Source organism: Equus quagga, chromosome 15 (assembly GCF_021613505.1).
Source record: "Equus quagga isolate Etosha38 chromosome 15, UCLA_HA_Equagga_1.0, whole genome shotgun sequence".
In the NCBI taxonomy this organism is placed as follows: Eukaryota; Metazoa; Chordata; class Mammalia; order Perissodactyla; family Equidae; genus Equus; species Equus quagga.
Window position 1 is genome coordinate 29,387,624 of NC_060281.1, and position 224,093 is coordinate 29,611,716.

The window sequence follows — 224,093 nt, forward strand, 5'->3', positions numbered from 1 at the left end:
CGTGGGGAAAACTCAGGGTCTAAGGTCGCGCTGTCCATTACAGCAGTCACTAATGCCATTTGACTATTGAGATTTAAGTTAAACAGAATTAAATAAAATTAAAAATCCAATTCCTAAAAAAAAAAAATCAGTTCCTCCGTTGCACTAGACACATTTCACGTGTCCACAGCCACAGGAGGCTGGTGGCTACCACACTGGACAGCGCAGCTACGGAACATCTCCATCGCTGCAGCAAGTTCAAACGGACAGTGCTGGAAGGCATGGTCAAGGAATAGAAATGCAGGCACGGCCAGTGTAACACGCTCACAGCGCCCCAAAGGAGAGTCCCTACCGATCAGATTCCAGCGGCCCCACTGCTTGTAGGACACGGTGGAGCTGCATTTCTTGGACCAAAAAATTGGCTCCAAAACAGTGCAAAAATCACATTTAGGGATGCAGCCAACCTTTCAAATCACATGCTATATTTAGAGGGAAGATGATTACGCTCCTGGTAAAACTGTGTTACCAAGAATACTCGGAGTAAGCCACCAAGTATGACTCCTGCCATAACGCAGCCCCCTTCACACTCCCCCACGGGCAAAGAGGAGAGGGCCAGGGGCCGTGCGTTGGCCAATCCTGACAGAGAGAAACCTCTGTGACCCTGCAGGTCCCGTCCTTTGCATTCTATAGTGTTTCTGTGTCTCTTTCTAAAGAAAGGGCTGCTCTGCAAGGGGACAGTGTGGGAAAGATGGTGGGGGTGTCTGATTTATTGTGAAAGTGTTTTTAGTGGCAGACACTGTTGGTTGTCTAGCCCACAGCCGTTCCTCCTTTGCCCTCGCTGACCAGAGTCCCCACTGCATTATGAGGGACTCAAGAGGAAACGCTGATTGGCCTAAGGCAGGGTTTCTTCGCTTCGGCACTACTGACAAGTGGGGCTGGATGATTCTTTGCTGGGGGGGCTGCCCTGTGCAATGTAGGATGTCTGGCAGCATCCTGGCTTCTACCCCCTAGATGCCAGTAGCCGCCACCTCTGAGTTATAACAACCAAAAACACCTCCAGACATTGCCAAATGTCTCCTGGGCGGCAACACCAACCCAGGTGGAGAACCGCTGGTCTAAGGCTTAAACTCTAAGTCAGTGGTTCTCAAAGCTGAAGGTACATGAGAATCGCCCAGAGGAGCTGTTAAAAGACAGACTGCAGGGCCTCACTCCCAAAGTTTCTGATTCAGTAGGTCTGTGGCGGGGCTGGAGAACTGGAATTTCTATCAAGAGCCCAGGCGATGCTGATGCTCCTCGTCCTGGGACCCCATGTTGAGAACCCCTGGTCAGAGTCCTCTGAGGCCATCCTATTCCCCTGGCCAGTTAGACCAGAGGGAAAGGGCTTCTGGGAAGGGTCTCCTCGTTGATGATAAGAGACACTGGGAAGAACAGTGCCTTGTCTCCTTGGATGTTGTCAAGTCTGCACATGACGCCTGGAGCCGTGGCAGCATCTTGTGACCCCAGGGGGCGCTAGCTCGAGGACCAAACCTACCGACGGAGGATGGAGAGAGGCTGGTTCCTGGCGGTGGTTGATCACGGAATTCACCAGCGCAGGAGCTGTCCTCAGGAGAACCTGGCGAGTGAGACAAGCAGTCTTCCTTTTCATTTAAGCAAGTAGTTCCCAAACTCTGCGGCTCATTAGAACACCTGGGAAGCTTTAAAAACTCACCCCACACCAGTTAAGTCAGAATCTCTGAGTGTAGGACCCAAGAACCAGTATTTTTTTAAGTTCCTGCAAGTGTTTCAATGTGCAGCCAAGTCTGAGAACTGTTGCTCCTGAAAGCACAGCTGGCGGACCAGCCACATTAGCATCCCCCCGGAAGCCCGCGACAAATGGAGACTCTCGGACCCCAGCCCGCACTCTGAGACCTACTGACTCGGAGTCTGCATTTTAACAGGTAATCTGTGCTCTACATACAGAATCGAATTTGAGAAACAATGATTTCAGCCATTTTGAGTTGTTTTTTCTGCAACTGGCAGCCCAAGTGCCACCATCTTGAATGTCATCCCAACCGCGGGGCTCACACAGCTGAACACAGGGTTCACGAACTTAAATCATATTGAAATAATTCTGTCAAGAGAGACCCCAGTGGTCTTCCCAACACTGGAGAGCACTGTGGCCGTGTCCCAGAACGTTGACACGCCCATACCTACAACTTAGGAATCCCAACTCTTGGCATACTCTCTTAACATCTGCTCAAGAAAACAAACCCAAGAATGTCCTTTGCAATTCTGTGTGTGTGTGTGTGTGCGTGTGTGAGGAAGATTAGCCCTGAGCTAACATCTGTGCCAGTCGTCCTCTATTTTGTACGTGGGATGCTGCCACAGTGTGGCTTTGATGAGCGGTGCTAGGTCCATGCCCGGGATCCAAACCTGTGAACCCCAGGCTGCCAAAGTGAAGTGTGCAAACTTAACCACCACCCCACCAGGCCGGCCCCCCCTTTGCAATTTTGTTACATCAGGAAAGGGAGAAAACCTAAATGTCCATAGTTGGGGAAATTGATTAATAAATTATGGTATATTCAGATTACCATAACATTAGCCAACAATTATGGAGCAGATACTGTCCTAAATGCTTTCCTGGATTACCGTGTTTAACCTCATAGCTTCCCCATAGGGCAGGCATGATTATGATCCCCATTTTATAGATGAGGAAACTGAGGCACAGAGCGGTAATCTGCCCAAGTCACTCCCCAAACTCACTGAGCGAGGTGGGATAACCCAGCAGTCTGGCTTTAGAACTGACGTCCTAATCATCAGGTAGGCTGCCTCGTGGGAAGACGCCTTCCCTGACCCCCCGCCCTTTCTCCGTGGATGCGCCCGTTCTCCTCCCAGACACACCCACCTCTATCACCGTGCTGGACTCCTTAACTACAACTATTATCTTCGTGCCAACCTGCCGACCCCTCTCAGAGAGCTTCTCAGCCCAGATGCACATGAGAATCACTTGGAACATTTTTTTTTAATTGTGGTAAAACAGACATAACGTAAAATTTACCACTTTAACCATTTTTAAGTGTACAAGGAAGTATATTCACATTGTTATGCAACCAGCATCAGGATCCATCTCTAGAACGTTTTTTTTTTTTTTTAAAGATTTTATTTTTTTCCTTTTTCTCCCCAAAGCCCCCCGGTACATAGTTGTATATTCTTCGTTGTGAGTCCTTCCAGTTGTGGCATGTGGGACGCCGCCTCAGCGTGGTTTGATGAGCAGTGCCATGTCCGTGCCCAGGATCCGAACCAACGAAACACTGGGCCGCCTGCAGCGGAGCGCGCGAACTTAACCACTCAGCCACGGGGCCAGCCCCCTCTAGAACGTTTTTATCACCCCAGACTGAAACTGTGCCCACTGATAACTCCCTCTCCCTCCCCCTCCCTCCAGCCCCTGGCAACCAGCATTCCACCTCCTGTCCATGAATCTGCCTGGTCGAGGCACCTCATAGTAAACGGAATCACAATACTTGTCCTTCTGTGACGGGCTTCTTTCACTTAGCATAATGTTTCTAAGGTTCATCCATGTTGTGGCGTGTGTCAGAATTTCATTCTTTTTAAAGCTGAATAATATGTCACTGTCTGCATACGCCACATTTTGTTTATCCATCCCATTTGGGATACTTGGGTTGTTTTCACCCTTCGGCCACTGTGAACAGCGCTGCGATGAACACCGGTGTACAAGCACCACTTTCAGTCCTCGCTTTCCATTCTTTGGGGCAGATACCTAGAAGCGGGATGTTGGATCATATTCTATGTTTAACTTTTTGATGAACCACCGAACTGTTTTCCACAGTGGCTGGACCATTTTACATTCCCATCAGCAATGCAGAAGAGTTCCAACTTCCTCGCATTCTCACCAACACTTGTTATTTTCTGGGGGTTTTTGATAATGACCATTCTAATGGGTGTGAAGTGGCAGCTCATTGTAGCTTTGATTTGCATTTCCCTGATGATTAGTGATGTTGAACATCTTTTCATGTGCTTATTAGCCATCTGCATATCTTCTTTGGAGAAATGTCTATTCAAGTCCTTTGCTTATTTTTTAACTGGGTTATTTGGTTCTTTGTTGTTGAATTGTAAGAGTTCTTTATATATTCTGAATATCAATTGCCTATTGGATATATGATTTGCAAATATTTTCTCCCATTCTGTATACTGTCTTTTTTACTCTCTTGATAGTGTCCTTTGATGCACAAAATTTTTATATTTTGATGAAGTTCAATTTATTTATTTTTTCTTTCTTTTGTTGCCTGTGCTTTTGGTGTCACGTCCAAGAAATCACTGCCAAATCCAACATGATGAAGAGTCTCCCCTGTGTTTTCTTCCAAGAGTTTTATAGTTTTGGTTCTTACATTTAAGCCTTTGATCCATTCTGTGTTCACTTTTGTATACGGAGTAAGGTAAGGTCCAACTTCATTCTTCTGCACGTGGATACCCAGTTTTCTTACCTAGGATGCTTTTAAAACTCCCTAAGTCCAGGCTGCAGCCCAGAATCTCTGTGGTGGGGCCCAGGCATCAGGAACCCGGAGCTCCTCAGGTGGTTCCCAAGGGCATCCTGGGCTGAGAACGGTTGTCCTGCGGCACCGAAGTCTTCTTGGTCCTGGGCCATCTCATACTGGTCTCGAATTCCCAGTTTCTAGCATGGGGCATGGCCCGTGGAGGGATTCAGTGGGGTTTACGCTGGGCCTGGGGTGACTATGGGAGATTCCAGCCCTGGAACTTTTCACACACACAGTGCCCCAGTACCTTCCACGCCCAGTGCTGTGCCAGGTGCATCCGAGGAGAAGAAAAGGAACTGGCTGTGGGTTCAGTCCCAGGCGATCGAGGGTGGCCTTGGGAGAGGCCACAGAGTCAGGTGGTAAAAAGGTGCTGGACGGGGTGGGGCAGGCTGTCCGTGCCACAGAACCAGAGAGGTCCGGCTGCCGGGGAGGTGTGCTTGGAGGCAGGGCTGGGGTGCAGCCTTGGAGCGCCCGAGAGGAAGGGGAGCTCAGAGGGGGAAGGGCTCGAGCAGAGGTGCAGAGGTAAGCACCCACATAGCAAATGGGGGGCCTCACTGGAGAAGCTCCCCAAGGAGGACAGAAGGGGTGATCGTAACGGCAGCTGACATCTGGTGGAAGCCTGTCTGTCCACACTTCCCACCATTGTGCTTCCTCATCTTTAAACTGGGGACAACAGCAGCTCTTACCTCACAGGACATCTGAGAGGACTACGAGACTTAGAACAAGAAAAGCCTCTGGAACCATGCCTGACACAGAGGAAGCACTCAATTATGCCAGCTATCTATTCCATCGTTATTATCTCCTTTAATCCCAACAACAAACCTAAGAGATGTACACCATTATCTCTATTTTTAAATAGGAAACTGGGGATCAGAGAGGTGAAGTCAGTGGCTCAGTACACACAGCAGGACTGAGCCAAGATTCAAACTCTATTCTGTCTGACTCCAAAGCCCACACACAAATCTCCCACAAAACTTGGGCACCAAAGTCTGGATTCCTGGAATCCAGACCTGGAAAGGGCCTCCCAAGGCCACCGGGTCTGGCCCAACTCCTTTGTTTTGTAGAGAAAGACAACCAGCGAAGGGAGGTGACTGCGTGAGGCCCCGCACCACGTCAGGCTGAGTGGGGCTGGAGCTGAGGCCTCCAGGTAAACCGACAGGCAGGACAGATCACTACCTCGGCCAGGGGTCGCCGCGCCGTGGGTCAGGGAGCACCGCGTGCCCCAAGTCCAGCCAGCTCAGCTGCAACTGTGCCTGGGAGCCGGGCATCACCATGGAGGGGCAGGGGGAGCGGCCTCTGCGCCGAGAGCTCACCCGCCCGCCTCTCCCGCATGGCTGGCAGAGACCACCACAGCCCCCCAGCCCCCTCAGCTCGAGCCTGCAGCCCAGAGACCCCCTGACAGGCCCCCACCGCAGCCTCCTACCCACCACGGGGAGGAAGTCACGCAATTATAGATGACCTTTGCAGGGGAGCAGAATGTAAATGCAATCTGTTTGCCTGTGCAATCTTCATAATTACCACAATCACTCCCAATGAGCCATTGTGACCAAGGCTTCAGCACAGGTGCCAGGCCCCCTGCCACACGTCATCCCCCAGCGTCCCCTCACAGGCCGCCCTCTGTCCCGAGGCATAATCCCCCTCATCCACAGCCTGCTGCCTCTCCACTTTCCCACTCCAGCCGCGGGGTGGGCCACGGGGAGCTGCTCCATCCCTGCTGCAGAGATGAGGAAGCAGAGGGTCACCCTCCCTGAGGACCAGTGGCCTGGAAGCCACTGAGCTCCAGCAGGAGCCAGCCCTGAACACCTCATCTGGGCCCCGTTTCTTCCCAGTCTACGGTTTCCCGGGCGAGACAGGGATGCTCTGAGTAATTCTCTCACCTTTAGAAACCGACGGAAATGGACCCACAACTTGTAGCCATGGTATGATTTAGGAAAGAGGTTTCTCACCCGGGAGGTGCGACAAAATCTCCTCTAAACAAATGCATAGTACGGTCTCCCCCCTGGAGATTCTGATTCTGCTGGTCTGGGGTAAAACCCAAGTGTCCCTGTTTTGTTTTGTTTTATTTTTCAAAAGTTCCCTTATAGGATGTCAATCATCAATCCAAGTTTGGGAAATATTAGGGGTACAGGAAAGAATTCCTGAGTATTTCCTGTTCTTTCACTCACTGTTAACTTTTCCAACCACTGAAAGCTCCTTTTTCGCATCTAAATAACCACTGGAAGGGTTAAGGGAGGAGATGTGAGTCATTCACACTTTAGTATAAATAAGTTTGTTCAGCCAGCTTTCTGCCTAATGCTTAGCTGAGATCCTGCCTGTTTGCAGGGGAGGAGGGTGGGAATTAGGAGTGTTAACAGAAGAGGAAAGAGAAGAGAGTAGGAAGAGAGAGGGAATAGAGGTGCTCCTGAGGGAGGTGTTAAGAATAAGGGGCTTTGTACTGAGCCAAATGACTTGAATGGTAGGTCCCATGATGGGAAAACTGGAGAGATGCTTGAACTTGTAGTAACTAACACTCATGACACAGTCCAGACAGTCACTAACCAGCGCTGACCTGAGCTCCGTGGGGGGTGCCAAGCACAGCATAAAGACCCGCCTATACAGCCCACAGACGGGGAGTGGTCTAACTCCTCACTACTCAGTGTGGTCCACGGACCAGCAGCACTGGCATCGCCTGGGAGGTCATGAGAAACGCACAATGTCAGGCCCACCAGACCTCCTGACTCAGAGTCTCTCAGCAAGGTCCCCAGGAGACTCCTGAGCACCAAGGATGGAGTGGCTCTGGTCTAACTAGCAGTGAGCCCCAGAGAGCCCTGGGAATGACCTGCTTCTAAGAGGGCATCGATGGGCAACAGGCCGGGGCACACCATGAAACAAGGCGGGGAGTACTGGGGAACTGGGCAGAGGGGGTTAAACCCACGAAGGAGCTGGCCCTGAGCTGCTTTCCAGAGGAAGGGAGGCGGGCGTAGGACAATTAAACCAAGAAGTAAATTTGGGGCCCTGGACTTGGAATCCATCGCTGGGTCCACGGCTCACTTTGCCACTAACTTGCTGTGTGACTTCGCACGAGTGATTGGCCTCAGTTTCCGCTTCTGTCAAATGGGGCTGATACCATGTTCTCTTGCTGCCTCTTAGGGCTGCATGAGGCCCGAAGGAGCTGAGATGAGAAAGCAGTTTGGAAACCATGAGACACTGGACAGGGTGAGTCACCGTGGCTGCTCCCCAGTGTCCTCAAGAGACCCCACAGAAGCGTGGCCTCCTAGGCATCAAAATTCACCTGTTTCCTTCCCATGACCCTTCAGAGCTGGAATCTCAGCCTGAAAGGAGTTGGACAAACCAAGTCACACAAGGCTGTTACCATCTGATGACATTTATTGCATCTGCCAGGATTTGGTTTTGAAGAAGACTGCTGGAAATGGAGACCAGGTATAATCAGATGCGGGTGGTCCCAGGGCTCCCCAAATCTCACATCCACCCACCTACTGGGGAGGAGTGGTTCCCCACCCTGACTGCATATAAAAATCACTGACGTCTGGACCAGAATGGCTAAAATAAAAGGACAGACAGTATCAAGTGTTGGCAAGGATGCAGAGCAACCAGAACTCTCAAGCACTGCTGGTGGAGGTGTAAAATGGTACAGCCGCTTTGGAATACTATTTAGCGATAGCTACTAAGTTCAGCACGTGTGTACCTTAGACCCACACTTGAGTATACGCTCCGCAGTAATGAGCACATGGCCACCCAAAGACCTATACACGAATGCTCCCAGCCATGGCATTCATATTAGCCCCAAAGCAACCCAAAATGTCCATCAACAGTTGAAAGGCTGAATCAGTTGTGCGCAGTGCTGTGTGCTGTGCCATCTGGAAGCCCTGCTTCAGGACAAAGGCACCTTCTCCCAGCTGCGGGCAGTGTTTACTGACAACCCTCAGAGTCCCTCGCCAAGAGCTGCCCTCCGCCTCACAGCCCCTCCCAGGGAACAGCTCACAGCCAACAACTGTTGACATGGGCCTGGACACTTTGCCCTAATTCAGGACAACTTGGAAGTGCCACGCCACCCTGGGCGCTCCCCGTGGGGTCAACAAGCCTGGGTTCAACCCTCCCTCTCTCTGCCCGTCCTGCTGCCCACCCCTCTTATAAGCTTGTTCCTGACAGCACCTCCCAATGAGCGGCCTCTGCACAAATCTTCATTTCAGAGTCTGTTTCCCCAGGAACCAACCCAGCCAGCTGGTGTCAGGGGTGAGTGCTTCTAGGAAGCAGCCCCTGAACTAGGGACGGGAGCTGGGTCACCCACGAGCGGCTGGCAGTGAGGACCACGACTGCGCCAGGAGGACTGGCAGCCTGAGGAGGCCGCTGACCCTTTCCCAGGGGGAGGGGAAGGCTGTGCACCCAGGGGCAGCATCTCAGGGTCCCAGAGGCTGGGGGCGCAGTAATCAATGATAACGCCCATGAACCAGATGGCTGGGGCTGGGGCCTCTGACGCCCTGCAGACGACAATGAAAGGCTGAGAGTGCTTCATCCCTAATTTAAGGCCAAGTGTGAAAGCCAAGGACCTCCTTAGCTGCACAGAAATCCGTCTCTCCTGCAGCTGGAGGGGAGAGAAAAGCTGAGGGGCTGGCGCAGGGCTTAATTATAAGCAGAGCGGAACGTGGAAAAGGTTGACTCTCAGCCCAGGATGAGTCTGTGGCACCAAGGTCAGGCCCCGCTTGGGAGAGAGTTGGACGCAGAAGCGAGCCCTCAGAGCCCAGCACGCCCCCCTGCCTGAAGATGAGGCTGAGGATCCTGCCTCAGGTCTGCCCCCTGCTCTCCTGGCCCCAGAGGATAACCAGGATAAGTTACACCTCAGCCCGGGGGCAGGTGGGAGCCATCACACTGGCGGAAGCCAGGAGAACAGGCGGGATGCATCTGAGATGCTAGATTGTGGGGTGGAGTCAGGACGTAAAGTTGGATAAAGGAGAGTTAATCCCACAATACAAGAATTAACACCCTGGCAAGGACCCAGAAAGACGGTGTTAACACATTGCTGGGAGAAAGTGATGGGCACAGCACGAGAAGGAGAAATGCCGGGCTGCCGTGTCAGACAGTGCAGGAAGGGAGCGGAAGGTTCGGAGCAGTGGGCATGTTCCGGTGGCTATGCCGCGCCAGAAAACCCACCAGCTGTCTATCTTCCGCGGGACAGCCTCACAGACACTCCCTGTACCAAGGCCACAGGAAAGTGCTGGAGTGAGGGGCGCCAGCAGCCTGACAAGCTCGGGGGTGAGTGTCCTCTGAAGCTGGGAGAGTGGGAGCTGCTGTTACAGAACTGGGCGCCCCAACAGCAGTGGAGATGCTAGGATGCCCAAATCAGAGGCCAGCTGGCAGTGCTTACTCGTCAGAAGCAAGGTGAGTGCAATTATTAAGACTACGGGCAAGGTCAGAGCGGCAGCTGGGAGGGCCTGACCCACAGAGCTGAGGACCTGGGTCCCCAGGGCCAAGCCAGACAGGCACCAACAAGGACACTGCCCACTCCATAAAATCAAAAGAAACCGAGGCCTGATGATGAGGGGCTGACGGCCGCCCCGCAATGAACAGCCATGATCCCTTGCCCGGTTTCCAGACCACAGCGAGGCTGCAGGTCCGGGTGAGCGAAGGAGGGAGCAGGTGCCCAGGAGTAACGGCCGTGCGACCCCGGACCAAGAAGATGTGGTAATGATGCCCCCAGTCCCTCCTACAAAGACTTAGCCATTTCCTTGGATAACCGTCACTGGAGAAACAGGAATACCCAGTTAGACTGTTAGACACGGGGGGTCCAAATGGATATTGCTACCAGGGACCCAAAAAGTCATCCTGGTCCCCTGTCAGGATGAATGGATTCCTGGCCCAGGTTTGGCTCACAGGGAGTCCACTGGGTCCACCCTGTGTCACTCTGTGTGACCCTGGGGCAGTCACCTCCCCTCTCTGAGCCCTAAGTCGCCCTGCAGGCGAAGGGCTGCATAGGCAGGGGGGCTGGACAAGCCGGGTGTGGACCCATCCTGAGATCCCACAGGAACACCCAGGAGTGCCCTTGGAATCCGCCAGGCCCTGTTCAAACCCCACTCCCGTCCCTTCCTGGCAAGTCACCCTTGGGCTCCTTTCTCATCTGCAAGGTGGGAATGATGGCACCTGCATCACACAGCGGCTGTGAGAATCACGAAGACGACCCATGTTTCACAGCACCGCCTCCTTCCTCGCTCCGCTGACTGCGCAGCCCTTGCTCCGAGAAAGGGGAGTAAAGAGAATGCCCCACACCCCGCCCCCACCAGGCTCTGCCTCCCTCCCGCGGGGCACCAGCCGGGGCCCTCTCGTCTCTCCAGCTGCATCACTCCGACAATTCTGCCCCCTCCCACGTGATGGGGTTTTCCCTCCACAGAGAATCTTTCCCTTCAAGAGAGAAACATGGTGCCATTTCTCTCATTTAAAAAAAACAAGGCCCCCTATTCTGCACTGTGCCCTCAGCTCCTGCCCTGGGCTCACTCCCGGGAAGGCTGCCATATGCCCTGTCTCCAGCCCCTCAGGAGGCCCCTGCAATCTGGCTCTGGTCCTCAGTGGCCACCACTGACCCCCACGATGCAAAGCCCCTGGTCCCTCCCTAACCCTCCTCCCATGGCCACTTGGCTGCCACCCCATAGGCCCCGACATACGTGTCCCCTCAGCTCCTCTGACACCCCCCCACCTCTGTCACTCCTCAGTCTCCAGGGCTCAGGTGGGGCCTCTTTTCCTCCCCATCTCCACCTCCCCTCCAGGTGACCTCAGCCAGGCGCGTGGCATTAGATACCCCACGCTTATACTTCCAGTCCCAACTCTGCCACTGAGCTCCAGCCTGTAACTCCGGTCACCCCCCGCCCCCAACGCCCCATCTGGATGTTGGACAGGTTGACACATCCCAGGGCAACTCCTGATTACTCCCAAGTCTGCTCCAACCCTGGTCTTCTGCATCTCAGAAAGTGACACAACTGTTCCTCTAAAGCTCAAACCAGATACCTGGATTCCTCCCCATCCCTCAGCCCACATCCCAGTGACGATCCCTTCCCTGTACCTGGAACCCAGCTACCCCGCACGCCCTCTGCAGAGACACATGGGTCCGCAGCCCCGCCATCATCTCACCTGGAGGACTGTCTAGTCTCTTGACAGGTCTCCCTGCTTCCACCCTTGCCCCCTACTGTCTGCCTGCCAGACAGTCATCTTTTTAAAACACAGAGTTTTGACGCATCACACTCTGCCGAAACCCTCGGTGACTCAGCATCTCACTGAGGACAGATCCTGGGCTTGCTGGCCTGCAGGCGGACATGGAGCCCAGTCTGTCTGCTTATCCTCACCTCCAACCACCTTCCTGCCCCAGGGCCTTTGTGTTCGCTGCTCCTGGTTTGGGAAGCTCTGCCCCGAGGTCCACAGGCTCGCTTCCTGCCTCGTTTAAGCATCTGATCAATGTCCCGGACCCCCACCCTATCTAAAACAGCCAGCCCACCCCGTCATTCTCTAGCCCCTCACTCCTGTTTTATTTTTCCTTTGTAACACTTCCACTCCCTGGTGTTATTTTTTTTTAATTAATAAATTTTCTTTTAGAGCAGTTTTAGGTTCACAGCAAAACTGAGCAGAAAATACAGAGAATTCCCACGTATCCCCCCACACACAGCTTCCCCTCCCATCAGCATCCCCATCAGAGTGGCACAGTGGTTACAACTGATAAACCCACACTGACGCATCATTATCAACCGAAGGCCACAGATTAGGGTTTCCTCTTGGGGCTGTACATTCTACGGATTTTGACAAATGTATAATTACATGTATCCACCACTTCAGTATCACACAAAATAGTTCCCTTGCCCTAAAAATCCCTCATGCTCCACCTCTGCATTCCTTACTCCCTCTCTCCCTCTCCCCAAACCCCTGACAACATGATCTTCTTACTGTCTCCATAGTTTTGCCTTTTCCAGAATGTCATATAGTTGGAATCACACAGGAAGTAACCTTGTCAGACTGGCTTCTTTCACTTTCTAATATGTCTTTAAGGCTCCTCCATGTCTTTCATGGCTTAATAGCTCATTTCTTTGGAGCGCTGAGTAATATTCCGGATGTACCACAGTTTGCTTATCCAGTCACCTATTGCAGGACGTCTTGGTTGTCTCTAAGTTCTGGCTGTTAATTTCCTTGACATTCACGATACTCAATGGCAGGTTAAAGGCACTAATGAGTCCTGCAGTAAAAAAACTCTTTACCTTGAGTGAACCCAGTTTTTCCCAAATTTGACCATTGACAATGTATCCAAGTGCAACCTCCCACCTCCTGGGCCCCAGGAGCTCATCCTGGGAGGACAAGCTCTCTGGGCTGGGGGAGCCAATAGAGCTTCTCCTTGAAGGAAGAGGAGCTGAGAGCAACAAAGCAGAGTTGGGGGCACCGAGGTAAAGGGAATGGTTGAGTCTAGGGGTTTGGAGGATGCGGGTCAGGCTGGGTGAGGACCCCAAGAGGAGCAACAAGAACTAAACTGGGGCTCTGACTCTGGTGCCCCACAGCCACATGGCAGCTGGGTGCCCTTGGGCAGACCACCTCCCTCCTCTGCCTCTCAGAGCCCCTACTTCCCAGAACCTCTGAGGCCATGCGTGGGTCCTTAGGTTGGTTTCTAGAATTCAAAAGACCTAATAATGCCTCTAATACCCAGACTGAGTCTCTAAAGACCATTCCCATTAGATGGAGCCACAGGGAAAAGACAACCCATAGAAACAGGAAACAAGATTTGCAAATCCTATTTCTGATAAGGGTCTGGTATCTAGAATATATAATGAACTCTAAAAACTCAACACTAAAAAAGACAAATTACCCAATTAAAAAAATGGGCCAAGGATATGAAAAGACATCTCTCCAAAGATACGAATGGCCAAGGAGCACATAAAAAGATGCTCAGCATCATCAGTCATTAGAGAGTCATTGCATCACACCCACAATAAGATGTCACCTCGCACCCACTGGGATGGTCATGAGAAAAAGATGCAATAACAAGTGTTGGTGAGGATGAGGCGAAATTGGAACTTTCATCCATTGCTGGTGGGGATGGAAACTGGTGCAGCCTGGAAAAGAGTCCGGCAGTTCCTCCAAAGGTCAGTGTAGAGTTATCGTATGACCCAACAATGCCACTCCTAGGTATACATCCAAGAGAAATGAAGACACGTGTGCACACACAAACTTGTATATAAATGCTCATGGAAGCATTATTCACAACAACTAAAAAGTGGAAACAACTCAAATGTCTGCCAATGGATAAATAAATAAAATGTGTATATTCATAAAATGGAATATTATTGTCATAAAAAAAGAATAGGCGCCGGCCCCGTGGCCTAGTGGTTGAGTTTGCGGGCTCCACTTCGGCGGCCCAGGGTTTCGCTGGTTTGAATCCTTGGCGTAGACATGGCACTGCTCATCAAACGACGCTGAGGCAGCGTCCCACATACCACCACTAGAAGGACCCACAACAAAGAATATACAACTATGTACCAGCGGGGCTTTGGGGAGAAAAAGGAAAAATAAAATCTTTAAAAAAAAAAAAAAGAAGAAAATACTGATACATATTACAACATGGATGAACCTTGAAAACATGATGCTAAGTTAAAGAAGACCATATGTTGTATGAGTCCACTTATATGAAACATCCAGAATAGGCAACTTTATAGTGACAGAAGGTGGACTGATGGTTGCCAGGAGCGTGAGGGAGAGGGAATGGAGGGGTAACTGCTAACTGGCATGGGCTTTCTTCTTGGAAATGGGAATGTTCTGGAATTAGATAATGGTGATGGTTGCACAACTTTGTGAATGTGCTAAAAGCCGCTGAATTGTACATGTTAAAAGGTTGAAATTACGGTATATGAATTATATCTCCATTTTTTAATGTATATCTATAAAAGGATCCACAGCCCCTTGGAGAAAAGACTGATTGCAGCTCTGAGGAGCCTAGAACATCTTCATTTCAGAAAGCCGGGGCACTTTCAAAGGCCAGTGTGTTTGTATGAAAAGGACGCCAGAGCCAACTTGAAGAGGCTCCCACAGCCAAAGGTGGGAGAATTTGAGCATCACTGAGAACAATGAGGGTAAGGACCGAAACTCATCCAATTTATAAAAATCTATAATGATAATCACAATCTACAAACACCAAAAAGTCTGCTAATAACTAAACATCTGCAAGCATGGAGAGCCCTGGGAGCCCCACACACTGCTTGTCAATGTGGGAACCGGTCCCACGGCTTTGGAAAACAGGTTAGCATTCTCTAGTGAGTCTGAAGACACACGTCCCCCAGGAGCCAGCGGTTCCACTCCGAGGACACACCCTGCAGACCTGCACACGGATGTTTACCCAGAGACATGAGTAAGAACGTTCAGATCAGCATTTTCCACCACAGCCACAAATCAGAAGCGACCCCGCTGTCTGTAAACAGTAGACCGGACATGTAAATCGTGGTATATTCACAAACTGGAACGCTATGCAATGAAGAAAAATGAAAGGACTATGCTTCAAAGAACAGTCTAGATGTACGGTAAAAAGAAAATGTTAGTTGGGAAAAAAACAGACATAAAAGACTACATAAAATTCAAAAAGAGAACTTTTGGTTTTGCACACATACTTAACGTGGTAAAACCAAAAGCAAAAGCAGGGTGGGGAAAGGTCTGAGGGGGCCTTTGGAGCTGTGGCAATTCTCTGTTTTTGACCTAGATGGTGGCGACTTGCGTGTTGACTCCATATTAATTTGTTAAGATGTGTCACCTATTTTATAGGCTTTTATACTTTAAAAATGGGGGGAAAAACTACACTGGTCGCCTTCGGAGTTGCTAGAGCACCAACTCACTTCTCTAAAAATTGATAAAGGGAAAGAATCGAGCCTTTATACTACTGTAGGAATCATATTCCTGAACAACAAAGCAGGCGGAGAGGGGAAGTTCTTTATAGAAGTCTAACACAAACAAAATGATCAAATTAGAAAAATCACCATCTGGTGAGGATAAAAATGTGATGGAAATTGGACGTTAACTTGCAGTAAAGACGGGACGGTCACAGCTCTCGCGGTTCCCCATCTCTCCGGGCCCCTGTGGGCCACGCCTGATTTCCCCGCAGACACAGGGACTCCAGCCACCCGGCCAGGCCAGCAGCAGAGTAACCACTCCACTGGCCTTGCCAACAGGGAGATGGCTGATTTGCATGTGCTTTGCATGCTCTTTTGTGTCCAAAATTTCCAAATATTCCCGGGGTTTTGCCAAGGGAGGGCACAGGCCCCTCCTCAGTGCAGCCCCTGGAGGAAGTCTCCAGGCCCCAGGTTTGGGACAGAGCCCCGGCCTCCGCTGCCCAGCTCAGCTGAGCAGTGGTTCAGGGCAGCCTCGGGGTGAGGTGGTGAGGGGGTCCTAGGGGGACCAGGGGTCTCAGGGATCTGGAGCTGTCGCAGGCTGGGACACCCGCCCTCATTCTACTGCCTCACAGACCCCCATCACCAAGTCAGTCTGGGGGGCCCTCCCCACGCTTACATTCCTCAGGCGGCACTGCTGTGACTTGGTGTCTCCCTGTCGGGCTTGTCTTGGCCCTGTGTGGGGGGTGATGAGGTGGGAAGGAAGCCGGCTGTGATTTGCCACCCCGCCCCCAGCCTCGTCCAGGGGCACCCAGGCCAAGCCAGCTTTGCAGCTTACAGGCCAGCTGGTGCGAGGCGGGAGGGGCCACCAATGCCCAGGCCAGCCAGGGCTGGCAAAAGGGCCCACCCAGCCAGTCAGGGCCAGGGACAAAGGGGCTTGGAAGAGGGGCAGAGGCAGGGATCCTGGGCCCCATAGGGTGGGGAGGTGCCCCACCTGGGGCAGGGCCAAGTAGGGCAGGTGAGATGGCAGCTGGTCATCCAACACTCAGGCAGCAGGCGGTGGTGGCAGCCTGGTCTCGGATGGAGCTGCTGATAGAGGTGACACCAGATAGCCTGTTGTGGGTGGGACCAGGGGAGGGGAGGCAGGCGTGGGGAGAGCCGTGTTCAGACGGCGTTTGAAGCCCAGCTCTATCACACATTCACCAGGGGTCCTTGGCCAGGAGCCTGAAGCCCCTCCCTGCAGCCTCAGCTCACCCATGGGAAAATGGGGTGCCCTGAAGGTGAAGGGAGCCAGCAACACAAGGAGCACAGTGCCCAGCACACATAGTAGGTCTCAACAGGCATCACAGGCTGTCATGATGGACTCGGGGGCTGCTGAGGGCTCAGCAGGGGTGAGCGGTGGGGGGACAGCTGAATGCCACACGGATCCAAAGAAAAAGCGGCTTTCACCACTTCATACGGGCACACACACTCAATACGTGCTTGCTGCATGAATGCATGAGAGTAAAACTACGATCCAGCAGCCACTAAGACAATGTATCAACCAGTCAGAGGAGCCCAAGTAAACATCTGAGCTCAAACCCCACGTCTGCCCGCTTCGTGGCTGTGCAACCCCAGGCGAGTCACTTCCCCAGAACCTCAGCTTCCTCATCTATCAAACAGGAATAATGGTAATTAACAAATACCTTCCTCATAGGCCTATGGCAGGGCTCAAAATGGATGTAAAACTGGAGGTACCGTTGGTACCCCTTTATCAGATGGGGCACCCGTCCCCCAGGCACTGTGGGTGCTGGCTGCTAACAGCTCACAGTTACCCCCTTCTCCTGAGAGTTTTCGTGGCTTCTAGGTGGGCTGCCTCACCTGGAGACGCCCAGGAGGGTATGCCCTCCCCCGGGAGGCAGCCAACAATGGCCTGACAGGGCTGCAAAGGCCCAGGCCCTTGCCCCAAGGAAGGACAACCCTGCGGACCTTGCTGCCCCTGCTCCTGCTGCCTGTGGGATCAGCCTAGAGCCAGACTTCAGCTGAACGCGTGTCTTCCCCAGCTCCTTTTGGCCCTACCAGGTGCCCTCACTCCCTTCCGTGAGCAGCCCTGGGATACATCACCTGCCCGGGATTCACTGTCCTGGGTTCGGCTTCCAGGGAACCTGACCTAAGACAGGAAGTATTTTGTAAGCTATGAAGCACCATGCACAAGCATGGGGGCTGTTTTATTCTCCAGGAAACACTGAAAGGAGAAGAGCCGACAGGGTGCGATGCAGGTGGAAGAGGAGGTCTGCTCCGTGCCACGGGCAGGTAGAGGAGACAGACGAGAAGCCAACAAGACCGGAACATCAGGGATACGTAAGTGCTATGAGTGAAAATAAAGCAGGCTCAGGGGGTGGAGAACCACAGGGCCTATTTCAGATGAGGTGCTCCGGGAAGGCCTCTCTGAGGAGGTGATGTGGGCACAGATGTAAACATCATGAGCCATGCAGACTTCTACAGCCAGGCACAGAGAACAGCAGTGCAAAGGTCCTGAGGCAGGAGGATATTTGCTACGTCCAAGAAATGGCCAGGAACCCAGTGAGGATGGAGTGGCAGGAGATGAGATCAGCAGTATTGGGCAGCCAGATCATGCAGGGTCTTGTAGGCTGTTACAGGACTTTGTAAAGCACTTTGGGTTTTATTCTGAGTAAGAGGGGGTCACTGAAGTTTTGAGCAGAGGAGGGAGGTGATCTGATTTAGGCTTTAAAAGGATCTCTTTAGCTGCTGGGGCAAGAGGGGGGCGGGGGACAGTGAGACCAGGCAGAGTCTGCTGCAATAATCCAGGAGAGCGACAGTGGCAGCTTAGAAAGGAGGGCAGCAGTGGAGGAGGTGAGAAAGGGTCAGATCTGGGCATCTTGAAGGTAGAGCCGGGAGGGTTTATTGATGCTTGAGGAGGGGTTGGAAGACAGAGGAATCCAACCACCAACTGACAGAGGGGACAGAGGCACACGGTAAACCGCACCATGGGGATGCAATCAACACAATCCAGACTGTGGGAAATTCTACGGGACAAATACCCTGGTTTCTTCAACGAACGAACTGCCAAGGACAGAGAAAAAGACAAAGGGGAAACTACAGATGGAAAGAGACGAAGACCTATCAGCCAATCACAATGTGTGGACACATTCACATCTTGAGTCAGACTAACTGTAAAAAAATTTTAAAAAGGCATGTCTATGACAGCCAGAAATAATGAATACTGAGTGGACATTTGACGATATAAAGGAATGGTTTCTTCTTAGGTGTAATAATGGCATTGTGATTATATTAGGAAAAGTCCTTATCCTTTAGAGATATACATTGATATATCTGTTCCTGCTCTGATTTTCTCCCCAGTCCCTACACCCACCTCACACATTCCAGCCTCTGCACCTTTGTCCCTGCTGTCATTTTGCCTGGAAGGCACCTTCCACCTCTGACTCTCCCATCCTTTCCTTCCAGGTCTATCTCCTGCAGAAGACTCCATCATCAACACCCCTGTCTTTGAGGCAGGGTGCCCCCGCCTCCACTCTCCAAGAGAAGCAATTGCCGCCACCCCCTAAGGAGAGGTGCTGTGGCACAGAGGCCAAGAGCACAGCCTCTGGATCCCCACTGCACGGGCGTAAATCCGGCCTCAGCCACTTACTTGCAGTGTGACCTCAGGCAAGTCATTCAACCTCAGTTTCCACATCTGTAAAAGGGGATAACCTCATAAGGTTACTGAGAAACGAAATGAGTTCATCAATAGTGATGAATAGAACAGTGCCTGGCACATGTGAGTGGCTCTCAGGGCCCCTCGGGCCACCGGCACTGTGGTTCAGGGCCTGCCTCTCTCTTTTGTGCCCCCTACAGGACACCCCAGTGCCACGCACACCATGGGTGTTCAACCACTGCTTCCCTGGATCCTTGGCTTCTGCGATGCTCCTTCTGCCCTCCTGGTACCGAGACTCACCCCCTTTCCCATCCCAGTGGGTCTCACCCGTCCCTGGACTGGGAGGAGGAAGAAGAGGAGAAACAAGCCCATGAGGGGACTAGTTAGAAACCAGCCACAAAGAAAAACTCTTCAGGGCCCGCCCCATGGCCGAGTGGTTAAGTTCACACGCTCCGCTTCGGTGGCCCAGGGTTTCACTGGTTCAGATCCTGGGTGCGGACATGGCACTGCTCATCAGGCCATGCTGAGGCATCTCACATGCCACAACTAGAAGAACCCACAGCTCAAAATACAGAACTATGTACTGGGGGGCTTTGGGGAGAAGAAGAAGAAGAAAGAAAACGATTGGCAACAGATGCCAATCTTTAAAACAAACTCTTCAAAGTCAAGTGGCAGCATTGGATTCAAATTAAGGGGAATGCAATTTAAAAGTTCATTTTTTTTTAGATTTCTAAGAAAAATCCCAGGTATTTTCAAGTATAATTTTAACTATGTTTTTATGAGTCATGACGTTTGTTGTATAAAACGCAAACAGCACAGGATGCTGAACTAAAGAAGAAACATTCCCCATCTTGCCTGGTCCCCAGCCCCCGAGTGCCTGCCCGGGAGGTGAGCTCTAACAAGAATTGGGGACGCAGCCTTCTAAATGTTTACATGCAACATGAACACAGAGATGCATGTATATACTTTAAAAAGGGATCATACTAAACACATTGTTCTACAAAGTCACTTACTTTAACTTGCCAATATGTTCCAGCCATCTTTCCCCCTGTTAAGCTCCGCCCCGTTCTTTCCTCCCAGCATCTCCAGCACCTAAAACAGTGCCTGGCACACACAAGACAGTCAGTCGAGACTCACTGACCAAATGAAAGAATGAATGGCTGCCTAAAACCACATTGTCTGGAAAGGTCCTAATTATGTCACCGGCTCTCTGAGGGACATTAGCTTTGCCACAGTGACCGCCCCCACACAGCTCTCTGTGCACCCTGCTAAGAGGGTACCTGTGGGAGAAGCCCCTGGATGTGGAAGTGCTGGGTCAAAACTTTGATCCCTACTGCCAGAGAGGTAGGTGCCCGCCTATCCTCCGGGCTGAGGGCAGAGTCTCTGCCACATAGGAGCTTTATTACGACGGCGACTTTTATTTAAGGATTAACCTTATTTAGTGACTCCACCCTTGATCATCAAAGCTCCTTTTGTCCCTCCTGAATAAATGAGAGGATGTACATTTTATTATTTCTGAGCAGCACCAGGAAACCCAAATCCACCAACGGGGAGCTCCTCTCTCGACAGTGAACAGAAACAGCTTACAGGCGCAAAAGCTGAAACATCTCATTGATTTATAAAAATGGACACATTAATTTTTTTTATATTGTCAACTTCAAACAAGTACTCATTGATCCCTCCCCTGATACAAAAGAAGAGAAAATTAGGACCTCCACATTCTCTCCCTCCCTCCCTCACCCCATCCTCATCCCAGTCCAGAGTGGCCAGATTTAGCAAATAACAATACAGGATACCTAGTTAAACTTGACTTTCAGATAGACAACAAGTAAAAATTTCAGTACAAGTATGTCCCATGCAATATTTGAGACATACTTATACTAAAAAAAAAAAAACCCAACTGTTGTTTATCTGAAACTCAAATTGAACTGGGTATCCTGTATTTTATCTGGCAAGCCTACCGCAGCCTCCATCCAGCATTTTAACATCGAGTTAGCAAGGCCTCCTCTGCCCTCCCGGTCTTCAGGCATCCTGCTGCCCCTCCCACTCCAGCTCACATCCCCAGAAGCATCGCCCCCGACCCACAGGCACCCTCCTCACCCAGAGGCAGCCCCACCCAGAGGCAGCCCCACCAACTTCCCCGGCATTAGAGCTCCTGTCCCCCCAGAGCCAGCGGGGCCGGGTTCCTGCTGGTCTTCTCCCTTCAGCCCGTGTCCCAGGTTGCTTCCCACCCGTCCTTTCACGGGGTGAACACCGTCTACTGCCCTAGCTGCTGGGGGTGCTGTCAGCACATGACCCTCAGCTGACAGCCCCTTCAGGGACTGCTGCCACGGAGCCACCTGCCCAAGGCCACGCCCCGTGCCAGATGGACGCTGCGGTCTAAAGGCCTGACCATTTCAAGCAAACTTGGCTCTAAAGGGCCACTCCAGCCCCAGAGCCCCCTGGGGATCCCCGAGGTTGCCTGGTGGGCCTGCATCAGAGCCCCCCTTCTCCCTCCAGCCATCCTGCTTCCCTCCCCTGCTGTCCACAAGCGAGGCTGGGGAACCACTCCCTGTCCGCCTGCTAATCGCCACGTCCACTTCCTGCGAGCCTGACCTGCCCCACCTGTCCCCAGTCCCTACCTTCCCACTCCAGTCCACCAGCCCCTGGCTGAAAACCAGCCACAAAGTGCCCACAGCAGGCAGGTCTAGCGCCGGCTAATGGGTTTTCCTCATTCGGCTTTCCAGTACTCTCCAAATCTTCCACAACAAGCACATATTACTTTGGTAATAAGAAAAAATAATAAAAGCTTTTTTTTCTTTAAGAAAAATGTAAAACCAAACCAAGCGGCCCTCCTCCACCTGGCATACCCACTCCTCCCCCATCCCTCCCACCTGCTGCCCCAGGGAGGACTCCCCCAAATCAGCGAACCGCCCGAGGCGCTCTCCCCATCCCGCCACGCCTGCAGGCAGTTTCACTTCTCCAGTGAAGACTTTCTGCCACCAGCTTGTGCCGGCTGGGGGGCCATATGCAAATCTATGAACGGCTTCCCCATCTCCTGCGGGAGAAGAAAAACGCTACATATGTCCTCAGACGGGTGAGGAGAGAAAGGTATATGATGGGACCAATATGCATTCACTTATTCTGCAAGGACCAGCCAGGGCTCCTCGGTGCCAGGCACTGGGGACACTGGGAACAGGACAGACCCTGCGCCTGCGGACTTCACGGCCTAGTGGGGGGCGGGCAACAATCAAAAGCCCCCAAAGATACTGTGTGCGGGGAGGTGGGCAGGGTGTGGGGAGGGAGAGTGCATGGTCGGGGCTCCCAGCCCAAGCCTGAAGCTTCTGGGAGGAAGGGAAGTCTCAGCGAGCCCTGAGGGTGAGCAGGAATGGGTAGTGAATTGGAGAGAGTGTTCTAGGCGGGGGAACAGCCTATGCAAAGGCCAGCAGGTGACAGAAGCATGACTTATTTGAGGAACTGAAAGCAGTTCAGAGCAGCTGGAGGGCAGAGGGAGGGGGAGAAGGGGGAGGAAGCCCAGCCTTGGGGAAGGCAGCAAGGACACATTAGAAAAACTGCACTTTGTCCTCAGGGCAATGGGGAGCCAGTGATGGACATAGAGCAGGAGACGGACGGACTCAGATGTGCATCTTACAAAGATCACTCTGCTCTGCAAGGAGCCCCCCGATATGGGTGTTATTATTCTGAGCATCCACAACAGTCACACTCACACTTAACCAAGCACATACTACCATGCACAGACGTGAGCACGGAGTTCCTGAAGCCTCTATCTCCACGGAGACAGCAAGCCCCCAGCAGCCAGGCCCACAGCCCTCTTGCTCTTGCAGTAGGGAATACAGGGCAGGAGCGTGGACTCTGGAGCTGGGTTCAAATCCTAGCTCCTCCACTTCCAAACTGTGCAGGCTTGGACAGATGCCCTCTCTGTGCCTCGGTCTCCTCATTTGTAATAATAGTACCTACCCCTCTGGGCTACTGTGAGGATCGAACGACTTCATACAGGAAAAACTGTCGGAACAGGACCTGGCACGTGACAGCTGCTGCGGACTGTCACTTTGTACTGTTAGGACTGCTCCTCCCCTCAAGGCCCAGGGCTGACCACTTGCAGGGACTAACTAAGGCCTCCCCTACTCGTCCCCTCCTCCACCCGAAGCACCTCTCCCTTATCCCTGACTCAGTCCTCTACTAGGGGCCATGACAGAGCCAGAGAGGAGGGACCTCTGGGTTCTAGGACAACCAGACGCTCTGACCCGGGTCTGGGGCTCGGCCGCAGCTCCCTCAAGCCCAGTGGAGAGAGCGCTGGACTTGGAGCCAGGAAGAGAGGGCTGCCTCGCTCTGCTGCTGTCCCTCTCTGGGCCTCTCCCCCTCTGTAAGATGAGGACAAGAACCTCTTGCAGATGTCTTCTCAGCATGAGCTCTGCAAAGGTCCACAGACACCAGCACCCTTGGTGGCAGCCTCTTCTGGCCTGGGTTTGCACTTCCACATGACGGAGTCAAGAGCTTTGCTCAGAACTCGCTGTAAGGACCTCCGAGGCTGAGCATGGCCTGGCTTGGGGCTTTTCCAGACTCCCTGATGCTCAACGGGACTTCCCCAAGGGCTGGGACAGAGACAGAGACCCCTAGTCTAAGCTGAGCACCCCAGGAAGAAAGTGCCAACCCAGGGGCCTGAGGAATGCCAGACCTTCACCCGGGGCCTTCCACCAAGCCTGGACCAGGCCAGGGCACTCAGACCAGGGGCCCAAAAAGACCCTCTGGACTGCGGCGTTTATCTCCAAATGCCACAGCTGCCCGTCAGTTCCAGGTCCAGGAAGGGCCTCAATGGGACTGTTTCTGGAGGCTCTTTGGTCCTGGGGTATGAAAGAAAAGCCCAAGATGGGGCCCATCCCTGTTCCTTCAGGTTGCCAGCTATTTCCCAGAGTTCAAGTTCATCCACTCACTCCTTCGACAAACATTTACTTGGTGCTAGACCCTGCTTAGGTGCAGGGTTGATGACAGAGACAAATCAGACAGATTCCTATCCTGAGGGCACTTCTGGTCTAGAGGGCGACAGACAAGACATGAATAACCGAACCACAAGGCAGACTAGGGCGCAGAAGGCAAGGACCTCACCTGGGGTGTCAGGGAAGCTGCCCAGAGGGGCTGGCTTGTGAGTGGTGATGTGGACATGTGAGGTAGGGGAGGGCTAGAACCTCCAAAACCACTGACAGACAGTTCTGTCTGCACCCCGCTGTGCCAGAGCCAGGGCAATGTGGGTCATGTATGGTTGTGCCCAGAGAAAAGTGGCCACATGTGTCACTGCACGTGGGATGCAGAACAGGGTGGGGGGTGGGAGGAGCGGGGGCTTGAAGCTGGGTCTGGCCAAGCCCTGGGGTTTGCCACCTTGTCACTCACACTCTGACGACCTTTTAATCTTTTCACAGAAATACGGGGGAGAGAGAGTTCCAACAGGCAGCAAGGGGCCTAGGGGGTGGGGAGGAGGGCAGTGCCAGACAGACCATGGCTTCTGCTGTATCTGAGGGCCATGCAGGGTCGCCCCCTTCTCCTCTCCCCCCTCCCATCCCAGCCGTGGGGGAAGGGGTAGAGAGACAGAAGAAAATTGGAAACCAGACAGGGCACAGGGTGCACTAGCTGCTGGGTTTCTCCCCAGCCCACTCTGATCCGTAAATAGCTTGCGCACCCAGCTGGCACCAGCCCACCCCCCCTGCTGGTACCTGAACGCCCCATGCTAGAGACTCGGACCCCAGGTCCCGGGTCCCAGCTTCCCAAGGAAGCTATTTCCTGCGTTTTCCCCAGGGTAAAGGCCCCTGCCTCCAGCTCCCTCTCCCCAGGGGCATCCTCGCACTGCCTGGCTGATGCCCGAGAACCCCGGCGCTTGCCAAGCACCCCGGGCCGCGCGCTCACCTCTCTCCAGGTAACTGCTCAATCCTCCCCGCGCTCCGGCCGGGAAGATGCCCGTCTCCGTGCCCGCAGCAAACACGCACTGCCTAACTGGACCCCTTCCTCCCCACCTTCCATCCAAGGGCCAGATCCCCTACCTGGGGGCAGGAGCGCCCGGCACCATCGGCGGCGCCGCGGGGCAAAGCGAGGCGTCTGGGGCCCGGCCTCAAGCCCAGAAGACTTCCCGGGGGAAGAGGAGGTTGTGCTGCCGCGGCAGCCACCGCGTCTCTCCGGATCTCGCCGGGGCTGCGGGAAGGAGGAAGGTCAGAGCCGAGGAGGGGGAGAGGATGAGGGAGGAGGCGTGCACAGATGCGCGCAGATTAGAGAGGCATTTTTAGCGAGCCAATGGCAGCCGGCGGCGCGGTGGCTGCGCAGGTGGAAGCGCCGCGGCTGCAGAGGAGGCAGCGACCGGCTGAGCAGCGCCGGCGGGGGACGCGCCCTGCTCCGGGGGTGCTCCCGGCCGGGCAGAGAGGCTCCGCGGCGGGCCGGTGCGGGGGTCCCCTCCCTGGCGCCCTCTCCCAGCCCTCCCGCAGGCGCGCTGCGGACCCGCGGGTGTCGCTCCCCTCCCCTCTCTGCCCTTTCCCTACCTTCTGGGACATCCTCCGGCCTTGCCTGTCTGTCGATCGCTTTCTGGCCTCTCCTAATCCTGCTTCTTCGGGTCCGTGCGGGCGCCTGTGCGGTGGTCTGTTAGGTGTGAGTGTGAGCGTGCTCCGGAGTGACGCCCCCTCTCCACCGCCACCCCGCCCAGCCCCCCGCCCCCATAAGCTTCATCCAGAAATGCCCGATTGACCCCATCGGCAGTCAGTAACCCTGCTGCCCTAGTTCCAGCGGCACCTGCTGTCACTAAGACTCTAAGCCATCTCCCTGGGGCTCTCTGGGGGGCTTGCTGTGACTCCCACCCGCCTTCACTCTTCCCGCCTTGAACCCTGAGCGCTGCCGGGAGCCTGGACCCTGCAGGGGGTACTGGAGCAGTCTCTTCACTGCAGAGACGTGCCAGGAGCTGAGGATTTGTTCAACATGCATCTACTGAGAGCCTACTATGTGCTGGTGATGGGGAGGGGCTGGGCTACAGCAGAGTACAAAACAGATCAACTCTCTGCCCACAGCTAGTTCACAGTGAGGGAGACAGACCTTAAATATAATAACTAGTACAGAGAGTATATTTTAAAGTGGTATGCACAGAGTAGGAAAACGAAGGTAGAGAAAGGGAAAGAAAGTGAGGGTGTATCGCTTCTCGGCCTTTTGGCTAAGACCAAGTGTGAAAGTGAGGGTGGTCAGGTCAAGGTTAGGTCCCAGCCATTTGTGGGGAGTGAGGGTGGCTGAATTTGATGGTAAGCCCTTCAGGAAGACATGCAGACTTGGCCACAGACCTCACCACTCCCTATCGTTTGCACCTGGATTGGTCACATGTTTCTATTTCCTACCCTCCCTCTCCATCTCCCCCTCCCCCGCACCACTGCACTGAAATTCATGACCCCAGTGACCCAGGCGAATGCCCAAGTGCAACATTTATTCACTCAATAAGCATTCTATGGGCAGTGACTGCATCTTAGGTGTAGGAGCCCAGAGGAACTCAACATCTAGTTGGGGAGGCCAGATGGCAGTACCTACCTGAAGGATGAACAGGACAGCCAAGTGAGTGGACAGTGTTCTGGAGAAGGTCAGAGGGCTCTGGGTTAGGGTCATCCAGGAAAGCTTCCTGGAGGAGGCAGCATTCCAATGGGGATGCTGAACCATAGCTGGGATTCTGATGAGCCAGATGGTGCAGGAGGCAGGGAAGGATTACTGGGAGAGACCAGGAACACCAGGGGACATTTGGCAGGTGGCTGGCACTGGGCTCCTGGAGCATTTCTGGACACCCTTCTTGTAAGGCATATGCTGGTGTCTGGAGCTGACAAAGTCCCCCACCCCACCCCCTAGAAGTTCCTGGTACCAGCTGCCCTCACCTCAACCTGGAATTTCGCGTTACCCCACAAGGAGGTGTGATGGGCATGTGGGAGGAAAAACATGGACTTCACCCAGTTGCTTGTTTGCTGGGTAAGAATAGGCATGTTACTTAACCCCTCTGAGGTTCAGCCTGCTCATCTTAATAATTGTGTGACTAGTTACTTAATTGATCCACGCCTTGGTTCCCTCTGGAAAAGGAACAGCAACAGCACCCACTTCTCAGGCTGTGTGAGTGTTACACAGACAACCCAGGCGAGCTGCTTGGCACCTAAGTGCCCAGTTCATTTTGTTGTATTTATTGTGATGATAATTACACTTGCCTCTTAGGGTTCTTGGAATTAGACAAAGGATGTGAGGCCCCTAGCATAGTGCCTGGAACCCAATAGGTATGCAATAAATAGTATCTATTATGATCATTAACTACATGCACCCCCTAATCGCTCCCCTTCTGGTCTACCACAGTGCTGTGAAATTCCCGTTAGACAGAATTTTCATCATGTAAGGAGGCGAATTCCCCAAGAGGATCTTGAAGTGCAATCTAGGGTGGATAGACTCAAATGTCTGCCCCCGCCGCCCACAGTACATTCGCCCGGCTCCGTGTGTCATCAGGGGCTTTGATGCAGGTGGATTGGAGCCCAGGACTGGTAAGTTTTGAAAAGGCAGTGACGTCCAGAGCACAGGACGCTGACTGACAGAGGACGCTCAGGGTCCCCTGGCAGCCAGGCATTGGTGGAGAAGGATGGCTGGAGTGGGAAGGGTACAGGCGTTCACAGGGGATGGGGTCATAATGAGGAGGGCCGAGAGAGGCTGGAGGTTCAGAGAAGCTGGCACCATTTGGGGCAGTTGTGGGGAGGGTAATGGAGGGGCAGACCTGCCGAGGCAGATGCTGGGGAGGGGGTAGGGTGGAGGGGAGATCGGGTGAGGGAGCAGACAAGCTGGGCTTGCTCCATTTGAAGTTGAGGTCTGCCTGGCATTGAATTAAGACCTTAGCAGCCCCAAGCCCTGAAAAAAATGAGAGTGGAAAACACACACACACACACGCACACACACACACACACGCCCTCATATCCCTGGCCACGTGTAATCCAGAAAACTTATTTTGGAAATTGACACAGAACTTCCATGCTTCCTAAAATTGAACTAGCTTCCTTCCAGATTTTCTGATTGCAAAACTCATGTCCATCAAAGCTAAATTGCCCCCTTATGGTTTGTGCCCCTGTCCAGAGAATAAGACCTTCTCCCATTTGTACAGCACTTTTCGCTTTTCGCATCTCTCATCTCCCCACAGTTCTCTTTTCTCAGTCCCATTGAACTCTGACCCCTCTGGGATTCCACGGGACTTTCCTTCCCACAGAGAGTCCCAGGCCCTCCTTCTATGGGAAGACTCCTCTGCTGAACTCTCTGTGCCACACAGAGCAATGAGGCAGTCCCAGCCCTTCCCAGGGGAGTTTCAGATGCAGGCAGGATGGAAAGGACGTGTAGACAGAGGACGAACCAGCACTGGACAAGCGTGTGAAATCAATCCGTCAATGATCGGAAAGCGGATTGGTGATCAATCTCGCCTGGTTAGCCTGGAAGAGGGAGGGAGGTGGGGACACTTTGGATTCCCTTTCGCTCCATCAACATGGAAGGCTTCAAGGAGGAGGTGAGGAAGCGTTTCTCTATTCTCACCACATCTCTGGTTGGAAAGGAAGGGCAGGGAGTGTGTGCCGATTTTGGCAGAGCAGGACTCTGAAGCCCAGAGAGGAAAAGCGGCTTGTTCAAGGTCACACAGCCCATCAGTGACAGAGCTGGGCTAAAAACAGATCTCCCGACTTCTGGTCAGGTGCTGTGGTCACCAGACGCCTCTGCCTCCCCCGCAAACCTGCACGGAGGTGGAGAAGGAGGAGCGGGAAAGCGATTGGCCCAGTGGCCCGGTGGTGTTTTATTTTCCGAGCTGCCTCCCAGCAGCATGCACGGAGGTAAACAGGACACCCCCAAGGGACAGAAGGACTTTAAAAACAGCCTCGCGGCCCCTTCTACCCTTTCCCCCTTCGCTTCCCACCAGCTGGCTTCACACTTGCAAGTTGGTTTCCGACACCAGCATGGTGGACAGAGGCCATGGCCTGAATCCAGGGACCAGGGTGTTGGGAAGCTTTCTCTGTCCATGACTTGTGCCAAGGGGGTTAAACACGCCCTGAGGACATACCATCCTGACAAGGCCCTCAGTCTTGGGAGGTGCCCAGAGTTAGGACCCAGACTATGCTTGAGAGGCGGTTCACCCCAGGACATACACAGACCATGGCAAAGTCAGAGCACTCTTCCTGGACCCAGCACTTTCTAAGCACTTTACTCATATAAGCTATGGGGATAGGTGCAATTACTACCCGTATTTCAGACAGGCCCAGAGAGGTTAAGCGACTTGCTCAAGGTCACACAGCTGGTAAGCAGTGGCACTGGAATTCAGACCCAAGCAGTCTGGGTCCAAAAACCATGCTCTTAATCATTCAGCTAGGAAAGAAGCAAATATTTATAAAGTCTTACTGTGCACAGGAGGATTCTACATCATCTCATTTAGTATTATTACCCCCATTTTACAGATGAGGAAACCGAGGCTCAGTGGGTCCTTTGCTGAGTCTTCTCAAAATACAAAAAGAGGACATTTGAGACTGTCCTTAGGGTGTCTGCTCTGGAAAGGCCTCAGTGGCCTGGACACCATCGCCACCTGGTGGCGTTGTACCTTAAGTGCAGGCAGAAACCCAAGCAGATGCTGGGTGTCGAGTTCAACAGCCAGCCCAAGGATCCCGGGAGTCAGCGCAGCCCTGGGTCTGGATCCCGAGTCTCCTGAATTGTAGGCTGAGTTCCTCTCCTATCCTGAGCTCGGTTTCAGCATCTACTTTCAGCACCCAAAGGAGACAGCAAGCTTCATGCAAAGGCGCTGCTGTGTGGCCCGCTTTGCACGGGGCCCCCTCCAGCCCCCGGGCTCTGCTTTGCTGCTTTTCAGCCTGGGAGCCTGAGGTCTTGCTTCCAACTGGTTCTTCTTCATGGTGCAGCCGAGTGTTAGGCCTACAAGGGGCAAACAACGACACTGGCAGCTTCACCTGCTCCCCACCCTCACCCTCCGGCCGCCAGGCCCCTTCACGCCAGCTCCCCTGCCCCAGAGGCAAGAGGCCACGCCAAGATGAGATGGGAAGACGTCATGGGGTATAAGACCAGGAGACTGCCATCTGATCCTGGTGCTGCCACCAGCTCATCGTGTGGCCCAGGGTGGGACACGTTGCCTCTCAGACCTCGGTTTCCTCATCAACACAAAGGGGATGGGTCACAACCTAGTGTGTTGGAGCCGAAGACCGCAAACCACCCAAGTGTCCCCCACAGGACAGTTACTACACACGTCACAGCACAGCCCTGCAGTGGGATATCGCGCAGCTGATAAACAAGAATGAGGCCACTCCTAATGTTCTGAGATAAAACAATCACCAAATATCTACTTTAAGGGAAAAAAGCAAGGTGCAAAGCTGTCGGTATCATCACTACCACACGTATATATTTTTAAAAAGTGATGGTGGGAGAATATGCAACCCTGTTTGTCTGTAAATGCAGAGGGCACTTCCGGCAGGGCACAGGACCTGGAAAGAGTGTCGTCTCGCAGGAGGAGACGCAGGTGGCTGGATACGGGATGCGGAGACTCCGCTCTATGGACACTCGTATGTATTTCTTCTTGATGTTTGAACCATGCTAATGTATCACCTACTCAAAAAAATTAAATTATGAATTTTAAAGATAAAGATAAATGCACACTAAGATACTATCTTACACCTGGTAAAATGGCTATAATCACTAAGACTGAAAATAACAAACGTTGGAGAGGGTGTGGAGAGAAGGGAACCCTCATACACTGCTGGTGGGAATGCAAGCTGGTGCAGCCACTATGGAAAACAGTATGGAGATTCCTCAAAAAACTGAAAATAGAACTACCATATGACCCAGCCATCCCACTACTGGGTATCTACCCAAACGACTTGAAATCAACAATCCAAAGTAACAAATGCACCCCTATGTTCATCACAGCACTATTCACAATAACAAAGACATGGAAACTATCCAGGTGCCCATCAACTGATGATTGGATAAAGAAGATGTGGTATTTGTGTATAATGGAATACTACTCAGCCAGAAAAAAGACAAATTCATCCCATTCGCAATAACATGGAAGGACCTGGAAGGAATTATGCTAAGTGAAATAAGCCAGACAGAGAAAGACAAACACCAGATGATTTCACTCATGTGTGGAATATAAACAAATACATGGACAAAGAAAACAGTTCAATGGTTACCAGAGGAAGGAGAGTGGGAGGGTGGGCACAGGGAGTGAAGGGGAGCACCTATGTGGTGACGGTCAAGAAATAATATACAACTGAAATTTCGCAATGATGTAAAGTATTATGAACTCTATAACAGAAATTAAAATGAATGAATTAATTAATGCAGTGGGGGAGTAATAATGATAATCACCATTCACGTGGGCTTACTCTATCCTCAACAGTATTTCAGGTGCCCCACAGCCAATACCTCACTTAGTTCTCACAATGGAGCTGTGAGGCAGGCATTGCTATTATTCCCCCATTTTACAGAGGAGGAGACTGAGGCACAGAGAGGTGAACCAGCCTGCCCAAGTCCTGCAGGAAGGAGCGGTGGGCCTTGGATGCAGACCCAGGTGGTCTGGGCCCGCACTGCCGTGCTCCCTCACACGCACAGCCAGTCCGCGTCCCTCACAGGTATCGGGGTGAGCGTGGTCATGAGAGCTCTTTGAAGAGTCAAGAGTGCCCTGCAAAACTGGGGAATCTTTGCTCCTCTTGCCAGAACCCCAGCTCGAAGCATTTTGAGGCTGTGACAGAGTGCATTTTCCAAAGATGGCCCCAACAATAGCTTCCATCCACCTGCTCTTCTGCATGTCTCCCCAACAAAAGGCGGGAAGAATTTCTCCACCTGCCTTCAGTCTGGGTGCCAGGGACTACACTGGCCAATAGAACGTGGCAGAAGCGATGCTGTGCTGGTTCCCAGTGTAGACTTAGCAATGTTCATCTTCTGCTTCCTGCTACACGTAGGTGCTCTGGTTGACAGCCCCAGCTGGGAGCCAGCACCATCCGGCCGCTGTGAGAGAGAGCCGGCCTAGACCTCCAGGCCAGTCAGGCCGTTGGATGACTCCGGCCGGGCAGCAATCTACAAACTACGAACACACGAGAGACCTCGAGCGAGAAAACCACCCAGCTGCGCCGAGTCAACCCACAGAATCAGGAGAGAGAGTAACACATTGTCGTTTGGAGCCACTAGGCTTTAAGCTTTGGGGCGGTTTGTTCTGCAGCAATGGACACTCAGAATGGGGACCTCAGAGTGAGGTTACTCTTGGCTGTGGTTCTGTTGCTCAGTGGTGTTCTGGGCAGAACAGGACAGAGGGTAGGTGCCTCGGCCAGGCTCTTTGGTGACGGCCTCCAGCAACTGTGGCCATCATGAGGTGTGGGCTCAAATGTAGTTAAAGCTCCAGCTTCTTCTCTCTCCTGGTCTCTCCTTGTGCCCTGAGGGTCTGGGTAGCACCATCAGCACCATTTCCGGACATGCTGACAATGTGCCCTGCTGCCCTAAGCTATAAGTCACCACCTTATAGCATCAGTAGATCAAACAGTGGGGCGGGGGCTCCTCCGTTGACTGTCTGTCCCCCTGGCGATACTGGGAGCTCCTTGGAACTTGGTTCATCCTCAGTGTGGAGTGGGATGGTTTGGCCCTGTGATTTGAGCCCTGGACCCTTCTCAGTCCTGCATCGTTTCTCTGTCTAATACAATCCCTCATAATTTTACTCATGGACTAAGAGAGACAGATACAGAACAGCAGTGTTCCATCCAAGCCATACTTCATTCCTTCCTTCCCTCTGTTTATTGAGGGCCTGCTGTGTTCCAGGTACTGTGCTGGGTGCTGGGAATAAAGCCACGAACAAGACAGGCAGAACGCCTGCCCTGCTGGAACTCACAGCCTGGCGGGAAGACAGATGACGAGCAGATAAACAAACAAATATAAAATAATGTCAGGTAGTGATAGTGCTACGAAGAATAACGGAGAATTCGAGAGTTAACAAATTGACAGAATTCTTGTAACATCTTGACAAAAATACACGTCTGCCAAATTTGATCTGGGAAATTACACTTGGTAGAAATATGGCCACAAAGAAAACTCACAATTGTAGGAGCTCTAAACAGTGAGACTTAATATGTGCTCTCCCCTCAAAATAGTGAATAAATCATATGGGATTTAAAAAAATTTTTAGAAAATAGTTGATCCCAGCGACAATAATCTCAGCAAGGTGATAATCAAAATGGAAAAAATGATACTGCGTGCTAAAGAAAATTGGAAAATAGAAAAATAAATTCTCCTGTCTTAATACAATTCACTCCAGAAAATGTTTTCTCGATGAAAATTGATAATGGAAATAAATCTGATTAAAATTTTTTATTAAAAAATGGGATCAATAAGCAAATCCATAGAGTCGGAAAGTAGATTTCTGGTTGCCACAAATGGCATGAGGAGAGGGGAGAAGGGGGAGTACCTGCTAAAGGGTATGGGATTTCTTTTGGGATCATGGGAATGTTCTAGAATTAGATCATGGTGATGGTTGCACAACGTTCTGAATATACTAAATGCTACTGAATTGTATGCTTTAAAATGGTGAATTTTATGTTATGTGAATTATCTCACATAATTTATTATGTTATATGAATTATATAACAGTTAAAAAAATTGCAAAAAAGGAGGTCAAGATTTTCCCCTACTCTCTTGACAGTGTTCTTTGATCTATAAAAGTTTTTAATTTTGATGAAGTCCAATTTATCTATTTTTTTCTTTTGCTGCCTGTGCTTTTGGTGTCATATCCAAGAAATCGTTGCCATATCCAATATCATGAAGATTTCCCCCTATATTTCCTTCTAAGAGTTTTCTAGTTTTAGCTCTTGTATTTAGGTCTTTGATCCATTTTGAGTTAATTCCTGTACATAGTGTGAGGTAAGGGTCCAGCTTCCTTCTTCTGCATGTGGATACCCAGTTTTCCCAGGGCCATTTGCTGGAGAGGCCGTCCTTTCCCAGTTGTGTGGTCTTGGTGTCCTTGTGGAAAATCACTTGGCCATACACACAGGGGTTAATTTCTGGGCTCTCTCTTCTGTTCCATTGGTCAGTATGTCTGTCTTTATGCCAGTCCCACACCACCTTGATTACTATTGCTTTGTAGTGTGTTTTGAAATCAGGAAGTGTGAGCTCTCCAACTTTGTCCTTTTTCCAGACTGTTTTGTGTCTGTTCGAGGTCACTTGAAATTCCATGTGAATTTTCTGATGAGTTCTTCCATTTCTGTCAAGAGTACTGTTGGGCTCTTAATAATAATCTTAATTAATACCCAGTTGCATTGAATCTGTTTATCAGGAAGCCCCTTTCTTGCCCCCCGAGGCAGCCTGGCCTGGCCAGGGGAAGCCTGTGCAGCCCTGGGCCTGGGTGGTGCGGAGCCCTCCCCCTGGCTCTGCCGCTTGCTGGCTTCATGAGTAAGCCGAGGCCCCGGCTGAACCCCTTGGGCTCAGCTTTCTGATCTGCAAAATGGAGCAAACGGCGATCACTTTGCTGTGTTGTCAGAAGGACTATCGATAACGTGAGGACACAGTAGGCGCTCCACAGACAGCGGGGGAGGTGACTCTGCTGTTGGTGTAGGCACGTCCACCTCCTGAAGGGAAGGATTTTTCTTTTGGAGAATCAAGATCTTTCCTGGGAAGGAGAGTTCGGCACTCTGCAGAAAAGAGGGCCCCTCGCCCTTCTGTCGCTCCTCTCCGGCTGAACCTGCGGGAGCCCCAAGGGGAGGGCAGCTAGGGCAGGCCAAGAAGGTGCTGAGCCCCATCTGTCCCCTCGCCCCACCTGTAACAGAGCGGGCCAAGGCGGGACCCCCGGCCCACCTCTGAGCACACCCTGCCCCTGCCCACGGCGCCGGGCACAAATGAGGAAGAAAAGCAACAGTGGTGACAGCGAAATGCTCAATAACGGGCAGATTCCCTGTCCCGTCCCCCCAAAGTTACAGCCTTCATTCAAATTACAATGCATCCCAACACACGGAGGCCCCTGGGCCCTGCTGCCTAGCCTGGCTGGCGCGTGGCCCCAGAGAAGACTCACCCGCAGACTGAGCCCGGGACCCACCAGACTCGGAGGGGCCAAGTGTGCCTCTGCTCCCTCCCTGTTCATTCCTCCATCCCAGAGGTGGGCCTCTCTGCCAAGGCCTCCCACTCTCCACCATACGCTGAACTGCCTGGAAAGGAGCACCGGGACCTCAGGGTCTGTTCATCATCCAGCAAACTGATGCAGCAAATATTGCCCGGCCGTTTCCACTCTGAATGCAGCCCCCCCGTCTCACAGCCTCTATCATTAGGCCCATTTTACAAATGAGGACACTGAGACTCGGGAAAAGAAAATGCCTCCTGCAGGACCACACAGCTCCTTGGTAATGACCTGAGGCCAGATGATAACAATGACCGCCCATCTCACCCCTCCTTTTTGCTAGTCCCTGTGTGGTAGACCAAATAATGGCCCCCCTAAAGATGTCTACACCCACAACACCAGAATCTGTGAATGTTACCTTACATAGTAAATAGGACTTTCCAGAAGCTATGAAATTAAGGATCTTGAGATGGAGAGATTATCCTAGATGATCTGGGTGGACCCAATGTAGTCACAAGCGTCCTCAGAAGAGGGAGGCATCAGGAGATTGACTGCAGAAGAGAAGAAGGCCGTGTGGTGGGAGAAGCAGAGGTTGGAGTGATGGGGCCTGTGGCCAAGGGATGCAGGTGGGTTCTGGAACCTAGAAGTGGTGAAGAATGTATTCTCCCCTTGAGCCTCAGCACTGCTGACACCTTGATTTTAGCCCATAAGACTCATTTCAGATTTCTGGCCTCCAGAACTGTAAGAAAATAAATGTGTGTTGTTTTGAGCGCTAAGGTTGTGGGAATTCATTACAGCAGCAATAGAAAATGAATACACTCTGCAGGGCCCTAAGTCTTTCTTTTTTTCTTTAAAGCTTCAGTGCATGGCTGCGTGTCCTAGTTGTTGGTGTAATTCTCTATGTGAGCCGCTGCCATAGTATGACAACTGACAGATGGGTGGTGTGGTTCCACAATCCAGAGATGAACCCAGGCCACGGTGGTAAGAGTGCCAAATCTCAACCGCTAGACCACCAGGTCTGGTCCTGCTGGGCTCTAACTCCTTTTTTTTTTAAAGATTTTATTTTTCCTTTTTCTCCCAAAGCCCCCCAGTACATAGTTGTATGTTTTAGTTGTGGGTCCTTCTAGTTGTGGCACGTGGGACGCCGCCTCAGCATGGCCTGATGAGCAGTGTCATGTCTGCGCCCAGGATCCAAACTGGTGAAACCCTGGGCCTCTGTGGCAGAGCGCACGAACTCAACCACTCGGCCATGGGGCTGGTCCCCTGGGCCCTAACTCTTGCATCAGCCTTACCAGGTAGAGATCATTATTTCCATCTGACAGATGGAGAAACTGATGCTCAGAGAAACAAAGTGGCATTCCTAAGGCCGTGCAGCCGGTCAGTAACATGGCTGGCATCTGGACACGGGCCATTTCAACAGACCCCACGCCCCTCTGCACAGGGCACAGATGGAACCCAATCCCAGGGCTCTGGGTGCCACCCAGGATTCTTCCACTTTGCTAGCTGTGTGGCTTGGGGTGAGTTAGTTAAACCCCTTGTGTCTCTGTTTCATCATCTGTAAAATGGGATCAAAACCATCACAGAGCTGGGCACACAGTAAGCAGGCAACCCACTGTATCCGTTATTGCTCTTAGTGTTATACCAAACTGCCATCGGGCTGCGTTTGTTCCCCAGGACCAGGGCCCCTCGCAGAAGGCTGTGCTGCACATGCTTCTGGACTCGCACCATCTCATCCCCAGAGGCCAGGGAGGTCAGGCCCGCCGAGGCCTGGGGTTGATAACAGGGGCCAACAGCTCCCGGTCAACCCACCCACAGCACCCCTGACCCCAAAACCGGTGGCCGTGCCTTGCCTAAAGCGAGCCCTTGCTCTCTGCCGGGGAGATGGAATAGCGCAGGTTCCCTTGGGGGTGTCCTGGGAAGAGGCATGTGTGTTCAGGGAAAGGTTCCTCTCCAGTCCGACAGTGTGGTGACCCAGTGTCCTGGTCAGGCCCTCAGGACTGAGGAAAGGACAGCACCTGTGGCTGTGAGCCGTGCCTGGGAGCTGGGTCCTCCCCTGGCTCTGGCACCACAGTGAGGAGTGACCTTAGACAAGACTTCTCTCCTCTCTGGGCCTCGTTCCCCTTGGGCAAAAGGAGGCACTTGGATTTTGATAATCATAATATATACATGGACCATTTGTGACTGTTAACTAATTTGGCCCTTACAGCACTCCCATCTATGAGTAGGTGTTATTATCATCCCCATTATGCAGATGAGAAAACCAAGGCACAGAGACACACAGAGGACAAGCTGTTTTTCTAGGGTGGCCTTGGTTGCCCGGTGGTGTGGGTTCAGAGCCTGTTTTCTTTTCTGTTTGTTTTTTTGTGTATGAGGAAGATTGGCCCTGAGCTAACATCTATGCCAATCTTCCTCTATTTTGTGTGGGATGCCGCCACAGCATGGACCGATGAGCGGCGCTAGGTCCATGCCCGGGATCCCAACCTGCGAACCCCAGGGCACTGAAGCAGAGCACGTGAACTTAACTAGTACGCCAGTGGGTTGCCCCCAGAGCCTGTTTTCTTCATCTTATTATCTAAGACAAGAAACGTTATTGGGCTTAAGAATTGTATGAGGGCTGGTTTAAAAGGAAGCTTCCCACAAAAAAAACGAAGAAGAAAAAGGCAGCTGCCCGAGGCTTTTCTGTGGGGATTTGATTCTAGAGGTCTGGCCAAGCCCAGGAGCCTGCCTCTCTCTCTCTCTCTCTCTCTTTTTTAATTGTTTGTATTTCCAAATGGAAATGAGCTCCCCTTTTTAAAAATTGTGGTAAAAAAATACATAACATTGAATTTCCCATCTTCACTGTTTTTGAGTGTACGGTTCAGCAGTGTCAGGTATATTTACATTAATGTGCGGTAGATGTCTGGAACTTTTTCATCTTGCAAAACTTAAACTCTGTACCCATCAAATACTAATTTCCCCTCCTCCCTTCCCCAGCCCTTGCCATCCACCCATTTTCTGTTTCTATAATTTTGATGACTTCAGGTACTTTGTATGGAATCATATGTATTGATTCATAAAATATTTGTCCTTTTGTGCCTGGCTTATTTTGCTTACGTAATGTCCTTGAGGTTCATCTTTGTTGTAGCATGGGACAGAATTTCCTTCTTTTTTAAGGCCGCATAACATTCCATTGTATGTGTGTGCCGCATTTCCTCTTTCCATTCATCTGACAGTGGACATTTGGGTTGCTTCTGCCTCTTGGCTACTGTGAATAATGCTGCAATGAACATGGGGGAGCAAATATCTCTTGGAGACTGTTTTCAGTTTTGGGGGGTACATACCCAGAAGTGGGATCACTAGACCGCATGGCAATTCTACTTTTAATTTTTCGAGGAACCTACATACTGTTTTCCACAGTGGTTGCACCATTTTACATTCCCACCAACAGTGCACAAGGCTTCCAGTTGCCCCACATCCTCACCTGCACTTGTTTCCTGTTTGTTTGCTAATAGCCATCCTAATGCCTGTGAGGAGATATCTCACTGTGGCTTTGATATGGAACCTGACATTGTTTAAAGCTCCTTGGCGATTCCCAGAGAGGACCCTGGCCGCACTTTGAGAGTCAGGGCTCTAAGATGTTTCCTAGTTCAAAAAAACTCAGTGACACTGAGTGTGAGGGGAACAACCACCCCTAATGTCAGTAGCGGGGAACTTGGTCCCCCACAGCTCATAGGGACTCCATACTCAGGCTCGCTCTTCTTTGCACCCTCTCATCCTCCTGACACAGTAAGCCTCACAGCAAAGATATCTGGGGAGTTCGGGCAGGTGGAACTCCCTGTTTCTGCTTCTTAGGGATGAAAGCTTCAGCCTGTGGAATTTAGCTGGAGGCAGAAAGTTAAATCTTCACCTTGAAGGGAGAAAGCCGGGCACAGAAGACAGCTGGATCGGCTCAGGGCCCGCTCTCCGATTTGCAAAAATCTACTCCTTTTGCTGAGGAAGTGGAACTGCCATATGGCGTCAGCCTTGCCGGCGCTCCCAGCCAGCCCCAGAAAAACAGCTGAGGCATCAGAGAGGAAAATGCCCTGCCCTTTCGTCCATCAGAATGTCAGGGCTCCAGGCGGTGACTTGTTCCCACACTCAGCTGGGAAGCTCAGCCCTGTGCCAGACAAGCAGCAAGATAGGAACAAGATAATGACTTCTGGAGTGGCCCTGACATGTCGAATTATCTGCCTTCCCCTTCAGCTGTCCTCACCCTGCAGGCTGCAAGGAGCTTGTATGCCCAGCAGCTCGATTAAGACTTTCAGGCTGGAGGCAAGGGAGGGGGCATAAGCGGAATACTCCAAGGCTGGTGAAATGGGCCCACTGAGCTGCCGCGCCCGCCCAGGAGCGTTATTTATGGCGCCGGCCATGGGGGCTGATCTGTGCCTTCCTCCTGCTCCATCTGGCCCTCCCTGGCAGGGCTCCCGGCTTGACTTAGCACGGGCAGGGCCATATGTCCTGCCAGCCGTCAGAGGGCCTGCCAGTGACAGGGGCGGGGAGGAAAGATGAGAGCTAATTTCTTTCCTTTCCACAGTGCTGGCCCAGGGAGAGGAGGGCCCCACCCGTCCCTGTGCTCCCCAGAGCCCCAGGTGGAAACCCTGTACCTGGGTGGAGTACCACGGAGTCAGAAAACCAGGATTCTTTTCTGGAACTGGAGGCAGGAGCCACCCGTCCCTCCCTCCCCACCCCTGAGTGACAGTGATTGGTACAAGCCTCGATTGCCTCCAACCAAAGGGTGGGGGATGGCACCTGCCTGGTCTCTGGGTCCGACACGCGTGAGTTGGGTTCTCCAAAGATGGCACCATCCACCCCCTCCCTGCATGCGCCTGCTGCTCCCATCAGGTCGTGGGTCTGTTTCCTCCCCTTGAATCGGGGCAGGGCTTGTGACTTGCTTTAACCAATAGAATGTGGCGGGAATGACCTTTAGGAGACCTGGAAGCTTCTGCTTTTGTGCTCTCTGGGAAGCCACCACCCTCCTTTAAAGAAGCTTTGATGACTGAATGCGGAGCCACCATGTGGGGACAGAGAGGCCATGAGGTGGAATGCCCAGTGAGGCCTTCTAGACCTGCCAGCCTAGCCCAGCCAGCAGCTGAGTGAGCAACCCTCACCATCACCAAAAACCACAGACGAGGTTTACAGCACAACCGGTGACAAGCTATCTCCTTGAAGCCTAAAATGCAAGTGGGTGAGGACAAACCTCGGAAGGCAAGACTTGCATCAGTGGGGGAAGAAGCAGAGAGAAGGGAATGGGGCAGCATCTGGTGACTGAAAACAAGAGAACCCTCAAACAAGCAACAGAAATTGGTGGGGAAGCACGGTGGCCAATCTGAGAAAAGCAGCTGACCCTGGAGTGTGGTTAAAGGTGAGGCGCTCGAGCAGTTGAGCTCCTCTAAACCCCTGAAGGAGACCCTCCAAGGTTCCCTGCCCTGTGGGGACAGGACCCCACAGTGGGCAGAAACTGCTGGTCTCGGAATAAAATTGAGCCACAGAATAGGGACAACAGAAATGAAGTTAAGAGAAGGGCCAGAAAAAAGTGGATGCTCCAGTTATTAATTTATTGCCTCTCAGCTCCAACAAGCCCTTTCTCCCTCATATCAGATGAGCTCACAAGGAATTGTATATATTTCCTAGTTCTGTCCACCAAAAAGGCTGGACACGGTGACCACACCAACAGCAAGGAGCATCCCGAGAGCCTGGACTGTGTTCTTGAAGTATCATTTCCTATGAAAAAAATCATCCTTCTTAGGGAAATGCCTGGTTGCAAGTCTGGAGCAGGAAGGTATAAGGTACAAGATGAGACTGGACCGCCTGACGGAAGAGCCAGCAGGAAGCTCTCTGAGACTAATAGGATCACGTCAAAAGGACTCAGGAGCCAGTTTGAAGAGGCTCCCACTGGACCATGTGAGCTTTAATAAGCATAAGAATTGCAATGGATTCAAATCAATCAAATATGTTTAGGGTTGGCCCGGTGGTGCAGCGGTTAAATGCGCATGTTTCGCTTCAGCGGCCCGGGGTTCACTGGTTCAGATCCTGGGTGTGGACACAGCACTGCTTGGCAAGCCATGCTGTGGCAGGCGTCCCACATATAAAGTAGAGGAAGATGGGCATGGATGTTAGCTCAGGGCCAGTCTTCCTCAGCAAAAAGAGGAGAATTGGCAGCAGATGTTAGCTCAGAGCTAATCTTGCTCAAAAAAAAAAAAAATTTAAAAATATGTTTAAAGCCATAGGTTCATAATGCTGTTAAAAAATAATTGGTCACCTTGATAGGGAACCAATTTATTATCTTGGAAACTGGTAAATAATAGAAATGAATCAAGCATTATCCTGCCTTCCCTATATGAACTATGCCACTGGATAACCAAATAATAGATAAAGGGAAGCATCTTTCTCTCTCTCTCTTTTTTTCTTTTTGTGAGGGAGATTGGCTCTGAGCTAACATCTGTTGCCAAGCCTCCTCTGTTTTATGTGGGACGCTGCCCCAGTGTGGCTTGAGGAGCTGTGCTAGGCCTGTGCCCAGGATCTGAATCTGTGAACCCAGGGCACCAAAGCGGAGTGCATACACTTAACCACTATGCCACCAGGTGACCCCAGGAAGCATCTCTTTATAAAAGTATTACAACCAATAAATGAAAAAGAAATAACAGAATTATAGCATCATCATTTTGCTCCCCCCAGTGAATTAACTGACGTAGGCACTGAGTGTCAATGGCTGCTGACATCACGAAAGAGAGACAGCCAGACATTGTGTGCCCCCTGAGGGAAGACCATACCACCACCTGACATGGTGCCAAAGGGATTCGATCTGAGTCTGGTCAATCCTCTGGCTTGGGTCCAGCTGCCAACTTGCTACAAATGCGGGGGACAGGGGAAGAACTTGAACTGCATGCACCATGTGTGCAATCAGCAAAATCCAGACTGTGGGAAACTCTACGGGTCAGATGGCCTGGCTGCTTTAACAAATTAATTGTAAAGGAAAGATGAAGCGATAGAGAGTCTGACCAACTCACCATAAGTGACCCCCAATGAGTCGTACCTTGTATCCCTTCCTCTTGAGCATGGGTGGAACCTGTGACTTGCCCCTAGCCAACAGAATATGGCAAAGGTGATGAGCTGTCACTCTCATGACTATGTTTTGTTATATAAGATTCCATCTTAGCAGATTGGAGGGAGAGACTCTCCTACTCATCCTGAATAAGAAAACAGCCATGCTATGAGAGGCCTATGGAGAGGACTAGGGCACAGGAAATTGCAAGCAGCCTCTAGAATCTAGGGTTGCCTCCAACCAATAGCTGGCGAACATGTGGGGCCCTCAGTCACGCAACCATAAGGAAATGAATTCTGCCAGCAACCCAATGAGCCTGGAAATGGATTCTTCTCCAGTTGAGCCGTCAGATGAGAATGCAGCCAGGACAACATCTTCATTTCAGCCTGTGAGACCCTGAGCAAGAGGACCCAGTTAAGCCATGCCCAGCCTTTGACCCACTAAATTTATGATAATTTGTTAGCAGAATAGAAAAACTAATACAGAAGGAGAATGTGTAGATTAAAACAGATTTAAGGGGCTGGCCCAGTGGCACAGCGGTTAAGTTCACACGTTCTGCTTCCGCTGCCTGGGTTGCCAGTTCCGATCCCAGGTGCAGACCTACGCATTGCTTGTCAAGCCATGCTGTGGCGGCAGGCATCCCACTTAAAATAAAGGAAGATGGGCATGGATGTCAGCTCAGAGCCAGTCTTCCTCAGCAAAAAGAGGAGGATTGGCGGCGGATGTTAGCTCAGGGCTAATCTTCCTCAAAAAAAAAAAACAGATTTAAAAGATATATCAAGTTTTTTTCCTCTCATTCTTTTTATTTGTGCTTTGTGTGTGTGTGTGTGTGTGTGTGCTACAACATGGATGAACCTTGAGGACATCATGCTAAGTGAAATGAATCAGCCACGGAAAACGAATCTCATTTGATTCCACTTGTATGAGGTACTTCGTGTAGTAAAAAACATAGAGACAGAAAGTAAATGGCTCTTGCCAGGGCCTGGGTGGAGGGGGGAATGAGGAGTTATTGTTTAGTGGGTACAGAATTTCAGTTTTGTAAAATGAACAGAGTTCTGGAAACGGTGATGGTCGCACAACAACGTGAATATACTTAATACCATTGAACTATACGTGTAAAAATGATCAAGAAGTAAATTTTATATGTATTTTACCACAGTAAAAAAAACCTGCAGGGCCGGCTCCGTGGCTGAGTGGTTAAGTTCGCGCGCTCTGCTGCAGCCCAGGGTTCGGATCCTGGGCGCGGACATGGCACCGCTTGTCAGGCCACGTTGAGGTGGCGTCCCACATCCCACAACTAGAAGGACCTGCAACTAAGATATACAGCTGTGTACGGGGGGGGGGGGTGGGGGGATAAAAGAAAAAAAAAAAAAAAAAAAAAGATTGGAAACTTGTTAGCCCAGGTGGCAATCCTTAAAAAAAAAAAAAAACTGCATTTTCCTTTTTTAACAGACCTTGTTTTTTAGAGCAGTTTTAGACTCATAGCAAAATTAAGCAGAATGTACAGAAAGTTCCCGTGCCCCTGCCCCTCCCCCAACAACATCGCACACCAGAGCCGTACATTCAATCAACATTTGCACATTTTTAAAAACTTTTTATTTTGAACTAATTTTGGACTTATAGCACAATCGCGAGAATAGTACAGAGTTTTCTCCTATCCTTCACTTTTCTTCTCTTAATGTTACTGCCTAAACAACCTAGACCAGGATATTAACATGGATACAATATTATTAATTGAACTGCAGACTTGACTTTAATTTTTTTGAATGTTTCACTAGTGTCCCTTTTTGGTTCCAGGATCTGATCCAGGATCCCACATAACTTTTAGTTGTTATTTCTCCTTAGCTTTCTTTCTTTATTTATTTTATTTGAGGAAGATTAGCCCTGAGCCAACTGCTGCCAATCCTCCTCTTTTTGCTGAGGAAGACTGGCCCTGAGCTAACATCCATGCCCATCTTCCTCTACTTTATATGTGGGACGCCTGCCACAGCATGGTTTGCCAAGCGGTGCCAAGTCCGCACCCGGGATCCAAACCGGCGAACCCTGGGCCACCAGAAGCGGAACATGTGCACTTAACCGCTGCATCACTGGGCCGGCCATCTCCTTAGCCTTCTTTAACCTGTAAGTCTTTCCTTGTCTTTTATGACACTTATCAAAAAATGTTTTAATGAGCAAGCCACAACAATTTTTTTTAAAAGAAGAAAAAAGTTGGAAAGCTTATACTACTTCTTTTCAAGACTTCCTATAAAGCAACAGTATCAGGAAAGTGCAGCGCTGGTCTAAGGACAGACCCACAGATGAAGGGAAGAGAAAAGAGAGTCCAGAAGAAGACCCACAAATTTATGATCTATTGATATTGAACAAACGTGCCAGGTAATTCAATGTGGAAAGAATACTCTTTTCAACAAATGATGCTGGAAGAACTAGATATCCAGCTGAGACTAAAAGAATCTCAATCTTTGTACCATACACAAAATTTAATTTAAAATGGATCATAGATGTAAGCGTAAAAGTTAAAAGTCAAAAACTTCCAAAGAAAAACATAGGAGGATATCTTTGTGACCTTGGGACAGGCAAAGACTTCTTAGATAGGACACACAAAGGATGGGTCATTAAAAAAATGATAAATTGGACTATTAATAAATACACTAATTAATTTAAAACTTCTGGTCTTCAAAAGACATTGTTAAGAAAATGAAAAGACAAGCCACAGAACAGGAGAAAATATTCATAATACACATATCTGAAGAAAGGACTGGTATCTAAATTATGTAAATAACTCCTATGACTTAATAAGAAGAAAATGATCCAGTTTTAAAAACGGGCAAAAGATCGAGTGTACACTTAAAAATGTTCAGATGATAAATTTTATGGTATGTATATTTTACCACATTAAAAATTTTTTTGAATGGCAAAATGTTTGAAAAGACTTTTCAGAAAAGAAGATATCAAAACATTAGTTCAAACACCTTAAATATAAACAATGTTTATTTGTCAATCACATCTCAATAAAGCTGGGGGGAGAAGAAAAGAAGATGTATGAATGGCCAATAAGCTCATGAAAAGATGCTTAACATCATTTGTCGTTAGGGAAATGCAAATTAAAATTATAATGAGATACCACTACATACCTATTAGAATGAAAAAAAAACAATTAAAAAACCCTGACAATTCTAAATGCTAGCGAGGATGCAGAATAACTGGAACTCTCATTTATTGTTGATGAGAATGTAAAATGGTGCACACACTTTGGAAAACAGTTTGACAGTTCCGTATAAATTTTCACACACACCTGCTATACCTAGCAATCTCACTCCTGAGTGTTTACCCAAGAGAATGAAAGCATACGACCATACAAAAACTTGCATACCAATGTTCACAGCAGCTTTATCCGTGATAGCTGAAGACTGGTAACAACCCAAATGTCCATCAAAAGAAGAATGCATATGCAAATTTGATATATTCACTCAATGGAATACTACACAGCAATGAAAAGGAAAGAAACACTGATACAGGCTACAACATGGATAAATTTCAACACGGTTATGCTGTCTGAAAGAAGCTATTCATAAAAAAGAATATACCATAATTTCATTTATATGAAATTTTATAAAAGAGAAATCTAGTCTATAGTGATAAAAAGCAGATCAGTGGTTGCCTGGGCCCTGGTGTTGGGCAGGGGTGGAATGTAGAGGAGAACAAAAGAATTTTTTTAGGTGATGGAAATGTTCTTATATCATGATTGGTGGTTGCATGACTGTATACATTTGTCAAAACTCATGGACTTATACATTTAAAATTGGTGAATTTTCAAGTTAATTTTTAAAATGGGCAAGGCTGAAGTACAGCATCTAGAGATACACATGTGGGTGAGAGCATTTCATGGAAGTGAATACTATGGGTCAGGGTGGTGGGCACTGCTGGAGGGACCAGGGAGCCACACCTGGGATGGGGCAAGGAGGGGCTTCTGGTAGGGGCAGACGAGGCACCTAGAAGTTCCAGTTCTTGACACAGGTGTGGTTACAAGGGCATTTGCCTTATAAAAATTGACTAAGCCATACCTTTATTTTCTGTAGTTTCCTGTGTCTGATTCTATTTTATAATGAAATGGTAAAAAATAAACTAAAAAAATTTAAAGTAGGGGCCAGCCTCATGGCCTAGGAGTTAAGTTCAGTGTGCTCCCCTTCAACGGCCCAGGTTCACAACTTTCGATCCCAGGTGTGGACTTACACCACTGGCCATTCTGCGGTGGCATCCCACATACGAAACAGAGGAAGATTGGCACAGATGTTAGCTCAGGAACAATCTTCCTCAAGAAAAAAATTTTTTTAACTAATGCTAATAACTAACAGTTCTCAAGCACTTGCCACGTGCAAGGCACAGCTCCAAATGCGTCACTTGTATAAACTCTTTTAATCTTTTCTTCACAACGCCACAAGGTTGGTATTGTTGTTATTTCCAGCAAAGAGATGAGGAAACCAAGGCTTAAAAAGAACCGAAGCAATAAGCTAAGAGATTGGCCCCTGGCCGCACAGCTACAAAGTGGCAGAGCAGAGGTTCGCAGCAGGCTGGGTACCTCCCGCATCTGTGCTCTCAACTGCAGGGGTAAAGGGAGTCTCCCACGGGGGGTGCGGGCAGAAACTCCCCGAAGAGGGTATGGCTACCTTGCTCGTCCTGGTGGTCTGTGCTGAGGAAGAGGATACTGAGGTAGGAGTTTCAAAACCAAAACACACCACACACTGCATTCATTTCCTTAAGAAATCTTTACTGAGTCCCTCCTGTGTGCCAGGCATTGTCCCAGGCTGCTGGGGCCCTGGCTGCAAGCATTACAGGCAGAAATCCCTGCCCTCGTGGAGATGACATTCCAAACCTTCCCATGCCTCAGTTTTTCCAGCCGTAAAATGGGTACTCAAACATGTAGTGAGGCAGTTAAAAAGAAAACAAGGGAGTATGAGAAACACTCAGAGGTTTACAGTGACCATGGATGAACCAGACCTTGACAGCGACGTGGATCATGGCTGCAGCATCACCAAGAGCAGGGGCACGAGGCAACAGATCCAACAGGTACACACATGTGGCATTCCGTGAACTTTGTCTGCTGTTTTTGCCTCAACATTGGTCATTATCAAATAATTCAGGAAAACAATTATGGCAGCTCCAGGCGGGTGAGTTCAGAGGAGCCGCCCCAAATAACGATAGAGAAAGAGGTGGCAGTCACTGAGGGAGAGGTTGTCCACGGGGTGGTTTGCCCCGGTAGAGGGACAGTCAGGCTCCATTTAGAGGAGAAATCAAACCGTCAGCCCCACGGCGCCAGATGTGGGTGACTCGTGTGTGCGTGTGTCCAGGAACATATCAGCAGCCATCTACCTACATAGCACAAACTCATAAATGCCATGGGAGCTATAAATGAAAATTCGCAGCACAGATGGCTGTTTCGAGGAGGATTCTTCAGGAGTGGGAGGAGGTAACACGCTGCAGGATTAGAGAGCTATTCTAGGTGCGGCAAAGCAGATGCGGGAAAAGGTGAGGACGTCTGCTTTACTGTTGGGACCGCCAGTGCATCACCATACCCGGGCCATGAAAGGGTGCCCTCCACCCTGTCCCCAGAGCCTCAGAAACAGAGGCCACCGTGCTGGGCATGGCGGAGCTGCTCCCCACGTCTCCCTCCATTCCTGCTGCGACCCAGAAATTTTACTAAAGGTTCTGGAACTTCAAACGGAAAGGAGTTGCCACTAGAAGATCTTTACAAGCCATAGTTTACTCATTTCCAACCTGAGGGGACTCCCGGGGTCCCTGGGACCTGCCCCCCGACTTCCATCTTTAGCAGTAGCCCTCAGGAGTTTACAGATTCCTGAGCGAGCGGTTCTCAACCTTGGCTGCTTTAGAAACTGCGGCTGCCCGTGTGGTGCCGTGTGCACCAGAAGTCATGCAAAAGAACATTCTTAGCAGCTTTATCTATGATGGCCAGACACTGGAAACAACTTAGATGTCCATCAACTGGTAAATGGATAAATTGTGATACGTCTCTACAATGGAGTGCCACTCAGCAACAGAAAATAACCAACCACCGATGCCTAGGACATGGATTCTCACAGACCTAATGACGGAGGGGGCGGGTAGGCAGACACAAACAAATACACACTGTAGGGACATTAGTCAGAATAGTGTGTACTTGGGGGTGGGGGTGGGGGCGTTGACTGGAAAGGGACGCTTCAGGGGTAATGGTCACACTCTCTCTTTTGATCTGGATGGTTGTTAACATGATTTACACACCCACCCGTAAGAATACACTGAGTTGCAACCTTCAGATTTGTGCACTTTATTGTATGTATATTACACATCAAGAAAAATTAAAAAGTAAGATGCTAACGCCTGGGTCCCACCCCCACGGTCTGACTTAATCCATCTGGGTGTGGCCTGGGCCAATGGGTTTTTAAAAGCCTCCCAAGAGATTCTAAGGAGCAGCAGGGATGAGTCCAAACTGGGGAGAGCAGAGCCCCTCCTCTCACGGCTCTGGATTCCGGGTTCTGGCCCCCTGCCCCTGCCCTTGGCCCCAGCAGGAAGACCCCATCGCAGCGGGAAGCCTTCGGCTCTGCAGAGTCCAGGCCCACCACTTCTTACACCTGTAACCTTGGGCAAGAAACACCTATTTCCCTAAGCCTCGGTCTTTGTTGTTTGTTTTTTTTTGAAATTTTTTTGTGTCCTTGTTACGTGGCAGGTGATACACCTATATCACGTGTGTGATCCAAGGTGGGAGCAGTAAAAACAGGGTTGGTCTTTATAGAACTAATCTCTTTGAAACACACACCTGATCCTGTCACCACTGCAGGAAACCTTTCTGAGGCTTTTCCCTGCACTCTGAATAAACCCTCGCTCCTCCCCGAGGCCGGGTGCCTGCTCCTGTCTGCCTTGTTCACCGCGTTCTGGCCACGGGACTGCCGTTCAGTTCAGGCGCTCCTCTGCAATGGGGTCTTTCATAGGCATTGTTCCTCAGCCTGTTCTCAACCCAAGCCTGACTCCTCCGAAGGTCTAAGCTGAAATGTCACCTCCTCGCTCTGCATTACTCTCTGTCACCGCACCCTGATCATTTTCTCCATAGCTCCCAACACATAATAGAGGTATCTGTTGCTTGGCACGGGATCCCTGTGTGTTCCTGCCCCGGCTCTTGCCCAACCGCCTGGCCCAGCGCCCGGTGCTCAGTGCCTAGCTGCTGAATGGAATTCAGTGAACTCAAGGATGCACTGTCATCTGAGAAGTCTTTTGCAGTGTCAGAGGGTATTACTATTCGCCCTCATTCCTTACACAATCACCTCTAATCTCCTCTGCTCTCCCTCAGGTTGCTGTCTATTCCTGAAACATTTATGAAGTGTACCTAACACTCGTGAGACGTTGCACTAACTGCGGGAGAGGACACTGAGAGAGGAGAGAGGCTTGGTCCCTGCCCATAAGAAGGCTCCGTCCAGGGATGGCACACCCAGGGGAATACTACCCAGGGGAGAGCTGGGAAGTGTCGTGGCGCCCTCCTCATCCTCTCCCCATTCCACACTCTCTCTAGGTGATCTCAGATCCTCACAGGGTCTTAGATGATTCCCCTACCAGTCTAACCCCACTTTCTCCTACAGGACAGATTCTGAGCTCTTTAAAATTATCCTGGGTATCTTCACAGGTGTGTCTCACAGGCACAAATGCAACAAAATCTAAAATTGAATTCATCTCTCATAAACAACACAGTGGTATTTTAGATAAACAGAAGCATAGCTTATTGAGGAAATGACGTTAAGATACCAGCTAACGCTTTGGAGGGAAACATTTTACATCAGAAAACATTCCAAGAGGATGAAAGATTTAAACATAAAAAATTAAATCACATAAAGACTGAATATTTTAGTAAGTGAACTGGGGAGTCATTGGAGGGTTTTAAGCAGGGAGTGACATGGTCTGATGTTGCCGCAGAATCTCTCTAGCTCTTGTAAGGGGAGAGACCTGGGAGACCACATTTCAGCAGACTGCATTCCAGGGTCGCTGCTGGGAAGCGAGCAGCCACACCCCTCTGTTCCTGCTGGCTGCTTTTAAGATCTTCTCTTTCACTGATGTTCTGCAACTTCGTTACGAAACGTTTAGGTATGGATCTGTTTTTATTTATCCAACCTGGGATCTGATGAGCTCAATGAATCTGAAGTGCTCCGTCTTCCAATAATTCTGGAAAATATTCTGACACTCTCTCTTTCCCGCGTTCTCTTATTTCCTTATGAGCCTTCACCTAGACATATATTAGACCCTTTCACTCTATCCCACATACCTCTCATCCTCGCTTTCAAATATTCCATTCCTTTTAATCTCTGGACTGCATCGGAAAAAATTTTTTTCACTTCTTTGTTCCATTTCACTGATTTTTCTCTTCAAGTGTGTCAAATCTATTGTTCATTCTTTTTCTGTTTTAAATTTCAATCATTTTAGCTTTCCTTTCTAAAAGTTTTATTGCATTTTTTCAAATCTGCTTGACCAGTCCTTGCATTATATTGTTCCTTGTCCATATGCTCAAGCTTCTTGTTAAAAAAAAATTCTGTAAACATGCTATGAATACTTATTTTTTTTAATTGTGGTAATATACACAACGTAAAATTTACTCTGTTAACCATTTTTTTAAGTGCACAGTTCAGCAGTGTTAAGTAAAGCACATTGTTGTGAAACCAATCTCCAAACTCTTTCCATCCTGCAAAACTGATGAATATTTAAACAATGAAATCACAAAAATACTTGAAGAAACTGTAGGTGAATATTTTTATAATCTTGAGATTTTATAATCTTGAGTTTGGAAGAATATATGCCAAAATCTTAATAGTAATCATCTTTGGTTGATTGGATTCTATTTTTATTCTTTTATTATTGTCATTATTATTTTGTCTGTATGTTCTCTTGAGTGGAGTGACTTTTTAAGCGTTGTACCGACATTTGAAACCATAAAGATTTGAATTTAAAGGAACATGAAACTTCTACTTTAAAATACCATGAAAATCAACACAAATGAAAAACTGGAGGAAATTCTTGAAAAATATGCAACAAAGATTTAACAGCTTTAATATGTAAAGAGTGATCTGAAATCAAAAGAAAAAACTCAATAGGAAAATAGGTAATAGAAATGAACAACTTATAAAAGAAGGAAAACAAATGCCTCAAAAGAAAACTATTTAACCAAAGAAGTAATCAAGAAAAGCAAATTAAAAGAGCAATGAGATTAATATTTCATATCAGACTGACAAAAATTAATAAGAATGATATTATCCAATAGCAGCAGGGTTCATTGAGAAGTGAACCTTATTAATAACTGCTGACTAGGACGTAATGGAGGGGGCCCGGCTGTGGCTCAGTTGCTAAGTTCACATGTTCCACTTCCGTGGCCTGGGTTCTTGGGTTTGGATCCTGGGTGTGGACATACACCAATTGTCAGCCAAAAATAAAATAGAGAAATATTGGCACAGATGTTAGCTTCGGGCTAATCTTCCTCAGCAAAAAAAAAAAAGAAGAAGAAGAAGAAGAAGAATGTAATTGATAATGCCTTCCTAAAAGTCCACGTAGCATGTGTCAAAAACCGAAAAATGTGTGCTTTGTTACTCAACAATTACACTAGCAGGAATTTATCCTAAGGAAAATACTGGGTAAGGGTGCAGAGGTGTGTGGGGCATTGTTACTTATAATAGAGAAGGATTTTTAAAATGCATACCCAATCATGGACTGTTAAACTATCCACCAGTGGACGACTACGTAGTCATTACAGCTGAAGGTATTAACATGAAAAGAGATTAATGACTATTGGTAAGCAGAAAAAACAGGTGACCAAACACAGCATACATAACATATAGACAAACGGTCTCATTTTTGTTAAAAAATGTATTTGCTTGCCTACATATGAGTTCGGAAGAATACATGGCAAAATCTTAATAGTAATTATCTTCGGTTGACAGAATGCTGTTTTTATTGCTTTATTAAGTATCAGCAGGAAAAAAAGAAAATAAAGAAGTAGCGTGTTTCTAAAAGGACACGCAAGCACAAAAGTGACCATCTGTTAACAGAGCACGCGGCCTCCGAGCCTCCCGCGGCGGTTTCCACGTGCGCGCGTCCACAAGCCACTCCGGGCCCGCGGCCGCCCGCAGCCGGCCGTCCTGCAGGCACCGCCGAGGCCACCCCCGGCGGCGCGGGTCCTGGCGGGGGGCGGGGCACGCCAGGCCGGAAGAGACGCGGCGCCGCGCATGCCCCTTCCTTTCCAGCTCCGGCTCCGGACGCAGCAGCTGCCGAGGTGAGTTCCTCGGGTGCCCGGGTGCCATCGGGCCCCATCCTGGCCGTGCCGCGGCCGTACTCAGCGCACCTCCCGGGGTTAGGGTCGGGGGGCCGCCCCCTCGCTCCCCGTGCGCCCATTTCTGAGCAGTGAGGGGGGCCGGGGGCGCGCTTCGGCACGTCGTGGGGCGCTGGTAGGCGAAGATCGGCGCCCGGAGGGCGGAGGAGGGAGCATGAAGCCCTTGCGTCGCGGCTGGGAGGCTGCGTCCCGCTTGCACGTTCGCCCTTCGGGGCAGCACGCCTCCCCCCGGGCCGCCTCCTCGCCTCGGCCCTTTGGTTTGGGGTCAGCGGCCCGTCGTGCATCGAAGACTTCCCGCCTCCGGTCCTGCTTGCGCGCCTGGAAGTAGAGCTGCGCCATCCGCGGTGGGTGCAGTTGTCGCTGGCCCCCAAATGCTCCGAGAATGCGGTGTCTGCGTCCCCATGAGACCTTGGTGGTGGTGGGGGCGAAAGTCAGGAGCGACATGTACCCCAACCGCGTTGTGTTTGTGTCCTGGCCACTTTTTTCTCGCCCCAAGTGTTGTCGGGGGTGGGGGGGGGGTGGAGGGGCGTGGAGGAGGGAGCTGGTCGCTGGAGGGCTTCAGTTTGGCACGAGTCTGGAGTCCTCCTTCCTGCACGCTGTCTGCGGTGGGTTTGAGATTTTAGCCTGTTGGACAGTGATTCCGTGCAGTGGCTTTGGGGTCGTGCATTTGGTTGGGGACCCTGGCCACATTACTCAGATGTGCTCTCGGTGCTCGCTTCCTCCTTGCAGATGTTGATGCCCAAGAAGAACCGTATTGCCATTTATGAACTCCTCTTCAAGGAGGGAGTGATGGTGGCCAAGAAGGACGTCCACATGCCCAAACACCCCGAGCTGGCAGACAAGAACGTGCCCAATCTTCACGTCATGAAGGCCATGCAGGTAGCCGGTGGGGGCTACTGGAGTGGGGTGCGGATGCAGGGGTTTGCCCCTGATGGTCAAGGCAGAGGCCGAGGAGAGTTCAGGACAGCCAGAGCTGCGTGCTGCCTGGAAGGGCCGTGAGGTAGACACACTGTGCAACGTGTCTCCTCCACAGTTAAGCTTCTCTCTGCACTGCGTTTCCAGCTTCAAGCCTCTGGTTTCGTCTTAACGCTGGTTATCTGTCTTGCAGTCTCTCAAATCCCGAGGCTACGTGAAGGAACAGTTTGCTTGGAGACATTTCTACTGGTACCTTACCAACGAGGGTATCCAGTATCTCCGGGATTACCTCCACCTGCCCCCTGAGATCGTGCCTGCCACCCTGCGCCGGAGCCGTCCTGAGACCGGCAGGCCACGGCCCAAAGGTAGGGGGCCAGGATAAATGCCTCCGAGGGCCTGCCCCAAAGCTGCTCTTCAGCGGGGAGGGGCATACGTGAAAGGGTGGGTTTTTGTTTGTGTGTGGGCCAGAGGTGGTCTTATAGTACACTATCGATGTCACCTTCCGAGGGACTCTTGGCACGTGGGACCTTGGGTCAAGTCCTGGAACGTTTGTCCCCTGGCATGGGTCTGGACTCAGGTCTTCAGGCCATCCTGGGAGATGGTGTTAAACACAGAGTATTAGTCTGTGGCCAGATGCCTGTGGTGGAGCACTGAGTAACTGTTTTCCAGGAGAGTGAGGAGGTGCTTGTCCCCAAGAAGTCCAGAGCAAAGCTGTTTACCACGTGTAAAGGAAATGAAGGGTTTTATAGTTTCTGGGTGACGGGAGCAAAAACAATCAGAAGTCAAATAGGGGAGAACGCGTGTATAAGTGATCGTGGTCTGAAAGGATACGCTTCTGCGGGTGGGGAGTTATCTTCCGACTGGAGGTGGTTTCTGGCTCCACTTGCGTTTTGTCAAGGTTGTGGTTCCCTTGCCTTGGGTTCTGAAAACGCTTGTCACAGGAACTCTGTAGGGGGAGCGGCTTGTGGGCTTGGTGATGAGGTGCAGAGATTCCTAAAAGCAGGATCGTCAGACTGTCCAAGTTGCCCTGGGCAGAGACTTTGGGGAGCTCAGGAATCTAGTTTTTATGACAGCTCCCCAGTGGGTTCTGGCGGTCAGGTAGGATTGCGGATCTTTAGAGCTGACGTTCCCCACCCTGTCTTGGGATGACTTGGGGGGAATACCGTTGTCTGTCTGTGCCCCCAGGGGTGCTGATTTAGTTGGTCTAGGTAGGGACTGACATCTGTTTTAGCCTCTCACTACAGGTTAAGTCTTACTCCTCCTACTTTAAAGAAAAAAAAGTCTGGGGTTAGCCCAGTGGCGCACTGGTTAAGTGCGCACGTTCCACTTCGGCAGCCCAGGGTTCGCCGGTTCAGATCCCAGGTGCGGACTATGACACCGCTTGTCAAGCTGTGCTGTGGCAGGCGTCCCACATATAAAGTAGAGGTAGATGGGCACGATGTTAGTTCGGGGCTAATCTTTCTCAAAAAGAAAAAAAGTAAGTCTGTAGTCTAATCCTATGGACTGTAGGTAAGTTTCAGGGTAACTGTAGAGAGAATACTAGATTAAACGTCCAGTGTTTATGAGAACGTTTTTAAGGCAAATTTTAAAAATCTGTGTCTTAATATATATACCACAGCTTAGTGAGGTATGTGGAGAAGCCCAGTGGGAGCTAAAGGATGCTTGGTGGCCTGTGTTTACATACTTACTATTGGAGGCGGGACTTTCAGCTTATGATACCTCCTTTCCCATTTGCACAGAAAGTTTTCCACTTCAGAGATGAGTCACCTTCAAAATTTGGGCTATTCAGATGTTTGTAGGAATGGCTGGATTTCTTAATTTGCCAAGTAATTGGAAAATAGGCACTTTTAGGAAATAGAAGAAAGCAATCCTTTTGCAGATATATAGCACTTTAATTAAAATGAAAGTTTTCTTAGGCATTTGAGAAGCCAAGAAGTCAATGGTGACAAGTTTATAGCTGACAGTTCTGGGAGTAAGAGTTCCTGTCCCCATTAACCCAGCATAACTGAGTTGTTGCCCAGTGAGAATAAGAGTGATCCCAGTTTTCTCTGCCTGTAGCGAACAGAGTTCCTGCATTGCCCTGTGTTCACAGTGTGGTTTAATTCCTGTAGGTCTGGAGGGAGAGCGACCCGCAAGACTCACACGAGGGGAAGCCGACAGAGACACCTACAGACGAAGCGCTGTGCCCCGTGAGTAATGCGTCACCTGTATTGGGGTGTTGGGGTGGAATCTCAGGATTTCCATCCCCCCTTGCCTGGCCTCAGCCCTTGAAGGTGCCGAGGTGACCAGGAAAGAACCTGGCTTTCGCTCGAGATCATCTCCAGCTGGAGTCCTTTGTGCTTCTTGCCTCATGCAGGCATTTGGTGGATGGGGTTAGGAGGAAGGTTCTCTGAGCCGGGGCACAGAAGACTAGTTGAAGACCTTTAACTAGAGCAAAACCGAAAACTTTCAGGAAAGCAGCATGCGTTTCTTTTTTCCTGGTTTTGTTCCTGTGTTGTAAGCTCCTTAAGGGCAGGGCCACTCAAATTAATTTGTTGCTTGCTCATTGCAAGAAATAGTGCAAAATCTTGTTCTTAAATAGCAGGTGTTTGCATTGATTTGGAAGAGTAGATGTTTCTTCATTCAACAAATATATATTGAGTGCCTGTGGTGTGCCAGGCACTGTTCTAGAAGCCGGGTAGCCAGTAGCGTGTGTCACAGACAAGAGGCCCTTTCATTGAACTTCCATTTTAGTGGGAGGAGAGAGGCTAAGCAGAAACAAGTATACAACGGTGTGGATCTATAGGGGAGAATAAAGGGCGGGGTGGGAGGTGTTGCAGTTTTCAGGGAAATTCTTGGCGGAAGTGAGATTTAAGCGAACACCTGAAGGAGGGGAGGGGCTCCAGCCAGTGGCTGTGTTGGGGGAGAGCATTCCAGGCAGAGGTTCTGCTGGGAAGGTACCTGGTTTGTCTAAATGGAAGACAGCAGGACTGTCAGAAGGGTGTGCAGCTCTCGTAGCTCTGTGGGCTGTGGTAGGACCTGGGGTTTACTCTTGAGTATGACGGGGCCGTTGGTAGTGTTTTTGCTGAGGAGTAATAGGATTCAACTTGTTTTTAAAGAGTCACTCTGTCTTTGGTGCAGAAGAAGTTAATTGTCATGCAAAAACAAGGTTAAAACGGAATTTTTACCGCCTTCTAGCTTTCTTGCCTCCCTCTTTTGGTTCCTGATTATTCATAGATGAGATAGAAGTGGGCACTTGACCTGAATACCTTATCGGATAGTAGTAAGAATGAATTCCTCCAGCAAACAGGCTCTCGGTTCAGAGAAAGTTAGTGGCTGCTCTTATGAGAAGTCATACCACGTGGGGCATCAGTCAGGGAATGGTCCTCCGGAGGAGGTCCTCCCCTCTGCTCCAGGGGTCCCCAGATTGAGGGGAGGTGAGCATTTCAGATGAGAGATGGTCATGAATAAAGGTACAGAGGTGGGGAAGCCATGGTGGCTTGGTAGTCAGAAGGGCAGGGCGTGAGCAGGTGGAAGCCTCTGGTGGGTGTGATCTGTAGTGGGCCGAAGGGAGGCCCCAATTTGAACAAGGTTTACTGAAACCATACTCACTGTTGGTCCTGCCGCCACGTGAACTGTAAAATTTTCTAGTGGCCACACTTAAAGCAAATGGAAATAGTTTATGTGGATATTAATCTTTTAACCTAATATACTTAAAAATGTTATTTTAACATATCTGTGTGAATGTTAATGAGATATTTTGCATTTTCTTGATTCTTCAAATCTGATAAGTATTTTGCACACATCTCAGTTTGGGCTAGTGGCTGCCAAACAAGACAGGGCTGTATTAGATCCTTCATCTTGTTTGCTTCTGTGGGTCCTCAATTCTTTGACCTTTCAGTTTTTCCTTTATTGAGCTCCCTCTGAAGCTAGGTGCCAATCTGAAGCACGTGGTGGGACGTGAGTGTCCTCTGGAGCCATATAGGAAGGGCATGTAATCCAGGCTTTGTGGTCAGGGCAGCCTTCCTGAAGGAGGTGATAGTTTGGGTTGTGGGTTTTGAGGGATGACTTAAGGAAGGCTGCCCAAGCGGGGTGGGGGGGGGGGGCAGCGAAGGTGGCTCAGAAGGTGTTTCCCACTGCTGAGTGTAATTTACTTGTACTTCATGGGGTACATTTGCTGATGTGGCTTTTCCTGCAAGATTGAGGCAGGTGACTTGTTTTCCCTTGTCCTACCGTAGATCCGATCATATGATGAATCTAAATTGGTGTTTCTCCTTCTAGCTGGTGCTGACAAGAAAGCTGAGGCCGGGGCTGGGTCAGCAACTGAATTCCAGTTTGTGAGTATTGCCTGCCTGCACCCTCCCCCCCCCCTTCGCTCTCCATAAGTAGTCATTGTTCTGGCCTCAGCCGTGTGACTCTGCAAGGTCTAGGCATGCAGTGTAGTGTGGTGGGCCCTCCTCTTCCCCCCCCCCCCCCCCCCCAAAACCACAGGTTCCGAATAAGTTTTTACATTAAGGCACAGTATACAAACATAAATGTATAAATTACTGAAATGAGTCTCAGATCAGTACTACCTGTGGAGTAGTGCTGCTTTGCATTTTATTAATGATGGTCATAACCCGCATAATTAGTTTCATGAACCTAAACTTGAGGTTGGGAATCGAACACTGGAGATTGAGTGCTCTAGAGCCAAGATGGTGCGGAATCCAATCCTCCAGATGGCGTGGTCTCGGGCAGGTTCCCGTCTGTGCCACAGTCTCATCTGTAAATACCGAGGATGATTGTGGTCACCTCTAGGTAATCGTGAGATTAGTTACTTGGTTAAGTGCCCGGCACAGGGGCTGGCACATCACTATTGGGGCAACAGCTGGCCACTGGCAGATCTTCACAGCACACAGTTGTGTAAGGCCTCATTTGTGAAAAGGAGGTGTGTGTGGCGGGCACAAGATCCTGTCATGTGCTAGGCGCTATCATGTGTGTATATAGGAACACAGTCTTGAGTGGGTATCCAGATTCCCATTCTAGAAATGAGGAAACGGCCTAGGCGGTGAATGTGGCCCACAGCCAATCAGAGGCAGGGCTGGGATTTATGGCCTGGATTCTCCGAGCCCTTACATTTGGGGACATCTTTAGTGATAATGAGGCCCGCAGTCTATGCCCCACTAATACTGACGTCCTGTGCTTTCTCTTGCAGAGAGGCGGATTTGGTCGTGGACGTGGTCAGCCACCTCAGTAAAGTTGGAGATTGCTTTGTGTTGAATAAACTTGTAGCTAGAAGAAATTAATCTTGTGCGCCCTGTTTTGTTTGCATTTGTGTCCTGAACAGGAGTGGTATAAGGATCAGAATGTAAGTGGGGCAAGACTGGATTGGTTTTGAGAGTTGTCCTTATCCAGGGTGACATCATTTGTTAGAGCCGCGGTACTGGGTGCTCTTTGCTCCAGCAGACGCCTCCCGGCAGCATCATGTCCTGTGTGGTTACCCTTCTGGGAGGTGGTCGGAAAGCTGGGCGTCTTCCTCAGACCGACCATGTTGGCTCAGCACTGGACGGAGGGAAAGTTGCTGTTTTGCTGGTCCTGGAATACTACGCTCAACCTTCAAGGCTCGGGGCTTACAAGAATCAAGGGAGAAAATAAGCAGTTAAAAATTCACAAAAACGTCTAAAAGGGACTGCCCAGCCATCTGATGACCGCTGGGGTTTTTGTCTTTCCATAATCGGAATAAATACTGGACAACTGGAGCCTTGAAAAGGGAAAACACATTGTCTAGTTTTCCTGGAGCCTAAGTGGTGACCCAGCATATGACAGGAGTAAATGGACAAGAGCAGTGTGGAGAGTTTGCCCTTGGTGGGGCCAAGTGCCACCATGGTATAGGTTCCAGCGGGGTTTGGTGGGACCATTTCTGTGGTCTTGCACTGCAGTCACCACTCACCTGGCCCAGGGGCCCTTGAAGGTGCAGCCCGGTGAGAGCTCGGGCACAAGCCTGCAGGCGGGTTTGCCGCCTGAGACACCGACTTTGGCTTGCAGGTGAAACCATGACTCTTGGCCGCAGCAAATACGCACTTGTAAGCAGGGGTCAAAGCTTTTGAGGTACAGCTTTGCACCAACCAGCAACTCGGCGGGCACATCAAGCTAAGGTCTTTCAGCACCCAAATGGTAATTAATAGAAGTGGATCTTACAGGCTACAGGGACTTGGGAGTCATATTTGTGGGGTACTATGGGCCAAGCATTGTATGGAGATGGATAATTTAGCCAAGTGAGGTTGCTAACTGGTCAAAATCCAAAACTATACAGGTGGTTTTATGCTGGGAACCACCTATTCCAGTCCCAACAGGCAGTTGTCATTTAGACCACAGGGTGGCAGCCGACAGCAGCTCCGAGTGTGCGCTGAAGCTTCGTTCTGGGAGGTGAGCTGCATTCTGAACCACGAATAAGTAGAAGCTTGCTTTGGCAGAAAGAGGCAGTGTTTGGGGAAGCTGTTTCAGTGCAGTCTTGGCTGCCTTGCCAAAGGTTGCTTTGTTTCCAATTTTTCTGCTGGCTCGAGTGATGTCAAGTGGTTTGCCCGTGTTCACACGCCTTGTGATTGTTTAACCTGGATTCCACTGTGAAATGTTAGGAGCTCCCGGCCTTTCTGTTTCCTACCAAGGCCAGCGAGGGAGCGGATGGGTTTCCTCTACAGCCTTGGTGATTTTCTGGCCCGAAAACATCGCTTTTCAGCTAGAGCTCTGCCAACCTTTTCCCTCGTGATTTAAATTAGTTCCAGAATGTATTCTTCCAGATCACCCGTGGTCTCTGGGAAAATCTGAGCAATCTACAATGTAGAGTCGGGGCCTGTGGATAAAAACATGCAGATGGAGGTGGCTCTTGCTAGCTGGCAACCCCCTGCACCCACCTTGGTAGATTGGCCCCTGCCAATCAATAATCATTGATTAGCTGCTCAGGGATCATTGCTAAGTGCTTTGGGAAACAAAAGGCTTGGAATTTGCATTCAAGGACCTCCCGTCTAGTTAGGAAAATAAAACCAAAGCTGTAGATTGAGGGCTCTAATGCCAATGCTGTGTCACCAGTAGGTTGTTATGTCTAGGCTGAACTCTAAGGAAGTGCAGGGTGGGGAGATGGGTGAAGGCTGAAGTGACCCAGAGGTGGGTTTGTGGAGCAGGGGAGGGGTGAGACCAGTCAGGGCCTCTTGAAGAGGTTTTGTATGTCAGATGGTGTCAGGTTGTGAAACTGATGTCCAAAATTAAGGGTTTTTTGAGTAAAGCTAGGAAAAATGAATGCTATTACAAGAGAAGGTCACTTGGGGTGGGTGAGTTGCGAGGGGCAAGCACAGGCCCACCTGGGCATCTGCATGGGCACATCCATCACTGGGCAAAAGCTGTGGAGAAGTTTTGGCCCATGTTCCAGGGTTGGTTTCCAGAGATGCATAGCTCACCAGCTAACCCCCACCACCACTACTATCACCGAAAAAGGCTCCAAAGGATTTTTAAAGGGATTTTGGAAGTTGACAGCGGAAGATAGATTTTCTTGATTTAACACAAACTTTTCAATATGGACCCAAATCCCCTTTCCCTGAAAAATATAGTCCCCTTAAAGGCAGTGCCAATAGCACCTTTAAGTCTCTGACTCTTTTGAAGCCCTACTTCTTTTTTGATTCATTTAGTCAACAGACCTTTAGGAAGCAGCTACCATATGCCTATGTTAGACTGTGGGAGACAAAGTCATTTTTGAGGATACATCCTCTAGCCCTGAAGACATGAGGACTAGAACATCCTTACACCAGTGCCTGGCATGGGCCTCCAGGAGGGCGGTGTGGGTCCGTCATGGCTAGGAATTCCCCATCCCTCCCCCTGTGTCCAGAAGCCAGGCCTGCTAAGGGAGAACCAAAGGACGGAGGCCCACCTGTGCGCAGGCCGTTCTCCATGGTTGGGGGAGGCAGCCAGTAGCAGCCCCACAGCAATGAGGGGAGGTGGGCTCCTACCACTTCTGCTTTAATGCTGAGCCCTGAGAATGGATTCAGCAGTCCTTTCACTTCTTAGACCTGGGAGGAATGAGATGGGAGACAGGCGTCTGGCTGATAGCATTAATTGGGACAATTGTTTCAAAGCCTACAGAGGAGGGTGACCCTGGTTTAATCACTCTCTGTCCTGGGACAAGGTTTGCCTACATTTCCAAGGAGTGTAAAGCACTTTGGGCTCTCAGGAGGGATCAGGGACCCGGGCAAGAGACGGCCTTCTTTGGTTAGGCTTTCAGGATAAGGACTCGATCTTAGGATGCTATGGAAAGAATCTGGTGGTCTGCTGGCAAGGAGGTGACTGGGGTAGGGGTTGGGGCGGAAGTATAACAGATCCTCCTCAAAATGGGCCTCAGCCCTGCCTCCTCCACCTTGCCTCAGGCAGCGCTTGACTTCCCCAGAACCAATGCAATCCCCTCCTAGCAGATTCCCTGCCTCTAGCTTCGCCCTGCTTTCAAACACTCCCCACGCCCAGCCAAGGTTATTTCTCTGAATCACAAATGTGAACAAGGTATTCCCCAGCTTGAAATCCTTCAAAAGCTCTGTGTTGCCTTCTAGAGTCTTCTAGAATCTACACGAGTGCCAGACACCTTGCGTGGCCTAACAGATCCATCACAGCTTCACATCTGCCTACCAAAACGAGGCTCCAAGTTCCAGAATCCAGCTGAACTAGCTCACACTTGTTCTCAGCTTCAGGCTTTTTTGTATGCAGCGTTCTGTGAAACTCTCCCCCCCGCCCCACCCACTCGGGGCTCTTACTCATTCTTCATTATTCATATTACATGTCACCCCTGAGAAGCCTGTCCTGACAGAACCCACCCTATGTCAAAGTCAGGTTAGGTGTGCCTCCTTCAGTGCCCGCAGCATCTCTCAGCTCCAGCAGGCTGTGTCCTTGGACCGTTGTCCGTTTCCTCCCTGACACTCAGCCTCACTCTGGGGGCCTAGTTCAGTGCTTCACATGCAGCAGCTCCTTTGTCATTGTTAGCTGCAAGAATGATGTCCCTAAGGAGTTGTCTCTGAGATGCTGTCTCCTTATGGGAAAGAACACTTGTAAAAAAAAAAAAATCTCTGCAGGCCTAAGCTGGGAATGCAAAAGTGACCGAGACACATCCTTACCATGGAGGTTCTGCCCGACTTAGGGAAAGCAGACCTAGAAACATACACTAAGTGGCCTAGTGGCTGTGGCTGGAGTTTTATTGGTGGCTTGTGGGGAGGAGGAGAGCACATATTATCCAGGGGAAGGCCACTGGTTCTTCTCTGAGTCTTACAGTATGGACTAAAGAGCAACAGTATGGACCAAACTCTTATAGTTTGGACTAAAATAGCATGAGACAATAATGGTGGCTGGCCCAGGTGGTGCCCGTGGAGTAATTGGAGAAGGCTGGGTTTCCTTGGCCAAGTCTAGGAGTTTGTATTATTTTCATTCTTTTATGTATTTTTTCAGCTTTATTGATGTATAATTGACATATAATAAAGTGCATATATTTAAAGTGTACAATCTGATAATTTTGTTTTACATATGTATATGCCCATGAAATCAAGATAATGAACATATCCATCACTCCAAAAGTTTCCTTCTGTTAGTTCATAATCCCTGACCCCCATCTCCAGGCAAACACTCGTCTGCTTTTTGTCATATAGATTACTTTGCATTTTCTAAAGTTTTATAAAATTATACAGTATGCACTCTTTTACAGTCTGGCTTCTTTTTTTTTTTTTTTTTGAGGAAGATTAGCCCCAAGCTAACTACTGCCCATCCTCCTCGTTTTGCCGTTTTGCTAAGGAAGACTGGCCCTGAGCTAACCTCCATATCCATCTTCCTCTACTTTATATGTGGGATGCCTACCACAGCATGGCTTGCCACATCCGCACCCGGGATCCGAACCGGCAAACCCTGGGCTGCTGAGAAGCAAACGTTCGAACTGGCTTCTTTTACTTCACGTCATTGTTTTGAGATTCATCAGTGTTGTTGCATGTATCAATAATAATCAATCCTTTTATTGCTAGGTAGTATCCCATTGTATGGATATACTACAGTTTTTTTAATCCATTTACCTGTTGGTAGGTATCTGGGTTGTTTCCAGTTTTGCGCTGTTGTGACGAATGCTGCTATGAACATTGAGGTACAAGTTTGGGTACCTACTTAGGAATGGAGTTGGTGGGTCATCGGTTCACTCTATGGGTAACATTTGAGGAGTTGTTTTCCGGTGGCTATACCATTTTACATTTCCCACCAGCGGTGTATGGATTTCAGTCGCTTCTCATCTTCACTTATGCTTGGTCTGCTCAGTCTTTTTAGTTAGTCATTCCAATAGGTGTGAAGAGTTTGGATTTTATCCTGTAGGTGATTGGGAGCCGATTCACAATAGAAAGGTGAAGATTGACGCAACCAGGAGTGCTGGTGCTAAACAGAGATTTGAAGCCCCACTGCAGGAAACAGTAGACTCAGTTTGGGTCTGCAGAGTGACCACCCTGGGGCACTGAGTGGTCATGGGTAAACCGCTCAGTCAACAGTGACCACAATACACATTCAGCCTGCTAACGGGAAAGGGAGGGGGGAAATCCATCATTTGATTGCTCAGTTTTAGAAAAGGAAACTAGGACAGAATGAGGGCATTAAGGGGGAGAAATGAAAGGAATTGTTTAAAAAGTTACAGCCCATAGAAAGCCTGGAGCCCATTTCTATTTAAAAGTGCTTTATTGGAAGCCCGTGATAAATGCATGGCGCAAGTCCAAAAGAACAGCCACTTGAAAAATAAGCCCTGCATGGTTTACTGACATATCAAAGAGACCATTGTGAGGAAAAGGGCATCTTTAAAAATAAATAAATATTAAATGGGAGAGGATACCCAAGCTGAGGGAATCAGGAGACTTAAAACAGAGCAGAATTTGCAAAAGGTAAGAATTGAATGGCATTAAAACATTCCAAAGAGTACCAGCAAGAACGTCAAAGCCAGTAGTTCTAATTTATTTAAGTGCGTGAAAAACAGGAGGTCAGTTTGAGAATCTGGGGGCATCAGTTCATTAATGTGCAATAAGTGTACCCGGGGGACGAACGGTCAACAGGCTCTGTGGCATCTGCCTCCATCACACAGAGATTTCCCTCCCCTTCCATTCAAGTTTAAAAAAAGCTTTTTATTATGAAAAATTTCAAATGTATATAAAATAATCATGAGTATAGTAAACCACCACATGCCCACCCTGACCTACAGGTCTATTCTGCCTCTCTTGTTACACCAATCTGTACACCCACTCCCCTCTCACCCCAACTCAATTATTTTTTTAAAGTCAGGTTTATTGAGGTATAATTTACATGCAGTAAAATTCACCCTTTTTAGGGGTACAGTTCTGAGTTTTGATATACAGATATAGTCATGTATCCTGTATAGTCATGTTATCTGCGTGGGTCCAATGTAACCACAGGGGTCCTTATAAGTGAAAAGGGAGACAGGAGAGTCAGAGAAAGACATGTGATGAGGGAGGTAGAGGTCAAAGAGAGAGAGAGAAGTGGCCAGAAGTACTGGCTGTCTGGCAAATACTTGAACCCCACTGCAGAAATAGTAGACTGAATTTGGGTCTGCACAGTGACCACACTGCCACAGCGAAGCTATGGAACATTTCCATCATCCTAAATAGGTCCCCTGTGCTGGCCCTTTGTGGTCAACACCCTGGCAACCACTACTCTTGGTCTCTATAATTTATCCTTTTCTAGAATATTAGATAAACAGAACCATACATATGTCCTCTTGTATGAAGCCTCATGCAGGCTTCTTTTTTTTCTTTTTTTTTTTTAAAGATTTTATTTTTTCCTTTTTCTCCCCAAAGCCCCGCCGGAACATAGTTGTATATTCTTTGTTGTGGGTCCTTCTAGTTGTGGTACGTGGGACGCTGCCTCAGCGTGGTTTGATGAGCAGTGCCATGTCTGCGCCCAGGATTCGAACCAACGAAACACTGGGTCACCTGCAGCGGAGCACGCGAACTTAACCACTCGGCCACGGGGGCCAGCCCCCTTCTTTTTTTTCTTTTAAAGTATGCTTTTTGGTGAGGAAGATTGGCCCTGAGCTAACATCTGTTGCCAATCTTCCTTTTTTTTCCCTCCCCAAAGCCCCGGTACATAGTTGTATTTCTTAGTTGTAGGTCATTCTAGTTCTTCTACGTGGGATGCTGCCACAGCTGGCCTGATGAACAGTGTGTATGTCCACACCCAGGATCCGAACTGGCAAACCCAGGGCTGCCAAAGCAGAGTGTGTGAACTTAACCATTTGGCCATGGGGCCAGCCCCTACAAGGCTTCTTTTGCTCAGCATAATGTTTCAAGATTCATCCATGCTATTGTGTGTATCAGTAGTTTGTTCCTTTTTATTGCTGACTAGTATTCCATTGAGTGGACGTACCACAGTTTGTTTATTCATTTTTATTTTTTTTTAACAGGCATTTTTAGGTAAAATTGACATTGAAATATACAAATCTTAACTCCACCCTTTTGACAAATGGATACAATCATGTAACTCACACCCCTGAGAAAGAGAAAAGCAGCCCCTGACATCCAGGAACTGGCCTGACCCTTATAGGTAGGCCTTGGTGTGTTTGAAGTTGGCCTGGTGCTCACAGTGAGGCCGTGTCATTCTCCTCTTGGACATAAGTAACGTCATCAAACATCAATATCAGACAAGGTCACTTTGTGACTCTCATAAAGTAGACACAAAATCAAGACCATTGAATAATCCTGTCTAAGCACAGACAAAAACAAGTTCACTGTGCAAACCCCTAGAATGTAAAATATCCCCCTTTCCTAGCTAAAATGAGTGGCTTCACTTCTCTACCAGTTTGAACTTCAGCCGTGCTCATTCCAACCTCCTGCTGGGGAAGATTTTTGAGATACCCAATCACAGAATTACCCAGCTTCCTGACAGCATCCAGTCCAGAGCAAAGCCCTGCTTCCTTAAAACCTCCCCAGCATCACCTCACACAAGCCCCAATCCTGTAACAAGTCACTCTTTTGGGTGTTTTTTTTTTTTTTTTTTTTGTGAGGAAGATTCGCCCTGCTCTAACATCTATTGCCAGTCTTCCTCTATCTTGTACATGGGTCACTGCCACAGCATGGCTTGACAAGAGGTACATGTCTGCGCTTGGAATCCGAACCCGTGACCCCAGGCCACCGAAGCAGAGCGTGCCGAGTTTACCTACTACACCATGGGGCCGGCCCACAAGCCATTCTTAACACCTTCTTCCTGAGACCCCCCCTATGCTTCTCCATGGTCTGTGTTCTCCTCATTGCAACGAGCAAAAAACTCAACTTTGTTCAACCAAAGATATGCTCTTGGTCTTGGGCTGGAGGGCGTTGACACCCCTAACAAGATACAGGACATGTCACCCTGTGCTGTTTGGACACGGCACGGACATCTGTGGACGTCGGCGTTGTTCGGCTATTGTGGTCAAAGCTTCTGTGAGTGTTTGAGACGAGTCTTTTTGTGGATGTATGTTTTCATTCTTGCCAGGTGTGTTAGTGTCCTACGGCTGCTGTAAGAAATTATCACACACTTAGTGGCCTAAAACAACACAAATTAGTTATCTCACAGTTCTGGTGGCCAGAAGTCCAAAATGGGTCAGCAGGGCTGCGTTCCTCTGGCAGCTTTGGGGAGAAGCTCTTTTCTTGCCTTTTCCGGCTTCTAGAAGCCACCTGCATTCCATGGCCCCTTCCTCTTTCTTAAAGCCAGCAGGGTAGCATCTTTAAATCTTTCCCTCTGACCTCTACTTCTGTCGTCACATCTCTGTCTCTGACTCCCCTGTCACCCTCTTTCCTTCTAAGGACCCTTATGATTACATTGGGCCCACCCAGATAACACAGGATAATATCCCCCGAGATCCTTAAGTTACATCTGCCAAGTCCCTTGGCCCATGGAAGGTCATGAATTCACAGGTTCTGGTGAGGAGGATGTGGCCATCTTTGGGGGCCACTATTCTCCCTACCACACAGGGGAAAAAGGTAGACATATGTTTGACTGTTATTAGGTAGACATATGTTTGACTTTGTGAGACATTGCTAGGCAGTTCTCCAAAGAGTGTGTACTATTTTGTACTCTCAACGGTGATGTGTGAGAGTTCCAGTTACTCAACATCCTCACCAACACTTGATGCTGTCCGTCTTTTTAATTTTAGCCATTCCTATAGAGATGTATAAAATGAGCAGTTATGAAGACTCAAAGCATACTCATGCAAATTTAAAATAGACGTAGCGGCACCTCACTGTGGTTTTCATTTGCACTTCACTGGTTACCAGTGATATTCAGCACTTTTTCTTGTGATCATTGGCCATTTGTGTATTTTTCTTTGTGAGTATCTTTTCAACTACTTAGCCCATTTTTAAATTGAGTTGTTTGTCTTTTTTATTATTATTATTTTGTTTTGTTTTGTTTTTATTTATTTATTTTTTGAGGATGATTAGCCCTGAGCTAACTACTGCCAATCCTCCTCTTTCTGCTGAGGAAGACTGGCCCTGAGCTCACACCCATGCCCATCTTCCTCCACTTTATACGTGGGACGCCTACCACAGCATGGCTTGCCAAGCGGTGCCCTTTCTGCACCCGGGATCTGAACTGGCGAACCCTGGCTGCTGAAGCAGAATGTGGGAACTTAACCACTAGGCCATGGGGTCAGCCCCTGCTCTGTGTCTTTGTTGAAAATCAAGTAATCATGTAAGTGTTGGTCTATTTCTCAGTTCTCTATTCTCTCCCATTGATTTGTTAGTCTGTCTTTACACCATTATTCCACTGTCCTGATAACTGTCATTTACAGTAAGTATTGAAATTAGGTAATATAAATCCTCTAATTCTATTTTTTTCAAGATATTTTTGGTTATTCTATACCCTTTTCATTTCCATTTATATTTTAGAATCGCTATGCCTACTTTCAAATAACCTGATGACATTTTATAGGAATTACATTGAAACTATATATCAACTTAGGTAGAATAGATTCTTTTCAATACTGAGTTTCCTAATCCATGACATGGTATCTCTCTCCATTTTATTTAGGTCTTCTTTAATTTCTCTCAGCAATATTTTGTAGTTTTCAGTATACAGATCTTACACAATTTTCGTTAGGTTTATTTGTAGATATTTGACATTTTTTGATACTATTATAAATGCTATTTTGTTTTAAACTTCATTTTCCAACTGTTTGTTGCTTGTTATACAGATATACCTGATTTTTATTTATGGACCTTGATTCCTTTTATCTTGATAATTTCACCTATTATTATTATTATTTTTTGCTGAGGAAGATTTGCCCTGAGCTAACATGTGTGCCAATCTTTCTCTATTTTGTATGTGGGTCACTACCACGGCAGGGCTGCTGCCGAGTGCCGAACCCAGGCCACTGAAGCAGAACATGCTGAACTTAACCACTAGGCACAGGGCCTACCCTGATCATTTCACTTATTAATGCTAGTATATTGGGGTGGCTACCTTTGGATTTTTCTACATACGCAATCATGTTGTCTATGAGTAGTGATGATTTTACTTCTTTTCCAGTCTTCTGCCTTGTATTTATTTTTCATGCCTCATTCACTAGCTAAGGTCTCTAATACAATATTCGCTAGTAGCAGTGGGAGCAGATGTTCTTGTGTTGTTCCTGATCTTAGTGGGGAAGTATTTGATCTTTTACCATTAAGTATGATGTTAGCTGTTGTTCATAGATGTCCTTTATCAGGCTGAAAAAGTTCACTTCTGTTTCTGGTTTGCTGATAGTTTTTATTAGGAAAGAATGATTTTATTCAACATTTTTTTTTCTTTAAAGATTGGCACCTGAGCTAACAACTGTTGCCAATCTTCTTCTTTTCTTTTCTGCTTTTTCTCCCCAAATCCCCCCAGTACATAGTTGTATATTACAGCTGTGGGTCCTTCTAGTTGTGGTATGTGGGACGTTGCCTCAACGTGGCTTGATGAGCGGTGCCATGTCCGCACCCAGGATCCGAACCAGAGAAACCCTGGGCCGCCTGCAGCGGAGCGCACGAACTTAACCACTCGGCCACGGGGCCAGCCTCTATTAAACATTTTTTATGAAATATTTTTCCCAGATCAAGATGATCATATAGTTGTTCTCCTTTACTCTGTTCATGAGGTTTATGTCATTGATTGATTTTTGTAAAGTTAAGCTAACCTTGCAGCCTTGTACTAAACTTCTCTGGTCATGATATGTTTCACTGTCTATATAGCTAGATTCTAGTTACTGATATTTTGTCTAGGATTTTCGTGTGTGTGTGTGTCTATATTCATGAGCACTATAGCTCTGGAACTCTTTTTTCTTGTAATGTCTCTACTGGATTTTGGAATCAGGGTTATACTGGCCTCATAATACAAGTTGGGAAGTATTCGTTCCCCCTCTATTTTCTGAAAGGTTGCAGAGGATTTGTATTACTTCTTCCTTGGATATTTGATATATTTCACCAATGATACCACCTGGCACTAGGGTTTTCTTTGTAAGAAGGCTATTTTTTTTTAAATAGACTTTTTATCTTTTCATTTTTTTTGAGGAAGACTAGCCCTGAGCTAACATCTGCCGCCAATCCTCCTCCTTTTGCTGAGGAAGCCTGGCCCTGAGCTAACATCCGTGCCCATCTTCCTCTACTTTATATGTGGGATGCCTACCACAGCATGGCTTGCCAAGCAGTGCCATGTCCACACCCAGGATCTGAACCGGCAAACCCTGGGCCGCCGAAGCGGAACGTGTGCACTTAACTGCTGCATCACTGGGCTGGCCCTAGACTTTTTATTTTAGAATAGTTTTAGGTCTACAGAAAAGTTATGAAGATTACAGAGTTCCTAGATACCTCACATCCAGTTTCCCTTATTGTTAACATCTTACATTGATATGGGACATTTGTCACAACCAATATCAATACATTATTATTAACAAAAGTTGCAAAAGGGTTTTTAACAAATTCAGTTTGTTGAATAGATAAGGCTAGTCCAATTTTCTATTTTATTTATTTATTTATTTATTTTGAGGAAGATTAGCCCTGAGCTAACTACTGCCAATCCTCCTCTTTTTTGCTGAGGAAGACTGGCCCTGAGCTAACATCTGTGCCCATCTTCCTCTCCTTTATATGTGGGACGCCTACCACAGCATGGCTTGACAAGCAGTGCGTAGGTCCACACCTGGGATCTGAATCTGTGAACCCTGGGCCGCCAAAGTGGAATGAGTGAACTTAACTGCTGCGCCACTGGGGCTGGCCCCAAGAATTTTAATTTTTTTTTTTTAGGAAGATTAGCCCTGAGCTGACATTTGCTGCCAATCCTCCCCTTTTTGAGGAGGATAGGCCCCGAGCTAGCATCTATGCCCGTCTTCCTCTATTTTATATGTGGGATGCCTCCCACACCATGGCTTGATAAGCAGTGCATAGGTCCACACCCGAGGGGTTCAAACCAGCGAACCCTGGCTTGCCAAAGCAGAGTGCACTAACTTAACCACTGCGCGACTGGGCTGGCCCCTATTTTGTTGTTTTTTGTAAATTATTTTTCTAGTAATTTGTTCATTTCACTTAAAGTTGTTGAATTTATTGGCATAAAGTTTTTCATAATATTCCCTTATTACTCTTTTGATGTCTGTGGGATCTGTAGTGAGATTCCCTTTTTCATTGCTGATGCTGGTAATTTGTTTTTTCCTCTCTTTTATCCTTAATCTGTCTTGCTCGTGATTTATGAATTTTATTCATCTTTTCAAAGAACCAACTTTTGGCCTTTGTTAACTTTCTCTATTGTTTGTTTTCTATTTCACTGATTTCTTTTCTTTATTACTTTCTTTCTTCTACTTAATTTGGGTTAAATTTGCTTGCTTAGCTTCTTAAAGTGGAAACTTAGATAATTGATTTTAAGTTTTTTGCCTTCCTAATATAAGCATTTAAAGGTATATATTTCCTTCTAAGCACTGCTTTAGTTGAATCCCGTGAATTTTTTTTTTCAGGAAGATTGGCCCTGAGCTGACATCTGTTGTCAATCTTCCTTTTTTCCCCCCAAAGCCCCAGAATATAGTTGCACATCCTAGTTGTAAGTCCTTCCAGCTTCTCTATTTGGGACGCTGCCACAGCCTGGCCTAACAAGCAGCGTAGGTCCACGCCCAGGATCTGAACCGGAGAACCCCAGGCCAACGAAGCAGAGCGCGTGAACTTACGCACTCAGCCACAGGTCTGGCCCTGTGAACCCCACAAATTTTGGTATTGTTCAGTTAGAAATATTTTATAATTTCCTTTGTGATTTCCTCTTTGTTTCACAGGTTATTTAGAAATAGACTGTTTAATTTACAAATATTTAGGGCTTTTCTTGATATCTTATTTTTCTGTTCCAATTTAAGTCCTTTTTTCCAAGAACATATTCTGTAAGATTTCAATCTTTTAAAATTTATTGAGGCTGGTTTTATGACCAAGCATATGATCCATCTTGGTGAATGTTCCAAGTATACTTTAAACAAATGTGTATTCTACACTCCTTGGCTGTAGTGCTCTATAAATAGCAATGAGGTCGAAACGGTTGATAATGTTATTCTGATCTTTGACATACCTCCTGCCTTTTTATTGAGTCATTCTATCATTTACTGAGAGAGCAGTCATGTAATCTTCATCTAAGACTATGGAGTGTGCGTTTCTCCCTTTAGTTCTGTTTTTACTTCATGTATTTTGAGGCTGTTACTAGGTGCTTATCTATTTATAATTGTTGGGTTTTCTTTAAATGTCTTTATCTCTGATGGTATTCCATTTTTGAAGCAGAAAGGAAAAAAAAACTTGGTCAGGTGAGAAGGGCTATATAGTAGCAAACAACCATATAGTGGCATCAAAATAGATGGGAGGCATGGGCAAAAACTTGTGACCGACCCCCAGAAAACGGATGAGTAAGCTTGTTCAATTTCCCAGCCCTATTAATAAATTTCCCCTCTTGCCTGCCTGGGACTTGAAATATATTTGTAAGTGCTTTACCCCACAGGGCTTTTGGAAAATTGGACACTTTTAGCAGAATGACATATTTGTTGGGATTAATTTATTTGACTTAAATCTATTAACACCCACTATCACCTATGGAAGGGTAGCCCCTTCTCAAGAATTATCTCCTTCCCCTCTGTTAAGTACACTGCCTGGGATATATGGCCAATAAATGAATGAACTATAGACCAGGTAACTTTTATGAGAGGTGTGGTAGGCAGCTTTGAATATGGCCCCCAATGATCCTTGCCTCCACGTAGTCATGCCTTTGTGTAACCCCCTCCCGTGTTGAGTCAGGCTAATCTATATGATCAACAGAAAGCTGTGGAAGTGACAAAGTGTGACTTTTGAGGCTAGGTCACAAAAGCCATCGCAGCTCAGTCTTGGAACCTTGTATCACTCACCCCGGGAGGAATCCAGCCACCATGTCGTAAGGATGCTCAAGTAGCCCCATGGAGAAGTCCACATGGAAAGGCATGGAGACCCTTTCCACCTCTCAGCCATGCAAGGGAGCTGCCTTCGAGGTGGATCTTCGGCTCTGGTCGAGCCTTCCACTGGCTGCAGCCCCGGCCAACACCCGACTGCAGCCTTATGAGAGACCAGGCCAGCGCTGCTCAGCCAAGCCACTCCAGGATGCTTACCGGACAGAAGCCATGAGAAATAACGAATGATTCATGTTTTAAGCCACTGAGCTTGGGGAAGATTTGTTATGCAGCAATAGGTAACTAATGCAAAAGCAAAGATCAGGAAAAGAAGGTGCTCCTGGGAGACTTGACAGGATGGACAAGGCAGTCCTGGGGAGGCGGGAGGAGTGAGGGGCATCTTAACGGAGCAGGGTGGAGTAAGGGACTTGTGAAAACCAATTTCCTCTATTTTGTTTGTCATTTCATCCAGGATTGGCCTTAAAAAGTTACTATAGATGATGTCTAAAATGTGGGATCAGGAGAATGCTGTGTGATCTACATTCAGAAGACAGATTTTGGGTGTGTCACATGGGGTGTTCCTATAGATAAGTGACTCTCATTCCATACTGAGCAAGTGCTTGAGCTCTATACTAAAGATCAGGTTCTGAAAGGGCAACAGCTGTTCTTGCATTAACAAATGTGTTCGTGAGATGTGTTCTATGCCAGGCTCTGGGATAACTGCTGAGTGAAATAAGCAAGGAGAAGTGAAACACAGATGCTGCTTTCAAGAAGTCTGAACTGTGAGATTGGCAAGAAAACAATGCCACTATGTGACAAATAATGTGATAAGGCAGGACAAACCCAGGCCAGTTGGAGGCATGGAGGCAGTTAGGGAGGGCTGCCAGGAGGAAGTGACTTTTAATCTGAGTTTTGGAGGATAAATAGAATTTGGCTTCTCTCTGGCTGGGAGGGGAGGGACAACGGTAGTGTGTGAAGGTCTTGGAAGAAGAGCCCTCCAGACAGCAGGGAAGCATGTTCAAAGACTTGGAAGGTTGTCTAGAGGTTCAAGAAACTATAGGTAGTTCAGAACGACTGCATTACAGGGGAAGGTCAGCCTGGGCCATCTCCTGCAGGGTCTTGTATCTCCTGGTACAATTTGGATTCTATCTTTAAAGCACTGAGGAGCAACTGTAGGGCTCCAATCAAGGCCATGACTCATTCAGATCTACACCTGGGAAGGATCCTCTTGCTGCAGTGGGTGGACGGAGCTGAAGGGGACTGGATGGGAGCCAAGAAGACCACGGTTCAGGCAAGAGGGAGAATCCTAATGAGGTAATGGCAGAGAGCAAGGAGGGAAGGGGCTGCGGTTGAGGATGTCAAGAAGGCATTAGCAATGAAGTTTATTATTAATTGGACGCAAGGTAAGAGCTATATCAACAATGACTCCTGGGTTTCTAGGCAACTGAAGAGATACCTTAGTTTTTAATGTGGTCATAAGGTAACAGGCAACATTTTACATATTAGTTTTTTCTTATAGGACTTTCAGAGAAGTATTTAACTGGAATAATATGTTAATAAGTAGAATTTTTTAATGAATTTAAACCTAGTATTACCCATTGTCTTCCAGAAGTAGATGGATCCCTCGGTTAATGTTTTCTGAACAAAGAAAAAGTAATTATTACTACCAAGGCAAGGGATCTGGAAGTGATCTTGTGGGCTCTTGCAGCTAAACAGGCCCATTAAAGACAGGGAAGGAGAGGGCCAGCCCTGTGGCCGAGTGGTTAAGTTCCAGCGCTCTGCTTCGGCGGCCCAGGGTTTCCCTGGTTCAGATCCTGGGTGCGGACATGGCACCGCTCGTCAGGCCATGTTGAGGCGGCATCCCACATGCCACAACTAAAAATACACAACTATGTACTGGGAGGCTTTGGGGAGAAAAAGGAAAAATAAAATCTTTAAAAAAAAGAAAAAGCTGGGGAAGGAATTAGAAACCAACAGAAAAACCCCCATTCCTCTATTCAATCAACATTTACTGAGCTCTTATCTGGACAAGGCCTTGTGCCAGGAGGCGGAGATAGGAAGGTAAAGACAATGCCTGCCCTCCAGGAGTTTACAATCTAACTTGCTTATCATCTTTACTCTGGTGTACTGAAACCTGGAATTCCATTTGCAATTCTGCTCTCAACCTTAAGTGGCGCATAGTACAGTGTAGCTGCCCAGCTGCTGGTATGATTGTGCTCATACAACTTTTCTGGGAAGGCTTTGGCAACAGACAGCAAGAGCCATAAACATGTTGCTACCTCCTCGATCTGCCTCTGGGAATTTATCGTGAGGAACTCTCTGAGATAGGGACAAGGACTTCTGTAAAGGGACGTTCCCTGCTGTTCTAATGAAACAATGGGGAAACGGTAAAATGATTGATGGTACATCCCTATGATGGACTATTAGGTAGTAACTAGAAATGGTATTTAAAAAAAAGCAACATGGGGTAAAGATCAGGAAAAAAGCAAGTTACAGATCTCTACAGAATGTGCTCAAAAATATCCATGGTTTAGGTTTTTAACGCCCTCTGTATTTTTCAAATTTTTGACTGCGCATGTTACCGTATTTCTACAATGAGAACTTTTGTTTTTTTCTTCCTTTCTTTTAAATTAGAGACCTAACAGCAAAGGAGAAAGCTAGAAAGACAACCAAAATGACAAAGATTTTGGCAATTCTGTTGCATGAAAACTGACCAGAATTAACTGAAATTCCACATCTTATGTGGCAAGGGTTGAGCGACATGTCAATAATATTAGCTGTAATGTATGGAGTGACTACTATGTGCCAGGCGCCAAATTGGTTTATCATCTCTATTTTACAATGGTAAAGAAATGATGTAATTGAGATTCCAACCTAGGTTTGTTTGGTTTCAAATCCTGAGCTCTTTGACTACGCTAAATACAAGCAAATTCAAAAAGGGTAATCATCAATTCACAGGCAAATCCTGCACAGGATTTCCAGCATGTTCAGGGCATCGGCATGGTACTAGGTTTGGTCTGGGATTCTGAGAACATTCACAGGTCATACTCTATTCTTCGTTGCTCCGGGGCATCTGGCTGTATATCTTTCCCTGGAGAATCTGTTTGACATCCACAATATATAATCCTCGTTTATTGCCGGAAACGACGATGCTTTACGATTTGCTTTATGTGTGTACATACGTACAATATACATCTTCCTTTCTGGCCCTCTTGTTTACCTTAAGAGGAAGCATTTGCTTTTTTGCACCAATAAAAGATTGCAGGATAAACATCTGTTCTTTCTAATGGACTACAAGCCCCTAAGACTTCGAGTTTCTGGATGTCAATGCAATGCGCACCTTCTCCTCCCCCGCCCCGTTCCCGTGCACTGCCTAGTCCCAGGCATCTCAGGTTGCACTCCCCGTTGCGTTTAATTGCATCCCATTTCTTCTTCCAGACTCTACTCCTGCCCCTCTCCGCGATAGACAGGCAGGACCAAGGCCCGGGCGGCCTGACCTTGGGTCATCTTCGGCCGCGGACTCGCGGCGTGACCTTGGGCAAGTCCTCGCTTCCCCCAGCACCGAGTTGCGGGGCTGGATAGCCGAGTCTCCGCCCGGGTTGCTCCTCACCCGAGCAGGGCGACCCAGCGCCCGCGCCCCTTTCTCCACGGCTTCCTCCGCGCGAGCCCCCAGGGTCCCCACCCCTACGCTGCCGGCGTAGCGGCCGCCTCGAGCCGCGCAGCCCTCTCCCTTCCAGACGCTCGTTTACGCCGCGCGGACTGGGAGGGCGCGATTCCCAGACGCGGGCTGCGCTGCGAGCGGGCCGTCGCCCCGCAGGCCGGCGCGGCCTTACGCCGCTGACGCAGCGCGCCCAAGATGGCGGCGCGGTCGTCGTCGGGGGTGGCGGCGGCAGAGGGGGCGGCGGCCGTGGCGGCGGCGGCGACGGCGGCCGTGACGGCGGCGGCGGCGCGGGGCCTGGGCCGGGGGGAATGAGGCGGCCGTGGCGGGCCAGCGGTGGGGCCGTGTAGCGGAGAAGCGGCTCCTCCTCCCTGCTTCCCTTGGCCGAGCCGGGGGCGCGCGCGCGCGCGGCCGTCTGGAGCGGGCTCCCCACCCTCGCCTCCCGCGACCCGCACCGCACCCCCACCCGGGCGCGGAGGATGATGAAGCTCAAGTCGAACCAGACCCGCACCTATGACGGCGACGGCTACAAGAAGCGGGCCGCGTGCCTGTGTTTCCGCAGCGAGAGCGAGGAGGAGGTGAGGCGGCGGGCCAGCCGGACCGGGGGTCGCCGCGGCCGCCCCGAGGCGCGGGGGGCGCGGCCGCCGGCGGAGGGTGTGCCCGGGCGGCGGGCAGGGCCGCCCGCTCGGCCCGAGTGGAGTTCCGACGGAATTCCTTGGGGCAAAGAAGGGGAAGAGGAGAGGGACGGCGGGTGGAGGGGAAGTGGGGTGAGCGTGGCCGTGCGCGCCCGCCGGGCCGAGGGGACGCCCACCTGCGGCCGGGGCGCTTCCGAGGCGGCCGCCTGTCACGGGGAGGGTGGCCGCGGGTGGAAGGCGGTGGGTGGGGACGAGTGTGTGGCTTCGGTCCGGGCCTGCAGCCTTGGCCCGGGAAGGGCAGCTCCGCACATGTGTGCAGAGGCCGCGGTGCACGAGGCGCGGGGCGGCCTTTTGTGGCCGAAAACGGTCCGCTTCATTGGCAGTTTTGGGGTCTGCCGCCGGCTTCTGTGTGTCCGTGAGCCCGAGCGGGGGGGTGTCTTCGGGAGATTTAGGGCGTCGTGCAAAAACCAAAGCCGGCTGTTTATTTCACAGGCTGCTGGATAGCACTTAAGTGTAGCCTGAGAAGGAAGGACGTTTGATAAGATAATCTTTGTGGGCTGAAAAATGTTCGTTTTAATTGGGAAGGCTGAAAGCAGTGTTGAAGATTTTTGCCCTGACATTCCCCCACTGCCCTATAGGAAGGCCCTTAGGATTAAATTTGCTAGCGGAATAGGAATGCTTAGAATCAGTTTCTCTTTGCATAGGGTACTTCAAAAAAAAAAAAAAAAAAAAAATCTCGGCTTCCCAAAGCCGTTTCTGTGGTGATAAAAGGAATTCAGAGAAGGCACATGTTTTGTAAATCCACAAAGAATAGCTGCTTTGGGAATTCGTAAGATGCCTGTGGGAACGCGTTTTTCTCGTGTGCATGATGGTAAAATGGCAGTTAAACTGAAAACAATGAAGGGCAGTGAAATTCAATATGTTCTGTGCCGGCATTCAGCACTGGGCTGTGGTGGCAGGGCTGCAAGTACAGTGCATCGTGTTGAAATGGGGGAAAGGAACTTGACCCGTTAGTTGTGAAAAGAAGCTGTGATGAAAGAGACAGATGGATTGCCAGGAGTTGCTGTCCAGAGATGTTTAGGAGGAAGTGGGAATTTACATTATTGCCTGAAAAAAATTAGTTAATAAAGCACTAATTGTGCTGTTGAGGGATCGTGTGTGTTCCCTTTCAGCAAGACAGAAGGAAATGGGATCTGGGAGTGTATGCTTTGTGTCGTAGCATATATTGTGAAAATCCCCAAAGCAGATGCATTGTAATGGGGGTACTGTAAAAGCAGGATCATGCTGTAAATTATGTACTGTTTTGGAATACATTTTTGGGTAAAGTAAAATTATTGGTAGTGTTTTCTGCTCCGGAGGCTTTGTTCTCGTCATTATCGTATCATATTATGGGAAATCAGATGGGATCACAGGCTGTTAACTGGAGGGAAAGCTAATTAGCATAATAACATGTCTTGCACAGTACTATGGTTAAGTCTGTGAGCACCCCAATTATAAGTAGAAGGATGTATAATTTAGTTGTATTAATGATGCAAGACTTTATTTGTTAAAAAATATCATACCAGAAATTGAGAACATGTGAGTATTTTGGATCAATTGGAAACCCTTTATAGATCATAAGCAAACTAACCAAGACTTGATTTTCCGTTTTCTGTTAAAGCTTTATGTCCTGATGTTAAAGCATTGATGTTAAAACCTTTGACTGATCATGGAGTTTCCTCTACTGAGTTTCTCTTTGAACATTGGTTAATGAGCAGAAGATTCATGCAAATCTTTAATTACAGATTCAGTGGATGTTACAGCCAAAGCCTAGGAAGAACAAGAAAATGAATGAGGTGGACTCATTTTAGACTTGCGCAGTTCAGCAGCACTCTGTAATGTGGGATTTAAAGATAAGCGTCCCTCCCAGTCCAAAAAAGTTGAGTAGTTTTCGATGGGCTCCCTTAATTGGAAGGGATTTTGGACCACAAAATAATCTCTAGGGTGCTGTTCAAGTTTCAGATTATATAATTGGGTTGGAAGGGAAGTAATTTGTTAGTTCCAGCAGAACTTTTACGTTCTCAATAGAAGTGCCAGAAACTGGAAGTATTAACTACAAAACATTGTGGGAATGTGAAATTCAAACACAATAGGACCGTCAACCCAATTTTATTTTTTAATGGACACTAATAGCTTTAATCAAGATAGAATAGTTAACAGAATATTATTAGCATTAAAACAATAGTAATGTAGGTATAAGTAGGGCCCTGATTTATGAATTTAATTAACCAGTGTCAAGAAACATACATACAGTGTAAAGAAAAAGAGATGGAAAATATTAGCAGATAATAGACCATGAAGCAGACCTTCTAACATTCCATTTTTTCAGCTCCAGAGAATTTTATTTATAGGCCAGCAGTGATACCAGCTGAAATACCGATCCAGGTTAGGATGTGTGAACATATTCAGCAAGTTTACTGAGAGCGTTTGTTGAGCGCTCACGGAGTGTCAGGTTCTGTGGTACAGTTACGAAGGAGACAGACATGCAGGAGCTTAGAGTCTAGTGGGAGAGTTGGAAGAACAAACAGACACAACAGCAGGATGAAAATGAGTCCCCTTTCCTTCAAACCTCTGACTGCTTTTCCTGTTGATAAATAAGAACTGACAGTAGGAAAATCCCCCCACTTACAAGTTTTTCTAGTTGTTCCTGACAGTTTGATAAATTAATATCTTTAGGTTTGGGCGTTCGTGGTAACTAACATATTTATTACTGTGCTTTGACCCTGATGTACATGGACAGTCTCTTACCCAACCTCCGCTTTGACCAACTTGGAGCGCTGAGTGCTTGCTGTTACTCTGTGAGCCACTGGGTCTGATATACCCCAGACCATGTGGCTTCCCAGCCAGTCGTGTGCTTACAAAGAGTCAGTTGTATTTATTCCTGTATCTGTTTATGTTCATTGGACTTGTGATTGTAATTATGCAGTGTAATTAAATATGACATAAGCCAGTGAAATTTGAGTTCAAAACGAATGGTTTTGTGAGAAGTACTTCAAATGCTTTGGAATAACTCGATAATTTCAAATCACTAAAAGAAATGAATGCTCAATTATATGGATAAGCAAACTGAAAAAAATGGGAGGGAGTCTTAGAAGTCTAGAAGGACTTTACATATAGATTACTTCATGAATGTGTTTAGGTTTTTGTTTTTCTTTATAGAAACTAGAATTGGAAAACATAGGTCATGCATGGATGTGGTATGTGAAAGAAGGATAACTTGCAGTTCAACAATAGATCCACACTCAAGACAAGATCTTAGGGGCTGGCCCCTGGCCTAGTAGTTAAGTTCAGTGTGCTCTGCTTCGGTGGCCTGGATTCAGTTCCCAGGCATGGACCTACACCACTCATCAGTGGTCATGCTGTGGTGGCAGGCCACATGTAACATAGAGCAAGATTGGCACAGATGATAGCTCAGGGCCAGTCTTCCTCAGCCAAAAAAAAAGACAAAAGATGATATCTTGGACCTATAAACAAAGATTAGCCAATAAATATACATTTATATTTTAATCTACTATATCTTCTGATAATATTTTATTATAAACAATATAGAAGATTGAAACTTATTTCTTGAATAAGATTTTATTGTACTGGATTGGGTAATATGACATTCCTCTTTATTTTATTCTGCATTGGTCCTCCTAAAGCACTTCCAGTGAGATTTTTCCCTCTTCCCCACCTCCTTTCCTTTCTTGGAGCCTCGGTGATGACAGGAAGTGAGAGACACTGGGAGTGGGCCAGCTTGTACTCTGTGTACCATCCTTGGAGTGGGGTCGGGGAGTGTAACACAGGCATTTTTAGACAGTTGAAGTATCTAGCAGAGTGAAATACTCTCTTAGAAAGGCCAGTGTTACAGACTATACACCAGCTGACATCACTGTGCCTGGGAAAGTTAAAGCTGCTCCGAAAGGGTCTGTTTTTACTCCAGGAAAAAAATGAGTACTGATAGGATCATCTCAGTTAGATTTCCTTGTGCATTACAACTGTTTTTAAAAAGAAAGGACAAACTGTCTTCAGGGCGTTAGGTTTATTTGTTGAGCTTTTCCATCAGAAGCCCTGCATGTCTTGGCAAGGGGCTGCTGCTTCTCTTTTTCTCAGATCCTTGAGCTCACTAGGTTGGATGGGGAGATGATTGGCACTGAAGATCCTCAGTGGGCAGAGACTCTGGTGGCCTGAGTGTTTGTCATGTAAAAATGCCCCAGAGGAGCAGGTAGAAGGACCTCACTGCAGATGACACTGTTCCCCAGGCCCTAGAGAGGGGAGTAAGGCACAGCTGGCAGTCCCAGAGGTGATAACTGACAAAGGGCTTCCAGTAGATCCCAGGCTGGTTGGGAGTCCTTTTGTAGCATATCTTGGTCACTGTCCAGTCTTACATTGCTGTGGGATCGTGATGGTGCATTGATCCAGTCTTCTGACTGGACGTTTCTGCTCCTCATTTCTTTAAATCTTCCCTGGAGGCTTTTTTGTGTGCTTTCCCTTGTGCCTGCCTGATAATACGGTTTAGTTGTTTAGACATTTCTCTTATTACCTCCTTTTCTACCGACTTGCCGAGGTGTGAATTCTGGTCTGAAATCCTACTGCAGTCTCCATTCTTCTTTTCCATTCCTTGCCCCGATCTTGTTTGCGTTTGGGTGATTCTCATTTCTTAATAAATATAATGTTGCATATCCACTGTGTGTGAAGCAATCTGTATTTTTCTTCATAGCCTAGTACAAAAAGGAAGGGCCCTTGTTCAACAATACATTTGTTAATTCATTCCTACAGCACGTGTTTTTTGAGAGCCCTACTATGGGCTAGTCTCTGTGCAAGACCCTGGGAATACACAGATCATAAAACTGTGGTCCTTCCTAAAGCTAGCCCCTCTGCCTGCTGTGCACTTGTGCCCATCGCCTCCTGCCTACTCAGCGTCTTCTCTCCTATAGTTTTCCCATCTTTTCAGCTTCATCACCTTTTCTTCTCTACTTTATCATTTCCAGGGCAGATAGGCTGTAGTATTTCCTATCTTGAAAAAAATGCTCCCTTTGACCCCATATTCACTCCGGCTACCATCCCATTTTTCTCTTCCCTTTCACAGCAAAACTTTTCTGTACTCACTGTCTCCACTTGTTCTCTCTTGAATTCATTCCTGTTAGGCACTCTTTTCTATGATTCTGCTGAAGCCACTTTTCAAGATAACCTACAAGTTACCAAATCCAGTGGCTTGTTCGCAGTCCTTGTGTTACCTGATTCTTCCTCTCTTCTTGAAACACTTTCTTCGCTTTGCTGTAGGGCATCTCCGGTTCTTCCCTCCATTTCTGGTTGCTCCTTCTTGATATTGTTGTATTCCTCTTCATTTTCCTGGCTTCTTTTCATTGCAGTGCACAAGGCACAGTTTTTGAACCCACTTCCCTCATCCCCAAACACACACTCATATATGTGGGTGATCTCTTCCAGTCCTATCTTTAAATACCATATTTGTACTGATTATTCTCAAATGTCTATTTTTAGCTCTGATCTCCCTCCTGAAATCAAGACTTGACTATCCTGCAATCTACTCAATATTTCCATTTGGATATCTGATAGGCATCTCAAACTTAAAATGGCCACACTGAGTTCTTGATTCCATCCACCAAAAAACCATAGCCACAGGAACCTGCTTCTCCTGCAGTCATCCCTCTTTCAGTAGATGAAGTCTCCATACTATCAGTTGCTCAGGTTAAAAACCCTGGAGTCATCCTTGAGTTCTCCCTTTCTCATGCCCACATCTAATCTGACAGCAAATCCTGAATAACCTTATCTCTTCCACCGCTGCTGTGCTATTCTAGCCTAACCCATTATTGCCTCCTGCCTGGACTGTTCCTGTATCTTCCTGACTGGTCTCTGCTTCTGCCCTTACTCCTCCCGTCTTCTCTACCACAGCCACTCGAGTGGTTCTTCAAACACGGAAGTCAGCTCGTGTCACCTCTCTGCTCCAGTGAGTGTTCTCACTCAGTAAATCCGGAGTCTTAACCAGGATCTCCAAGGCTCTGGATGGTCTGGTCCCCTGCCATGGCTCTGACCTCATCTCTTACCACCCTCCCTCTTACTCATCCTTCTTTTCCAGCCACACTGGCCTCTGTGCTGTTTCTCCCCATATTATCTATGTGGCTTGCTCTCTCACTTCAGATCTGCTTAATTTTCACCCCATCAGACAGTTCTGTAATGATCTTCCTATGTAAAATAACACCAGGCCATTGTCACTGTGGGTCTCTTACGCTTTTTTTCTTGGCAGCACAAATCACCAGCAGACATTATGTATTCATTTGTCTGATGAATAGGAATAGGATAGGAGTTTTTTGTCTCTTTTATCCCTTCAGTGCTTAGAATGTAGTAGATGCTCAATATAACTTGTTGCCTGTGTGAATGAATGAATGAACACGTAGTTCCTGCTTTCAAGAAGCTTGCAGTCTAGTGGAGGAACTGAAAGTGGCCAAAATATGCTGAATCTTAGTGTCTACAATAATGTGTTGATAAATATGTTTCAGAGAAGTCTCCTAGCTCTTCCCTTTTTTCCAGTGTCTTAGTGACAGGGTGTCTGATAACCGTGAGTATCAGCCCAATGGGAGTGTATGTGTATTTGCTTGTAAATCTTTTCTGAATCTTATTGGATCATCCCATGCTAGGAGACTTAGAATTTCTTTCAGATGTTGAGCTAGACAGTCTGTGCCATCTGGCAGGATTGGTGTTGGGTGTTGCTGTAACGTACTGATCCCCAACCCCAGTGAAGGAGTTTCACTTTGCTGATAGCCTGGAACCTTTTCTTAATAAGTAAATAATACACCAACAAGCTACAGTCAAGTAGTAGATACTGTTTTAATGGCTTGTTGATAGAGGTTCATAGCCAACAATGTATGTCAACTCTGGATGCTAAAGTTTGGTTAATATTAGAATAGTTAATTTGAAGATAAAGTTGATAGAGATGGTCATAAAATCTTCCTGTCATCATTTTGTTCTCTATCTAGGTCAAAGTGAAAGAAACTTGATGTCAAGTTTGTGGGTGCCGAGTCTTGAAGTGTTTGATATATGGTGGTTAACATGTGAAACAGAACAAAGGAACCATCCTAGGCAAAAAAGATAATATGTGGATAAAAGAACGATAAGGAATTGAATTTGGAAATAAAGTCCTCAAACTTAAAATTTAGTAATAGAACATACATACCTGAAGTCAGCTTTCTGAGTAAAATCCTCTTAATACCCAAGAAACTTTCTTGAATCCAGTTTGAGAATTTCTGCCCTAAAATAATATGGAAGCTGCTCAAGGATGTCGTCAGTCTTTCTCCCAGCCTTCCTGAAGCCTTTGCTTCCTAACCCTTTGAATAGAGAAAAATGTTTACTCTTCTATTTGTCCATTCATTTACTCATTCGTTGTACAAACTTTTATTGAGTGCCTACTTTCAGACCATGCCTTGTTCTGGGGACCCACTGATGAACTAGGCAGAGTGAAAGCCCTCCCTCTTGGAAGCGCATGACATAAATGCAGGAAGACAGTAAATGAACCAAAATATCAGTGAGCTTGATGATTTTAAGTGGCCGTGGGTGCTGGGCAGGAAATAAGTATGTGATGTGACTCAGAATAGGGGGAGTTTGGCAGATTTTGATTGGGTCATCTTGAATGGCAAGGCAGAGGGAAGAGCAATTAGAGGCCCCGGTGGGGAATGAGCTTGGCAAGGAGGAAAATCAGGAAGCAGGCCAGTGTGGCTGGAGGCCAGTGTCAGGCAGAGTGGTGGGAGATGTAGGAGAGGTGGGAGGGAACAGATCCTGTGGGGCCCTGTTACCCTTCCACTTTCCCTGGTTCTCCCTTACTCTGTCCTGCCTCTGCCACTTACAGTAAACCTGCAAACAAACTGGTAACATCCCATGAAACCATCTTCTTTTCTTTGAATGTGAGGAGTAGAAGTGAATAGGATAGTGGGAGTTTACTAGAAAAAGCTTTGTTTAAGTAATGTACAAGTGGAGATAAAAAAAAGTACTGTATCTTTTAAAGAGAGAAGTCTGAAAGGACCCACAGAAAACCGTAAAGTTTCTTTACACTCTTCTTAGGGTAGTTTAGTCGGAAAGATGACTTTGAATAGGTAATATATGCGTACACTACAAAATTCAAAAAGTGCAAGGGATATGGACTGAAAGGTAAATCTCCTTCCCACACGTCTTCTCTAGCCACCCAGTTCCTCATCCTAGATTCTTCTTTCAGAGATTGTGTGCGTGTCTGTAGCAGGCTGGTGCACACCAGTCAGTCAGGTAGTGAGCTTATAAAAGTTAGTTCTGTGGCATATTGCAAATGAAAGATTGGGGGACACTTTTTGTTTAATAGCACCAAGGTTTGCCAGTTTTTCCTAGAAATGTGTTTGAACCCAGGCCACTTGAGTACCTGTGGTTTTTCACCACTCACAATACCTAGTTTTATTGAGATTTGGTTCCTCAAGTGCCCGGGATCCTTTTAGACTGGGGAACTGCTGGGAACGGAGTGGGGGGTGGTGTGTAGGATGAGTTCTTGTGAGGCTGCAGATGTGTTGGCAGTGGCCATGTGTATGTCAGGAGAGTGCTATAGTATAGAAAATACTTGCCTGACTGGCCTCCAAGCCCCTGAAAAGCAGCTCCGCACTTGCCTGGGTCAGACTGGGTTTGCTGGTTTCTAAACTCTCATTGTTTAGACTACTCAGAGTCAACCTTTTATCTTCCTCCTCAAGATTATGTATGAGCCTAAACCTGGTAGGAAGCTGTTCGCTTTAGCCACATGCCTTCGTCTCCACCTGTGGAGCGGGGAGCAGGTGGAATTCTGAGTGGAATTGTGGCTTTTCAGCTCCTCCTGAGACAGACTCTGAGATAATAGAAAATATATATTGATCTCTGCCCATGGTTCCTGGCACAGAGCTCCTTTTAACCCTTGTAATTTCCTAAGTGAAAAGAACACTAGGACACTAGGAGCATCTCTTGTTCTAACATTAGTCTTTGGCCTCTGTTCCTGACACAGGACTCCTGAAACCTTTGTAGCTTCCTGGGTGATAGGAATGTTTTTTGTTCTAATGAGGTGACTCTGGTGGGCTCCTGGATGGCTCTTAGATGAGCGCTGGTCACTGGAAAGACCAAGCCGTGGTTAGAAGCTTGGAATTTTCAGCCCCACCTCTCGTTCTCTTGGGAAAGGAGAAAGGCTGAAAATGAGTTAATGATTGATCGTGCCTACATGATGAGGCCTCCATAAAAATTCCAGTAGTACAGGGTTCGAGAGCTTCCAGATGGGCGAGCGCATCCACACCGGGAGGGTGGCACATCCCAGCTCCATGAGGACAGAAGCTCCTGTACTTGGGGCCCTCCTAGACCTTGCCCTGTGTCTCTCTTCATCTCTCTCCTTTATCATATCCTTTAATAAACTGGTAAACATAAGTAAGTGTTTCCCTGAGTTCGTGAGCTGCTCTAGCAAATTAATCGAACCCAAGGAGGGGGTTGTTGTAACCTCCAAACTGTAGCCGATTGGTCAGCACAGGTGACAACCTAGGCTTGCGACTGGCATCTGAAGTGGGTGCTGGCAGTCCTGTGGGACTGAGCCTTTAACCTGTGGGATCTGACACTGTCTGCCTGGATTGAAAATATAGCACACTCACCTGGTGTCTCAGAGACTTGCTTGGTGTAGGAAAGGCTCCCACACATTGGATGACTGGAAATGTTAGAAGTGTTCTGTGATGGTAGTAAAGGAGACTCACAGGAAAGAAGCACAGTAGGGAAGAACTGGGTTCTTCCTAGTCAAAAAGGAAGAAATCTGAGATTTTTCTTTCTCATAGACCATATCTTAAAGTTCTTTTCTCTCCCTTCCCACCAGTCCCCCAAAATGTCTGCTCAGAGCTGGGTATGGGAAAACATGACAGGAAGAGAGCACCACAGGGCAACCTCCTTGTTTAATTTGAAATAGAAAAAAATTACTAGAATGATTCACTCATATTCAAATGTGAGCACCAAAAGTATTTGCAAAGCAAACATGAGTGGTTTTTTTCTTTTTGCGACCTTTTTTTGTCTTCTTCTTCTCCCAAAGCCCCCCAGTACATAGCTGTAGTTGTGGTCCTGCTGGTTCTGCTGTGTGGGACGCCGCCTCAGTGTGGCTTGATGAGCAGTGCTAGGTCTCTTCCCAGGATCTGAACCGGCGACATCCCGGGCCGCTGAAGCGGAGTGCGCCAACCCAACCACTCGCCCACGGGGCCAGCCCTTTTTTTTTTGACATTTCATCATTTAAATTTTGTGTGCTGCTGCTGCTTTCTTAGTTCATTTAACTAAAAGTGGACTGTTTCTGCAAATCTGGTTATGTATCTAAATAGGCAAGATAAGATCATGCTTTTTTGTGTGCTTTATCCAAATATACTTTAAAAAATTCTTAGTTTAAGATGCTTTTTAAGTCGTTTTCAAAATGGGGAATTAATAACTTGAGTGTCATAAAGCATTATCTTATGTTGGTGTATTTTGTGAGCACTTCCAAAAGGAGATAAAGAGAATGAATTTCTACTCCATGTTAAAAAAAAGCATTATAGAAAGAATAAAAGTTTAAATCTAAAGCAAGTAGAAACAGACTATTGTAAAGAGAAGACGAGAGTATTATAAACAAAAAAAGAAATGATCCCTTAAATAGACTTTCTTTGTTTACAGTTAGTCGATCTCTTTGTTCATTAAACAGTAAAGTCCTTTTAAAGAGCTGCCTGGAAAATCTTTTCTCTGAGTCAGTGATTTAACACTTTTCTCATGTGCTTTATAAGAGCAGCTTAGCTGTGATGAACAGAAAAGGATGTGAACTCAGACATACAGTGCTTCTGCTTCTATTAAAGGGAGAAAGGATAGTCATTTTTCTTTGACTATTTAGGAATCCTAATAAAATATGCTTTAAGAGAAGTTGTGTGTTTTTATAAAATGCTTTTTTTGTGTGAGTAACTTGAACTGCTATATTTTAGATAATTGGAATTTGTCAGGTATTTAATGTTTTCATTTTGTTCCTGTTGCAGAAATGACTTGGCGTCTAGACTTATATTCAGTCGTCATTTACTGAGTGTGCTGAACCCCGACTCCGGGCTTTTACACGTATCTCTGCAGGGCTGATTTCTTTCCGGGAGGGTTTGCAGTTTGGGTAGGCTGCCTTTAATAATAATATGAGACTTTTAGATTTTATTGGTAAAATGAATTAGAAAAATAATCCAGAGAGTTTCTGTATGTGACAGTTGTATTTCTCTGGTACTTTCATAGGTTCATCAGCTATTTAATAAGGAGCTAGCTTGGGATCATCCTTCTGCCCAGGAACTACAAGAGATTTTTCTTTCAGAAAGGATTTTTTTTAGTTACAAAACTAATTGTAATATCTATAAAGAATGCTTCAAACCGAGGAATTTAAGAGGTGTTGAATACAGACTCTGAGCTCTTTAGGAGCTTTAAACTGCTGGCAAGATGCAGTTTAGAGTGTAAATGTAAAATAATTAGAGAACTGATGGAGAGGATGTTTATAGGAATCTGGAGTCTCTGAAGAGGAGCTGGAGTGTCAGGGACAAGTTTATGGAGCACACGGGGCCACACCTGGGGGTGTTGGTTGCATTAGGGTAGTTGACAAAGAATATTCCAGGTGGAGGACGTTGGGCCAAATGGGCCATGGAAAGTCAGAGGCCTGCTTTATAACCTTTGGAAGCCCGTTTGTCCCAGCGTGTTGAGAGGACCACAGACTGATGGCTCATGGGTGTATTTGGGCAGCAAGATGATTACAGATTTTTGAAAATTAGTTGCCAACATTTTAATATTGAAATTTTTCAAGTAACAAGTCTGGTCTTTAGGTTTCTTGAAAGATCAGAAGATGCGGCAGCGCTGGGCCAGCATTCCTATGTGATGACTGTAACCAGAGCTGAGTGGTGGCTGCTCTTTGCACTGCCACTCTTCAGGTGGCCACAGCCCTTACCAGTCCCTGCAGTCTCCAGGATCCCGAGGCCCAGTGTCAGCTGCCGTTTATTGTGGCGGCTGAGGTGTTCCTTCTTTTTTAAGGGAGAGTTAAGAGGAAGGTCAAATATTTCTTGTGTCTTTGTAAATTTCTCTCAAAAGTGGGAAGATGGAAGATAAAGAGGACTGCATGTTTCAGGAAACATGGGAGAGCCCATATTTCTTTGTGGAGATGAAAATATTCCTACCTCTTTCCTTTGGAAACATGATGTGTCTATGTCAGAGTAGTCTGACTGACTTCATATACTTATGCCCCCTGCCCAGGCCCGAAAGTGTGGCATTTGAGTTTTGATGTCTGTAGTGGTTAAGAGCTGGGGCCCTGGAGTCAGACAGACCTGGGTGGGAGCCCTGGCTCCCACACTCACTCGTCTGGTGATCTTGAGCAAATTACCTTACATCTCTATACCTCATTTTCTCACTTGGAACAATAATAGTACCTTCCTATTTGATTGTATTGTTGGAGGATGAGGTGAAATCACTTAATCACTTAATCCAGTGCCTGGCACAAGTTAATTTTCAGTGTCAGCTATATAAATATAAAGCTAAGACAAGGCCATTTCTAGCTTCATTGCAACTTGGACTTACAGAAAATTGTGGGAAGAAGCAGGTTATAGGACTTTCTGAGCCCAAGTTGTTTGCATTTGTTAGTGAATTCAACTTGTGCTCTTGAGCAGTAGTCACCGTGCTGCATTCCAGTGAACAAGGCAGACACAGCCCCTGCCTTCATGTAGCTTACAGTCTGGCAATGGAGATAGAGGACTAAGGCAGCCATTGTAATACCATGTTTAAAGTAGGAGATCTTAAAATAAAGTAGTTCAGTGGTTCTCTGGTTCATCTGTTATGACAGTTTTAGTGTTAGGAGAGGTACCAGACAGGGCAGAGTGCTTGGTGATGGTGGGCCCTGTTCACAGGAGCATGGCACTCTAAGTGGTCCACCATCTTTCCTTCTTGCCTCAGCTCATTGTTTATGGAGTGCCTACTTTTGATTAGGCAGGTGCCCAACTCTGGCAGGAAAAAAGGGAAAGAGAAGCCTTTCTCTGGATGAAAAAAGCTCCTGTCCTCTGTTTGCCTCCCCTCTCTGCCCTCTCCATCTGTGCTGGGAGAAAGAAATTAAGAGGGTCCAACACAGCCAGTGTCTGAGAGAGGAGTAAAGATGCTTCCCCTCCCCATGCCCGAGGACTTGAACACAAGAAGCTCAGCAGAGAACCTTCTCAGTTTCGAACCTTGGAGCTGCCGCTGGAACCAGGAACATCCTTCAAAACTGAACTTTTTATCTCTTGATATTAATACTATGTACAATTAAAAATTAGTACTTTATTACATGTCTAAGAAATTATTTTAAGTGCATAAAAGAGAACGGATTTATTTTAACAACTTGTATTTTATATTTTTAAAATAATCCCTGTGGATTGCTTTTATAATACAACTTTTTTTTTTAAACTAGAAATGCAGTGCTGTGGGGAAAGAAGAGGGGAGATGCATTCTTCTTGGGTTGATAAGGCGTGTGGCTGGGAAGGACTTGGCGGAGAACTTGGTCACGCGGTTTGAGGGAGGCTAAGCTGTGTCAGACTGGGCAGAGGAGGCCGGGGCAGCTGAGGCAGCAGCCTCCACCCTGGAGCCTCTGGAGAAGACTTCTGTGGTGTAGGGATTTGGAGTGTACTGAATGACTGATTTTTTTCTGGCAGAAAATCAGCGTAGAATATTTCTAGAGTCATTCTATGAATAACTTTGAAAGTGGGTGTGTCTGTGGGGAAAGGTGTAAGTGTTTATTATTTCTAGGGTCTCTGGCCAACTCCTCCCTCAGATCATTCCTCTCTCCTTTTTGAGGAAGCCTGTCCGAGAGGAGGAAGGGCCCACCCAGCACCCTAGAAACTGAATGGGCCAGTGTGCTCCTTGCTCCCTTCTGTGGTGGGCCTGTGTGGATGCAGGACTCAGGCTCCACTGGTTGTCTGCTCAGTGCTTGAGTCTGGGTCCTGTGGAGGCTGGGTGGAGGGGGAGGGGAGGGCAGTGGCTGTGGGCTGACCAGATGTTCACATTGTAGATCCAGGCTTTGGCTTTTGCTGCCAGCCCTGGAGTGCCTGTGGTATAGGCCCGTCTTCCAAGCCTGGCCCTCTAGTCCCTGCCGCTCCAGTTTCTGAGCTTTGATATTTCTTCAGTACATTTCTTTTGGCTACAGATGGCCAGACGTGTTTCTCGTGCTTGCAACCCAAGAACCCTGTCTAGTAAACCCCCTGGGTAGTTTTTAAGGTCACCTCTTTGCTAATCCATTGCACCAGAAAAAATGTACGTGTGTTGAGTTAGAATTTTTGTTTATTTATTTATTTTTTTAAAGATTAAAAAAAATTTTTTTTTCCTTTTTCTCCTCAAAGCCCCCCGGTACATAGCTGTATATTCTTAGTTGTGGGTGCCTCTAGTTGTGGCATGTGGGATGCCACCTCAGCGTGGCTAGATGAGCGGTGCCATGTCCACGCCCAGGATTCGAACTGACGAAACCCTGGGCCGCCTGCAGCAGAGCGCATGAACTTAACCACTCACCCACGGGGCCAGCCCCTTGTTTACTTATTGATTTTTGTGGAAGAGCCTTTTCATTTTATTTGTGGAGCAGGCTTTAACATTTTTCATTCTTTTTGTGGTAAAAATTTCTTCATGCTGAAGTTTTTAAAATTGATTTTAAATGGCCAAAAATAATCCAGTCAAATTAGAGCAAATGTGACTAACCTTGACCTGATCTCTGATATTTTTATGAAATGCTTACCAGCATGGTCATACCCTCCCCACCCTTGATGCTTATAGTTTCTCTTTTTAGAATTGTCCTAAAGAATATTTGAGAATGTGTGAATTTTTAATATTTTAAAACTTGTGGGTGTCAAGGATGAGATAAAAAAATGAATTTTGAAAATGCAAGTTTATGAAAACTGTAGGTTGCTTCTTAAAATATACATCTTGTAGTCTCCAAGTCATATCTTGGTTAACAAGCATTTATTTAGTCCTTACTTTATACAAAGCACTATTCTAAGTACTCTGATGATTTTTAAAGAGCAATTAGAAAAATTGTAGAGAGACTGTGCTTTGGAAGGACTTTATGTTGGAGGCAAAATACTGAAATAGTCAACCTTAGGATTTAAGAAATGGATAGAGTTTAGATAGATAGGAAGGAGGGGAAAGAGTGTGTCAGGAGAAGGGGACCCAGCATGGTTGAGGCTGGGAGTGAGCTTGTTGCATGCCAGAGACTCTGGGAGCACATGAGCCTGAGTTGGGCTAGTGGTGTGGCAGGGGAAGAGATGGGGGTTGCTGGAAGGGAGGGGCAGGGGGCTACAGAACCCGACTTCAGAAGATGAGGAGTTTGGGTTTGATCCCACAGTGGGGAACCATGATTGTCCTCAAACGGTTGTTGTGGAAAGGCTTGTTTGAGAGTGGAATGCAGGATAAACTTGATGGGCTTTTCACCAGAAGGAACGGTTGGGAGAATGTTACTCTGTCCTAGAATTGAGAGCCATGGCAGCAGGGGAATGGAGTGAAGGAGTGAATTAAGAGATGTTGCAATCGAAAGAGTGGACAGATTTGGTGACAGATGGTGTGTTAAGGATGAAAAGGTTGTGGTCAAAATTTAAAATTTTGATCCTGGGTGACAGGAAAAATGGAAATTTAGAAGTGAGTTTGGTTTTGGAGAGAAGATAAGACTTTGGTTTTTGTCCTTTCGAATTTGAAGTCATGAACTGAAGTGAACTGATGACTTGGGACTAGAGGTGGAGAGTTGAGTGTCAGGGACCTAGATACGGAGAATGGAAAGTCAGCATGAGAGAAAATACACAGTGAGAGAAGCTGAGGGCAGGGCCTGAGTTCGGGGCACCGTGGTGGTCTGAGAGGCAGTTCACACACGCTGAGGGAGAAGAACATTTCACAGAGGAGTGGTGGGTGATAGCGTCAGACCTAGAGCAGTCAAATGTGATGAAGATGGGGTGAAGCAATGGACTGAATGATGACTTTAGAAAGCAGTCCCAATAGAATGGTCAGATGGACCTGTGGCTTCGGGTTAGTTAGGACAGCTTTCAGGAAAGAAGAGCATTTTCTTCTGAGATTGGAGGGTGGATAAAAGAAGAAAACCTGGAGCCTGAATTATATTGATGTGAATTTGAGAAAACTCAAATCCTTCTGAGAAGGAGAAGTAGGGTGTGTTTACTGGAACTGGGCTGGTGATAGGAGTTTGAGAAGCAAGAAAAAGTCTGGCAGAGTTGCTGTGATATGGTTGCAGTTGAAATGATAGTTTTGTAAGGTTGGAGGTGAATGGTATGTATGCTCACAAGCAATTGTGGGCCTACAGTAAATACAGCACCATGGAGGATAAACTATGGGCAGGAGAGACAGTTTTAGAATTCTGGTAATGTATAATCTCTTGGGCTCAAAGAGAGGATAGAATTTATAATGTTTAAGTTTGTATATTTCCTTATCCCTTTGCATGTGGAAACTGGAGAGGGGAAATGGAACAGTGGAGATGGTTCCAAGGTTGGGGGCAGATTCAGGAGCATAATATAAGGTCAGGGGAATGGGAAGCTACGAGTCAGTTTTTTTCCTGAGGAAGATTCACCCTGAGCTAACATCTGTTGCCAATCTTCCTCTGTTTTGTTTGTGGGTCACTGCCACACCACGGCTGCTGACGAGTGGTCTAGGTCCGTGCCTGGGAACTGAACTGGGCTGCCAAAGCAGAGCACGCTGAACTTTACTGCTGGGCCAGGGGGCCGGCCACTGAGAGTCAGTTTTTTCATCTGTAAAATGGGAATAAATAGTACCTAATTCATGAAGTTACTATGAAACTTGAATGAGGGAAGATAGATAAAGTGTCTCCCGGGTACATATTGAGCAGCCAGGAATTGTAGCCATTGTTACTAAGACAGGAACTGCTGAAGAAGTCACGGTGGTCAACAGATAATTATGATGTAGTGAGATAAGTGTTGTGAGAGAACTGTGTCCAGAATGCTTTAGGAACAGAGGAGTAACTAATGCTGAACTGGGAAGTTGGAAACAGTGGGAAAGGAGTAAATCTGAGTGTTGAAGCCTGAGTGGAACTTTGCTGCTGCTACATTTATACAGATTGTGCAGGCATTAAAAAAATCAGATTCTGATCATAACAGCCTAACACAGCTGCGCCAAGATAGACTTCGGCATGGCATGTGAGCCAAAAATATAGGAACTGGGAAAGAAAGAATTTAGTGCAGTAAATGGAGCCGTGTGAGTTCACGGTGAAAGCGCTTTGTGGAAGGAAGGAAGACCCGAGGCTGTAGAATCTTTAAGTTTGTAAACCTGAAAGTAACCTTAGACATGATCCACCCAGGCGCTTCAGTGAGATAAGGGAGCTGAAACCAAAAGGGTGTTCATGTCCATCTGTTGTGATATTTCTGGTAAAAAAAAATGTGCACAAAGGCCGAAAGAACATGAATTTCTTCTGACAGATCCAAAAAGGAGTTAAGTGGAATGGGAGAAATTTGAATAAAAATATATTGCTAAAACTGACTCCCAGCAGCAGCATTAAAACAAAACAAAACAAAGCAGGTGGAATGAAAGGCCATGATACAATTATAGAAGCGTAATCTATACCAACTTCAGCAGTATTTATTGCGTATTGTCACCGTGAGCTGCAGCTGATCACGCTTCCCAGAGCCAGCACATGTGCGTTGTGGGAAGAAGCTGAATTTATCAGAAACATGGATATTTTTGTCAAATTTTGAATGCCAAAGTCAAAATTTTTTTTTTTGAGGAAGATTAGCCCTGTGCTAACTACTGCCAATCCTCCTCTTTTTGCTGAGGAAGACCGGCCCTGAGCTAACATCCATGCCCATCTTCCTCTACTTTATATGTGGCGTGCCTACCACAGCATGGCTTTTGCCAAGCGGTGCCACGTCCATCCCCGGGATCTGATCTGGTGAACCCCAGGCCGCCGAGAAGCAGAACGTGCAAACTTAACCACTGCGCTACTGGGCCGGCCCCCAAAATCAAATATTTTGGAAGGCAGTTTTATTAGTCTTTCTTCCATTATAAAGATATTTCATGCTCGCTGTAGCAAATTTGGAAGACATCTCCTCTTTTAAGCCCACTAGATTATAAAGTACTGGAATTCTAATCTGTTTCTCCTGCGCATAGTTTATCCTCTGTGGTGCCTGCATGGTGGTCTGTACATAATAGGCCGACACTTGTGAGGATAAATACCATTCATCCTCTGAACGTGGAGGAAATTCTGTAATCATTAACGTTTTTAGTTTTTACAACATTGTGATTGATTTATATGCAATTTTATAATCTGACTTTTCATGTATAATAAACATTTTTTTCCTAATCTGAGCTCTGCATGTATTTTTTTAACGAATATTTTGTTTATTTTAATGAAGCTGGTACAGACAATGTCCATTTGAAACCCATATCCCAGGCCAGAAAGTACAAATAAAATTAAAAAAAGAGCAGTGTTCTGTTGTATACACATCTGCGTGAATAACTTTATTAACTGCTAATGAAAATTGGAACTTTTCTGGGATCTTCTGACAAGATCTTTCTTTAATCTTAAAATGCCTTCTCTTCAGTGAAGCCATTTTGGGAGTCAGTCGTTACTCTCACCATCTCTATCATCTCGACTCCAACCTGATATTCTTTTGGTCCAGACCCTGAGTTTTTAAATGTAGCTTCAAGTTAAGGAAAGGTCATTTTCCCACACAGTTTCTCAGACTTATCTAAGTCTGAGCTGATGGAAGTTCTCTGAAAAACTTCCAGGTCCCACTGAAAGTCATAGTCCAGGAGTGAAGTAGTCATATCTGCATATGCGTTTTTAATGGCTACACGCCTATTGAGTTGAGGAAAGGATTCACTGAAGTGTTCCTCTCTTGTTGTAAATGACATTGTTAAATTACAAAGGAAGATAGTGGTAGCAATCACAGTAATTAGTGGTTTATCTTTCTCCAGTCTCACAAAGTACACTTTTTAAAAAATGTGTAACAACCACCCATCTTAAAGAATGACCCCCCTCCATTTACACCCCTTCCCCCAGTACTCATTAATAAGAAGCACGTGTGAGATTTAGTGAACAGAGTGCTGGTATTTTACATGTTTTACAAATCTGTCTGGATTAATTGAAGATAGCTGGGTTTTCATTCTGCTTCTGCATTCACTGTTTTGTGATATGTTGTTTTGAAGTATCTGAAGGAAATGGAGCCTCACACAGATTTGGGTCTGATGGTTTTTCATGGTTAGATCAAGGTAATGCATTTTTAGTAGTAGTATCACAGAAGTGGTGTACCTTTGTGCATCATATCAGAGGTTACATGATGTCAGTGTGTCTTATTACTGGTGATATTAACCTTGATTGCTTGGTTAAGATGGATTCTGTCTGGTTTCTCCACTGTAACATAGTTACAGTTTTTTTTCTTGTGATGAGAACTTTTAAGATTTACTCTCTTAGCGACTTTCACATATACAGCACAGTACAGTATTGTTAACTATAGCCACCATGCTGTACATTACCAGAACTTATTTGTCTTATAACTGGTTGTTTGTACCTTTTGACCATGTTCTCTCCCTATCTCCCACTGCACTGCCCCCCTCTGGCAACCACCAGTCTGTTCTGTTTCTATGAGTTCGGTTTTTTTAGACTCCACATATAAGTGAGATCACAGAGTATTTGTCTTTCTCTACCTGACTTTTTTCATGTAGCGTAATGCTCTCAGTTCTCAAGCTCCATCCATGTTGTTGCAAATGGCAGAGTTTCCTTTTTTATGGCTGAATAATATTCTGTTGTAAGTATATACCATGTCTTCTTTATCTATTCATTAGTCAGTGGACACTTAGGTTGTTGCCATGTCTTGGATATTGTAAATAATGCTGCAGTGGACATAGGTGTGCAGATATCTCTTCAAGATAGTGATTTTGGAGCCAGCCCTGATGGCCTAGTGGTTAAAGTTCAGTATATCCCACTTTGGTGGCCTGGGTTTGGTTCCTGGGCGTGGAACCACACCACATGTCTGTCAGTAGCCATGCCATGGCAGTGGCTCACATAGCAGAAGTAGAAGGGCTCACAACTGGAATATACAACTGTGTACTGGGGCTTTGGGGAGACAAAAACAAAAGAGGAAGATTGGCAACAGATGTTAGCTCAGGGTGAATCTTTCCCTGCAAAAAAAAAAAGGTAGTGAATTTGTTTCCTTTGGATATATACCCAGAAGTGGGATTGCTGGATCATATGGTGGTTCTAGTTTTCTTTTTGTTTTTCCCTCCCCAAAGCCCCAGTGTGTGGTTGTATATCCTAGTTGTAAGTGGTTCTAGTTCTTCTGTGTAAGCTGCCACCACAGCATAGCAGCTGACAGACAAGTGGTTTGGTTCCATGACTGGGAAGTGAACCCCAGCTGCCGAAGTGGTGAGTGCTGAACTTGAACCACGAGGCCATCAGGGCTGGCCCTATTTTCAGTTTTTTGGTGAACCTCCATACTCTTTTCCTTAGTGGCTGCACCAATTTACATTCCCACCAGCAGTGCATAAGGGTTCCCTTTTCTCCACATCTGACTCTTATCTCTGGCCGTTTTGTTTTGTTTTGTTTTGTTTTGTTTTGTTTTGGTGAGGAAGATTAACCATGAGCTAACATCCATTGCCAAGCTTCCTCTTTTTTTTTGTCTTGAGGAAAATTAGCTCTGAGCTAACATCTGTGCCATTCTTCCTCTACTTTGTATGTGAGATGCCTCCACAGCATTGCTGATGAGTGGAGTAGGTCCACCCCAGGATCCGAACCCATGAATCTGGGCCCCTGAATCAGAGCACACTGAACTTTAACCACTCGGCCATGGGGCCAGCCAGTCTCTTATCATTTTAATGACAGCCATTCTAATAAGTCTGAGCTGATATCTCATTGTGGTTTTGATTTGCATTTCCCTGATGATTAATAATGTTGAGCACCTTTCATGTACTTGTTGGCCATTTGTATGTCATCTTTGAAAAAAATGTTTATCTAGTTCCTCTGCCCATTTTATAATCAGGTTGTTTGCTTTTTGCTCTTGAGTTGTATGAGTTCTTTATGTATTTTAGATAGTATCCCTTATCAGATACACGATTTGCAAATATTTTCTCCCATTCAGTAGCTTGCCTTTTCATTTTGTTGATGGTTTTCTTTGCTGTGGCAGAGCTTTTTAGTTTGATGTAGTCCTATTTGTTTATTTTTGCTTTTCTTGCCTTTGCTTTTGGTGTCAAATCTGAAAATCATTGCCAAGATTGATGTCAAGGAGCTTACCCCCTATGGTTTCTTCTAGGAGTTTTTTGGTTTCAGGTCTTATGGTCAAGTCTTTAATCCATTTTGAGTTGATTTTTATGCATGGTAGGGGTCCAGTTTCATTCTTTTGCATGTGAGTGTCCAGTTTTCACAGCACTGTTTATTGAAGAGACTGTCCTTTCCCCATTGTATATTCTTGGCTCCTTTGTTGTAAATTAATTGATCATAAATGCCTGGGTTTATTTCTGGGCTCTCTTTCTGTCCTGTTGATCTGTATGTCTCTTTTGATGCCGCTATCATACTGTTTTGATTACTGTAGCTTTGTAATATAGTTTGAAATCAGGAAGCGTGATGCCTCCAGCTTTGTTCTTCTTTCTCAAGATTGCTTTGGTTATTTGGGGTCTTTTGTGGTTCCATACAAATTTTAGGATTTTAAAAAAATTTCTGTGAAACATGTCCTTGGAATTTTGGTAGAGATTGCATTGAATCTATAGATTGCTTTGGATAGTATGGACATTTTAACAGTATTAATTCTTTCAGTCCATGAGCATGGAATATCTTTCCATTTAGTTGTGTCTTCTTCAGTTTCTTTCATCAGTGTCTTACAGTTTTCAATGTACACATATTTCACCTCCTTAGTTAAAATTATTCCTAGATATTTTATTCTTTTTGGTGCAATTGTAAATGGGATTGTTTTCTTTTTTTTTTTTAAAGATTTTATTTTTTTCCTTTTTCTCCCCAAAGCCCCCTAGTACATAGTTGTGTAGTCTTCGTTGTGGGTCCTTCTAGTTGTGGCATGTGGGACGCTGCCTCAGCGTGGTTTGATGACCATGTCTGCACCCAGGATTCGAACCAACGAAACACTGGGCCGCCTGCAGCGGAGCGCACGAACTTAACCACTCGGCCACGGGGCCAGCCCCAATGGGATTGTTTTCTTAATTTCTCTTTCTGATAGTTCATTGGTAGTGTATAGAAATGCAACTGATTTTTCTATTTTGATTTTGTATCCTGCAGCTTTACTAAATTTATTTATCAGTTCTAACTTTGGTGGAGTCTTTAGGGTTTTCTGTATATGAGATTATGTCATCTACAAATATTGAGTTTTACTTCTTCCTTTCTGATTTGGGTGCCTTTTATTTCTTTTTCTTGCCTAATTGCTCTAGCTAGGACTTCCAGTGCTATGCTGAATAAAAGTGGTGAGAGTGGGTGTCCTTGTCTTCTTCCTGATCTTAGAGGGAAAGCTTTCAGTTTTGCACCTTTGAGTATGATGTTAGCTGTGGGCTTCTCATATATGGCCTTTATTATGTTGAGGTACATTCCCTCTATACTCACTTTGTTAAGAGTTTTTTCGTGAATGGATGTTGAATTTTGTCAGATGCTTTTTTCTGCATCTATTGAGATGATCATATGATTTTTATCCTTCATTTTGTTAATGTGGTATATCACATTGGTTGATTCGTGGGTATTGAATTATCCTTGCATCCCATTTGATCTTGGTGTATAAAATACTTAGTTTTTTTTTTTTTTCCTTTTAAACTTTGAGTGATTAGTCTCAGAATGGTACCTCAATAATGTTAGAGGGGCTGGCCCCGTGGCCGAGTGGTTAAGTTCGCATGCTCTGCTGCAGGCAGCCCAGTATTTCGTTGTTGCGAATCCTGGGCGCAGACATGGCACTGCTCATCAAACCACGCTGAGGCAGCGTCCCACATGCCACAACTAGAAGGACCCACAACGAAGAATATACAACTGTGTACTAGGGGGCTTTGGGGAGAAAAAGGAAAAAATAAAATAAAATCTAAAAAAAAAAGTAATAATAATAATGTTAGAAAATGTGGCATAAGACACAGTGAAGTAAATTATTAACATCTATAAGGGTAAGAGCTTCCATCGTACGTTTGTTTATTTATAGTTTCATTTAGTTTCTTTGGAGTAAACTCCTCTCTTTCATGAATCGGACGACTCACTGATATAGTTAGTTTCGTTTTCAGCATCTTTAGACATGGATGGTGTAGTTGTGGATTGAGAAATCAAGTCTTCTAGTCATCCTTTTATAAGGAAATGATCCATCCTTAAATATAAAAAAGTTATAGACACTCTTTCTTTTATTTTAGAATAAAATGTTGTTAAAGTCATAAAATATTAAAATAAAAATTGTAGGTAAAATTTAAAAATTTAGAAAAGTTAAAAAATTTTAAAAATATTATTGCGAAACAAGACACCAAAATATACTGTTTGTGTTTTTGTGTAGGTATAAGCAAAGCTTCAGAATTTGACATTAATTATATGTTGGACAGTATTCAGGTTACAGGCATTATAGCAGATGTAAATGGTGATAGCTGAAAAACATGCTTGTATCCTAAACCTGTTATCTTAGAAAATTCTAGGTAACACATTCTGTTTATTGTCAGATAGATAGCATCATTGCTTGTCATGTAACTTCTGGAAAACTCCACTGTACACACATGAGAGAATAAGAGTGGAAAAGGCAGATAACATCTTAGTGTTAATATGAAAATAGTTTTGACTCCTCAGTGGCCTGTGGCCCCCGGGAGTCTCAGAGAATTGCTGCTCTAAGTGATTCTGACTGCAGCCTGATGTGAAATTGGTGGGAGGAAGGGCATTGTCATTAGTCAGTTTTTGTGCCAGGCTCTGTGTTAGGAGCTTTGCAAGCTGTAATCTCATTTAGTCAAGGTCTTTTTGAAGACTTTGGCTTAAACCATGAGGCTTGGATCTGGAGTGAAATGGGGAGTCATTGGAGGGTTTTGAACAGGGGAGGCATGTGGTCCAACTAAGGTTAAAAGAGGTCTCCCTTGCCTCTGTGTTGAGAAGAAACGGTGGGCGAAGGGCCCGGACGGGACAGGGGGCCAGTGAGGGAGCTGCTGCTTCAGTCGAAGTGAGGACTGAAGGTTGTTTAGATCAGGAAGGTGCCAGTGGCAGTGGGATGAGGTCACAATTGGCTTATATTTAGAGGCGGGATTTTTTGGTTGGTTGGGTGTGAAATGTGAGTGGGTCAAGGATGACCCTAAAGTTTTTGATCAGAGTAACTGGAAGCGTGGAGCTGTCGTTTCCTGAGATGGAGACAACTACTGAAGGAGCTGGTTTGGGATGAGAAGATTAGAAATTGGTATTCAGGGGAGAGGTATGGGCTGGAGATATAAATTTGGACGTTGTCAGCCTATCAGTGGTATTTTAAGCCAAAGGCCTGGACAAAATCACAAAGAGAGTGAGTGTAGGTGTGGAAGAGAAGACAGCTTGAGGACCAAGCCCTGCAGCACTGCATGATTATAGCCCGGGGAGATAAGAGCGGCAAGCAAGGGAGCAACACAACCAGAAGAGTGTGTGTTCTGGAAGCCAGAGGAAGATTGATTCAACTCAGAGTGAATGTCACCATGACAGGTGCTGCTGATGGGGCAAGTGGGATGAAGACTGAGGGTTGACCATTGGATTTAGAAGCAGGAACGTAATTGGCAACCTGAATAAGAGGTGACCTGAAAAAATTCTATTTGAGGTATGTTCATGAGAGAATGGGAAAAGAAGAATATAAATCAGTAATTATATAGACAATTTTATTAAATAATCTTGCTATAAAGGGGAGCAATAGATGGCAGTGATGTGGAGTCAAGAGAGAGTTTTGTTTGTTTTATTTTTTCTTAAGAGGGGAGAAATTACGGCATGTTTTATGCTAATGGAAATGATCTGATCTGGTGGAGAGGTAAAATGTTATGATGCAAAAGAGAGTAGGGCAGAGAGATGATCTCATGCACAAATGGAGGGGTTGGTTTTCACTTGGAGCACAGATAGTGCCTCCATAGTACCAGGAGGAGAAGCAGGATATAGGGGCATGGATGCAGGTAGGTAGGTGGATGTGGAGATGGAAGCATGTGCATATCCTTTTTAGATTGCTTCTATATTCTCGGCAAAACAAAAACCAAGAGAGTGAGGGTGGGGCAATATGCAACATCAAATATAGCCATGAAATGGTGAAGAAGCCGCAAAAGGGACAGTCTAGGGTAATGGAATATAACAACAAGTTCACCTCCTTGTGAGTTTCATGTCTGGTTATCTCAAGTGAACTCTAGGATTAACCATTACAGAGCTTCCATTTTGGTTCCAGGTTCTCACTAAATGAGATATACTTATTTATCTTTTAAGTTTATTTAAACTTCTTACTTCTTACCTTTCATATCAAGGAATATTTTTAAGTGTCCTGCCTGATTAGGGTGTGATGTCTTATATGTGCTTCAGTGATTAGTTTTCACAGTCAAGTTTCACCTTAGAATTTTCCTTGTTTTAATAGTCACATTATACTTTATCTTTAAACAGTTAACTTTAGGAGAAGCAACAAAACAAAACAAGCAAACAAAAACCAACCCTGCATCATCCATGCTTTTATAGTTCTTTGTTTGCTCTTGATCCTTAGCTTGTCATATTTATATATCATTGTGACTTTTGTATTTGTAAGTGATGCTGTAGACGGGTATTATTTCATGTGTGAGTTTGAATAGACTACGTGTAAGTGATCAGCCCTTTTCTCTCTCTTATGTGGAGAGAGTTTCTTGCTGTGTGGCAAAGTGCAGAATTTGTGGAACTTGTCTTGGTTGGTGGTCACCTCTTATTGGTAGCACAGTGACTGTGCTAGGAAAGAGCTGCCTGCTCCTGCTGAAGTGATCAGGATCATCAGCCAGGAGTGTTGCACTTGTTTCCCTGCATGTTACAACTCTTACATTTCTGTAAATTGAGTTTTAGTACCCTTACCATGTTTCTTTTGCATCCTCGATCAGTGACCTAGGAGCTTCTTGATAATGATAATTGCCTTGGTTGTGCACAGGAAGATTATAGACCATTCTGCAGAATTGGCGTTGTATTGTGGACTGACGATAATCTTGAAGATGGCTGGGATTAAAGCTCAGACTTTACCAGAAAAATCATGTGTACAGGTAAAGCTTTTCTATGGGAGTATGGAACAACTGGAAGTGGTTACCTAATTCCATCTGGAGGCAATATGCTGACCAATAAAGAAGTAAAGACTGATGAAAAGTCTGTACACATTCTAAGAGATTGGCAGGCACATTGTGCAGTGAACGTGACACATCAACTTCTGGACCGAATGAAAGTTAGTTCTGTGGAAGATAGACATGAACAACCTTCTCAAGGGCCCTGATAGTTGAGGCTGGCGTAGACGCACTGAACGGCTCACTTAAACATTTGGTCGGTGCCGTGTAGGAGGCATGCGTACTATGAATTGGCAATACAGGCTGATACTTCAGGTCTTCTCCTAGTAGCAACCAGATAAAGACACACTTCTTTTTTTTTTTTTTTTTCTCAGGTTTTTTTTTTTATTGAGTTATTGATAGGTTACAATCTTGTGAAATTCCAATTGTACATTAATGTTTGTCAGTCATGTTGTAGGTGCACCACTTCACCCTTTGTGCCCACCCCCCACCCCACCTTTCCCCTGGTATCCACTAAACTGTTCTTGGTCCATAGTTTTAAATTCCTCATATGAGTGGAGTCATACAGAGATTATCTTTCTCTTGCTGGCTTATTTCACTTAACATAATTCTCTCAAGGTCCATCCATGTTATTGCAAATGGAATGATTTTGTTCTGTTTTGCAGCTGAGTAGTATTCCATTGTATATATGTACCACATCTTCTTTATCCATTCGTCTGTTGATGGGCACTTAGGTTGCTTCCACGTCTTGGCTATTGTAAACAGTGCTGCAATAAACATTGGGGTGCACAGGACTTTTGGGATTGCTGACTTCAGGCTCTTTGGATAAATACCCAGTAGTGGGATGGCTGGATCGTATGGTAGTTCTATTTTTAGTTTTTTGAGGAATCTCCATACTGTTTTCCATAGTGGCTGCACCAGTTTGCATTCCCACCAGCAGTGTATGAGGGTTCCTTTTTCTCCGCAACCTCTCCAACATTTGTTGCTATTAGTTTTAGATATTTTTGTCATTCTAACGGGTGTAAGGTGATATCTTAGTGTAGTTTTGATTTGCATTTCCCTGATGATCAGCGATGATGAGCATTTTTCATGTGCCTATTGGCCATCAGTATATCTTCTTTGGAGAAATGTCTGTTCATGTCTCCAGCCCATTTTTTGATTGGGTTGTTTGATGTTTTGTGGTTGAGTTGCGAGAGTTCTTTATATTTTAAGGATATTAAGCCTTTGTCAGATATATGACTTGCAAATATTTTTTCCCAGTTAGTGGGTTGTTTTTTTGTTTCAATCCTGTTTTCATTTGCCTTGAAAAAGCTCTTTAATCTGATGAAGTCCCATTTGTTTATTCTTTCTGTTGTTTCCCTTCTCTGAGAAGACATGGTGTCCGAAAAGATCCTTTTAATACTGATGTCAAAGAGTGTACTGCCTACGTTTTTTCCAGAAGCCTTATGGTTTCAGGTCTCACCTTTAGGTCTTTAATCCATTTTGAGTTTATTTTGGTGAATGGTGAAAAAGAATGGTCAATTTTCATTCTTCTACATGTGGCTGTCCAGTTTTCCCAGCACCATTTGTTGAAAAGACTTTCTTTTCTCCATTGTATGCCCTCAGCTCCTTTGTCAAAGATAAGCTGTCCATAGAAGTATGGTTTTATTTCTGGGCTTTCAATTCTGTTCCATTGATCTGTGCACCTGTTTTTGTACCAGTACCATGCTGTTTTGATTACTGTAGCTTTGTAGTATGTTTTGAAGTCAGGGATTGTGATGCCTCCCGTTTTGTTCTTTTTTCTCAGGATTGCTTTAGCAATTCGGGGTCTTTTGTTGCCCCATATGAATTTTAGGATTCTTTGTTCTAATTCTGTAAAGAATAAGACACACTTCTTAAAGAGAAAAACAGAAGAGGGATTACTTAGTAAGTGGTCTGGTATACATAACCAGCTTGCTCAACCTCCAGTGAAGACCAGAATGGGACTGATGACACCAGGAGGAATTAAATATGAGGGCAACATCTGACACTAGTGACAATCAGCAGATAAACACTGTAATTGGCTGTCAAGTCCTTCCTTAAAGATAGGCTCCGTGTGTCTGCTGTTGAAATGCAGCCTTTCCTGCAGGTGAGAATGATCTAGTTTTCAGAAGATTTGCCCTTTAGTCTTGGTTTTATAATTAGCAAATGATAAAGCAGTCTTAGGAACTCTCATTAGAAGATCATTGCTGTTAAACCTTTTTACTGAACTTGGCAAAAAAGCTTCTAAAAATACATAAAGATCTTGCAATGCCCTTATTCAGCTTTTGAATAGATAGTCTTATTCTTATAATTTTAGTAATTACTTAAAATTTATGAAAAGTGGTTTCCCCAAATGCTTAAAAAGGAATTTTAAGGTTTTCTTACTCTCCTGCTCTGGTGTTACAGGTCAGTTTTATGTTTAAAAATATGATATAAAAGTATAGTAGGACCTTCTTAATTCAAAGTTATTTGCCAGTAATAATGCCAGTTGTTAGTCTGAACTCCATATTATGGAGCTTTCTTGATTAATAGATACATATATACTTAGCATTAGAATATTTCCTAGTGAAGATACTAACCATCTGGCTTTAACCGACTAGAATGATTTGTAGTTAACATGGATTATTTTCATATGAACAAGTGCTTGAGGGTATTTAAATTTTTTGGACTCTACTATTGATTTACTTATTAGCAGGTCATAGATAGAATAAAAGTTAAATTTTTACTCAGCTCCTCAATTATAAATTTGGATTAATGATGTCTGAATTAATTGAAGCTTGTGCCAGATGCTTCATGCAGGTTTTTGTTTAAAAGATATTCTGATAAATTTGGTCTCCTGGCTGGCCGTTTGTTTCTTAGGGTCTCACAGCACTGTAGTTCTAAGAAGTATTCGGATTAATGTCGAGATGTCACTCTCTATTTACATGAATTGTTACACTGAATGTTAACATGATAAAATAACGAAAATTAAATCAGATTTAATTTCTGATCTCTTCTGCTTTCTGCGTATCACCCAGAAGTTTTGATAAAATGAAAGGATAAGCCCTTTTAATGTCAGTTTACCACATGATACAAATTAAATGGCACTGTGCTGATGCCTGGACCATATTGCGGAAGGAAGGTTAGTAGTGATCACAAGGAAAGCAGAGTGGAGCCAAGTCCTGGGGCCTCTACTGAAGCAGCCCTGATAGAAATCTGCGTGCCAGCCATCTGGAGCAGGAGCTGAAGGGAGGTTCCTGGGGTCGGGCAAGGAATTTATCCCCAAGTGTCTTCCAGTCCTTTCATGTTGATTAGGGGGAGGGCGGAGGAGAAGCAAATATAAAGAAGAGTGAAAAGAGACCAGGGTGTGGATTTGTGTAGTTATTTTTGGTTGGTAATCATGATACTTCCATCACAGGAATGTTGAGGACTCCAGTATCTCTCAGGAGAGACTCTCCAAAGGGAATAAATAAGAATGATTTCTCTGTAGCAACTTGAGGGAAACTGAGACCAAAATAGCAAATAATTTTTTAAAAATTTAGAGTATGTTTTGTTATAAAAATTTGAAAGCAGTTACATTGATAGTCTTAAATAGTAGTAGATCATTCAGCAACTACTCTTAAAGCGCAGGCTCTCTGCCAGGTCCTATGCTAGCTGCTTGGTATTCACTGATAAGCAAATTTATGGTCTCTGCTCTTATGAAGTTTACAGTTAATCACACTCAGAAATGTTTGATCACTAACTGAGGTGACATTGTCCAGGAAGAGAACTTCAACCAGTGAGTGCATTTGACAAAACCTTGATATAGACATGATAGGCATGATAGGCAGGGGTGTCTTAGGAAAGACTGCCCTGGTCTCTGAAAGAGGAGTAGGAATTAACTAGGCATTGGGAAGAGCATTCTAAATTGAGGGAACAGCATGTGCAAATACTCTGTAGCAAGGAGTGTAGTGCATTTGAAGAACCAAAATTAGGCCAGTGGGATTGGAGGTGTAGAGCACAAGCATGAGGTGAGGTCGATGGGGCCAGACCATGGAGGTCCTTGGCAGCCATGGTCTTTGGCATTGGGTCTTTGTGTTTTGATTGCTACTTATTTTTTAACATTTTATTGTGGAAAATTTCAAACATACCCAGAAGAAAGACTAGTGCACTAAGGTCAATGTACTTCTAATCCAGCTTCAATCAGTACTGGATCAATCCTGCTCCATTTATGTTTTCACCCGTATCATTATAGTTGTGATTTTGAAAGTAATGGGAGGCCTCATTTGAAGAGTTTTAATAAAAGCAAGGCTGGATAGGAAATTTGATCAGATTTTTGTTTTGAAAGATAGTTTGGGCTGCAGAATAGAGAACAGATTGAGGGGGTGAGCACATACATCGTATATTGGCAGACCAGTTAGTCAGTTTATTGTAGTGTTGTCAAGTAAGTACCGTGAGTCATCTTAGTGGCAGTGGAGCAGAGAGAAGCGGGCAGATTTCAGGGATGTACAGAGCCCTCGGACCTGCTGACAGGTTGGATATGAGGGGTGAAGGAGAGGGGCACCATGGCTCTGGTGATCCCTAGGTTTCTGAGTTGAACCTAGGATGGTTAAAGGATCCTGAACTTAAAGGATGTTGGTGGTGCCGCAATGTCAAGACTGGGCACAGAAAGAAAAAAGGGAATCAGTTTCACCATTTTATCTCCCCCTCTAACTTCTAGTTCTGTGCCTTTCTCCAGATTACATGACAACATGGCTTCTCGTACTGAAGCCAAAGAACTAAGCTGAATTTGAACTGTGCTCTCTTAACCCTTCTCTGGAGCAAAGGATATGGTCATATTTGGGTTTAAAGAACATTCTGGAGATATGTTGTAGAATGGTGCCAAGAAGGCAGCAAGACCAAGCTTATCCATTAGGGCAGGTGCAAGTTGTCAGAAGATTCTATGAATAATCTGTTTGGACTTTGAGTAATACTTGCCATATTCTTTGAGGAGTCACCAATTCTTAAAAATAAACCAGAAAAAAATGTAACACTTTATAAATAATATATTTCAGGGCTTTGTTTAACTATTTCTTTTCTTTTTAATCTTTTAGGTACTAGACTTATAATGAACTGCCTCTAGATAATCTCGGATTTGTCGCCAAGATTATGAGTGTTCTCTATCTTAACACAGGCTGTGTGTTAGTCACTCCAGGAAGAGGTCAGCATCTGTCTCCCATCCTTGGCATCTCTGCCAGCTACCTGCTTGGTACTGTGTAGGGTTCCTAAGAAGACCCTCTAAACACCGGCTCAGCTCATGGCTAGCTGTAATCTTCTGTAGGAATTTTAAAAAATCTTTTCACTATTCTGAGGTGGCGTATGATAGACAATTTTAAGTAGAAGACGGCTCACTTTAGATCAGTCTGTGGGTTTTTCTCAGAGAGGCCTTTCCTGGCTCTCTTGGATGTAGCTCTCCAAGTCACACACTGTCGCATCAGCTCTTTTAGTTTCTTCCTAGTACCTGACGCTGTCTGATATTACCTTATTTACCTGTTCTCTGACTCCCCCTCCTTAACACTGACTCCACGAGAGCAGCAGTCTCCTCTGTCTGGCTCACCAGTGTAGCCCCAGTGCCTAGACAAGAATCTGACACGTATACATTCCCAAGAAATATTTTCTGAATGAGTAAATGAATATCAATATATAAATGTTTTCTTACCTTTTCTTCATTTACCAGATAATTCACATTGTTTAATTTAGTTTAAAATAAATACATAAGAAAAGTGTGATTTGTCGACAAATTGTTTGGTACCTAATGCATATTAAAATACATATTGAAATGTAACTATGCATTACGGTTTACGAAATAGACAAAAGTTGCTTACTTGATATGATGTTTGGCATTACCTGTGAATTTTTTAAAACTACTGGTTTATTTCATATTTTTAGAATAATTTTGTTTCTAAATGATGAAAGATGAGATTTCAGAATGCTTTTTGCAAATATGCTTTCAGTAAATAACACTGAAGGTGTGAGTAACCTTTAATTCCCACTAATAAAAAGTCAAGATGAAGGTATGATATATTTTTTCTTTTGCCATTAGCTTGTGAAGTATGAGGACTTATTCATGTTATATACAGTGATTTTGATCAGTTGATTGTGACTTGCAGATCTGGTAGATATCATTTTGAAAAAAGGCAGAATTATATTTATGTTGCTTGTAAATTTATAATCTTATACTAGGATTTCTTCTGTATCCTGTATTCAACTAATGGTCTCTTATAGGTTGTGACACAGTAATCATTTGTGTTGAGCCTCAGAGAATGGGTAGGATTTACATATTGATTTCATGTTGTTTAGCTTTAGAAACTGTCATTAGTAGTTTATTTAGAAATTATTATTAGTAAAAGTATTTTAAAATATGAGTACTTATTTTTTTAAAAAGCTTCTACAAAAGGGGAACAACAGATTGAACAGCTGTTGGAAATATGGGAAATGCTGCAGGAGTTTTTCAGGGCTAGGGTGCAAAGGGGCTGAGCTTCTAGATGAGAGCAAAACCTTGGTAAGTTCTTTTAAATTCAGTTATATTTGCAATAGTTGACAATAAGGATAACTTAAGAACTGTTACTACTTCCTAAGCTAGTCTTGTTTTCTGACTTCTTAAAATCATCTAAAACGTGTTTCTCGATTCTTCATGTCCAACAGAGGTAGATGAAAACAGCCTTTGTAATATGATAATTTGACAGCAGTGGAAAATACCAGTAGAGAAATTTGTGACCTGAAACAAGGTGTGGTCAAGTTTAGTCTTCCTTTGAGAGCTTGGCTCAGTCTGGTTAGTTAGATACTGGGAAACCAGCAGGAGTCTCGGCCGCATCTCTCTTCTTCCTTCCCTTAGGCTGCCCCATCATCACTCTCACCCACAAGTCAAACTTGGGGCGCAGAGGAAGTTCCTCTTCATTGGAGGCAGCGGGGCAGGGTGAGCGAAGGTGAGTGAGTGGTGAGAGTGAAAACCATACCTGTCGAGGTGGGTTTTCAGTGCTGGGCTTCCATCGTGTGATTATTTCCATTGTGAGGACGATTGTGGTGGTAGGGTAACTTTTCTGGCATTTGAAGAGACTGATAGACTAATTTTGAACTGGACATGTGAAAGTTATGAATGCGCAGTTACTAAAAATATGTGCTGATCAGAACTCTCACCTAGCTGTGGTTAATTCTATTTTGGGCCCTCTTTTCCCATTGCCAAGACTCCCTAATCTCTCACAGTTGCTGAGTTTGCTTCTTACCTTTAAATGACAGGCCTGCTTCCCTCACTCCTTTTAATGGACCAGTGTAAAAATTTAGTTATTTTTCAATGCTGCTGGTGGATAAGGAGTTAATTTTGCTCTTTCTGTTTTTATTTCCCTTTGGTTATTTACCACTTTTGCTAATTTGTTTTGCATAACTACCTTCCTCTAGTGGAAGTGACGAAATGCTAGTACTTGTTCACTTGCAAAGGGATCCAAGTAACCCTTTATCCTTCTTGAGGCGGTTATGTGGATCTGGAGGACCCCCAGGCTCTGCTGGCTTAGAACCAAATGAATGTAATGCGTTCATGTATGAATGCATAGCATGTAACACAGCTTCACAGTTCATAAACCGGCTATAAACATCTGCCAGCTTTTGGTTCTCCAAAAAAGTGGAGAGGAAGATGATATTCTTGCTGGTTTGAGTGTTGTGATTAATCGTTACTGTATACATTGAGCACTCTTTGCAAATTTAAGCCACGTGCTGTAGAACTAAGGCTACGACAAGTGTAGTTTGCTCTTCATTCAGATGCGGACTCCCAGGAATCTCATGGTTGCTAGTGGTGGGTAGTGCTACTGCAGGCGAATGGAGTCAGGAGTGTGGTGGGAAGAACATGGTTTTAGAGTCAGGTCTGAGTAACCCTCCTCTGCCCCCCCTTTTTTTTGGTGAAGAAGATTGTTGCTGAGCTAACATCTGTCGCAGTCTTCCTCTATTTTATGTGGGATGCTGCCGTGGCGTGCCTTGATGAGTGGTGCTAGGGCCACACCTGGGATCTGAACCAGCAAACCTCGGGCGGCTGAAGTGGAGCGTGCAAACTCAACCCCTACACCACTGGCCAGCCCGAGTTACCCTTTTTAAGTCCCAGTTTCTTTCTTTCCTTTTTTTTTTTTTAAAGATTGGCGCCTGAGCTAGCAACTGTTGCCAATCTTCCTCTTTTTTTTTTTTTCCTGTTTTTTCTCCCAAAATCCCCCCAGTACATAGTTGTATATTTTAGTTGTGGGTCCTTCTAGCTGTGGTGTGTGGGATGCTGCCTCAGCATGGCCTGATGAGCGATGCTATGTCCACACCCAGGATCCAAACCCGTGAAACCCTGGACTGCTGAAGCGGAGCGCGTGAAATTAACCACTCGGCCATGGGGCCAGCCCAAACTCCCAGTTTCTTCAAGTGTAAAATAGAAATATGTCCACTAACATCATCTAATTCCTAGGGTTATTGTGAGAATTAAGTTAGATTGTATTTACATGCATAGGACTTGGGACATTCTAAGTTGTTATGGAAATATTAATTACAACTGTTACTAATAAGTCTTTGAGCTCACATTGAGCCTTAATTGATCCTTTAAAGTAATCCAGCAATAGCATTTAAAAATATATCCCATACTTTAAAAACAATTTTTAATACTTTTTTTAGTAGACTTTATTCTTTTTAGAGCAGTTTTAGGTTCAAGCAAAATTGAGTGGAAAGTACAGAGTGCCCGTATACCCTCTGCCCCCCACGTTTACAACCTTCCACACTGTCAGCTTCCCCCACCAGAGTGGCACGTGTGTTACAGTCAGTGAGTCTACACTGACACGTCATTGTCACCCAAAGTCCATAGTTTCCATTAGGGTTCACTCTTGTTGTTGTATATTCCGTGGATTTTGACAAACGTGTAATCCACCATTATAGCATCATACAGAATGATTTCACTGCCCTAAGAATTGTCTGCTCTGCCTGTTCATCCCTCCCTCCCCCAACCCCTGGCAACCACTGACCTTTTTGGTGTCGCCATAGTTCTGCCCTTTCCAGAATGTTATCTAGTTGGAAGCATGCAGTATGTGGCCTTTTCAGATGGGCTTCTTTCACTTAGTAATATGCATTTGAGGGTCCTGCATGTCTTTTCATGGCTTGATAGCTCAGTTCTTTCTAGCACTGAATAATATTCCAGTTGTCTGGATAAACTACAGTTTATCCATTGACCTACTGAAGCACACCTTCATTGCTCCAAGTTTTTGGTAGTCGCGAATGAAGCTGCTGTAAATGTTTGTGTACAGGTTTTTGTGTGGACATAAGTTTTTCAGCTCTTTTGGGTAAATATAAAGGAGCGTGGTTGCTGAATTGTATGGTAGGAGTATGTTTAGTTTGTAAAAAACTGCCAAACTGTCTTCCAAGGTACCTGTACCATTTTGCATTCCCACCAGCAATGAGTGAGAGTTCCTGTTGTGGTATTGTCAGTGTTCTAGATTTTGGCCATCCTAATAGATGTGTATTGCTATCTCGTTGTTTTAATTTGCAGTTAATTTCCTAATGACATGAGATTGAGCATCTTTTAATATGCTTATTTGCCATCTGTATATCTTCCTTGATGAGATGTCTCTTCAGGTCTTTTACCTTTTTTTTTTTCCTTTGGTGAGGAAGATTGGCCCTGAACTAACATCTGTTGCCAGTCTTCCTCTTTTTGCTTGAGAAAGATTGTCCCTGAGCTAACATCTGTGCCAGTTTTCCTCCATTTTCGTATGTGGGACACTGCCACAGCATGGCTTGATGAGTGGTGTATAGGTCCATGCCTGGGATCCTAACTGGCAAACCCCAGCTGCCAAAAAGGAGCCAGTGAACTTAACCACAGTGCCACCGGGCTGGCCCCATTTACCCATTTTTTAAATCAAATTGACCATTTTCTTATTGTGAGTTTTTTTTTTCTTTAAACATTGGCACCTGAGCTAACATCTGTTGCCAATCTTTTTTTTTTTCTTTCTCCCCAAAGGCCCCCCAGTAAATAGTTGCATATTTTAGTCATGGGTACTTCTAGTTGTGGCATGTGGGATGCCGCCTCAGCATGGCTTGATGAGTGGTGCCATGTCTGCCCCCAGGATCCAAACCAGCGATACCCTGGTCTGCCGAAGCAGAGCACATGAACCTAACCACTCAGCCATGGGGCCGACCCCTTTATGTGAGTTTTAAGAGTTCTTTGTGTATTTTGGATAACAGTCCTCTGATTATCAGATATGTCTTTGGCATATGTTTTCTCCCAGTCTGTGGCTTATCTTCTTATTCTCTTGATGTCCAATACAGTTTTACTTACTTTCTGGGAGAAAAAGTGTAGTTATTTGTGTTTTTCTGGGGGTTGAGGGTAGGGAAGGAGGAGGAGGAAATAGGAGTTTAATATTTCCCGTTCTTGCTCATCAAGCATTCTACCTTCCTTCAGAATTTATGGAATTATTAGGACATTCTTAAAACTAGTTTTAACACTCTACACCTGCTAAGATGGCTATAATAAAAAAAATGGAAAACAGCAAATGTTTCTGAGGATGTGGAGAAATTGGATATTTTGTGTATTGCTGGTGGGAATGTAAAATGGGTCAGTCGCTGGGGAAAAAGTTTGTTGGTTCCTCAAAAAGTTCAACATAGAATTATGTTTGACCTGGCAATTTTCCTGGTAGGTATTTACCCAAAAGAAGTGAAAACAGATACTCAAACAAATATTTGCACACAAACGGCCAGCACTATTCACAATAGCCAAAGGTAGAAACAGCCAAATGTCTTATCAGCGAATCAATAAACAAATTGTAGTGTATACATACAGAGGGCTGTTATTAGCCATAAAGGAATGAAGTGCTGGTACATGCTACCATGTAGATGAACCTCAGAAACCAGCCGAGTGAAAGAGTCACATGTTGTGTGATTCCATTTATATGAAATATACAAAATAGGGAAGTCCGTCCATGTAGAAAGCGGGTTGATAGTTACCAGGGGCTGAGGGTCTGGGGTCCGACATGAGGAGTAACTGCTTAATGGGTATGAGGTTTTATTTTGGGCTGATAAAAGTGTTTTAGAACTAGAGGTGCTGGTTTCACAACATGTTGAATGTACTAAATGCCACTGAATAGTTAATTTATATATATTTCACCTCACTTTTTTTCTGAAAGATCACAACTGAGCTAACATCTGTTGCCAGTCTTCTTTTTTCTTCTTCTTCTCCCCAAAACTCCCCCAGTACATAGCTGTATGTTCTAGTTGTGAGTGCCACTGCTTGTGCTCTGTGGGACGCCGCCTCAGCATGGCCTGACGAGCGGTGCCACGTCTGCGCCCAGGATCCAAACCAGCAAAACCCCAGGCCACTGAAGCGGAGTCTATGAACTTAATCTCTCGGCCACGGGGCTGGCCCCATCAATTGTTTTAAAAAGCTAGTCTTAAGATTACAGTAATTTTTAAAAAATATTTTCTTAAAAATTTTCCTTTTAGAGTGGTTTGTTATTAAACGGGAACTTATAATTCATTATAATTTCATGGATAAAAAGGCCTTGTTTTCTACATATTTCATTGGGTGGGTGTTATGAGGCTATTTCATTCTCTAAATGCTTCGAGGTACAATTGAGAGACAAATTTAAGATCAAATTGTTAAAGGAAAAGTTTTAGAGGCACTACAAAAATGTGGCCAAATTAATTTTCAGGAATGACGCTTTTCCAGAGTAGGGCACAATAATTTTTGCTTTGGCCTCTTAATGGTTGAAAAAAGGGAGTCAAGAATAATTTATGATTTTGATTTTATTTACCCTAAGAAAGGGATTTATGAGAGCTTGCATTAAAAATATATGAAATAGATCAGCTGAAAATTTAAAAAGATCAGTAGTAGAGATGTTCCAAGATTGAGCGGTGGTTCACTAAATCCAGCTCTCTTACAGGTTAACTAAAAAGAGAGAAGAAAATGTGATAGGACTAATGACATTTTAGTGACCGATAAAAGAACACGTATAAGTTAGTCTAGAAATAGACTTTTCCTTACATTACAATTTAAGATGAATTTATAGAGCAAATTTTCATATGTAGGAAATTTGAGTGGTATAATGACGAAGTCTTAAAATGTAGTTTGTAGAAGATTCACAATTGTTCTCACTTGGTCATTTTATGATGTTTAATGGGCTCTTAAGATTAAATTTAATTTTGAATAGGCAGTACATTTACATGGCTCAGAATTCAAAAGACACAAGTGGGATACAGTGAAAATTCTCCCTGCCATACTTGTCCCCACAGTTATCCAGCTTCCTTCCCCATGGATAAGCAGTGTCAGTTTACTGTGACCCCTGTAATAGATGTGTGATTATGTAAGATTGATTTATAGTAATTTTCTGTAGAGTTGGAATAATTAAAACGTCTTGGTCTGTAATGAACCCTCTCCTTCTGCGTTTACTTCTTTTTGTTCAGAGCCTTAGAGCAATGGATTGTCTTCAAGTGAAGAACTCTTAGCCGAGAATTCTCAGTCTTACTTAATGCAGTTGCTACCTAGTTTTTTCTGTGATTTGTAGTGATACTTCCTAGAGTAAATAAAATGTAATTTGTAGTAAAATAAAACAGTTTGACAGTTAAGTGTAATTCAGTTAGCAACACAAAAATTTGTGAAATATAGTACTTGAAATTACATAAAAGTATTTTCCCTATAAAAATTATCTTCCATCCTAATTTTCTCCTCTATAGTTAAATATTTAGTTTATTCCTGGTGCACCATTGTGTTTGGCTCTCTTGTTCTTTTTTCTTTTCCCTGAGGAAGCTACGCCCTGAGCTAACACCCACTCCCAATCCTCCTCTTTTTTTGCTTGAGGAAGATTTGCCCTGAGCTAACATCTGTGCCAATCCTCCTCTGTATGTGTGACATCTCCTCAACATGGCTGGTGAGTGGAGTAGGTCCATGCCGGGGATCCGAACCCGCGAACGCGAGCCACTACAGCAGAGTGGGGCGGAATTTTAACCACTCAGCCATGGGGCCGGGCCCTGTTCTCAGTGTTGTAAGAATGAGATGCTGGAATTCACACATATGCAATCAGAATTGCAAAAGAACAGTTGTTGGTGACCTGCCCCCCCCCTTGCCTGCTGCCCTCTGGCCTTCCTGTGCATCTGCTATGTCTGTAGCTGAGTGGCTGTAGCCGTGATGTAAACCATCGGAGTTTACAGTACATTGGTGTAAGGTAAAAGTTTCTTCTTTACTTTTAAAAATAATTTCCTCTTAATCACTTGATTGTGTTTACTTGTAGAATTAATATTATTTTAATGGTAACCTATAAAAATGTAGTCTGACTTCTTTGAAACAATAAGCAATAAAATAGAGTTAGGTGACCATTATAACAGTAACAAAAAAGAATAAAATGAAGAAATGGGCAAGATCTGTGCAAAGAAATCTTTAAAAATGTTACTGAGGGGCTGACCTGGTAGCCGAGTAGTTAAGTTGACAGGCTCCGCTTCGGGGGCCCAGGGTTTCGCGGGTTCGGATCCTGGGCGTGGACATGGCACCGCTCATCAAGCCATGCTGAGGCGGCATCCTGAATGCCACAACTAGAAGGACCCACAACTAAAAAATATATATATATATACAACTATGTACCAGGGGGCTTTGGGGAGAAAAAGGAAAAATAAAATCTTTAAAAATGTTACTGAAAGGACTTTAATAAATGGAAAAGCATACTATGTTCTTAGGTAGGAAGGTTCAACATCATAGGATGCCGATTCTTACTGGTAATCTATAAATTTAACCTGATCCTTATAGAAATTATAAGTTGTTTCAAGCAATTTCTGAAGTTCAAATGGATAAGAAAACATGGAGGAATAGGCAGTAAAATTCTGAAAAAGAAGAATGAAGGGTGGGAGTGGTTATTTCTAGTCCAGTAAAACCATGTTGCCAAGCTATGGTACTCAAAATAGAATGCCAGTAAACTGGATCACGAATAGGCAAGTGAATCAGTAGAACAGAATAGATGGTCCAGAAATAGACCTCAGTACATATAGGAACAACTGGCAGATCATCTAGAAAAAGATTAAGTTAGTGTCTTTCCTCATGTTTATACCAGGATAATTTCCATTGTACATAGGGAGTATATACATTTAAAAAACAAAACCATAAATTGCTAGAAGAAAACATGAGATAATTTTGTTACAGTCTTGGACTGGGGCAGGACCTTCTAATTATGCTATCTAATTCAAGTCATGAAAGAAAAGACTTGAAGGACGTTCATAAGTGGAAAGCTACACCTTGTTAATGGGTTAGAAGACATTACCATTTTCCCCAAATTAATCTATTAGCTTTGCATTACTAATCAAAATCCAAGCAGATTTAAAAAAAAAAAAAAACTCATTCCAAAATATGTATGGAAGTACAAAGGGCTAAGAATAACCAAGACATTAAGAAAACTTTTTATTATGGAAAAGTTCAAACCTGTAGAAAGGTAGATTAGATAGTATAATGAACAACTCAGATATACCCCTCACTAAGCCTCAACTGTTAACCAACTCCTGGCCAGTTTTGTTTCATGTATATCCCTGCCCACTCCTCCTGTATTATCTTGGATCAAATCTTAGAGATCTATAATTTCATCCATAATTTTTTTTTTTTGAGGAAAATTAGCCCTGAGCTAACTACTGCCAATCCTCCTCTTTTTGCTGAGGAAGACTGGCCCTGAGCTAACATCCATACCCATCCTCTTCTATTTTATACGTGGGACGCCTACCACAGCATGGCTTTTGCCAAGTGGTGCCATGTCCGTACCTGGGATCCGAACTGCGAACCCTGGGCCGCTGAGAAGCAGACCGTGCACACTTAACCGCTGTGCCACCGGGCTGGCCCCTCATCCGTAAATTTTAGTAAGTATTTCTAAAAGAGAACAATCTCTTTTTAAAAAAAACCCACAATATCATAATGATACCTTAAAAAGTTCGTATAGGAAAGACGAGATAAATGACTGATATTTTCCTTTCAATTTATCCTTCTCCAAATTAATGTTAATGTATATCAAGAATGTTTCAATTCATGAGTTCATATTAATTATTTAAAAGAAAACAAAACTGGTAACCACTGAAGGATGCTGTTGAACCAACTCATTAATTTGGAGAATAATGGCAAATTGAGGGAAGAATACCAGCCATTTACTTGTTGTTTCATACTTGATGTTTCAGTCCATTGCAGTTATTCTTATTGGCCTGTTTTTTAAAATTTATTTTTATTTTTATTTTTTCGAAGATTGGCACCTGAGCAAACATCTGTTGCCAGTCTTCTTTTTTCTTCTTCTTCTTCTCCCCAAAGCCCCCCAGTACATAGTTGTATATTCTAGTTGTAGGTCCTTGTGGTTGTGCTATGTGGGACACCACCTCAGCATGGCTTGATCAGTGGTGCCATGTCAGTGCCCAGGATTCAAACTGGTGAAACCCTGGGCTGCCGAAGCGGAGCGCGTGAACTGCACCACTCGGCCGTGGGACTGGTCTCCTTATTGGCCTATTTTTGACCAGTAGGAGCCTCTTCAAGTTGACTCCTGAGTCCTTTGGATATAGCCCTAGAGGGTGTTTTTTTTTTTTTTTTTGAGGAAGATTAGCTCAGAACCAACATCTGCTGCCAATCCTCCTCTTTTTGCTGAAGAAAATTGGCCCTGAGCTGACATCCATCCCCCTCTTCCTCTACTTTATATGTGGGATACCTGCCACAGTGTGGCTTGATAAGCAGTGCATAGGTTCGTGCCCAGGATCCGAACTGGCAAACCCCGGGCTGCTGAAGCAGAGTGTGCAAACTTAACCGCTGCCCCACCGGGCTGGCCCCTAACCCTAGAGGTTTTTGACAGCTTCCTCGATATCTGGTATAACAAGGTGTTTCAGATTTATCTTGTACATTTCCTTCCTTAGTCATGAAATCGGCCATATCAGGAATGAAAGTACAGTATTCCACAGAAAGATTCAGTATGGATTCTAGAGATATTAAAAGGGTAATAAGGGAATATTATGAACAATTTTAAGACAATCAAATCAGTACTTTAAATGAAATGGACAAATTTCTTGAAAGCTACTTACTACCAAAGCTCGCTCAAGGAGAAATAGATAAACCTGTATCTGTAAGAGAAATTGAATTTGTAGTTAAAAACTTTCCAACAGGGGCTGACCTGGTGGTGCAGTGGTTAAGTTCGTGTGCTCTGCTTCAGTGGCCCGGGGTTCGCAGGTTCGGATCCTGGGCACTCATTAAGCCATGCTTTGGCGGCATACCACATACAAAATAGAGGAAGAGGGGCTGGCCCCCTGGCTGAGTGATTGACTTCGCACACTCTGCTTTGGCGGCCCAGGGTTTCGCCACTTTGAATCCTGGGCGCGGACATGACACCACTCATCAAAGCACGCTGAGGCGGCGTCCCACATGCCACAACTAGAAGGACCCACAACTAAAAAATACACAACTATGTACTAGGGGACTTTGGGAGAAGAAGGAAAAAATTTTAAAAAAACCTTAAAAATGCATAAATAAAAAACCATCATCCTTTAAAAACCAAAAACAAAATGGAGGAAGATTGGCACAGATGTTAACTCAGGGATAATCTTCTTCACAAAAAAAAAAAAAAGGATCTAAAAAACCCAAAAAAACTTTCCCAAAAAGAAAGCTCCAGGCCCAGATGGCTTCACTGGTAAATTCTGACACATACTTAAGAAAGAAATACTGTGAGTTCACACTGACTCTTCTAGAAAATAAGAGGAGGTAACACTTGCCAGCCTATTTTATGAGATTGGCAATACCTTGATACCAAGACCAGACATTACAAGAAAAGAAAGCTCTGAACCATTATGTTCTTGAACATAGTCACCCAAATCCTTAACTAAATATTAACAACTTGAGGAGAAGATCCAAGATGGCGCCGTGAGTAGTCCTCTTTGTCTCTCGCCCTTCGAGTCTACAATTATTTGGACACTTATCGCTTGACAAAGGATATCCAGACAGCATCTCAGGACGTCTGAGACACCCACGCGACTATACATCGGAAGGCGGATGGACTTTCCTCCGGGAGGATGTGGAAATAGGTGAAAACTCTCCGACCCCGACGGGCAGCCGAGTACCCGCAAGCGGCTTTCTTCCAACGGACGCCCCCAGAGGATCTACACACATCTAGGGCAGGAGCGAGAACACAACAGAGGAGCGACGGTGGAAACAGGTGACCAGAACCCTACCTAAACCCCCTGCAATTACTCCTAAACGCAGAGGGAAACTTTGGAGTTGCACACCTGAGCCCGCGGGGAGACCCAGCCTGGTGCTCGGGGCGCCCGGAGGGTCCCAGAGAGAGACACGGAGGGCACGGAGGTCTCCCAGCTGCCGTTGCCCGCCCCGTGGGACTAGGGATTGCTGGAGATCTCGGAGAGGACGGGGGCTGGGGGAACTTTCAAAGGCTGGTTCTGCGACCCAGAGGGGAAGCGCCGGAGCTCCGCCCGGGCAGCAGACAAAACTCTCTGTCTGCCGTTAGCAGAGGGGCCACGCTGAGCATTCACGGCTCCGGGAGAGGCCCGGAGAGAATCCCAGAGGGCGGGGCGACCCCCAGCTGCCGTTGCCCGCCCCGTGGGGCTAGGGATTGCCAGAGATCTCGGAGAGGACCGGGGCGGGGGGAACGTTCAAAGGCCGGTTCTGCGACCCGGAGGGGAAGCGCCAGAGCTCCGCCCGGGCAGCAGACAAAACTCTCTGTCTGCCGTTAGCAGAGGGGCCACGCTGAGCATTCACGGCTCCGGGAGAGGCCCGGAGAGAATCCCAGAGGGCGGGGCGACCCCCTAGCTGCCGTTGCCCGCCCCGTGAGGCTAGGGATTGCCGGAGATCTCGGAGAGGACTGGGGCTGGAGAGAGTTCCAGAGACCCAGCTTCGTAGCCTAGGGGGAAACCCTGCAGGCTCACAGCAGCCTTAGGGAAAGCCTCTGCACAGCACCAGTAGAAGGCACCCAGCCGCCAGCCACAAGGCTGGAAGACCCCAGGGCAAAAGCAGCATAGCTAGGTGTACTAACCACAGACTGTAGAAGATGCCAATAGCTCTCCTGCGACCCATAGAGGACAAGTGAGATTTGGTGGGTGCCGACAGCAACGGAGCGACAAATATAAGTGATCCCACCCCTGGCCGCTGGAAAAGCCCATAACACCGTTGCAGACCCCAAGGAGAGAGCACATCTAGGTGGGCTGCAACAGTAGGCACCTGCAGCCTGAAGCCCCCCTGTGACGGCCCCCACGGCAGAGGAGGGAATCCAAAGGGCCACTGTGGCTACGAAGAGGGGCCCAGGCCCAGTTAGCAACTACGGACAGGGTTCCTGGTTGGTGAAGTATAAACAGCTGCTCCCCCCACCGCAGCAGCTGAAACAAGTGAAAGGAGCAACTAAACTCTATCTCCATGCGGAGGCACAAATCAACAACATCAAGCAATATGAAAAAATACATTAAATCTCCAGAACAGAAAGAAAGTAACAAATACACAGAAAACAATCCCAAAGAAAATGAGATATATAACCTAAATGATGATGACTTCAAAACAGCCATCATTAAGATTCTCAATGAGTTAAGAGAGAACTCTGACTGACAACTCAACAAGTTCAGGAGCTATGTCACAAAAGAGTTTGATACGATAAAGAAGAACCAAACAGAAATGTTGGAAATGAAGAACACAATAGAGGAGATTAAGAAAAATCTAGATGCTCTGAACAGTAGGGCCGATAATATGGAGGAAAGAATTAGCAATTTGGAAGATGGCAATATAGAATTGTTGCAGGCAGAGGAGGAGAGAGAAGCAAGACTTAAAAGAAATGAAGAAACTCTCCGAGAATTATCAGACACAATTAGGAGATGCAACGTAAGGATTATAGGTATACCAGAGGGAGAAGAGAAGGAGAAAGGGGCAGAAAACCTATTCAAAGAAATAATGGCTGAGAACTTCCCAAATCTGGTGAGGGAGATGGATCTTCAGGTGACAGAAGCCAATAGATCTCCAAACTTTATCAATGCAAGAAGACCAACTCCACGGCATATAGTAGTGAAGCTAGCAAAAGTCAACGACAAGGAGAGAATATTAAGGACAGCCAGGCAAAAGAAACTAACCTACAAAGGAACCCCCATCAGGCTATCAGCAGATTTCTCAGCAGAAACTTTACAGGCTAGAAGAGAGTGGAATGATATATTCAAAAATCTGAAGGACAAAAATCTACAGCCGAGAATTCTCTACCCAGCGAAAATATCCTTCAAATACGATGGAGAAATAAAAACTTTCCCAGATAAACAAAAATTAAGGGTGTTCATTGCCACAAAACCTCCTCTTCAGGAAATCCTCAGGAAAACCCTCATTCCTGAAAAATCCAAAAAAGGAAAGGGGCTACAAAACCAAGAGCAGAGGAGATAAGTAGAAGGACAACAACAGAGAGTAGCAGCTCTACATCAGAACAGATTAAACCATGGGACGAGAAACAAAGGAAACTGAAGAAAACCGGAAAACAAGACACAAAATGGGAGTGGTAGGCCCCCACGTCTCAATAATCACTCTAAATGTAAATGGATTGAACTCCCCAATCAAAAGACACAGAGTGGCAGGATGGATCAAAGAACAAGATCCAACAATATGCTGCCTCCAGGAAACACACCTCAGCCCCAAAGACAAACACAGACTCAGAGTGAAGGGATGGAGAACAATACTCCAAGCTAATAATGAACAAAAGAAAGCAGGTGTCGCTATACTAATATCAGACAAGGTAGATTTCAAAGCAAAACAGATAAAGAAAGATAAAGAGGGACAGTATATAATGATAAAAGGGACTCTCCACCAAGAAGACATAACACTTATAAATATATACGCACCCAACACAGGAGCACCAAAATTTGTAAAGCAACTCTTAATAGAACTAAAAGAAGACATCAACAACAATACAATAATAGTAGGGGACCTCAACACACCATTAATACCAATGGACAGAACATCCAGACAGAAAATCAACAAGGAAATAATAGAATTAAATGAAAAATTAGACCAGATGGACTTAATAGATATATATAGAACACTTCATCCAAAAACAGCAGGTTACACATTCTTCTCAAGTGCACATGGAACATTCTCAAGGATTGACCATATTTTGGGAACCAAAGCAAACATCAATAAATACAAGAGAGTTGAAATAATATCAAGCATCTTTTCTGATCATAACGCTATTAAACTAGAAATCAACTACAAGAAAAAAGCAGAGAAAGGTGCAAAAATGTGGAGACTAAACAACACGCTTCTCAACAAACAATGGATCATTGAAGAAATTAAAGAAGAAATCAGATATTATCTGGAGACAAATGAAAATGAGAACACGACATACCAAATCATTTGGGATGCAGCAAAAGCAGTCCTAAGAGGGAAATTCATTGCAATACAGGCTCACCTCACTAAACAAGAAAAAGCTCACGTAAGCAACCTCAAACGACACCTAACAGAACTAGAAAAAGAAGAACAAACAAAGCCCAGAGTCAGTAGAAGGAGGGAAATAATAAAAATAAGAGCAGAAATAAACGATATTGAAACAAAAAAGACAATAGAAAGGATCAATGAAACAAAGAGTTGGTTCTTCGAAAGAATTAACAAAATTGACAAACCCCTAGCCAGACTCACCAAGAAAAGAAGAGAGAAATCGCAAATTAATAAAATCAGGAATGACAGAGGAGAAATCACAACAGATACCAATGAAATACAACAGCTCATAAGAGAATACTATGAAAAACTATATGCCAACAAATTGAACAACCTGGAAGAAATGGACAAATTCTTAGATTCCTACAATCTCCCCAAACTGAATCAGGAAGAAATGGAGAATCTGAATAGACCAATCACAAGTAAGGAAATAGAAACGGTAATCAAAAACCTCCCCAAAAACAAGAGTCCAGGACCAGACGGCTTCTCTGGAGAATTGTACCAAACATTCAAAGAAGACTTAATACCTATTCTCCTCAAACTGTTCCAGAAAATTGAGAAAGATGGAGAACTCCCTAACACATTCTATGAAGCCAACATCACTCTGATCCCCAAACCTGACAAGGACAACACAAAGAAGGAGAACTACAGGCCGATATCACTGATGAACATAGATGCAAAAATCCTCAACAAAATTTTGGCAAACCGATTACAGCAATACATCAAAAAGATTATACACCATGATCAAGTGGGATTTATACCAGGGACACAGGGATGGTTCAACATCCGCAAGTCAATCAACGTGATACACTACATCAACAAAATGAAAAACAAAAACCACATGATCATCTCAATAGATGCAGAGAAAGCATTCGACAAGATCCAACACCCATTTATGATAAAAACCCTCAGTAAAATGGGTATAGAAGGAAAGTACCTCAACATAATAAAGGCCATATATGATAGACCCACAGCCAACATCATACTCAATGGACAAAAGCTGAAAGCCATCCCTCTGAGGACAGGAACAAGACAAGGGTGCCCACTTTCACCACTCCTATTCAACATAGTACTGGAGGTGCTGGCCAGAGCAATTCGGCAGGAAAAAGAAATAAAAGGAATCCAAATAGGTAATGAAGAAGTAAAACTCTCGTTGTTTGCAGACGACATGATCCTATACATAGAAAACCCCAAAGAATCCACAGAAAAGCTATTAGAAATAATCAACAACTACAGCAAAGTAGCAGGGTATAAAATTAACGTGCATAAATCAGTAGCACTTCTATACACTAACAATAAACTAACAGAAAAAGAACTCAAGAACTCTATCCCATTCACAATCGCAACGAAAAGAATAAAATACCTTGGGATAAACTTAACCAAGGAAGTGAAGGATCTATACAATGAAAACTACAAGACTTTCTTGAAAGAAATAGGCGATGACATAAAGAGATGGAAAAACATTCCTTGCACATGGATTGGAAGAATAAACATAGTTAAAATGTCCATACTACCTAAAGCAATATACAGATTCAATGCTATCCCAATCAGAATCCCAAGAACATTCTTCACAGAAATTGAACAAACAATCCTAAAATTCATATGGGGGAACAAAAGACCGTGAATTGCTAAAGCAATCCTGAGCAAGAAAAACAAAGCCGGCAGAATCACAATCCCCGATTTCAAAACATACTACAAAGCTACAGTGATCAAAACAGCATGGTACTGGTACAAAAACAGGTCCACAGATCAATGGAACAGAATTGAAAGCCCAGAGATAAAACCACACATCTATGGACAGCTAATCTTCGACAAAGGAGCAGAGGGCCTACAATGGAGAAAAGAAAGTCTCTTCAACAAATGGTGCTGGGAAAACTGGACAGCCACATGCAAAAGATTGAAAATTGACCATTCTTTTTCACCACACACCAAAATAAACTCAAAATGGATCAAAGACCTAAAGATTAGGCCTGAGACAATAAGTCTTTTGGAAGAGAATATAGGCAGTACACTCTTTGACATCAGTTTCAAAAGAATCTTTTCGGACACTGTAACTCCTCAGTTGAGGGGAACAATAGAAAGAATAAACAAATGGGACTTCATCAGACTAAAGAGCTTCTTCAAGGCAAGGGAAAACAGAATTGAAACAAAAAAACAGCTCACTAATTGGGAAAAAATATTTACAAGCCACTTATCCGACAAAGGGTTAATCTCCATAATATACAAAGAACTCACACTGCTTAACAACAAAAAAACAAACAACCCGATCAAAAAATGGGCAGAGGACATGAACAGACATTTCTCAAAAGAAGATATGAATATGGCCAATAGACACATGAAAAGATGTTCATCATCGCTAATCATCAGGGAAATGCAAATCAAAACTACACTAAGATATCACCTTACCCCCGTTAGATTGGCAAAAACATCCAAAACCAAGAACGACAAATGTTGGAGAGGTTGTGGAGAAAGAGGAACCCTCATACACTGTTGGTGGGAATGCAAACTGGTACAGCCACTATGGAAAACAGTATGGAGATTTCTCAAAAAGTTAAAAATAGAAATACCCTATGACCCAGCCATCCCATTACTGGGTATCTATCCTAAGAACCTGATATCAGATATCTCAAGAGTCCGTTGCACCCCTATGTTCATCGCAGCATTATTTACAATAGCCAAGACGTGGAACCAGCCTACATGCCCAGAAACTGATGATTGGATAAGGAAGATGTGGTATATATACACAATGGAATACTACTCAGCCAAAAAAAAAGACGAAATTGGCCCATTCACAACAACATGGACGGACCTCGAGGGCATTATGTTAAGCGAAATAAGTCAGTCAGAGAAAGACGAACTCTATATGACTCCACTCATAGGTGGAAATTAGTATATTGAGAAGGAGATCTGATCGGTGGTTACCAGGGAAAAGGGGGGGTGGGGGGAGGGTACGGAGGGGGAAGTGGTGTGCCCACAACATGACTAACAAAAATGTACAACTGAAATCTCACAAGGTTGTAATCTATCATAACATTAAAAAAAAAAAAAAAATGGGAAAAAAAAAATATTAACAACTTGAATCCAGCAATATATGAAAAGAATAATATATTGACTGGTTTTATTCCATAAATGCAAGACTGAATTAACCTTTTAAAATCAGTCAATGTAATTCACCACATTAATAGACTAAAAAAGAAAACCGTATCATCATATCACTAGATTCAGAAAAAGCATTTGATTATACAGTTGATTTTATAAAAATAGCAAAATCATCATAAAGTCAAATCAGCAATTACCAGGCTAATTTACTTAATGTATAAAGAATTTCTCTGAATCAATAAAAAAAAAAAAAGACAGCCCAATAGAAAAATGGGCAAAGGATATGAAAAGGAAATATAGGTAGTTCTTAAATATGTGAAAGATGCTCTCTTGTAATAAGAGAAATGCAAATTGAAACTAAAAGGAGATGCCATATTTCACCTGTCAGATTGGCCAATATCAAAAAGTTGGATAATACCACATGTTGACAAGGATGTGTGGGAACAGTCTCATACACTACTGATATATAAACTGGTACAACCGCTATGGAAGGCAAACTGTCAATATTTATTAAAATTACAAATGTGTCTGTATTTGACATGGCACTTCTTATCTTAGGTTTTATAAAGAAACCACCTTTATCATGATACAAATGACCTTTATGTTGCCAAATCCAGTGGTCATTTCTCAGTCCTCATCTTACCTGACCTCTTAGTAGCATTTTAACTCAGTTGATCATTTCCTCCTCTTTCAAACACTTTGCTTGGCTTCTTGCATCCCCTGTGTTTGGTTTTCTTTTTCTCTTGACTGTTTGTTCCTTCTCTGACTCCTTTGTTGGATCCTTCAAAACACTGAAGAGTTCTAGGGCTCAGGCCAGGAGTGTTCCAGACTTCTGTAAGCAATCTCATCTGGCCCCAAATTCCACATACTGCCAAATGTTGATCTCCAGCTCTGACCTCTTTGCTGAACTGCAGACTCATCTCTCCATTTGGTATTGGATAGGCATCTTAGACTTAACACATGTAAACCTGAACTGGTATTACCCTCCAAACCTGCATCTCCCCTTCTCGTTCATTTGCTCAAGCCAAGGAACTGGAGTCATCCTTGACTTCTTTTTCTCATAACCCACGTCAGGAATTATATTGGCTCTACCTTTGGGAATAGAGTCAAGATGTTATTACTTCTCACTGCTCCCAGTTACCCCTTTAGTCTAAACCATCTTCACTTCTCTCCTTGGACTAACACAGATCCTCCTAATTGGTCTCTTATTTCCATCCTTGTACCACCTTGCAGCCTGTTCTTTACCCTGCACCCAGTGACTCTATTAAAATGTTTTTAGGTGTTCTTCTCAGAGGGTGTTCTTCTTCACTTGGGATAAGACCCTGAGTCCTTACCTCCCTAACTTGTTCTGTGAAGCCCTCTATGACCTGCTCCCCTCCTTCCACTCTCTCCCTTGCTAATTCTGCTCAGCCACTCTGACCTCCTTAGTTTGACGTTAAGTACCTTGTTGCCTCAGGGCAGGACCTTTGCTCCTGAGAGTACCTTTGCCTGAGGTGCCCTTTCCCTAGAGAGCCAAAGCTTGTTTCCTCACTGCTATCAGGTCTGTGCTCAGGTATCACCTCTTAGAAGAGACCTTCACTGACCTCCCTGTCTGAAAGAGTACTCTCTTAATTTCTTCTTCCTTATTCCACCTTGTTTTTCTTATTAGGACTTATGACCAGCTAATATTATTTTTGTTTATTCTTTGTCTTCTCCCATTAGATTATGCATTCCACAACAGCAGGGTTTTTGTTTTGCTAATTGCTGTATCTGCAGTGCCTAGAACAGTGATTGACTTGGAGTAGGTATTCAGTGAATATTAGTTGAATGAATGAGTGAGTGAATAAGTGTATGAACTCTTGATATATTCACATGTGGGCAATGGTTCATGTATACAGCTATTTATTATGGCATTTTATTTTTTTGGTGAGGAAGATTGGCCCTCAGCTAACATCGGTTGCCAATCTTTCTCTTTTTGCTTGAGGAAGATTGTCACTTAGCTAACATCTGTGCCAATCTTCCTCTATTTTGTATATGAGACGCTGCCACAGCATTACTTGATGAGTGGTGTGTAGGTCTGCACCTGGGATCTGAACTTGCAAACCCCAGGCCACCAAAGTGGAGCATGTGAACTTAACTACTATGCTACCAGGCCAGCCCCTCTAGCATTGTTTTAATAGCAGAAATTGGAGTTACCCAAAATGTCTATCAAGAGGGCTGGTTAAATAAATTATGGAACATCTGTGCAGTAAAATCCCCAGTGGTTACTGTATGATTTCATTTATATGGAGATCCAGAACCAGAAAAACTAATCTACGGTGGTATAAATTACAGCAGTGATTGCCTCTGGGTTGGGGGCACTGACGGGAAAGAGGCACAGGGAACTTTCTGGAGATGGAAACATGTATCTTTATAGGGGTGTGGGTTCAGGTATGTGCAGTAGTCAGGCTCATTGAACTCTACCCTGATGAGCTATGCATTCCAATGTACATGAATTATACTTCAGTCACAGCAAAACACAGTTCCTAAAAATGAAAAACAAATAGGAAAAAATGAATTTGACTGTATATCAAGCTAGTGGCATAATCATACAGAAAGTAAATGTTTCATGTGACTTCAAAACAGTGTTTTGATTGAACATCTCTAGTGGGATCTATCCTTAGGCTAAGGAGAACTACAAAGAAATCTTAAACTGTAGTTTTATGGTTAATAGTGTTGTTAATTTGAAACTATTAAATTATAGGACAACTCAGAGATACTTATAAGCATACCTCGTTTTATTGCGTTTTGCTTTATTGTGCATTGCAGATATTGCATTTTTTACAAGACCCTCCACCAACAAAAAGATTACAACTCACTGAACGCTCAGATGATGGTTAGCATTTTTAGGCAATAAAGTACTTTTTAATTAAGGTGTGTACATTGTTGTTTTAGACATAATGCTATTACACACTTAATAGACCACAGTCTGGTGTCAACATAACTTCCATATGCACTGGGAAATCCAAAAATTCACGTCCCTCACTTATTGTGATATTTACATTTTAATTTTTATTGTCTTCTTTCTAATAATATATATTTCTTATCTGTCGTTGGAAAGCCTTAGAAGCCATGGCAACCCAATAGCATCCAGAAGCTAAATTGAGGCTCTAAATATCATTTCCCAGTAAAGGGGCCAGGACTCTTAGAGAGACTGCTGAGTTCAGGTCTGGGGCAGGAAATGCTTAAGATGAGCCTGAGATGTCTTACAAACAAAAAGCAAAAAAACTACCCAAGATTAAAGATTTATACCAAAAAGATATGAGAAGTAGACAAGATTTGTAAAACGTTACTGGTAGAATGTAGGTGGTAAGCATATGGGTGGTTACTGTACAATTCTTTCAACTTAGCTTTATGTTTGAAAATTTTTATAATGAAGTGCTGGAGAAAAAGGGAGACAGGAGCCAACCTGAAGTGGCTCTGACTAGTTAAAGATGGGAGCATCAAAAGATGAATGACTGCAGTTGACTAAAACACATGAAATATAAAAATCTACTAGTTACTGATAGAACAATAACAAAAATATTTGGAGGTTGCTTGGGCACACTCTTATTATTCTGAAAATTAGTAAATAAGGAGGAAAAAGTTAAGCATTTACCTTGCCTTTCCTATATTAGGGTAATCAAACTGTCAATGAGGGAAGTTTCTTCTTTGTAGAATTCCAGCTAATTAATAAATACAGAAGAGACGATAGAATTAGAAAGTCACCACTTGTGTTTCGTAAGGAAACCATGGATATAGATGGCTCTCATTAATAGATGCTAGAACCATTAAATGAAAGGCTGATGGTGAGCTCTGTAATGTGTCCATGACAGATCGTGTGACAACACTTGAAACCACAGTTTCATCTTCTCATCACTAAAGGTGCTATCAGATCTTGTGTGTCTCACAATGCGATGCTATAGGCAGTATGTAGTACCTTCAGTAAAGTTTTCTTGCCAGAACACCAAATCCAAACCTGAGCAAGTTTCCAAATCTGATGACTTGGGGATATGAGGATATGGGGGATAGAGGAGCAAGTTGAATATTACCATAAGGAAAGCCATTAGCAAATGCAGGACTGTGGGAAATCCTACAGGATGAGTGGTCTGTTTTCTTCGCTAAATAACTAGCTTGAAAACAAAGAGCCAGGAGAGGGAACTGTTCTGGACTAAAGCTTATCGACCAAATGCAGTTTTGGACCTGGTGTGGATCTTCATTTAAATAAACCAATTGTAAAGTAACATTTTTGAAGCAATTGGAGGAATTGCAATATGGCCTGTTTATTAGATGATTATAAGAAATTGTTAATTTTGCTAGGTGTAATCATGACATTGTGGTATATTTTTTTTAGGTCCTTATCTTTTAGTGATTCATAACTGAAGTATTTAGTGGTACAACATATTGATGGCTGGGATTTGCTTTAAAATACTCTGAGAGTGGGGTAAAAGTAAATAAAACATGATAGGCAAAACGTTAATAATTATTGAAGCTGAGCAATGAATACTTGGAGATTCATTGTATTTTCTGTCTACTTTTGTGTATGTTTGGAATTTTTTAAAATAAAGTTTTAAAAATACCACGTGGTCACTTAAAACAAAAAAAGAAGATGCTCTTTGGTATGTAGTGAGGAAATGATCTCCACGATTTAAGTGAAAAAGTAAAGTAGAACAGTGTGTCTGATAGAGTACTATTTGGGTTAGCAGGAAAGAAAAGAAGAAATAACTATAGTGTATGTGCTAGAATAGCTCAAAAAGTTTTCGTAAGAATCCTTCACCTGTGGGGACAGAGGTAGGCGAGAAGGCCTGCTTTTCGCTTTGTGACCTTTTGTGCCTTTTCAACATGTGCAGTGAGTACTACTGAAAACAGATTCTGAAAAAAGAGTGTAATTAGGGATCCCAGGTCTAAAGACATACACCTGTGTAATTTTAGAACACTAGAATGTTAGTGCTGGAAGGGTTTTAGAGGTTATTTGGACCACGTCGTTTTAAAACTGAGAAAGCTGAAATCCAGAGAAGAGAATTTCTTTCTGCACCCGTTTGGTGGGTTGATAGAAGAGGCAGACCCGTGGCCCACGTCTCCCGATTGTCCTCCTGTAGCAAGTAGACACTGGGGTTTAAACTCTGGCATCGGAAATTAGAGTGAAATGGGATTGATAGGTTGATGCCGCTTTGGGGACGCAATACCTGTCTTTTAACAATGTGTTCGTATAGTTCTAAGAGTGTGTGTGGGAAAATAATGCAGTTTATAGATGTCAGGAATGCTGTTGCTGTGGCTTTGTTTGTTTTAATGACCTCAAGAAACTTGAATGTTCTAAATATTTCATTCACTCCGTTTGGCTTTCAGAAATTTCCTAGGGAATAATGCTTGGTATTCTTCTTGGCCAATTATAAAAGTCTTAAATGCTTGTTCTGAAATATTCAAGCTGTACACAAGGTTTTAAAGTAAATGCCTCCCCCTCCTTAGTGCCGCCAATTCTACTGTACAGAGGAAACCATTGTTTCTTGGGTGAATGCTTTCCAATGGACATTTAAGTTGAGGTTTTGAAGTTCCCATTATATACAGAGACTGTTGGAAGCCTAACTTTTCCTATAGGTACCCCAAACTGTTTTTTTTCTTTCTTACCTGCTCCCCTCCTGTATTTCTCTTTCTTGAGAAATGGGTATCTCTGTCCACCTATTGACCCCAGTAGGAAGCCTTAGCCTCTACATCCATCTTGCGGCACCCTCCTTTCTGATTAATGGCCAGTTCCTGTCATTGCTGTCTCCTAAATATGACTTGAATCCACTTGGTGCTCCCTGTTTCCTGGGATGCCAATTATTTCCATCTCCCTTATCCTCTCTGACTGACCTCTCAGTCCCACCTCCCAGCCCATCACTCAGCCTCCAGATTCAGGCTTCTCAAACACAAGTGAGGTTGCCATTTTTCTCCTTAAAACCCAAGGAGGATTCCCAGTTGCCGTAACTCTTTGGTGCACTTGTGTGTGAACTTCTTATGCTGGTCCCTCCTTTGTGGCCCTCTTCCTCCTTCCCATCATGCACCCTACACCACATCAAACTACTTGAATTTCTCAGCGTTCACTTGGTTTAATACAGTCACGCATCGCATAACAATAGGGATACGTTCTGAAATGCATCTTTTTAGGCATTTCATCGTTGTGCAAACATCATATAGTGTGCGTACACAAACTAGATGGTGTAGCCTACTACACACCTAGGCTGTATAGTACTAATCTTTTGGGACCACCATCATATATGTGGTCTGTCATTGACCAAAACGTTATGCGGCGCATGACTGTATGTATACTGTTTCCTGTATCTGTGCCTTTGCAGTCGCATTGCCTCTTGCCTGGAACCCCTCTTCTTGCTGGGCTCAGTAAATTCCTCCTCTAGGCCCAGCTCAAAACTTCCTCTTGAGAAGTGTTCTGGGACCCTCTCAGAATCTTTTTTCCTCCGTAATAGCCGTTTATCAACATGATGTTGTGACTTGGGCCCTTCATTAGATGTTTCTGTAAAGGACCTGATAGTAAATATTTTTGGCTGTGTGGGCCATGTGGTCTCTGTCAGGACTACTCAACTTTGCCATTGTAGCTTGAAAGCAGCCACAGACTATAGGTAGGTGAATGAGCATAGCTGGGTTCCAATAAACTTTATTATTGGACGCTGGAATTTGAATTTCATATAAATTTACATACCGCAAAATATTCTTCTTTTGATTTTTTTCAGCCTTTTGAAAATGTAAAGACCATTCTTAGGTCATGGGTCACACAGAAACAAGTGGTAGGCTGGATTTGGCCCATGGGCCACAGTTTGCCCGTCCTGCATTAGAGGGTGGGCTGTTCAAGGATAAGCTTTACGTATACTCGTACATCTCTGCCCTTTACCCCCTCATGCCTTAGTTCATTTCTAAGCGAATAATGACTGGACAGCAACTGTTTGTGGAGTACATGCTTAAGAAGGAGTTACTTGAAATGTGGTAGTTTCTAAACAAATGTGAAAAATAATGGAGCTTCATATTGAGAATTAGTCATTTTTTATGTGTATTAATAAACATTTTCAGAAAAGAAGGTGTAAAAAAGTTGTATAATATAGAGGAGTGCATAGTCCCCCTCCGTGTAGAAGACACCTCTGCCTGGGAAAGATGTAATAAATAATAGCCTCTGCTCGTGGAAGAGAATATTGAAAAGTGATGGGAATCAAGGATTAGATTAAAATGCCTGCTCCATCTTTTCCTTTCCCTATATTGGCCTGGAGAAAATCACGTGGAGGCTTTTATCCAGTGGCAGTTAAGTTTTCAGAGGGTTTTCATGGAAGATTAGCTATGTTGTGGTGTAACAGGCTCTCAGTGGCCTGGTGGTCAGAGTGTGGCGTCTAGACCATGGTTTGGATCCTGGCTCAGTGCTGACCCTTTGGTGCCCTTTGCCATATCACCAAATCATCTAAGGCTCAGTTTCCTCATCACTATAATGAGGAGAATTCCATGATACCTGGCTTGCATGGTTATTTGAAAATTAGAGACGGTGTATTAAAAATAGAATATGTAAAATGCCAGCACCTGGCACAAAATGGGCACTGAATAAACGTCACCTGCTGTTCTTATTTGTTCCCCCCCCCCCCCCGCATTAGTCTGTTTTCTTTCAGTGTTTATTTACAAGGGTTGTGGGAGGGGGTTAAGGTTTACAGAAACAACTGTTCAAACAGTGTAATTCAGCAACTTTCAGTCTTTGTTTTTATTTTTATATAACCTGCAAATATGGCCAGGTTTACTGGTTTCTTTAGTTTTCTTTTTAGAAATAAAAAACATCATTGAATACCAGGCAATAGAAAGTTCTGTGTGTGGTTTTCTTAACATTTAGACGTTAATCTGGAAAAGGCGGAACAGGACATTCTCACTTAGAAGTCTGGTATTACACATACTTAAGAATGATATCTGTGTATAGCAGTTTGTGTCTGTGACTACCTTTTCTTACGTTTCTTAAAATACCTTGTTGCTTCCAAAGTAAAAACTGTCAGAATATCTGTTCACAGCATAGTATTTTATTTCTTTGTACCAGGCAGGGAATTTCCTCTTTTGTTAAATAAACAACCTGATTAGCTAGATAAATGAAGGAATGTTTATAAGGCATTTTGTAAACTGACTGTTTATGTCTACTTGTGCCTCCTATTAGTAGTATTTCAAGCTCCTGTGTAGGAAAAAAAAATCTAAAGAGTAGAATGGTTTTAAAACTCCACAGACGGAAACTGCTAATGCTTGGCCTTGTGATAGTTTATTGATGTAATTTGAACAAGTTATTTCACCTCATACTCAGCTTTACTCATTTTTTAAACATTTTATTGGATCATTGTGCACAAAAACTTCTGGCAGCTGTTCTTCAAAAACATTCTGTAAAATGCAGTAAACTTCTTTTATTTGAGATCCAAGCAAGTGCAGATAATTATTCACTATTAGCCTTATTTTTGAGAAAGGACACATAAACGATTAGAAAGGGCTTGTCTGTAGAAGCAGTTTGCAGGGCATATCTTAGATTTGATAGGGTGCAGCCCTCGTGCCATCTGGGGTACCAGCAGAACTCTCTGGCAGTAATGGCTGTGCTGAGGGGCTGTTGAATGCTGAGGACATTGCATTGGTGGAAATGAGATCATGTTAGATGTATTACTGCATGCAATTTTCTGGAAATTAGTAATGTATCTAAGAAATATAGCTTGCTATTCAGGATAATTTCATGATTATCTATTTTTAATAGATAATCTATTTTTTTTCCCCTGCTTTTTTCTCCCCAAATGCCCCCATTACATAGTTGTATATTTTAGTTGTGGGTCCTTCTAATTGTGGCATGTGGGACGCCGCCTCAACAGGGCCTAATGAGCAGTGCCATGTCCGCGCCCAGGATCTGAACCCTGGGCTGCCCAAGCGGAGTGCACAAACTTAACCACTTGGCCATAGGGCCGGCCCCGATAATCGAATTTTTAAGGAAAATATTTCCAAAACTTTAACCTGGGATACCTGGAATATATCTACCCCCACTATACTCTTGGCAGTGCAAATGGAAATTTGCCCAACGCGAAAGGGAGTGCAGGGTGGTTACGGGGAATGGGAACAGCTCATCTAGCTAGGGCTTTACAAATGCACGTATTTTCCCTTGTGTTAGTCTCATCCAGGCTGGAAGAGTCTGAGACCACTGTTTCTCAGCTCTTTGTCCCACATTAATATGGTTGTCCACTAGAAATATTCATTAGACTTCTCACTGAACTTTCAAATTTAGATATTTAGAGGAAACTTCCCTGTGGTTCCCTCTTCCACTGACCCTTCCACATTCCCCTTGGAGGGCAGCTCTACCATTGACCCGGCCTACATTCTGTCAGTCAGCTGGTCCTGTGGATTCTTCCTTCTGTATATCTGGAAATCTGTCATCTCCTTCCAACTCCCACTTCTGTCCTCATTCTTTCTCCACCTGAATTAACTACAGAAACCTATTCTGTTACCAGGCTTGTCTATCTCCAGCCCAAGTCAAGGTGACCTTTCTAAAATCCAAATTGGGTTATGTCATTGCTTTGCTTACATAACTTCAGTGACTTACCCCCTGCCTTCACATTTCAATCCAAACTGTTTATAATTGGACCCCTGCCTTTTTGTTCAGCCTTGCTAAGTAACCCCTTCTCTGTGCTCTCCGCATTCCTTTTTAAAGCAGTTGTTTGTTCAGTCGGTCATTGGTCCATTCTTTCATCTGCTCATCAGACGTTTATTGGCCACTTCTATGGGTCAGACTCTGCTTAGGGATTGGAGGTGAGGCAGTCGACTGAACAGATCCTTCGACATTTCACTGGCCTCACACCGCTAACCAGGATAGGCTAGGTTATGTGCAGTAACAAGTTCACCCTGAAATCTCGTTGTTTTAGCACAGCAGAGTTGTATTCTCTGTTACGATGCCCATCAGTCATGGGTTTTCAGAGGCTCTGCTCCATGCTGGAACTCTCTTCCGTTCAGGGGCCCAGGCTTGTAGCTCTATCAGCTGGAACTCAGCACATCCTTGGGCCCTATGACAGAGGAAGAGAGAGACTGGATAGACTTCTCCCTGCCTCAGCCCAGAAGTGACACGTGTCCCTTCTGCTCACATTTCATTAGCCACACCTAGTCAAATGGGCCCACCTAACAGGAAGAGGGGATTGATACTGTAGGCGTGGTCATCTAGCGAGCATTATGGTCTCTGGCACAGTCACTGAAATGTAATCAGTCACCTGTCTGGTTGTTGGTCTCATTCACTGGACTTTAAATTTCTTAAGAGCTGAGGCTGTGTCTACCTTGCTTTTGTGTCCCAAGCACAAGAGCACACAGTAGGCTTCTGATGATTCTTTGTTGAAAAGAGTCCTTCTTGAGCTTGGATTCAACTAGGTCTCTTCCTTTAAGAAACCTTCCCTTACCGTCCCTCTACCGCCTCCCCCCAGCCTGGGTTAGGTGTCTCTTTTCAGTGTCATTGTGGTATCCCATGCATGCCTCAACTAAAGCACTTCTCACCCTGTGTTATTACTCCGCCAGGTAGATACTCAGTTTCTTTAGGGCAGAGACTGTGGCTTTCTATTATATTCTTTGGAAAATTTGTATTAAACAATATTAAAGCAATAAAAAACTCCTAAGAAATAAAACGTTACTGGTCCCCTGAAGCCCTTTATGTAAATCTCCTCCCATGAAGGTTATAATTTCTGTACATTTATTTATTCTTTCGCTATGAACGTGTCCCTAATCAATATAATGATTTTCCTCTGTGTCCATGTGGATAACAAGTTGTCCTTGCAGGGCCACTCGTATCATGAATCCAAGAGCTCATATATGGGTGGGTGTGTTCCATCTCTGCACTGATGTCATCTCTCTCGATGACAAGAGCTTCGTAACAGGTCTGTTTCCTGACCGGCCAATCCCCCACTCTGATCTGCCTCAAAATCGCAGAGGTTTTCATCTCTGCCTCTCCTGTTCCCGGTTCATGATAATGCTTAATGTTTGTTGAATAAATGATAAATTCTATTTTTTTTCTTAGTGTGTTGTTTTCAGGATCTTTTAGGAGCTTTGCCATTTAATTTTTTTAGATAATTTTGTATTTAAAAATCAAGTTTCAGAATAAGAATTTGCTGACCAGAGCACCACTTACTGTTTTATCAAGTAGGAAGGAGTGAAGCCTCTGGCTAAAGTAAGGAATAGTTTATTTTGTTTTTTTTCAATAAATGTTTGATGGGTTGTCAAGGAAACTTACCGAGAAGAACTGTTTACTGGTAATGGGGTTTGCTTTGACGTGTGACTGCAAATAATGAGGTTTGCTTTCTCCAGCCTCAGTATTACGTATAGTCTGACCTCGTATAGTTAGGCTTTGAATGTGCAAAGCAGTAACACAAGATTTACTAAATAATATTTCACACTGATTGAAATTTAGACATTAAATTATACTTTATGTTAGAGATTTTCTTTGCTTTGCTTTAGTTTTAAAATGTCCCTGTAAAGATCTTTCATGTAGACCATAACTAATTAGATGGCCCTAGTCAGCCTTTGAAGTGAATGCTTAGGTTTAGAATGGCTGGTGAACACTGCCCGGAAGTGGGAGAACTCTAGGAAGAAAGACTACGTGTTGTTATTTATATAACAAAGCAGTGAAGGATTAACCCCCTTTTCTACTTTTTCTTCTTGAATCTTCCTTGAAGATTAGATAGATGACTTAAATGCCATTATCTAGAGTGTTTGGCTTTGGAGGAGTTTTTTCTTTTTTAATTTAACTTTTTAACTTGAATTAACAAACATGATTATATTTGGGTTTATTTTTCTTTTGATAAGGAATTTTTTAAAATGTAAGATTGGCCACAGTTATCGAGGAGAATGGGTATGGCAATGATCTCCTTTTTCTTTTATGGAAATAGTATATTATTTTAGCTTTATAATTTAATATTATAAAACTAAGGATAACCTTCTGGAAGGTGGCTTTCCTGGAGTGTAGACTCTGAAGAAGAAAGTAGTGGCACTGACTCTTTTAGCTTTTAAAAAATCACTGTGATCCTAAAACTAGTTTTATTTTATTGAGGTGAAGTTCATATAGCAAAACATTAACCATTTTCAAGTGAACAAGTCAGTGGCATTTAGCAACTGACTACCATTTCTATTTGGTTTCAGAACACTTTCATCATTCCAAAATAAAACCCTGTACCCATTAAGCAGTTACTCCCCCTTCTTCCCTTCTCTTCCCTCAGTTATTGGCAACCACCGGTTTGCTTTCTGTCTCTATGGATTTACCTATTCTGCATATTTCATATACATGGAATCATACAGATTGTGACTTTTTGAGACTTTCACTTAATATAATGTTTTCAAAGTTCATCCACTGTGTAGCATGTATTTCTTTTCATGGGTGAATATTGTGTATGGATGTGCCACGTTTTGTTTATCCATTCATCCATTTATGGACGTTTTAGTTGTTTCTACTTTTTGGCCATTGTGAATACTGCTGCTATGAACATTTATGTGTATTTGAGTACATGTTTTCAGTTCTTTGGGGTATATGCCTGGGAGTGGAATTGCTAGATCATAGGGTAATTTTATGTTTAACTTTTTGAGGAAAAGTCTCAAACCACCAACCTGTTTTCCACAGTGCTGGAATTATTTTACGTTCCTACTAACAATGTGTGAGGGTCCCGATTGCTCTACATCCTTGTCAGTACTTGTTGTTTTTTAAATTATAGCCATTCTAGTGAGTGTAAAGTGGTATCTCATGGTGGTTTTACTTTGCATTTCCCTAGTGACTAATGATGTTGAGCATCTTTTCATGTGCTCGTTGGTTATTTGTATATCTTCTCTGAAGAAATTGAAGAAATGCTGTTTGTCTTTTTGTTGAGTTCTAAGAGTTCTTTATGTGTTTTGGATATCAGACCCTTATCAGATATATGCTTTGCAAATATTTTCTCCCACTCTACAGGTCACCTTTTCTCATTTCCCGCCCCCGTGAATCCCCCCAGTACATAGTTGCATATTCTAGTTGTAGGTCCTTCTAGTTGTGGCATGTGGGACACCACCTCAGCATGGCCTAATGAGCAGTGTCATGTCAGCGCCCAGGATCCGAACCAGCGAACCCCCTGGCCGTCAAAGCGGAGCGTGCAAACTTAAGCACTCGGCCACGGGGCCAGCCCCTCTCATTCTTGATAATGTTCTTTGATATGCAGAAGTTTTTCATTTTTATGAAGTGCAATTTATCTATTTTTTCTTTTGTTGCTCATGCTTTTGGTGTCATGTCTAAGAATTTGGCATATCTTGCCAAATCCAAGGTCATAAAGATTTACTCCCATTTTATAGTTTTACCTCTTACGTTTAGGTTGTTGGCCCATTTTGAGTTAATTTTTGTATATGAAGTAGGTGTCCAATGAAGACTCTTACTTAAAAGCAAAATTTTATGGAACCTTCACATTGTACTTTGAATGTCCCTTGATTAAACATGTATACACACCAACCAAAAACTACTGTGGATTTTATATTATTTTAAATTACCCTGCATTGTATTAATCAAACCAGAACTTAGATACATTTTTAAAAAGTGCTTGTAAGCATAAGGCATTATTTTCTCGGTCCATGGACTGTATAATGGTGACTGCATATGGATTCATGGATTTCCTTCATGTAACTCCGTGGTCCCCTCTGAGTCTGCAGATCACAGAGTTTGTAGAGGAGCATCAGGAGAATCTCTCATGACAGAAAAAAGGGATTAAGGATGAAGAAGAAGGTAGAATTTCCGAGGGCTTGTAGCTAGCTAGTTGCAGAGGCCTCAAGGGAGAGAGGAGGTGACTGGAAAGTAGGTGCCGGGGAGTCACTGGTGGCTTCTGTAACGGCTCAAGAGGAAGTAGCATTTTCTTTCAGCAACAAGGATGACTGCAGAGTAGGAGTTAAGTGCGGGGGTGGGGGTTGGATGGGATGGGGAACACGGTTTGGAATAGGAAGACATCATCAGAAAGTGATGGTTCAGGGAACAGTTGAGGATTCCTTTAGTTTTGTAAATAATGCCAACCCAACTCCACCTCCAAATAGTGAGTCCAGCTAACTTTGTTTTTAGCATCTGTCCTAGAGAGGGATAAGGAAAAGGAACTAGGAAAAGTCTAAATTTTATTTCAACCATGACTAGAATACTGATTAAATTCAAATTAGTAAACCGTGTTCTATATCATTTTGTGTGTGGTGGGGGTTTTTTCATTAATCAAACTTTCTAGTAAAAACATTCCAGTTTTATCTTGGCTGAAAGCGTGATGAAAAGAAGTTTTTCTACTTCTCCTGTAGGTGAGAGGGTTAGGTTCTCATTGTATACTTTGAGCGTAGAGTAGTGTGTTATATTGGCCAGTGGCCATCTGATGGAGCAGGAACTGGGACAAACAGGAGTGAGAACCTCGGAGGGAAAGTGCTGGGACTATGGTGCCAACCAGGACTAAGGACTTCTTTCCTTCTGGTCAGCCTTCACAGCGCTCACAGGCTCACCGTTGACAATCTTTTTTTAAGTCCCTGTCAGCTCTGTGTTCACAGGGCTTTAGAGAAAGGAACGAAAGAGAAGGTAGATAGGACAGGTGACTGAGAGTCTGAGGGGAGGGTAGAGGTCATGGCCACTGGTTCAGATGCCCTTCTGCTCTTACTAGGCAGATTGTCTGCTTTTCAAACGGAAACAACATCTACCTTACATGAAGTGATTTGGAGAGATGTAAACAAAGAATAGGTCATAGGCACTTTTACTTTGTTTAAACTCTGAATTTGTATGAAGGTGTCTTTTTGAGTTTTTAACCGCCCCTGTGACCTCTGTGACTTTCAGGTGCTACTTGTGAGCAGTAGTCGCCATCCAGACCGATGGATTGTCCCTGGAGGAGGCATGGAGCCCGAGGAGGAGCCGAGTGTGGCAGCAGTCCGTGAAGTCTGCGAGGAGGTACGCACTGAGAGAAAGGGCATGGACGTATCTCGTAACCACGAACCTGTCATGTCTGTGTAGTACTTATCACCCCTCACTGAATAAATGTACTCACTCGTGATCAGAGAAGGAAGGCATTTAACAGTTACCATGTCTCTCCTTGATTAAAGGGGTGATCAGATTGTGACGTGGTGATGTTGATCAGACTCTCTCTGTAGAGAGAGGGATCATGGTAGTGACTGTATTTCAATATACTAGACAGTCCTTTGTGACTTCCCATGGATCTCTTTCAACATTGCCTCTGTTACCTGTGGCAGAAGATCAAGTATCAGAAAGTTCATTGGCCCTAAGAAATAAGAGGAACAGGCAGTATTGGTATAAATGGCCCGTTCTCGTTAACCTGTGGATGAGGAGGAGACAGCCCTTGTATTCCTGTGCTTCCTGGGTCCTGGCCGTAGAACAGTGGCTAAAGCAACAATTCTTAGTCAGAAGCTGTTAATGGTGCAACCTGAGAGATAATAGTGTCTTCTTTTTTATTCAGTCACATGATATTCAACGTATATGTGTTCAGTTCCTTGGTCATACCCAGTACAGTCATGCACCACATAATGACATTTCGGTCAACAACAGACCACATATACAATGGTGGTCCCCTAAGATTCGTATCATATAGCCTAGGTGTCTAGTAGGTTATACCACCTAGGTTTGTGTAAGTGCACTCTCTCGGGTTTGCACGACAGCGTTGCCCAACAACACTTCTCAGAATGCATCCCCATCATTAAGTGACACATGACAATATATCTAACTAGATACTCTAGAATAAACACTTAAAAGAAGTAAAGTCTTGGACCCTTAGTTCCCTTACTGCAAGAGGTTACAGTTTGTTTGGGGAAGCTGAGAAAGAGACTGCGGTTCAAAACGAGGAGGCAGGAGCTAGTGTTTCTCTATAGCCTTTTGTGGCGACATCATTCACTGCTCTGCTTAGGTTGTCTCATTTTATCACCCCTATTTACCTGCCCTGGCTACCGAGGGCTCTTTAGATCCATTTCCTTGTTTCAGAGGGAACTGGTTCTAAGGACATATAAAATAGCACTTAGAACAAGTCTAAATTCTACCTTTCTTTTGGGTCCGCCCTGGCTGAAGTCCTCTTAGACTAATCTTACCCTGGGAATACTCAAGGAGCTCTTTCCTCGCTCTGAATTCCTACAGACTTACATTGGCTCGTGTCACTCTCATTTTATCATGTATCTCGTATCCATAACTCGATTGTAATCTCTGAGGACAGTGGTTACAGTTCCTATTTTAAACCCTCCCTTCCTGTGCCTAGGGCACAGCTAGGTGAACAGAAAGTAATTGCTGCATGCTTCTCTGACAGATAGAACAGTAAAAGTCCTGAAGAAATACTACGTGGAAATTATCAGAGTTCTTTCAGGAGGATCCCCAAGGTTTGACTATTCAAGTAAGTGTGGTGCGGCCAGTTGGTGGACCTCAGCTACATAATTGTGATTGAAATCCAGTTGACTCCTGTAGGTTCTAAGGCACGTAAGGCGAAAGTGACGTTTGACAGAGTTACCATGGCAGTTGTAGATTCAGGCAGGTTGTTGGAAGACCTGAAATAAGAGTGATGGTTCTAGAAGGGAGAAAGGAAAAAGTTCAGAGACCTTGTGCAAAACTTGCTTCTTGGTCTTAGGAGTTGTGAGGGGAATCTGCCAGCTCTGCCTTTGTAGAGCACATTTCCATTCGGCTTCAGTCTCAGGAAAGCTTGTATTAGTTGTTGTTACTACTGTTGCTTTGTTTTTGAGCCTTACGGTTGAATTGTCCCTGAGTTATACAAGTGCAACTAACATGTAGAAAACTAGATGATTGCAGTAGGAAATGCAGCCAAGGAATAGGAAAGGATATAGGGATCTTTCTTACCCTTTCGTTTCCCGGAAGTTCCATACCATCCTTCAGTAGATGAAACAGAGAATAGAATGAAATAGGATTAAGGTGCTTGTGACACAAGAAGGTGAAGGTTGCAGCACAGATAATTAAACCATATTCCTTAGAGGATCAGTATCTTACCTGCCTCTTGTCTTGGGAGGAATTCCGAGCTTGAAATTAAACCCTGCCTGCCATTCTTAGCCCTGACGAATCCTGCCTGACTTTCAGCAAATTTTTTCCCCCTCCAGTCAAAGGAGAGTCATACCATACCCTGTACTTTATTCCAGCATTATTGAGAGGATAGAGAAATGTCTGAACTGCTTGGAACTTTAGGAAAGGTACAAAATAAATCAAACATTTGTACAAACAATAAAAATTAGAGAAATGTGTTGTTACAAAAACAAACATTTCAGTGGCTTCCATGAAAATAAAATGGATGGGGTGGTTTTTCCAATTCCACGTCCATCAACAGAGAATGATACTTGGAATCAGAGGGGATGTAGGTGGATATTTTTTGTTGCCCTTGAAGGGGTAGCTTTTGTAAGCAGAAATCACTATTCAGAGGTTTATTTAGTTTTCAAAATGTTACGACTTTTTTAAAGTACACATTTAAAAACGTAGTTCTTTCATAATGCTTAAAGATCTGATTACCTTATTTATAAGCATAGAGGATTTTACTAGTCACTTTTAAGGGGCTTTTGGATAATACCTAGACCAGTTGATTGAAGACTTTCAGATGTTTCAAATTACATTTATAAATTTAATATATTTGATTGCTTTTTAAAGTATTTCAGTCATCTGAATAAACAAAATAAAACCTTATGAAACTCTTCAACAAAAAAGTCCTGTGAATCTCAGTATTTAAACCTACAAATACGGTGGGTCTTAGATTCTCTAAATATTTCCATAGTATATGTAAACTTACTGAGATTTTTCAACTTAAAATCACAAGTCAGAAATAAATTTTTCAATCATACTTTCAAAATTGAGGTTACAGTCTAATAGACCAAATTCTTTTAAACATTATAAAATCATAAAATCTGTCTAGTCTCCTTCTTTTTTTTTTTTTTTTGAGGAAAATTAGCCCTGAGCCAACATCTGCCACCAATCCTCTTTTTGCTGAGGAAGACTGGCCCTGAGCTAACATTCTGTGCCCATCTTCCTCTACTTTATATGTGGGACGCCTACCACAGCATGGCGTGCCAAGCGGTGCCATGTCCAAACCGGTGAACCCCGGGCCGCCGAAACGGAATGTTGCACACTTAACCACTGTGCCACCGGACCGGCCCTCCTGGTCTCCTTCTTAACATAGAAATACTTATACTATGATTTTGATTCTCTTAAACATTTTTGTCTTTCATTCTAAATATTTCTAGGCTTGAAAGATGCTTACCCACCAAAGAAATCAGCCTTTCCTGTTAAATGAGGCTAGGACTCTTGGATGGCCTGATAGGAAACACTGATCAGTCTCCTGTTGCTCTGTGAAGACTCTGTAACTTTACAAGGCTTGTGGTCGTGGAGTCCGTATGGGTGGGAATGAGTACTGGGTGAGCAGTCTGCACTATCTGGCACACCTGGCTCACTTTGTGCTTAAAGCAGAAGGTGACTTTCTCCCTGTAGTCTTCGTGATTTTGCCCTGTGGATTCGTCGTTCTTCCTGTTTGTGTCCATGTAGCCTGTACTTCTAGCATCATGGTATTTATCATGCTTTATTAATACTTCTTGTTTGTCTTCTGTGCTAGACTTTACACCCTGTGAAGTACCATTCTTTCTTGCTCACTGTTGAATCCCCAGTGCTTAACACAGCAACTGGTTGACAAAATAAGTGCCACAGTTACTGATGTGACCTCTAGAACAGCCATGTAAATGCAGTTGAGGTAGGCCCTTTCAGGTTGTTAGGAGTAGATATACCTATAGGTCGCTCAGTTAAATGAGGAAGAATATGACAGTGTTGCAGCAGTCGCCCAGCGAGGCTGTGCAGAACTGGGTCACAGTACACAGGCAGGCCTTGCTGACGGTAGGTGGAACACAAGTGGGAATGCAGTGTAGCTCAAGGAGCCCAGTCTCTGCACCAGTGGCCCAGCCCCTCTGCCACCGTGGAGGAGCCGCCTTTCTAGTCTTTTCTCAGCCTCTTGGCTTCTACTTACCACTTTTCGTTTTAGGTTTTTCCTCCCTTGTGTACCACTCACCAGTCTGTTGGCTCTCTGTGTGTATCACACAGTCAGCCTTCCCAAGAGAGAGGAGCTGCTTGGTTTTGCCTAGTTATGACCTTTGGGCGGGGCTGCCAGGCCACATTATTAGCTTCTGGCCGTTTTGAAGATGCCTGCCTTACCTTCGCATCAGTTGCTGATTTCTTATTCCTCTAGCTGTGCTCAGAGTGGCGAAGCAACGTGCTGTAAAAAAGCACATAGGCAGCCTGTGTTGAAGTACCACCTGCAGCAGCTTTACTCAGAGTCCTGTGTATGTTGTAAACAGACATTTACTAACACAGGAGAATGTTTGTAACATGTTCCTAAGTGATCAAAGCAGGCTATGAAATAGTATTTGTGATATGAAACCGTTTAGTGGGAAAGAAATATGTGTCTATTTGTGTAGGACTGCTTGTATGCTTACATTTGCCGAGCTCTGTTCTAAGTGTTTTGTGTATGTTGCCTCGTTTATTACTTACTATATATAGTATAATAGTAATATATATAGTAATATATATAGTAATATATAGTAATATACTATATATAGTATAATATATAAGTATAATAGGAACTGTTATAATCTACATTTTACAGGTGAGAAAAAACTGAGGTTCAGTGAGATTAAGTAATTTGTGCAAACAAATTGTGCCCAGCTAAATGTACTCAAGCGCTCAAAGTGAGATTTGAACCCAGAATGTTTGGTCTCAGCATCCACACTGCTAATGCTGCGCTCCCTCAAAGACTATCCAACAAGTGTTCACAGCGGCTGTCTTTGGTTTAGCTTATAGATTATCACGCTTTCTTGAACATGTATTTATTTTGTTAGAAGAAAAGTTTTCTATATAAACATGAATGGAATGACATTTTTAAGTAGTTTATCTTGGCATTATCAGGGCTAGGTACCATTAAACTCAGGCTGTTCTGAAACTTTGTTCAACCCAGCTTGAAAATTTCAGCATATTGACTGAATTTCAGAAACGGAAATCTGTAGTACTTGAAATATTAGAAGTCATATTTAAAGGGCTAAAATATTTCTTCTTGGAAACTGGCCACCATTTTTCAGCTGCTTATAGTCAAAATCCTATTATAGTGACTCTTCAAAGAGTTAGAGGGATGGGGCTTTCTCCCAGAGGCCTTGAAACAGTGCATCTCTACCCCAGGCAGCAAAGGCTGCTGTGAGCCAACCATGTGACTCTCTGTAATAAAAAAGAAAAGTACCTTTTTGTGTAGTTTTCAGAGCTATTCTTTCATGCTCATTCAATGGGAAAGGTAAAACTGTTGGCTGACAGGGAAAAGGGAGAGAAGCTAGATCTGAAACTGTTTTGTTTTCTGTTCATCTGTTACTTTTCCATTTCTTTTACCGATTCTCACCTCAGCCAAACCAAGAGCGTTATCACACAGATACAGAACATCTGAAAACAGAAACAGAAGGAGAAAATGATATGCATACCTTCAACTGTGCTCTCTTCAAGGATGCCATTCATTCTGCCTGTCAACTTAAAAAGCAAATTCACCAGTTATTTTACTCTCAAAACGAGTTTATTTGGGAATAGCCAAAAGAATTGCAATTTGGGATTTGCCTGCTATGGCGCCATGGGCCCATCCAGAGAGACAAGGGAGGGGCTTGCTTTTATAGAGTAGGGGGTAGGAAGGGCCTCCTAGAGGGAGCAGGGTGGGGCCGTTCTAAACCAAAGTGCATTGGAGGAAAGGAACAGTTCAGGGTAACGACAGCTTCTCATTGGCTGAGCTGTGGCGTTTCTCATTGGCTGGGCTGTTGCCGGGTCAGGAGAGGAGCTTCCTTCAGTAGTAAATTAGTTGTACTTCCTGTGGGAGATGCAAGCGTCTCTTCCTGTTTGGAGTAATTGAGATGTATGACAGGGCTTGAGAGCTCCCCCTACAGTCCTTCCCAACTCCAATTTGATTGAAGTTTTTTTTATTCATTTCACATTTACCCTTTTGATCAAGATCTTTCTCCAAAAGTATTGCTGATCAACAGTCAGGTTCTCTGCACGTTGTGGTCTTGTCCCTCGGTGCGAGGAAGGACCTTTCCTGGTTATTGTGTCCCATTGGAGGGAAAGTACATAGTGGTTGGAAACCATTTAGGCTGCATTTGAGTGACAAGGAAGGTTAGAGGGAGAACTCTCAGGCATTTCCCATCTAAAGTCTATATTTTGCCAAGGTTATAGGCGTTAGAGATCATCTCAAAGTGCTGGGCCAGCATCACCTTATTGGGCACGTCAGTTTTACAGAGGTTCAGCAGGCAATAGGTACAGAACTTTACAGTAATTATAGAGTAAGATTAAGAGCAATACTATAATCCCAGTTTGCAGGATGGTTCTAAACCAGGAGCCGAGACTTGAAAGTAGCCTGCTGAACAAATCAAAAGGCAGTGGATTGTCAGGTGAAATTTGTTACAGCCAGTGTGTTTGCTCTCTAATCTATGTACTTGGGTTTCTGCTTCCCCAGAGGCATTTATCCATGTGCAACAGGAGGTGTTTACCACCACATAGACACCTCCTTGCCCAGTGAATAGATAATCAAGGGCTATATAATTATCCACAACTATCTTGGCCAGTGAGTTAAGCTTGTTGTTGCTGAGCTGAACTTGCTTTGGATATGGAGTTGGCCAACTCTTCTAGTGTCAGGGAGAGATTCCTGATCATTTGTTCATTGGCACTCAGTCTGATTGATGGGAAGAAAGCTCTTCCCATGGAGGCAAACCCACCTGCATCACATACACATCCTGGGAGTTCTCATTTAGAGCAACTATGGAGATTCAATGGGAGAGACCAATAAGAGGTCTCTGATTATGCCGGACAGTGAATATGGCAAGGACACACTGTCCTTGCATTCTCCAGCTTCAAGGCTATGAGTTGCCCAGGCATAAAGGCTATTACCAAAACTTCCACACATGAAGCTGTAACCAGGGGGTGTACATAAGGCTCCTGCATTAGTTGTATCATCTGCAGACTCGTTCATCAACATAGAGACGTTAGCATTATATAACCAAGGCTCAGATACTGTGTTGTTACATACCGAGAGGTTGCCTAAATACACGAACATGTTAAGAATCATACAGATGATTTGACTTACATTAATGGTCCCACAAAATTTTTCATACAAATATTCAAAAGATTTTGTTTCCCTGTTCCAAAGTTGGGTTAAATTAAAGCAAGGGACAAATGTAGGCAGGCTTGGCATTCTGACTCAGTAAAATGGGCCAGCAGAGCAATTTAGGCAAATAACAGCATCTAGAATCCCAGGGAAATTACTTATAGAGTGAACTGAGGGGTCATCGCTATCTTGGACAGATTGAGGTTTCTGATGGCAAATCCAGCAATCAGAAAGATTTCCACCATTTGCAAGTTATTTTACTCTCAAAACATTACAAATGGTGGAAATCTCTCTGATTGCTGGATTGGGAAAATGTCCACGATTCCCAATCCCTTGCAATCTGAGAGATTTCCACCATTTACAAATCCCATTACTCTTGGAACAAGTGGTGTAGGTCTACGCCCAGGAACAAATCTTTTTTTTTTTTTAATTAACGATTGGCACCTGAGCTAGGAACTGTTGCCAATCTTTTTTTTTTCTTTTTTTCCTGCTTTTTCTCCCCAAATACCCCCAGTACATAGTTGTATATTTTAGTTGTGGGTCCTTCTAGTTGTAGTATGTGGCATGTGGCATGACACTGCCTCAGCATGGTCTGACGAGTGGTGCCATGTCTGCACCCAGGATCTGAACCAGCGAAACCCCAGGCCACCGAAGCAGAGCACGCAAACTTAACCACTCGGCCACCGGGCGGGCCCCAGGAACAAATCTTTTGAGATGTTCCAGGTCCCTCAGAAAATCTCAAAGTTACATACAGGTCAAAAAGATTTCATTTAGAATTTGAATTTTTAGGAAACAGCATGGCCTGATGAGTGGTGCCATGTCTGCCCCCAGGATCTGAACCGGTGAAACCCCAGGCCACCAAAGCCGAGCTCGCAAACTTAACCACTTGGCCATGGGGCCGGCCCCCAGTGCTTGTTTATTTTTAAGCCAAGTAAATAGAACTATTTATAAATCAATTTTAGCAGTACCATCTGGAGGTAGAAATGTACCACATATTACAATGCACGTATATAAAGACTCATGTAACATACAAACAGATGCAAGCGAAGACCTTATAATTTTGTTTTAAAGTTTTAACCATGTCTCAGGCACAAAACTCAAAAGAATGGTTGGATCCAAGTCGTATTTCTGGCAGATAGACTAACTTATGGTTACTTGTTCAGATGGCCAAAGTCTTTTACTAAAAATTTTAAAATTTGCATTCCGTAAGGGTCTTTTTAGAGCTGTTTTTGGAGTCGTTTTGTCTAGTATCAAAAGTCTAGGGTGCTATTTAAATTTTTTTTTCCTTCTAGTTGTTTGTTTGCTACAATTAACTTGGTAATTAAGGGTTTAGCATTTGAATCCTCAGAGGGTCTGATTTTAAAGGGGCAGGTTTTTGCAGAGGGGGAGGGAGGAAGATGGTGGTGGGGCAGAGCCTGAGCACAAGATGGCTGCTGGAGCGGAGTCTGAGAAGACAAGCAAGATGGTGCCTGAGACAAGGAAGGAGAAGGGGACATGAGGCTTCAGAGGCCGTTTTGCTCTCCCTCGGTTTTTTAGGTGTGTTGGCTAATTTAGACACAGTATCTTGTGAGGCAATTTTAGTGTTTTGTGTGTGTTCAGAAGCCTCCAGGTACCAGGGAACAGAGATATACCATTCATTTTGCTTAATTTTATAGCCATGGTCTTCCAATTTGGTTTTAAGAGAAGCAAGTTTAGGGAGATTGAAAGTCAGTTTGGTCCACTGAGTTGAAAATGTGCGTGTAGGGGGCTCATAGTTCTTAAACATAAATCCAGCCAGGGTCCCTGAAGGAGGGTTTCCCTCAGAACATTTAGATGACTGGGATCCCATTTCTGAAATTTCCTGAAAACCCAGGAAAGTTGCTAGAGTCCTAGCCCTGATCCCCAAAGGAATCTAAAAACAAAAGAAACTTGCTGGATTCCCAGGCTTGATTGCAAAAGGAATCTGAAAAGCAAAGAAAAACTCCTGGATTCTCAGCAAGCCTGACCCCCTAAAGGAACTGTGCTGCCTTCAGAAAACAGCTGAGTACTCACCAGGGACGATGCCTCGAACCCAAGGACAGAGCCATGACCCGGGAGGACAGTCCCTCCCCTGAGAGGGCAGAGCCTCTCCTGATCCTGAGTAAAGTCAGAGAGCTCGGAATGCAGAGGGAGCGGAGCCCGGAATTCCCACACAGGGCCTCAGTGTGGGACCTTGCTCAGTTCTGGGGGTCACCATCTCTCGTGGGTCACGATCTCCAAATCCCACTTCTGACACCATATATGTCAACTTAAAAAGCAAATTCACCAGTTATTTTACCCGTAAAATGAGTTTATTTGGGAATATCCAAAAGAATAGCAATTCAGGATGTGCATGCTGTGGCAAACCAGAGGCGGATCCAGAGAGACATAGGAAGGGGCTTGTTTTTATAGAGAGAAAGTGGGGGAGTAGGAGGGACTATGTTAAATATAAGTCCATTGAAAGAAAGTAACAGTTGAGGGTGGCGGTGGCTTCTCATTGGCTGAGCTGTGGCATTTCTCATTGGCTGGGCTGTTGCCAGGCTGAGAGAGAAATCTTCCTTCGGTAGTAAAGTAGTTGTACTTTCTGTCAGAAATGCAGGCTTTGTGTCTCTTCCTGTTTGGAGTAGTTAACAATGTATGATAGGGCATGAGGGCTCCCCCACAGACCTTCCCTACTCCAATTTGGTTGAGGTTTCTTTTAGTCATTTCACATACCATTAGAGAAATGTAGTCAGTGATGATGATTGAGAATGTGTGGCCCAGTGCCAGGTCCTTTTATCTGCTGCTTCGCCTCTGGGCAAGGCCCATATCCATGGAACCAGTTTTGGCCTATAAACTGTAAAGTATTTGAAGATAGCCTGGTAGTCAGCCTGTGATATAGGCCTACCTAAAAAAAAGGTAGTTTCTTCTCTGACTTCTGCACTTGTGTCCTAATAGCACACGTCTCTGCTACTCTTCTGGCTTTTACCACCTGTTGCTTTGCCATATAAACTGACCATGTTGTAAATTTCCTCAGCTTAGTGATGTTTCCTCAGACTTTTCTGGACCTTGCTGCCCTTCCTCAAGTGTTTGATACGTAAAGTAAAAATTTCATAGCATGTTTGACTTAATTCACCTTCATTTAAGAAAACTTTTTGAACTTCTAGATGCCTTAATACAGAATCAAAGATTATGGTTGCCTCAAGGGTTCAGAACTGCTTCGTGATATCTCTAGCCTTACTAATCTTTTGTTATCCTATCAATTATAAACCCTTCTTGAACTCATTTGTATTTCAGATAAGAACATGGAAAATGCCATAGTGAACTTTATTTTAAAATCTGTATCTTCTTATCCCAATTCCTGTTCAGTATTTTCCTTGTCTCTGCAAAAAAAAATTGTTGTACTTTCTTATGTATGTATCACAGCAACCAGAAGGCTCCATAGGGTATCTCAGAACTGTCTCTAACAGGGAAGCCATTTTTCATGTCAGTTATTATATACAGATAGAACATTTAAAAAGCCTGTGACTACTTGGGAATAATTCGAGATACTATTTTGTCAACTTTTTTTTTTTAAACTCATAAGTGTTTGCCTCTATTTGGAATGGAGAAAAAAGTGAAGGCTCTGTATGACTGTATTGTATTTTCTTTTTAACTTTTTGGCCCAGCCTGAACAGTTGTGGATGGATGGTGGGGATGAGGTATCACAGGATTTATTAGGGAGATAACACGATTTCTTAAAAATCCATAACTTTAATCACAAAATATATATCAGAATATATTAAGAATATTTTCAGTCATTTCAACATGATAAGTAAAAGAGGGAGAAGTAATGGTCTCCAGTTCATAAGCTCATAGGGAAGGAGGCAGGCAGTTGAGAGTGGGTGTAGCTCTGACAGAGTGGGGAGAGCCTGCCTCAGTCGGAAGATGGCCCCTGCTCAGGCCCAGCCTGTAGTTGTCATGTGACACTTAAGACCCAGTGTGGCTCTGATGTTTCAAGAGAAGCTTGAAAGCTGGATTATCATGTGAGATCATCTCATCTTTCAATGTAGGCAACTAATTTTAAAAAGTTGTTTTGTGAGCCAGCCCCAGTGGCCTAGTGGTTAAAATTCAGTACTCACCGCTTTGGTGGCCCGGGTTTGTTTCCCCATCACGGAACCACGCCACCCGTGTGTCACTTGCCATGCTGTGGCAGCAGCCCACGTAGAAGAACTAGGATGACTTACAACTGGAATAAACAACCGTGCACTGGGGGCTTTAGGGAGGGGGAAAAAAAAAGAAGGAGATTGGCAACAGACGTTAGCTCAGGGCAAATCTTTCCCTTAAAAAAAAAAAAGTTGTTTTCAAAATGTTAAAATAATACGTGGATATAGATTGAAAAAACAACAATAGTGGTACTAAAAGGCTCATAATGAAAAACAACCAAAAGATATGTTCTTTTTTTTTTAAAGATTTTATTTTTTCCTTTTTCTCCCCAAAGCCCCCCAGTACATAGTTGTATATTCTTCGTTGTGGGTCCTTCTAGGTGTAGCATGTGGGACGCTGCCTCAGCGTGGTTTGATGAGCAGTGCCATGTCCGTGCCCAGGATTCGAACCAACGAAACACTGGGCCACCTGCAGCGGAGTGCACAGACTTAACCACTCAGCCATGGGGCCAGCCCCAAGATATGTTCTTTTTTTAAAATTTTTTGCAGAGGCAGATTCACCCTGAGCTAACGTCTGTTGTCAATCTTCCTCTTATTGTATGTGAGCCGCTGACACAGTGTGGCCACTGACGAGTGGTGTAGGTCTGCACCCGGGAACCAAACCCAGACTGCCAAAGTGGAGCATGCCAGACTTAACCACTAGGCCACTCTAGTGGCCCTCAAAAGATGTGTTCTTCATTAGGTGAATGAGCTGCGTTCCAGACTTTTACTTTGTTTTGAACTATAAACTGATAAGCTCCAACCTTTCAGGAGAAGATAGTTTTATTTTTTTAGTCTCCTAAATGATAAGTGAAAGCAAATAAAGGTTTTTTAACCTCGGGAATATTTCACTGTGTAATGGAAATGTTAATATGAGAAAATACATCCAGATGTAAATTATTGTAAATCAAGAGAGAGATCACAAATCAACCTCATTTGTTTGTTGAAAAGCAGGTTTTATTTAGATAGTATTCTCTGAATTTCCATTGCTTAATTCTTCAGGAATTTTAGAACACACAAATATAAATTATTAGTAATAACATAGATGTATGGCTGTATACACATATTAATCTTAAAAATAGGTACAAAGGTAAGCAAATATTTTTCTGTATGTTTGAAATTTTTCAAAATGAAAAGTTGGGCAGAAAATGGGCGTAAATACTTTATTATGTGTCAACTATATTCAAGATCTTGAGGAAGGAACTATGCAGTACAACGATATGATGGACACCATTTTCCGTAAGATAAGTTGTGCTTTCGTTAGTAGTACCATGTCTTTATTTTTACTTAGTAAGAAGATAGATGTTTTCAGCTCCTTTGGTCATAGCATTATAAAATGTAAGAATCATCTTGTCTCTTAATACATTATATGTAATGATTTTATCCTGATAATTTATTCTTTTTAAAGAGTTTAGTGGGGAATGTGCTCAGTGATAAAAATTTTCAGGAAAGCCTTTGTTCATCTAACACAGACATACATTTTTGAGTGTGGAAGCGTCTTTATTCTGCCCTCCTAGAAAAGCATCTGCACAAAAATATAGCAAAAGAACTTGAGCTTTGCCTTAGAAAAAATAATTTTGAATACATGGAATGAACAGAGAAAACATACACCATGTTTATGTTTTAGTGCGGAAGCTGGTGTGAGGCTGTTTTATGTTACAGGACAGAGTGAAGCCCGCAGGTCTCTGGCACAGGCCCTGCAGTAAATCCGTGTTGAATCTCCGGTTTCTGACAGCTGAGAATTTAGAAAGGGCCCTTCCTCTCAGTTACAGTTCAGGGATGAAAGGAGACCTTGGCACGGACAGCGCCTCCAGTAAAGGGCCTGGTTGAGGGGCGTTGTGATAATCCCTGTGCTCAGTTTTGCTCTGTGCTCACGTGGCCGAGAGTGTAATTCAACTCTGGCCCCAGAGCAGGGAGGCCTCTCTCTTCTTTCAGAGGAGGGTGCCTCTCTGCTCCAAGGCTGTTACGAAATGGTAAATGGTTACTTCCATGATTGCTTCTAGGGTCAACTTTAAAATGATTGAGAATTTTTTGTGACTGTCACTTTGGCTTTTGCAGAAATGCTTAATAGATATTCTTGGCTTTATGAAAAGTGGTATTGAAAATGTTATTAGCTATTTGTGTGAGTGACCATTTTAGTTTTAATATATGGTGCTTTTGACTAGGAATTTCCATTAGACTGGTTTGTAAAAGTTTTTAACAAAATAGAAACAGTATAATCTGAACAGGGCTCTTATTCTGAGGGCTTTTTTCTTTTTGAAGATTGGCCCTGACCTAACATCTGTTGCCAGTCTTCCTCTTTTTGCTTAAGGAAGATTGTGGCTGCGCTACATCTGTGCCCATCTTCCTCTATGTTATGTGGGATGCCACCACAGCATGGCTTGATGAGTGGTCTGTAGGTCTGTGCCTGGGATCCAAACCTGTGAACCCTGGACCGCCGACGTCGAGCACATGACCCCAACCACTGCGCCGCCGGGCCGGCCCCTTACTCTGAGGACTTTTAAGTGCTCCTTTTAGCACTTCGTGATGCTGTAACTGTAGCCAGTTTGATTACTTGATTAGGCTGGGGACTACTATAGCTCTCCATTTTTCTGATTATGAAGGTGATATGTGTTCCTGGCAGAATGAAAAGCCAGAAAGCAGAAAGACGATGGTATATTAGCATAATTCCATAGCTGGTTATTTTTTCCCCAACTTTGTAATCATGAAAATTTTCAAACATATAAGAAAAATTTAAAAATAGTAAAATAAGCACTGTATACCTTCTTCTAGGTATAATATCTGTTGACTTTTTGCATGTTTTCTTTATCTCTGTATATTTCTATCCTTGCTTTTGTTTTTGGCTATGCCATTTGAAAATAAATTGTAGATTTCACAACACGTGACCTCTCAATTCTGTTCTTTAGCATGTAGCTCTTTAGAATAAGGCCAGTCCCCTAGATAACCATGTACCATTGTTACACCTGAGAAAATTCATAATTCCATAGTATCATTTAATATTCTCTCCATATTCAAATGTTCCCAATTATCATGAAATATCTCTTACATCTGTTTGTTTCCTCATCAGGACGTAATCTAGGTTCTTATATTATAGTTGGTTGTATGTCTTTTCCAGCTATTTTATCATAGAACCATAATCCCAGCCATTCCACACCTCCACTCCTCATGATCCTGACTTTTTAAAAGTGCAGGGTAGTGGTCTAATAGAATGCCTCACATTCAGGTTTTGTTTGATTGATTCTTCTTGGTGTCCTCTACCTCGTTTGCTTATCCCATGTGTTTCCAGCAACTTAGTCTAGAGCAGTGCTGGCCTTGAGAACTTTCTGAAGTGATGCAAGTGTTCTATATCTGCACCGTCCAGCGTGGTAGCCACTAGCCATATATGACTATTAATTAAAATTAAGCAAAATTTAAAATTTAGTTGTTTAGTCACACTAGCCACATTTCAAGTGCTCATTAGCTACATGTGGATAATGGCCACCATATTGAACAGCACAGGTCTAGAGGCTTGATTAGATTTAGGATGGACGTTTCCAACAGGTTACTGCATAGGTGATGCCGTGTGCTTCCTGATACTTAACGTCAGGAGGCCCATAGTGTCAGATTGCCTTGCCATTAGTGATAAAATATTTGGTCAGGTAACAACTGACAGATCTCTCCATGATAGAAGTACATTTCTCCCTGTGCAGCAAAATTGGAAAGTAATCTGTTGAGCACTTGTTCTGCGCTGTATGAATATCCTGTCTCCCAACAGTCTTTCAGTTAACAGTTTGAGCATCTACTAATGGTCCTTACCAAGTGAGATATTACACTAGAGATGCAGAACAGTGATTCTCTAATGCTGCTTCTTATTAGCTGAAATTCTTCTGTAAAGGAAAGCTCTCTTCCTCCTTCCCCCTTTCCCTCTCTCTTTTTCTTATTTTAAATACTCCTCTGGACTTAGGAATTTCGATTTTTTTTTCAGTGTACAGTCATGCTCAGCATAGCAACATTTTGGCCGACAGCAGACCGCATATGCGATGGTGGTCCTGTGGGATTAGTACCGTATAGCCTAGGTGCGCTGTAGGCTATACCATCTAGGTTTGTGTAAGGGCACTCTATGGTGTTTGCACAACGACAGAGTTGCCTAGTGACGCATTTCTCAGAACATATCCCCATCATTAAGTGATGCATGACTGTATTACAATCAGTTACAGTCTTTATTCCCTTTGCTTTAATTGTCCCAAATTTGGCCACTGTTGCAGCCTTTCAAGCAGCCTCCTGTGTTCTTTTCACTTGACCCTTTTCATTGTTTGAGTGCTTCCTTTATCTGTAATGCAATAAGATATTACTGGCTCACCTTGAATATTTCTGTCCCAGATCTCTTGTCAGCTCTTTCTTCATCAGAATTCCCTTTTAGTGGAGAATATTATTTAGAAACCAAGATTAGGGTGGTACATGTGCTCCCTTCTCCTAGGATGTCATTACTGCTAGGCCCTTTTAGTGGACAGCAATAGAAGGCATATTAAGAAAGAAAAATCATGATTTCATGTTCATGTTTCCATTTCAGATTTAGCATTACAAGGTTTTTTAACTTCTTTTACATTTGTATCTCATTTCCTTTATTCTTAACATACTGGTTTGTAATAGCATTATTTTAATAATATTGTTATTGGTTTCTAATAACATTATTTGTTTTATCATATTATAAATAATATCAATATATTTGCATCATTGATATTATCAGGAGAAGCATTATAGAGCCTGAGAATGGATTCTAAACTTTTTAAGCCAACCTGTTGATTTTAGGGAGGGGTAATGGCAAGAATAGAATGGAACAGCCCTTGGTGCTAATTTGGATTATTTAAGGATTGGGTCTGCATTGGTTTGAATTGGTGATAAATGACAAGACAATATTAAAGAGCAAGCGGTTGGCATCAGCAAGAGGGTATCACTTTTGTTTGTAAACCTGGATAAGAATTTGATTTACATTAGGTCCAGCATACCTAATATACCTCTTCTTTACCCTGTTTGAGGGCCACTTTCAGGCAGAGAAATAGTAAAACAGGTTAGGAAATATAACCTAAGATCTGGACAGGAGGATTGTATTGCTTCCGTGTGGGTCTTTGGCCTGTAGATGCCCTTTATTGTGTGGGTCAGTGAGGATGTAGACATTATATGGCAGACTCTTGTGTGCACAGTTAACCGTTCTGTACCTCTCTGCCTACATTTGCAAATGATTGCTTAGATCAGAGTCATTCTCAACCTTGTCAGACTCGACATCTCCTTTCTGTAATAAATACATAGATTTATTCATATGTTTTTATATATTTATGTATTTTATTTTTGTATAAACAGTCTCCTGTATTAATGTTCATAGATTAGAAAGGAGTTGAATTCTAGGCTCAGATAGTTAAAATCAGGTTTCCCACCCACACAGATGTGTAGCAGGATTTTAAAAAGTTACTCGAGACAGTTCGTAGGTAAGATCATCCTTTTGCAGAATATCTAGCACTCTTAGTTCCTTCTCCTAAGTGCCACGTGCTCTCCAGTTATCATGACAACCAAAAACACTCTCATACATTTTCAGGGTGCCCCTGGGGGCAGTCATGCTTGTGGAGAGACTATTTTGAATGTTCTGAGAGTTCCTTTTGTCCCCCAGATCCTAGTTGCCTAGTTACTCATGCTTGATTGGTAACTATTTGTCCGGCTCCTGCTGTAGGCTCAGTTAGGGTTGGGGCTGGTGTCCTGAACATGGCAGGTGGAGTGGAGGGAAAGAATAGGTCGTGAGTACAGCATGGTGGTAGAGGGCGTTCACAGCCTGCTGGAGGAGTTCACAGCTGAGGAGCGTCTAGGACCTGGGAGCGTTGGTGAGAGTGTAGTACTGCCCTGTGACTTGCAACTCATGGAGCAGAGAGGGAAAGATAGTGATGGTTTTTCTTCCCTGGACTTTCCCAGTTCTAAGTGGAAAGGAAGTGATCAGTGAAAAAAATTTGTATTCCATCTCACATAGTCATCAGATAAATGCCAATTAAAATAAGCTGATTGCTCCTTTCAAGTTAGCTAAGATTTAAAAAATGAATTTTATCAATGATGAAGGAAGCAGCATGTATTAAGGGCCTTAAAAATGTCTTTGCTGTCTTGGACACTGTATACTGGTCATTCCAACTGCTTTCCATTTCAGGACATGCCACATAATGCTTGTGGTTCCCTCCCGGGAGAAAGCCTGCTCTATCCCCTTGCTACCTGGGCACACTTTATGAGTTTTCAGCTCAGTCATTACATTTTACGGAAGCTTCTGTGACTTTCCGGGCTGATACATAGGTGCTTTTTCCACCATCCCATTGTAATGTAAGTTTCAAGTATGTTTTCCCTGTGTATTCTTATTTAAGGTGGATATTTTGAAAAACAGAAAAGTAAAAAGAACAAATTTAAGTTTTTCATACTCTCCACTAGTAGTATTTTGGTGTATTTCCTCTGTTTTTGTCTGGCAGCCTTCCTACTTGACTGTAGGCTTCTCAACTGTCTCCTCAAATGTTAAACGTGTAAGTGAGCTGGAGGGGCTGGCTCAATGGCCGAGTGGTTAAGTTTGCGTGCTCTGCTGCGGCGGCCCAGGTTTCGGATCCTGGGTGTGGACGTGGCACGGCTCGTCAGGCCACGTTGAGGTGGCGTCCCACGTCCCACAACGAGAAGGACCTGCAACTAAGATATACAACTGTGTACGGGGCGGTTTGGGGAGATAAAGCAGAAAAAAAGAAAAAAAAAATTGGCAACAGTTGTTAGCCCAGGGGTAATTCCTTTAAAAAAAAAAAAAAAAAAAGATTGGCAACAGTTGTTAGCCTAGGTGCCAATCTTTAAAAAAAAAAAAAAAGAACGTGAGCTGGAAAGTTCGTAAAAGATATAAAATAAAAAAGAGAAGGCAGGGGTTTCCTAACTTTTCTCTTTGCTCCATTTTCTCTTATCTCAGCCCTTCTCCCTCCTCTCTTACCACAGGCTTGGAGACCTTGACCAAATCTTATAACCATCCTGTGCCTCTTGGTTTATATCTGAGCCCACCATTTTCACTTCTAAGTACCTGTAGAGAAATGCTTATTCATGGGCACACAGAAGCATGTACAAGAGGTTCGTCACAGCTTTATATGTGATAGCAAACACTAGAAACAATTGAAGTGTCTATCAATAGGAGAATAATTATATAATTTATGGCACATTTTATTATGTTTTATCATCTAGCGGTTAACAGTGATAAAGGAGATCTGTATATCCCAGTGTGGAGAGTCCTCTATGACGTTTAGCTAAATGAAATGGTGGGTATGATTGATTTGTGTAAAATGTCCTAAAACGTATTTGTATATGTTCTTGTATATATAAAAATAGTTAGAATGGAGTCTGAAAAGGAAAATGCTCAACTGAGTAGAGCGATTACCTCTGGGGAGGGAAGTGGGACTAGAAGGAAGCTTATGGGAAATTTTGCTTTATCTAAATTCTTTTAGTTTTTTACAACCCCATCATTTTTTCCAGATCCTGGGCAGAAATGCCGAGCGATGAAGCAGTTGTAACAGTTAGTGTTTAAAGTACTTAATTGGATAGCCACAATCCCCCAATGGATTCTAAAGGGATGTATTTGAGCTCAGAAAGGTTAAGACTAGAATTGCTGAAATTCTGTCCTGTATTGTCTTCTCCTTGGGTGCAAGGAAATGAAAGCGAAGCCCTCTCTGGGGGTAGATGGCAAAGCTTCAGTTAAGATTTTTGGGTTTGTTTTTGCTTTTGATGCAAGTTTATTTTTAGCTTTGAGACCTAATCTTGCTATTCCTAGAATTTTTTTTCTTTAAATGAAAATGATTGGTGAAGGTAAGGTTAGTTGGGAAAGAGATGTTCACACGGAGATCATTGAGACAGTTTACTATGTTCCAGACGACTAGATTAATCTTTAAAAGAGTATGAGTGGAAGTAATCCATCAAGCAGTATCGAATGTGCTAATCAGCTTGAGAACTAAAGCATATTGCTGTTGGATATATTTATGTGAACTCTTTGTTGGTGATGCTGAGAATTAGGAATTTAGAAATTGTGTTATTTGTTTATTGCTGCTTAACAAAACCTAGAATAAGAATAATCTTGTTATCTCATGCTTTCTGTGAGACATGAATTCAGACAAGGTATAGCAGGGATGGCTTGTCCATGATGTCTGGGGCGTCAGCTGGAAGAGTCAAAGGCTAGGAGCAGAATACTGTTGGGGAAAAAGCTTGAGTAACTTTTTCTGCTAGGCTTCCATGACTCCACACTTTTCCTGATTTTTCTTCTGCACCTGAGTTGTCTTTGCTGATTCCTCCCTGAAGGTTGAATGTCATAGAGTTCAGTCCTTTGTTTTTTCTTTCCTTGTCTGTCTGTCATCTACTCCTGGTGATCTCATCCAGTCTCCAGGCTTTAAATACAGTAGTTGGTTGGGTTGGATTAGTAGGTGGGTAGGTAGAAGGATGGATGTATGGATGACCCATTTATCCCCAACTGCAACTTTACTTAACCTGCCTACTTGATATTTCCATTTGGATGTCAATAGGCATCTGAAACTTAGTATGTATAAAACTAAACCTGTGATTCCACTATCTTCTCCCAAACCTGCTCCTTCAGCAATCTTCCCCATCGTAATAAATGGCAGTTCCATCCTTTCAGTTGCTTAACCCAAAAAACTAGGACTTATCTTTGATTTCTTTTTTTTCCTCATAGCCAATATCTGGTTGATCAGCCAATCTTGTTGGCTCTACCTTCAAAATACATGTGTCCAGGATCCAGCCCCTGCTTGCCATCTCTGTCACTGTCACCTTGGTCCAAGCCACCATCACCTCTCACCTTGATTCCTCATACCCCCTTCAGTCTATTTTCAACACAGCAGGCAAAATGATCCTGCTAAAAGAAACCAGGTCAGATCATGTCCCTCAAAGGCTTTCTAACCTGAAGCCCTAAGAATGGCCTATCATCTGGCTCCCTCCGGGACCTCATCTCGTACTCCTCTCTCTTGCTCCCTGTGCTCCGCCCATACTGGTAGCCTCCTTGCTGTTCCTCTTAACACCAGGCCTTTACCCCTCACGGCCTTGCTATTTGCTCTTCCCTCTGCCTGAATCACCATGGTTTTGACACAGTCTTAGACATTGAAGCTGGAGGAGAGAGACTCCATCCTGCTGGGTTTTCCTAGTAGTTTATATAAAATTACCTTTTATTGCTGAAGAAATGCCGTGGTATTGGGGCTGGCCCCGTGGCCGAGTGGTTAAGTTCGCGCGCTCCGCTGCAGGCGGCCCAGTGTTTCGTTGGTTCGAATCCTGGGCGCGGACATGGCACTGCTCACCAAACCACGCTGAGGCAGCGTCCCACATACCACAACTAGAAGGACCCACAACAAAGAATATACAACTATGTACCAGGGGGCTTTGGGGAGAAAAAGGAAAAAATAAAATCTTTAAAAAAAAAAAAAAAGAAATGCCATGGTATTGAGGATGGGAAATTAACAGTCTCAAAAAACAGATATAATGTGTTTATACTCTAAGGAGCAGGTCCACACATTTACTTCTGTGCCAAATGAAATACCTTTTTTCATCTATCCACCTGCCATTTTTGCTCATTTGGATCGTTTCCATACTAACTCGTCCTGTCCTTCACATGAGGTGGCACTTGTTAGAAGATTCCTTGAATGCCACTACAATGTTCATTTCATTTGGCTTGATTTTGTTCCTCCTTACTCCCTTTTGGCGTTGAGGAGTGACTTGAGGGCATAAGCGGGCAGCCTGGGCGCCGTCTGAACAGCCTGCTCTGTCAGTTGAGTCGTAGTAGGGCTCCCTGTCAGGCCCTAGAACAGATATGGTTTTGGTTTCAAAGTAGGCCCTAAAAACACTCAAAAGAGCTAAGCTTTTGAAGTGGGTTTTTAGAATGGAGAGTGAGGTAAAGAAGGAAGGAGTATCATTTACAACCAAGAGCTGCTCCTTGTCATGCTTTCACTGAGATTTATGAGAGCTGAAAGAAAGACGATCGACTGTTTATGGCTGTGTGACCAGCAAAGTTCTGGGTGCAGGACTGAATGAGGACATCACTGTGAAGAGCTTTTGACTTGAGAAGCTTGGGGAAGTGTGCCTGTCTATATAGGGACTATGATGTTAAGTGGAATTTATTTTTATAGGGTCATAGAATCACATTGTTGAAAGGGACATCAAGAGGCTATCTGCTTTAAATCTGCACTTTTGATCAAGCAGAGCTAAACATTTACACCATTCAAGCCTTCATTTTTTTTCTTTTGAATACATATTTATAAAAGATACTAACTCTTATATGTTATCTAAATGAGTAATTTTTTTAAATGTTTATTTTTATTTTTTGTGAGGAAGATTAGTCCTGAGCTAATATCTGCCACCAGTCCTCCTCTTTTTGCTGAGGAAGACTGGGCCTGAGCTAACGTCGTGCCCATCTTCCTCTATTTTTTTTATATTTGGGATGCCTACCACAGCATAGCTTGATAAGCAGTGTGTTGGTCTGTAGCCGGGATCCAAACCAGTGAACCCTGGGCTGCTGAAGTGAAACGTGCTAACTTAACCGCTGCACCACGAGGCTGGCCCCTATAATGTTTAATTGTAAAAGAATTACCTTTCATGTCATCCAATGAGATAACCACTACACACCGATTAGAATGGCTACAATAAAAAACGCATGATGCCATTAAGCAGCAGATTGAAAGTGAGAAATGTAATTATAGTTTCTTGCTGCTTTCAAATAAACTGTTCATCTCTGTTGAGTGAATTGAATACGTGCAGTATTAAATGTTTCAGAAAGAGCAAGATCACCTTTACAGTAATATTTAGAAAAATTGAATTTTTTTATCATTTGAAACTGAAATTGCCAGTTCTGCCTTTAAAATGAAATCTAGATTATTGTTAAGAAAATTGAGGGACCTGTCAGGTAAAGAACATGAGACTCACTTAAGACTGCTAGACCAGCTTTTCTTAAGCTCTTGTTGCCCTCCCTCTGTCCTCGTTTTTAAAGCTGGTCCTTCCTACCGAGTTTTCAGATTCTCAGATAGTCTAGCAGGCAGATTTATGTAATACTCCTTCAGTAATTGCAAATTCAAAAAATAATTTGTTTCCATTTATATAAGCTTGCCTGCCCTCCGGAAGGTGTCCTGATTTATTCTCTCAGCAGAGATGAGGACGGCGTTAAATACATTTGGTAGTTGCACAGGTTTTGGAATCAGACACCTACGTTCAGATCCTGGTGCTGCTGCTTAACTGCATGGTCTTGGCAAATTATTTAGCATCTCTAAGCATTGGCTTTCTTGTCTTGAACGTAGGAGCCGTGATAATACTTACTTCATAGGTAGACATTTAGTAAGAACTCAAATACTTATTAATAATTGATAAGTATAATAAATACTAATAAATATAATAAACAATATGAATAATAATAAATTATTATTATTACTAGAAAAGATGAGTAGTTTGCCCTTACACAGCAGAGCATGACTTGACCACTCAGGAGTGTCTCCAAAAGCCCTGGGCTCTAATCTGCCCCCCTCTCACCCCCCCTCATCAGGAGGATGCTAATAAGGGTAATAAACTGTATGAGCATTTTCGGTTATTTTAAATATGTTGTTAGGAAAGAAACTTGATTTATAGTTTTGGCATTGGGTTAATTTAATTTTTCTTTGTTGCTTTTTTTTAATGCTCATATAATTAAAAAAAAAAATGCTGGGGCTGGCCCAGTGGCACAGCGTTTAAGTTCACATGTTCTGCTTCAGCAGGCCGGGGGTTTGCCAGTTTGGATCCTGGGTGCGGACATGGCACCGCTTGTCAAGCCATGCTGTGGCAGGCATCCCACTATAAAGTAGAGGAAGATGGGCACGGACATTAGCTCAGGGCCAGTCTTCCTCAAAAAAATAAAAATAAAAAAAAAGTACTACCACTACCACCTTGCAGAGTCTTCTGTAGCATATTTTGTGAAGTCTCAGAAATATTGAAAGGGGAAGGAGTGTACCTTATTTTTAGATTCTAAAATTATTATTTTTTTAAGTTTCATGATTGAAATTTTTTCCAATATTTTATTATAAAAATTTTCAAACTCACTGCCACATTGAAATAATTTTATTGTAAACACGCATATCCCCACCGCCATTAGCACTTTTCTGTACTTCCTTTATCACATAATCTGTATCTGTTAATGAAACCTTAAGAAATAACTAATACACAACGACAAAAAATCATTTATATTCCCATCAGCTAAAGATAACCTTTGTTAATATTTTGGTTATTTCATATGCATACATCCATAAATGTGTATATATATTTAAAAATAATACTAGTATTTAGCCATTTCACCTGCTGATTATATTGTGGACATTCTTTTGTGATAATAGTCGTATGTGCGAGTGATTATTTTGAAAGACTTCATAATACTCTATATATGAATGTGCTATAGTTTGTTTGTTGATTTTTTGTTGAACATTTTGGTTTGATCCTAATTTTTCATTATTGTAGACAAAATTGAAAAGGATGTCTGTGATCTCTTGATTTTTTTCTTTTCTTTTGTACTTGCTCAGTTATTTCTTTAGGATTACTTTTTTAAGGCAGAATTATTGGGCTAACATGTTTAAGTTTTGTGTTTAATTATCCAGTTGCTCTCTTAGGAAGAGTACCTTTTTACAGCCCATCTTCACGAAAATGCCAGTATCTCCTACGTATTTGCAAGGCGTTTTTCTTTTTGATCTTAGCCAGTTTGAGAGATGGAAAATTCTATCTCGTTCTTCTGATTGCCAGATTTAATTTGGGAAATGGTAAACACCTTTAAATGAGTCTTGGGTCTGAAAAAAAATCAAAACTGCAGTCTCAGATGATTCAGTAATTAATTATGATGAGAATGATGGAACGTGGTTTATAAAATTCTCTTGGGGAATTTATTTTAAAAAAATCTTTCTTGCCAAGTATATTATCACATTTTATAAACATTCAAAAATTATATAGTCTTGTTCGTACATACAGACTTTTTATTGTTCCCTTCCTATATAGTATATAAACTTTTATTTTGTTGATTTCAGCAAATTCTGAGATGTTACCTTCCTTTGTAATTGTGATTTTTGTCTGTTTCTCCTTATATTTCTAATACATTTTGCTTTGTATTTTTCTTTGTTTATATAATTCAGCGTGTAAATAATTATGATTATTTTACTTCCATTATGGATCATACCAAATAGATCATACTCTGTCAGCATAGAATTACTTTCTTTGTCCTATTTATTCTTTTCACTTTGAATTTTAGCCTCTCCTGCTTTGTTTTTTGCTGGGGAAGATTCATGTGAGCTCACATTGGTTGCCAGTCTTCCTCTTTCTGTATGTGAGCCACTGCCACAGCATGGCCACTGACAGATGAGTGGTGTAGGTCTGCGCTGGGAAACTGAAGCTGGGCAGCCCAAGTGGAGCATGCCTAACGTAACCACCAGGCCGCCAGGGCTGACCCCTCCTCTGCTTTTTAAAGAGTGCTGAGGGGTGGCCGTTTGCCTGGGGTGTAATTGCTCAGCCATTTCTTTTCCTGCCTTTCTGTGTCATCTTGTTTTAGATGTGTCATTTGTGACTGTACTTTGTTTTTCACTCAGTCTGAAAGTCTTTGAACTTAGAATAATGAAATCTAGCTTTATTAATATTTATTATAACTTTCTGAAAACTCATTCCTCCCATTTTTTATTATACTGTGTTATTCTATCTTATTTGCTTTTCTTGTGACTAGTCTACATTTTACTAAATTGATCGTTCTTCCTTTATTTTCTCTAGTAACATGGAAGTTACGTATACTCTTTCTTTACTACTTGTGGTTACCTTTACTTTCTCTTTTTAATAGATTTTTTTTTAAAGCCCTTTTAAGTTCACAGCAGATTTGAGCGGAAAGTACAGAGGTCCCATATACCCCCCAACTCCACACATGTACAACATCCCTGCCGTCGACATACCCCACCTGGTGGTACATTTGTTAGAATTGATGATCCTACATTGACACATCATTATCACCCAAACTCCATAGATCATATTGGAGTTCACTCGTGGTGTTGCATGGGTTTTCACAAATGTGTAATGACATGTACCCACCATTACAATATCATGCAGTATAGTTTCCCAGCTGCCTGTTCATCCCTCTCTCCCCCCAACTCCTGGCAACCACTGATCTTTTTACTGATGGTCTTCTTTCACTTAGTAATATGCATTTAAGTTTCTTCCATGTCTTTTCATGGCTTGATAGCTCATTTCTTTTTAGCACTGAATAATATTCCATTGTCTGGATGTACCACAGTTTGTTTATCCATTGACCTACTGAAGGACACCTTGGTTGCTTCCAAGTTTTGGCAGTTATGAATAAAGCTGCTGTAAATGTTCGTGTGCAGGTTTTTGTGTGGACATAAGTTTTCAACTCCGTGAGATAAATACCAAGGAGCACACTTGCTGGATTTTATGGTAAGAGTATGTTTAGTTTTGTAGGAAACCTCCAAACTGTCTTCCAGAGTGGCTGGACCATTTTGCATTCCCACCAGCAATGAGTGAGAGTTCCTGCTGCTCCACATCCTCGTCAGCATTTGTTGTTGTCAGTGTTCTGGATTTTGACCGTTCTAATAGGTGTGTAGTGGTGTCTCATTGTTTTAATTTGCAGTTATATGAGGTTGAGCAGCTGTATGTTTGCTTATTTGCCACCTGTTTGTCTTCTTTGGGGACATGTCTGTGCAGGTGTTTTACGTGTTTGTTCATCAGGTTGGTCATTTTCTTATTGTTGACTTTTGAGAGTTCTTTGTATATTTTGGGTAACAGTCTTTTATCAGATATGTGTTTTACAAATATTTTCTCCCAGTCTACAGCTTGTCTTCTCATTCTCTTGATACTGTCTTTCTCAGAGCAGAAGTTTTTAATTTTAGTGAAGTCTAGCTTACTAATTCTTTCTTTCATGGACTGTGCTTTTGGTATTTTATTTAAGAAATCATCAGTATACCCAAGGTCATCTAGGTTTTCTCTTGTGTTTTCTTTTAGGACTTTTGTAGTTTTATCTTTTACGTTTAGGTCTGTGATCCATTTTGAGTTAATTTTTTGTGAAGGGTCTAAGATCTGTGTCTAAATTTATTGTTCTGCATGTAGATGTCCAGTTGTTGCAGCACCGTTTTGTTGAAAAGACTATATTTTCTTCACTGTATTGCCTTTTCTCCTTTGTCAAAGATTAGTTGACTTTATTTAGGAAGGTATATTTCTGGGTTCTCTGTTCTGTTCCTTTGATATATTTATCTCTTTTGTCAAAATTATACCATCTAGTTTACTGTACCTTTTTTTTTTTTGAGGAGGAGGAAGATTGGCCCTGAGTTAACATCTGTTGCCAATCTTCCTCTTTTTGCTTGAGGAAGATTGTCACTGAGCTAACACCTGTCCCAATTGTCCTCTATTTTGTATGTGGGAAGCTGCCACAGCATGGCTTGATGAGCAGTGTGTAGGTCCATGCCTGGGATCTGAACCGGCAAGCTCTGCATCATCAAGGTGGAACATGTGATCTTAACCACTACACCAGTGGGCCAGCTCTGCTGTAGCTTTATTGTAAGTCTGGAAGTTGGGTAGTGACAGTCCCCTGACTTTGTTCTTTTCCTTCAATATAGAGTTGACTCTTCTGGATGTTTTGCCCCTCCTTATGAACTTGAGAATCAGTTTGTTGATATCCGCAAAGACTTGCTGGAATTTTTGTATTGGGATTGCGTAAAAACTAGTATCCCCTTACTGCCCAACTCTCATTTTGTTTAAATTTGTAACTTTAGGTATAGATTATACTTATTGAGATATTATTCTTGAAAATACAAAAATTTATCATTTGTTATATTGATAACCATATCAACAGTAATTATTTAAATTTAAGGCCAGTAATTTTTACTGCTTTCACTGATCACAGCTATTTTTCCTTTCTTCCCCCCCTACCCTGCCATGTATTCCCTTTTCTTATGTGCCTTTTTTTCTCATTCATTATTGGTGGACTGTAGTATACTGAGAATTATTTTTAAGTACAGAGAGTAATTACATGTTTGAAAAAATGTTTTTCTTCATGTGTGAGTGGTTTGCTTAATTATAGACTCCTTAAACAATAATTCTTTTCCTCAGGACTCTTGACTTCAAGCATTTGGTATTATAGAGGAAAAGTCTGGTATCAAATATTTTTACCCCTGTGTAAACACATGAAAACTTTTCTCTTTATTTTTTTATGCTTTTTTTTGTGAGGAAGACTGGCCCTGAGCTAACATACGTGCCCATCTTCCTCTACTTTATATGTGGGACGCCTACTACAGCATGGCTCGCCAAGCGGTACCGTGTCTGCACCCAGGATCTGAACGGGCAAACCCCGGGCCACGGAAGTGGAATGTACGCACTTAACTGCTGCGCCACTGAGCTAGCCCCTGAACCTTTACTCTTAATCTTTTCTGGTCATTTTTTTTTTTTTAACTTTTCGTTGAGATTATGATAGTTTACAATCTTGTGAAATTTTAGTTGTACATTATTGTTTGTCTGTCATGTTGTAGGTGTACCACTTCACCCTTTGCGCCCACCCCCCACCCCCCATTTCCCCTGGTAGCCACTAATCTGTTCTCTTTCTCTATTTGTTTAGCTTCCACCTATGACTGGACTCATACAGAGATTGTCTTTCTCTGTCTGGCTTATTTCACTTAACATAATACCCTCAAGGTCCATCCATGTTGTTGTGAATGGGAGGATTTTATCCTTTTTTATGGCTGAATAGTATTCCTGTGTGTGTGTGTGTGTGTGTGTGTGTGTGTGGACACACACACATATAAACCATATCTTCTTTATCCAGTCATCAGTTGATGGGCACTTGGGTTGCTTCCATGTCTTGACTATTGTAAATAATGCTGCAATGAACATAGGGCTGCATGGGACTTTTGGAGTTGCTGACTTCAAGTTCTTTGGATAGAAACCCAGTAGTGGGATGGCTGGATCGTATGGTAGTTCTATTTTTAGTTTTTTGAGAAATCTCCATACTGTTTCCCATAGTGGCTGCACCAGTTTGCATTCCCACCAGCAGTGTATGAGGGTTCCTTTTTCTCCACAACCTCTCCAACACTTGTTACTTTTTGTTTGGGTTATTTTTGCCATTCTAATGGGTGTGAGGTGGTATCTTAGTGAGTTTTGATTTGCATTTCCCTGATGATCAGTGATGATGAGCATCTTTTCATGTGCCTATTGGCCATCCGTATATCTCTGGTCATATTTTTTATCTTTTTGTTTTCTGTTATATATTTTGGGAAGTTTCATTGACTTCTAACCCTCCTAATGAATGTTTTATTTCAGCAATCATATTTTTAAGTTCTAAGATACCATTTTCATTCTTGGTTGCTTTTATATGCATTTTGTTCTTGTTTAGGATGCCACAGCTTCTCAAAATTTTTTTAAGAATAATAACTAATTTCTCCAAGTTTTATTCTGTTCCTTGAATTTTTCTTTCAACTAGAACCAGTTTTCATTTGCTTATTTTGACCTTTCTTTCCTTTTGGTGACTTTCCTTGGATGTCTCGTGGTCCGTGGTTGTGCTGTCACAGTGAGGGTTGAGGTGGTGGGGGCACTGACTGGGAGCTCTGTGTAAATGGCTAGGTGTCTGGAGTGACTGGAGGGAAGTGGAGCTGTTGTGCCCGGGGCTTTCTCAAAGAGTGCCCATAGGAGGACTTTATTCTGGGGATACTCCTAGATGCATCAGCTGTAGTAGTTCTTCCCAGTCTTTCTATTTTGGTTAGCGCCCTCAGGGTTGTCTGGCTGATACGCGCCTGGCTCCGGCCGTTCTCCACACGTGGGGATAGCTGTTGGTATTTAGTTAGCCCTTGGGCTTTCAGGACCCGTCTCACTTACACTCTCTGTGTTCCTGCCGTATCCTGTCCTGCAGCATCTCCAGAGTCTGGAGCAGAGCTGGCCTCTTGCTTTTCTGCATCTTTCAGCCTTCATTTATCACTTTGCATCTTCTTGGAATTGCTTTGAAATCTCCTTTCTTCCGATAGCCACTTTCCAGTCTTACTGCTCTTCTTCCATTTTAATTTGGTCTCAGGAAGAAGGAGAGATAATATGTTTAGTCAACTACTATACTTTTTTAGTTAATTTTTTTTTTTTTTTGAGGAAGATTATCCCTGAGCTAACTACTGCCAATCCTCCTCTTTTTGCTGAGGAAGACTGGCCCTGAGTTAACATCCATGCCCATCTTCCTCTACTTTATATGTGAGATGCCTACCACAGCATGGCTTTTTGTCAAGCAGTGCTGTGTCCGCATACAGGATCCGAACTGCCAAACCCCGGGCCGCCAAGAAGAGGAACGTGCGAACTAACTGCTGCACCACCAGACTGGCTCCTAGTTAAATTTTTTTTTTTTTTAATTATATCTTCTCTCTTTTCCTTTGACTCTGAAGTAATACTGCTATAAATAGTTTTGTTTCTCTAAGGTAATTGTCTAAGATACTAAGCAGAGATATCTTGCTTTCGATAGATATATCCCCCCTCAAAAACATTCCAGGTAGGTTACGTTTTTGCAAATTTAGTCATCTTTATGTATGATTTATCTTAAACACTAGCAGCTTTTTTATTTATTGTTTATTAATTATTTTAGTTACTGAGAGAACCAGATTGAAAGATTAACTCTTTTACTGCAAATAACTACTCCTAAATTTTCTTTCAACCATTTTTTTTCAAAAAAACTGAAATAAAAGAAAAGATATCTTTTTACTCAGTTTATCTGTCTACATTATCACACATAACTGAATACTACCCATTGATGAATAGTTAATTCAGTGGCTTAGTGTAGAGATTAGGATCTGCCCTGTTAGAGAATATAGTACTGTATTTGAGCTGGTTTGTGTTGGAACCGTGAACAGAGACTGAATTACTGGGACAGGCGCCAGTCGCCTTTTGCTGAAGGAATTGAGTCCAGATGACTCTTCCAAAACAGTTGTGTTTGCTTTCCCGTCCAGCTCCACATTCCAGGAAAGGGTTTTTAGTCATTAGGAAGTATGGCCACAGCTTGCTTTCATTGACTCCAGTACGGTTCGCGGTGGCTTCCGTAAATGCTCAGTGCGGCCCTGGACTCTGGAGACTCCACACGCTTTAATCTGCCCACAGCCGCTGCACCTGGGCAGGTCTGACTTATCTGGCTGAGCTGCCACTTAACAGCCTCCTCTTCATTCAGTGAACTTACAAATGCAGACTGTCTAGCAGAGAGCTTGCTACCAGAGAGTAAATTTAAGGGCTCTGATTCCAACTCGTCTTGAAGGGACCCCATGGGGCTCTGTAAAGAGCTAAGTTTCCAGGCTAACTCACAGTAAATGTAATTTGATTACACTTAGTTAAACTTACTAATTAATAGACACGTACTTGGATTAAAAAGGAAATAAAACTTGTCATATGTTGTTTTCAAACACAGTGATACTGAATGACTAAGAATGAAGGGATGGAAAAAGATCTATCAGACAAATACTAACCAAAAGAAAACCGGGATAGTAATTGTAATATCAGACAAAATAGAATTTAGGTGAAAAACATTTAAAAGGAACAAGAGAGATTTAATATTAATAAAAAGAACAGTCTGCTGAGACATATAAGCAGTCTTGAAGTCGTGTGCACCCAGCAAACTCTTCATCTACATAAAGCGAAATTAACAGGGTTATGGGGAAAACGTGACAAAGCTACAGACATATTGAAGACTTCAAAACATCTCATTTAGAAACTGATAGAAAAGTGGTAAACAGTAAGAAAAATAGAAGGATTGAGTAACACCATTAACAAGGTTGATCAAATAGGTATATTGAGATATAAACTTGCACCAAACAAAGAATACCTAAGTTTTTCAAGCACACTTGGAAGAATTATAAAAACTAACCATATATTAAGCCATAAAAGAAGTATTAAAAATCCCAGCGGGCCGGCCCTGTGGCCTCGTGGTTAATTTCACGCACTCTGCTTCGGCAGCCTAGGGTTGGCTGGTTCGGATTCTGGGCACGGACATACACACCCTTCATCTGGCCATGCTGTGGCGGCCCACATAGGGGAACTGGAATGACCTAGAACTGGGATGTACAGCTGTGTGCTGGGGCTTTGGGGAGAGAAAAAAAGAAAATAAAAGAGGAAGATTAGCAACAGACGTTAGGTCAGGGCCAGTCTTCCTCCCACACACACACACACAAAACTCCCAGAGCATCAATAATATAGACTTTATACCCTGACACAATGCAGTAAAATTAGAAATCAACAATAGAGCTAGCTTGACCAGAGAGAGAAACATACATTTGGAAACAGAAAAAAATGTTCTAAATAATCCTTGAGTTAAAGCACAAATCACAATCAAGATTACTAAGCAAATATAGCTAAACAATTAAAGGGAACACTCCATGTCTTGACCTTTGGGATGCCACTCGTTCAGTTCTTTGAGCCTTAGGTGCTTTTGTTAGAAAGCAAAGTAGACGTTCAATAAACTGAGCGATCAATTCAAGAAGCTAGAAAAAATAACAGGATGTGCCCAAAGAAAGTAAAAGGATGGAAATAACAAGGCGAGAGGACTGAAATTAATGGGGAAAAATAGAAATGATCAATAGAACCAAAAGTGGGTTATTTTTATTTGTCTAGACTTTTAAATTAAGAGGATGCTATGAAACACTACAAACAAAAAAGTCTGAGAACTTTGCTAAAAGTTTTCTAGTAAAAAACTACTGCAACTTACTTAAAAAAAGTTAGCGGGGCCGGCCCCCTGGCCCAGTGGTTAGGTTTGCACTCTCCGCTTCGGCGGCCCAGGGTTTTGCCGGTTCGGATCCTGGGCACCGACATGGCACCGCTCATCAGGCCATGCTGAGGTGGCATCCCACCTGCCACAACTAGAAGGACCCACAACTGAAAATACACAACTATGTAGCGGGGGACTTTGGGGAGAAAAAGGAAAAAATAAAATCTTTAAAAAAAAGGTTAGAAAACCTATACATGGATCATTAATCCTCATAGAAACTAAGTGGTACTCACCCCTCTCTCCAACAAAAAATGCTAAGATCAGACTAGATGAATTTTACCCCAAAACATATATTGTTATCTTAAAGAACTGTTCCAGAGAGGGTTAACTACACACCTCTTGGAAGGCTGGTATAATCTTGATCCACAAACCTTTTCTATAAAGGGCCAGATAATAAATATTTTAGACTTTAGAAACCATATGGCACCTCTCACCCATATTCAGCTCTGCTGTTGTAACGTGAATGTGCCCATAGACGATACTTAAATAAATGAATGTGGCTATGTTCTAGTAAAACTTGATTTACAAAAACCAGTGGCAGGACAGATTTGGCTAGTGGGCTGTAGTTTGCTGACCCTGATGTTGATAATTAAAAGTAGAAAAGAACAATAAATTCTCACTTATGAGCATGGATACAAAAATCCTAGTAAAATAAGAGCAAATAGAAGGTAATGCTTTTTCAAAATATCACACAGTTGGATTATCCCGAGAATACAAGGATAATTCACTCTTAGAAAATACGTTTATGTGATTTACTTCATTAAGAGATTAAAATAGAAAAAATTTTCATCTCAGTAAGTGAAGAAAAATTATTTATTAAACTTCAATACCTGTTCATCTTAGAAACTGTTAGCAAACTAAAAATAAAGGGAAATTCCTTAGCCTGATAGAATGTCTAATAAAACCTATAAACACCATATTTTTGAAATTTTCAAAGCATTCCCAAGGCAGACAGGAAAAAAATAATTATGTTTGCTATCATGCTGCCATTTAATATTGAACTGGGATCCTGGCCACTGCAGTAAGACAAAAACAAATACAAATTATAAAGACTCAAAAGGATGAAGCAAAATTGTGGTTATTTGCAAATAGTATGATTATTAGCCTAAAAAACAAAGGAACACAACAGAAACTAGTAGAAGTAGGAAGAGCATTTAGAAAGGATGCAAGACATAAGATTCATATGCGGAAACCAGCAACGTTTCTTTAAGCCAGCAGTAATCAATGAGAAAATATGTAACTTTTAAATATATATATACCATTCACAACAGCAGCAAAACTATGCTAAAAGTAAAATGCCTTGCTATGGACTAAGAGTGTAGGCTCTTTACAATGAAAATAATGAAACGTTGTTGAAGGAATCAAAAAAGACCTGAGTAAATAGAGTGATATAGTTTTCTTTTTTTGGTGAGGAAAATTGACCCTGAGCTAACATCTGTTGCCAGTCCTCCTGTTTTAGCTTGAGGTCTCTGAGCTAACACCTGTGCTAGTCTTCCTCTATTTTTGTGTATGTGGGACGCCGCCACAGCGTGGCTTGACCAGCAGTGTTTCTGTTCATGCCCGGGATCCAAACCTGTGAACCCCAGGCCACAGAAGCAGAGCATGCGAACTTAACCACTATGCCGCTGGGCCGGCCCCAAAATAGTGTATTCTTGAATGAGAAGACTAAATATTGTAGAGATGTGAGTTTTTCTCAAATTAATCAAAAAATTCAAATTCAAAAAATTCAATAATAAAAATAAACATCCCAAAAGGATTTTTCAAGAGATCTGAAAAACTGATTTTTGAAATTTTTGTGAAAGAATAAAGGTACAAAAATGGCTTTAAAATTTTTGAAAGAGAACAGAGAAGGGGACTACTTTTCCAGGTAGTAAGATAAAGCGGTACTAGTTACAACCATGTGATAAATTAACAACTAGATTAGTAAAACAGAGTAATATCCATGAGTCTGTTCTGTAGTCTCTAGACCATTGGCTATTTGGGAACAAATTCCCAAATTTATTTTGGTGGATCATAGTATAAAACTCTCGAACTATTAGAAAAAATATGTGACTAACTTTACGCCATTGAGATAGGGATATGTTTCTTAAAAAGATATTAAACACACAAAAGGAAAAGTTGAGTAAAATCAGCAACGTCTGATAAAACATGTTTAGCAGAGGACGTCAAAAACAGAGATAAAAGACAAATGCCAAATTGGGAGAAAATATTTACCCACAGAGGATGAGTATTAAGAAGATATAAATAATTTCTGACGGTTAAGATGGGCAATGATCAAATAAAAATGGATAAAGAGTATGAATTCCCAGAAGAAGTAATCTGCATGTCCATTAAACATTGGAAAAAGTGCACAATTTCAATTTAAAAATTACGTAGTATAATTTCACATTTATTATATTGACCCAAAATAAAAAAGACTGACAACAAACACCAGATATTAAAGAGGAACAAGAATGAGGGGAACTTATACCCTGCTTGTGTACTTGGAGAATATATCACTTAGTTATTACCGTATAACAAACTATCCCAAAACTCAGTGGCTTAAAATAGTAGGTATGCTTATTGCTCACAAGCCCATGGGTCAGCATCTGGTGTCAGCCGGAGTACTCCGAGGTCTGCAGCCTACTCGGAGTTGAGTAGGCAGCTCCACTGGTCTGGGCTGGGCTTTCTCACATTTGGAGGGTAGCTGGCTGTAGATGGCTTTGTGATAGGCTCCACCGAGACTGGTCTTCCCCCTTTAGGAGACTAGCTCACATGGCAGTGGCAGAGTTCCGAGAGGACATGCGGAAACTGAGGCCTCTTGAGGCCTAGGCTTGGAACCGGTATACCATCCGTCTGCATTCTGTTGGCCAAAACAAATCACAAGGCTGGCCTACGACAGTGGTGGGTAAATAGATTCCATCTCTTGGTAGGAAAAGCTGTAAAATTACATTTCAAAGGACGTGGATAGGGAGAAAGGAGGAGAATTGCCACAATTTCTACAGCTGATCTACTGCACAGAGCAGCTTGATAATACATGTGTGGGAAAATTGGAGATACTTTTACCCTGTGATTCAGAAATTTGACTTTTAGTATAGATCTTAGAGAAACTCCTACACTTGGTACGTAATAAGGATATCTGCAAGAGAGGTTTGTGTGTTTTTTTTGCAGTATTTTTTATAGTAGCTCAGCTAAATGTCTATAGTGAATGGATTAATTAATTGTGGTAAATTCCTAAAATAGATTATTGTTCAACAAATTAAGATAAATTAACTAGAACTCCATGTATCAGTATAGCCAAAACTCAGAAACATGGTATTGAGGGAAAATAAATTGCAGAAGGTGTAATCCTTTTTTTTAATCGGGTAGAGCAACATGCAGAAAATACTATCTGCTGTTACTGGTGGATATATACCTAAGTAATAAAAGTGTAAAAACATGCAAGAGAATGATAAACCCCAGTTCAGGTGGGTAGTTCCCTCTGGCAGGGGAGGGGAGTACGCAAGAGGCTTCAGTTACACCAGTAGTTTTACTTCTTTAAAAAAAGACAAAATTGTACATTACAATTTGACAGAGCTGGCTAGTGGCGACCTAAATGTTTATTATTTCTTTATTTTTTTGTTGTTTGAAATGTTCCATTTAAAAAACAAAAGAAAAAACCCTGGGATGGGATTTCACTGGACTTACGCTGGCTTCCCATCTACTTCCGTCTGTCTTTTCACTGTGATTCTTTCCTTCTGTAATTGCTGAGTTTGGCGGGTGCCAGGAAGTCACGTGCATTGAAGACCACAGATGTTTGTTTGGGTTCCTCGTACAGACACTCAGAGTTGCTCTGCTGAGCTCCTTTGGGTCTGGGCTTACTGCCTTCATAGAGGAAGCTTTGGTGCTACAGCTCTCTTGACTGTTCAGAAGTTTTGTTTGGGGATACTCAGTCTTCCTCAGAGAGCTGCCTTTTAAATCAAGGGAAGTACCAGGGAGCTTTTAGATACAAGTACCAGAATACCTGAGTAAAAGTGGCTTCAACGGCACCTGTGATTTTTCTCGAGTCCAGAGCTTGGCCACGACCATGTTGCTTCAGCAGCTCAGCAGTGTCAGACTTTGATTCAGCTTCTCGTTGGTTTTCTTGGCCTTCCCCTTAGGATCACAAGATGACTGTAGCAGCCCTAAGTTTCAGGTCCCAAGCAAGGAGGTGTGGGGTTTCTTTTTGTGTAGCTCTTTTTATCATGGTGGGAGATCTTCCCCAGAAGCCCTTGAGAGACATCCTCTCAGAAGCCATTGACCCAGAACTGGGTCACACACAGCAGCCCTGAACCCATCACTGCAGAGGGGTGCAGAACTCCCTGTGGGACTCCGTGTGCCATAGCTGTCACCTGGACAGAATCTGAGTCTTACTGGCAGCAAGGAGGAAGGGGGAAAGCCTGTAGGCTAGACAGCCGTCGACATCTGCCAAAATGTCTACCTTAGAGTTAAAAGTTGGTGTCAGAACTAGACAGTAAAGCCGGGGTTCTTTGTGATGGGAGACCGTTTTAGGGGCAGGCTCAAAGGCCCCTTCACGTTAGTGCCTCTGCCTAAGCCTCGCATGCACGCTCGGAGAAACTGCCAGAGGAGAGATGCGATCAGCACGGTCTCCCGGATTGGGCCAGCACTTTCCAGATAAATAGTTCCAATCTCAGTACAATACCCCAAAAGGAAAAAAGACGTTTGTGGTCTTTCTTTTTAAAAAGTAGGCAATGGCTGAGGTTATTTTTGTTAGCTAGACCTTAAGTAGAATTGGTGTTACATACTTTGAAGTGCGAGGAAGCGTTCACCTGCGTATGGTTGAATAATGAAGGGCAGCAGATACTTTATTTGCAATTCTTACTACTAGCTAAGATAGGCTTTTAAATAAAGACTCCCTCTCTGGATTTGGGGCTTTTGACATGTAGATTGAAATTGTAGCTGCTTTCATAATGATTTTGAGAAAAACAGATCCATACCAGCACCCTGACTGGACCAAACTTACATGTATCCGGAATCAAATCTTATCCCCAAATGTCTGAGCCAAGTGTCTGTCAGCTGTGACCCTGACACCTACCCTGACCTGTGTGCCAGAATCATGTGAGAGATAAAAATAACTCTTCAGTTGCCTGTGGCAGCGTTTGAGAGAGAGCAAGGAGATGAAAGTTGGACTGTGGAAGACTGTGAAAAAGTAAAACTGTTCACTCTGTCTTGGAGGACTCTTGCCTGTGAGGAATCTTTCTCTTTATCAGCACTGTGGCTTGAAGGAACTGCAGCCGCCTTTCTTACTAGAGAGGTGCCTGCTCCCAAGAAAACTGCCAAGTCCCAATTTAAAAACTGGTAAACAGAGGAGTATTTCTTTGTTTTTTTACCGTAGAGTTGTTGGTCTGATAGATCAAGTGGATCCCCTAAGTATTAGTATAAAACTTGAAAGAAGCACTGAGGGACAAATAAAACTTACTAGTTTTTACAACTTGAAGATTAATTAGAAGAGAAAATAAACGTCGCTGAAATTTCAGCGTACAGATGGCAGCATTGTTTGATTTACATGAGACATTGTAAGAATGCATCTGTTTCTTAGAGGAAGATGCTTTTATATTTTTCCCAGTTGCCTCTGATACAGAGTAGATCATAGATATATATGTTGCTGTTGAATGCAGAAATTATTATAATTAAACAAAAGTTTTAAATATATTGAGTTGTCATAAGATTAAGTTGGTTTATGCCTTTAAAATTTGGAGATCGTTTCCTTTTCTTAACATTTGATTTCTTTAAGAAAATTAAATAAACTGGACAGTAACTGCTAAAGAGAACTCTTTCTCCACTTTGCAGAAGAGAAATATGACTGAATGATGGCCTCTGTGAACCTCTAGGAATCTTTCCTTCTTCCCCGCTGGGCCCCCGCTCCCCCTAAGCCCAACAGCTTTACTCCCAGGCCCTGTCAGTGGAGACCTGTGGCAGGAACACAGGTGACACATCTCAGGAGTTGATCTGAGCCTTTTGGGGCTGTCTGGGATCCAGAGTACAGAGTTGGCTTTCCAGCCCGGACTGGCCTGCCAGCTCGTCCCACTTGTTCAGGCAGTTTCATTGCGTAATTCATGAGGTACAGTCGATCTAGTCTTAGCTGGCTGTGGAGTACAGTTATTTCTAAAATGTAGAAAAGCAATTTAAAGAAGAAAAGGTAGACATTTCCATTCAAGTAGACCAAAAGCCACGTGGGGAAAAGAATGGATGGGCAAAGAAACAGGCATGTTGGGAAGAGAAAGGAAAAGAATTCCTGGGCAGATCATTAGCAGAAATTAATTTCAAAATATAGCTCACCCAGGAGTCGAGGCCTTTAAATTGGCTTCTGTTGTTTCTATTATTAAATATCTGTTACGAACTTTTAGAGTGCTTATTTAAAATTTTTGTTTGTACAAACTTATTGGGCACCCACTGTGTTTAGAAAGTATTTTTGCCTTAATTTTTAATTTATCATACAAATAACATAGCAGTAGTAATAGAAAACAAGGTACTACATTCCCTAGGCATTTCCAGGGAAATCTTTCCCTCACCTCTCACCCACTTTGCTCCTAGCAGAGACAGATATAAAATATAAAAAGCAAAAGCTAAAAAGACATAGCCTGGCTTAAAAGCAAGGTGGATGCCTCCACAGATCAGAAGCAGCAGAATTGCAGAAGAGTGTGGGAAAGCTGCAGCCTGCCTGGTCGGGCGGCTGGTGGCTGGATCCCTTGGAGTAAGGGGGAGCCCAGGTGACCAGTGGAAAGGACACCAGCAGCTGAGACTTTAGAAAGATATGGGCCTACGAAGGGAGAGGACACAGATGCAGAGCATAAGAGAGAATGGAGCCAAGCCACCCTCTGATTCCATGGCTCTGTCTGTAGTGCTCCCCACATTACCTTGGAGCGGGAGCCCTGAGCTATCACTGTGAGACCTGGCTCTGTAGAGCCAGGTGAAAGCAGCCTCACAGCTGAGCCCTTCACCGACTGGAACAGGACTTGACTTCAGATGAAGTGAATTTTATAGCATGTCCTGACAAAGAACTGAAATATGTTCAGGATGTTCACAACTAAATAAAGGAATAACTTCTATTTTAAGAGAAGAAAATTTCATGAAAACAAAGGTGTACATGATGGAAACTGCTAGCTATGTAAAGAAATGAAAAATATCAAATAAAAAAATGGACCAGAGATGGGATAACTCTAGCCCAGATACAATTGAAAAGAAAATTAGTAAATTGGAATAGACTGAAAAATTCACATATAACACATCAGAATGTCATAGATCTAAAAAAATACCAAGGGGCCAACCACTGTAGGAAGTTGCCCCCCTTCCCATCACTCTCTGCCGATCTCATTGCTCTGTGCATTTCTGTCATAATTCTTGTCACCAGCAGAATTGCCAGGTTTATGTTTTTGTTGCTTTATATATTCCTGAGCTCTTACAGGGTCCAGAGCTTTGTGCTGGGCATACTGTGTACAGACAGCCAAGAACAAGTCAGCTGAGGGTCTGGCCTGGCTCTCATGGACCTTGTGTTCTAGCCTATTCGTCACTATACCTCTGTCATCTGCACTGTTATCTGGCTCATATTAGGCATTCGATGTGTTTGTTGAATGAATGAATAAATGAAGTAATTAATACCTCAAAACATCTTCCGTGTGGTCTTGGTTATCTTGCTCTGTTTGGCCAGCTTTGCAGTGGGGAGAGAGACTGGGAGGGGCTGAGAGGGATGCCCCTCCCTAGAGCGTACCCTGCTGCTGTCCGTCTGTGACAACACAGGAAATGCTGGCATGACTGCCACAGACCAGGAGTCCACCTGAGCTCTGTCCTCTTGGTTTTATTTCTATTTTACGAACTGCTCAAGAAGATTCAGAATGAGACCAGCAATATAAACAATATCAATGTGTTAATTTTCCTTTTTCACTTTTCAGGCTGGAGTAAAAGGGACATTGGGAAGATTAGTTGGAATTTTTGAGGTAAGTCTTTAAAAAATCTTTGGTGCAGTTGATATCATGTTTATAACCTCTTATGTATTCATCTTAGTCTATTTAGGCCGATATAACAAAATGTCATACACTGGGTGGCTTATAAACAATAGAAACTGATTTCTCACGCTTCTAGAGGCTAGGAGGTCCAAGAGCAAGGTGCCCGCAGATTCAGTATCTGGGGAGACCTGCTTCCTGGTTCGTAGAGAACTGTTCTCTCTCTGTTCGCATGCGGCAGAAGAGGGAAGGTTGCCCTCCAGGGTCTCTTTTAGAAGGGCACTAATCCCATTCATGAGGGTCTGCCCTCATGACCTAATCACCTCCCAAAGGCCCCACCTGCTGGTGTTATTACTGGGGTTAGAGTTTCAACATATGAGTTTGGGGGCAGGCCATAAACATTCAGTCCATTGCAGTCTTAATCTAGGGAAAATGCCACCTTTGTTTCACTGAGTTTCCAAAACAAAGCAGCACCAGCAGAGAATAGCATGCTTTCTTTTTTAATCCCATAGTCTCCTCCAAACAACTAGAATTATTTGTAAGTATTGTTTATCTCATCCTACTGCTCTTCCTCTCCTCCCTAGAGGTGGGGCGGGGGTTGTGTAGATAAGTGTAGAGAAGACAGAGGAAAAATAGAAGAAGAGTAGCTGTAGCAAAGGAAGGAGAAACAGGGAAATAGGCTGGGGTAGAGATTTGGAGGAAGGTGGAAGGAAGTGAGGAATCGGGGCATAGAGATGAGCAGGGTCAGGGAAAAGGGGAGGTGTGTGAGGTAGTCAGCTGCTTGCGCTGATGGGGCTCCCACCCATCCACAGTCTCTTCTCTTGCTGGTGTTCTAGCTAGTTAAATACTTGGTGCCATTTTCTCGAGAGGTCACGAACCTCCCTCTCAGTATGCCTGTGAAGTTGCACTTAGGGCAAGGGGAAGGAAAAAGAGAGTGAAAGCCTTGGCTTTAGAAGCCTAGCCAAAGAGTGCACCCTCAAGTTCAAGTGTGACGTGTTTTAAATAGGCCATTTGGCCCTATTCTGTGTATGATTTTAGGATGATAAGAGGTAAAAGGAATCCTGTGTCTGAGCTCTCTGGACATATACAGAAGAGTGTGTTTCATTTAAGTCCTCTCAGCTCTCTAAGGAAAACCTCTTCCTCTGTCCTCTCTTTGCCCTTCAGAACCAGGAGAGGAAGCACAGAACGTATGTCTACGTGCTCATTGTCACGGAAGTGCTGGAAGACTGGGAAGACTCGGTTAACATTGGTAAGTTGTGTCCAGATAGCCTCCCAGAGCTCCTCACAGCCAGCTCTTGCCACACCACAGGTCATTACCCAGAGCCAGAGGCAAGAGCCTGAGGAAGAGAAGAAATAATGGAAAGATATGTTTAATAAAACAAGCATGTTCATTTTTGAACTTGTGAAAGTTAGTATTTTGAAATGTTTAAAAGGGAGCTGAGGGGCCGGCCCCATGGCCAAGTGGTTAAGTGCACGCGCTCTGCTGTGGCGGCCCAGGGTTTCACTGGTTTGGATCCTGGGCGCGGACATGGCACCGCTTGTCAGGCCATGTTGAGGTGGCATCCCACATGCCACAACTAGAAGGACCCTCAGCTAAAATATATAACTATGTACTGGGGGATTTGGGGAGAAAAAGCAGAAAGGAGAAAAAAAAGAAGAGGAAGAAGATTGGCAACGGTTGTTAGCTCAGGTGCCAATCTTTAAAAAACAAAAAAGGAGCTGAAGATGGGTTTGTGGTCAACAAATAGAAACATGGCCTGCAAAAATGTTGTTTTTACAATCAAAGTGAGTCCTTCTCAGCAGATACTGAGCAAGGCCTCCACAGTGCCAGGCCCGCCGATCTTTATTTTGGTGGCAGTGTAGTTGGTTAGTAGGACTTCATAAGGTCCTGCCCAGCGAGGTGACAGCGTGTGTTTCCTTCTGAAGACCTTGATGTATACTCGGTCTCTGGGTCCAAATGGATGGCCCCGGGAACCCCAGGGAGAGAACAGGACCTTGGTTGTTCCCTGGGACACTTAGGTTGTTGGAGAAAACTGTTGGTTTGGTGGGGGAGGAGATGGAGGGAGGGGGAGTGGTCTCCAGTTTTATCCCTGTTTCCCTTCATGCACACCCAGCTTTCTCCTCAGGAACCTCTCAGATCGCTATTATGTATATGTCTTTTGAATTAAGGACTGAGGTAATTTAATGGTTGGTTCATGGTTTAATTTTTTACCTCTGAAGGAAGGTATATTCTATAAAAGTGTAATATTCATTTAATTTGTTATAAATTGGCAAACGGATAAAGTTGACCTGCCAAAACCTTTCCCTTTGTTGTTAGTATGTGCTTCGCCACCATGCGCCTCACACTGCTGATCTGAGTATTTCCATAGTCCTTCAACTTTGAATGGCTTTGTGTCTGGTGAGAATGCAACATGCTTAAGTAAATAGGTTCAGTGGGGTTTATTAAAAATAGGCTGCAGGGGGGCTGGCCCCGTGGCCGATAGGTTAAGTTCGCGCGCTCCGCTGCAGGCGGCCCAGGGTTTCGTCGGTTCGAGTCCTGGGTGCGGACATGGCACCACTCATCAGGCCACGCTGAGGCGGCATCCCACATGCCACAACTAGAAGGACCCACAACTAAGAATATACAACTATGTACCAGGGGGCTTTGGGGAGAAGAAGGAAAAAAATTTAAAAAAAAATAGGCTCCTTGACAGCCAGTGCTGGGGCCTCAAGAGGAGACAGATGAGTGTGGCGTGGCCCTGTCCTCAGCACTATCGGGCAGGAGTCACACACTGTGATGTTAATTTTTAAGGTACCTTTGCTCTACTAATATCCAAACAAGCCTTTCATCTTGTCCTCCCACTTCTGAGAATTGACCCGAATGAAATGGTCTAAAATATGGAGAATCAGCCTATGAGCCATCTTTCAGACGTACCCTTTTCAGATGAAAAAATTGGGTCTTAAATGTACAACTCCATGAATGTTGAGTGATGTAAGGTGCATTGGTCTGATGGAATGTTAGACAGCTCTGAAACACACACTTAGGAAAACTCTATGTCATGGGAAAGTGCTTATGATACAGTGTTGGTGAGTGAAAAAAGCAGGGTGTAGAATTATATATACTCTAATTAGAGCTACATTAAAATAGGAGTTTGAAATGAAAACAAAAATGAGGTACTGGTTCTCACCTAAAGAATTGGCAGTGATAAAAGTCACGGTGCTGGCAGGGTGTGGTGACACTGACACTGCGACACAGGCAGGACTGGGGGTTGGCCTGGCCTTTCTGGAAAGCAGTGTGGCAACGTATACCACGAGCCCTTTAGAATTCAAATGTTTTATTCTTTTTTTTTTATTTTTATGTTTTTTTCCTTTTTCTCCCCAAAGCCCCCCGGTACACAGTTGTATATTCTTTGTTGTGGGTCCTTCTAGTTGTGGTATGTGGGACGCTGCCTCAGCGTGGTTTGATGAGCAGTGCCATGTCCGCGCCCAGGATTCGAACCGACGAAACACTGGGCCACCTGCAGCAGAGCACGCGAACTTAACCACTCGGCCACAGGGCCAGCCCCTAATGTTTTATTCTTATAATCTCAGTTCTAGGGATCTTTCCCTGGGGATTAAAAAAACCAAAAACAAAAAAACAGAGATAAAGGGTTTTTTAAATTGTAGCATTATTTATAATAACTAAAATTTCACAGAGTATTGAGTGACAGGGAAATGGTTAAATGAATGACACTACCTCCATGCTAGATGTTATGATGTAATGCAGCCATTAAATGTCGTATTTTTTATAACAGAAGAATGCTTAACAGTGTGAAGTAAAAAAAGAAGCAATAACTGTAATAGTAATAATTTAAAAAGCAAACTTTTATAGCACATACTATGTGCCAGGTGTTGTTCTAATACATATTAATCTTCACACCAGACTTGTGAGTAGGCACTATTTATTTTCTCTGTTTTATAAATGAGGAAAGTAGGGCACAGAGAGGTTCAGTAACCTACCCAAAGCTGCACAGCTCATTAAAACTAGTGATGTAATTGGAGCCCAGCGTATTAGCTTCAGCATCCATATTCCTAACCACAGCGCTGTCAGAGCCTCTCAGGATTTGGAGCACCTTAAAGCATGATCCCATTCATAGTTGTTCAAATACAGTGTCTTTTTCAAATATGATGAAAGAAAAGCAAATGCGCCAAGATGTTTAGGATGGTCATTTCTGTTTTATAAGATGATGGGTAATTATTGTATTCTTTATACTTTCCTCTGTTTTCCCAATTTTAAGCAGTGATCTTTTATTTTTTATAAGAGAAGAAGTAACACAGGATTTAAAAACATGCATTTGAAAAAAATTAAGCAAATAGACTGAAAAGATAATAATGATTGTGTTGAGATTATTTTTTCTTCCTCTTTTTAAAAAAATATTTTCTATTATGTAGATATACAACTCTTATAAAAATTCTTTTAAATAAATAAATGATTACAAGTCAGCTCTCCTGGTGACTCTGGGAGCTGGAGCTCATGTTGATTTCTGCAGGAGATGGGGGTGCTGGCCGGGCTTCAGGTGCTCGCTCAAGCCGAGGAAGGCCCGGAGCCCGGGGTGCAAGGGGATGCTGCTAGCAATGGTTCTCTCTTGACAGAGGCAGGTCTCACACAGTTATGATAAGCTCTTCGGTTTTCAGATTTCTTATCTATTTTCTGCATTAGGCATTTGTGTAGTATTTAAGCATATAAAGTGTGCTTGCATTACTCTTGTAAGAGAAGAAAATAAGGAAAAATATATTTATAACAGGTTTTTAAAATGTTGATAACCATTGCTTTCATGTTTTCTTGTACATTTTCTCGAAAGTTATAAGGTGAGAAGCCTTTCGTTGCTTCTCTTTGTCCTAATTTCTTTTCCTCTCTGCCTCCACAGGCAGGAAGAGGGAATGGTTTAAGATAGAAGACGCCATCCAGGTGCTGCGGTATCACAAACCCGTGCAGGCCTCGTATTTCGAAACGTTGAGGCAAGGCTACTCGGCCAACAACGGCACCCCGGTCGTGGCCCCCGCGTACGCGGTGTCTGCTCAGAGCTCCATGCCAGGCATCAGATGACTGCAGACGTCCTGTAAGAGACGGAGGTCGGAGACTGACTGAACGCAGACCCTCCCTCTCCCCTCGCTCTTCTCACCTCTCCTCACGGGCCTCCTCTTTCAGACAAGGCATGGCGGGTGGCAGAGAAAGGGTTACTGATAATGTTGCTGTTTGGTGTTACTGATGGGGCTTTTTCTTCTTTTTATTAAGGGGGTGGGGGTTGGGCTGTAATTTGTAAGACCTTCTGTGCATGATCTGTCCCTCCGTTTTCACATCCCTACAGTTCTCTAAAGAGATGCAAAGAGCCTTCCCTCTGCCTGGGATTCTGGAGTGTTCCTGTTTGTCTCATCCCAGCCCTGGCCAGTCATTTTTCTTTGATTTTTAATTTTTTTTAATTAAAAGATACCAATATGAGATGAAACCTTTCAAGAATTTGTCCTACAATGTGCTGTTGAGTTCAGTAGGTTGGTCACTTCCGCTGCAGGATGCATTTATCTACACATTATATACTGGGCATATAATATGTAAATAAGTGACTTTTAGAAGAGGAATTTAACTTTTAATTTTTCAAGGTTTTGTTTTGTTGTTTAAATTTGGGGTGTTTCTGAAATGGAGAGCCTTGTAATTGCTTTTTGTTTGTGATGCTAGTGGCTAGGTAAGTGTCCCTGTCCCCTCTCTTCTCCCGAGTCATTAACTGTAGTTCCGTAGAGTACGGGAAGAGTCTAGCTGCCTTCACAGTGCTCCCAGGACTCATGGCCTTCCCTTGTCATGGCTGTGTTTCCATGCCAAGAAAGATACCTGTGTTCTTTTTTATTACCAAGCCAGGAACAAATGGCCGCAACTCAGATCCGGAGAAACAATGATAGAAATTGAATTCCTCCCTACATGTCGACAATAGGAGGTTGAACTGGATTCTTGTGATTGCTGTCTAAAAAACTGGAGCATCGAGCACTGTTTCTATCCTGCTGGTTTGGATTTTTTTCCATAATGCTATACTTAACGCCGACAGCAGCCTCTCTCCTTGTGCATACATGCCTTACACCGTGCTGAACTGGATATTGTCCTTGTGCTCTGAAGCATCCAATGTACTTGGCAAGTGCAGCTGTACAATCCTGTCCCCATGATGGGTAACCATGTGTAAGTTTCTGAAAAGTACACAGGAGGAAGATTCAGGTGGTTGCTTGTCTTTGTAACATTACAGCACTTGTAATTGCACCGTGGAGCATGCCCGGAAATATTAAATTTGTCTCCCACTGGGATGTGAAAGGTCCATCTTCTGCTGAGAAGTGGTGTGGGAGAAGGCGTAATATTTCCCAGAACAGCTACATAATGCAGCGGCTCCCTGCAAGCTGTGTTTTGGTTTTTGATAACAGGTTTCATGCTGGCTTCATTTACCAATTGTGTTGTTCAGTTTGGAAGTAAGCAGCAAAGGGTCTTGAGATCAAAGGATGGGACTGGGAGGGGGGACACTGATCAATCCCTGGCTTGGGACAGGAGTTTGTTGCTATGCTCTTAGTGGCATCTCCTTTGTCAAACCTAGCCAAGATGTGAAATTAGATTCGTAGTTCTCTTTATTTAAAAATTCTAATAAATATTCAAACTTTGAAAGCTTTTGCTCTTCCCTCCCACTACAAGAAATGTATGTATCTAGTGGGCCCGTAGGATTCAGTGTTCTGTGTCTTTAGGGACGTCAGTTGGTGAACCTTAAGTCTTGCTAGCTTCTCTTGGTTTGCATCCTCTCTCCCAGTCTTGAAATGCAGAACCAAAAAGCAGTGCTGGCAGTTTCCTTAGGACACCGTCCTACCTCTGGGAAAGGAATTCTTTCCCCAAGGAAGGGTCCCGATGGGTGGAGACAGCACCATGGGACTTAAGCATCAATGCCGACTCACTCTTCATGTGTCCTACTCAGCAATGAGCATACTGCTGCTCGTCGCCTGAGTTAGAGCATTGAAGGTTCTGTCTGAATAAAAAAAGGAGAAAATAAAATAAATTCAACTAAGCACTGAGTGGAATCCTAAAAACAGATTCTTCCAAATAAATTCTACTTTTATGATACAGGTTGAAAGTGCTTTGCAGGAAAGCAATCAGTACTCCTAAAAAAGGAACTTTAGTGTTAATGGTAATTTGTGCATTTTTTTAATGATCTGAAGATGTTTTTAGTGGGCTGGTGTAACAGTACACTACCCTGCAAAGTCCAGTTGGGATTGTTGTTGGCGTCTTTGGGTCAGGAAAGTGAACTGTGCCAAGAAGTCTTTTTCAGTGACATGAAGGGATCCTATTAATGTAGTTAACTGGAGAGCCCGTGCTGATGCTTTCCTCACTGATAAAAGGAGGCTTTGTCCAGCACCAGCATTGTTGAGACTGGTGCTGCTTTCTGTCGCACTGGGATTCTGATGAGCAAGACTGGTGTTTTTCCCTCCCTGGCACCATATGCACCACAGGCGTCCTGACTGATGTGTAGGCACAGCCCTTCTGTGATAGGTTACTTAGTTGCAGTTACTTTATATCTCCTCAGAGAAAGCAAGTAGAAGCAAAAGAAAGCACAAAAATCACCCTACTTGCAGCATATTGCATTGACACTGATTTGCCATGGATGCTGCAAGTACTCCCCGTTTTCAGGCTTCACAGAAACAGCTTCCTGGGGGTCAGGGCAGATAGAAAGTCTTGTGCTCACAGTGAATTTGCACATCCTAGATTCTGGTTATTACTGGAGCATCCATCAGAGTCTGCCATACTCAGGATAGAGAAAGACGGCAATGGATTTTTTAAATTAAAATTTGTTTTTAGTTTGCAAACTGAATTTTAAATTGTTGTTTAAATTGCAGCCGTTGGGCAAATACCAGTGAGGTTATGCCATCTTTTTGGACCAGAACTTTTTCTGTGTGTGTGTGTGTGCGTGTATGTATGTAAGACAGAGAGAGAAGGGCTACCAGGAGTCAGCCGTGTTAGATTTTCTGTATCCTTCCAGAACAGTGCAGCCCATGAACAGGAGTCTTGGTTTTTCTCATAGCAAACATAACAGGATGGAAAAGTCAGTGAATTGACTGTGCTGTTTTTACAAGTGTCTGCTGCCGCATCTGCCCTGCATGGAGAGGGCTCCCTCGCTGCTGAGTCTGAGCTGGGGCCATCTGGAGGGATCAGAGAGTGGGAGTGTCACTCCCTCTGAGGTTTCGGAAGGCCTAGAGGTGGCTTCGCTGCAGGATTTCCGCCCTCTGCATTGCGTGGTGCAGCGCGTGGAACAGCGAGGCGCTTGAGGCCTTGCTTCTCGCAGCCTCTGGGGAGCAGGGCGGGTCACCGCCCTCTGGGAGTGTTTTGCAGCATTTTTGTAAACGTGTTGCCACATAGTCAAGTTCCTTCATGGTGAAGGAGTGTTTTCTGTGTTGATGTTAGGAGTCAGCCCATGTAAAGTCTCTTAGAATTGCTTAGAAGAAAAAAAGTCACCTTTTGTTTTTAGAAGAAAAAAAGTTCCCCTCAGAACCGTTCTTCTCCTTCTCCTCCCTCTGTCTCTTCTCCGGTGCAGTGCGCGCTGGAGGCTCCTTCTCAGCCTCTTTAATCAGAGGAGCCATCGGTCTTCTGCTGGACCTGGCTGTGCGTTTCACACGCTGTACTTTACATGTTTGTCATTTCCACGTGCTGTATTAATGCCTGTCTTGGTCTCTTTACTTGATCTTTTTAAAAAACAGCTTAGTCTGAGCCACATTTTTTTAGTTCACGAAAAGGATTTAATAACCACAATGTGATTTTTACCACAACTGTGTGATTTTTAATATTTCTGAAGTGTTCTCTAAGCCTCTCCTAGTTGAGAGTAGATTTAGAATTCGAAGAAATATCTGGAGAAATCTCCACAGGGGATGAAGTTTTGCTTTAAGAAAATGAGGATTAGCTATAATTGATAATATAGCTTCCTCCTGGTCCCATCTGCATTTCAGAAAATAATCCACATCTTTACAAAAAATAGGAGACATGCAGGACAGTTCACTCAAGCAGCACTGGGGAGAGGAGGTTCTTTAATGGTGATTAAACAATGCAAGTGGCTCTTCTAGTTCTTATTCTTGGAGACCCTAAAAGAGGTCAGGCTGGAGGCTGTGCAGTCCGCACTGCCCAGTTGAGGTGGCCGTCATTTCTTCTGAGCCCTGCTGGGGTGGAACCGCTTTCCCCAAGGCCGTGGGAGGCTTCCCATGAAGCTGTCGACGATAGTGGCTTCGACCTTGCTCCATCAGGACACCTGCCTCACTTGGAGGAGGTGGGAAAGCACGCTATAGCCTCTGCACTCTGGGCTGAACCTTGCAGCCGGGGACCTCACTGTCCAGCAGAGCTGTGTTTTCCATGCCACTTTAGGTATCTCCTAAATCAGTGAGCCATTGGCGTTTCCAGGTAAATTGTAAATTGGGAGGCATTGTCTACAATCCATAAAAGATACTATTGTCCATGCATCAGCTTGACTTGAGGTCACCACAGGTCCTGGGAACCGAGAGATTTTAGGCAGACTCTCCTTTGGAGGCCAGCAGCCTTCCACTCCTGCCTCTCAAAGGGCAGCTTCACATTTTGACCACATTTTTGCATTAGCTGCTAACGTTTCAGGGGTGTGAGAAGCCTAATCAGGACAACTGAGAAACTGATACCTCTCATCTTCAGGTTAATCAAGTAGTTTGTCCTCCTAGTCCCCCTAAAAATTAATAAATAAAAAGAGAAAGAATCCCATTTGGTGTTGCTTTGGACACGCTCCTTGAGCGGAGGCCAGCAGTCACATGATTTTGTGCGTCTCTGCAATATGCAGCTTTCTAAGGAAAAAAGGCATATCTCTCCCCTAAAGCGTTGTTTATAGTGATGATTTGGTAAGCTTGAGCTTGTCTTAGAAAATGAGACTATCCACCTGGCCAGGGGAGCTCGAAGGGAGCCGTGTTAACTCAGAATTCAGCATACCAGGAGGGACTCTGCTGAAGAAAAAAGTGCTTTTGGACTAAGAAGATTAACATCTAAAAGGTGGAGTCATTGCTTCTGTTCCCCTAGTAATCAGTTGTTTAATTAATTACTCTAGGTTTCTTGTGGTTTACATTCCTAATTCTTAGCCCCGAACAGGGGCAACTAGAACACCAAAAAAGGCATTTAAACCCTGGAGGCAGGCTTTAAAGTAGACAGAAACAGCAGCATTGTCATTTTCCAGGCTCATCACCATTTTGATGTGCTACCCAGCCTTCCACCCCCACTGCAACCAGGCCAGGTGTGAAGATTCTATTAGTCATTGGGTCAGGGAACAGAAATTCTGGTTCTGGAACAATTACCTACTATGTTGCTTCCCATTTGTGGATGTTATCTGTGGGTGTCCCTTCAGAGAACGTCTCAGGAGTACAGTAAATTGCTCATCTGGGCTTGAGGCATTTGGATCCAAACCTTAAGTCTTTGTAACTCATTAGGAAAAAAGCAAGATGCCCTACTCCTGCTGCTGGGCCTGGAGCAGGTGCTCCCCTCTCTGTAGTGTGGGTGCTGTGGCTCACCTTCAGGAGGGCGTTTTGCCGGTAAGATTGCCCGTAAATCCCTATGGGAAGCAGTCCTGACGACAGCCTGTCTTTCTGAGCGCGTTTGTGCCGAAATGCAAATGTGAACCTAAAGCAGCAGCAGATCCCTGGAGCCTGCTCCACTTCTTTATTGTCCCCTTGAAAAAGAAGCTGCTCAGGGTTAAACCTGGGTCTTTAACCTCTATTTGTTGTAGAGAAAATGTGTCACTGATAAATGATCTAAAGAAGACGTCTAGTTTTGATTACTCAATTCCGGCAGCATAAGAGATATGACTTACGCCAGGGAAGGTAGAAGCTGATTATTGAGACACCTGGGAGCCAGAAAGGATGGGTCTGCTCCACATGGAGCCTGCACAGGGAGCGGATCTGAAGTGGGGTCTTGGAGAGCTTCCAAAGTGTTAAAATGAGGGGAGGACTCAGAGTGCTTTTGCTCAGTGAGCAGGCAGCTTGGTTTCTCCCGAGAACATGAAGGGGTTCCGAAGGGAACAGCAGGCATCTGAGCCACAGCGCACAGACGCAGACTTGCCCCGTAGCCTCTTCCCACATGACTCTGAGCATTTTTGCTCAGATTCCAAGGGGACTCTCCCCTCCAAAATCTAATATGCTTCAGGTGTTTTGTTTGGCCTCTGAGAACCTCACCCTTTCACTTCCACCTGGGGGTGGACAGAGCTGTGTTGCTCAGGGCGCAGATGCATGAGTGAGTCCAGGGCCCCGCAGCATAGTGTTGCATTTAGTAGAAAAATAATTGGTCCTCTCTGTTGTAAAAGAAATATAGTATATGGTGCAGTTTTGTAAATGTCAGGTCTGTTTTTATTATTTCATGGTCTGAAAACCTTCAAACTGGTTTATAATCAAAGAAAAGGTTGGTAGTTAGAATAAGTAAAATTTCAGTTAGTGCGTCTGTCTGAAAAAGATAGCTAGCAGTTTGCCATGTGCTTAAGGAAGTCAGGAGCATTTGAGGATGTTGGGAGCTGTTGTGAAAGTGAAGCAAGTGTCTCTGGCTTGCTCAAGTCTTTCAGAGAAAGGAAGTGGAAGTCCATCCGTAGCATCTTCATATGTGCTCTGGCCAGGCCATCCTGTATTTCAAGGACCCTGTCTCCTCTCCCAGCCAGTGACCTTGGTAGGGGATGGGCTCTGTGGAGGTAGTGAGGCCCCAGCTCAGTCTGCTCACCTGCAAGATATGGTCTCCAAACAGCGTAAGGTTTATTTACAGGGCTTCTTCATATGATCACCTCCACTCTACTCATTCACCATCATCAACAGCAGGTTAAAATCCCGGCTACGATTCCAGTTGTGAAGCAGATAAACTAGATGTGCCTCCTCCCCATCGCAAGTGTGTCGCCCAGATGCAGTCTCCCTTTGGCCAAGTTCAACAGGGAATTCCAGGGAACCCCCTGGATTGAGGCAAAGTGGCCAAGATGCATTCAGTTTAACTTTTTCCAAAGGACAGAAGTCTTTATCCCTCCCCGCTAGTGCTCATGCATTTTAGCTGAGGGTGAAATGGCCAAGTCTAGTAATGTCTCCAGAACTGAGACGGAGCCAGGGACCCACGCGCCCAGGACCAGTCCCCTGGGGATCACATAGGCTCAAAGGATGTTCTGTTCCCCCCCCAGAACTCTGCTGCTGTCCCTTTCCATTAGGACCACTCAGAAAAACAAACAACTTAGTCTTCCCATCATTAGGTCACCTAGTGCCTTGGTGACCGTTCTACAGAGTGAGGGCTTATGTGTCACCTCTTTAGGCAGTGCGCTTCATATTTGTAGGAAGGGTAGAAAGTAGAACAACCAACGGGCTGAGTACTCACATCCTTGGAGAGCTTGGCCAGCTGAAGGAGCTCAATAAAACTGGGGGATCCAAGGAGTGGCGCTTGTATGGGAGAAGGGATTGTTTATGTCCTTTCACTTCTTGGGACCTGGTGCTGGGTTATGAAATGGGTTTGGAGTACTAGCACCCTTTCCCTCAATCCTGTGCTCCAGGACTTAGGAGCTTCCAACCCATCCGTGCATGGTCTTGTTTTCCATTTTTTGTTTCCAAAGCAGCCTTGCTTGATATTGCATGGAAAATCAAGTTTTCCTTCCTGCCCACTTGGAGCCACCTGCCCACGTCTAGGCCTGGCCTCTTCCCCACTGTCTTCATAGCTCTCATAAGGAAGACTTCAAAGTGCTCTTAGGAGCTGAGGGGAATAGAATTTGGTCCAGAGAAGGCGGGAGGAAACTGAGTTTTCCTGTTTTTTCTCAAGGAGGATGTTATTGGGCTTCCTTCACGCTTCTCTTTCCCACGGGTACAGTCGAGTTGTGGAAGAGGGCTGAAAAGAAGGGGGAACCAGGTCCAGCCCCAGATTCGAGTATGAGGCACATGCACAACAGATGTAAGTCCCACATCCCCCGTTTCGTAGCAGGCCAACCACACATAATCATTCCCCTTCTTTACTAAAGTGTCCCCTTATGTGGTGCCAGCAACAGAGGACAGACAAACTCCTTCCCTGTAGTCTAGATGGAGCTTTGGTACTACCCCTAAAATTCCCCACCCCCGTACCCCACTCCTTTTTGTGAAAGAACAAATGCTTCAACCTGTGAGCGTGCTGTCCCTTTCTCTGTGTTAATCAGCTTCCTTCCATGTGAGCTGTGTGGGAGGGAAAGGCATTGGAATTGTAGGTTGTAATCTTGTGCCAACCAATAAAAACCAGTATTTCACACACATCCCTGCTTAGTGTCTGGTCTCTTCTTTCTAGAGGTTTTCTTTGAGTCTTTCACATCAGTCTTCTTTTGACCTTACCCCCACTCTGCTGGGTTCTTGGGAGTTGCCCCAGAAGTCACAGGTGGCCCCATGGAATATTTGCTGTTCTGGGAATTCAAGTGAGGAATGAAGTGGGGAGGCCCGTGGCAGGCAGCGAAAATGAGCGTGTTTTTCCCTCTTGCCAGCACTTGAGCCGCATCAAGACAGCAGGGAAGCACAGCAAGAAGTTGCTTTCCTGCAGGGGAGCAGGAGTCAGAAAGGGCTGGAGCCACTTTCTGAAGACATGTAGGTGCAGGACTCGGAGGCAGAGTGTCATCAGTGAGAGAGCCACCTTAAGTGAGCTGTGTACCCCAAGCCTGAAGATGAAGAACATTTGACCTGTAATGAAAAATAAAGCATATAGAGGCCCAATTATGCAAGACCACAAAAGCCAGGCCAAGGAGTTTGGCTTCATCCCTGTGAAGCATTCTGGAACAGTGCAGTTGTGTAACATCAGCTGTGTTCGAGGAGGAGGCAGCAGGGAGGTTGGAGAGAAGTGGTCTGGAAGCTTGTGATACTGTATGTGAAGCCATACAGACCCAGGGAGTGGACCTGGGGATGAAGAGAGGGATATAGAAGCGAGAATAAACAGCATATCACAATCACATAAACGTGTCCCTCCATTGAGTCAGTCCGGCCTCTCCGGGACTCTGGTGGCATCACCACTGGCCAAGTTTTGTGGTCAGTGTACCCAGGGAGTCACTACCAGGATGAAACTCGCACAGACCTAACTCACAAGAGACTGAGACGTATGTGCCTGGATGACAGTTGGCTCGTCTATATAATGATAAATGTCAAACCAAGTTACCTGGTTAATGCACCATCTGTCAGTGTAGATAGCCAAAAATAGGCAGAAAGTTGGTTACTGAACAATAATAGCCTGATGACTTCATTCCCACAGGGCACATGCCCTATCAGCTGATCAAAGCAACCTTTCTCCCTAAAATTGTGATTCTGCAGACCTCCTTTGTCCATTTTATGATGATCACCCCTCCTTTCCCTATCAAAGGATCCTTCCTTTTGTCAGATGTAGTGTGCTGTGCGTAATGAGGCTATGAGCTTATGAATGCTGATGCAAATGATATAGTCTGGAAACCACCAAATGGCTGCCTCTAATTGGGATCGGGGCTTCCAGAACTCCCCACTCACCATGTCAGATTGTGGTGGGCCATTCCGCAGGGGGCCCGTCACCATCACATTTACTGTGTGTTGATCTTTATTCTCAGAGGGTAGATGCAAACTCTGGTATTTATCTTGCTGCAGCCCAGTGTCCCAATAGCCTGCAGGATTTGTGGCAAGAGAGAGAAATCTGAAGAGGCGCCCCACCCTTTGAGCACAGGTGATGAGGGGAAATTAGCCCAAAGGACGTCAGTGTAGCTCTGACATTGCTGAAACCAGCACCGGGGACAATGTGCATGGCACTTCCTTTGCCCTTTGTTACACTGGGTGGCAGCTCTGACCATCCAAGCCAGATTGAGTTGGCAGAGTTCCTGCTCGTCCCCCAGTCAGGCTGGCTTCCATCCTCTCCGGAGACCTGATAATCATGCCCAGAAAACCTGGTGTTATAAACCATGGACTTGTTTGCTTTCTGGTTTCACGTCTGGACACATTTGGGGTGTGGAAGGTTTATTTTATCTCCTTGGTCTTGTGATACCCAGCTAACATCTCAGAATCTGAGGATGAAGCCATGAGGCTCCATGTTCTGTGTCCTGAATACCAGCAACATGCTAAACCCAGGACATGCAGTCCTCACAAAGGCGTCTGCTTGGGTGACAGATGGCATGAAACGGGAGAGATGACAGCTTGGGAGGTAAGCCATTGGGGGGTGGCATGAGAGGGGACGATGTTGGAGACACCTTGGGCAGGAGGACCATGGAAAGGTGGGATGGAGTGAAGGATTCAGTCATTCGTCGCAAGGCTGCCTACTACAAGAGAAGGTGTGAGCGCTGGAATTAGACCGGCGTTCAGGTCTCAGCTCAGCTGTTGGCGAGCTCCGTGATCTAGGAGAAGTTACCATCCGTGTTCCCTCCTGTTCAGTGAGGAAGAAGTCGACTTTGTGGAGTGGTTGTGAGCGTTAAATAGGTGAAGGAGTGTATGCAATGCCAAAGTTGGTGTGTGGTCATTAAATGGTGACTATGAGTGACACCTGTTTGGGAAATGCCAAGAGCTGTGCTAAATTCACTAAGTAAGACAAATAAGTCACGGCAGATACAAATAATCACAATGCAAAGTGACAAATGGAATAAAAGAAGGCCGAGGGAGTGACAAACTCCTTCCCAGAGGAGCCATCATCTGAGAGGATTCATGAGGAGGAAGGAATTCTCGGCCAAGGGGACAGCATGTGCAAGGCAGGGCGCTGTGCTCCGGTAACAGCGAGTTTACTGGGGCTGGAACGTGATAGTGATGGTGAGCAGGGAGGAGGGAGAAGCAGGAGGTGCCACGGGAAAGGTCAGCTGGGGTCAGGTGGCTTGGCAGGCTGTTCGAACTTTACTCTGCATGACTGGGAAGCCGACAAAGATTTTAAAACAGAGCAATGACTGCATCAGGTTGGGCATTTGGGGAAGATGATACTACTATCTACTGACTGCCCCTCGTGTTCGAGGCCTTAACTCCGGACAGAGTGTTCATTGCTTACATTTAATCTTTGCAGTCCTGTGACGCATAGGACCTGTGATCATCACCATTGTATGGTGAAAGAACTGGAGGCTTAAGGAAACAAGCTACTTTTTAAAGGAACTGGACAAACTAATTCTAAAAATCATAGGCTAAAGTGCCAAAGATGTCTAAGGCTATTTTGAAAAACACAGGACTACGAGGGAAGTCCTGTGTTCTATCAGTATCAAGCCTTACCATAAAGATGTAGTAACTAAAACAATGTAATAAATGAGAACAGATAGATAGAAATAAATTAGGAAATTGAATAGAACAGGGGACCAAGAAGTAGACCTATGGTATGTGGGAATATGGTAAGAGCCAGAGGAAATGTGCACCTGAATGGAGAAAGGGTGGGGTAAATAGCATTGGGACAATTGACTAGCCAAATGGAAAGGGATAAAATTAGATCCCTACCTCACACCATACATGAAAATAAATTCACAAATGTGCAAAATGAGTCACAAAACTTTTAGAAGAAAATACAGAAGATAAGTAATATCTCCAAGGTTACACGGGTAATAAATGGAAGAACTGTAGGCAAACCTGAGGGGTCTGATGCCAGAACCTGCCCTCTCACCTGCTTGGTACTTCTCTCTCCTGGTCACTTTAGAGGGTAAGATGGACCCCACAAAGCAGAAACTGAAGACAGGGAGGTGGTGAATGGAGGCTGGATTTGCATCTGCTCCCCAAACACCTCATAAGAAGGGTTGCAGGGGAGGCAGAGGAAGTGACTTCCTTTTCACCAGTGTTCTAGTTCGGAACCCTAAGCGAAGAATACAAATCTCTAGCCGTACTGTAAATAGCCAGCTCCTCTGTCCATGTTAACATGAAAATATCTTTTTAAAAATGCTTATCCTGCTCTGGCCACCAAACTCAGCCAGCCAGTGCCAGGTCTAACCTCGTGCCCATCACTTCATCACACACTTGTTCGCCATTATGTACTCAATCTTTCTTGACCTGATATCTTTGCCCTGCAGTCTTTCTACAGAATCCCAACCCTGAATTCGTCCATCCATTCCTATCCTCTCCTATACAAGAGCTGAGCCCGCCCAGAGAACACCATGTACTTACCGTGGGGTTGCCACAGGTTCATGCCTTCCCTTCACTGAGCCTCCAGTGCCCCCATCAATGGCTGGGGACTGCCACCTTGACAAGTGCAAAGGCACTTGTCTTCTCATCTGACTTCACTGACCCCTGTCCCCCACGGTGTCCCTGGCAACACTTCTGGTTCTCCACCTACCCATAGCTTTCAGAGTAAAGTTCCAGCTCCTTAGATTAGTACCCATTATCTTTTGTGAGTTGGCCCCTGCGCACTTCTGCAGACTCAATTTTTTGCCGCCTGCCTTGCCCTTCTTTTCCCTTCGCCCCAGAGAACTTTTTGCAGTTCTCCGGATGCGTCACACGCCATCGCACTGCTTCACAATTCACATGTGCTGCTGCGCCCTCCTTTTGGGAAAGAGAGAGGTCCTCTCCCCTAGGCAGGGCTCTGTTACTGCTGTACATGCCCCAGTATCTCTGTTCTTGGTATCCAGCTAAGTGGTTCAGAGCAGTTACCTAGGAAATGGAGGTTGGAGGAAACAAAGAGCCAAATGGCATTTTGGGAATATCCACAGCACAAGACATGTATGCCCAGTGTCCTGTCCTCTTCAACCCCCCCCCCCCCCACACACACACCCCTTCACTTTCCCCCAAACCTGGAAACAAATGCAGAACCGTCCTCAGGGATCTGGGGAGGGAGAAGCTTGGAGTAGGAGGGACAGGGGAGCGCCATAGTAGAGTCTCTTCCCTTTGGGGTGAGGGTAATGTGCAGCCAGCACGGCAGTGACCAATCAGAAGAAACCCGACAGAAGCCTCTCCTCTGAGGCCCCTGCCCTGGCCTTTTCTTCCTGCCTCGAGTCTGGGGGTTAGAGGGGAAGATGTTTTTTCAGGAAGAGGAAACCCCTAGTTCCTGCTACTCCCCTTATCTTTTGGCCCAGAATCCTGTGAGCCTTCCCAGGCCTAGAGCAGGAGCTGCTGGCAGGCTGGTCACTTCCTGCGGGCAAGGGAAGATTGGGGCTGAGACTGCAGAAGGAAGGGGCAGTCCTGAGATTTGCAGTTTCAGGGTGGAGTCGAGGGGAATTGGTTCTACCTGGGGGTACGTGATGTGAGAGATTGGAGCGGACCAGTGATAACAGGTCATATTTAACTGGTGCTTTCCACTTTACAAAGTACTCTCCCATCAGTTGAGACAATTCCTTGAACACCACTGCCTGTACAGGGCCAGAGGGCAGGTCCCTGACCTTCACATTTACCCTGAGCGGCAGGTACTTTGATCCCCACCTCGTTGTGGAGGGAGCTGAAGCCTGGAGGAGACTGCAGGACAACAGAAAAACGGGCTGGGTGTGGAACAGGTTCGGAGGGTGAGGGACAGCTAGAGGGAAGCAAATCCCTTGCCAGGCAGGCCTCTGGTGCTGTCGGGGGCTGGCCAGTCAGGAGTTCCCTCTGACCACCCCTTCCCTCTGATGCGTCCTCAGGACCCTCCTCACTTATTCCCTCTGGATATGCAGGCCCAGCATGGCGCCCGCACCTGCCAGCATGGCCCTGCCTGGCTTTGGAAGGAGGGTGAACCTCCTGTTAGTTATAGAGAAATCACCTGTGTGGAGGGGGACCCCTGCAGTTAGGGGGCCTGGGGTGGGAGCACCAGAGAGGAACCTGGGCACCATCACGGCAGGCGCAGGGCTGGCGGAGGCAGGGACGGGGAGGGGCCCTGCTGCTGGAATCCTTGATGGCCCTGGGCTCCATGGCCCACCTCTTCAGACCACCAGTGATGTCACAACAGCAGGGGTGGGGACTGTGGGGTCCCCCACTGCCTCAACCCGGCTGACCTTTATCCCAGTTTGGCCTGGGGGCCAAGGCAGACCCGGCTCCACTGGCCAGTATCTCCTTAAAAGCTTCCCCTGGACTCCTCCCTCCTGGACTGGCCCCCTGCGCTGCTCTCCTGAAAGGGAACAGTGGGCTTCTGGAGGAGTGAGAAGGACCGCTGGAGTCAAGGCTGGAGGCGGGAAGACGGGCTGCGTGCAGAATGCCAAGGAACTTCAGAAAACACGTGAGCCTGTGGAAGGAAAAACCTGGAAGGAAGCACCCTCTGAAGCTGGGATTATGAGTAATTTAATTTTCTTCTTTGTCATTTTGTATATTTTCCAACTTTTGATAGTAATTTGTTTTTGCAATCAGAAATAGTCCCTTTATTATGGATCTAATATTTATCCCATATATGTTGTTTCTTTCAGTCAACAATCATCTTATTTATGAGGTGGATATTATTAGTTACATTGTGGAGTTCGGGACTCTGAGATGCCACCATGTTGGGTGACTTACTTGAAGCCACAAGAGTAGTGAGTAGTGGGGTCAGGGCACTTTGGGGCAGCCTGGCAAGGGTGAGCCCGGGCAACATGATGGTGGCCAGGAAGATTCTGCTGCAGTCTTGGATCCTCTTTCTTAGTGTGTCACCCCTTCCCAATCCCTGGGCATTGGCCCATTGACTCACCTGTCATTAACTCCATTAACTCATTTATAAAATAAATATGCACTAAGCACCCCCTAGGTGCTCCATTATTATTTTTTTAAAATTTAATTTGCTCCATTATTTTTTTAAGGCATTCTTTATTCACCGCATTTTTTAAAACAGCTTTATTGAGATATAATTGACATACAATAAGCTGCACATATTTAAAGTGTACAGTTCGACAAGCCTTGACATACGTGTTCATGTGAAACTGTCACAACCTGGGTAATGGACCTATCCATCACCCCCGAAAGGTTTTTTGTGCTTCTTTGGGATCGCTCTCTCCTGACCCTCACACCTCCATCCCCAAGCAAACACCAGTCTACTTTCTGTTACTATAGGTTCGTTGCATTTTCTAGAGCTTTGTATAAATAGAATCATACATCATAAATTTTATATATGTTGCAAGGTATGGATTCAAGTTGATAATTTTTGCATGTAGACGTCCAGTTGTTCCAGCACCATTTGCTGAAAAGCCTATCCTTCTAGTTTTAGTTTGCTGAGTTGTTTTTATCATGAAAGAGTGTTGAATTTTTGTCAGGTGTTTTTCTGCATCTATTGAAATGACTGTGTGGTTGTTTTCCTTTGTCCTATTGATGTGGTATATGACATTGATTTTCCTATGTTGGAACGCCCTTGCATTCCTAGGATAAATCCCATTTGGTCCTGGTGCATAATCCTTTTTGATGTGCGATTGGATTTGGTTTCCTAGTATTTTATTGAGGATTTTTGTATCTGTATTCATAAGGAATATTAGTTTTCTTACAGAATCTTTCTCTGGCATGTTAGAAAGTGTTCCCTTCCTCTTCTGTTTTTTGGAATAGTTGGAATAGGATTGATGTTAATTCTTCAAATATTTGGTAGAACTGGCTGGTGAAGCCATCTAGTCCTGGAGTTTTCTTTGTTGGGAGGTTTTAAAAAAAACTTTTGATTTATTTACTTTTTATTGAGGTTATCATAGTTTACAACATTGTGAAATTTCAGTTGTACATTATTTTTGTCAGTCTCCATATAGCTGCGCCCCTTCACCCTTTGTGCCCACCCCCACCCCCCTTCCTCTGGTAACCACTGAACAGTTCTCTTTGTCCATGTGTTAGTTTATCTTCCACATATGAGTGAAATCCTAGTGTTTGTCTTTCTCTGTCTGGCTTATTTCGCTTAACATAATATCCTCAAGGTCCATCCATGTTGTTGTGAATGGGACGATTTTGTCATTTTTTATGGCTGAGTAGTATTCCCTTGTATATATACACCACATCTTCTTTATCCAATCATCATTTGATGGGCATTTACTTGCTTTCTTGGGAGGTTTTTGTTTACTGATTCAATCTCCTTACTTATTATAGGTCTGTTGAGAGTTTCTATTTCTTCTTAAGCCCATTTTGATAATTGGTGTTTTTTTAGGAATTTGTCTGTTTCATCCAGATTATCTTGTTGGCATACAATTGTTCATAGCATTCTTTTATAATCTTTTTAATTTCCATTAAGTCAGGAGTAATGTTTCTATTTTCATTTCTGATTTTAGTTATTTGCCTCTTTAATTTTTTTAGTCAATCTAACTAAAGTTTTGTCAATTTTGTTCTTTTCAAAGAACCAACTTTTGGTTTCGTTGATTTTTACTGTTCTGTTTTGTTTTTTAATTCTCTATTTCATTTACCTGTGCCCTAATCTTTATTATGTCCTGCCTTTCTGCTGGCTTTAGGTATAGTTTGCTCTTCTTCTTCTAGTTCCTTAAGGTGTAAAGTTAGGTTGTTGATTTGAGATCTTCTATTTTCATGTAGGCATTTACAGTTATAAATTTCATTCTGAGTACTGCTTTTACTACATCCCTTAAATTTTGGTATGTGTTCCTTTGTCTCAGTATTTTCTGGGGCCAGCCCGGTGGCACAGCGGTTAAGTGCACATGTTCTGCATCAGCAGCCTGGGGTTCCCAGTTCAGATCCCGGATGCGGACATGGCACCACTTGGCAAGCCGTGCTGTGGCAGGCGTCCCACATATAAAGTAGAGGATGATGGGCACAGGTGTTAGCTCAGGGCCAGTCTTCCTCAGCAGAAAGAGGAGGATTGGCAGCAGATGTTAGCTCAGGGCTAATCTTCCTCAAAAAAAAAAAAAAATATATATATATTTTCTAATTTCCCTAGTGGTTTCTTCTTTGACCCATTGGTTTTTTAGAGTGTTAATTACTTTCTGCATATTTGCTAATTTTCCAGTTTTCTTTCTGTTATTGATTTCTAGCTTTGTTCCATGTGGTCAGAGAAGATACTTTGTATGATTTCAATCCTTTTTAAATTTAAATTTATGGAGAATTCTTTTATGACCTAACATCTATATTAATAAGAGACATTGACCTGTAATTCTCTTTTCTTTTGTGTCTTTGTCTGGCTTTGGTATCAAGGCAATACTGAGCTGGGATGAGTTCGGAAGTGTTCCTTCCTCTTCAATTTTTTGGAATGGTTTGAGGAGGACTTGTGTTAATTCTCCTTTAGATGTTTCATAGAATTCACCAGTGAAGCCATCTGTTCCTGGGCTTTTCTTTGTTGAGAGGTTTTTTAATTTATTAAGATTTCTTTTGTGGCTAGCATATGGTCTGTCCTGGGGAATGTTCCCTGTGTACTTAGGAACAATGTCTATTCTGTCGTTGGGAGGAGCATTCTGTGTGTCTGTTGGGTCTAGTTCGTTTATAGTGTTTTCAAGTACTCTTCTTTCCTTATCGATCTTCTGTGTAGGGTGTTCTGTCCATTACTGAAAGTGGCGTATTGCAGTCTCCAGCTATTCCTGTAGAACTGTGTGTTTCTCCCTTCAGTTCTGTCAGCGTCTGCTTCACATGTTTTGGTACTCTGTTGGTGCATATATAATTGTTATAGCTTCTTCATGAATCGACCCTTTTATCAATATAAAATGTCCTTCTTTATCTCTTATAACAGTTTTTTACTTAAAATCTAGTTTGTCTGATATTAGTATAGCCACGGGAGCTCTCTTTTAGTTACTTTTTGTGTGGAATATCTTTTTCCATCCTTTCACTTTCAACTTACTTGTGTCTTTGGGTCTAAAATGGGTATATTGCAAGCAGCATATATTTGGATTTTTTCTCACATTTTTAACCATTTTTAAGTGTACAGTTCAATGGCATTAACTACACTGTTGTCCAGCCATCACCACCATCCATCTCCAGAACCTTTTTCATTTTCCCAAACTGAAACTCCATACCCATTAAACAGTAACCCCTCACTTCTCCCCATGCCTTGGCAACTACCATCCTACTTTCTGTCTCTGTGGATGTCACCACTCTAGGTACCTCATGTAAGTGACATCACACCGCATTTGTCCTTTTGTGACTGGTTTACAGGCATACCGAGGAGATGTTACAGGTTCAGTTCCAGACCACCGCAATAAAGCAAATAGTGCAATAAAGCAAGTCACACAAATGTTTTGGTTTCTCAGTGCCTGTAAAAACTATGTTTATGTGTACAGTGACGGATGGTAGTTAGTCTTTGGGTAGTGAACATGATGTAGTCTAAAAAGAAATCGAAATGTAATAATGTACACCTAAAATTTATATAATGTTATAAACCAATGTTACCTCAAAAAAAGTTGATATTATATTGTAGTCTATTAAGTGTACAATAGCATTATGTCTGAAAAAACAATGCACATACCTTAATTAAAAAATACTTCATTGCTAAAAAATACTAACCATCACCTGAGCCTTCAGCAAGTCATAATCTGTGTGCTGGTGGAGGGTCTTGTAGAAAACTCAGTTATCTGCGAAGTGCACTAAGACAAGGCATGACTGTATTTCACTTAGCATAATGTCTTCAAGGCTCATCCATGTTGTAGATGTATCAAAATTTCATTCCTTTTAAGGCTGAATAATATTCCGTTGTAGGTATATAGCATATTTTGTTTATCCGTTTATCTGTTGATGGGCACTCGGGTTGTTTCCACTTTTTGGCTGTTGTGAAGAATGCTGCTGTGAACATGAGTGTACAAATATCTGTCTGAATCCCTGCTTTCAGTTCTTTGGGGCATATACCCAGAACTGGAATTGCTGGGTCATATGGTAATTCTATTCTTAATTTTTGGGGGGAACCAGCCTACTGTTTTCTGTAGTGGCTGTACCATTTTATATTCCCACCAGCAGTAGACGACAATCCCAATTTCTCTATATCTTCACCAACATTTGTTATTTTCTGTTTTATTTAAATAATAGCCATCCTAATGTGTGTGAAGTGGTATCTCATTATGGTTTTGATTTGCATTAGCCTAATGATTAGTGATGTTGAACATCTTTTCATGTACTTACTGGCCATTTGTATATCTTCTTGGAGAAATGTCTATTTAAGTCCTGTGAGATCATTTTTAAATCCATTCTACCAATCTGTCTTTTTTTGTGTGTGGTAAAATATACATAAAATTTATCATTTTAACTATTTTTAAATATACAATTCAGTGGCTTTAAGTATATTCATAATGTTGTGCACCATCATGAATCTCTGTCTTTTAATTGGTGAGTTTAATCCATTTACATTTAAAATGATTACTGATACTGAAGGATTTCTGCCATAGTGTTATTTTCTATATGTCATGTCTTTTTTGTTCCTTAATCCTTCCAATACTGCCTTCCTTTGTTTTTGATTTTTTTCTAGTGTACCATTTTGATTTCCTCTTCATTTCCTTTTCTGTATATTTCCTAGTTGTTTTGTTAGTAGTTACCACGGGAATTATAGTTAACATCCTAAGGTACAGCTGATTTACCATCAGAAATCAGTAGGATGATATCTTATTTTTTTTGAGGAGGAGGATTAGCCCTGCGCTAACTACTGCCAGTCCTCCTCTTTTTGCTGAGGAAGCCTGGCCCAAAGCTAACATCGTGCCCATCTTCCTCTACTTTATATGTGGGACGCCTACCACAGCATGGCTTGCCAAGCAGTGCCATGTCCGCACCCGAGATCCGAACCGGCGAACCCCAGGCGGCCGAGAAGCAGAACATGTGAACTTAACCGCTGCGCCACTGGGCCAGCCCCAGATGATATCTTTAAAGTACTGATGGGGGAAAAAAATTGTCAATCAAGAATTCTTTATCCAGAAAAACTGTCCTTCAAAATGAAGAAGTTAAGACATTCCCAGACAGACAAAACCTAATGGAATTTGTTGCTAATAGACATGCCCTACAAGAAATGCTAAAAGGAGTCCTTCAGACTGAAACAAAAAGGCACTGGATAATAACTCAAAGCCATATGAAGAAGTAAAGATCACTGGTACAGATAACTACAGGGTAAATATAAAACTAGTATTACTGTATTGTGGTATGTCACTCCTCTTTTGTGTTTCTTATATGACTTAAAAGGCAGATGCATAAAACTAATTATAAATCTATGTAAATATACACACTGTAGAAAGATGAATATGTAACAGTAACATAAGGGGGGTATGAAATTGGATAGGAGGAATTACTGAATGCTGTTGAAGCTAAGATGGTATCAATTCAACCCAGATACTTACAAAATTACCTATTTCTTCTTAAGTGCACTTTGGGAATTTGGGTCTTTCCATGTATTCTCCATTTCAACTAAGCTGTTGAATTTATTGGCATAAAGTTGTTCCCAATAGCTGTTTCTTCTTCGTTTATTTTAATCTGCAGAATCTGTTGTGATTTTACCGCTCTCATTCCTGATATTGGTGATTTGTATTTTCTCTCTTTTTTCCTGATCAATCTGGCTAGACGTTTATCGATTTTGTTGATCGTTTTAAGAAACAGCTTTTGGTTTCATTGATTTTTCTGTTTTGTATTTCATGGATTTCTGCATTGATCTTTGTTATTTCCTTTTTTCTGCATACTTTGGTTTCAGGTGGCAGCTGAGGTCATTGACTTGAGATCTTTCTTTTTTTGAAATAAGCATTTAATGCTATAAATTTCTCTCTCTGTTTTAGAGGTGTCCCACAAATTCTGATATGTTGTGTTTTCATCTTTATTCAGTTCAAAAGATCTTCTAGTTATTTGATCCAGAGGTTTGTTATTCAGTTTCCAAATATTTGGGGATTTTCCAAGGGTCTTTCTATTATTGATTTCTAATATAACCATTGTGATCAGAGAACATACTTTGTATGACTTGAATTATTTTTAATTTATTGAGACTTGTTTTAAGGCCCAGAATATGCTCTGTTTTGATAAATGTTCTGTGTGCACTTAAACTAGGTTTTTTAAATTTTTTTGGAGGAAGACTGGCCCTAAGGTAACATCTGTGCCCATCTTCCTCTGCTTTCTTTCTTTCTCTTCCTTCCTTCCTTCCTTCCTTCCTCCCTCCCTCCCTCCCTTCTTTCTTTCTTTCTTTCCTTCTTTCTGAGGAAGATTGGCCCTGAGCTAACATCTGCTGCCAATCCTCCTCTTTCTGCTGAGGAAGACTGGCCCTGACCTAACATCCATGCCCTTCTTCCTCTACTTTATATGTGGGACGCCTGCCACAGCATGGCTTGCCAAGCAGTGCCATGTCCACACCTGGGATCTGAATCAGCGAACCCTGGGCCGCGGAAGTGGAACATGAGAACTTAACCGCTGCACCACTGGGCTGGCCCCTTCCTCTGCTTTCTATGTGGGATGCCTGCCACAGCATGGCTTGACAAGCAGTGCGTAGGTCCACACCAGAGATCCAAACCAGCAAACCCCAGGCCACCAAAGTGGAACGTGCAAACTTAACTGCTGCGCCACCAGGCTGGCCCCCCTGTGTGCACTTGAGAATATGTATTCTACTATTGTTAGGGGGAGTATTCTATAAATGTCAATCAGGTCAAGTTGATTGATAGAGTTGTTCAAATCTACTATATCCTACTGATTATTTGTCTACTTGTTTTATCAATTACTGAGAGAGTAGTAGTGAAATCTATGACTATAATTGTGATTGTTTTTCCTTATGGTTCTATCAGTTTTTGTTTTAAATATTTTGAAGCTCTCTTATTGGACATGTGACCATTTAGGATTTTTACGTCCTTGATTAATTAACCCCTTTGTCATTATGAACTGACCTTTTTTATCCCTGGTAATATTCTCTGCTCTGAAATCAACTTTGTCTGATATTACAGCCCTCCCAACTTTCTTTTGGCTAACATAAACATGGTGCATCTTTTTCTATCTTTTTGCTTTTACTCTATTTGAGTCTTTATATTCAAAGTACATTTCTTGGGGGCTGGCCCAGTGGCACAGCAGTGAAGTGTGCATATTCTGCTTTGGCGGCCCGGTGTTTGCCAGTTTGGATCCTGGGTGCAGACATAGCACCGCTTGGCAAGCCATGCTGTGGTAGGCATCCCACATATAAAGTAGAGGAAGATGGGCCTGATGTTAGCTCAGGGCCAGTCTTCCTCAGCAAAAAGAGGAGGATTGGCAGCAGATGTTAGCTCTGGGCTAAACTTCATCCAAAAAAAAAAAGTACATTTCTTGTGAGAAGCATATAATTGGGTCTTGCTTTTTTATCCATTCTGACAATCTCTGCTTTTCAATTGAGTTGTTTAGACCATTTACCTTTAATGTGATTACTGGTATAGTTAGGTTTCAGTTTATCATCCTATTTGTTTTCTAGTTGTCTCATCTGTTCTTGTCTCCTCTTTTTCTGCTGCCTTCTGGATTACTTGAGTATGTTTTATTCCATTTGATCTCTTTTGTTGGCATATTAAGTATAACTCTGCTATTTTATTAGTTGCTTTAGGGTGTACAGTATACATCTTTAACTTGCCAGAGTCCACCTTTAAGTGATATTATACAACGTCATGCATGTCTGAACATTACAATAACGTATTTCCATTTCTTGTCCCGCTTTTATGCTATTGATGTAATATATTTTACTTTCATATATGTTAACTTGAATCCTTTGAAATTTGAGACTTGTTTTATGACCCAGAATATGGTCTATCTTGGTAAATGTTCTGGCTGCACAAACTCTACAATACATTATCATTTTCTTAACAGTTACCTTTTTAAAAGATTTAAGTAATAAAAAAATTTATATGTTTACTCCTGTAGTTAACCATAATCAGAGGTCTTCATTCCGTGGGGCAGGTCTATACTGTTACTTGGTACCATTTTCTTCTTGCCTGAAGAACTTCCTTTAACATCGCTTGGAGTGAAGGTCAGCTAGTGATGAATTCTTCCAGTTTTTGTTTATCTGAAGTTGTCTTTATTTCACCTTTGTTTTTGAAAGATATTTTTGCCTGATATTCTAGATTGGAAGCTTTTTTCTTTCAATCCTTTAAAGATGTTGCTTCACTGTGTTCTCACTTGGATTGTTTTGGGTGAAAATCTGATGTCATTCTTAATTTTGTTCCTCTGGATATAACATTTTTAAAGATTTGTCTCTTTAGCACTAATTTTGAGCAATTTGAATATGACGTGCCTTGGTACAGTTTTCTTCATGTTTCTTGTGCTTAGAATTTGTTGTGCTTTCTCGATCTGTGGGTTGATAGTCCTCACTGAGTTTGGAAAGCTTTTGGCCATTATTTCTTCCAATATCTTTGTCCCCTCTTTCTCTCCTGTGCTCCTGGGCCTCTAATTGCCCATATATTAGGCTGCTTGATATTGGCCCACAGTGCACTGATGCTCTTTTAATTTTTTTTTTTCTAATTTTTCTAGATTCTTTTTTCTGTGTTTCATTTTGGACAGTTTCTATTGTTGTGTCTTCATGTTCACTATCTCTTCTTCTGCAATAACTGATCTGCCATTAATCTCATCCAGTGTATTTTTCATCTCAGACATTATAGTCGTTTTCATTTTTAGAAATTCAACTCAGGTCTTTTTTATATCTTCCTTGTCTCTCCTTAACTTTTTGAACATATGGAATACAGTTTAATAACTGTTTCACTGTCCTCCTTAGGTCTAACATCTGTGTCAGTTTTGGGTCAGTTTCTATTGATTGAACATTCTCATTATAGATTGTTTTCCTGCCTTTTTGCATGCCTGAGTATTTCTTATGGATCCATTTTTTAATGGATGCTACACATTATGAATGTTACCTTGTTGGGGGCTGGATATTTTTGCATTCCTATAAACCTTCTTGAGCTTTGTTGTGGAATGCATTTAAATTACTCATCAACAATTTGATCTTTTCAGGTCTTGCTTTTATGATTTGTTCGGTGAGTCTGGAGCAGGGAGGTCACAAGGATCATTGAGGCATTAGTGGGAGTGGATACATAAGCCCAGGCACTAACCATAGTGGTTTGGATAAGGGGAGAGTCAAAAGTTGATCAGGGGCAGGGCTGGCCCCGTGGCTGAGTGGTTAAGTTCACGCGCTCCGCTGCAGGCGGCCCAGTGTTTCGTTGGTTCGAATCCTGGGCGCGGACATGGCACTGCTCATCAGACCACGCTGAGGCAGCATCCCACATGCCACAACTAGAAGAACCCACAACGAAGAATACACAACTATGTACCGGGGGGCTTTGGGGAGAAAAAGGAAAAAAAAAAAAAAAAACATTAAAAAAAAAAAAAAAAGTTGATCGGGGCCAGTCTCATGGCGTAGTGGTTAAGTTTGCATGCTGTGCTTCATGGCAGCCCATGGTTCACAGTTCGGATCCCAGGTGGGGACCTACACACTGCTCATCAAGCCATGCTGTGGCAGCATCTCATGTGTAGAGGAAGATGGGCACAGATGTTAGCTCAGGACCAAGCTTCCTCAACAAAAATTTTAAAAAGTTGTCAGGGTGGCACTGAGCAACCTCAGCCCTACCCTATCCCTCCCATTCCTGACGTGGCAGCTGCATGAAGAGGACAGGGAGAGCTGGAGTGTTCCCTGGCTAGGCTTGAGGGTACCCTCATGGGATCTGAAGCCTCATCATAGGAACAATCCAGGCCACGAATGCAGCCCTGAAGCACTTGCCAGCACAGAGCTGTCCAGGACGAGGCCCACCTGTCATCCCATTCTGCCTTACCCTTGCTGATCACACCAAGGGCCTTGGGAAGTCATCACACTGCTCTGGGCCTCAGCTTACTGGTTTGTAAATTGGGATTGCCACACCTGCCCTGCCTAGCTCAGAATGGTATTCTGACCTGGGAATATGGGAAGCAAAACCATGCTGAGTCTCCGACCCTGAGACCTCAGCCCTTTCCATACACTGGCCTGGCCGCTGTGACCACTAGGCGTGCTTCTAGAGGGCCCTCAAGGTATGTGGTTGGAAGCCCTGAGGATGGGGACAAAGGTTGGGTGTGTGGGCAGCCAAGGAGGCCTGGGTTCTAAAACCTGTCCTTGACCCCCACTTCCTTGTGAGATGCGGAGGGCCCTGCCTGGGGGGTGGCCTCCTCCCTCTGCCCCAGCACTGACACAAGCCTGGGATGGGGGGGGCTCCCTACTCTCTAGACTTAAAAGCCTTAGGACACCAGGAAATCTGCCTTGGAGCCTCCAGACCCAGGCGTTTCTCTCCTTCTTTTCCCGCTCTCTGATTCCCCACCACACGGATGGTGGTGTCTAGAGGCAAGAGGCCAGAGTCCCCGCCTGCCTTCTGGCTCCCAGGTGTGGATCACTGCGCCAGATTGCCCGCATCCAGCCTTCTCTGGAAGTATACTATACTTCTATAGTATAATATCACAGCCAGGACACTGACATTGGTAAGCCACCAGTATTATTCAGATTTCTCCAGTAAATGTGACACACTATCGATCCACGGAGGTTTCGACCCAAGCGTATCTACTTAGCCAGTTACCCGTGACCCAGAGGGCCTTGACCCCCGCTCCGTCAGTGCCCCCGAAAACCGGGAAGAGGCTGGCGGGGAACTGAGCCCGCGGGGCACGCTGTGCGCTAGGCCCCTTGCTGCGTCCCCGTCGGAGCCCCACAGCCTGCCGTACGGACGCGAGGACGGGCGCAGAGAGGGCAGTGCGGGCCGCGGTCCGGGGCTGCGCGGGGGCGAGCTTGGCCCGGGGCCGGGCTGGGCGCTGGGAGGGCTCCACGGACGCCGCCGGGGCGCTGGGCTCCCGGGCAGGGCCTGGCGCGAAGGGACGCGCCGCAGTCGCCGCCCGCCCGCTCTGCCCGTTCGAGCTCGGCCCGGCCCCTCCCCGCCCCGGCCGAGGGCCCAGCGCCGAGCGAGCCGCACGCCGAGTCCCCGCGCCCGCGCTCCGCCGGGCCGCCCGGGGGCCGCCGGGAAGCCCCGCCCCGCTCGCGCCTCCTCCCCCCGCTGCGTGGCCCTCGGCTGCCCCCTGCCGCCGCGGGGTGGGCCCTGCAGCCCGCCCGTGCCCGCCGTCGCACCGCCCATTCCCCCGCCTCCGGATTGGCCGCTCCAGAAGTCTCCGGGCCGGCTGCCTTCCGCCACCGGATTGGCTGCGCCCCTCGGCTGAAGCCCCGCCCATTTCCCCGGGTCCTTTGATCACGCGCCTGCCGGCTCTTCCGGGGCCCGGGAGCCAACCGAGGGCGTTACTGTCCGAGCTGCAGCGGCGGGAGGTAAGGCAGGGCCGGGTTGGAGGGGCTGCAGAGCGCCGGCGCGGGTCCACGCCTGGGGGTGCCGGGATTCCAGGGTGCCCGGGCCCCTCTGCGCTCCCCACAAATACCTCTCCTTCGGCCTGAGCCTCCCAGCGCTCAGGAACCACCTCCCGCTCGCCTTTGCTGGTCCTCATCCAAGGAGCGACCTGACACCCTCCCCACCTCGGCATGTCCCCTCGACCATGGGACGATGTGCATGCAACTGGGCAAGCCCAGTGTCCCCACGGACACCGGGACAGGTAGCTCATACCTTGCCCTCCGATGGAGACCCAGGCGAACCGGGCTCTTGGGGCATCTGCGTGCAGCCGCCCATGGACAGTCTCCTTGCCTCTGTCGGTGGGAGCTGATCCTCTCCACCTCCGCCTATCAGCCCAGGCCAAGAGGGGAGGGACCTGGGCGGAGCCCAGGGTGGGGACCAGAGGGAGGTGACATCACCTCGCAGATGCAGTCCAGCTCTGCCCACTTGTGCCCACCCTGGCACATGAGACCAATGGAGTAGAGGATGTCTAGGCTATAGGTCTGGAGTGACACCAGGGACAAGGAGGGCATGGGGCCTATAGCTTGAAGTGTGGCTATTGGACCAGACTGAGGCTGGCTCCTGCAGATGCTCCTAGGCCTTCCCTACGCCACAGTGCAAGACCTCGTGTTTTTACCTTATCTCCCCATCTTGCTCCGCTGCATAGGTGCTGGCAGGAGCTGGGAACCTACATCTAACCTTTCCCCAGGAGTTGAGATCTGCAAATGTTTGGCCAGCACCTGAGCCAGGCCCCACCCTGGTTTGGGGATAGGAGCTGGGCAGGTCTCAGGCCCTGGGTCTGGGCCTCCCCTTGGTGCCCTTTACACCAGTATTTGCTGAGAGTCATTGGAGGGTTAAGCCTAGCAAGGGTTGACCTGGAGGACCCCTTGTCCCAGTACCTGACCTAAGTTTTCATGTATCACCAGCTCTTGGGAGGGATCCAGAGCCTGGCCGTCACCCTGGGTGAAACTGACAACCTCCCTTCCTCCTCCCCAGGGAGCCCAGTGGAGGCGCCCTCCCGAGGCACCTCTGTCCATGCTGCCGATGTCATGAGGAACACCACAGTTCCCAATGCCCCCCAGGCCAACAGTGACTCCATGGTGGGCTATGTGCTGGGGCCTTTCTTCCTCATCACCTTGGTCGGGGTGGTGGTGGCTGTGGTAAGGAGCCCCCATGTTACACACATATACGCCCACACCTTTGCTAAGGCAGGGCTGGGGGGTTGGGCCTGGTCCAGCCTGCACACAGCATCACAGTTGTCCTGCTGTTAACGGGAGTGGAGGGTGTGGAGGTGGGTCCCTCTCCCTTGTGGGCCGTGCTGGGCTCAGCAGCCTCCACAGTGCTGTCTCTATTACAGGTAATGTATGTCCAGAAGAAAAAGCGGTGAGTGTCCCTGTCCCCACTGCTACCTCCCCTGCATCCTGCTTAGATTTCTTCCCATAGGATCTGAGTTCTCTGTGTACATGTCAGATGCCCTCAGCCATCCTGATACAAGCCCCAAATTCCCCACACCCCATTGTTAGGTTTTCCTGCCCCGACTCAGCTTACCCACTGGTGAGAGGCCCCTTGTAGAATGGGGCATGTATTCTTAGAGCCCTATTGTGTCTTGAAAGGCACCCACTGGACGTGCCCTTGCTGGGGGTGGAGACAGTTAGTCAGGTGTTTGAAGAAGGGAGTGGGCCCCCTGGGCTGAGCCCCCTCCCCTGCTCCCCAGGGTGGACCGGCTTCGCCATCACCTGCTCCCCATGTACAGCTATGACCCTGCTGAGGAGCTACATGAGGCTGAGCAGGAGCTGCTCTCTGACGTGGGAGATCCCAAGGTGAGCATCACCAGAGGGGGGTCTGCTCTGTCCTCACCCCTGGAACCTGGGCCATGGCTAGTGGGCTGCCTCCTACAAGGCTGCCAGGGCCCAGAGCCCAGTCCTGTGGTCTCCTCCCACACAGGTGGTACACGGCTGGCAGAGTGGCTACCAGCACAAGCGGATGCCCTTGCTGGATGTCAAGACATGACCCGACCCCCTTGCCCTGATCTTCAGAGCCGTGGGGTCCTGGAGTGTCCAGGGCCCTGTGGTCTGCTGCTTCCCCCTCCCACTTGCCCTCCCCCAGCTCCCCCTGCTGGGTACTGGGTCTCTATTCCTCCTCCCGGCTGTGCCCAGCAGCACCTATTTCCTAAGCCCCTGCAGAGCACCGGCCTCCATCACCTCACTCTCCACTGGGCCTTCAGTCCTTTGTGGACTCCCACCCACTCCCAGGGATAATGGGAACTTTTTCCTTCTGGGGTGGAAGGGTGGCGGGAAACAGAGCTTTGCCCTTTCCGTGGGCACCTTTCTCTAGCCCTCCCCGACTTGGCTTTGGCATTGTTCCCATGATGGCAGGGCCTGATGTATAGTATTCAGTATATATATTTTGTAAATAAAATGTTTTGTGGCTAGGGGTGTGGCTCCTTTCTTTGAGAGGGGCTGAAGTTGCCCTCCCTGGAGCTGGCTCCATTGCTTTCTCCCACCCGCCTCCAGAGCCGCCCCCACCCACTTGATTCCTGGTTCCCACCCTCACCTACCCCAGCCACCCACCACAGAGAAGACTCCAGTCCAGAAAAGGATATTTTTTTATTCAAGTAACTGCAAATAGGAAACCAGAGGGGGGCCCCAGGCTGGGACAGATGATGGCTGCCTCCTCCCCCGACAGAACAGGGGGGAGGTGGCTGGCCCCCACACCCTCACAGTCAGCACGCTGCCACAGCATCCTGGGGCAGGGCCCCACCTTCCCTGGGACTGGGGTAGTCGTAACCCAGCCTGCTTTGCCCAGGCCCCTTCCCCTCAGAGCATCTTGGAGGAGGGGAACGTGGGCAGAACAGGAGGAGGCAATGAGGATGAACATTTGGCGCTGGTAGCAGCAGCAATGACGGATGTCTAAGATACAACATTGAACAAAAAACAACACAACTGTCCAGAGGTAGTTTGTGAACAGAGGAAAGATGGAACCAGAACCTTGGGGGGTGGGGAGGAGCAGAAGGGTGGGAGTGGGCAAGGCTAGCTCCTTGTTATTAGCGCCCCATGTGAGGAAAGGTGAAACAGGCCTAGAGTGGACGCAGATAGGGTTGGGGAGTGGCTCCAGCCTACCTTAGGTGGCTGCCCCAGGGAACCTGGACTTTGTGGACCTCACCTGGCTAACAGGGGACTGCATCTCCATCACTGCAATAGATTCCAGGGTGACAGCAAGGGGGCTGGAGCCTGTTTAGAGGGGATGGGGAGCTCAAACCCCTCCTGCCTTCCTTCCTGTGCCCTAGAGGGGGCTGCCCAACCTAGTGCAGGCACTAGGCAAGATGGGAAGGAAGAAAAGTGGGTGTGAGCTGCTCTCGATGAGACACAGGTTGGCTGGGGACATCTTGGGGCCAAGCACCCCTCTCCATAGGCCGCACCTGCTGCTGCCACTACAGCGGGGCGGGGCATGTCAGAATGAGATGGGGCTTGGGCCCCTTTTAAGGCCAGGGGAGCCCTCCCAGGCCCCTTAATGGGAAGCCAGAGGAAGAGTGGGGGAGCAGAAGGGAACCCCCAAACCAAGAGCCCAGTCAGCAATGTCCCCCTGCTTAGGGAGTGGGGACGCAGCAGGTGCAGGGTGCAGCTAAGTGGGAAGTCAGCTTTGTCCAGGAGGGCAAGTGTGTGCGTGTGGGAGATGGGGTTGTTGGGAACTGAGACCAAAGGAAAACTGCTCCCCACTCGGGCCACGGGGGCCCCGCAGCGGCTGGTGTGCTGTGTAGTGTGGTGGCGAGGGCGCAGGTGGGTGGTGAGGCGTGGGCCTGGGGAAAGGGGTGGGGGCCGTGGGAGCGGAGCGGAGCTGTCCAGTCCCAGAAGGAAACTGCTCCTCGGCGCGGTCACTGCTCCTCCTCTGAGGACTCCTGCGAGATGCCCTCCTCTTCCTCTTTCTCCTGAGAGGTGGGCAGGGCTGTCAGCAGGAGTGCCAGGCCTGGCCCCCTCCCCCTCCACCCCCAGAGTCGGGGGGAGGGGTCATGGGCCAGGCTCGCCCCCACCCCTCCCCGCACTCCCCAGCTCTCCAGAAGGAGGATGAGTCAGGGCTGAGTGTGTGGGTGACTCAGCAGCCTCCGCGGCCCAGTTTCATTCATAAAAAAGGAAGAATTTAAAGGGAGGGAAAAAAACCACACACATGCTGCTCACACAGAGCCAGGCCCCCTTGGCCCCTGGTCCCACGGTGGGGGGGACCGGGGCTGAACCCCGTGCAGCACTGAGCTCGAGGAAGTGAGGGTGTGACTGGCTCTCCGGGGAGGGGAGGAGGTGGCCAGGAGAGGAAATGGGAAGGGAAGGGGCGGCTGGAGGATGCATGAGCCCTGCCTCGTGGGTGCAAGGGAACCGAGTGGCCTTGCCCACAGGGGCAGCTCTTGGGCTGTGCAGTGGCCCGGCCGCGGGCTGACCCCAGGCCAGGGTGGGGAGGAAGGGGAAGTGTGTGCCGCCGGGGCTCACTCACTGGGCGGGAATGTCGGGACACCACACGGGCCTGCGGCCCCCGTGCCAGGCACAAACTCCAAAACAACTTGTTTCCTGTTACTCACTCCTGGGGCCCAGCCAGCACCCCCTAACCCCCCTCACCCCTGTGGTGGCTCAGCTCGAGGAATGAGCACCCCAGGGAGGTCAAGGAGCCCCACTGCAGCATGCACCCCCTAGAGGCAGCCTCCTGACTCAGCCCGCCCACTTCCACTACCAGCTATCTGGGGCTGGGAGATGGATGGTGCCTCCCTGTGAGGGGCCTCCACGGTGGGCCGCACCTCAACTCCCGCCCGGTGATGACCCCGAGGGCTGAGCTCTGTCACTGCTCTTCCTCCCTCCCCTGCATCATGGTCAGGACAAACCTCACCCCTTCCCGTGTGGCCTCCTTTCATGGCTATAACGGGGAGCAGACTAGATGACTTCCAAGCTCCCCCTAAAGTTCTGAGTCTGTTCTAGAAGCAGAGGGATTAGAGGCAGGGACACTGCCCCCCCCAACTAGGGCAGGGCAGGGGGTCTGGTCTGGTTTGTATCTGGGACCCCTCACTTCTCATGGACACAGCCCTTGAAAAGCCCTGGGCCAACCCCTTCCCCTTCTGGCCTGGGTAAAGCGGGATGCCCTCCCTTCCTGGCCCTGCAGGTCAGGGAGAGCGGTCTTTCCATGGCGGCCGTGCAGGATCAAGCATCGCCCATTCTTAACACCCGCCCCTTCAACCTACCAGTTTTTTGGGTCTGCCCCTTGGTTTCCTCCCTGGAGTTGTGGTGGTTTTCTAGATGGTCAGAGAAAAGATCCACTAAGTCAAAAATGTCCCCGAGAGTGCTCACCCCATGACCAGTGCCCTGGATGGTGAGGAGACCAGGGAGGGGCAGCACCACCTGCCTCCGCTCTGGGAGGCCCGGGACTCTCACCCAGGCAGGCCCACCCGAGTCCAGCTGGTGATGACTGGCCAGCCACACTGCCCCCCCCAACATACACACACGCCCCCCACTCCCTCCTCCACCCATGACTCAGAGGATATGAGTCGTGTCTTAGAAAAAAATAAAATAAAAAACAAAACAACTTCTCTGAAAGGCTGATGCCACTGTGAATCTGGTCCTCCCTGCTTATCCCCACTCTCGGGATCCAGGGGACCCCGGGATGGAACATTCTCAATCCAAGAGCTGGTGCAGCTGCCTCTTCACTCTTCCCAACTCGCCCTTCTACAGGCCAGGAAAGCTGCAGGACTTCTGACTTGATTTCCCCATTGTCCCAGGCAGGACCAAGGCCCCCCAAGTGAGGCCTCATTCATCACCCTGCTTTCCCCAATTAGCAAAGACCCATCACCACCACTATGGCAGGGAAGGGGGTGCAGAATCAGGAGGAGCCAGCCCTTCCCAGACCTGCCCACACTGAGGCTGTGGGGAGGGTCCTCCTCCCTCTCCGCCCACCAGCGGCGGCCCCACCTCAAGCCTCACCCGGGTCTTAGCAGCGCCCTTGTTTTTGCTCCCCTTCGGTCGGCCCCGAGGTCTCTTAGGTGTTGGCACTTCGCTGGGCTCCTTCTGCAAAGATAGGGCAGTCAGGGACACATGCCACCTGTCCCACCCCGTTCAGAAAACAGCCCTCTGCCCCACCCCAGCAGTTCTATCAAGCCATCATAGGAACCACGGCGGCGAGCCTGTGGAGTCAAGTTCTCGGTTTGACCGTAGTTTGCAAAGCCCGCCCCCTCGCTTCCCTGTGACAAAATGACAAGAGGCCAGAAGACCCCTGGGAAAGGCAGCATCGGGGCAGAAAAACGGACAGCTCTGCCCATGTCCCAGCTCTGCCACTGACTAGCTCTAAGATCCTGGGCAATACAGTCAATGCTTGGGCCTCAGTTTCCTCATCTGTAAATGGTGACAAGACTTAGCGCAGTGCGTCATGAAAACTAAATGAAGATCACTGATGATCACTGCCCACCCTCTCAGATGACACGTGCCAGAGCCGGCAGTGGATGCAGAAGAGGGGCACGGATCGTCCCCACCAGAGGGAGCCTCCAGCTTCTACCCGCAAACAGACTCCCTCCAGACTGCCTCCCAGGGAGAAGGAATTACGCCGGGAATCTCGGAACCCCAGAGATCCCTGCCGTGGTTGCTGCTGAAATGTTAGTACGCAGGAGACAGTCTAAAAAGCTGCTGCATAATACACAGAAGCTGCGCATAAAGGCGCGTCAGCTATGGTGTCCCAGGATGGCTGCCCACAGGCTGTTTATGACTATGGTCCAGTAACCCAACACCCCTGCTCTGACTCCCCCACTGACCCCAGCTAACAAACAGGCGGCAGGCGTGGGGGCCAGGGATGATGACAAGGGAACCAGACTAAGAGGATGAGTTCGCCCCATACACACTGTGGGCTCTGAAAGAGGCAGATGAGTTCCACTACACACGTCCACACTCCTGCCTCACGTCTCCTGAGGAGTCAGTGCAGCCCACTGTCTCCACCTTCCAGATGGGGAAGCCCGAGGCCGGATGCATCCATCTCAGTTCCTTTCCTCCCCTCTTCTTGCCCAGGAAAGGAAAGTAACTGGGCTTCACCAACAGCTGCCCCTTGCTCAGGGGACAGCTGCCCCCTCTCTGAGAATCCAAGATCTCCACCACATGACAGGTGGCCCCCACAGCCTGACTGGTCATGCTCCCTAGGGTGCCCCTCAGTGCCAAGCTGGCCTTCTAACCCCATGGGACCTTGGGGGGGCGGACAGTACCAGGGTTCTGAGGGTCACTCTGCCACCAACTCCCTAACATTTTCGACTTCTTGGGCTTTGGTTTCCTCTTTTTCTTTTTTCTTGAGAAAGATTAGCTCTGAGCTAACATCTGCCGCCAATCCTCCTCTTTTTTGCTGAGGAAGACTGGCCCTGAGCTAACATCTGTGTCCATTTTCCTCTACTTTTTATGTGGGACGCCTACCACAGCGTGGCTTGACAAGCAGTGCCATGTCTGCACCCGGGATCCGAACCAGTGAACCCTGGGCCACCGAAGCGGAACATGCGCACTTAACCACTGCGCCACTGGGCCGGCCCCTTGGTTTCCTTTTATAGAGCTAGGGGCAAAGCCCAGTCTGGGGCCACTCAACGTGAAGCCCATGAACAGGTTACTGGCCTGGGATGCGGAAGTACAGAAATTGACAATGAGTATTTAAAGCCGCTTATAATGAATTGACAGAACAATAATATGCGCAACGAGTCTAATGACTAAAAACCCCAGACTTCCATGTATATGTATTTTCATGTTCCTATAACTCATCATTACTGTGTTTTATAAACACACTGGTCCCTGATGGACTGGAAATAAAGGGTTGGTGGTTTACAGTGTAAGCACTGGCCTACGTGACCACTGGGTCACTTCTGGCTTGGACTTCCTGCATGCCCCCACTTCTCTCCTGGGGTCTCAAGAGGCTCTGACCCGGGTTGCATGTGTAGGGTGCACAGAGCATGTGATGGGGGATGAGGGCGGGCGGTCACATACATATAGATAGGAAAGATTCTGCATCCGTCCACTCCTATTTTCACCTGCTGAGATGCTGGCACCTCCCTAGTGCAACGGGGTAAACCGAGGCAAAGGTTTGGACACCCACCTGACTCCCTACCAGCGCTGTCCCGGGACTCACCGGAGGCTGCTTGCGCGGCCTGCCCCGCCCTCGCTTCTCAGTGCCGTCCTTTTCCTGCTTGGAGGCCAAGGGCTGGCTGGACTTCGAGCTCGACTCGCTCATCTTCCCTTCTCTCCGGAGCAGGTGGAGGAGCGACGGCTGGGATGCTGCGAGGGAAGAAAAGCTGTTCTAAACAAAACGTCTTGCTTTCGGCCACCCTCCACCCTCACGCTCCTGCTCTGCAAGAAACTGCCTATTCCCAGGGGTAGCCAGGATCCCACCCTGCCTGGGATTGGGGAGGGTCGGCCCAGCCCCAGCATGCTGCCACAGGGTGGGGCTGGGCCGTTGGCCCTAATCAGCTCCTTATCTCCTGTTCAGAAGGGCTCTTTGTTGTCCTGCCACCTCCACAGGGCCCAGGCCCAAGAAGCACAGCCAGCTCAGATGTGGCTCTGTGGGTGAGGCCGCCCTGGGCAAAGGTGGGGACAAGGTGGGGGTCCTCACACTGCCAGGGCCCTCTCCCTGACCAGCTTCCCTTTCTCTTTAAGAGAAAACCAAGCCCAAGTAGCTCACAGGGAACAAGAGAGGAAAGGTAAAGAATGAGCCCTAGACACCTGGCACCATGGGCATCAAGCCCCAGGCGGACCTCGCCAACAGTACCACCTACCTGCCTAGATCCAGGCCTCGGGACCAAATGCTACAAGGGCCAACCTATCCCACAGCTAGGGCTGGTCCCCACCCCACCAGTTCTCCCCTGCTCTCTCCTGGGGTCAAGCCTGGGGTTCCAAGCTGGGGACAATTTGAGAGGGGGGAAGATGGTTGAATGCAGTGGGTGAGGTTGGGGGAGGACAAGGGACCCAAAGCCGACAGGTGGGTCTCCTTTCCCCTCATCCCTACCCCACCCACCTGAAGTCAGATGAGATCTCTCTCTGAAGCCTGCTTACAGGAGGGCCAAGGATTTCTCCAACTGAGATGGACCCTTCCGACACATGCCACCTGGCCCCCTGGTGCCCTGCCAGTGCGGATCCCAAAAGCTTCTTGGTCCTTTTCTAGCACCTTCCTTTTCTCAGACGCCTGTTCGAGTTTAATCAACCCCGTTAACTTTGGACATATGTAAAAAGCTCCTGCTGCAGGAGTACCTGCACCCTGTACCTGGGAGCTTCTTCTAGAGGCTTAAAAAGGGCAGTGAGGTCCCCCCACATCACCATCCCACAGTGAGGGTCCTCTCAGTTATCACCCCCAAGTTACAGAGAGACACGACCTGGGAGACCTCCGGCTCCACACCTCCCTGGGACCCAACTCCTGGCTGCCCTTGGCAAAGGGTGGGCCCAAGTGGCCCTGCTTCCGAAAGCACCTCAATCTGGAAAACGGGGTAACGGTAAGGCACCTGCCTCTACGACCTCTCCCGAGGGGCGCAGGGACCAAACTGGAGAAGAGCTACGAATGTCTAAGCTACGGGAAATCTTCCCTCAAAACGCGAACTACAGCATTTGAAAACGACTTTTCTTTCCCTTTTCAGATTTTCAGACAATTCCCAACTTTAACTCAACCAGAGGAGAAAACATTTTTGTCGACTTGTGACGTCCAGAGGGCCCGAGGCCCCGTCCTGGAGCATTGGGATGGCACGCTCCCGACTGGAGGACCTGGTCTGGTAATTATTCTGTTTGATAATATTTCAGACGCTTTTAAACAGGGTGGTTGGTGATTTATCTCGCTCGTCAGTAGTGGCCTGGCCTGCTCTGTAATTACAGGCAGTGATTAGAATCTTACATTACACCACAGGCCCCCCTTCAAACTAAACATCAAAATTCATCAGCCAAATGAGTGCTAACCTCAGGAGGTCTGCCGGAGGGCCCTCACGGAGGGGCTCCAGTGGGTGGATGCCAGCCCCTAATCCCAGAGAGCCTAGGCCTGGCCTGCCTGGGAATCCCGGTGGGTCTCCCTGGAAGCACTTGCTTCATCTGTTGCTTCCTCCCAATTCTTGCTGCTGGGGACCCTTTAATCCACTTACCCAACCCTGGGATCCAGGCCTCCATGGCCTGAATGAAGGCCCGAGGCCCTCTCTGGTGAGACCAACAAATGTGTGTCTCCTTCCACCTGTTTCCGAACATCGGAAGCCTGGCTTGGCAAAGCCACATTTAGGGCCCAATCTCAATCCTTCAGTTTGTAATAAGCCCTTTTGGGCCTCAAGCTTGTCCCCTCCATATACCGTGCATGAAACGTGTGCTCCACGAACGCTTAGGGTATCTCAGGAATGACCCTATGAAATTATCACGAGGTTCCCTTGTTTTCCAAAAAAAAAGTAGCCCAGAGAGGCCTGCTGAATTGCCCAAGGTCACACAGCAAGTTGGCGAGCAGGATGGAGTAGGTTCTTAGCGACCCTTCTAGCCCGCCACTTTCCTCACCCGACTGGAGGCTGGTTAAAGTCCTTGTCACCCCCCGCTACAGACCCGGCCTCACGGTGACTCTGCAAGAGTCTGCACCCGGCCGTTGCAGGTTGGCCGGCGGGACTAGGGGCCGGAGCGCGCGGGGGGAGGGGCGCAGGACGCTCTTGCAGGCGCGGGAAACCGGTGCACCCCGACCGCATGCACCGCCACGCGGGTGCACCCGGCCCCACTTCCTGCCAGAGGGGGCACCCAAGCCCGCCTTGGGGCAGGAAACCAGGCGCGCGCGGGCGCGGGTGAGAGGAAGAAAGCCACCTCCCTCCGCGCCCTCCCCGCAAAATAAAGCCCCAGAAAAAAAAACTGAAACGGGGAGTCAAAGGGACTAGTACCAACAGAGCCCAGCAAAGCAGAGAAACCAGTTTGTGGGGGCGGAGGGCAGGCCCGGCCCTGGGGGCTGGAGAGGCGCGGGCCGGGCCAGAGGTGGGGTCGGGGTGAAGCCCCAAACCCAGGCCGGCGACTCGGCCTTAGGGGCGGGGGGCCACCGGGACAACCGCCAAACGGGAGTGGAACTGAATTGCGGGGTTCCTGCCCATCCCCCTCACTTCTCGAACTTCCCCAGGCTGCGAGGGGCGCCCGGCCCCCCACTCTCCCGCGGCGCCGCAGCCCGCTCCTCTCCCCGCCCCCCACGCCCAGGGCCCGGGCTCGGGCTCGGACGGAGCGGCGGCGGCGCGAGGTGCACCGGGCTCTGCCGGGTGCACAACTCGCGCTCGCCGCAGCCGCGCGCCCCCTCCCCCACCGCGCGCCCGGCCCGGGTC

At 45.1% G+C, this 224,093-nt stretch overlaps 4 protein-coding genes across 9 annotated transcripts in view; 3 read left to right on the forward strand and 1 right to left on the reverse strand.

Moving 5' to 3' along the window:
- The first annotated feature begins 52,298 nt into the window (after window positions 1-52,298).
- Window positions 52,299-58,681, forward strand: RPS10 (ribosomal protein S10). Its single transcript, XM_046639063.1, has 6 exons — window positions 52,299-52,445; window positions 53,232-53,381; window positions 53,611-53,782; window positions 55,529-55,606; window positions 57,678-57,733; window positions 58,591-58,681. Exons 2-6 carry the CDS (start codon window positions 53,232-53,234, stop codon window positions 58,630-58,632), a joined length of 498 nt encoding a protein of 165 aa, XP_046495019.1. The 5' UTR covers window positions 52,299-52,445; the 3' UTR covers window positions 58,633-58,681.
- An 18,002-nt stretch (window positions 58,682-76,683) lies between these two features.
- Window positions 76,684-195,062, forward strand: NUDT3 (nudix hydrolase 3). Of its 2 annotated transcripts, none has more exons than XM_046639060.1 (6): window positions 76,684-77,034; window positions 141,588-141,698; window positions 181,755-181,799; window positions 182,970-183,054; window positions 186,692-186,896; window positions 187,133-195,062. In XM_046639060.1, exons 1-5 carry the CDS (start codon window positions 76,936-76,938, stop codon window positions 186,868-186,870), a joined length of 519 nt encoding a protein of 172 aa, XP_046495016.1. In that variant the 5' UTR covers window positions 76,684-76,935; the 3' UTR covers window positions 186,871-186,896; window positions 187,133-195,062. The 2 variants fall into 2 exon arrangements, with proteins under 2 accessions (XP_046495016.1, XP_046495017.1); XM_046639061.1 differs by having other exon boundaries at window positions 186,692-186,883.
- Window positions 195,063-212,617: 17,555 nt separating this feature from the next.
- SMIM29 (small integral membrane protein 29) lies at window positions 212,618-215,236 on the forward strand. 3 transcript variants are annotated; one of them, XM_046638789.1, is made up of 5 exons: window positions 212,618-212,748; window positions 213,800-213,963; window positions 214,161-214,186; window positions 214,518-214,623; window positions 214,748-215,236. In XM_046638789.1, exons 2-5 carry the CDS (start codon window positions 213,853-213,855, stop codon window positions 214,811-214,813), a joined length of 309 nt encoding a protein of 102 aa, XP_046494745.1. In that variant the 5' UTR covers window positions 212,618-212,748; window positions 213,800-213,852; the 3' UTR covers window positions 214,814-215,236. The 3 variants fall into 3 exon arrangements, with proteins under 3 accessions (XP_046494745.1, XP_046494747.1, XP_046494746.1); XM_046638791.1 differs by having other exon boundaries at window positions 213,800-213,903; XM_046638790.1 differs by having other exon boundaries at window positions 212,622-212,748; window positions 214,557-214,623.
- Window positions 215,237-215,390: 154 nt separating this feature from the next.
- HMGA1 (high mobility group AT-hook 1) overlaps window positions 215,391-224,093 on the reverse strand; it is a 9,736-nt gene continuing 1,033 nt past the window's right edge. For 2 of the 3 annotated variants that reach the window (XM_046640795.1, XM_046640796.1), the window contains exons 3-6: window positions 220,886-221,064; window positions 218,755-218,838; window positions 218,019-218,069; window positions 215,391-216,728 (exon numbers count right to left, since the gene is read on the reverse strand). In XM_046640795.1, coding sequence (XP_046496751.1) covers window positions 216,675-216,728; window positions 218,019-218,069; window positions 218,755-218,838; window positions 220,886-221,020 — 324 coding nt within the window. In that variant the 5' untranslated portion in view covers window positions 221,021-221,064 and the 3' untranslated portion in view covers window positions 215,391-216,674. The remainder of the gene's footprint in view (window positions 216,729-218,018; window positions 218,070-218,754; window positions 218,839-220,885; window positions 221,065-224,093) is intronic. The other variant, XM_046640797.1, reaches the window with a different exon arrangement.

Coding starts and splice junctions, on each gene's coding strand:
- RPS10 (XM_046639063.1), top strand. CDS start 53,232: ATGTTGATGCCCAAGAAGAACCGTATTGCCATTTATGAACTCCTCTTC. Junction 55,607..57,677: donor CAGACGAAGCGCTGTGCCCC/GTGAGTAATGCG, acceptor TTCTCCTTCTAG/CTGGTGCTGACAAGAAAGCT. Junction 57,734..58,590: donor CAGCAACTGAATTCCAGTTT/GTGAGTATTGCC, acceptor TTTCTCTTGCAG/AGAGGCGGATTTGGTCGTGG.
- NUDT3 (XM_046639060.1), top strand. CDS start 76,936: ATGATGAAGCTCAAGTCGAACCAGACCCGCACCTATGACGGCGACGGC. Junction 181,800..182,969: donor GATTAGTTGGAATTTTTGAG/GTAAGTCTTTAA, acceptor TTTGCCCTTCAG/AACCAGGAGAGGAAGCACAG. Junction 183,055..186,691: donor GGAAGACTCGGTTAACATTG/GTAAGTTGTGTC, acceptor CTGCCTCCACAG/GCAGGAAGAGGGAATGGTTT.
- SMIM29 (XM_046638789.1), top strand. CDS start 213,853: ATGAGGAACACCACAGTTCCCAATGCCCCCCAGGCCAACAGTGACTCC. Junction 214,187..214,517: donor TATGTCCAGAAGAAAAAGCG/GTGAGTGTCCCT, acceptor CCTGCTCCCCAG/GGTGGACCGGCTTCGCCATC. Junction 214,624..214,747: donor CTGACGTGGGAGATCCCAAG/GTGAGCATCACC, acceptor CCTCCCACACAG/GTGGTACACGGCTGGCAGAG.